The sequence below is a fragment of the Paramisgurnus dabryanus genome, chromosome 12, assembly GCF_030506205.2.
Source record: "Paramisgurnus dabryanus chromosome 12, PD_genome_1.1, whole genome shotgun sequence".
Taxonomy (NCBI): domain Eukaryota; kingdom Metazoa; phylum Chordata; class Actinopteri; order Cypriniformes; family Cobitidae; genus Paramisgurnus; species Paramisgurnus dabryanus.
Genome location: NC_133348.1, coordinates 18,237,064 through 18,472,559, shown reverse-complemented (window position 1 = coordinate 18,472,559; position 235,496 = coordinate 18,237,064). Strand labels below are relative to the sequence as shown.

General features: G+C 36.9%; 14 protein-coding genes and 1 pseudogene across 37 annotated transcripts; 11 read left to right on the top strand and 4 right to left on the bottom strand.

The window, feature by feature from the left end:
• The first annotated feature begins 251 nt into the window (after positions 1 to 251).
• On the top strand, positions 252 to 2,212 carry foxc1b (forkhead box C1b). The gene has a single exon (XM_065256989.1). It carries the CDS (start codon positions 521 to 523, stop codon positions 1,820 to 1,822), a length of 1,302 nt encoding a protein of 433 aa, XP_065113061.1. The 5' UTR covers positions 252 to 520; the 3' UTR covers positions 1,823 to 2,212.
• Positions 2,213 to 6,981: 4,769 nt separating this feature from the next.
• gmds (GDP-mannose 4,6-dehydratase) lies at positions 6,982 to 81,241 on the bottom strand. 2 transcript variants are annotated; one of them, XM_065256987.2, is made up of 12 exons: positions 81,022 to 81,241; positions 74,330 to 74,374; positions 73,695 to 73,782; positions 73,580 to 73,600; positions 71,132 to 71,241; positions 52,616 to 52,808; positions 52,414 to 52,518; positions 45,628 to 45,755; positions 17,719 to 17,837; positions 17,445 to 17,541; positions 7,436 to 7,504; positions 6,982 to 7,347 (listed from the first exon to the last, which is right to left on the bottom strand). In XM_065256987.2, exons 1-12 carry the CDS (start codon positions 81,115 to 81,117, stop codon positions 7,285 to 7,287), a joined length of 1,134 nt encoding a protein of 377 aa, XP_065113059.1. In that variant the 5' UTR covers positions 81,118 to 81,241; the 3' UTR covers positions 6,982 to 7,284. The 2 variants fall into 2 exon arrangements, with proteins under 2 accessions (XP_065113059.1, XP_065113060.1); XM_065256988.2 differs by lacking the exon at positions 73,580 to 73,600.
• Positions 81,242 to 82,818: 1,577 nt separating this feature from the next.
• Positions 82,819 to 112,024, bottom strand: mylk4b (myosin light chain kinase family, member 4b). 3 transcript variants are annotated; one of them, XM_065256977.2, is made up of 15 exons: positions 111,885 to 112,024; positions 107,579 to 107,714; positions 87,848 to 87,935; positions 87,363 to 87,684; positions 86,978 to 87,207; positions 86,793 to 86,898; positions 85,561 to 85,654; positions 85,365 to 85,474; positions 84,789 to 84,930; positions 84,279 to 84,349; positions 84,021 to 84,149; positions 83,757 to 83,909; positions 83,582 to 83,660; positions 83,430 to 83,483; positions 82,819 to 83,193 (listed from the first exon to the last, which is right to left on the bottom strand). In XM_065256977.2, exons 1-14 carry the CDS (start codon positions 111,896 to 111,898, stop codon positions 83,436 to 83,438), a joined length of 1,722 nt encoding a protein of 573 aa, XP_065113049.1. In that variant the 5' UTR covers positions 111,899 to 112,024; the 3' UTR covers positions 82,819 to 83,193; positions 83,430 to 83,435. The 3 variants fall into 3 exon arrangements, with proteins under 3 accessions (XP_065113049.1, XP_065113051.1, XP_065113048.1); XM_065256979.1 differs by lacking the exons at positions 107,579 to 107,714; positions 111,885 to 112,024 and adding an exon at positions 103,340 to 103,657; XM_065256976.1 differs by lacking the exons at positions 107,579 to 107,714; positions 111,885 to 112,024 and adding an exon at positions 89,170 to 89,828.
• An 18-nt stretch (positions 112,025 to 112,042) lies between these two features.
• On the top strand, positions 112,043 to 123,930 carry LOC135738837 (leukocyte elastase inhibitor-like). Of its 3 annotated transcripts, none has more exons than XM_065256982.2 (7): positions 112,043 to 112,177; positions 120,476 to 120,645; positions 120,729 to 120,866; positions 120,977 to 121,094; positions 122,354 to 122,496; positions 122,633 to 122,800; positions 122,914 to 123,930. In XM_065256982.2, the coding sequence occupies exons 2-7, from the start codon at positions 120,478 to 120,480 to the stop codon at positions 123,319 to 123,321; spliced, it is 1,143 nt and encodes a 380-aa protein (XP_065113054.1). In that variant the 5' UTR covers positions 112,043 to 112,177; positions 120,476 to 120,477; the 3' UTR covers positions 123,322 to 123,930. The 3 variants fall into 3 exon arrangements, with proteins under 3 accessions (XP_065113054.1, XP_065113053.1, XP_065113052.1); XM_065256981.2 differs by lacking the exon at positions 112,043 to 112,177 and adding an exon at positions 120,148 to 120,266; XM_065256980.2 differs by lacking the exon at positions 112,043 to 112,177 and adding an exon at positions 120,150 to 120,389.
• On the top strand, positions 112,055 to 118,630 carry LOC135738838 (leukocyte elastase inhibitor). 4 transcript variants are annotated; one of them, XM_065256986.1, is made up of 7 exons: positions 112,055 to 112,177; positions 116,184 to 116,362; positions 117,038 to 117,175; positions 117,296 to 117,413; positions 117,564 to 117,706; positions 117,912 to 118,079; positions 118,177 to 118,630. In XM_065256986.1, exons 2-7 carry the CDS (start codon positions 116,195 to 116,197, stop codon positions 118,582 to 118,584), a joined length of 1,143 nt encoding a protein of 380 aa, XP_065113058.1. In that variant the 5' UTR covers positions 112,055 to 112,177; positions 116,184 to 116,194; the 3' UTR covers positions 118,585 to 118,630. The 4 variants fall into 4 exon arrangements, with proteins under 4 accessions (XP_065113058.1, XP_065113057.1, XP_065113055.1 ...); XM_065256985.2 differs by having other exon boundaries at positions 112,066 to 112,177; positions 116,181 to 116,362; XM_065256983.1 differs by lacking the exon at positions 112,055 to 112,177 and adding an exon at positions 115,466 to 115,619.
• Positions 123,931 to 126,695: 2,765 nt separating the features above from the next.
• LOC135738835 (leukocyte elastase inhibitor-like) lies at positions 126,696 to 129,830 on the top strand (annotated as a pseudogene).
• Positions 129,831 to 129,996: 166 nt separating this feature from the next.
• On the bottom strand, positions 129,997 to 137,564 carry ftr79 (finTRIM family, member 79). 4 transcript variants are annotated; one of them, XM_065256973.2, is made up of 12 exons: positions 137,480 to 137,564; positions 136,708 to 137,346; positions 136,535 to 136,630; positions 136,194 to 136,427; positions 135,917 to 136,076; positions 135,703 to 135,837; positions 135,521 to 135,610; positions 135,328 to 135,435; positions 135,109 to 135,204; positions 132,585 to 132,692; positions 132,377 to 132,464; positions 130,000 to 131,317 (listed from the first exon to the last, which is right to left on the bottom strand). In XM_065256973.2, exons 2-11 carry the CDS (start codon positions 137,281 to 137,283, stop codon positions 132,382 to 132,384), a joined length of 1,686 nt encoding a protein of 561 aa, XP_065113045.1. In that variant the 5' UTR covers positions 137,284 to 137,346; positions 137,480 to 137,564; the 3' UTR covers positions 130,000 to 131,317; positions 132,377 to 132,381. The 4 variants fall into 4 exon arrangements, with proteins under 4 accessions (XP_065113047.1, XP_065113046.1, XP_065113045.1 ...); XM_065256972.2 differs by having other exon boundaries at positions 130,001 to 131,326; XM_065256975.2 differs by lacking the exons at positions 132,585 to 132,692; positions 135,109 to 135,204 and having other exon boundaries at positions 129,997 to 131,317.
• A 3,883-nt stretch (positions 137,565 to 141,447) lies between these two features.
• On the top strand, positions 141,448 to 145,787 carry cdca4 (cell division cycle associated 4). 10 transcript variants are annotated; one of them, XM_065256966.2, is made up of 4 exons: positions 141,448 to 141,991; positions 142,103 to 142,208; positions 142,407 to 142,431; positions 143,598 to 145,787. In XM_065256966.2, exons 2-4 carry the CDS (start codon positions 142,196 to 142,198, stop codon positions 144,469 to 144,471), a joined length of 912 nt encoding a protein of 303 aa, XP_065113038.1. In that variant the 5' UTR covers positions 141,448 to 141,991; positions 142,103 to 142,195; the 3' UTR covers positions 144,472 to 145,787. The 10 variants fall into 10 exon arrangements, with proteins under 10 accessions (XP_065113038.1, XP_065113036.1, XP_073667524.1 ...); XM_065256964.2 differs by having other exon boundaries at positions 142,100 to 142,208; XM_065256967.2 differs by adding an exon at positions 142,921 to 143,007 and having other exon boundaries at positions 141,449 to 142,208.
• Positions 145,788 to 146,484: 697 nt separating this feature from the next.
• LOC135738829 (SERTA domain-containing protein 2) lies at positions 146,485 to 163,167 on the top strand. 2 transcript variants are annotated; one of them, XM_065256961.2, is made up of 3 exons: positions 146,993 to 147,013; positions 148,754 to 148,840; positions 157,770 to 163,167. In XM_065256961.2, the coding sequence occupies exons 2-3, from the start codon at positions 148,830 to 148,832 to the stop codon at positions 158,440 to 158,442; spliced, it is 684 nt and encodes a 227-aa protein (XP_065113033.1). In that variant the 5' UTR covers positions 146,993 to 147,013; positions 148,754 to 148,829; the 3' UTR covers positions 158,443 to 163,167. The 2 variants fall into 2 exon arrangements, with proteins under 2 accessions (XP_065113032.1, XP_065113033.1); XM_065256960.2 differs by lacking the exon at positions 148,754 to 148,840 and having other exon boundaries at positions 146,485 to 147,013; positions 157,770 to 163,162.
• A 1,722-nt stretch (positions 163,168 to 164,889) lies between these two features.
• ahsa1a (AHA1, activator of heat shock protein ATPase homolog 1a) lies at positions 164,890 to 169,851 on the top strand. The gene is made up of 9 exons (XM_065256959.2): positions 164,890 to 165,312; positions 167,011 to 167,201; positions 167,295 to 167,377; positions 167,455 to 167,572; positions 167,656 to 167,747; positions 168,090 to 168,215; positions 168,329 to 168,430; positions 168,942 to 168,993; positions 169,117 to 169,851. Exons 1-9 carry the CDS (start codon positions 165,233 to 165,235, stop codon positions 169,284 to 169,286), a joined length of 1,014 nt encoding a protein of 337 aa, XP_065113031.1. The 5' UTR covers positions 164,890 to 165,232; the 3' UTR covers positions 169,287 to 169,851.
• A 551-nt stretch (positions 169,852 to 170,402) lies between these two features.
• sel1l (SEL1L adaptor subunit of SYVN1 ubiquitin ligase) lies at positions 170,403 to 185,138 on the top strand. The gene is made up of 21 exons (XM_065256958.2): positions 170,403 to 170,967; positions 171,141 to 171,184; positions 173,146 to 173,323; positions 173,607 to 173,774; positions 174,104 to 174,209; positions 176,147 to 176,309; positions 176,552 to 176,605; positions 176,700 to 176,759; positions 177,115 to 177,196; positions 178,249 to 178,403; positions 178,496 to 178,552; positions 178,636 to 178,704; positions 179,020 to 179,097; positions 179,178 to 179,240; positions 179,347 to 179,434; positions 181,140 to 181,288; positions 181,370 to 181,535; positions 182,741 to 182,815; positions 182,927 to 183,099; positions 183,199 to 183,327; positions 183,417 to 185,138. The coding sequence occupies exons 1-21, from the start codon at positions 170,898 to 170,900 to the stop codon at positions 183,621 to 183,623; spliced, it is 2,334 nt and encodes a 777-aa protein (XP_065113030.1). The 5' UTR covers positions 170,403 to 170,897; the 3' UTR covers positions 183,624 to 185,138.
• Positions 185,139 to 187,201: 2,063 nt separating this feature from the next.
• LOC135737791 (phospholipase B1, membrane-associated) lies at positions 187,202 to 196,206 on the top strand. 2 transcript variants are annotated; one of them, XM_073816305.1, is made up of 16 exons: positions 187,202 to 187,414; positions 187,628 to 187,692; positions 187,808 to 187,898; positions 188,339 to 188,397; positions 188,621 to 188,688; positions 188,883 to 188,926; positions 190,117 to 190,237; positions 190,401 to 190,452; positions 190,630 to 190,710; positions 191,449 to 191,514; positions 191,712 to 191,803; positions 192,033 to 192,114; positions 192,290 to 192,391; positions 194,466 to 194,503; positions 194,671 to 194,742; positions 194,870 to 196,206. In XM_073816305.1, the coding sequence occupies exons 1-16, from the start codon at positions 187,357 to 187,359 to the stop codon at positions 195,003 to 195,005; spliced, it is 1,227 nt and encodes a 408-aa protein (XP_073672406.1). In that variant the 5' UTR covers positions 187,202 to 187,356; the 3' UTR covers positions 195,006 to 196,206. The 2 variants fall into 2 exon arrangements, with proteins under 2 accessions (XP_073672406.1, XP_073672405.1); XM_073816304.1 differs by having other exon boundaries at positions 194,408 to 194,503; positions 194,870 to 196,204.
• Positions 196,207 to 199,797: 3,591 nt separating this feature from the next.
• Positions 199,798 to 210,654, top strand: chga (chromogranin A). The gene is made up of 8 exons (XM_065256957.2): positions 199,798 to 200,015; positions 200,763 to 200,812; positions 201,672 to 201,765; positions 204,253 to 204,321; positions 204,542 to 204,625; positions 204,728 to 205,018; positions 206,947 to 207,314; positions 209,767 to 210,654. The coding sequence occupies exons 1-8, from the start codon at positions 199,964 to 199,966 to the stop codon at positions 209,848 to 209,850; spliced, it is 1,092 nt and encodes a 363-aa protein (XP_065113029.1). The 5' UTR covers positions 199,798 to 199,963; the 3' UTR covers positions 209,851 to 210,654.
• Positions 210,655 to 210,794: 140 nt separating this feature from the next.
• Positions 210,795 to 233,173, bottom strand: itpk1a (inositol-tetrakisphosphate 1-kinase a). Its single transcript, XM_065256956.2, has 11 exons — positions 232,810 to 233,173; positions 232,618 to 232,714; positions 230,400 to 230,424; positions 225,685 to 225,810; positions 225,218 to 225,335; positions 217,000 to 217,098; positions 216,865 to 216,905; positions 215,023 to 215,188; positions 213,873 to 213,940; positions 213,486 to 213,648; positions 210,795 to 212,652 (listed from the first exon to the last, which is right to left on the bottom strand). The coding sequence occupies exons 2-11, from the start codon at positions 232,710 to 232,712 to the stop codon at positions 212,357 to 212,359; spliced, it is 1,197 nt and encodes a 398-aa protein (XP_065113028.1). The 5' UTR covers positions 232,713 to 232,714; positions 232,810 to 233,173; the 3' UTR covers positions 210,795 to 212,356.
• Positions 233,174 to 233,537: 364 nt separating this feature from the next.
• Positions 233,538 to 234,890, top strand: LOC135737792 (lysosomal enzyme trafficking factor). Of its 2 annotated transcripts, none has more exons than XM_065255692.2 (2): positions 233,538 to 233,672; positions 234,071 to 234,890. In XM_065255692.2, exon 2 carries the CDS (start codon positions 234,086 to 234,088, stop codon positions 234,512 to 234,514), a length of 429 nt encoding a protein of 142 aa, XP_065111764.1. In that variant the 5' UTR covers positions 233,538 to 233,672; positions 234,071 to 234,085; the 3' UTR covers positions 234,515 to 234,890. The 2 variants fall into 2 exon arrangements, with proteins under 2 accessions (XP_065111764.1, XP_065111763.1); XM_065255691.2 differs by having other exon boundaries at positions 233,578 to 233,782.
• Positions 234,891 to 235,496: the final 606 nt, after the last annotated feature.

The following is a 235,496-nucleotide window of genomic DNA, read 5'->3' as shown; positions in this document are numbered from 1 at the left end:
CAGCTATATAGTCGTCAATTTCCTAATATTTTAATGTTTTTGTTTAACCTGAGGATATATGCATTTTCTGTGAACATTTTTAGTCTTAACTCAACTATAGGCTATGTGTATACCCACGGGAAAAGGTCTCCGGGTGCAGCCTTTCCACAAACAGCCTCGCGAGCGCTTATTGGTCGTGAGACGCGCGCGGGGCGGAGCGCTTGCGCAGCCAAAAGGCTGAATTGGTAATTCGGTGAAAAAGTCCCTGTGAAGTGACGGATGCGGGAAGTTCACAGGTTTTCCCTATTCACCGAGTTCTCCACGTAAGACATTTTGCTTCTTGCCTTGCAAGGCTGAGAACCGAAAACCAGCTCTGGATAAAAGTTTTTAAGACGACACACTGAAGGAAAGGTGTAAGTGGAGAACTCTGGAATGCTTTGAGTACTTCTGGCTTCTTTTTTCCTGAAGTGAACAACGACGTCTGGTAGTTTTTATCCAGATTTTTCATCCGTGGTAGGAGAGGTTTGGAAAGAGGGGTACGATGCAGGCGCGCTACCCCGTGTCCAGTCCAAGCCCTCTAGGCGTAGTGCCTTACATCACCGGAGAGCAGGGTTTTTATCGAGCTGCGGCCGGTGGAGGATATACCGGTATGCCTGCGCCTATGAGTATGTACTCTCATGCCGCGCACGAGCAGTATCCCAGTGGGATGGCGCGCGCCTATGGGCCATACGCCCCTGCGCAACAGCCCAAGGACATGGTGAAGCCTCCATACAGCTACATTGCGCTGATCACAATGGCTATACAGAACTCAGCCGATAAAAAGATCACGTTGAATGGGATCTATCAGTTTATCATGGAGCGTTTTCCATTTTACCGGGACAATAAGCAAGGCTGGCAGAATAGCATACGACATAATCTATCACTAAATGAGTGCTTCGTCAAAGTCCCGCGAGATGATAAGAAGCCAGGTAAAGGCAGCTACTGGACCCTAGACCCGGACTCGTATAATATGTTTGAAAACGGCAGCTTCTTGCGACGAAGGCGCCGCTTCAAGAAGAAGGATGTGGTGAAGGATAAAGAGGATCGGGAAAGACAGGGCAAGGAAACCCCGGGACAAGCATGCGAGCAAGAATCACAGCAGCCGGTGAAGCTCCGGGAAATCAAGACGGAGAACGGGGCCTGCACGCCTCCGCATGACAGCACTCCACCCCTCAGTACGGTGCCTAAAACTGAAAGTCCGGAGAGGAGCGGTGGAAGTGCGTGTAGCGGGAGTCCCCAAACGCAAACACCACAACAAGGTTTTAGTATGGATACAATCATGGCAGGACTTCGAGGGTCCCCGCAGCACGGGGCAGAGCTCCCGGCCTCTCGAGCTGCTCTACCAGGCTCAGTATCTCTGACCTACTCGCCATCACCGCAGCCTGCACATTACAGTCCACCCTGCGGCCAGCCCGCCACTTATCACTGCAATATGCAAGCGACGAGCCTTTACACGGGGGACCGGGGCCACGAGGATGACACTTTACCGGAATACACAAACACAACAAGCGCCTCCTCTATCTCACATCCCCTTCAGAGCTCGAGTCAGGACAGCCAGCACTTGCAGCAGAACCGGCTCGCACCCTGGTACCTCAATCAGTCCGGAGAGCTGGGACACCTGAGCGCAAGCTATCCAGCGCAGCAGCAGAACTTTCATGCGGTGCGCGAGATGTTCGAGACGCAGCGGATAGCGCTGAACGGCTCGCCTGTGACCGGAAGCAATAGCTGTCAAATGGCTTTCCCGTCCAGTCAGCCACTCTACAGGGCTTCCGGAGCCTTTGTATACGACTGCAGCAAGTTCTGACCAAAAGTTTTATGAATTTCAAAATTGTTTAATATATATTTGTATTTCCCATGTGTTTTTGTAATTTAAGGACACATTTAGGCAGTGAACTCGGGGTAATAAGCGAGTTGTTTGTTGGTAAGTAAAATAATTACGCTGTGGTCGTGTGACTGCACATAACCATTCGCTCCCTGCTTGTCAAAATGGACAAAAAGTAGAATTCAAGTAAAGTTTGTTAATTTATTTCATGTTATAGCAGGTGGACCATCTTTGTAAGAAAATGTCTTTAGCTATTTATAATCAATTCATTACAAAAAGGTAACGAGTGTACCACCGAGTTACTCTTTTTCACATATTTTGTTTTTAAATATCCAAAGTTATTATTTGTTAAATAAATTGTCGTTTTTTGGAGTTAAACTCTCGAGTGATTTATCTATTTGTAATGCCTGTTGAAATCATTAGTCAAATGACTGTCAGAGCTTATTATTGATCAATTTAACAGAACAACGTCCCAAAAGCATGGAAAGAAAATCTTTAAATCGTTTTTTAAAACAAAAAGCAAGTGTGTGTCAATATTCCTATTTTCTAATAAAAATAACTTGCGCTTTGGAACATAACTTAATAAGACACTATGCTGACACAGGGGGCGGGAGGGACCCAGGGGGCAAAGGTTTAAAAACATCTGGAAATTATTATTTTTCACTTATACGCATGCAAGGAATCCGTATTCCTTATATTAAAAATTGTATTGCTAATAACAAAACAGCAGCACACCAAAGCAATGCAATATTATTGTATTTTAAAGACGCATTAAATAATTTTAATGTTCTATAGTATAATATTAAAATAAATAAAAATGTTTTGTCAATTGGGCACTCTTTATTACAGATCTTATCGCATCCTTTTTGACCTCGTCATCTCTTTTAAAATTATAGCGCTACATTCTGGTGGATTTTCCCGTATTTATATATTCAGTCATCATCATTTTGTATGTAAATTACATGAATGTCCTGTGTAATTTATCTCACAATCACGCTTCTAGTAATAAAGGTTACATCAAGTTTTTAGTTTTATTTTGCTTTAGCAATGATTTATATTTTAGACTTAAATTTACATTGGTGTTGTTCGTATGAGGCCGCTAAATTGAGCGTTTTTCCCCGGTTCTTTTTGAATATATAGTTACATCTGTTAAGACTGCTCTTTTATAATCTTGTGTAATGTAGACAAACATTGTCGGTGTTTGATAAAACATTTCATTTAACAACACATAATAGATTAAAAAGTAGATAAACAGCTCATGATAGAATTGCTCTGGCCCAGATGCTGAGCCAGTAAAGTAACATATACGCTCAATAAGTGAGTATTTCAGACAGAACCTGCAAACAAAAATATTTTACTCGGTATGCGAGGATTGTGGTGACTTTTAAATTACTATCTTAACATTTTACGGCCCATTACACAGAAAATTACTAAACAAACACCACTGTTTTACCTCAGACCAAAAAACATTGCTGTTGTCAACTCAAACAAAACACTATAGCCTAATAAAAAACCGAGTCATCTAAATTAATTTTGAGTGCATTAAAAATAAGATTAACCAAATGTGGTTCGGAAAGTTAAGCTTTAGAGAAGCAGCTGTGCGTAGTGTTTCAATAAACGTCGGTAGCTTTAGCAGAAAACTAGCAGACCTTTGCTATTGCTTGAGTGCTGGGCCTTTGCGTATTTGTGTTGCACATTTGTGTTTATTGGATGCATTACCATTCCCGCAGCTCTTGTGCTGTTCCTGAGATTATATAAATGGTGTGATTAAATAAGATTTGGGCATGACTGATTCACGGTTTGAAGAGGTCTCAGCTATCAATCTTAAAAACAAAATCAGGGGTGACATGGACAAAGAGGTGAAGAGAGAAACTAAGAATGAAAAAGATGAAGATTCTAAATAAAAGTTACACAAATACGTTTCTTTGTGTGCAGGGTCAGCCCGAGGCAACTTGACTTCGTATGAAGGCTTAAGTGCCAAATGCATTACAGGTGCGTGAGGGCAGTGTTAAGGGCTCGTGCCAGTGAAAAGGTGTCTTTGTTGCGATCAACTGAGTGTTTCAGGCTTAAGTTGCTTGAAGGGGGAATATGATATAGCAGAGAGCTTTATACGTAACGAACGCATTTTAACCAGATGCAGATTTCACAATATTCCTAAGTGTGTTTATTTTAAAGCGTCAAGTCCTCTGTGACATAGTTTGCTTTTTTTGCGTGTGCACAAAAATTTCCCATTTATTCGCATATTCAGTGAAAATAATGAGCTTTGTCAGGTGCAAGGAGGACACAAGAACGTATGTCATATTATATGCTAAATGCAGGACATTTTGCCCAACTCGCGCAAGCTTAATTTTTTGTGGGTACAAATTTACCAGTAGGTAAATATTTACAGTTTGTTGTAATATAATATGATATAAACAATATATATGAAATTATATTATAACAACAACACAACAGTAACAATAATAATAATATGCAGGTTTATGATGAAAATAAACATGCTCCCATATTTTAGAATTCAGTGCATATATTAATTTATTTAAAAATAAATCAAAACTCAGCGTAAAAATTATTTGATCGTGATTGATCGTGATAACACTGCAGTGTTAAAATTTACTAAAACTGTGGCCTACTACCTCTGGCGTAAATGACAGTTACACAAAGCTGACAATGCAGTTTTTAGTAGGCCTACAGTAGAAAGTAAATATCATATTTACTTTACGATAATAAACTTCATCCCCTTTTATTTTTTCTCCCAAACGACTGGACACAGGACTACAATTTTAATAATTTGGCCCACATAAAACTGTAATGAACACGTCCATCCAATATTTGTGTAAACAATCTATAAGAAATTAAGGCTTATAAGAAAACTTTATTTTTATATTACAATTAAAGTCAATAAAATTGTAGATAGACTACCAGTATTAATCTTATGAAATTGATCAGTAATTTAAAAACATTCGCTTTATAAAATACATAGATGAAAAGAAAACTAGGCATTTCTAAATTTCTGATGCGTCTGATCAAAATATAATGCACTTAATTATAAATTACAACTTTTAAACTTAATAATAATAGACTAATATATTAATTATATAAACTTAAGTTACTTATAAACTACTATAGACTAATATTATTTATTATTTACGATCAAACTGAAATTCCACAATAAAACTCGATACGTAATGTTTTATCTTTGAGAGAAGCATTAGGGGTCAAGAATTATGCTTGAAAAAATAAACACGAAAAAGACTTAAACATATCATATAACACGTACAACAGAATGAATGAAAACAAAATACTTTTAATTTTAATCGGTATTTTGATTTGTGTGGTAGTTTCTTATTGGTTAAAATACAAAACAAAGCAATTTACTAATACCGGTAATGCTTCAGCAAGTGCGATATATTAATAATTATCATCAAAAATATCAACTGCCGTTGCAGTCAATAAAAGAATGATGCAAAATCATCAGGTAGACAAAATTACTAAACAAGACAGACTAACGAAATAATCATCAAACTTCACCTATAGTGAATTAATGTGACCCCATTGCTATTGATGAGATTAAATATCTTTCAAGCAGCAAAATTGTGAAGATTTCATGACTTTTTTAAGTCATCGAAAACTGTGCAATACCGTGAGCCATTTTATTAGGCTAATTTAAACGAGTATCCATTTTATTAAGCTCGCCTTTATTGTGTTAATATAAATACGCCGTTAGTCGTTATGGGTGAGAAAATACCAGTTTTTTTTATTATTTATTCAAGTTACCAGACTTCTTTTGATACCTGAATTTATTTCTAACTTGAATTTACTGGAAATTCAATGTTTCCCAGTGCTTTTACGGGAACTTTAGCATGGTGGTCAAACCAAAGAGCAGAAAATTCCTCGCTCAAGCGTAAGAAATAAATTCGCTAGGACATATAACGCAGTTAGTGGCCTGTGCACCTGTATGTGGTAGAGCTCGCGACCCTGGCCAGTGGAAAAGTGCTTTATGCGCCCGCGGAGCACCGAGGCACCGTCTGGTTCCAATCAGGCCCGAGCACACTGGCGCGCTGTTTAGGGCGCTTAAATGGCACTCTAGATGCCTTCTCAAAAACACAAATACCCACACATCGACTGCACTACCGCATGTCTTATAAAGGCAACTCAAACAACCCACTTTCTTTAGACGTCGGTGTCAAATGATCTTACCAAGAATTTGGCACTTCATTCAATGTCTGAGGCCTCTCGAGTAGTTTTAGTGACTGATTTTACCGCTCCTCTTTCCTCACGTGGAGGATTTGAGCCACGCTGACTGCGGTCTGTTGTTACGTTGATGAGGACGAGTGTGTCGCCGCTGCAAAAAAAAAAAAAAACATGCCGGAGGATTTTCATGGCGAGATGTTTTCACTGTCAGGCTTCAGTGGCCCAGCTGCGCCCGACGTCAGAGGTGATTAAACCTGAGCCGCTTTACAAGGCCGAGTTACGGCTCCCTGAGCTGCGCGCGGTGGGCCCGTGCTGCTGGAGCATCTGGAATGAACGAGGCCTCGTGGACGCGCAGAACACAAGAGCGCGGTTGTGCTCGGCGCGAGATGACCGCCAGACAACCCGCGAGAGCTGGCACGAGCCGCTTCCTGACGCATTAAGCGTACATATAACTTCTGAGGCGAAAATAACATTATTTATTTTTTTAAAACGACACAAGTTGCGATACTTTAACAATTTTATTTCTAACATTTAGTTTCTGAATCAACGATATTGCGGTCGAATGTCGTTATGATTAATCGATCTATTTATAAATAACAGGAAAAATAAACCTGGTAAAATTAGTCGGCTTTGGGTATTATCAATGTTAAAGTGGTCCTAAATAAATTACCATGATAATCTTTCAACTTTGTGACATTTGGTCTGTTTGACTGAATTTAGCTACATTGCGTTGAACCTCAAAAGTATATTATTCGAATTTTTAAGAAACTTTTTTAATGTTAAAAGTCCATTTACATTTATGAAGAGACTTACAGTGCATCCGATGTACACTTTATTTGATCAGAATTAGTTTTCAATAGGAATCAAACCCTTGACCTTTTGACCCACTGCAGCAACAGGAACACAATCAGTTTATTTTCCCAAATAAAACAGAAACGGAGACCTTTAAAAACCTTAACAAAATTCTTTAATCACTTATTTATATAATTTATCACCATAAGCATGAAAAAAACCTTCATAAAAACAGATTTAGACCGAACAAAATAAAACTTCATACACACAATGTGACATGATTAAGGATTGCAAAAAACTGCACCAGGGTCCCTCAAAAAAGTGTGGAATGGGGGTCAAAAGGCTATAAGTTGGAGGAAAATGATAAAGGAAAAGAATGCTTCTTCATGTGGCCGAATCGCAGACACACCAGCACATGAAAACCGCTCCTTTGGCAAGGGTGGAGACAAAGGCGTGTGAGCTCAGGCATTCGGGTTGTTCCGCATGAGCTCAATATCTGCGTCCACCATTTCCTTAACAAGCTCCTGTACAAATACACACAAAAGCCGATAAATGAAGCAGATTTCGAGAGCACAACAAGTGAATTGCTTGGATTTTTACACGAACGCTCACCTCGAACGTCACGCGTGTTTTCCAGCCTAGCTCCTTAAAGGCTTTGGAACTGTCTCCCTGCAGATAGTCCTAGAAAGACAAAAAGAAAGTGAGACAGATCAACAAAAGGTCTGAAGCGAAAAAAGGTAGAGGGGGTGGTTTAGGTTTTTATTAACCGGACCTCCCAACCTATACAGATCCCTCTACTCTCTTCTTCGCTCACACATAACCACACACTCGCCAACACCCCACACACACAGGTGTCAGGGTCTGTGTCTCTGGGGGAAGGTGAGGGCAGAGGCAAGCCATCCATCCAGCACCCCCACTTTTCAGCCCTCTCCCAGTGCCAAAGCATGATGGATTATGTGACTCTTGTAGCCTAACCCCTTCTGTTCTCATGCTGGGACTGAAACACTCACACACACTTGGGTAGAAGTTGATTTTTAAGGGGTGCTTTTCAGGGTGGCAGTAAAAGGTTTGAAGGTGTCCCTGCTGCTGATCTTATTACACCATGGCTCTAAGGGTTCTAAGGAACCAGAACCTACACGCAATCATAACAGCACTTACATGTAAAACAACCGGGAGCCGTCGTTCCAAAATATCATATCGGAGAAGTTAGAGTCAGTAACTGATGGTTTCATTTTAGCTCCAATTAAATCATTTAAATTACATAACCATTTATGAAAAAACTAATGACTTAAATAGCATTCATTCATCAGTACATGAAACAGCATGCAACCATCATAATCAAGGCCCGCATAAAAGCAACAAATTAATCATAATTAGTCTTCTGAAAGACAAATTCATCTCAGCTGTTTCTGTCACCCATCCAAACCTTCACATGCAAACTTACACAGAAATGTTTACAGACAATTTACAGTCACAAAATACAGAGATGGAACAATTTGATGAAAATGACAACGCCATTGCCTGTGCGTGTGAATCCTCCAGCAGGCAACAACTGATGTTCTTAAATTGAAAGCCAGCAAGTCAAGACATATCAAAGTCCAAAAGCAAGTTTTCTGGCAGATATTGGTTTCAAACAGGGAGTTTCAAATGTAATTTATCTATATATGTTCAAAAAGTGAAGGTTTGATTTGAATGAAAACGCACATTAGTGCCTGCATGCATGTTAAATAAAACGCAAACAGACAATAAATAAAAGTGATAATCATCTAGGTACATTTTTATTGTGTGTGACTGTGCACTTAACGTAAAGGAATTCAGTACTATTGGTGAGACAGACCTTGACAACCATCAAACGACCTTTGTTAAATCTCTTACAAAGACAGCCACAACATGACTGAGCATGACATTTTACATTTTAAAAAAGTCTACTTGCCTGGATTTTTGATGGGGTTTGAAAGGTTAAACATTTAATATATATTAAAACAAAATAGCATGCTCAAATAATACACATCTATCAGTTTTATATAAACATACAGAGCAATGGTCTGTTGAACTGGTGTAGGATAGTGGCAAAGGTCAAATCCACAAAAGCAGGATGACCAGACCTACACACAAAAATCCTAACAGATCTCTACATATTTGTGCTTGACTTTGTTATTACTCTTATTTAATGCAGATCTTTAAAATTTGTTAAAATTTTATTTTCAGGTTGATAATAAACTCCACGCAAATTCTAAACATACTTTGTTTCGAACATTTCCAAGTCTAAAGGAGACAATGCTGAACCCTCTGATCTGTATCAACACAAGGGAGAAAATCTCAAATCTCAGATTCTTGCTTCAAAAGTTTAATAAATATTTATATCCTCGTGTAAACCCTCTCCAGTAAAGAGACACTGACCGTAAGTGTCAGATACTTTATGCAAACATGTGTGAGACACAGAAAAGAGGCAGATGAATTTAACTACATACAATAAACGACACTGCAAAATAAAACAAGAAATATGCGACGTCGCATTAGGCGGTGCTGCGCACTCTTGTGCTTGTTTGAGTATATCTGTGTTGTTTGCCCCAGGATGTTGTAAACTTTAGGAGGGATCAAAGTGTCTAATGATTTCCCTTTTTAAACAACAGTCAGTCAGCCACAGAACAGGAAAACTATATAAAGAAAACAAAAGACAGAGAGCAAAAGTCTAAAGTGACTCACTTATTTATTTCAGTGTGCAACTTTACGTTTACTTTTAATAGCTCTCTGCAGTCTAATTATTGGTGAGGAACTGTGTGTGTGTGTTTAAATATGTGGGTATGGTGGTCGTATGTTTGTTGTCGTGTTTACAAGCATTAGAGAGTACAGCTGCGCAATAAATCGCATGCGACTGTATCTATACGGGGAAGCGCATGCATGTTTTGGCAGTGTCATTGCCACAGAAACTTGCCATCCAGCATTCACCTCATTCAAATGACCCAAATACTTTCAATTTTTATATTTCAATCTTTATTCTCACTGCACTAAGAAAAAGAAAAGAGGAATGACGACAGAAAATGCACAACACACACACACACAATAGATATCAGAAGCAACAGGTTTTGCCACTAAGATTATAAAAAATTACAGTTGCAAAACCCTCTAAGGTATAGTTTAAGATTATTAGTCAGTAATTAGTCAGCCTTATTTTACAAATTTCACTTTAGTAATTTCATTGGTAACAAATTTGACTTTTTGTCTTTTGCTGCAAAACCCTATAAGTACATGCATAAATGTCCCCTTATAAAAAAAGTCTTCAGTCACTCTATACTGTCCTTTCTGAATAAAGGTAAAAGACCCTCGGTCAATACCATGATCTGGAGTTTAGCTGCTTTGAGCTCTTCATATTTATTATACGCTACACCTATGTAACTCTCACACAAACCTAGTGAAACTATTAAATATAATGATTTTTTCTATATATACGAGTCACTTTCACTAATGAAGACCACCTAAAATGTCTGTTTTAACACATTTGTCATTTCAACACATCGGACATTTTCAAAAATGTGGCAGACAAATTTCCCACAAACTTTGCACAAAAAGGAGGCGAGAGAAGATGGATGCAGGAATGACACAGAAAGAAAAGAAAATGATGATAAATTGAAAGGCTGGCGAGGTCCTGTGCGTTAAAGTTAGAGAGCGAGAGGGCAGAAAGCGCGAGAGAGCGAGCGAGGAATGCGAGGTGTCAGGAGTTCAGCAGTCTGACAGAGTGTGGGTAAGAGTGCCGAGAGCCAGAGTTAATTACTCAATCAAGATAACCAGCCGGGGACGTGCCATTAACACAGGGCAGCCCACAATTAACCTCCCCTCTCCTGCTACACACAGCCGTGAAAGTGCCAACACTTATGGGCGTGCACACACACGCCAAGCAATTATGACACATTATGGCAAAAACAAGCCCATCGAGTGAACAATATACAGTTGATACACATACATATTTACACTGTTAAGCAATACACACTGATATGGAATGTATGTAATGAGTACTTGTGCATTGGTTTTTTAAGTTGTTCTGTATTTTTTTTTTTTTTGAGGGAAAAGACAAATTTGAACCATAATAGACTATATAGATATAACTAACTAATAACAGTGCAAAAAAATAATATTATATAAACATATATGTTACTTTGTCGGCACCGATAGCCCTATGGTAAGTGCATTGACACATAGTACCAGTTTGCTCACGGCGACCCGAGTTCGATTCCAGTCTCTGAGGTCCTTTGCCGATCCTGCTCCCCTATCTCCACCCAACACTTTCCTGTGCTACGCTCCACTATACTGTCTAAATAAAGCCCAAAAAACATACAAAATTTCTTTAACTTAAATTAATCAATTTAAACTTTTTTCAATTTATGTCAACAAATTACAAGTCATAACTTAAAAAAGTAGGTTGAATTGATGAGCATAATTATGTTTTTTAAACTTCATGCTGCATTTTTTTTAGCTAAATGACACCTGCCATGTGAAATAATAGATTTAGATTTTCCAAACTGTTTTAACAAATTTCAATTAGACTAAATTTCGACTGATAAAATATCTTCAGCTTTTTTCTACAGTTACCTGAATGAATGCCTCTGGTCCTAAAATATGATTAATAATAAACACAACAAAAAATTCACCTGTTTACCAGGAAGCTTTACACATTTGTTTTTTTTAAGAGTTAAATTCTCAAAACGCTTTCTTTTTATAAAAGCTCTTTCTCTCTCTCTCTCCCCTCCATGGGGCCCAGGGTGGTTCCGCTTAGTCAAAGTCCTTCAGGAAATACCAGAGAGTAGGCCAGGGGAGAACATACACCCCTCACTCCCTCTTTATTTTTTCAGTTCTGTTCTCCCTGCCGTATTCTCCCTCTCACTCTCTGATGCCCCTTTCTGGCTGTGCTACATATCTAAAGCCAAAGTAGCACGGTAAGGGGTTGAAAGACAGAGCGTTAAAACGTGCCACGTAACGTTAAGAAAGTCACGGCTTTACCGTAAAGCCTGATGTATATAAAAGTGGACGTATATACGGCCGCCACGAGAAAAGTTTGAACGTTAAGTGTGCGGCTTTATTGCATGTTTGAGTTCCACCTGGCACCCGGCCAGACTCTTTACAACATCATTCACACTCAACTTTAACAACTCTGACCTATTACACTGCATATCACCGTAAAACTGTCACATAGGGCCAGCCTCTCGAACCGCAGCGGCTATAATACCCCCAAAAACCCTTAAGACTGCATTACCCATAAAGCATCACGACAGACAACAACTCAGCTTAAGGTGGGAGAGCTGTCTTTAACGTACGCATAAATCTAAAAACACATGTGCGCCTGCCTGCCTGCCTGCCTGCACACACACATACGCATGCATGCACAATAAAAAAATGTGCCAATGATGCAAAGGAGTTCACAGCCACCGATCTTAAGCCTGGAATAAAATCTTCTATTCAAATTAAAAGGCAAAGCTGCAGGTAAGTGATGATGCAGCTGTGTTTTGCATGCTGGTACTATGACGCCCGGCATGGGTCAGATAAGACAGGCTCCTGCATTGACAGCGGGTGAGGGCCTCTGTGTGTGTGTGTGCTGCTCACTACGGGATGCTTTTTATCTTGCTTCTGACCTCTGCCATGAGGCAGATAAGATCATCCCATCCTGATCCTCGGAGTGAAAGGTCAAAGCCATCTTTCATTCTAAGTGAAACCAAAACGCAAGCACTTACATGTCAGGTAAACGCGGTACTTCAATTTATTAAAATCTAATAATATGTTTGTGTAAATCAATTTTAAAACACAGTAATTTATGTGTTCATCAAATATAAATAATAACAATGTATTTATAATATACTACAATCAAGATGTTGTGTAAAAAAGGCAGTTTTTAAAGTCCAAAAAAGTCTATTGGTATAAAAAGAAACAAAACTGAATATCAGTGTTACATTTTAAACCTCGATAAAATATTTAAATGTTTAATATTCAACATTAAATATCAATAAGCTTTTTAAAGGAAATTAAGTGGCATAGATATCCTACAGTCTGCATTTCAATACGTAACAGCTCACTAACGGTTTCAAATCAAAGTCTCTATGAAAGATGAGTGCACATGTCTTTCACAAGTTGTGCAATATAATCCTAATCCCTGATAATCCTAACATTTCCATCATTACGTGGGGGCAAAACCTCAGGGTCGACAAGTTTAGATGTGTTGAAATACACATGTGGTTAACTGCAGCCTGTGCTGTTTGTGCGATTGGTCAAACTTATGCCGCATGCACGCTCACACTCGCTCGTATTTACTGTACGTTACATTTACATTCTTGGCAGGCGCGTCCATCCTAAATTAAGCAACTCGGAAAGCACGTGCGTGCAATGTGTTGTGACTGCTTCGTTTCGGGAGGTATACGCACGCTTATTTATACACACTTCAATGCTACTGATTTTCAATAATGCTTGTAGCATATGCCACCCCACGCTGTGTAATACAGTAATACGTTCTTAAATCCTGTAAAAACCCAGTTAAACATTAATTTATGCAGCAGCTGAGGTTACGCCATATAACAAAATGACCACAGCGCTGTTTATGGAAGAATAAATCTTAATGTGTCCTTTTGAGAAGATGTGCGCATAAGTTTAGCAGGGCAGGATATAAACAAAGTCACCGAGTTACTAAACTAAGTGGCTGCTGCAAACTCGCTGTGGAGTTTGTTGCATAAATCAAAACTTGCTTTTTTTCTCTTTGCCCCTCTCGCTCTCTTTTTTTTTTGGAAAATGAAAAATGAGCAGAAAAAAATGATGAGGGTTTCCTGGGGACTGTCTGGAAAATAAAAAATGAAAAAAGAGCCTTTGGCTAACTTTGGTCCTCCTTCTCCAAAGAGCCTCATAAAAATTGTTTAAATCAGCATCCGTAAGAACGAAATGGATGTGCAAAATTACATCCACTGAAGGCTGAGGGGAGAGCGCCGGGTTCACGCAGCGGTCTGAGGCGGCTGTCTGGGGGCTACATTCATCAGTTCAAGCCTTCACTATTAAACCCCCTCAATCAGCTAAAATAGAAAACGCTCAGTTTTGATGGGTTTGTTACTGCACACATCTTAAGCGCCTTTGTGTCTATGAATGACTGTGTGTTTGTGTGTGTGTAAATTTAGATATAGAGAAGCAAAAGAATCACCACTATTTACTTTACAACCCACTCCTGGTGGAAATCGTAAAAGTTACTCTAATATTTTAGGCTTGATTTAAATCTCAGTATTTCAGGCGTTTTAAGAAAGTTAGCACATGTCAATGCGTACACACACACACACACATACACACAGTCTCTTAATCTGTAAGTGAGTAGATGGCGTGTGACGGATTGACAAGGCCGACTGCTTCACCTGCTTTTCTCATTGTAAAGCTAAAACCACGCATACCTCCTGAAGTAATAAGAGCGTTTGTATCAAATGAAGAATACATCTAGCTAGATATGGCTTTTTTATTTGCTCTTGCACTTTACAGTAATTCACACACACAGATATGCAAGCTATGAGATCTCAAAAGGTTATGCAAATAAGGCCAGCCGAACTTACGCACATTCAACCACTAGCTACGTCTTGCATGATATCCATCATTCAGTGCCTTCGAATGTTGATTTTGGGAATGAGAATAATGCATGTACCCATTCATCCAAAACCATTCTGGGTGTGACGGTTATTTTTAGCAATGTTGTGGAATTTTTCAGTCAGAGACGTATTAGTCAGTCGGTAATTAGTTTTAATAAATTCACGTACTATTCCCATAAAAGAGGTTTTCCTTCGACCATTGCAGATTTTCTAATAAGTTATCTAGAAACTATTTGTAAGTGTGTGTTTATGTGGAGATTCTTCCTTCAGGCGAAGCATGCATGCTGGCAAAGAAAACTAAACAACACAATAATATTATGTGAAATTTAAGTAAGACCCATTTTCGTGGGTGTTTTGGTTTTGTCAGAGAAGGTAATTTGATAAATTATAGGCTTAATCCAACAAGTCTGAAAAGTTAAAAATATTCTCAAAATAAACATGTAAATCATTCTTATAGGCTTTCCTTTTTAACCAAAGGTTACGGATTGCAGCTGTAACTTGTCAGAGGAGAACTGGCCCTCCTGGCTGAGCCTGGTTCCTCACTAAGTATTTTCTTCATTTATACATCATTGGAGTTTTGGTTCCATGCTGCTGTCACCTTGTTGGCTTGCTTACAGGAAGTATGCTGACATTTGCTTAGCTCAGGGTTTTGTAGAATCTGTTAAAAGTGCTTTATAATTATAATGGTCCAACTACAACCTTAAAGGACACCTATTATGCAAAATCCACAAGGTGTTTGGAAATAAATGTGTGTTGGAAGTGTGCCCGCTTATTGTTTTTTAATCCCCATTTTTAATCCCCAAAGCAGTCTCATTAGACATGATTCTCTTATCAATGTGAGGTCACATTAATAAAGCCCTGCCCATAACAGTCCTGCATTACCATCAGCGATTAGTACTCTGTCCACTAGATACTATTGGCTGAGACTGTATTAATCAGATCTATTTTAACTGAAAGCGCTCACTGTCTGTTTGTAAGGAAGTGAGGAGCTGTAGCTCATTTGCATTTAAAGGTACAGGCATTTAAACAGCGCGTTTTTGCTCCCGCCCAAATAGGGGCATTTTGGACATGCTATAATAAATGATCGGTGGGGTATTTTGAGCTGACACTTTAAAGACACATTCTGGGCACACGTGAGACTTACATTACATCTTGTAAAAAGGCCACAATAAAGGCCCTTTAAAGATTTGAATAGTTCACTTTTTTCAGTATGCAATGCATACATACTTTTAATGGTACTACTGCATGGATGTTGCATTCATGTTTGTGGTATTTATGTTACACTCCTGCTCATATTAGCAGGGTAAATATTGGACAGAACGCGACGCTGGGTTAAAATTACCCAATGCTGGGCTGCTGTTACACAACCATGGGTTGTAATAACCCAGCTGTGTGTTTTGTCCAATATTTACCCAGCTTGGGTTATTTTTTTAGTTCATCTTAATTTCAGCATTTATTAAACATTTTTAAAATCAAAAGCTTTATCTATTAAATAAATTATGAATAATTGACGATGGGGCGTTGAATTATTCAGAAAAAAATGCACACCCAAGGTCTGCACTTTTTTATTAATTCAAAGGACCGGAGTCAATAATTCGGCTTATACCACAGACATTGCTCTGGTGGTTATTTTAAGACATTTGACAGGTCAGGTGTGCGTATATTGAAAAATGCATACCTGTAAAACATTTCTCAACCAATCAGAATAAAGCATTTATCAGTCCTGTGGTATAAGATTAGTTAATGCACAATAAAGTAGCATTAACAATTGTGTTGGAATTATCTAACAGTACCAAAAATGAATAAATCCTGAAAAAGTATACTGCTTAGTGTTAGTTCATGCTAGTATATTACAAACGTTTTATGCAACCCATTCTCATGATTTGCATATAAATAGTACGCAGTATGAAAAGTTGTGCAATAATACGCCAAATTCCAATTTTGCGTGCATATGATACGCCAGTCGTTCACAGTGTTTATTTTCGTGTCGCTTTATGTACTGGTTTCTAATTCTTTTGCTGCTGTCCAATCAAAAACACACTAAACAAGCTACACAATCAGAACTCTGGACTTCATAGAACAAGGAAGACATCAAACAGCGCTATAGAGAGGAGTAAAATGTGTGAAAAATACAGCATTTTTTCAAACAAAAAATGAAAATGTGTTATATTGCACACCATAAACACAATCATACCTTGGAAAAAACAGGAAAACCAGCCGCTTTAATATTTTCCTAGTTTTCGTTTACATGTAAAGCTGCTTTGAGACAATGCAACATTATAATTTGACTTAAACTAAATAAATTTGTAGCCTGTCAACAGCAAATGTATTAAATCTCCTCCACAAACTTACATATTTACACGCACTCGTAAGCGACTCAAGTGATTTACTTCCTATCATAGAGGTTAAAGGTCAAATTCTCATTTCACCTCTGTTGATAGATGACCCGCGCTCAGAGTGTCTTAATCTGATCATTTATTACAGATGATGTATTGTAAGCTCATCACTGCGTTATGCCGTAACTATTCACGAATAACAAATGTGAGAGTGTGCAGGTCACCTCACAACGTCCTTTTCACACCAGTTCTTCCTAATCCTCTGATGTCACTCATCTGTGGCCTAACTCTAATCCTGCACACACACACATCTCTCTCAGTGGCCCTAACATGATCCTCATTGAAAGAGCTCCTGCTGACCCACACTCGGAGAAAACCTCTGATCTGTCAACAATCATTTAGTGTGCATGTTTTCTTAAAAGATTTACTGGCCTTTCTCATTCCTGAATGACCACACACATACACAAACTATCTACATGTCATATACAGGTTAAACTGTGCATGGGACCGTTTTGGTCATTTTGTCTGCATGTGGAAAGGATGTGCTTTCCTGTAGCTCAACTGGGAAAGGATAGTGCTAGTAACGCCAAAGTCATGGGTTCAACTCACGTATATTGATAAAATCTAAACTGTAAAAGCAGTCTGGGTGCTTTGAATACACAGGAACGTACAAACACAGTAACTTACCACTTCAGTTGGCCGGTAGTACTTTGCATCAACCTTTACGTGGATGGTTCCTGTCTCCTGACAGCGGCCCACTTCTTCCTCATCCTTCCCCTCCCACCTGACAGAAAGTACGAGATCTTTAAACACATTCCTTCATTTTATTTCTTAAAATTCAGCTGTCTACTATATATTGATGATATTTATAGTGTGTTCGCATGAATCAAGACCAGATGGGCGAGATTAACCAGATGGGCTCAAATCTGAGGTGGACGGGTTTGACTGCATGATCACTTACACAATGGTTTTGCCCACGTGTTTGAAGGATTTCTCCACGAACTCCCGCACGCTGTGCACCTCCCCTGTCGCTATGACGAAATCTTCAGGTTTGTCCTGTTGCAACATCAGCCACATAGCCTACAACAAAACACACAAAAATAGATATTGCTATTAAGTCATCTCAATTTCATAATTATTAGATGACACATCATAAACGTAAAATTATACAAACATAACATCATCATAAAATTGAGGTGAACTTAAAGGGATAGTTCACCCCAAAATGAAAATTCTGTCAATATTTACTCACTCTCATATTGTTACAAACCTGCATATATTTCTTTGTTGTGATGAACACAAAGGAAGATATTTTGAGAAATGTTAGTATCCAAATCCAAATTACTTCTACAGTAGGAAAAAATAATACTATAGAAGTAAATGGGGTCCCTGAATGGTTTAATTACAAACATTTCTCCAAATATCTTACTTTGTGTTTATTATAACTTGAAATTCATACAGGTTTGTAACAACATGATGACAGAATTTTCATTTTTGGGTGAACTATCCCTTTAAAACATGAATCGGGACTTTAAAAGATTTAACACAGACACATCTGCTCCCAGCAGTATGCACTTTAATGTGGTTATGATCCTACACACACCCCAATACAAAAACACACACGTCCATCCCTGTCCTGACGTCAACAGAGAGCCCCATGGGATATCACTTTTGGGAAAAAGGCACAGAGTTCCCAGGTCCATACAACCACTACACAGCGACACAAACACACAGATTACATCTACGTGGTCCTTGTGGTGATCCAGATGAAAGCGGGAAAAAAATTAAGCTTTCTGAGAAATAAATTTTGAGATACTTAAAGCAAGAACGCTTACCAACAGGTCAATGGGTCAATATCATCAGACTCTTTTGTCTGTTTTCCCTCCTTGGCTTTAGCTCACTCACTCCCTCACATACACACACACACGCATATTTTGACTGCAATGTTTCAGCCAGTTGGCCGGAGGATCGGTCCAATCCCTCGATAGGACTTCACTCTTTTCTTCCCCTATGCTTGATGGAGGGATAAAGACCCCATCAGCACGTTTTATACGCTGCAGTGGGAACACAAGCCTTGGCCGTTCAACTCATTCATATTTCATTTACGCTGCACTCACTCAAAAACTCTCAAACGAGATAACAGACCGACAGACAGGCTTTGAGTTTTATCGTAATACAAATAAACAAAATGCATTTAAATGTCTACAGGTTATTAAAGCAAGCTGCCCTACATATCACAACACTAAACAGCCTGTATAGAGTAAAGAGTGAATTTGTTTGGTCTGAAAATGTGATTTCTATATAGTCGATATGTGACCCTGGACCACAAAACCAGACATAAAGATAATTTTTTTGAAATTGAGATTTATACATTTATACAAAGCTAAATAAATAAGCTTTCCATTAGGGCTGCAAAACAATTAATCGCGACTAATCGCTTGCAAATTTTTGTTTACATCATATATGTGTGTGTACTGTGTATAATAATTATGTATATATAAATACACACACACACACACACACACACACGTATGTAAAATTTTAAGAAAAAAATATATTTATAGATTAAATATTTATATATAATATAAATTATATATATATATAAAAAATTATATTACACATGTAATACTTCTTAAATATCTATATGTTTATTTATTTATACACAATTATTATACACAGTACACACACATATATTATGCAAACAAAAACTTTTATTCCGCAAACGATTAGTCACAATTAATCGTTATGCAGCCCTACTTTCCACTGATGTATGGTTTGTTAGGATAGGAAATAATTTGTATAGATACAACTATTTGAAAATCTGGAATCTAAAGGTGCAAACAAAATGAAAATACAGCTTTAAAGTTGTCCAAATTAAGTCCCTAGCACTGCATTTAATCACAAAAATAAAAGATTTGATATACTTATGTTAAGAGACAGTAGGAATAAAAAACATGAAACATGAACTTTACATAATATCCTAATGATTTTTACACTGTCAGAAAAAAAGGAACAAAACTGTACATTTTTTTGTTGATGGGGTGGTACCCCAAGGTACCGTTTGTACCTTTTCAGGTATATAAACATAATACAATGTTGTACCTTTCGGGTCCTTAAGAATCTATTGTGTACCTTCAAAGGTACAGTTAACTGTTTTGTACCCCTAAAATTGAACTGAAACGAAAATTGTTTCTTAGGGTACACAATTGGTTCTTAGGGTATAATACTGTACCCTATAAGGTACAACATTTTAATGTGTTGTATACCTATAAAGGTACAATAAGGTACCTTTAAGGGTATCACCCCAGCGACAGAAAAAGGAACAACTTTGTACCTTTTTTTCTGACAGTGTAAAATAAAACTAAAATCGATAATTTTGACCCCCACGAATTTACCCATCCTACTTAAGACACATATAGTCAAATAAAATGTAAAATTACTACTCAAATGTAAATTTAAAGTAGACAGTATAGACGTTTCATGAGACACGTGCGAGTTGTCACAGTTACGCGCCTGAACCGAAGTGAACTTCTGGTTTGTATTTATTTATCGGTCTGGCTAGTCACTAAAATGATCTCTAAAACAAATACCTTGTTGAAAATAAAATGTTTTGGTTTGCTAAAGACGAGAGGAGATGACAAGCATGGATCACAAACTGTGCAGAAAGGTTTGGCAGCTAACATTGTAGACATTTATTTTACACAGTAACTTTAGCTCAGTGTAATAGTATTTTTTAGTAAATTATTTTTTTTTATTTTAAAATGACTCTGTGTTATTGATTTTATGTGGAAGTCTACCAGAAGTTGTTTAGTCCGCAAAATATGTAAGGTAACACTTTACATAAAGGTTCATTAGTTCACATTAATTAACTACATTAGTTAACATGAACTAATTAATAATGTACTGCACTTATACAGCATTTGTTAATCTTCGTTAATGTTAATTTTAACAATTACCAATACTTTAATAAAATCTTGCTAATGTTAGTAAGCTTAATTTCTATTATTTAACATTAACAAAGATAAATAAACACTGTAACAAATGTATTGCTCATGGTTTTTTCATATTAGTTAATACATTAACTAATGTTAACTAATAAACCTTAATGTAAAGTGTTACCAGATGTTGTTTACATTTTTGCTACTGAAACCGTCAATAGGTAAAAAAAAATCTGGATTTAAGTCAATATGATGAAGTTTTTATCATCAATAATGTTGACTTTTTATTGCAGACTTGGCAAATCTGAGCTCAGTTCGTGACATTGTTGAGATCTCTTCTGACATGAAGACATTTGTGAGATGTCTGTGTCTTTTTCTTGGGAAAAATGTCAGAGATTCAAGAGACTCTAGTAAGTTTACAAATTTGCCCTGCATTTAACCTTATTTATGTTTAGGAGAATTAATTGAGATGACAATGAGATCTCATCTGTGCTTAATTTTCTTATAGGCAAACACACATTTTCTTAGAGGAAAATTCACCATCTGTCTCATGAGAATTTTCAGGAATTTTGAAATTTCTCCGGACGCGACTTATCGGCCAAACAAAATCGAATTATTGTGATATTCACAATGCGGCTTCATTTTACATAAACTAATCACAAATCCGTTGTGAATATTAACCCAGCCCTACTCTTCAAAACGTAATAACCACTGTCTCAGACGGGTGCGAGGAATGTGACAACAGTGAGAGGTCAAAGGTCAAGCTAAAGCTTTCAACTTTCACCAGTACAAGCTCCTGAGTGATGAAACCTATGGGTGACAGAGTTGACTGTGTGTAAAAAAACAAGAGAGACAGACATAGCAAGACGGAGAGGTCAAGTGAAGAAGAAACATTTTCTCATCTTATTTTAGTCTTAGCTAACGGCATTCTTTAGACACGTCTGCTTCGCGCACACACAACTTTGTTTTCACAGTCATTGTTCGATTCCTGGATTTCCCAGCAAAGGCTTTTGAAATCTGAGGAGAATTTAAGCCACTGTAAACATCCAACAGGAAAAATATTCAGTCCTGGAACCAACAGCTCAGCTGCATCCCTTGCTTGTCTCCATTCCTCCCTCTCTCCCTCTCTCTCTCTCTAAGGATCATTAGCGTTGTGACGGACAGCTGAGAGGCCTGCAGCTCGACTCCCTTCCCCTTCCTTCCTGTTCACACACTCTATAGCTGGAATGGGAGGAGTCGGGTCACTCCGACACTGTCTGGGCATTTTTCAGCAGCATATGTATGTGTATATTTTCTACATAATGTTAAGACCATTCTGTGAAAATATAACCTTGATATGTTTAATATTGATGGAGTAAGGCCATGTCAAAGATTGATATTAAACTTTGATGCTTCTAATATCAGAATCAGATTATGAGTAAACCTGGATTTCACAGACGAGGTCACATATTTCTTTCTATATGTTTCTATCTGCCACAAAAGTTCATAAAGATTTCTCAGTCTGGCTAACCTTAACATAAACCTAAAATCACTACATGATCCAAGAACGAAATGTGCATAGATCAGGAAATGCCAACATAATCTCAATGCAATTCACAACTAATTTTACGAGGTGGTTAATTCATATAAATTTATACGATATCATTCATACATTTCAGTACGATCTGCTTTCGCCCCAGTGACATTGGCTTTAGGGGTTTAGCTGTATTCCTTTATTGCTTTTTCCTAATAATTGTACGTTAGGAATTAGCCACCTCGTAAAATACTTACAAATTCTCGTGAGATCAGGCTTGGAAATGCACACGTGCATCTGTTAAACCAATCACTTTAAAGCCCACTGGAAAGGTCAAAGAGGTAGATTTAAGGGCAGATCTCGGAACGTTCCAGAAATGACATGTACAGGAGTTTGCCTTGCCATCCATCTGCGCAAGCAACTTCGTCAAGCCACAACGGGAGGTTTAAAAAAAAAACAAAGTGAAAGAGAAAACAGGATTGTTACACCATCTTCTTACGGGCATCTATGCCTCTTTTGTTTTTGTGCATTTGGGTGTGTATCTACATTCATCTGCTGAATGAGCTATCTTCATATATTCAAATTAGTTGGCATACATCACGATGGAATTTGCACCACTGTTCATGTGGCTACACATATCCAATCAGAATTCTCAAATCGTGTCTCAGTTACATTCCTAGCTCCCTAGGTCGTGAATATGTGTATCGTGTGCGTGGGTTCAGACACTGGTATGGCTCACCACACACTGGGACGTTGATGAGTTACTTTCCCGTGACATGACTAGATCTGAGGTTAGCGCACTCCGAAACGTCACCATACGTTTTTATCTCTCCGACTTAACAAAACAACACTAAATATGATCTGTGCAACAATTTAGCCGAAAGTTAAATTTGCATATTGACTTGACTGTGCTGCATACCGGTCTTGCAAAGAATTTTTATAAGGAATAGGACAAAGGTTTCTTCTTTCCAAACTTCTTTCAAGTTTTATGATATTTGCATATAAATTAATTTTTGTCTGTAATCTTCCCTTGTTCCGGAAAGGGATCCAAGCAAACATGCTCCCTGGTTACTGCATTGCATTATGGGATTTTTAGAGACAACTAATGTTTTAGGATTTTGCGATTGACACAGCCCTTAAAGGGGACATTTCACAAGGCTTTTTTAAGATGTGAAATAAATCGTTGGTGTCCCCAGATTACATATGTGAAGTTTTAGCTCAAAATATCATAAAGATAATTAATGTCGAAATTGCCACTTTGTAGGTGTGAGCAACATGTGCCATTTTGGGTGTCCTTTTAAATGCAAATGAGTGGATCTATGCACTAAATGGCAGTGCCGTGGTTGGATAGTGCAGATTAAGGGGTGCTATTATCCCCTTCTGACATCATAGGGGGAGCCAAATTTCAGTGACTTATTTTTCCACATGCTTGCAGAGAATGGTTTACCAAAACCATTGTTACTGTGTTGATCTTTTTCACATTTTATAATTTGATAGAAGCACATGGGACCCAATTATAGCACTTAAACATGGAAAAAGTCTGATTGATGTCCCCTTTAAAAAGTGTCTGTATTTGCTTCAGTGTGAGATCCAACTAATCTATTTAAAATAATAATATTTTTTAAATTTTTATTTTAATTTAGAAAAGTTTATGTGTCTACAAAACACATTTGAGCATACAAGGTAGCACACCTGATCAAACGTTTAATATGAGATATAAACATTTAGTAAATTTTGTCTCAATCTTGAAATAGCAAGGTTTATTTTTAAGATTATCCTTATTAACACATGAAAAAGACTATCCACATTGCTTAAAAAAACCTAAGCAAATCCATTAATATGTACTGTTATTTTATTAAAGGGAAAGTTCACCTAAAAAATCCCTTTAATATTATGTCAGAAAAAGTGATGACAGAAAAAATTATGACAGAAAAAAAATTGTCATCATTTACTCACCCTCATGTTGTCCTAAACCTGTGAGGTTTTTTATTTTATTTTATTGAACACAAAAAAAAAAGGGATATTTTGATAAATAATAGAAAGCACATTGTTAATGGTACCCATGGACTTTCATAGTAATTGTTGTTTTTCTACTATGTCAATAATGGGTACCATCAACTGTGTGTTTACAATCTTTTATCAAATTGTCGTCTTTTGTATTCAACAGAGTAAAGAAACTCATACAGGTTTAGGACAACATGAGGGTGAGTAAATGATGACAAATTTTTTCAGTCATAATTTTTTCTGTCATCACTTTTTCTGACATAATATTAAAGGGATAGTTAATGAGGACAACATTTTCATTTTGGGGTGAACTATCCCTGTAACATAAATGATATATAAAAGCCCTTCAGGATGCATTAGTGTTCCTGTTTCTGCCTACTGTAAGGTAATCATGAACAGACCCCTGATTCAATGTTCTGGGTTTGGTTTTATTAACCGGTTATATTTTTAGGCACAGATGAAAATCTTTATGAAAACATCATGTTTCTTTAAAACACATTCACCGGTGGGCACACACATAGACCTGCTTGGGCCGCCACACTGTAGCTGTTTACATTTGTTTTAAGTTTGTTACTCTGCTCTAAACAGTCCTGCAGTTTCTCATTGCAGAACACATGCTCCTATTCGACCGAAAACAAGCATTTACGATTACAACATCAAAATGAAAAGAAACTGGGCAGCTCGCTTCATGCCATATAAAGAATTCCTCACCCAAGAACTGTACGAGTCTTTCAGGTAGATCTTGCCGGGTAATAATACAACTATTCATAACCATCCACCAACAAGGGCACGTACACGTGCGCACACACGCACACATACCCTGGAACTGACTCTATGGCTCCAGGAGTCATTGGTTTAGAAGGGGGCCTGTTTTTAAAAGCCTATTTTTATTTTTGGAGCTGCTGAAAGTTTAAATACTCCCCTCTACCCACCACAACACACATGCAGACACAGTGTTTTTTTGTCCGGAGCACAGAAGTACTCTGTTTAAGGCAGGTGGTTTGAATTAGGCAGAGACGGCTTGTCATAGAGTGACACTTGCTCACATACACATATACGGAAAGAGAAAGAGAGAGAGAGTGTGAGAGAGGGCAGACAAAATACAGAGTGTGTTTTTGACTGCGGATCACCTGGTTACGTTATTAAAGTTATTTTAAATGGAGTTTTCCACACGGTTCATGTTACTACACCTGACACAATATCAAGTGAACTTAGGGTTACAGCATCTGCATGTTGGTCAATACTAGAGTCACTGGAACGACTCATAAAGCGCTGTTTCAGTAAGGTGCAACTGTATTTTATCAATATTTACATTTATGAGATGCTTTTTTCCAAAGCGAAGTGCATTCAAAGCTACACATTTTATCCGTATGCGTGTTCCCTGGGAATTGAACTTATGTCCTTTGTGTTGCTAACACAATGCTCTACCAACCGAGCAACAGGAACACAAAAGCGTTACCGTTTAACTATTTGGGCACTTGATGCTATTAAGCATGATTAATATTATTATAAAAAAAACGTATAAGTATAAAGAAAAAAATAAAGAAAGTATGCATCTTCACACAAATACTGTACACACTTTCAATTAATCTCATAAATCAGCAGTAATGAACGTGTGACCATGAATTTATTAATGTTCTGTATATCTGTGATTGAATGTTATGTATGATCATGATATGATATAAAAAAAAATCTGATTTTAGTAATGGTGCATTGCAATTTGCACATTTTTGTTTTTAACTCTGTATCTGTGTTTTGTCTCGGATTTAATTGTTCTGTAGCAATTCCTTCATATCCAAAACAAATTTTTCCCTGGGGAGACAAATAAAGATGTATTGACTTTGACACTGTGCTATTGTATAAAGTGTTCTTTGATGCGATATGGGTACCATTTTTGGTTCTACAAAATCCTTAAAAATAAAAAAATGTATTTGATCGTTTATGGTTTTGTGGATGGTAAAAGGTCTTTAGCTAATCATACAGCCTGACAAAGAAATAATACAAAACTTTTCCTGAAATTACTAGGAAAAAAAATTAATCACAGTGAGATATTTTAGCATATAGATTTTTTTTACAAAGAAAAACCAAAATGTTTATCTTTACCACCAGACCTGCTCAAGGAACTACTGATCAGCATTGAACTGTCAAAGCAGAAGAGATTTACTGTACACAAAATATAAATCAACAAATTAATGATCCAATAGACAGGATGAAACTGATTTGAGAAAGAGAGAGAGAGAGAGAGAGAGAGAGAGAGAGAGAGAGAGAGAGAGAGAGAGAGAGAGAGAGAGAGAGAGAGAGAGAGAGAGAGAGAGAGAGAGAGAGAGAGAGAGAGAGAGAGAGAGAGGAGAGAGAGAGAGAGAGAGAGAGGAGAGAGAGAGAGAGAGAGAGAGCAGTCAAGATGGTTATCAGGGCCGTTTAGCCCCTCGTTGAGAGCAGATTGGTTACAAATTGGAAAATGAGGAACAGGTGTGTGTGTAGAAAACACACGCTCAAACACACATCCATTAGCAGCGCACACAAGTTTTGGACCGCAGAAACTTTGCAAAGCAGGAAAATAAAAGAGTTCAACACTGTGCTCTATAAATGTTCGCAATAAACACACAGATGCAACATCACGCACACACTCACTCTCTTCTGCTGTCTGTTTCACAGGTGGCTTCATTTTGTGTGGTCAAATGAAACTACAAGGTCAGGCTGTTACACTGACAGGACATTTTTCTCACATATTAAGGCCATTTAAATTGTATTTATGTGTGTGAGAAACTGACAGAATCAACATTTATGTAGCCAAGAGTTTTGCCCAATCAACATTCGTTTTGCACAATGTGTATGTGTCTGTGTGTATGACAGAGCGTTGACAGTTGTATTTGTGGAGGCATGCTGTGTTGGCGAATCTTTGTGCTGATGTTTTCCCCAGGTGAGTTTTTACTGCCTGGAGTACAATGAACAAAGAGAGGTGTGTAAGTGTGTCTTTTCCTGCCTGTTTTAACACAATGACAGACTTACAGAAGTCTACTGGAATCTGCCTTCACTTGGTCAGAGGTGCAAAGAAATCCAACACAGAAATTGCTGATTAAAACTAATGCGAGTCAGAAGATTTGATCTGACATCTGAAATGAACCTCAAAAACACTTGAGAGAGACAGTCAGGACATTGTGTAAAACTTTCTATGAAGCATGCATATACACTCGTAAAATTAAAGGGTGCTTCATGATGCCATACAAGAAGCTTTTTTTGTCTAAATGGTTCATTAAAACCTGAAGAACCCACGAAAGGTTCTTTAAGGTGAAAAAAGGTTCTTCGGATTATAAAAATGAACGAACCTTTGACCAAATGGTTCTTAAACAACCAAAAAATTATCTATGGCATCGCTATGAAGAACCTTTTAAGCACCTTAATTTTTAGTAATGTATAATGAATTAAAATATATTTATTTTTGTACTTTTAATGCCATATAATAAACAGTTAACTCCGTTATAAGCTTAATGTTTATACCAGCTTTTATTTAAACAATAAGGTCAAATAGGCTGAGCTATTTTGTGAATATACTAACAAATGCTGCCATATAGCTCAGTATAGCTTAGAGCAATCCATTAGAAGCCCAAAAAATCATGGGTTTAATCCCAGGAAACACAGAAACTGAAAAAGGATAAAAAGTGTATACCTTGTAATTCACTGCAAGTTGCTTTGGGTTAAAGCATCTGCAAAAATGTGCAATTGTAAATGTGAGATTAAAACCTGGTTAATACCGTATTTTCTGAACTATAAGTCGCTCCGGAGTACAAGTCATATCAAAATGCGTTTTGAAGAGGAAAAAAAATGTATAAGTCGCACCGGACTATACGCCACGTTTATTTAGAAAATGATTTCACAAAATCCAAGTCGAAGAACAGACATTTAATCTGGAAAGGCAAGTTATTCAACTTAACAATAGCACAGAACAGCAGGCTAAATACGTGTCTGTACATTTTAAAGTTACATAAACAGTTATTTACTTGATACACAATAGCATACAGAACATACCTGGGAGGCTGAATAGGGTAAATTAACACGACAAGCCAAATCAAGTTCAAAAAGGTCCCGAAGCCATTCCGCATTACTAAATTAATTGAATTATATAAATACAGGAGCTGCATAGAGCGGACTCTCGTGGCTGTAGACGGTAATGGTTTCTCTTTATTCTTATGAAATAATTTTGACGTATAAGTCGCACCTGACTAGAAGTTCCAGGACCCGCCAAAATATGAAAAAAGTGTGACTTATAGTCTGGAAAATACAGTAATTATTTTTCATGTGAAAACTCCCTGCATAAGGGGTGGTTTACATTTTGCATCTAAAACCTGACAGAAAACGTATTTTCACTTTGCTGCGGCACCAACAGGCCTGGAAAAAAGAACGCGGCGCAGCGCATGCACATCACGGCCACGTCGGGATTTATTTGAGTGTGCAAAAAGACGCAAAATGTGAACTGGGCATTGGGGGCGCTGAAAGCAAGATTTTTGAAAGGGAGGCGCTCAGGGTGTTTGGGAACACTTGCGCGCTCACACCAAAAATCAAGGCAAGACTACATTAAAGGAGTAGTCCACTTTATAGATGGGGCCCATTGACTTACCATAGTATTTTTTTTCCTACTATAAAAAGTGTCAATGGACCCCATCTTTAAAGTGGACTACTCCTTTAAGCTTTAAAAACTGTCATAATCTAGTCTTGTCAGTGTTGCTAGGCTATTTTGCTTATTCATTGCCATTTAATAATCCGTAAGTTTTGATTTCCATATTCGACCCCATCAGTGCTAGCTCATGGCACGAGTTGGAAGCAGTAGGTTTGTCCTGTATTTATATTTGTAATTACATACAAATGTAATATAAATGCTGTGTCCTGTATCAGATCAATACATTACGTTGTACATGCACTTACCACAATCCATTTTTTGCACACACTTTGGGTTCACATTTGGGTTTGGATTTTACGTACAAATGTTTATAAAAATGTTTCCAATCATTAAGTGAATAAAAAAAATGTAATTAAATCAGAAGTAAAAAATTAAAATAAACTTTATATAAATCTGACATGCGGTGTTCCTAGGTGCGTATAAAACCAGTGAATCAAAAATAAAACCTCAATTACGAAAGAATCACATCACATTAGCTTGCCTATGCCAAATAAAAAAAATTGCGGTGAGGAGCGTCTGGGCATTAAACTAACATAAAAACAAAGGCACAATGAAAATGTTTATACCTGTACCCATATGCATGTATAATAATCTTACTTTAACAACAACAAGGCTTACACAATAACCAACACAAATCCACACCTCACCAAACCTTTAATCTACAGATTAGCAGTGATATTCACAACACAAAGGAAGGCTTCCAAAGGAAGTGAGAGGGAATGAAAATGAAAGGTCTTGGTTTCAGGTGTTTACGAAAGCTTTATGCAGGTAGAGAGGGAGCCGGTTCCTGTCGAACGTTTGAAACCGCCTTGTAAAAGGGGCCAAAACATGTCACCGACCAATAAGCTGTCAAATACTTTTGTCTAAGGAATAAGGAAGAGAAGACAAAAGCCTCGTCAGTCTTTTGCACTTGGCCTGAGGTGCTGGCAGGAGAGAAGGTATGTACAGAATGTGCTGTTTTGATAACTGTTAAGATCAGCAGTGCGGTGAGCCCGATCCTCGGATACCTGTTTGTTTAATTCACTTTTAATATCTGAAGCATTTGTGATGCCGATGGAACGAGATCCGATTTCGGTGGGGAACAGAGGGGTGGAGTCAGACATCCGATCTAGGACGGTTTAACCTCTTGTCATTCTACTTCAAATATACATCTTAAAACCTAATTAAAACCTTATTAGACGAGAGAAAAAACACCTTAAGTAAAATAAGGCGTACACACAGAGATACAGCTGCTGCTCCGGACTCCTGCAGACTCCAATGAAATCGGAGAAGTAAAAAGAAACAAAGTAAACGTTAGGAAGGAGGTGTTTTTGTAAAATATGCTGACAATTCCCAGGGTCACCCGGACCACCTCGGAGATAGTCGTGTGTATGTGTGTGTGTTTTAAAAAAGTGTTTAACAGTGAAAGTGAATCATGAGGGAAATTTGCAGCGTTTATGTGAATGCAGTGGCTTTGGTGAATGTGTGTGTTTGGAGACCACAGGGAACATATTTTACTCCGATCCGCGATTCTGCAAGATCAGCAGATTTTAAAAAGGCCTTTATAAAAATTACACCAGATATCGATGAAAACGTGGGACGTGCGGACGTGTGTGGGGGTTCGATGGCATTTGACCATTTAAACAAAATGGGCATCATGAAAGAGGATCGGCTGTTATCCATTACTACAAATAACCATCACTGTCAAACACACACTGTTCAACACAATCGCCTTAAGGGTATTACTGAAAATGTGCTTGTGTGTAATGCATGACAATTTCTTTATTAAATGTCCGATGTCTTTCACTTTATTTACTATACAAGAAACACAAAGTTGCAAATAAACAATGTGACCTAATAATGTGCAGTGCAAAAATTAGATATCTGTTAAGTTATCTGGTATAATAAAAAATAAGAAATGAGTCCAATAAAACCCCAATAAAATAGGTAAACATCATAAAATAAAATAATACAGATATGGTCAGCGATACAATAAATCCAAGCTTGTGTGAACTTGAATGCATGTGAACTATGAGGTCGTGTGGCAGGAACGGAGAATAAAATCTGTTGGTCATGGAAAGCTAAGATTGAGTTATTTTATACTCCCTGTGTGTGCATCTGATGATGTGTATCTCAGAACCTAATGCACGCCTGATAAAATTCAACATTTCTGTTTTTTTATTCAAATAGCAACGTTAAAGAAATGATGTTATCTTACCGTTTATCAAAAATATTTGTAAAGTCAAAAGGTAATACCACAAGGCACGTTTATATAAAAAACGCTGTTGACTACCTTATTAATAAGCTTTAAAATGTACATCATTTAAAAATAGTTGTGACAGACATCTATTTATCCAACACGAACAATGCCAAAATATTCTGATACTGCGAAGCCTTTTAAACTCACATTCCTTCTTAGACATACTGAAGACAGGGGAAATACCACACTTACCAACACACGCACACAATTTCAAATACATTCGCATACAAACTCACCGCAACTCTATTGACCTGGTGAGATGTAAACAAACATATTTAACGAAGCATCCAACCTCATGGACGCACGGCAACATGCGGGAACGCTAAGCAGACGCAGACTTTAGTCAGAAATATATGAAGTTATAATGAAATACATTTTTTTCATATTGGATTTGAAGGCCCTGAAATGAGAATCATATGTTGCAATTTCAGCGAGACAGACCATGATATGTTCAACCTGCAGGGAGGTGTGTGTGAGTCAAGAGTCAGACGGCGTGTGTGTGTGTGTGTATGTGTGTGGACGGCTGGAGGAGAAATACCAGACTGTAAGCATGGAAGAGGCTATAGATCACTAACATGACGGTGTGTGTGATACTTTAACACCTGTACTGCATAAATTCTGATCTACGGCAGCAGTAAAACACAATTCTTATAACCGAGATCGAGAGAGAGCGCGAACGAGAGAGAGTCGGCTACTGTAAAGATCATAACAAGAGCCAGCTGTGTGTGTAGTATGATCAGGGTTCCTGCATGCCCGACATGGCTTGTGTGATCAGGTTTTGATTGTGTTTGGCTGCATGTGAACTGAGACTGAAATCGGACAAATTGTATTTTTATTAAAGAAAGGAAAAATAAAGAACAGAGGTTTTGGAAGAACGATAATGATTATTAGGATAATCATTGCAAATAATCTTAAAATGCAATAATACGGAGAAAATAAATCCATCAAAAAAGGCACAATTGTGACCCTGCCTATAAAAGCCCAGCTAAAATCACTTTTTATCATCCTATGTAATATAAAGAACATATAACCTTAATATATTTAATATTGGCTTAAGTAAGGCCACATCAAATATTGAAACTAAAGTACTAAAATCAGACTTTAACCTGGATTTAACCAGGGTCACATATGTATATCTACAAATTTGTGAATAAAATCTGACACGCACACACACACAACTAGAGAAATGCATATGTGTGTATATTTGTGTGTGTATGTAGATATCTAGATAACACACACAAAAAACACTTGCACACTTGTTTTAAATTATCTCTCCTCCTAAAAGCCAGCACTTCCTGTGGAGACAGGAAGCACTCACTCAGTCAAGCAGCCGGTCTCTACTGATTTCCTGAGATTTAAACAGAGGAACCATTCAGTCCATTTACACAAATGTTAACATTCTTTCACTCCCTTACTCTCTTTATCACACACACATCGCACAATAATGAATTGTATTAGTGTGACAGCTTTTCTGTCAAACATCGATTCAGCTACTTGACACAATTTATCAAGTGTCATAACATACAATATCCAGATTATTTGCGTATGGAGAGAGAGAATATTTATATAAACATATGGTTTAAGCAAATAGTTCAGTTAAATTCAGCGAATTAAAGAGTAAAATCTGTAAAGTAACCAAAAACAATGAAACTGTGAAATAAAACCGTTCTTTAACACGCTCTCTGTGGGAATTTATAAGTAATCGTAGATCCTGCCACCCACCAAAGCACGGACACACACACACACCGGTCAGATTTAATGGGCAGAGCAGCGTTTGACCTCTCACCCCTAAACCCTAAAACAAGAACTTTGACCATTAAACAGTCCCAGCTAGCCTATTATCCAATCAAACGCATCAGTGCTCACATCTGGATGCTGCGCGGGTGTGTGTGCGAGTTTGTAACGTAAGAGTGCAGAGATGATTGATGCTTGGGTTGCAGGACAGACTGCAGCGCCATTAAGACGTTTCAATGTGACATGAAAAAGTGCTCTGGTTTCACCGGGCCTTAAACTACTGTGTAGCACTGGATGAACTGGTATTCATTCAGTGTTTATGGATTTGTGTGTGCAAGGGTGACTTAAACAATGAAAAAGAAATGATCCAAAGAAAGGAATAAAAATAGCATACAGAATATTGTATATTGTATGAAATGGCTTTTGCGGGAGAACTGTAAAATATTTACCCAAAAGGTACAGTGATAAAATATCGAATTGCCTGGTGAAGGCTACCATGACTTTTATTATGCTTGGACAGATTTAACAATGCAAGTGATTTTTCGTAGCTATTTTATTTAATTATTTGCTGAATATCTGCCAGTTACCCGTTCAAAGAGCTTACCATTCAAACTAGGAAACACTGTGTTTAGTAAATATGTGTTTCTCAACCAGGAGGCGGGGCTTCAACCACTTCCAAGGGGACTTTAATATAATAATAATACACACTGAGCATTAAAATAAGCTTAAAACAAGATGTTTCTTAGTATTTTGCTACTTTTAGTTAAGCCATGCTCTAGAATAATTATATTTTATTGAGTAGAAATTGTGAGTGGGCGGGGCTTAAAATACTATTGTGGACAAGAGGGGTCTTGAAGTCAAAAAGGTTGAGATCCACTGATCTAAAGTGTCTGCTAGTTAATCAACCTAATTAGAGAGACCTTTCTAAAGACTGACTTGTTGCTCGAACAAACCACCAACTAGACAATGTGAATATTTAACCATGGAAATGCAGGAGTCTGTGCGGAGCTCGCAGTGGGTCCTGTTTCTCCGTGTAGGGAGAATTTGTTATTTCTCTTATTTGAGACAAATGTAAAAGCCAAGAGACAAACAGTGGTGCACCTGTGAAATGTGGCCCCAGGGAAACACATGGCTCTCCAGCTATTTCCTGGCCCTGAGGGAGGGGTAAAGCAGAACCAGATGAAGAGGTGACTGGATCGGCCGGGTTAGATCGGGATGGATAAGAACGTGTGCACGAACGCGCGCGCATGTACCTCAACGAAGACTATTGAACCCAGACGTCAAACAAACTACATGCGCAAAGGTGAAGAAAGATGACAGTGGAGCATGGGCTCCTGAAAGCATCATTTATAACATGTCTGTTAAGCATCTGTGATGCTCCATTAGATGTAGCAGGTGAAAAGGTAAGAAAACTCATTAAGTCACTTATCAAGTCCTCACATAAACACACGGGCACTCAAAGGACGGCCGCTTACATTAGTCTGTAGTCACCGTAGGGATGATATTGAGGCGGGCACACTGACAGACATACAGCAGGTTTACCTACATGTCTAAACACACTTGCACAAACAATCTCGAATAAATACGCGAAAAGTGCATGGCATGTCGAGGCTCCACCGAAATCACATCAAGACACCAGTTTTTTGATGGTCATCGGCGTCCGTCACACATTGGGTGAATAGCTAACGTGATTCCACGTTGTCTTGGCAACACTATTCTTAACCAAGACCTGTCATCACGCAGATTACAGAGGCTGACTGATGACCCAACAGCAGGCTGTACAAAAGCGTATAGCACACATACTCTCACTCTCTCGCAGGGGAAAAGTCGAGCTCTGCTGTCTCGGTGAGTGTGGGCTGATCTGCGGGGAGCTACTACAGGATTTATTACATTTTACATTCGTTCAAGCAGACCGTAGGACACACAGAAATACTGTCCTTTCATCACACCTCGGGCTACATAATGCAAAACAAAACGTTCTTTGTTGTCATAGAGTGACATGCACGGGCCTTAAATGTGCATACTGGAGCCGGATTCAAAATGTTGGTGTTGCTACCTCGCTATTGACTTTAAATCATTACTGTAAGCAATCGATAAACCGATTAACTAATAGATATTATCAGGACTTGCATAGAAATATAAACACGAGTTTCAATAGATTAATCTGTATATACACAGAACCATTTTAACTCATAGAAAAATTATGGGGATATCGATGAATTTCAATGAAAACACAATTGTAAAATCAAATCTGATAAATACGTTAAAGGATTAGTCAATTTTCCTAAAAAAAAAAAATCCAGAAAATTTACTCACCACCATGTTATCCAAAATGTTTATGTCTTTCTTTGTTTAGTCGAGAAGAATTTATGTTTTTGAGGAAAACATTCCAGGATTTTAATGGACTTTAATGGACCCCAACACTTAAAAGTTTTAATGCAGTTTAAAATTGCAGTTTCAAAGAACTCTAAACGATCCCAATCGAGGCATAAGGATCTTATCTAGCCAAACGATTGTCATTTTTTGCAAGAAAAATAAAAAATATGCACTTTTAAACCACAACTTCTCGTCTTCCTCCGGTGCTGTGACACGCCAGGGCGACCTCACGTAATTGCGTAATGACGTAGAAAGGTCATGTGTTACATATATGAAACGCACATTTGCGAACCATTTTAAACAATAAACTGACACAAAGACATTAATTAGCATCATTCCACATACAACAACGTCGGAATGGCCCTTTTTCTCACTGGGGCGTAGTTTCGCATAAGTCATCCGTGACCTCTTGACGTGATGACTTATTACGTGAGGTCGCGCTGGCGCGTCACAGGACCGGAGGAAGACGAGAAGTTGTGGTTTAAAAGTGCAAATTTTTTTATTTCTTGCCAAAAATGACAAACGTTTCGCTAGATAAGACCCTTATGCCTCGTTCGGGATCATTTAGAGTCCTTTGAAACTGCAAAAAGTGTTGGGGTCCATTGAAGTCCATTAAAATGAGAAATTATGTTTTCCTCAAAAAACATAATTTCTTCTCGACTGAACAAAAGAAATACATTAACATTTTGGATGGTGGTGAGTAAATTATCTTTTTAAAGATATTTTAAAGGATTTTTTTAAAGAAAATTGACTAATCCTTTAAACAAAGTGTGACGATAGCATATCATACAAATGTGTTTAAATGTTTACTGATGATGCTCTCTTTTATATACCACTATACTATAAAAATAGCACACAGTATACAGTAAAGTACACATTGTGCATTACTCTGGAACTACAATAACTTATCTTTGCATACTGCATTACACACTATTTTAAAAAATAGCAACCAGCACACTTAATCATTATTCAAAACACAGGCATAGACTTGCAGCTCATAGTGAGGTCAGAAGCACAGGACACACACACTATGTTCCCTTGGTGTTTCCAAAACGCTGTGTTACAGTACTACTCTGTTCTCTGCATACAGATGCTTTTTGGCAAAGGATCTCTGGACCACAAATACACACACACACACACACACTTCTGTGTCATTTATTCCCTCAGTCTCTTTTAAATGGAGGGTAACTTTGTGTGTGTGTGTGTGTGTGTGTGTGTGGGTCCGTGTGACATATGCTGCCCTACCAACCGTCGTTTTCTCTGGTAAACCCTGACGTTACAAAGAACAGTGTCTATGTGCCCTTATGTTTTTCCATCCAATAACTTAAAGCATAAATGGTCTTTCCTGCTCATTAATAATTTATGACAGATATAGAACGTGTGTGTGTGTGTGTGTGTGAGTGTTAGGAAAATTTAATAATGAAACAGGTGTGACAGATACAAAAACATCTGTCAACTTAACAGCTTAACAGGATAAAACCCAAAGACAGAGGCAAAAAACAGAGAAGAGGGAAAGAGAGAAAGCAAATATGAATTATTTATGAGTGGAACAACATGACAGATGTGGGATATTTTCATTTCCAGTAAGTAAATGCAACTCACAAACACACGCACACGCGCAGCAGAACTCTGCATCACTTCAAACAGAGCGGTCTGGACTTCCTCTCACGCTCTAATGGACAAACAAGGCCCGACTCAGAGTCTTACATACAAACACACACATAGACGCACACCTGTACTGCTGTGGGAATTAGATCTATTACACAACGTTTTCTGACTTGAGCTTAAGTTTTCAATACTTCCTTTTAGCCCAGCCTAAATCCCTAACAATGACAGACAAGCGAAATATAAACACCGCCTTTGCTGATAACTAAATATGTCAAGCAGTGACATTGTGACATGTAGTACTTTATTTAAAACTGCTCGAAACATTTTTGTCAAATTCTTCCATTATACACTTTAAAGAGGCAACTTTGTGGCAAAATGCGAAAAGGTGATACAAAATGGCGAGTGGTGAGAGATGGTAAGAGAGATTCAAAAAGTAAACAGTGACAAGTTTCAGCACACACAAAATAAACTTTTCAATATATGTAAATAGATTTTATGTAAAAACTAGACGTGCACTGAAAAGGCAGATAAAACAGATAATTTATGTTTAATCGGTGTGTCTTTTTTGATTGGTTGATCATTTGTATTGGTTTGAACCACAAAACGTGATGACGCGGGTCTGAAGGGGTTAATTAACTCAAAAATAAATACTAAATACGAAAATTAAATCGATATAAAATATTGTAAACTGAAGCAAAAACCCCCAAAAGCGCAAATAAAAGCCAGCTAATAGTTGTTGGCTAAAATCGGTATCGGCGTCAGCCAATCGGTGCATCCAACGCTATCTCATGGTAATTTGTACGTATTTTACGCAATAGCTAATTTGTATTAATTCGTAATACAATCCCATCTTTGTACGATTCTCTTTTGCCCATTGTGGTGTTGGGACTAGGGGCGAGGTTAGGGGTGGGGTTTCATAAAAAAAATTATAATCACACATTTTTGTATGATTTACATTTGCACGAACATGCCAACTTATGAAATACGTAAGAATTCTCATGAGATCAGGCTAATCACACACGCACGCACGCACGCACACACACACACACGCACACACACACACACACTGTACGTCTGACTTACTACAAATATATTATGTCCCTTTTTGTTATTATATTTAAAAAGCAGTGTATATTATTTTAAAAATTTTAAAAAAAGTGCAAAAACAGCAGAAACATTAAAACTTCTTTCTCTGAGAATTTACGGTTATGTTGTGTCATCGTACGACCTAGCCGTGTGGAAAACTGCTGTGCTAACATGGAGGCAAAAGAGAAAATGTGGGCTGCTACAAACCATGCTACACATGGTCCTGAATGGCACAACACCCACACATGCTGTTGCTTTCTGTGGTAAGTCAACAGAGGGTTAGATTTACTTATTTGGTCCGAAGGTTGCAAAAGACAAAAATTTGGGCGCTTAATATAGAAGCTGTCAGTGGAAATATGTGACTGTGCTGAATGATGGAGTGTGAATAAATATGCATGTGTGTATGTGTGCGTCTCCACTGTAATGACAGACTTTGGCTGCTGACTCTGCAGAAGAATAATGAAACGGACAGAGAAATGGAGCAGCATTGGAGGTCTGTAACTCAGTGAGACAAGGCAAGGTGAGAGGTGACGGAGGGGTCAGCCAGGTTCGGGATGGAGAGCGTGTGGGTGTGACTCGGCACTAAGAGAAAACAGACGTCAGCTGTGTCTGCCTGATATTATAGCGGTATTATAGATGGTGGTGAGTCTTCATATCTATTCCAGAGAACGAACAGACCGCAGACAATTATACTGGATATGTCCCTGGAGCCATTAATTCGAAAAGAAAGAGAGAAACTGTGTGTGTGAGAGAAAAAGAGACAAGTTCTGTTCCAAAACCTAGCAAGCTGCCTACTAGCTACATAGGCCAGAATCGTACTTTAAGCAATTATGCGGAGACAAAAACGTTCCTAACATGTGCTCCAGCATTACTCTGGCAGCAACAACCTTCAGTACTCCGGAGGCAATAGTTACCTTAAAAAACCTGTCATGAAACTGGATAAGTAATTAATCAAGCATGTAAGCTATAAACATGTCAATAGTTTAACTTTAACAAACGTGTTAATCAAGATTCTCTTTAAACTTTTGCTCTTCCATGACATTCACAGAAAGAGAAACAGACCGCAGAAGACAACTTTACTCCCACGTTCACTATAGCTCCCCTTGTGGTAAAACCGAGAATGCACTTGTACTCGCGTTGTGCTGGAGTATGGTTAGGACCTACTGCAAGAACTTAAATTGTTTTGCAACGCACTAAATCACAAACTGTGTCCCATACGAATACTGGCGAAAACAAAACACTTAATTTGCAAATTACTTGAACAGTTTAGACCGGGGGTCTCCAAACTTTTTGTGAGCAAGGATTACCACAATGGATAAAACGATCTACTCAAAACTGTTTTGTTTTACTTGTTGAATTTTTTTACTTATCGTTGTTAAAAATGTTAACATGCATAAAAGAAGCAAAGCTAATATAAAAAATATGTAATAAATAAATAAATACTAAAATTAAGGCAATTAATAGAATGTGCTTTGGCGGGCAGCATGTTGGAGACATGACATGGTAGCATGTTTGCTAAGCTAACAGCATAATGGCTTAATCATAATATAATAAATGTAATGTGCACATAAATATTCGCTAAAACAATGCATTTTGAATTCTATTAAATTTTTAGCATTTAATTAACCTTGTGAATTTATAATCAAAATGAATTGCATTTTTTGAGATTGCATCATGAATGCAAAAATTATTTTTTTTTTATATTTCCGTTTACTTAAGTTAATATATTAATTAATCACACTTGCTAACTTGATGCTGTCGTAATCTTTAGCTAAAACAACAGTGAATATTAGGAAACTGTATAAGATGTCTTATTGCAACAGCCTTTGCTTTATACTGTACCTTAAAATGGTGCCTATGTAGACGGCTTACTAGGTATTAGGACAGTAACAGGAAAAGCGAAAAGCCGACTTACAGACCAAACGCATGGAAACAAATCGTGAGACAAAGACTGAACTGGCATGTTCAACTTTTATACAGTACTGCCAAAGCGCCAAGCGATAGCAGAACAATGTGATAAACTTCGTCTCTTTCATGCATTTTCTAAGACTCCCCTCCACTCAATAATTCTTTTCCTCCCCTTTCTTATCATCCCTCTCTCTCTCTCTTTCATATCTGCAGCTCTGCGAGAGGCTGAAAGTTGAGGATTCTGGTTACAGAGGGCATGTGAAGAGAGAGGAGAAAAAGGGAGAGAACGAAACGAGAGCATCTGCTTTCATCCTCAACACAGCGGGGAAGAGCTCAGCCATGTCAATCACACAAACAGCCAGCTGCCACACACACAGATTCACAAACACACACACACACACACGCATATTACAGTGGAAAAAACCACATTAATCACACAAACCCACAGCATTGGAGAGTAACTAAAACTAAAATTTCATAACATGTTCAGCTGATTTAAAAAAGCTACCTTTTCAAAACATGTAGTGGTGTAGGGGTGTTAAAATGATATATTGCTATTCTCATATACGCCCATATATCTCTTTGACTCTGATCTGAAAATATAATCAAACCTGCTCTGGTTCACACAAATCAAGCGATACAAAACTGCTTGGTTTACATCAGTGTCAATGAACGGATTAACTGAAATAAATCACCAATTTATTTAGTCGCTGGAAGGCCCTGTGAGGCAATTTTACGTTCTGTTTGTTGCAAAAGAAATTAAGCAATTGTGTTCATCACTTATTTTATTTTAAGTTATAGGACTGTTAGGATTGTTTTATTTTATTAACTGTATTAAATATTAATACAAATTTTTTGGTTTAAAAGTGTTACCTTACCCGAGCCCCACAGCTTGTGTGATAGAAAATAATGCTATTTTAATCAAATTAATTATTTGTTTTTTTACATAAAATCATCGTATAACATAATATAACATTTTTTATCTTTAATAATGACAGAGTAATGTCATGTCAAAGATTATAATTAAAGTGAAATAAATGAGTGAAATTAAACTTTGATGCTCTCATAATTAAAATGCGAGACTTTAGCCTGCATTTCACAGACAGGGTCACATATAGTATATTTGCAAATATTTGGCATCCATTTAAAAACTCCCTTAAATAATTATCCCCATGAATAGCTTCAATGTAGTTATCTATATCTCTGGTTCATAGTAAACAGAAGTGTAGCTAAATATATTTCAAAAAGAGTCCCTCGACTGTAATTGAACTATTGTCAGTAAAACTAAAGCTTGTATCTTGGGACGCCGCGGTCTCAAAGCAGCTTTCCCAACATTGTCACACACTGAGGAGTCTTGTAGTCATGATCTCCCTTCGACACACAGAGAGCTTTACACGAGCTCAGGAATGCCCTGTGTTAAATGCTCTGCTAAATCAACCCTAAAATCAGCCCTTTCCCTAGATCACCTTACATACTGTGGTTGTGTATACGTGTGTATATGCGTATCTGTGTGTTAGCAGGATTTAAGTCTGTAGTCCAAGTTCTCCCACATGAAATGAGGGAACGAACACACACACGCATTAAGGTGGTCTCAGCTTGCAGCTGTGTTTATTTATTCTGCTGGATGCTGGCCACTGGAGTTTAAGACCACCACCACCACCCCCCCACAAAAAAAAACACACTCACACAAAACCACCCACTTCATACCAAAATACCCCTCAGAGTACCAAAACCTACTGGCCCCTAAAGCCACCCGCTGCCTGTCCCGAAACACACCCAGGTCAGATATTCTCACACACCAGTGATAGCTATAAGATTAAGCGCGTACTACTCGATTACTAAAATTACACTATAGAAGTAAGTAGGGGAGAGTGGGACACAACATAACGCTTTTTGGTTTTGGCTCAATTATTCAAAAAATATTTGAGTTTGATTAATTATATTTTTACACAAGCAACACACACATCTCTGCTACAAATGAACATTTGAAGTTTGTTTCTAGTATTTACCATTCTTGGACAATTACACCACACGTGACAAAAGTGCAAATGTTACAACTCACCCCATATGTGGGGTTAATTGTAACAGGCAGGGGGTTCGTTGTAACACTTGCTAAAAATAAGTTTGCAGGCAAATATTTCAATATTATTTTGTCTATATACTTGAAGTGGATATTGTTTATATATCTGTCTATAATAGACAGGTATCCACACTGTATTCATTCATACAGCCCTTTTTTTTTAATAGTTCAATTATAATTGGATATAAATGTCTAAATATGTGAGAAAAAGCAGCACAATTATGACAAAATAGTTTTTATATGTGACCCAGTCTGTAATAACCATACTACAGTTTCAAAATCAAATTTTGAGATAATGAGCATCAAGGTCTGATTTTAGTCATTCATTTCATTATGATTTTAATCTTTGACGTGACCTGATTCAATCAATAGTAAAGATATGAACAAAAATAAATTTGACACACGATTTTTGATAAGACAGGCAACATTTATTTTGTTGGCAGCCAGCAATCATTCGTGTGTAGCCTATTTAAAACAACGGCAAGAATTACGCTAACGTTAGCGGTTTTCAAATCGTAAGTGCTGAGGGGTCAGTTGTAACACAGCGTTACAAATAACCCCGCTGGGTGAAAATATTTTCAAGCCCACAAAAAAGTTGCTAAGAACTGCAGACATATTTTAAAGTGATGCTATGTTTTAGTCAACAAGACACTGATTAATATGACATAGCATTGGATTTGGTATCTTACACACCCAACTTAGAAACTGAAAAAAAAAACATATGATGAAAAAATTTACTTACACGCCACCAAAACACTCGTTCATCAATAACTCTCTGGAAAAACATTAAACATTTCCAATAATTTGCGGGAGATCATCTTTTGGCAGTGTGAAAAAATACCGGAAAAACAAAACGCTCAACCTTGTGCAACAATGTAAACAGTCCATGTTACAAATAACCCCGTGCACCCTTGCTATATTTTTCTAAAAATGCTATTACGTGGGATTAATTTATCAATCTGACAGCTTTGGAGATTATACAGTTATACTATATTACTGTGCGGTATGCTACATACAGTACACAAGGCTTAGCTAACTCAAAATATAAAGATTGTATTTTTTGAGGCGTCAGATTCAGCTGTATTGCACCTGAACAGCAGTACAGGAAACATTATCACACACAAATTTTTTTTAAATCCTTCTTTATTACTTTAACAACATCAATATGAGTTGGCAGGAACTTCAGTTTACTATTCAGTGTTAGCAGGAAGTTGATATGAGCAGTAAAATCTCCCAAAAACTGCATTTCAAAACTGAGATCTCCTTTTTGTCGGAAAGTTCCAGATGGCTTCCCAGTATTCTCTGAAAACAATCTCCTCATCTTGCTGGAAAATCCTATGCAGCGCTCTTGCAAAACATTACAACCGTGAAATAGAGTCTATTGGAGTGCCGGGTCATTGCAGGTACAACTGGTCACTGAGCGAATGAGTGATTTGATTGGCCACAGAGTTCTCGTAAAGACCATCTCAGAGCTCTCCTTAGTACGCGATTGGTCGGTGGTGTGGATGGATGCGAGAGGTGAGAAAAAGGGCAAAATCATTTAGTTGCAGGAGAAACAAAGCGATTCGAGGTGAAATCATCTCAAGAATAACAAAAACACCAGCAACCTCTAAGACCCCGCCGAGAGCTTCGCGCTATCTGCCCGGTCTGTGTGTTTTCACAGGAATCTTTGAACTTCACTTCATTTGAGCCTTGATTTTTATGTATGTTTGTAGTGGAGTTCTGAAAGTCTGAAATCCATAAAACTATAAAGCTTCGAGTTTCAAAGAGCTTAATAATTCATACAAACAGCGAACCAATTAAAACTATGCCTCAGTTCAAGAGTTTACCCAAACATACAAATGTTCATCTCCCACTGTCGTGGCTGCCGCGACATAGAGGTTCAATAAGCACTTGGACACACACACACTCAGAAAAAGCATTGAAAAAGTAACAACAGCAGTGCTTTTGTAGTATAGGTAGTGCAGAGTATCGACTCAAACCGGTACCCACACACAGAGACAGACAGCTGCTAGTAAACGCTAACATATGTATTCGCTGTAAAGCAGCTGCATTTAAAAACAAAAATGCACTTCTTGTTCAAAAAGTCCATCTTAGTGAGATATTGTTGTTAATACAAAACAGTGTCATTTTGTATTAATTTAATTGAATAAAAACATTTTGGCAAAGAAATAAAAATCATATTTATTCACAATGTGAACGCAGCCTAATAAACCTGCTACAATTGACTTAAACGCTGACACAAAAAAAGGAAGTGGATTTAATTTATTTCTTTATTATTCTTAATCTGATTAATTAATATATTAACGCAAGTAAACAGTAATATAATATAAAAAATAAAAATATATTTTTTAAAAGATTAAATTATTTTACATGCTCTGTATGAATTTATTTAATAAATATAAATAATTTATTTTTAATACGAGTGTTTTATTAGCATCCATTGCAGGTTTTAATTTTACTAATGAAAATCTTAAAAACGTAAAATTTGTGTTATCGAATACTGACACTTTGTTGTTGTTACCTTGAACCGAGACTCGCACAGACTCGAATAGCATGAAATCTAGAAGCCGAGGCCTTTGTGAGGTGCAGGAGAAACGTCAACAGTCTGAATGAATAAAGCATGATTGACATTTAGTCTTTTTAGGAAAATTGATGTAAACAAACCTTTGGCTTACTTTTTCACAGACTTTTATTTTCGCATAAAGAGAACAAAATGGGCCGAAGTCATGGAGATTGTCTACCGCCAAGCTATTCCATCAATCTACACATACAGACGCACACACGTACAGAGCACTCAAAAATATACACACTCGCAGCTTTGGTCCGATTTCCCGAAATCTGCCCCAGTCCTGAGCCACATAAACCTGGCTGCATGATTTAGCCGCCTGGAATACCAGCGTTCCCACAGGAAACCTGGAGCGGCTCACACACACACACAATACACACAAACCTTAAAGCTCAGATTCTGGCAAAAATCTAAAGGAACTCAGGTCGCTCTAATCCAGGATAAATACGACAGCACGGCTGTGCACTCAGAGGGTTATTACATAGCAAATTGAACACACACACACTTACCACACATATGCATATATATATGTATACACTGTATTTTTGTATGTATATATGTTTGTATATATATATATATATGGCCTCAGTAAAGGGGTTGCTTACAGTGCCAGCAATGCAGCATACGATGAGCAATGATGTCTAGAATTGAAGTGAGAGCCATCAAAAACTGCCAGCAATTAATTTTTTTGGTAAACTTTGGTAGCGGCACGCGCCTATATTTGCATAACCCAAGTCATCGATTGCAAACAGATTACTGATGATTTCATGTGCTGTGAATGATTTGCTGGATTTCAGTTTATTAGACACTTAAATAAAGAGACATACAACATAATCACACACAACTGCATAGTAGCTCATTGTTAGCCAACTGGCCATTTTTCATAAATAAAAAAACACATTGTGCTACAGTAAAAATACAGTTAAATATGATCTATGAAATATAAATAGCATAACTTTGAAACTAAAGATAACTTTGTAAACGTGTGTGTTTATGTGTGTGCCTACTTAATATAGTAAGTATTTTTTTTTTTATGTTAGGGTTAAACTCTAGTATTTATAACTAGTGCTCTATAAAAACAATAGAAGTCAATGGAATGCCCTCATTTAGAGAAGTTAACACGTGTGTTTGTGTGTGTACCTCAACATAATCTTTGGCATGGCCCCAGTCTCTTTTGGAGTCCAGATTGCCCAGGCTGAAGCACTGCAATTGGCCGAGGTGAATCTTTGCCACGGAGCGACTGATCTTCCTTGTTACAAAATTTGAACCTGAAACAACACGCACAAATACAGAAATGTAAAAACACAGTCGATAGCGCAAATTCAGTTTTGTTGATTTTCCTGTTTTATCTCTTGCGCATTATTTTTTTTTTTATTTATCCCTCCCCCTGATACAAAAATCTATCAATATATATGGACCAAGATCGATCCAGAATCATATCAGACTATTTTTTTGAACACAAACAGAAACATGCACGAACATTTACACACAGGGATAAAATCAGACTTTTGTCTGGTCAGCGGACCACCCTTGAGAATCAGTAAGCCAGCCCAAACTCCTACAGAGCTGCCAGACACACACACATGCTTTAACTGTGGGAAACCATGGACGGTCTCATGTCCTGCTGGTTTGTACTATAGCTCGAATCTGAAAGAGGCAGGGGTTTGAGCCGAAAACCTCCACCGCACAGTCAGGCCTGTGATGCAAGGACTCAGGTCAGAGCAGATCTTTGTAACGCACTTATTTTAAGTGTGTAAGTGAATGGCTGCTATTAAAGCTCTTGACTTGAGCTGGAGCCTCTGCTCACTGTATGCGCCTGTGTTTTTTGTCACAATAGCTTGTCTGAGAGCATTAAATCATCTCTTATAAGTGCTATAACACAGTCAAAACAAGACGCTCATATACAATATGTACACATAAAAGGTTTACTAATTTTATATTTTTTTATTTTATTTAGTTTTAATATTTGTTGCACAGTTAATTTATCTCTGCATTATTTTTCAGGCTTGATCTGAGCTGTGTGCACAACGGTGTTCAGCTCATGTTGTTTTTATGCACCACGGCCATGAATGTTTTAAATATGGGGTATTGTGTTAAAAATAGGTACATTTTTACAAATTCATCTCAATGCCACAGTTGTCTACTCGATTCTGGCGAGCTTCTGCCGGCTGTTTTTAAACGCAAGAACATATCTGCGTCCAAAAGCGCATACTTTGACATAATAATGAAGTTAAGATGAAGCAGCTAATGCTTTATTGTTAAAACATTACACATATGTGGTGCAGTATTAGTAAGGCTGCATCCGAAAACTTAGGCAGCGGACTTGTTGCCTCATGACGCAATGACTTCGGAGGCATGAAGGTAGCTAAGAGAAACGCTTTCGGACACACTTCAAAGGCGGCGTGTTTGAAATATAAACAGAGAGCGCCTTTGAAATACTGTAACTTATCACATATTTGAAAACTACAATAAAAAATTCTCCCTAGAAATGCAATTAAAATATACATTTATTTACACTAAATTTGTGCTCCAGTGGATTTCTTGGCCGCCATTTAATTTTTTCGAACTCGACCAGGCTCGACCAATCTCATTCCCCATGCGCGCATACGCATAGAATTGTGGGACAAGATCTCAGGAGTCAGGAAGTAAACCTAACATTGAATTCGGACATGCCTTGATGCCTTCCTGCCTTGGAAAGCTGCCGCAGAAGGCAGCAATTTAGTGTTTTCGGACGCAGCCTAAATGTTGGGCATATTGCATCCACCATGTTTTCATTGTCATGTGACCTATGATGTAATCACAACAACACAACCAAAATTAACTTGGGTGTTGTTAAACAAGTACGAAATCGTGATGACTACATTTCTTAGTAACTAAATAACTTAAAGTGCCGCACGGTTTATAGATTATTTTTTTATTTGGCAACTAATCGGCTTACGTGGCCTCATAGGACAGAATAGTGTCCATCTAATGCATACTGTGAAAACTCATTGGAAGCAGGAGACCATCTGGGTATTTTCTTGCATACTGAGGTTTGGGACATACTATTGGTTATGCATACTGCTTTTCGGATACTATATAGCATGAAAGTGGACGAAGGGCATGGCCCCCTAAAAAATAATTCAGGGTTTGATGAACCCAAAACCAACCTAATACGCTCTTTCCCAATACAGATTAGTTGACTACTTACTAATAAGGGGTTTAAACTTCTTCCCAAATGAGCATTACAGTTAAGATTGATGCTTTTTGTTAGTCAATAATGGTACCTGAATGTAAAAATCCTAAATAACAGAAATCATAAAGGGCAGACGTTTTCAACTTGCAGGATGTCCGCCACAGGCTCCCCGTCTCGCTGCCATTACAAAGGGCTCATTCTAATCCATGCGGCTCACGACCAGGTGCGTGAGCTTGGCACGGGAGGAACGCTTTAAAATACCACACTGTAAACAGCCAGGTCAATCCGTCGTCACAGACAAACCACAGAGGGGGACCTGAGGATCCGGTTTCGGTTCGCTCATTCGGTAAAAACAAAGCCGATTGACCAGACCGGGGTCCGCAAAAACGGGCTGGATATGCGTCAGTGTGCAAGCGTGTGTTTAAAAGCGCAGGACGGGCCATTTCCGCGCACTGGCTCCTGTTTCCATTCGGGTGTAATTAGGCCGTCTCCAAGTGCACGTTGGTAAGCCCTGACAAGGAACAGAGTCGCAGGGAGTCGACCGCAGCCCGCCCTCATCAAGTCTAAAACAACCCAGTTTAGGGTCGATTTCGACCGTGATTATGCGCAAAGAAGCACGGCAAAGCCTCAAAACAGGCAGCGGACCTGCAGGTGTGCGTGTTGGCAAAAGAAGGTGCCCGGGCACCGTCAATACGCATTTTAGGAATAACGAGCGAGTGTAATGTAGAGTATCTATGCAAAGTTTATAATGGAAGGAAAAACGCCCTGCCAGACCAGGTGGAATTAAAGTGCAGTTGAGATGTCTGGTCTATCAGTCAATGACACTTAGATATTTCCAGCACGTGAAAAAACCACTGTCGGTACAAGGCACTGCTCCTGTCTCCTGACACGCGTCTGAAGACGCATACGCACAGGCACGCGGTTAAACGCTCAGACGCGAACACGAGAACTCGTTTTTTTTCCCGTGTGTTCACTTAGACGGACGAAAATAACCACACGCACCAAGACCTCTGCTCTCTTTCAAGACAGAACTGGCAAAAGTTGCAGTATGGGTAAAAAACCCATAACTGACTCTACCAGCTTTGAAGCACATGTGGGGGTGTACGAGTATGTGAGAGAGACAGAAAACATGAGATTCAAGGTGAAGATTGACGTTTAATTTAAGACATTAAAAGGAGCATCTCAGTCATTTTTCTTCTTTGTTGCCGTGACAACATGACTACACAAACACAGGTGTGTGAGTCGGGTTGATGAGGATTGAAAGGACCAAATAGCTCACATCTTGTCCTCCAGTGTACATGTGTGTGCGTGTGAGATAGGTAAGAGGTCTATCGACACCTTCATAGGTGCAGCTCTTCTCACCTGGAGAGGTTTAACTTTTTAAAACGCATTTCTTTCAACAGGAGAGAGGGAACGTGAGAAAGCAAAAAGACGAGAGATGAGTGCGTAATCGGAGTCTTGCTGACTGGCACCGCTATTGTTTCGGTCTAAAGTCCCACAAAAGTGATAGACCAGCGTTTCTAAACAAGGTGTCCGGGCCCACTAGGGGGCTTCAAAAAGTTCACCTAAAAGTCAAAATAGTTTTAACATTTACTCACTATTGTGTCATTCCAAACCTGTATGACATAATGGTTCAAAACACAAAAAAAGATAAGCAAGCTAAACGCCATCTCCTTCAAAAATATTAACTGAATGTTCTTGGTTTTTGTAGCAAAATTTGTTAAATAACATTTCCATTATCGACTACCGGTAATAACCTTTTTATTACCATTAAAGTGAAATTATTGAACCTAAAAATTTGTGCCCCGTGTTGGCAAAGTGAGTTGGAATGCGCACTGTCTTATTTTGAGTTAGAGGCAAACGGAAAAATATAAATGTAGATTTTTGCTAAGATTGACGTTTTCGTAAAAATAAGTACATTAAGTCCTCGTCTAGCGATCTCAATGCTCTAAATAGTCATTAAATATCTAAAACGATTTTTATTTGTGAGAGGTGTACCATCTTAAATGCCTAATCTAATAAAAAGATGCGTGTCCATTCACATTCCCGTCTGACATTTTGGTTTCGATTTTAAAACATGCCGGAATTAGAAAATAAAGTGCAGGACTTTCTTGATATTAAAATAGCTATTAACAGACATAGAGTTTGGGACCGGAGTAATGTTAAAAGAATTATTAAGAGCAATAAGACATTAAAACGATCTTCCTTGCGCTGACTGACAGATTTGAAGCATGCAAAGACACAGGAGTGTGCAAACCCGATAAATACACATATACACAAAATTACAGTTTAAAAAATATATATTTTGACAAGAAATCCAGAAGGTAGGACCTATAATTTAGTCCCTCTAGAAAAAACGAATTTATGCGAGGGCCGCATTTTTTAAATATGCCGCACTTTCGCTGCACATATTATCATGCTTGCATAGTTTCATAATCCCCACATTTTCGTAGCAAAAAGTCATATATTTCTTAGCAGAAAGTTGAAAAATGTTGCATTTACTTCACACATGTGCAGCCGTGTCCCCTGTTGTCATGGGAATGTTAGGAAGTTACGTAATTACACGACGTGAACATCAATTAAAATCTGCATTTCATTGCATAAAATTGCATAAATATACCTCATATTCAACCACATTTTTTAGAAAACGAAGGACTGATAATCTGTTATGTATTAAGTAAATATTTGGTTAACTGTTGGGAAAAATATCTGATGTGTAACATTAGATTAGATCCTTGCATTACAGGGGATCTTAAAGCTGTCTGTATCAATGTCAATCAAACAAATAAAAAAATGGGAATTTTTTTCTTGTTTTTGACTTTGTGTGTGCTAAATCTATTAGTTTTACCAGTGATTTTAAAGTATGGATGCAGTAATTTTGCTTTTGAACCCTCAAAAATCTTTAAAAAAAAAATTTCAAAACTGACTTTGCTGACTATAAACAAGTGTAGCGTAATTTTTTTGTCAGATTTAAAAAAAAATAATAGAGAATGTCAAAATATAAATAACTAATTTTTGAAATTTTGCTCATTCCGACATATTTTGCCAGCATGGGTCACATTTACAAGAAAACATGTAAGCATTTAGAGCACTTAAAGGGTTTTGCATCTTAGTTCTTGATATTATGAAGAACGTTGGTAATCCAATTGCATGATTCAACGCATAATCAGCCAAAATCAGCATATTTATGCTGTGGGATGGTGCATTTTTTTAAATATGCCACACTTTAGTAGCATAAATTGTGGGGCTTCCATGACTTTATGAATCCCGCATTTTTGTAGCAAAAAACACATATATCTTATCAAAAAGTTGAAAAATTTAGCATTTACTTCACACAAGCGCAGCCATGTCCCCTATTGCCATGAGAATGCTATGAAGGGACGTGAACATCATTGAAAAGCTGCAAAAAAAGTTACAGTTTTTGCAAGTTCCCGCAGTTTTTGCAAATTCACCCAATTTCATCACATAAAATTACATAAATCTCCCGCATATTCAATCGCATTTTTTAAGAAAACGTGCCACAAGATCAAGGTTTTTTGCCGTAACAATCATAAAAAAAACCTGTGTTTTTCTGCAAGGACTGGTTATCAAAAAACACTGATGAATGTATTTTAACAGAATAAAATTTTTTAGGTAAACTATCCCTTTAAAATTATTTAAATTATGAAAAGCAAGGTAACTCCAAATACTACATTTCTATATATTTGGTTATTTTTTTTAGCAAACACTATGTTCCAGTTATGCCAAACTCTAAAATATTTTATCTGGTAGAAATGCGAGTGGGAGGGGTCTTCAAATGTGGCCTTGAAGTCAAAACGGTTGAGATCCATTGTATTGGACACAATGCAAAACTTGAATAGGCATCGAAAAATACCTGCTTTTACATGCAAGCACACACCAGCACACACAAGGTTGTTGTGTTTTGTATGCTCGGTGAAGGATCAGTTACAGATTTTGTTATTATTTTGTAAACTCCTCTTTTTTTTATTGATGGAAGTGATCATTAGCTGGGGGGTGAAAATTCCATACTAAATTCCAAACCAGATTAACTCATCATCCCAGGGCCGCCCAATGACGGGAGGCTGTTTTACTCCGTCGATAGGACAGGATATTAAGTTGACTTTGCTCACAATACTCCATCCATCTCTCCCCTGTCTAGCTATCTCTAACGCTCCTCCACCCATGTACTCCCTCTCTCTTCTGACACACATACATTTAGATACTTATGTCATACCGTCTACTTTCAGAGTGCAGACGTGCACGGCTTCATTGCAGATGACATCACTGTGCTTAAGTGTGGTGGGTGTGAGGGGAAGGTGGGGGCACAGAACAACAGCCTGTTGTTGAGAGGATGTCATTGCTGCACCCTTTACCAAATGTTGTGTCATTATACGCCCCCATAAACCAATAAGAACTAGGCACCACAGGCAGCCCACACACACTACGTTCTCACCGGACTTTTGCATCACTTCCTCTCTGTAATCTGCAGTGCTGCTATTGTATAATGCTACCCTGTATCAAAACCTAATGAGGTGTTTAATGCCTAAGTGAGCAGCCGTCTGTGTAAATAGGATTCTAACCCAATTGGAACTGAAATGAAACTTTATAAGCACAACACTCGCTAAAGTTTGGCACATGACTAGCACTTCTGCAGTAAGGTTGTTATGCAGTGTATTTCAGATGCTCTATAAGCTGCCTGTGTAGGTTTTAAGACAAAGATTGTATGTGTGGTGTGTGTTCGCGGCTCTTACCTCTTCTAGGACTTTCATGGTTAAACAAGATCCCATTCACAGCGAAAAGATTATAGGCTTCCCTAAAGTTTACCACTATCCAGTATGCATAAAGCTTAGCAGCACCTAGAAATAGAGAGAAATTAAAATCACATTTACACGATTTATGCATTTGTATGAAATTACCATTAAAATAAGTACTGTGGCGTGTGTGTGTGCTGACCGTAAGGGGATCGTGGGTAGAACGGGGTGGTCTCTTTCTGAGGAATCTCTTGTACTTTCCCGTAAAGTTCGCTAGTGGAGGCCTGGTAGAAGCGGACGCTGTCGGTTAAACCACAGGTCTTCAGTGCGTCCAGCAGCCGAAGGGTTCCCACGCCGTCAACATTTGCAGTGTACTCGGCCAGGTCAAAGGAAATCTGATCAGCGCCAACACAACAAATACATAAGTAACATATATAGTATGTGACTACTCAGAAAATTTTATTTAGTGTTATGGCATCAACTTAGGTAGTTGCATAAACAAACATAAAATCATGAAAGAAGAAAAAGTAAATGTTAGAGTAAAATGATTATGTATGACAAAATTTAGTGCTGTAGGGATGACGTATTTTTGTAGGCCAGCCCTGGAAGTTAGCTGGACACTCATTCCCTTGCTTAAAATACCATTAATTTTTCCCATAGACTTTTGGATTATCACAAAAAAAATAAGCTCTGTGTATGCAATAAATAAAGTTTATGACACTTAAACTTTTTGTCAAAAGTGTAATCATTACAGATGAATACGAATTTTGAAATGTAAATGTTTTTACTAGAAATATAAAAAGATGAATTTTGACTTTTTGTGTTGTGTTTATCTGTGAAGACTAACTTGTTGGAAAAAACGTGCAAGTGTCATAAACTTTTGTTCTTTTGCGATAATCCTAAAGTCTATGGGAAAAAAAATAATGTTTTTTGCAAGGGAACCAGTATCCCGCTAACTTCCGGGTTAGCCTAGAAAAATACAACATCCCTGAGGCACACAATAGAGCAGGGGTCTCCAACCTTTTTGTGAGCAAGGGCTACCACAATGGATAAAACAATCTGGAGGGCTACTTTTTGATATAGTCGATTCAAAACTCTTTTGTTTTACTTTAGTTGATTTTATTTTATTTTACTTGTTGATATGTTTCAGTATTGTTTAATAAGTTAACATAAGGAAACCATGCCAAGCTAACATTAAAAATATGTAATAAATATTACAATTGAGACTATTAATAGAATGTGCTTTAGCGGACACCTCGCAGACCACCACGTTTGAGATCCCTGCAATAGAGGGAAGATAGAGATTTTATTTATTTGTACACTGTAAAAACTGTTACTTGGATCTAACTCAATAAAATTAAGGCAACATTTTCCAACTAATTTTGTAAGTTTATTGAACTAACTGATATTTTGAGTAAGGACAACTTAATAATATGTATTAATATGGATTTCAATTAATGCAAAAATATTAAGTAGCATTTTAAAAAAAAGCAAATAAATTAAGTACAACCAATGTCAAAAATATCAGCATATAATACACATAATTAAAATAGGTAAATCTTAAATGAAAAAAAAATACTAGTTAATGTCTTCTGATTTATTAATTAATTTTATTATTATATTATTTATGGTTTGTTGTTGTTCTTTCATTCCGTGAGATGAGGGCACAAAACATTTATTCAATCAACGCACCCACTCAGTTTCATTTGGGCAGCTTTAAAGCGCAACATACTTACAAGCACCAGTCTTCTGAACAATGGTAACTACAAAACTCAAAAGAAGAAACAGAAACTCTTCCATATCTCGAAGATAAATGAACATTAAACACTAACAAAATTTTAAATTCAAATTCTCAAAATGCAGACTCCCGTGCAAAGCATGCTGGAGTCCACTGCCTAGTTAGTTATGTTTAATAATAAAATCACGTTGTTTCAACACAAAGTTATTAAGTTAATTTCCTTCTTTCAAATTTAAGTGGATTATACATGATAAAATGAAATTGAATTACTCAATGATGTGTTCATTTAGAATTACTCAAATTATTCAAATTATTGTAATTTTAAATCATATTTTGATAAAAAAATTAAAATAAAAAAATTGTAACACAGTTTACTCACTTTATTTAGTTAAATCTACTAAGGCACAGAAACACTTTTTACAGTGTACTTATTTTTTTACCAAGAATAGTAGGCTACACAAGAAGCTATATTGACTGTTTTTCACTCTGTAAGGTATATAATCTATATGTACACTGTTTTACTAGATTATAATTAATTTATGAGGACAATAAATTTAGCAATAATACCAAGCATTTTATTTTATTTTATTCAATTAATTCTATACACTATATTTTAATTAATCTTCAATTTTTGTGGTTTCTTTTCAAGTAAAGCTGGTTGAAACAATGCAGCTTTGTAATAAAGCGCTTTACAAAGAAAAAGGTGAAACTTCAAAAACTTGATCTGTAATGTTAAATGGAAAGGAAGAAAGGGAGGAAGGAAGGAAGAAAAAAAAAGAAGGAAAGTTCTGCACAAAATCTTTCAAGATAAACTTGGGAGAAGGTTGATATCAAGCGTATTTATTTATGTAGAGTTGTATGTCTAGTAAAAAACACAAACAGTGTGTTCAAGATCTGTTCCAATAAAAAAAACGAAGTGAGCTGACAAAACAGTTTTTTATGTGCTGCTATTCTGTACAAACACCTGCATCTTATTCACTGATAATCTAGCTTAACCAGCCGTTATCTGTGCTGATCACTGTGCCATTTGAATAGAAATTAAAGCACTACAATTAATTTCAGCACACCTATTATTAACCTCCATTAGGCTTACTAAAGTTTTTTAATTGTTTCGAAACCTCAAAGCTATTTGTCTGCCACAATTTAAATCCAAGCAATTAAAAGCAAACAAATAATTTTGCAGTGATGATTTCAGATTGTTATTTACAAGGCAAATACGCAGATGCTTCGTGTACACTAATACACCAAGTGGATCACAGTGGTGAAGAGATGTGGTACATTAGACTGCTAAACTATATCATCTAAATACCAGCTTCAGATCTATTATCTGACAATACATAAAAGTAAATATTTCCTACATTGTTTCTATAAACAAATGGCATGTGATTATAAATAGCATACAAGCAAATTAACTGAATGCATTTATAAGCACAATTAAACATGCAATTTTGTCCAAAAATTAGTGCAAATTACATTTGCTATTTTAAGCTATTACATAGCTTAGTTATTTTGATTTAAGTATAAGTGCAAATCCATTGCAATGAGTTTAGATTGCGACTGAAAATTGTTGTACAGTGCAACGCGTGTGCTTGAGAGAGAAAGGTCTCTACCTTAAATGTAACGAGTTCAGACACAATCGCCCCCAATCGCCAGAAATCTGGGGATTCCCTGACAGAAACCGAGATGTAAAAGATAGGGAGAAAAGCAAGAGAGGGAGCGAGAGAGATGAGCTGGATAAAGAGTCGACTCATCGAACCTGTTCCTCAGATTTGACACACACTTCTCAGAATTACACCTACACCTTTTTTCCATCGAGACAAGCCTTCAACAACAGGCATGATCTGAATTAGTCCCGAAATACCCAAGTGTGCATCTTAAACCACACCTCACCGGGCAAACAAAAAAGATACTGACAGCTGATTATCGTGAGACAAAAACTATATATAAACGCGTTCACAGCACAAAATCATATAATTTTCAAATAATCCTTATAATGCTTCATGGATTGACTTGAGTTGTATTCCTTGGCGCTTTCCCAACAGCTATCATTACCGTTGCTGGGATAATTAGCTTGAAGTTTTTTGGACTGTGCAAACACGCTCTTAACGCCGAGCCAAAACATTCAATCATACCGGTTAGAACCAAGAGAGACATGTTTCTGTCAAGTTCCAGTAGATTTATGTCTTTGGATTGTGTGGGGAGGTTTCACGGCATCTAGCCACGCCGCAAGCAATTTTCTTTCTTTTTTGCGGGGGGGCATTGTTTTCTCCGAACTGAAAGAGCCAGGACACAGATTTAATACGTCTGATTGATTGATGGGGTAAATATGCCAAAATAGAGCTATTAGAGCAACACAGATACCGTAATTTGGTTGTTCCAGCTGTTTCTAGTAGCGGTAGGCCCGCGTTGATGCAGGAGAGCGTGAGACTCACACGCCGTGAACTCCGAATCGCCCCTGTTGCATTTGTAGGCTAAGAAAAGACACAGAAATTAAAGAGATTTCGTTGTTTATGTAAGCGCGGCCGCATTTTGCGCGCGTTATCCGAAGTCTGTGGCTGACTCGAACGAACGTATGTTGCGAAAGCACTTTTTTACAGCAACTTGGAACCGTCAAGGGCCAGGATTTATGTTTGACATGGGGAAAGTCCCCAGGCCCCAGGGCGACTCGTGCACAAGCATCATTTCTCTTTCTGCTCTACCTTGCTTTCTCTCTTAACAGAGACCCCTGCACGCCGACCACCTCCCCCCTTTGTCGATACTACTCCTCCGCTCTTCTTGGCTTCGGCACGCCTGAATTCTTCAGCTAATTAAATCTACGCTTAAATTGACACCAACTTCGCTCGCTCTTCCCCACCAGACACGCTCACCTCATCGTTCACTCCTTCCCTCAAACATAAACACACATGTAAACATGGCAACAGGCTGGATCATTATGGGCTGCGGTTGGGGTTGCCCCAGGCGCAAGTTGTCTGTGGCAATCGCAGAACGCATAGGGAGGGGCGAGATCAAGAATCCGTGACTTCGTGCGTAATGAGGGAATCGTTTAGCCTGTTACAGATGTGCTTAAACTGTCTCCGTTCTTGTGAAAAACAAAGCTGTACATTCACCACAAATAGAAACATGCAATCAAATAGAAACAGATCTGTAGATATCACTGTCAGTATTTAGCTAGCATTTCACTGCAGCTCACACATACACACGGTTAGGGATGCAGCGATTAACCGGTTTCACTATTAACCGCGCTTTAAAATGTCACGGTTAAGTAACCGTAAAGCCTTCGCTACACCGCGTGTTTTTGTTTCACGCACGCACAAACCAGATCCACGAACCACCAAGAGGCGCATGCGTCATGATGCATTGTATGACAAAGCTCCGCGTTCAAAAGAATATGTGCGCGTGACGCGTCTCTTGGTTGTTCGTGCATCTGGATTGTGCATTGTATGACAAAGCTCCGCGTTCAAAAGAATATGTGCGCGTGATGCGTCTCTTGGTTGTTCGTGCATCTGGTTTGTGTGTGCGTGTGCGTGGATGTGTGCGCGCGCACCTGCATCTGTACATGAAAGAGCCACACTCCAATCGATCTACTCTGTACAGCATTAAAAACCTCCTGCTCGCGGATCAAACCCGGGCGGGGCTCCCGGTGGTCTGACTGCATTTCATTACGTTGAATTATTTTAACGCGTTAATGATTAATTAATGAATAGCATTAGTTAACACGTTAATCTTGCCACCCCTAATATTTATATTTGACTTTTGTGTAATATTAAGCTTCACCTGTCAAAATGACTTGCAGTACCTGGTTCAGGATGACCCTGTGTAATTATTCATTTTGAGAGGCTCTTATCATTTTTACTTCATATATTTTACTTCAATACTTCAAACAAACCAAAATAATATAACTTTATTCAGTCCAAATGTAAAGTTACATTTATTCAAAAGATCATTAAAATGAATAGCCTACAGGTTTCAAAGGCACCTATACGGTTTAAGTCAAAGCCAGCCAAGTTATTATTATTATCATTTGTCCAAGAATTGTAGAGAAAATACACAAACTGAAAATACAGAAAAATTTAGCAATTGTTCAAAAATTTATTCATGTGATTTTATACATTAATGTTGTAAAATAAATGAATCCTTAATAACCGTAATAACCGTACAACCGTGATTATTTATCAGACTATAACCGTACCATCAAAATCTATAATCGCTGCATCCCTACACACGGTAAACACTTACAGGCACCTTAAATCTGTTGACTGGACGTCAGCATAATTTAATATAATTTAAATAAAACCAACTCAAAATGATCAAGTAGAATTTTTTGGGTGAACTATATAGTGAGGTCAAAAGTACCAAGTACAGTTTTATGGTCGAGCCACGCATTTTACTTAAATCATGCAATTTATTTCACTAGAGACGGGCACACTCAGGTTCTATTCGGTTCCTGGAGGTTAAACATTGTGTTGACAGCCACCAACGACTACCACATGCGAGTGATCTTTGACTGCACCCCCCCCCCCTCGACACATGCACACCGTATGCGTGTCTTCTCAGTTGACAGGTGCTGTCATTTAAGAGCTTGAAAGAATGAGCTGAGGTATTGTGTGCACTTGTCTTTGCGTCAAGAAGCCTACACACATACTAAATTGTGTCGAAACACTGACAACACATAAACTGACGTGCCAAGATTTACGTGGCTGAGCATCTACCTCACCGACTTATTAAAGTGCATATCACTACATGCTTAGAATACAAGAGAAAACCCACCACGTTGTGAAGTATGCCTGATAATTTTGAGAGTACATGATGATGTAAATGCTATAAACGGATGCATTTATATACTTTGGCATTATACGCAAACAACCCAGCTCATCAGTCTTAAAGGGATAGTTCACTTTAAAATGAAAATTCTGTCATCATTTACTCATCCTCAAGTTGTTGTAAACCTGTATGAATTTCTTTTTTCTGATGAACACAAAAGAAGATATTTTGAGAAATGATGGTAAACACACAGCAGATAGTAACCATAGACTTCCATAGTAGGAATAAAAAAATATGAAAAAATTTAATGGTTACCGTCAACTGTGTGCTTACCATCATTTATCAAAATATTTTCTTAGTCATTTATCACAAAACTTCCAAAATATTTTTTTCCTACTATGGAAGTCAATGGTCACTTACTGCTGTGTGTTTACCATCATTTCTCAAAATATCTTCTTTTCTGTTCATCAGAAAAAAGAAACAAAACATGAGGATGAGTAAATGATGACAGAATTTTGCATTTTAAAGTGAACTATTCCTTTAACACCTACATCAAGATAATGCTGTTACACAGCGCTCAATGTTTAAGGATGCTCCGATGACCCGGGACGTTCAGCTTTAGGAACTGCTCTATAGTGCGGAGCAATAAATAAGAACGTTTGGTTTTGTGTTTTATCTTATTGCATTTGCAAAATCTGCTGAATTAAACAGGTCACCTAGCTATATGTGTGAGGTTTTGTCAAATATACAAAAATGGCAGTAGTGACAGCATTATTAATTGTTTAATTGAATTGTTTGAGGTATTTTTGTGCAGAAAATCATCCTGACTGGGTCCCAGTGACAACTTTTGTACTTTTTTCTGACAGGGTAGAACTCACGCAGACAAACGCCACCAACATTGACTACTTGACAGCGTAATGATTTTTACAGCTAATTCAGCTGAAGCTTCGGCGACAGATGAGAACAATTGAGATTTTTCCACGAATCGATATGTAACCATAGGTTGGAAATAAAAATACTGAATCTGAATACCATCTCTCTGTTTAATGTAATAGCTGGTGACTTATGTTTTTTTAATTTAAGCGCTTCGCATTCAAAGGTCATTAATCATTTTTTAGAGTTTACTTTGGAATCGTACGCCACAATGCTAATGAAATCTTAGCTGAATCTTTCCTGATCCTGGGTCTTTCAGTCATTTCAGCCAACATCTCTGTTAATGCTATGATACAAAATACCATCCTGCATTCTACTCTCTTCACCTTAATTTCGGTTTAATCTTTGCAAATGTCATTATCTGATTTAATTGCCATAATAATGACAATAATAAAAGTTCACGCAAGGATATATGCAAATTAATTCTCTTAACAAAAGATAACTCCCGTAGGGCAGGGCATGAGACAGGAATGTGTCAGTTTATTCCTGTACAAAGGGAAGAATTGTTCAGAGCAACACATGCTTATATTCTGTAAACGGCTATTTTACAGCATTCAATCAAGAATGCGTGCTTGCATAAGTGACTTTACCACTGACATATTTTTTATTCACTCTGTGATGTATTAATCAAATTCCTGCTCTATTTTTAAACAAACCTGACAGGTCGAATGACACCTTAACTAGCTTTCCTTTATTAAACTGTTGTTTTTTCACCCACTTATTGTTTTATTCTTGCACTTGTTGCCTTACCCTACATGAAACACTAATGGCTTGCGTGAGGATATCGAAGTAGCAGCTACTTTTGTTCCCTGACAAGCTACATGGTTCAATGCTGCAATTGCTTAATGCACCTTAAATGGCCATTTGCCAGGGATGATACATTTGTTGAGTATTTTCTCAACTAAATAACAGCTATAGCACATTTTTGTCATTGAAAATGCATGAGAAGTGTCATACTACGGTAGTCTGTTGCATGCTAAAACTAGCCAACATCACAGTATTTTTTTTAAGTAAAGTAAAACCATACATAGTTCTTTTCAACCCAGGGTCCAGGTAAAAAAGGACAAACCCAGACGTTTGGTAAATTAAATTAAATTAAGTTAAATTAACACAGAAAATGTTTATATTCGACCCAACAATGAGTTAATTCAACCCAGAATTTTTAGTTGAAAAACCCAACTGGTTGTGGCTGTCTCTTTTTGACCCAACGCTAGGTCAAAAGTAAACCAGCATTTTTTTTTTGTGTATATTCTTGACGTGACATAAAAAAAAAAAAAGGTTGCATGAATTTATGTCTACTGGAGCCAAGTCTATGTAGGATAAACAAAGCCTCTTTCAAGCAGTAATTTCGGTAAATTACCATGAATTAACTAGAATTAATTTACTGCCGGGTGGCTAGATCAATGGTGTATTTATAAAACAATGGTGGGTTATGCTTTTATTTTGTTGTTTTTACTTCTGTGGCAAACACTGACATTCGTGCAGTTGCTTATTATCCAAACAAAATTGCGTTAGGTCAGTGATTTTCCACCTGTGGGCCGCGGCCCACCAGTGGTCCCCAGAATGCCATTTGGTGGACCGCGTTTGCAGCCTACTGATTTTTATAAATCATATATTTGCATCAGATTTTTTTATTAATTAACATGAATTAAAAACGCTCATTTAAGATGCATGATCTAAAAGCCCATTTATGTTCGAATATCGCAACAGCAATCACGTCACGACAGATGACGTGTGTTCATTCAGATGCAGTAATACTATGTGAAGGGGGGGGGGGGGGTCACAAACATGTGATCAAAATCAGGGTTATTCCATCAAATATTCCCTTTGAACTATGATTCTGTTGTTAAAATGAATTTGAACGAATGTTTTTTTTTTGCAAGCCTATTCAAAATCTGAATCTTTTTAAGTATTTTGACCATTTCTTTTCTATTTCCATTTTCAGTAAATAAATGCAAATAAAAACATTATGGGAGAAATGTTTTTTTTTTTTTGATAGTTTATAAAATAAATAAAAAAATTTAACTTAAACATATACCTATAAATAGTACATTTAGATAATTAGATTTTAGTATTTTACTTTTAAAGATTTAACTTCTCAATCTCAATACCCTTTAATAGCCTAATAAAGATAGTCTAAAGTCCAAGACTAAAAGTCCACCTTTACATATTCCACTTTAAATGTTTTTTTTCTGCTCAAAATGACACCTATGTGGTTTGGTTTTTCCATAGGAAACAATGACACTCCTTGTTCATCTAGAGGGGTACCAACAGGTGTACCTTTAGCGACTTTAGTGATGCAAAAGGCATGTCACAATGCATTGTTTTTATGTTATTCTCCGTTGATCTTATCATGTTTAGAAAGGCTGTCCTCTGAATATTTTGAACAGTCATTGGTGGGCCGTAAATTGCAAAAGGTTGAGAATCCCTGCATTAGGTGACTTCAAACAGAACTGTGGAAGAGTCGCAACTTGTGTCTTGAACAGCAATACGGTTTACACATTAGGCTTCGCAGAGGGTTTGTTAAGGACGTGGGCAATTCAACAAATAGATGGTAAGCTTTAAGCTGTTTCAAACAACTTTGGTGAGGAGATGTGGATGTAAACTTCAGGTGTGCTCAACTTTAAGCAGCATGCACGTGGAAACGTCTGTAAATAGTGCGTCATCTGTATCAAAACGTTTTGATTGGCCCGAAGCTGTCACATTCTGAAGTCATCCGTTCTAAATGCTTGTAATCCTTATTCTCCATCCACACATAATTACTGGTAAATCTCTTACTGGTAAATTGGCAGCACTGATTTACCAGAAAGGTTCTGTTCACACATGATCTGTTAACTGCAATTAACCAGTAAAGACTGTATGTGTGAAAGGGAGTCATGTTTAGAGTTGTTTAAAACACATCTGTATCACAGTATCAAACATATTAATCTCTCAAAATTAAAACAGCACACTAGTCTCCAGGTGCTGTCATTCAGATCAATCAAGCCATGTTTTTGATGTGATGTAATGTGGTTTGAATAAAGACCCATTTGTTGGTGTTGACACCAGCCATTGCAGGTGACAGGGCTGGAATGATTTATACAAGCAATTAACTGTGTGTCTGTGTAAAGTGAGAGCAGTTCAGTTCTCTAGACGGCCAATTAGGAAACAAGGAAACTTCAGCTCAATTTTACACAGTCTCCTACAGTCCAACCACTGCCTTATTAAATGATACTTCATTCGTCATTTGGGGAAAAGATACTTTAGGTACATTTCGACAAACTACCAAGTCGGTGACTTCTGCATTCTATACAATGCTTGCCGGGTTTTGTGTACTTTGTTAAATACTTACATAGACAAAGCATCTACAAATGTTGTACTTACATGCATACACATACTCTACAAACACGCAGAGGAGTGAACACAAAACATAATTACACACTCTCTAGTCCAATACCTTCATATTATCTAGCTATGTGCTAATCCAAACACAAACACAATAAGCTTACGCCAATCAAACACTCTGAGCAAACAGCACATCTGAGCTGAGTAAATAAACTTTTTCCTGCACTAATACTGTATCTGGACAAACGCACAGAACAGTCACAAACACACTTTTGAGATTGACTCAAACAGATTAATTTCTCACTGATCAACAGAAAGAAAAACTACACTACTGACATCATTTTGTGCCGAGTATAATAATGAAATTTAAAAACCTTTAAGCTGAAGATTAGAGTCACAAAACATAACTGCACAAGAAAGTGCTTGGAATGGTTGCTCAAACAGCAAGCCACTGAGATTGCTTGAGCGAATGTTGTTGTGTCAAGATGCTCAAACCGAGCAACAAGTCAGTTTTAACCAATAAACTGCTTGCTTAGAGTCGTCTCTGAATATTCATGAATAGAGGACTACATAGATGCTTATATCTTTGTTTTTCAAAAATAAATAGATAAAATGAACTTCTCTCTTATTAATAAACATATTTTGCAATCATTTTTTAATAATGTTCATCCTGTAAACATGCGTGTTAACATATGTAACCCTGAGTGTGAAAACCCATCTCAATTTATTTTTGTGATTTGGGGCTCTATTTTAACGATCTGAAACGCAAGTGCGAAGCGCAACACGCAAGTGAGTTTGTGGGCGGATCTTGGGCGCTGTTGCTATTTTCCCGGCGGGAGAAATAACTCTTGCGCCGGGCGCAAATCAATAAGGGGTTGGTCTGAAGTAGGTTCATTATTCATAGGTGTGGTTTGGGCGTAACGTCAAATAAACCAATTAGAACGCTATCCAACATTCCCTTTAAACGCAAGGGCGCAAGTTCCATGGCGGGTTGCTATTATTATGACGGATTTACCAGGCGCACGCCAGGAGCGGTTCACAGCCGAGGAGACCGACGTCCTTGTACGGGGGAATCCCACGCTTGCCAGCATAAATCGGGCACGCCGTGTAACGGGAGGTGGATCTGCCTCAGGACTTGACGCCAGCAGAGGACATCGCTGCGTCCACCCTCACCGCTGAAAGGGTTTGGGGGCTTTGAAATCGGACCCAAGAAACGCAAGCAAGGTCCAACCCCAAAGTACTCTTACAAATCAAGTTCATATACATTAAGGTTTCTTATGAAAACATTTTAACTATTATTTACATAAAATAAACGTAATACAGCCACACAACAAAGTTATGAAAATATTTTAATCGTTATTTGCATGAGAATAAATAAAAACTATCACCACAATGCTCACCACTATGATTCCCCTTATCTCGTGTATTAATATTTTTAAGTGTAACAATTTATGATTTGCAAAAATAACTGTTGCATCTGTGTAGATTAGATAAGCAAAGTGTATGCGCGTTGTGCACGCTATACATTATGGTCAAGCATGCGCCCTTAAAATAGCATAATGAACCACGCGCAACGCGCCACTGACTTTAGACTAGTTTTTTTTGGTTAGTAGCGCAATTGTTTTTTGAAACTGCAAAATAGCATAAGAGATGGTTTGCGCCGCAACACGCCTCCTTTTTGCGCCGAACCGCCCAGGGAGCGCAAGTTCATTCCCTAGTTTGCTGACGTGCATCTGTGGAGGGAAAAACCCCGCTGTGCGCCGGCGCAAAATACGAATGATACATGCGTCACTGACAAAGTCAATTGCGCTGGGTGCAAGATAGGGCCCTTAATGTTTTCCTACATAATTCTTTGACAAATATCCTTGATATCTTTAATATCAACCAAGTAAGGTTATATCAAAGTTTGAAATAAAAGCAAAATCAATGACTGAAATCAAACTTTGAAGAAGTAGATTTTGAGATCGTTTTATGGTTTAATGACTAGGGCTGGGCAAAAAAAATAGATTTTTCGATTAATCATTTTTTTACGTGGTCGATTCAAAATCGATTCTCAAAAGCCACAAAAAATGTTTTTATGAAATAACTTGATCCTGTTTGATCAAGGAATGCGACTGTTCTGAAATTTTTCAGCATACATTTTTCATCTTGCATCAAAATTGTATTGTATTTAACATAATTGTATGCATTTGAAAATTAGAGATGAGTTCTGTTTTAATGTACCTAAAATAAAAGAGTTTAATATACAGGTTTGTGGCTCTAAATTTCTTTTTATTAATTACCCACTTGTAAACTTATGTTCACTGTTCTTTTTTATAAATATAGTATTTGTATTAAATCTATATTCATTGAGTCAAATCGAGAATCGAGCATAAAAATCGATCCGAGAATCGGAATCAAAAGGAGAATCGATTTGATAGCTTGTGAATCGAAATCGAATCAATCTGGAACATCTGAATCGATACCCAGCCCTATTAACGACCCTTTAACATAAGAAAATTACACACTGAAGCAATTTTTAAATAAAATGTGACCATGGACCACAAAACCAGTCATACAGTAAGTAGCATGGGTACATTTGTATTACACAATTATGAATTTTTTTTATGCCAAAAAATATTAGTATATTATGTAAAGATCATGTACAATGAAGATATTTTGTAAATTTGTTACCATAAATATATCAAAACCTTTTTGTTTTGTTTTTTGAGTGGATGCAGTTGCTATGACTTCATTAGGACACTTTAAAGGGATTTTCCTAAATATTGTGATTTTTGGCACCCTCAGATTTTTAAATAGTTGTATTTCGGCCAAATATTGTACTATTCTAGCAAACCATACATCAATGGAAAGCTTTTTATTCAGCTTTTAGATGATCTCAATTTCAAAAAATGGACCCTTACTGGTTTTGTGGTCCAGGGTTACAAATCATGATCTTCTAATGACAAGACCGTTATTACACTGTAATAGTTTTTCTTAAAAATACACCATCTGTGTGCTCTCAATCTTAGCCTTAATATGACTGTCCTTTATCCCATTTAACATATGACCTAGGTTTTATGTCTAACATGACTAATTGTGGTGAAGCTATACCAAAACGCAGCTCTGTTTGTTGTAATATGATATTAACCGCAAGGTTTAAACTTTGCACAAATATCAGCATGTAAAGCACTCTGTTCTTTTTAGTTCTAAAGCCATGGCGGCGCGCTGACGCCGAACCAACATTATAGCGTTCAAGCTTCTCGAGCAGTTCCTGTCATCACCAACCAACACCCTGAAGACAAAGTCCTGACAAGACACCCAAATTAACTTACGTTCACATGTTAATGGATGCCTTTTCTTTATTGTGTGTCTGCACACAGACTAACTGACGATGGTATATCCCACTTGAATAATTTAGTGTTTTCTTGCTATACATTTTTATATTTCATTTATGTATGATTAGCAGGTGTTGACTTGTAAGTTTTCCATTTAAATATCAAAGATGTGTTAAATAAATAATTAGACAAATATATTATTCTAACAGTAAACAATAGTTTTTACACGAATAACTTGCATAGAATGGCACACCTTTGAATGAAATACTGATAGCAGATATATATAATTAATACTTTAACTTAATTTCATTTACTTTTTAATAATTTGAACATATTTTGTCCAATATCCAATTTGAACTATTTTTAAGGAAAAAAAATAAATACTAAATTCAAAACTTTATATTTATACTATTAAATTGTGAAAATGTATGTACTTGTCTATTTATTTGCTTATTATTTTATTTTTTTAAAGTGACATTTTTATACAATATTAGAATATTGTAGAGTATTTTCTTTTACAATTATGACAAAACTGTATTTATTGTTTATTATTTAGTAATTTGGGTCTATGTTGTAACAAATTAATTTCTCCAATGAGATTAAGTACGATCATGTCCAGCCCAAACATAACATTAATATTATAAAAGCAATATAAAGCTTAAAAATACTAACAATTATAATAAAAAAAAAATTGTCGTACTATACTGTACTACATAAACAATGTCACAATTATTTCTGCATTACTGTGCAAAATTAACCCTTCATGATTTTATGTTAGTTTAACAACAGTTTATTGCAAACTTTACACTTGCCTTTCTTTTACAGTATTTGTCATATTTCAAATTATTTGTATAAATCTAATTATAACCGCTTAAAGCCATAAATGTGAAAAAGTTAATAAATAATATAAAGAATAAAGCTATAAATGTGGACAGAAATAAAAAAGCTAATCATTGTCTTAGTGAAACTCCTGTAAACAAAAACAAACTATCCCCAAAACCAGCCACATTGTACAGCGTAAATGAAAAAGCAGCACTCTGCTGACCCCTGTGTGTAGTAACTGGGAACAGCATGTGTGTGTGTGTGTGTATGTGTGTGTTTTCTCTGCCACCCATTCCTACATATCTAAGTGTGGTGAGTAAAAAATGTAAACTATCAGTTCACTACTGATTACTGATTGAAATGCCTATTCTTAATGAACTCCACTGTAGTGTGCACACACACACAGGTTAAAAAGTTATTAAAGTTATGCCTAAACTGAATTTATGGTGTAATTAAAGCTTGTTTATTTTCCCACATAGTGATCCTGATTGCGGTTGTTTCAGTATGACAGCAATTTTTAAATACAGTGTTTTGGGGGTTTGTAGAGCCAAGCAGCCAAAGCAAAGGGAACTTTTCTGTTATCCGTCATCGTAAAATTAAGCTTCCTGATTGGTCACCTATTTAAAAGGATTCTTGTCATAGCAAAAAATTAATCTTCCTCATACAGGCTTCCTGATTAAACTCATTGACACTTAAAACATTCCTCTCTTTTATCAAAATAAATTTCCACCCTAATAATTTTATTTATTTTTTCCACCATTGGAAGCCTACTGGTCAGCAGGCTTGCAGGTGCTGTGGCATCTCTTTAATATTACACTGACCCGATCGCTAAGACACATGTATCATTTAAATGTACAATCAATAACACAAAATAGAACCAACAAATATATATGTGTGAATTATTCACCAAGTTTAATGTCTCACATTACCCAAGATTTATACACTGGAAACGAATCCCTATGTTGCCCTCAGCTGCTGGTCAGTATGATCATTCTAAAAAAACTGAAGTTTTACTATTGCAACAACTGTTTTTATGTGGTTACACAAGTATTACCACAGCAAAATGATCACACTGTTGTTTATCTTTAATAAACAGTCAACCGCATTTCATTGGCAAATCCCAAAGGTTTCCTGTGACCGGGTATAACAGCGTGACGAGTAACTGAATCAAACGGGGGTTAATATTAAAGCCTAATTTGCACCCCCCTGAAGTATCACTGTCCCGTTCTGTTTTTGATCTTCTTATTCCATCATCTTCCTCCCTCTCTCACTTTAACTGGCCTTTCCCATAAATTACCCTGTGGAGCACCCACACAGAAGTTCACACAGAGCGTCTGATGGCCAACTCTGACTAACATCCCCCTGACCTCATCCCAGATGACTAGACATTAAGGGTGTGTGTAAGGAACAGAGAGTGAAAGGACTCAACAGTCTTCTGTGTTTGGTTAAGAGTTTTTTCCTTTCCGAACTATTACTGGATGGGGTCATTTGCTCACCTCACAGACACTGTGAAATAAACTGTGTGTGTATATACACGAATCTTGCTACACTTGCGAGGGCCAAATATTTAAAAATGTCCTCGCAAATATAGCAAAACTGGTTCTGACTAATCGAATAAATCATGTTCTACTTTAAATCTAATAATGTGTGCTCGTTTCTCTGAAAGCAAAGTTTAGGAGAAGGGTATAAAAACACTTGATTTTGATTTTAACCCATAGATGGGTAAATATTGGACAAAAGCATGTAAAAAAATATGGACGTAGTGTCCGTAACTTTTTTGAAGCCAATATGCCAGCTTGCAGCCGCCATCTTGGCCACGCATCACTTGCGGATAACCAAAAATGGGTAGAGAGGTGCAAAGTGGTGAGTGGTTGACCTTAGTGACAGCAGTGGCAGTTCACCCATCACTCAAGTGGCCACGCCCTTAATTCTGCAGAACTTTAAGGCTAAATATCATTTAAACGGATGAGTTACAAAATAATTCACCCCCCTCACAGTTGTCATGAAGGGAAAAATTAGCTATATAGACCAAAATCACTTTTTCTACAAGACTGTAATCATTATTTTCTACTGTAAAGTTAGGCATTTTAACATGGGGGTCTATGGGAACTGACTCCCTTTTAAAACCAGCCTCTAGCGACCCGTCGATGAATTGAAGTTTAAGTCACTTGCGTATTGGCTTCATCGAAAGGTTGCCAGAACACATGTTGGGATATAAATAAACCTATGCTGTGTTTTTTGGAAACAAAAACCCAGCAAATAGGTTTATTTATAAGCAAAGATATTGAATATAACAAGATTGAGCATTCCTATAGGAGACAATGCAACGCTTAATAGACCCTTTTAGGGGCAGGACACACCAAAGCTTTTTTAAAGGCTGAAAACGCCTGGAGGACGCCGAATGCCAGGTGTTTTTCAGCTGAACGCCAGCTTTCTTCAGCCGAGCGCTTTGGTAGCTGTGATACTTGAGCTGTGAGCGGGTTGGTTGTTGTGATACTTGTCCCGCCCCTACTCCACTGTGATTGGACGGGCGTGTGAGAACTGACATTGACGAGCATAGGTTTTTACCCAAAGTTAGGGGGCGTGCAAACCCAAGCTTTTACGCTCGCTGCCGGCGCATGTTTTCAATTGTTTCCAATGAAAGCTCAGCGTTTTTCAAATTAGCCAGCAGCTAGCAGTTTTCTTCCGCGCTGAAGGCACGGCGGTTTTCCGCGCTCAACGCTGAGTGCCGAGAGTTGAAAAATATTCAAAATTGGGTGAAAAGGTCCGCCAACAAAATGTCACTTCTCACACGGCTGTCCAATCACAGTGAAGGAAGGGCAGGGCATTACCACAGCAACCAACCAGCTCACAGATGAAATATCACAGCTACCAAAGCGCTCGGCTGAAGAAACTGGCGCTCAGCTGAAAAAACAGCTGGCAATCGGTGTCCTCCAGGCGTTTTCAGCCATGTTTAAAAGTTTTGGTGTGCACAACCCCTTAAATCTCCTTCTACTCTTGGTGTTCAGAGCTTAGTGTCGAAAAACCGCCGAGCGCCAGCTTTTAGTGCGGAAAAAAACGCTACCTGCTGGCTGACTTGAAAACCACAGAGCGTCCATTGGAAACAATTGAAAACATGCGTCGCCGGCGTAAAAGCTTTGGTGTGCACTGCAAGGCCCCTTACTCTTTGAAAAACAATGATGACGTAGCAATGTTTGCGTGCGCATTTTGTTAATGGAAGTATGGCGAGAATCAGCAGCGTGTCAAGCTATGCGAGCAGATTAAGAAGAACAAACAGAGAAACTTATTTTAAAAAATTGACTTTATCAAATGGTATCTCGGCTATTAGATCAGATTTACTATAAAGGAGTGGGTAAAAGACGTTAGGAGATGGCCAAATATATAATATAAATATAAAATATAGGGTATTAAAATATACAAATATTAGTGCAACTATAAACGCAAGAACCGGACATTTTGATGCAGGGAAACTGTTCTGATAAACTTTCTGCGTTGCTAACACATTAGAACAACTGGGGGAAAAACACTGCTTTCGTTGCCAAAATGCGCGTGCAACTATTTGATCACATGGGCTGTAAAAGGGCCTATATGTTTTTTTTTCCAGTTGCCCTTGAAAGCCCCCCACCCACATAAAAAAACGCAATTTAACCCCTGGTTATAATGTGGAGGGCCAAATGTCCTCAAAAATATAGTGAAATGTATTGTGAAAACATTTACAGTCAGTGTGAAAGTTTTCTGTCCAGTAGGAGTCAAAGGACAAACTGAATCTGAATGTCTGAAAAAGAAGAACGACAGAGATACAGAAAGAAAAAAGATGTTTTACCTTAACATGACTCTGGGCTCCCAGGTTATATATTTCAGTGGGTTTGACTTCATTTATAATCTTCACCAAGCATGTGCTGTCGGTCAAATCACCATAGTGCAACTTCATGTCTATGAGTCACAGATGAATGTGAAAATAACACACAAAGATTTATTTTACTCTTTTTTTTATTTCACAAGAAGTGGCATATATTATAGTTCTGCGGAAAAGGTTAAGAAAGAGTTTAACCCTTTAGACCTGCTGAGACAAAGTCCCTCTCCCTTACAATTCTTTCACTCTCACTCACTCACCCACTCACTCACTCACTTTCTCTCCCAAGTTTATAGCCACAGTTCTTTTGAAAAGAAAAATTCTTGTCATTGTTTATTCATCCTCATTTCATTCCAAACCATATGACTTTCTTTATTCCCTAGAATACATTTAAAGAATATTCCAGTCACTCATCTGTATAAAAAAGTGGATTAAGACAGAAATAAAATTACAATTAGAATGGTAAAAGTGTCATTAAAATGGTCTATATGACTTATATGAGGTTTATGCAAAGTCATACAATGGTGACTGTGTGAGGGAGAGACTTACTACAATATTCCTCTCCAGTGTGCTGTGACCATATTAAAGGGATAGTTCAGCCAGAAATGATATTAAACCCACAAGTTACTCACCCCCAAGCTGCCTGAGATGCATATGTCCATCATTTTTCAGACAAACACATTTTAGAAAATGTCTTAGATCTTTCAGTTAATCAAATAACAAAGGCCTTCTGAGGGTAATCCACACGGTATTGTTATAGAAATATCCATATTTCAAACTTTATAAACGAAAATAGCTAGCTTCCGGTAACGCCGCCATCTTAGTCGCGTCCGCATTCAAGTTGAGATTGTACGCAGTTTGCGGAGGCTAGTTATTTTCGTTTACAAAGTTTTAAATATGGTTATTTCTACAACACTACATTACCCTCAGAAGACCTTTGTTTATCATCGTGGAGCCGTTTGGATTTATTTTGTGAAGGATGGATGCACATTTTTTGGACTTGAAGGAGTGGACCCCGTAACTTTACATTTGATTAACTGAAAGATCAAAGACATTTTCTAAAATAACTGAAAATGTGTTTGTCTGAAAAATGATGGACATATGCATCTCAGACAGCTTGGGGGGGGGGGGTAAATCATGGGTTTAATATCATTTTTGGCCGAACTATCACTTTAATAAGTAACTTGATGATTTAGATTTGTGAAATGAATCAATTGAATCAATTCATTGGAAAGATATGATTTAAAGGGATACTCCAGCAAATAATACAAATTACTTATTAATTTAATTAAATTTGCTTACCTTCAAGCTATCCTCGATGTACATGATTACCTTTTTTCAAAAAAACACATTCAAAGTTATTTAAAAAAAATATCCTTGAGCCTCCAAGCTTTATAACGGTAGTAAACAGGGACCAGGGAACAACTTCTAACTTTGAAGCCCAAAAAAAGTGCATCCATCCTTCAAAGACGTAATCCAGGGAGTTAATAAAGGCCGTCTGAGAGTAATCAATGCAATTTTGTAAGAAAAATATGTATATTTAAAACTTTATATTAACTAGCATCCAGCGACATCCAATATGCATTCACAAGAGAGTAGCGTAGAATACAGTACACTTTTTTGGGCTTCAAAATCAGAAGTTGTTTCCTGATCCCTGTTTACTTCCATTATAAAGCTTGAAAGAGCAAGGACTTTGTCTTTTAAATAGCTTTGTCTGAAAAAGATAATCATGTACATCGAGGATGGCTGGAGGGTGAGTAAGTCATAGGGTAATTTTCACTTATTCAATATTCGCTGGTGTATCACTATAAATCAGAGTGTAGACATTTTGTGTATAGCTTTTTTATTTCAGCCTGCTATTACATACCTTGAGGCTTTGAATATACTGCAAAAGTTATATGATCCATTTGTATATTTTTCTTCTCATTTTAGAGTATGATGGCAACAGTCCTTTTTCCCTTTTATTGTAGGTAAAAAGCAGCTGGCACCGATAGATAAAACTAACCTGGATAACACTCCACAGTTTGTGCTCCACAAAAGATAGAAAGTCAAATGGGTTGGAACAATACGAGGGTGAGTAAACAATGGGAGAATTTTTATTTTTAGACAATCTGTTTCTTTCAAAGACAAACATCACCTAAGCGAGACCTGCCGATTTATCAGGGTTTAATGCTAAATGAATAGAGATCATAATCACATCAAAACTTTTATAAAATGATTGACTGACAGAACTACGATCACAACAGGCACCCATCACCAGCTCTACTGAAAAGAAGAAAGCCGTCTGTTTCTGGATTTGTGCAAGACTTGAGTTCATACTAGTAGTCATTTATACCTTCAAAAACCAGACACAGACTAAAGATTCAGACTAATCGTAAAAGAAAATACCTCAATGAAAATACTGAATAGACAACTTACAACTCTTAGAGGATCCAATTCCTATTGATATTTTACATGGGTTAGAGACCATTCATGTGTTTACAATTGTAATAAACATGATTATTAAAGTCAGATGTTTGGATGCAAAACTCACTTCCTTCTGTGTGGGTTTGAGGGTTATGATAGAGGTGCTCAATACGGCCTGTGTTAAAAGAACTGGACCTGCGCAGGATACCATGAACCTGTCCAATGGTTCCAAAGAAAACAGATTTATAAATAATTAGATACACATTAAAGGGATAGTTCACCCAAAAATGAAAATTCTGTCATAATTTTCTGACTCATGTTGTTTTTAAACTTACGAACCTAAACACTAAGGAAGATATTTTGAGAAATGTTTGTAACCAAACCAATTGTGAGGCTCATTCACTTCCATAGCAGGAAATAAGAATACTATGGAAGTGAATGGGGTTCATGAACTGTTTGGTTTTCAAACATTTCTCAAAATATCTTTGTTTGTGTTCATCAGAACAAAGAAATGTATATAAGTTTGTAACAAAATGAGAGGGAGTAAATGATGACAGAATTTTCATTTTTGGGTGAACTATCCTTTTAATAAAGTGGCAAAAATGTAAACACCCAACAATATTATTTTTGTAAAAGTATGACTACAATTTGTAGAATGATGTTTTATTGGTAAAGGGAGAGTTTCGAAAACGACTGTGTTATGTGGAATTTATTTCTGATGAGTTTATAGGATGTTTTGCAGGGTTATTTTGGATCACCCACCTCATAACCTTTAGCCAGCAGAAATTCAGCCAGGTAGGAACCATCCTGAAACCACAAAGAGGGAGAATTGTATAAAGTCTTTAAGACACAGACTAACACACACATTTACGACAAACATTTCCCAAAAAAAGTACGCAACACAATGACCATTTCTTTCTAAATTTCACATGCGAGCCAGACCACAGCAAATACACGCCTACATTATACAAATGCACACGTACGCACACACTCTTATGTTGGGACTCGACAAAGAGCCAGTTTCTTCTCACCAAAGCACAGTCCATATATAGTATGCAAAGAAAATGGGCAAAAATGGACAAATAAGTACGGACTGCCTACAGGCAACAGCACACACAGTAAGCCAGTAATACAAGCTCACTGATTTATCTCGCTTCATCTTATACAAAGACAAAAGAGCACTAAACAAGGCCGTGATGTCAGTTTAGCTGCTGAATCCACCTGACTTTCAAAAGATGATCCGACTGACACAAAATGTAACTTTCAAAATGCTGAGTCTCTCTCATTCTTATTCTCATCTTTTCTCATTCTCATTTTTTTCCTCTCATACTTCCCGACCGCACATTCTAGAACTTTGGAACATTCCGCCCCGGCCATGGCATTCCGCCCCCCACTTCCTGCTGGGGTGATATAGGCACAATCCCAGGGACCTTTGGGGAAAAAATTGAGAAAAGAGCTCAACACTGGTGTGTGAGCCTGTATATCTTATATGTGTGTGTGTGTGTGTGTAATTGTATATATATGCATGTGTACAAATATACACACACAAAGAATGTCAATGGAAATATAAATGTATCTAAGAGCATACACTATATACGTATTCTCTAGACATGGGTCACTGGCATGTACCGTTGAATTGCAAGCACATCTGTGCCCACCTGAGCCTCTCCATGTCATTCTGTGTATATGTGTGTGTGTGTTTTTCCTTTACAAATCACGGCCAACTACAGCACGGACTCATAACCTTCTGTGATAAAAAGCTTATCGTTACACTGAGACTGTTGGGAAACGTTGCCTGTTTCCCGCAGATTGTGCTCATAGACAGGAAACTTCGATGGACACGACATTCCAACCAGTCTGACCATACACACACAAACAGGTCCACACATTGTAAGCCAGCTTTTATTTCTTCATCAACTTTTCCTTAAAATGAAACTTCATGTGAAAAACATCTCAGAAATGTGGGCTAATTTGGAAAAAAACTTCAATGGCAATCATCATCAACCTCTATGTGCATTTTATAAAAATGAAACTGCACTACACACACACACACACACACACACACACACACACACAAACAAACACACACAGCTAATGGTAAACTGTGAGTGCATTTATTCAGAGAAAACCAGAATGTTAAAGGAAAGAATGAAAACTCATCAAAGAAAACAGTCTCCGTGTGTGTGTGTGTGTGTGTGTGTGTGTGTGTGTGTGTGTGTGTGTGTGTGTGTGTGTGTGTGTGGTAATTATCACGTTGTGGGGACCAATTGTCCCCACTTAGATATGGATACCAGTAAATGTGTGACCTCGTGGGGACATTTTGAGGTCCCCATGAGGAAACAAGCTTATAAATGAAACAGAATGATGTTTATTGAAAATCTAAGGTACAAGAAAGTTAGATGTGATGGTTGGGGTTAGGGTTTGGGAATAGAATACACAGTTTGTACGGTACAAAATGCATTACGTCTATGGAATGCCCCCACAAAACAGAATGTGTGTGTGTGTGTGTGTGTGTGTGTGTGTGTGTGTGTGTGTGTGTGTGTGTGTGTGTGTGTGTGTGTGTGTGTGTGTGTGTGTGTGTGTGTGTGTGTGTGTGTGTGTGTGTGTGTGTGTGTGTGTGTGTGTGTGTGTCGGTCTGTCACTCCATCTGTGTATCATCTCAGTTTGCGCACGTGTCCATTTGCTTGTGCGTGAAAACAGGTCCCTTACATTTGCCTGACAGCGCAGTTAAACAGTCTGTCTCCTCTTACAACATCCAAGCTCAAAACAAATGTCTCTGTGTTTTCTTATTATCCACAAGTGGGCGCAACAATTTCAACATAATTCAGCGTACACATCAACTGCAAGAGGATCAATTAAAAGTATTTTGACTAATCATTTCAGGAGCTATGGCAACTACTTGTCGAATAGAGGCTACTTTTTTTCAAATAAGCAATGTTGTTTTAACCCTTAAACAGGCAAGAGTGGAAAACGTTGAGCAAAAAATCATTTCATGACATTTTTTGTATCATCTGGACTTATGTAAAAGATATTCATTGGAATTTTTTAAATATTTGATATATTCTGGATTTTATGAGTTGTATCTCACAGGATACATTGCCCTATTAAGGTATAAAAAAAGGATTAAGTCATCAAAATTTATTTTTTATTTGCAGCAAAAATTATGTGATTCTGACTTCCTCTCTTGCTCTAAAACATGCCATACATATTTTTTCATCGATTTTAAAAAGTGTAAACAACAGGTTTACTAGTAACAATGCATGTAAATAACACAACTAAATGTAAGTAGGCCTAACTAAGAATGAGCAGTTTTGAATGTCTTCATTGGCTTCGTTGGTGCTTTTTCTGCTCCATCTGCCAAAAAAAATATTTTTTTTAGATAATAATAGTTTGGTAAATTATTTAAGAATTGATTAATTTTGCATACTACCTGACCTACCCCTCAATGTAAACTATATGGGTCTATATGTGTTTCAATCAGAGGCCTCTTATTGGCTGCAATTTAGAGGAATGCACGCCTGGTATGAGGAAAATTACCAAAATTTCTTGGTTCTAATACACCACTGCACTGTCACAAAAAAATTCATCTTCATCACTTTTCTCAAAATCTGAAGAATTCATTGGTATCAGCTCTATAACTCATATTCCCTATTATTCCTTATACCATAAAATTAGCTTTTGTGAAGCCGCGAAAGAAAATATCCAGTTAAAATGCTAAGATGCAGTCACCTAAATATACGAATATCAGTTTAACCTGCAAATTTGATCATTTATTACATTTTTCAACTCAAAATACAAAGATAGGCAATATTGTGGTTAATCCCTTTTTTATACCCTAATCAGGCAATGTATCTCAGGGGATACGTATATTTCAAAATGCGCTAAATAACAAAATAAACAACATATAACCAAATTTTTTTCTTTAGCACCTCAAGACAATGTTCACAATTAATATTAGCAGTATTAATATTTTTTTTAAAGAAGAAAAGTAAGATTAATATTCATTTACTTACCACAAAATCTGACTGTCCTGCAAAACCGGTGGCCATGTTGGATTTAGGTCAGGCTGACCAATTGATAAAAAAAAACTTGAAGCAAATAATGTTACCCACATATTCAAGACAGACCAAGGTTTGATAAGTGATATAAGGATTTGATTGAAAAATCTTTTTTATGCCCCAAACAAGACACTGAAGAGAGCGTATCCCGTGGTGCACATTGCCTGTTTAAGGGTTAATAGCTGCGGAAAGAACACGCACGCAAATTTAGATTTTTGTCGTTTGACAGCCCCCTGGTGTCTACAAAGGAAAATGCACCCGGACCTTTTATCATTTTTCTTATAATTTGTGCTCCAGTTAAGTTTTTAGTGTGTCCATCCTGACTTAGCAGTAGTTAAAAACTCTCCTTACCGCATCCAAGCTCAAACAAATGACTGTGTTCCCCCATAAACCACAACTGGATGTAACAATTTCAACATAACCCAGCGCACAATGGGAACATCTTCATGCGTCACTGCGCATACTGTTCCGCGTATGACATCACGGTACCGCGAGAGCATTTCAAACACTGTGCTTTTTCATCGCTCTCACGGGACTTTTCGCAGCGCCTACTGTGACAACTGCTTGTCTAATATAGCAGTTCTTCTCAATGCTGGTCCTCGAGTACCCTTTCCAGAACGTTTTAGATGTTTTCTGATTTAAAACACACGATTCAACTCATCAGCCTCCCTTCGAGAATGGTAAACATGCCTCCCTAACAAGCTGACGGGTTATCCGGTGTTTTAAATAAGGAGATATTTAAAACATTCTGGAAGGGGCTATTCGAGGACCTGGATTGGGAAACACTGATGAACATTTACAAACATGTCAGTCAAAATGTTTAAGATAAATACAGCTTTATTAATTACTGCAAAATGCATTCTACGTTTTGTTAAGAAAAATAAAACTAAGAAATGCAAGAACTAAAATGAAATCTTTTCAACTAAGGTCTTATTACACTTGACGATTTTTGACATTTGACAGCCCCCTTCTGTTCATCAAGCAAACTGCACCAGGACGATTTAAATATTTTTTTATAGAACGTGTTTGCGCCGTGTCGCTATTAAAAGTTATTTTCATTAGACATACCAATAATTTCACCTCTCGTTGAGGGAGGAAATGGTCTATGCCAGGCGTTTTTCGCAACCAATTGTCTGTTAAAGCCAGTCTATCCTGTTAAACAAATCAGTACTGAGGTGTAGTCCAGAAAGCGGGGTCAACTTGTTATCAGCGAAACCCTGAATTTCGGTTGATTAACACAAAACCTGCGTACGCAGGAGGGTATTACAGAAAGCTGGTTATGTAACATACACGGTCAGGGTAAGCAGGTTTTGGGTTAATCAAGCGGAAGTTCAGGGTTTCGCTGATGGCAAGTTAAACCCGCTTTTTGGAATACACCCCTGACCATGCCGGTTCCAAAACACCTGATAAGAGTAAGTTCAATCAACCTCCTACTGGTAACCGAGAGTTAATGCGCGCACAAGCAAAATACGTAGGGGTGGTTTCTCCTACAGAGATTATCTTAATTTCAGACTAGGCCTTAGTTTCATTAGGAAATATAACTAGTTTTAACAAACATGCCTAACTTAAAACATTACTTGTGTGAATTTTGAGGCAAAACAAAGGGCGCGTGTATTTTAAGATATGTCAGTGCAAGTTGTTATTAGTGTAGACAGCTCTTACATTTATTTTAGTCTAGGACTAGTCTAATCCCTGTCTGGGACACCACCCCTTAAAGACATTTACAATTTCAAACATAGCCATAGGTCACAAAACCAGCTTTATTATGTGCCGCACGTGCAGCTGCCACTTCCTGTTAGGCAAATCACCCACATGATCAGTGTCATTCTGAGTACAGCCTTTTATTCAATCTGTGTGTCTTCTCACAACACATGGCTTATTTACTTTGCATTTACCTCACTGACAACATATATCTGGCCTAAACAATTCCTGAAATACAAACAAGCATGTAACTATACCAAGAAGAACAAGGACGCATAATACGGATGTAAGGATAAAAAAAACCAACACAAATATCCAGAGACACATCAAAGCACACATGCAACGAGTCAGACTAATAAAAAGGCATTCTTGTTTTAATCTAATAGCTTCACCTGTCAACATTGCATCTATTGAAAATAAAGGTAACTTTTATCAAGATTCAAACTTCCTCAATTAAACATATAACGTAAAACGTTCAATTTTAGGCCACATATTATACTACCTAATAAGGGTCAATGTCCTTAGATCACTGGACTATAAGAGGTTTTATACACATTTGAAACATGCACCTTAAACACTTACATTACAACACTTACATGTGTTTGCAAGAATTACTATTTATTCCACACCCTGTAACATTGTACACTTTATTACTACACCCAATTGTCTGTGAACAACTTCTCAGCCGATATGTGTCACAACTCTCATATTTCATAGTCCACACACACAATGATGCATACAATAAAAACGTAAGGGAGTGACTGTAACAGCATCCAACAAATATGGGGCTTGTATGAAACACTCCTTCTTATGTACACCTGCTGTTATTGTTGTTAAGCAAACTTCAAAGGCCTAATATTACGTCAGTGTGTAAGAAAATGATCACGTTTAGTAAGTTACCTGACAAAACTGTACTGTACTATGTAGGCCTAAAAACAGTGAAACTGTAAAACTAACAGCATGTAAAAGATACAGTAACTGTGGCTACCATGTAAGGAAACTGTTAACTAATGGGGCTTTTCTCTGTAGCTCAGTTGGTAGAGCATTGTGTTAGCAATAGCAATGCTTATGTCAGAGGTTTGATTCCCTAGTCACTCACGTATGCTAATAATATGTAACGCCTGAATGCACTGGAAGTCAATTTGGATACAGGTGTCTGCCAAATGCATTAATGTAAATGGAGTAACTAAATTTGCCTTGCTGTGTGCGGTATAAAAGTGTCTTATAAGTGAACAAAACAATAAAATACACATAGGCTAACTTACTTAGATAGGAATCTTTGCGCTTTACTACACTTTGTTAATGTACACTATAATATTCTCTAGAATTAACTATAGTGAACTGACCAACTGTAGTAAGTACGATATAACATTTACTTAAGAAGCAAGAAACAATAGTTTCTAGGTATTTTACAATAAAGTACACTCCAGTATTTCTTCAGGTGGTCATGGATACTTTTGATGAACCACAGGTTGAATAAACTTTATCAGTTCACCGTGAAAGGATGTGTGCACCATCAATGCTCCAAGGAGCCCATAAAACATCCCTGACTACACATTTCATAACCTATTTCTATAATACCAAGACCCGGCTTCAAAACTAGCAGATTGCCTCGGTAGGCAGCCTCATAACTAATCTGTCCATCTATCCAACGACCTTCTCGCATATGTGAATGACAATAATACTTCATGTTACCTGACCGGTTATGCCTGTAATGATCGCCACTTTCCTCTTTGTCTGTCCATCTTCTTTTACTTTACTACAGGCCGATGCTGCTGTACATTGAGCCATTATGTATGTTGGTTTTGGTTCGGTGTGAGTTCAGGTGTCCTGGGTCCAGTGTGTGTGTTTCTTGATCATCGGATGATGGATACGCATCCAAAACTCCAGCTGCTTTAGCCACACACCAGGAACCTGCGCTCAGCAGCCAATCAGAGGGCAGAGCGAGTGACGTGTACACGACAGAATAAAGAGGAGGAGAGAAATCTTGTTGCTTTTTGTCCGCTCACGTGTCACAGCGCCAACTACAGGTCACGGCGTTCAGGAGTAGCCACAAACAACTAATTTAAAACTTTATTTAGACGTTTAAAATCTATAATAGATGTATATTTGTTATAAAAAATAACCAAACACTAAGAAATATCTAGATTTTTTGTTGTTTTTAATGTATTGTTATGCTTAATTTTTGACTTCTTTCAAATCATTTTAAGTCATTTTGAGACCACCTTGTAAGTTTATTGAGGCCTCTCATGGGCCTTGGCCACTTAAGAAGCAGGTTTAAAAAAAAAAAATCATGCAAATTAAACAAAGTGAGAGATTGAAGAACAAGACAATGAAATGCTTAACATATATTTTAATGGTAATAATAGTTATTATTATTTATATATTATATATATTTATAATAATATATATTTTGAAGTTCTCAGGCACTTACACAACATTCGACACAACAAGATATATTTCAAATGCTTTTGGCAAAAGTACTCAAATGGTTTGTTGTATTTTTTCTGTCATTACTATGTTTCATCATTCATCTATCCAGTCTTAACAAACATACAGTTTTAGACAAATAAAAGCCAGTTCTCTTATTGTTAATATAGATTTCAGAAAGTTTTCAGAAAATAAAAATCAAACACATCAAAAAATAAATCAAGCTTATCTCTTATTTAGCATTTAAAACAAAGACTGTTTCAAACACTTAAAAAAACACTCGTGTCAGCTTTCACTTCCAATTTTAAAGCATTAATTCGTTAGCCAAAACTGATGTACATTTCTGTACATTTCTTCCCCTCTGGTATACTGTGAAAGCATTTTCACAATAGTAAACTTTAGACCGTGTGAACATTATCAATATAAATGTAGGTAGTGTTCTGTTTTTTATTGGCCTTCATGGAAGGCGAGATGTCTGCTAAAAAGAGAGGGAGCGAGCAAGACCATATTGTTGCCTAAAAGGGCCAGTCTTAAAGTCAGTGTCCCAGTATCAAAGTTCAAGCTTAAAAATAAAGACACAAAAAGTCTCAGATTAGCAGCTAAAGACCTCATGGGATTCTGAACAATTCTTAAAAACCGATGCATGTTGAAGTAATTTTTTTTTTTAATTTTTAGAAAAAAAATGGGTAAAAATGGTCCCAATATGCCACTGGGGAAAGAGTACACCTCAAAGAGTTCATATTAGTACTTCAAATGTAGGTATTGATACAAAATGAATACATGTCTGTACACAGATAGTACAAACTCAAACCTTTTTAATGGTTCTGCCCCAGTGAGAGCTTGGGACCATTTTTACAATTGTTTTCTGACAGTATAGAGTTTACTGCATGGCTGCATGCAGTTAAGTGTCAAGTAATAACAGGTACATGCAAGCAGACAAACTCCACCGTCCTATGGCACTTAAGTCCTAAATCATTTGCCGGATTGAGATGAGATTAAGAGTGCTTACGTTTTAAGAGATCACTGACAAATAAACATTTTTGTGCGTATAGAGTTTGATCATTTCCTTAGGGCTCTTTAAGCCATTAGCCTACTTTTTCTAGACCTGGCTTAACAAAATCCAAGACCTCATTACTATAGCATTAACTATAAACCTTTAGTAAAAAGAGCCCAGATGATTCCAATAGCCACACATTTCACTCAAACCAGGTCTAAAGCAGGGGCAGGTTTTCATCTAGCCATAAATGTTACTACGGAGTACAATTTTACAAAATGGTGTGCAACATTGGGCATTACTTTGCTTGTAGCGCTTCTGAGCTGTTACGTTGAGGTATTTAGAAATAGTAATTACACAGCACAATATGTAACAGATAGCTGTTTAGGTACATTATTGGTCCAGTTTTTTTGCCACGGCATCACCAGAGCCTTTGATCACTTCTGCAACAAAAAAAAAAAAGTGAGAATTAGTCCCACGTGTCAGTCAGTGACTTGCAAACAATGAGTTTCATCATAACTGTAAATGTCGATCGACTCCAGATGTACAGCAAAACGAATGGTTAACACCCAATTGTACATGGGTGTGCATTCTTGTGAAAAGGAAACTTTACATTTATGATCAATTTATACGCTATTCATAAATGGTACGATATATGGTGCCTGCATGTGTATCTCACCTGTGTCTATAAGACCTCTGGAGGAGGGCCATGTGAAGAGTGACACATATTTTTCTATGAGAGAAACAGAATCATAAAAGATTAATGAATCTCAGTTACGAGTAATAGGCTATAGGTGGTAATTTAAGTGCAGACTTGAAGCGTTTGCTAACCTTTTGATGCAGACGGTAGTGAAGTTCTCGGTCTGAAAGCCATGGGTGCTTCAGTGACTGGGATGCACTCATTCTCCAGCTACATAGAAGTCATGAAATTTGCATTAGCATATACACAAGCATACACCGTTTATATTTATATTTGAGATGTTTATGTGTGGCATCATAATCCAACCTCTTGCTTTTTACAAGGAGGCGTGTGATGAAATCTTTGGCCTCCTCCGAGATATCCTCAAACTCTGCATCTTCGAAACTCCACTGACAGGCCAGAATGTTATTCAAGGTTTCATTATCATCCTCGCCCAGGAACGGTGACAGTCCACTAAGCCTATACGCAAAAACAAGTTGATTTTATAAAACTATGAGTCTAGCTGAACTATGAGTCTAAACTATATGTTTGGCCAAATTTGTATTATTATTGTTTGTAGTATAGACTCACAGCATGTAAGTTATGACACCTAAACTCCACGTATCAGTTGGGAATGAAACAAATTCATAGTTGATTACTTCAGGAGCCAAAAACTCAGGTGTTCCAAAATTCACCTTCAGCTTTTCCCTTGGTTTATATCTGAACAGAAGAGGTGAGTACATGTTTTTTTTTCCATTATTTATTATATGCATTTAGTATATTTGGTTAAGGAATACTTTAATATTTTGTAATATTATAAGATATACACAAACACAGATGGATACCAACCTTCTAGCAAGTCCAAAATCGATTATCTTGACCTTGTTTGTTTCTCGACTGATACAAAGAATGTTTTCTGGCTGTTGATAATGTAAACAAAAAGTAAAATGTCAAACTTCTTTTTATTTTAATACTTTAAAGTGCCTAAGGTTGAAGTGTGTAATTTTTATGGCATTCAAACACCAAATGTAGTGTTCCTTTAGCTGAGCATTGTTTTAGCAGCACAAAACGTCATGGGTTTGATCCCAGGGAATACATATATTGATAAAATGTTTCATTTGAATGCACTGTAAGTCGCTTTAGATAAAAGTGTCTGCCAAATGCATAAATACAATGAAACACTTACTTATACACAGACTGAGTTATCAGTTATTACTTTGTAGATTATTGAGATAGGGATCTGTACTACACTGGTTGGATCTGTTTGAGTGTTGCAAAACTTTTTTTTGCAAGTTAATGGTGAGACAAAAATTCCACAATGCAGCTAAAATGTATTATTTACAACAAAGTGTTTGATACCTTCAAGTCAAGGTGCAATATATACATGTTATGCATATACTGGAGGCCTTCAGTGATCTGTCTGATGAAGAGGACTGTGTCCAGCTCTGTCAGTTTATAGTTTTCATCTATGATCCGGTCAAACAGCTCACCGCCATCAACACTAAGGGTTACACACAGTACAAATAATAACACTTATTGAATATTCTTAAATGTGCAGAAGAAATAAAGCATGAAGCATTAGTTTATGATATCTATGTTTGATCTATGACAGTGGTTCTCTAACTTTTCACCCCCCCTTGTGTACGATGCATTCCTTCGCGACCCCCCAAAGAAAATATATGACAAATTTGTTGTAAATCTTAATATTTTAATCTTAATAGCCTTATTTTTTTTTAGGTTTAATTACACAGAATTCATGATAGATTCATGTGTTTTGTAAAATGTCATAAAACTGGGCCAACATCTTGCGGCCCCCCTGAGGGCCCCACCCCCAGTTTGAGAAACACTGATCTATGTTTGAGTTTGCAGTCTATGGTATGCTGGCATTTAGTGTGTGCAATGAAAGCTTGAATGTGTGTGTGAATATATACTCACTATTCCATTACTAGAACAATTTCATGGCGAGATTCGAAGGCAGCGTAGAGCTGAATCAGATTGTCATGGTTCAGTTGGTTCATTACCTCAATTTCACTCTTTACCACCTCCTGATAACAAAAATGTGTAAAATCAAGAGTCCATTAGTATTAAGTAGTCAGCGCTGTCTTGTAATAAACTTAAAACAGGCATTTACCTTCTCTTTTTGACTTCTGGCTTTGATGATCTTAGCTGCTAATATGAGGCCAGAAGATTTCTCAACACATTTGTGTACCACACCGAAGCGTCCACTATAGAAACAAGATAATAAAAACCAAATTCAAGTCACAAACCATTCTTATTTAGTTCCCACACCATCTGTGAAACCTCAGAGGACATTTTCTGTAATCTTTTGCAGTCTTTGGGTGTTTGATTTCACTAAGAGCTAAAAATATGTTCTCTCTCTCTCTCTCTCTCTCTCTCTCTCTCTCTCTCTCTCTCTCTCTCTCTCTCTCTCTCTCTGAGTATCTTGTATCCTGGAAAGCTGTGAACATTCTTAGGAATCAAATGCTATAGGTTTAATATTTCAGGCATTTCGGTTACAATAACTTAAAAAAATTTGAATGGTGACAAGGTGCATGCTTTGTTCTTTTATAAAAAACAGCATAGCAACATCTAAATTTCTGCTTTTGTGTTCCACAAAGAAGACCATACAACATGAAAATCAACACGTAGATAAGTGAATGAGAACAAAATGACAGCATTTTTGGGAGCACTAATCCTTTGATAAAACGTATGCATTCATACACCTTAAAAAAGATTTGTTTGTTCAACTTAAAGAATAAGTTACCTGGTTGCCGATAACCTAGGTGTTTTCAGCAATATAAAAATAGTATCTGGTATCCCCAGAATGTGTCTGAAAAAGTCAGCTCTATATACACCACAGATCCTTTATTATATGATGTTGATTTGTGGCTGCAATGAAAAACATGCTGTTTTTGTGTGTGTTCCATGAAATGCAAAGAAAGCTTCAGTTTCCCTCCCCATATGCAAAGTAGGGGGTACAGCGCTTACACATCTGCTTTGGGGTCGGACTACATCAAAACATGTGTCTATGGCAGAAGGTTGAATCTGGCTCATAAGGTGGAGTCTGTGAGCGGTTATGGCTGGGGGAAATCAATGTGACATCACATTGATAGGGGATTCCTAACAGCCTGTTTTGTGTGACTGTTGAGTTTAAAGGAGATTACACAACGAAGAATAGATGGATTTGTATAATAACAGGATATTTCTGCACACACACTGGCAATTCATTTTCTGCTAGAAACACATTTAAAAGTTTTTTTTTTAGGCTAAGGGGGCTTTAAGGCAACCAGGTACCTTACTTTTTTAAGTTGAACCAACTTTGTACCAAACAGTCCAGCAATAAAGTACCTTTCTGTTACTTACCCTCCAAGAACTTCCTCTTTATTGATATTGTAGTAGCTGGCAATCTGGTGGGTTTTGGCCGTGACCAAACGATGCTCAAATGGAGCGGGTGGAGGAGGGGTGGTATCTGAGGACAAGGAGTTATGGAGTTTAAGAAATGAGATTAATCAGAGTTAGACGTTTGGTCAAAATCACCACTGTCTTACCAATGACAAATTCTTCAGTTACAGGCTCTCCGTCTTGTATCTCCTCTAATGTGGCCTCCTCTGTTCTCTCCGGTCCTTCCTCTGCATCTTCACATCCTGCATCTAACGCCTCCAGGATCTGTAACTCCTCTGACGCCTCCTCTACTTGACTTTTTAGGTCATCTGTCTCCAGATTCTCATCAGTGACATGCGTCAACGAGCTTAACGTAATTTCCTGATGCTCAACACAGCTGCATGAATACATAATATAAAGAAGGGAGAATATTAAAGAAATAAAACTCATTATATGTTACACAGCTTTAAAAATTTTGATAGACTTGATAGATGTATTTATTTATTATTTTATTGGTTACATTTTTTGGCAGTGTATATATCCAAGACTTACCTGTCTTGTGTTACTAGGATTTTTTCATCTGTCTGGTCGAATAAATTTTGTGAAGTTTGCTGGATCTCTGATAGATCTTCTGTCTTCTCCTGCTGTTCATCCTCTTCTACTGGTGACAATTCAGCTACAATTTCTTCTTTGGATGTCTCTTCCTCCACCACTAGTGACTGATCATCATCCTTTATTTCTATACATCGCTCAGATTCATGCACTTCTTTAATAAGAACCAGAGACTCGGTTGTGCCGGCCCCTACGTCTGATGTGCATTTTGAAAAATGAGCGTTTTGTTCATTAAGCTTCTTAACTTCCAAACCAGCATGGACTAAGTATGGAGAGAGAAAGAGTAGATGTTATTATGTTTAACGTCTTTTTAGTTCAGATGTATATACAGTAACACATTGCAGCCATATTCAGTATTAATGGCATGCTGCATTAAAACAATAATTGGTATAGATTAGAAAATATTTTAAAAAATATATATTTACCTGTTGCGTCCTGTAGTTTTTTTTTCTTCTGGGATTTCGACCCCTTGAGGTACACTTTGGATTTCTCCTTCCCATCCTTATCTCTAAGCTAAACAAAGAGAGAAACAAATAATTTACTTTAAAATCAACTAATATTGCATTTTCAAAAATGTACATTTATTCAATTAAATGGTTATAAATTCCAATTTTTAACATTTAATATAAAGTTAGTTTTGTTTAAGAACTTTCCTGTGGTTACAACAAGGTGTATTTTGAATCACAAATAACTGCAATAACAGTAAAACAACCTTAATATATATATATATATTCTCCTCATTTGGTAACAGAGACCAACTTTTATTAATAACAAGATATTCATTCATTAACACCCCTTGAAATAAAAGCACCTGCTTTCTATGAAGTCAATGACACGCAAGTACACGCAAATGCACCGAGCTGCTAACGTGTAATAAATCTGATATCGCTGATCACATGCACACAAACAAGTGTACATCTGTTACGAGGTGTATGCACAGTTGTGTCCTTGAGCCGGTACTGAGAATCACTCAACACGTCATCAGTCAATCTGTTTTGGAAATGGTTCAAGCAATTCAACCCTCGTGTTCCAGAAAAGACCCAGCTTGAAATGCGGCGTAGCAGCACAAAGAACAAATTCTGCTAAATGTTCAACACATTTGTCAAATAAATAAACAAAGAACGAATCACGATGTAAATATGCTTTCAAGTACGGATCTGACTTTTTGTTTATAGCATTTAAGTCACATCATCGTGATGACAAACAAACATCACACAACATAAAAAGGAAATACGGAACAAATGATTACAAACAAACAAACGTGCAAATGTTTCATTTCTTGAACACAAGTTCACTTTTGTGAATGTAACTTTTTAATTTACTTTCACAGTCAGCTGCTTTACAGACTTTCTTAAACTAACAAATGTCACAAAACATACAGCAGGGGTTTGTCAAACTGTGGGTTGGGACTTCACACCGTGGGATAAGGTGGGTTGCATGAAGTTGCCTTGCTGTTGTGATGAACAAAAGCAGTTTAGTCTAATTTATGAATGACAATAATTTATTTTAAACTTACATTTAATTAATAAAAGGACAAGGAAAATAAAAACTACCCAATAAAAAAATTCGTGTTGGTGGGGGGTCCCAGATACACATATTTGGTTGGGTCACGAACCCCTGACATACAGTATTTGGAAATAAGTATATATGAAAGGTTTTTGAGTGCTTCTGGCTCATTTATCATTGTAGTATGACCATTTCTGCACTTCATGCAATACATTTCTTTTTGAAACATATTTAAACTCACCCTACTGCTGGACTTTTTACGATTTTGAGTGTTTTTCAAAAGATCAGCCAGTCTCGAATGCTTCACCGCATCAACAATGAAATCGACAACCTGTTGTAGTCCGCCGACCAATCGCTCCAAAGTATCAATCCTTTTTTCCTGTTGCTCCGCCTTCTCTCTAATTGTTTCTATGGCAACGTGCATGTCGCGCAACGTCCGTTCCACGCTCCGGCCATCAACCGATGTGTTTTGTTCCCGACTGATGTCATCCAGACGTTTTAAAGCTGTTTCCTGCAGCTTGAGTAGTTTGTCCATCTTACCATTCAAACCATTGACCTGTCCTTTAATATCTATGAGAGCAGAGGAAGACTTTGAGAAATGCTGAGAAGAAGCAGAAACTGAGGAAGATGAAGATGACAGATGTTTGTTTGGTGTAAAAAGTGAGGATCGTTTGGTCCCAGCCCTTCCACCGGTGGCCCGTTTTTGAGCATGGAGAGGTTTGGGGTCATAAACCCGAGCAAGAGACTTCACAAGATTACAGCTCATGATAACACTTTATAACACCACAGGTTCTAAGTGAACGGAGCGACTGAACGTTGCTTCGCCTTCTTCACGTCTTCTTGACGGTGTTTGTTTGCTGCCAAGTGCATTTGTTTAGCATTCCTCTCTCTGGTGTCTCTGTCTTTCAGGCTGATGCTTTAAATAGAGGGCAACAAGCTTTCTCCTATTGGCTAGCATGTAGTCAGTTAAATGTCACCGTTATCACGTAAGAGGAGCTGTTAAATGTTATCAGAGGGAACTTTGAAGATATTGAAACCAGAGACTTACACAACGTTAAAAGTTGACAAAACCAAAGGGTGAAAATTTTACTTTCAAATGTACTTTGGTTTGCTGTCAAAACTTGCTTTACTGAACCAGTTCACCGAGCTATTGTGCTTGCTAACCATATCAGAATATCTCAGATAAAAAATGTGTGTAGGACTAGGTGTGAGCGTGTGTTAATTGTAATGAGGTTAATATCTAATCTTTTGTAAGTGTTTTACATTGTGCATGTGGGTGTTGATAGTTGAAATTACTGCAAAAACATCCAGTTGTATGCATGGGACATTGGAGTTAAAAAATATAATAATTAGCATGTTAACCCTCTCAACTTTATTTGCATTATATTAAGTGTGACGTCCACCATTCCAGGCTGGAGAAGGCAATGAGCCATCACAAGTGTGAATGTGTGATTGAGTCTGAACAGGTGTGAACTGCTGAGTCTATTGAAAACAAAACTGGAACAGAAAAACCGAATGTCAAAGGTGCAGATTTCTATTTTCATCATGATTGTCATTGTTTAAATGTTTTTGCTACGAAACGTTTACAAGACTTTGAATGCAAGTTACTTAACTTGGCAAAAATGCTTCACTGCAAAAACAAAAGAAATATCTTTTTGATATGATTTAAAGAAAACGAAACAAACTTCCCTTGTAATGGACGTGTCAAAATTATTTTCTGTGTTATTTGACGGCATGCCACAGATGGTATTAAGAGCTTAACTTGCATTTAACTACTGTAGGAATTTTCCTGTAAACTCATTCCACCAGTCCATAGGGTCTAAACTTAACTGAGACCAAATGGTTATGTTTCATCCTGTCAGCGCTGTGGCTCAGTGACTCTTACCTCTTGAAGACTTAGCCTTTACACAACATATTGCTTACATACTAAAGAAATCTGAAATCTAACAACTATATACTCACATGAATACAAATTCTGTTAAGAATATCCATATTAGCAGAACAATGACAACCCTCAAAAGTCAATCCTGCTTATGTATTTAAAGGGGACATTTCAGAAGACTTTTTTAGGACGTCCAATAAAACTTTGGTATCTCCAGAATATGTATGTGACGTTCTAGCTCAAAATACCATAGATAATTTATTATAGCAAGTTAAAATTGCCACTTTTTAGATGTGAGATTTAGTTTTGGGGTGTGTCCTGTTAAATGCAAATGAGCTGACCTCTGCACTAAATGGCAGTTCTGTGGTTGGATAGTGCAGATTAAGGTGCTGTATTATCCCCTTCTGACATCACAAGAGATCTCCATATGTCAATGATCTATTTTTAAACATGCTTGCAGAAAATGGTTTACCCGAAACTAAGTTACTTGGTTGATCTTTTTCACATTTTCTAGGTTAATACAAACACTCTGGACCCAATTATAGCACTTAAACATGGAAAAAGTCGGATTATCATGATATGTCCCCTTTAAATATTCGCTCATAAATATCAGGAACAGCCAAGATGGACCAATAACATAACTAAGCACATAATAATTTTATTATACACCTTTACTGGGGTGGTACTATTTCAAAAAAGTACACTTTGGAGTTCAAATTGTACCTCAGACGTACATATTGGTACCAAAAAGCGCATATTAGTATCTCAATAGTACATATTAGCACTTCAAAGGTACATATTGGTACCAAATGTACACATATCTATGTCCTGGGTACTGCCCAAGTTACAGCAAAGAACCACCTCATTACAAGTTGACGGCTAGTTGGAGGACTAATGGTTTATTTCATTGGCAAAAATATTAATAGCTTGTCTCTGAACATTGAGTAATCTCTGAGAGATTGGTGACACCTTTGGAATGGGAACTTGATAATGTGTGATAAACTTCTCCCTTCATGTGTTTTTGTATGCACATGCCTGACTGTGTGCATGGCTGATTAAATTATAAATTAATAAACCCACTGGCCTCACACTGTATGTCACAGACAGTATGAAACATCAGTCGTGAACACATGTTCATACTGAAAAGTATTTGCCATAGTTATATAATGACCTTCGCTCACTGACGCGGAAAGAACGGACTGAACGGTTATGGAATTTTTTCATTAATCTATCTATTACTCATGATTTATTAACAATGCCTTGGATACAGGAAGAAAGTTAAGTAGCTGCAAGACGGAATAAAAGGAAACAGAATCTCACAGATTACATAATGAGGGGATACGATATGACAGTCCTGAGGAGTTGATCACAGATGGACTTTGAGCTGGGGATTATACAGAGTGTAGAAAATGTGTAGAATGATAAACAGAAGACACACACAGAGACATCATTTGTACATGAGCAGCTGTGGTGTGGTATACACTTTCTGACAGAGGAGATGTCACATCTCTTAAGTGTCGCAGCAAATGGTGTATCAAACACGCAACCCTTCCTCAGAAACATATATCACGTATCTTCAGATATATCAGCTATAGCAGCTATCATATGATATAGGGAAGAATATTAATACTTGAAAAAAATGGCAAACTAATAGCATTTGTGAAATCCAGACACAAATATCATAATGTAATCCTGAGATTGGTTTGATTTCAATTATCGATTTCAGTTTAATCTTAATCTTTGACATGAACTTAGTCAGTCAATAATTAAATCAAGGTTATATTTCACACAATGTTCTTTAGAATATTTAGGTTGATTTTATGTAGAAAACATCAAATCACAAAAATGTTTTTACAGACTGGGTCACATATTATAATGAATGAACGATGGTGACACAAATAGATTGTATTTGTTAACATCAGTTACTGTATTAGCATGAACTAACAGTGAACATTATGCTTCTACAGCATCTTACTACTAATCTTCATGTTTAATGTTTAAAATTATGCACAACAAACTAAAATTAACAATTGTATTAATAAACATGAATAAATGCTGAAAAATATTGCTTATTGTTAGTTCATGTTAGCTAATGCATTACTTAATGTTAACAAATACAACCTCACTGTAAAGTGTTATTATTCAATTTATTGTTATTTTAAATGATATTTTAAACAATTTTATCAGCTTATATTTACATTAGGTTTACATTTATAATAATATCATAGGTCAAACAGATTTTTAAATCTGCCTTCCTTTAGTTTAGGGGGTTCTAAAACTATTTGGAGCCAGGGACCCCTTACAGAGGAGAAGAATTTCAAAGGACCCCTTTATAATTATAACTGTTATGAAGAACGGTTTCCTTAATTTATTGAAGTATTTATATATATATAAAGGTGCTTCTCAATGCCCAGTGGTCTCCAACATTGTGCCCAGAGGCACCAGGTTGCCCGCACAGAGTCTGTAAGTTGCCCGGCAAAGCACATTCTACTAAAAGCCACAATTTTTATATTGAATTATTAATTTTTTTTTTTTTTTTGGCTTCTTTTATGTATGTTAACATTTTAAACAATGATAAAACATACAAGCAAGTAAAATAAAGTAAATCAACATGTTTTGAGTAGACTATATAAAAAAGTAGCCCTCCAGATTGTTTTATCCATTGTGGTAGCCCTTGCTCACAAAAAGGTTGGAGAACCCTATGTATGGTTTCACAATTAATGTCCAAATAATTTCCCCTAATATTAAATTTTTTATTATGAAGTGCTGATTAATGTTAGAAGTTATACTGTAGTACATAACCCGTCACAGACCCGATGTAGTTAAACGTCCAGAGTCGTATAATATTGTAAGGATAATAATTTTACATACTGGAAATTTTTTACAGGTTGATTGTGTCTGGCAATTGATTATTTCTATGTGTTCGCTGCCCTATACAGCACAATTTTATAATATACAGTAAATTATTTTGTATACCCTATGGATTGATGACCAGGGGTTCCCGGACCCCTCTTTGAGAACCTCTGCATAAGTTGACCCTTGCCTAAATATATGCCAATGTTGATTAACATTTACTAAGATAAAACTCTCCATGTGACTGTCCTGGGCCCGGTTCCCCGATAACGTTCACTCTTAGCGCGCTAAGAAGACTCAAAAAGATATATCTTACCAAAGTTGTTTGTGTTCCTAAGTGTGTTCCCCGAAGTGTCTCTTAGGAAGCTTCTTAACACGCTGCCTCTAAGAACGACGTAACAATGTCGCTGTCCCAAGTAAAGGTGCTGAATTATTTGCAATCGATCTCTCAGGGATCGATTTTCCACTTCACGTGAAGGTGCATTACAGCGTTAAAAACGACAACACGTTCTATACAAATGGAACATTACTCAAATTATTCCAGTAACATTTATTTTAACATAGTTTAGTTATCTGTAAAATATAGACTATTAATTAAATTATCAAATTGTCAGTAATACGGGTAGACGAACCGGGTATCCCTCGCTAATCATCCACCCTGCTTATTCCGTTGTGCCACTTGTGCCGCTTATTGATGTGGGTTTAACGACTTAAAAAACTTATATAATACACTTTTATACTAAAGGTAAGGTACTTTACAATCAGAATTACTTGGCAAGCAGCTGTAGTACCTCTGTTTAATGCGGTATTGCTTGCCACTAATGTTTTCAATAAAAAACAACCTATCTACAATAAACAGAGAGAGTTAGATAGAGAATATGGTCTGAGAAGATCCACCAGCTCCATAATGGGTTGTCTTGGGAGGCAATTTTTTTTTTTATTTAGCCACGTCAGGCAAATTGTCAAAAGGTTTTAAGTGTTGCCTAATAAAAAAAATTGCCATGGACTAAACGGTTACGGGGTTACCGGTGTTACGGGGAAGTTTGTCCCCCTTTTTTACCTTTAGTGCAGTGTTTTTATAGCGTTTTTATCACATTATACATTTATTCTTTATATACATTGAAAGTTTTAATGGCTACTGAGATTATTTTTACAGTATGAATCATATTATATGTAGGCCTATAATATATATTTACAATGTATGGAAACATAACAGTTTTAAAACAAACAGTGAAGAGAGAAAAACGGAAAAAGACAGGCTATATGTTAAAAGACATAAAACTGTCAAATATGTAATATTTAATAAATTGTATAATAGAATATATGATATAATTGCTTTTTAGTATAACCAATTGAAATCTTTAATCTTTCTAAATAAATTATAAATGTAACGTGATGAAAACGCTATAAACATAGAGGGAACAGACTTCAATGAGGAACAAACACCGGCGCCGTCTTTGATTCATTAGTTCTGATACCAAATAAAGTCAACTGCATAAATAGTCCAGTATCCATTGCAAACATATTTTATTATAAGTCTTAAAAATGTCCATATCATAAAATCATTGTCACCATACCATAGTTGGACTTGTACTGCGCTGCGCTGATTTCTAAAGACTGCGGCGATAGCGTTTTGCCTTCAAACAACGCTAAGAGAGAGCTTACGAATGGTCCAGACCAACCTTACGAAAGTGTGACTTACAGAAGATATACTTAGCGTACGAACGTTTTGGGAACCGTGCCATAGAGTTAAGAGAGAGGTTAAGGAATAGGTTAAGAACTACTTAGCGATAAGAACGTTTTGGGGAACCGGGCCCTGGTCTCTACTCCACAGTAGAATAATGTTTTTTGTCATATTATTGGTTTACTTATAAATTTAGGTTAACTGGTTCATAAGTATAATTTAAAAAATATTGTATTGCATGTTAACTTAATGTCACATTTCTCACAATCTTTTAAAATGATTATGATAATTCTGCTACTTCAATTATGACACTGGTTTAAGTTTGTGTTCAAAAAAAATGTTTTAAATTGCTGCTTTAAAAAAAAAATCTAATAAATAAAACAACTAAAGTTCTTTAAAGCTTGACACTGCTCTGATCCAACACAAGATGGCATACACATATATGACATGCTGTATGCCAGACATCTACTTGTGAAAGTGCAAAAGCACCCAAGCAGATGAAAGAAGCATCAATGGCTGATTTTAAATTTGTCACTGGATATGAGCATACAGTGTTTTTCTGCCCATGTCCAGACCTAAGCCCCAGACAAACCACTCTGAGGTGATGACAGCCCATAAAGATGGACTGGTGCTGAATGCCTTTTTAAACTATCTGTGCCAATCACCTCTTTAATAGCTCAAAAATAATCCTCTTGTAAATGTGTTAGATGTGTTGGCGCAAGCATGTGGAACTGTAAGTGCTTCCTGAGCTGGACTGTGTGTTTGTGTGTGAGAGCTAATGTACAGGTACACCGTTAGAGTACCAATGTAATCCTAACCAGACACTGTAAGCCAAGACATTCAAAAAGTAGTGATGCACCAATGTATCGGCCGCCAATATTTATCGGCCGATTTTTGATAAATTTGAAACCATCGGCATATCGGCAATAGCACGAGAAAGGCCCATACCGATTGTTTATTAATTAACTGCATAAAGAAATCCATTATTTGAAAAAATTGAGTTAATGTTGTTAATAAAATAAATGCTGAATAGCAAAAACCACCTTTGAAGGTTGGCATGTTGCCTTATTATATTTGTTTTAGCTTAAATTTGTGCCTCTCTTATTATGTTGGTCAGTTGAATGTTAATTAGATCCAATCCGTGTTCAGTAAAAATAATTTGATTCAGAAATAAACTAGCTAATAGACCAACTGTATAGTATTGTATACAAGTGTTTAATATTGGCATCGGTATCGGCCAGAAGTTGTCTGTTTAAATCGGTATCGGCCCAAAAAATCCTATCGGTGCATCCCTATCAAAAAGTGATGATTGTGTGTAAGTTTATGTGCATATTGGTGCACGGTGGGGTCCAAAAGTCGGGAAATTCTGAGAAACGTTCCTGTTTGGCTTTTTGAAGTATTTAAAACTACATTTTTCAATACTAATACTAAACTGCATAATACAGTTACTGAAATGTTATATTAATTAATATGAATTAATTATTGTGAATTTCTTAGCATTTGGTATTGTTCTTGTAGCTCATCTGATAATGCATAGCATTAGTAGCCCAAAAGGTCATGGGCTTGAACCCAGGGAACAAACTTACTGACAAAATGTATAGCTTGAATGCAATGTAAGTTGCTTTGAATAGCAGCATCTGCCAAATGTATAAATGTAAAGCAAATTTGACCTTAAAAAAAAATCATTATTTCATTATTTAAATTTGAGCATAATGTTAAATATCTTTTAAAATAAAAAATGTTTTTAGTTTAGATTAAATTTTGAGCACCAGATTTCAGTTCCCTTCTTTTCAGTTCCCCCGACTTTTTGACCCTACATGTATAGGCCTATATCATGAGCATATTGCTCAGTGTCAGCATATGCATATATAGACAGAGCATGCGCAGGAGGCTATTTCAGGTTGGAAGGTAACAAAAAGCCCCGATCCATGATGGATTTCCATCTTCTCTACCCTCCTTTTCACTTTAAACCCTAGTCACACTGCCAAATTGGTAGTGCTAATCTGTGCGATGTGCATCTGAGTGTACTCATGTTGATGTGAGGGAGTCCCAGGGAAACACTGATGAACTCATTGCATGTGACGACAACAGCTGGCTCATGCAGTTTACAGAGCATTCAGTTTCCTTCTGTAATAAAAATTATTTATGTCAAGGATTTTCACTTTTGTCAGCTGAATCCCCTTGACCTAAATTATTTATTGAAGTACCTGATGAGAATATTTCAAACATGCATCATTTGCATGCATTACTTTAAAAACATTATTTTTAATTCACTTTAAAGAGTTTATTACTAGTATTTTACATAGTTATTGTTATTATTAGTTGCTATTTGATCTTCATATGGTTATTTTGTTTTATTGATCATAAAACGTATCTGTTAATTTTGCATAAACTCTCAGTCTTCTTATATATGACATTCAGAAAAAACAAATAAGATGAAAAAGATTTTGTTAGTAAGTATTCTATTTAGAATTTTAAATTATTTATTTACATTTTATGATTTAATTATAATTAATAAATATTTTTATGAACCACCTGCAATTCCCTTGCGAACCCCAATGTGGAAAACTTCTTACATGTAATCATGGTTACCTGAGAAGGGAATGAGAAATGCTATGTGAAGGCAATACATTAGAGGTGGGTGACGTAGGACCTGGAAAGCTGAGCTGACATTCAGCTGAAACATTCAACATGTGTAACCTGAGACGTTCACTTTTTGAGGGACCCTTTGCTGCGTCACTGAAGCAACACTTTGGGAACGGTATACCATAACACCATATCTCCAAGTGCTTGTCTGTGTGTAGCAATCGCGCAAAGCTAAGACATAAGCACCGGGGTCCCAGATGTATTGCCGACATCTAACGCCCGGTATACACTGTGCGATTTTAAATAGTCCTTTAGGAGTGTTGCTTGCCACACTATGCGATCAAGGTCGTAGTTAATTTCATGTCACACTGTTTGATCTCAGTTTCCATCAATGTCAGACTGTACGAGTTTAAAGACTTTTAACTCTTTCACCGCCAGCGTTTTAAAAAAAAGTTGCCAGCCAGCGCCAGCGTTTTTCATGATTTTCACAAAAGTTTAATGTCTTCCAGAAAATGTTCTTCTTCAAATATATAAACATACAATATACCAAATGAAACAGCAGACCCTCTGCTTTCAAACAAAAAAAAAACGTTTCATCCTACCTTCAGTAGTTCTTTTGTAATCAGCTTTTGAATATGGGTAGGTTTCTGCAAAAACACCACATTTTGAGCAAAAAGCAGAGATAATTCAATTTTTGTGAAGGACTTTTCATAGAGTTCCCATTCAGAGCGATCTTTAAAACAGACACGGACATGCAGCAGCTTGCCATAGGGCAATACTTCCGGGTTTAAAGAGTTGCGGCCACCTAGTGGATAATAGCGGTATTGCGGAAAGATGGAAAAACTCGTCATTGGCGGGGAACCGTTTTCTCTTGATTGACGAGATATCTCGTCAATGGTGGGGAAAGAGTTAAAAATCGGACGCACGCAAACAAACGCGTCCGCAGTTTTACGCCATCGATCGGCGACGGATGGGAAAAAAAAACGAAACAACATCTACTGTTCATTTTAATCATGACTTGTCTAGAGCATTAAAAGGAGAAAAAATGAAGGAGACGAGTACCTGGAATTTGAATTTCCAGCGCAATTTCTCTCCAGGCTTCTTTATTTTTATCCTATCATGGTACAGTGGCGATGACACATTGTACAAACACTCTTTATGTTTCCATAACTCCACAAGTTTCTCCTCCTGCTGTACAGTCTACCTGGCTCTTTTTGACATTTGTCTGCATTGATTTGTTGTTGTTGCCACACTAATTGCGTCATCGGGTTCTGTGCTTCTATTGGTTCTTGATCTGCCGGTTGTCGTAGGGAGATGTCACACAGCAGGATTGTCTCTCAAAATTTCTGACACTGCCAGAATTTTTTCGGAGGATAATTTTGATGGCAACAGTCATTAATGTGAACATGTCAAACTAGCAATCAAAGACGGCAGATTTTTGCCTGGGATTTCAGAAATCTTTTAGGATTTCAAAATGTGTCCCAGACAGCTAAATTGTGTCTGAAATCTCACAGTGTGCACCAGGCTTAACTCATAGAACCGGACGAATGTGAGCAGAGAGTACAACTCTGCCACCTCACAGACATCCTGAACGGAAGCTCCAAAACACAAGGTTCTAAAGGCAGCCATACAATGAGCAGAATGAGCTCTAAATAGCTTTGAGGGCAATCGGTGAAGGTTGCAAACAAGAGAAATAGCCTAATCTATCCACTTACTAAGGGTTTGCTTGGTCGCCTAAGGGGTTTCTTGGGTGAACCAAAGAATAAAACAAGTTGTTCAGACCTCCTCCATGAAGAGGATCTGTGTACAAAAGCATCCAGTGCCCGCACTGGACATACAAAATGAAGCTTTTCCTGCTTCTCATCCTTATACAGGGGAAAACAGAAAGCCTGCAAGAAGATTGATCAGTACTTTAGGCACGAAACCAAGCCTAGGGTAGAGAAAAGCCTTGACCAAGTTCTCAAGCGACTGACCGGCCAAGGGAATGTGGTAAGCGAATATGACTGCTATGTAGACCTTCAGTATAGAAGGGGATAACTCTAAACCAGGGCTATTAAAATCTTACCCTAGAGGGCTGAGCACTACAGAGTTTAGCTCCAACCCTAATCAAACTTACCCACATGTGATTGTATAGTGATCATGAAGACATTGATTAGCTTGCTCAGGTGTGTTTGATCAGGGTTAGAGCTAAACTCTGAAGTGATCTGGCCCTCCAGGGTAAGATTTGAATAGCCCTGCCCTAAACCTATCCTGCAAAAACTCCCAAATTGTGCCAACTGGGCAGAAAACTGGATCATGCAGGTGCTCCATGCACCATTAAGTGAAAACACTCCACTGGACTGTCGAGAAGAGACACCAGGTCTTTGAATCATATCTGGTTCGGTGAGAATGGGGCTAGCAGAACCCTGTTGCATGCTAGGCGAATTTTGTCGCATGCAAAGGACCCTCTCCAGAACTACCAGGAGCAGAGCAATCAGGGGAAAGGCGTACAAATGTAACCTTGGCCACGGCTGTACCATACAGTAGCATCCAGCCCCAGCGATGTTGGATGTACGAGGGAAAACCAGCATGGACAGTCAGTTATCTCTTGAGATACAAACAGATCCACTTCCTCTCAATAAAACCTTGTCCAAATGAGCTCCACCACCTTGGGTGGAGATGCCAGTCTCTGGCCTCAGCCCATGTATCAACAGGATGTCTGCTTCCTGATTCAGACATCCGAGAATGTACACTTCTCTAAGTGGATGCAGGTTTCCTGTGCCCAAACCTCTTTGAGCGCAAACCTCTCTGTCGATTTATGTATAAGACAACTGAGGTAAGGTAGAAAATATTATAGGACATGAAAGACTGCCAGTTGAGCTGATTGGCCTTCCATAATTGATGTCCTCAATGGCCTTCCATAACCGCTCCCCAGCCCGTGAGGAATGCATTTGTTTTAAGCATAATACAACAACACCTGTGGCCCAGCACCGGCCCCTGGGAAAGGAGCTATGGTTTATTTCATAATGGGAAAGCACAAAGACATCTGCATGTGACCTTGATCATACGAAAAGGGTTGCTCCTCGGGTCAAACCCCCTGGTTTTTAACCACTACTGTAATGGTCTTATGTGAATCAGCCTCAAAGGTATCACATTGGATGCTGTTGCTGCACACTGTGTGACTGCCTGGCCTAGCCTTATTTTGCCCACAGTTAGAAAACTGGAATATGTGCAAGCAGGAGACAGTCAAGCCCACATTGTCATTGAAACTCATACTACGCTCAAACAACGGTTCTTGTAGCATACTCTTCTTGTTGTGTTTAGTCTCAGCCCCAGCTCTTTCATATGAGCAAGGATAGCATCTTGATGTTCTGACTGGGCTAATATCAGCCAGTCGTCAATGTAATTCAGAACATGGATGGAGTCATAACGGAGCCAGTGCTACATATGCATTTTGTAAAAGTGCGGGGTAGGTGAAGCAGGACCGAATAGAAGAACCTAATACAAGATACACTGAGCTCCCAAAAATTAACCCTGCATTGGAATGCCCACCATGCAGATGTAGTCCTAACAGGCTTAGTGGGGACCGCTGGGGTGTATAAGGCTTATCTTGTAAAAAGCGCTTGTATAATCTACTCTGGGGACGGGTGCATAGTTTTAGCTGGGCTACAGTGTTAGAATCCTCATATGCAGGGAATGCTGAGGGTGGATCTTTAATAACCCTCCATTAACACTCATCACATCCACCTTTGAGGACATATGTACTGCAGAGCTCCAATGCTGCATTTCGACCATGTCAAAGATTGAAATCAAACTTTAATGCTCCTAATCTCATAATTATGAGACTTTAGCATGCATTTCACAGACAGGGTCACAGGGTTTCTAGATAGATTTTTCTTCAAATTCCAACTTTGATGACAATTCATCTTCTTATAAAATAAAATATGGACATGCTATTTTACTCAAAAAATTGTAAGTGAATTCCAAAACATGTCTGAGGAAATAAATTGAAAGACTTTTTGGCAGGCTTTCGCAGTGGACATGATTTCTCTTTAATATAATAAATCCATTATGAATAGCGAAAAGAGTTCATGCTGCTGCTCTCACATCACTGAGCACAAGACAAAGAAAGCAAGATGCCAAAATCTCTCTCTTAATATATACACAGTCACATGGTGAGACCTAACAGTAAATTAACACGTCTGCACTCTACACCCTCTCATAATACATAGCTGTCTAAATGAAACGTCTGCCCTCTATGTGACTTACAGACAAGAAGCTTTTTCACATTACTGCACACTAAACCAAATGACTGGTTGTAGTACTTTTACTACAAAAGTATACTTTTACTAACATAACACATTTCAAACTCTCTAAACAGACACTAATTGAACACAAGAGTCCACAAGAGTTTTACAAGTGTAAGCTATAGTAATCTTGATTGTAACCAGTGGTGGGCGGTGACTTCTTTTTCTTCCTCTTTCTCTTTCAATGCGAAGTTCGTCACAACATGTATAGCCCGTCATGTGTGTAGTTCATAATTTCAAAATATGTGTTCTGCGCGTCGAGTGCATCACGTGTCTTGTCAACATACGTGCCTGCTACAAACGCGTCTAAATGGTTTATGATAAAAGAGACGCTCTCGCGTTTGCCAGATACTCGCATAATCTCATGCGTAATCAGCGTTTACTGTTATGGGAGTGTCTTGCGTGTATTTTGTGAACGTGAGCATCTCTTTTATCATAAACGGTTTTGATGCGTGTGCAGTAGGCACTTATTTTGACAAAACAAGGGATGCATGGTTCACATGACGCAACAAACACATATTTTGAAAACACGAGCAACACACATGACACTGCGATTAATAAGTGATAATTGAATGTATATGCTGCAAAACAATGTGTTAGGCTATGTGCAATATGTCGTATCATGTCACTTTTTGTAATATCTCTAGTTTAGGCACTTCTTGTGTAATAATTGTTAAAGATTTGTAAATAAAAGTTGCAGATGGATTTAATATACGGTATGTTTTAAAAATGAAGAGCTCAGAAAGATCTTAAAAACACAACAAAAAAAATCCAGATGAGTCTTTGCAGTCTGTCAGAAGTTTATCCACATGAGAAAAAAAAAAACTGATATCACCCCTATGTGATTTAGTTGTATTTCTTTACCCATTTCTTCTGTGCATTACTATGTTCAGTCATAAAGAAGATGCATTTTGCCGTATGAGATATGAATCATAAAACACAAAATAAGGTATCAAAAATTATTTTATTTTACGTTGCCATGAAAATCTTATTTTATTTATCTCAACTTTATAAAAATCAAATTTAAAATGTATTATACTTAAAAATGTAAGTGCAAATTTTTTTTTACAGTGTAGTGTGAATTCATTAAGATTTAAAAAAAATAAATGTTATGTTTTACCTGTATGCCAGCACATGGAGTTTCAGTTGAAATTCGTTTTTTTCTTTTGTATGCAAATAAACTCCAAAACGGTCTCCATAGCAAGGATGCAACTAAACACACACTGCCCACAATCCAGAGGTCCTTATCCTGAAAGAGGGTCTCCATGGCAACAACATTTACACCCCACAGGCGTGCTCAAATCTACAACTTTTCTCTATACTCTTTTCCTCTTTAACTTCGTTTTAGCAGTACATCTAGCTCTGTTTATTTCTCTAACTCTCTCTCTCTCTTTCTGTCTCTTTCGTTCTTTTAATCCTGCTCTGGTACTGCAGGGAACCTACAGATTAGGAAAGGTGGACAGATAGAGTGAACTCGGGTATGAAGAGAGAACGCCTCCGCCCCCCACCCCTTATCCATAAAAGGTGAAAACATCTGCCAGTCAGCAAGACGAGAAGTGAACAGGTGGATCTCTGGCTCCGCAGCAAAGGAGGGCAGTTAGCAGAACTCAATGTATCCTTTAACATTAGACACAGCACTTAAAGTTCCTACACACACACAATGGGTTGACAGATGCATGGTCTGTATAACCTGACACATACACAGTGTTGCTATGTAAAGCACACAACGGGCCAGAACATCAGAAATGCAAACTTATCAAAGATTCGGCACACACGTCTGCTATAATCAGACTGGAGATATGTGCACGTGCAGGCTGACATTCAGACAAACACTCACAACTATTCACAACATGGATGACTGATCCAAGGCTGTGTAATCAGACTCACAGGGGTACAGCAGCAGAAGCAGTCTGATTTAAATAGACGGGAGGTCTTAAGTTACTCCTATCTGCTTTACACTGGAGGTCATTTGGCTCACAGTGTGTAATAAAATAAATTTGTATTGATTTACTTGACATGTTGGCATTCCAGTGAATTACAGTGACTAGTCATGTTTTTAAAGTCTAGAAATTAAGTTAACTTGTAAAAATGTGACATGAGATGAAAACTGTATGGCAGTCAGACTTGAAAGATGAAAGATCATTTATAGCATGCTTTATATTTTTTATATAAAGGTACAACATTGTATTATGTTTATATACATGTAAAGGTACAAAATGGCACCTTGGGGTACCACCCCAGCAACAAAAAAGGTACAGTTTTGTACTTTTTTTCTGGCAGTGTATCCTTGCACCTCTTCTGTTTCACCTTACGTCTGTTTAACAGTTAAGCAGCATGTTGTTCAAAATGTAGACCAAATCTCTGGTATACTATAATTGGCTTTGACAAATCGAGGAAATGAACTATCAGACAAAAGTTTAGGGTCACAAATGTGTACTTTATTAATAATTTTTATATATTTTATTAGTAAACTCTCCAAAACTATGAAATCACACAAATGTAACTGTACATTTTTAAATAAAATAAAGAAAAGTAAAATTTTTGCATCTTAAAGGGATAGTTCACCCAAAAATGAAAATAATCTGTTGAATCGTTCTTTGATATTACATAGAAGGCATGTGGCTTTATTAAGAGCAAAAAATATCCAGAGATGGTTTAACATCTCCATTTACAACCCTAGGGTTTACCTTTAGAATGAAATGGTTCATTATTACATTATTTGAAAGGGTCATGAATAATAATGTTGAGGTCTGCTCTGATTGGCTGTTTCTCAGAGCGGATTATTTTAGTATCTCTGTGTGTTTGCAAACAGACCTTATGTTTGAGCCTGTATCAGATACGGAATTTGAGGAATAATAAAATATTCTGAGATTGGAAATTGACATTTCTGCAGTGTTAATTTTTTTTTCTCAGTATGGACCATGCAAAACGTAACTGCTTATGCATATAGCATTAACTAACATATAAAACTAACTCAGCACTCACAACTTTGTTTTAGAATTGTAACAACATTGTACTTAATGTGTAATTTAATGTGAACTATTCCGTTAAATGAAGGAACATTTGCCAAGAATTAGTAAAATTCATATTTTCAGAAGTAAAATTTTTGACAGAATTGAAGTTGAATTTTTGTGTCTTATTTCAGCTTTTTCTTCATTTTTGTTTCAAGTCAGCAAAAAAAAGTACAAATAATTTATTTGTTCTATAATGTATGTATGTCATTTTGTCATTACTAAAAATATATTCAAAACCCCATACCTCAAAGCATATATATTTTCTTTTGCTTTTCTATATTTGCATTTGTCTGACACTTATCCAAAGTGACTTACAGTGCATTCAAGGTACTCGTTTTAAATCAGTATGGGTGCTTTCTGGCAATTAAACCTAAGACCTTTGAGCTGCTAACGCAATGCTCTACCAATTAAACCACATGATATATACCAAAAAGTAGCAAACAGGGTTCTAAAAAAGGCTATATTTAAATTATTGTTCCTGCCCTAAAAACCAAATGATTAGCAGGAAAAATTTTAACATATCTGTTCTGGTGGTTCAAGCAAGCAATGCAAGATTAACTGGCGCCCCCTGCTGTAAGCTCAGTGTGTTTACACCATGTCACCTGTATGTTTATCGTATCCATCATCTTATTTAAAGTGCTAAATGTATTTGGGCATGCAGGCATGTGTGTTTGTATGGTCTGAGCTGTGGGTAAAAGTGTGCATATATTGAATGTCTTTAAAAAAAACAGATTGCAGGATTTGTGTAACACTTGAAAGTAAAGAAATTACTTAAATGAAAAGGTTCATTTAAAACAAACTCTGCCACATTGTCATACACCCTGAAGAAAATTGGACTGCCTGTAGTTTGTGAAAATTAACAGGAAATTTATGTACAGTAATTGTGATAATTCAGCCCCCTCTATTGGCCGGGACTAAACAATACAACAACAAAAAACACTTGTCTTTGTAATAACTCTCTCTATATATAGTAAAGCAAGATGCCTCGGTTTCCAGATGCCTTTACTGTATATATAGCACATAATGCTAAGACATAGGAGACATCGCTTTTTCAAGTCATTGGTAGATACAACACATGAATAACAAAGTTATTTGCAAAATATTGTACAGACAAAATGATTAATAAAATAATAAATAATTAATTTTAAATGTGTCTCATGTCACCTTATGAACTTGTTTACTGTAGCAATATTTTACTGTATGAAGTCACTTTAATGCATTAATACTATTTATGAGATTTAAACTAAACTCGGCCAGTAACCACAAATCTGTGGAAGGTTTTTCTTCCAAATTTAAATAAATAAATTAATTAATGATAAATATGCAAAATAAAACCAGATTTACCATTACATTATTGAAAAATGTCCGCAAAATATGTGTAAATAATAGTAATAATATGTCTTCATTGTACATTTGAAAAATAGAATGCTATTGATGATATGATGATATTTTCAGTACAATCTTGAGACAAGACTGCCAATATTGAAATTTAAAGGCGAACTTGATGAAAATGTCCGTCTGTACAAGTATGTGTGTGTGTGTGTGTGTGTGTGTGTGTGTGTGTGTGTGTGTGTGTGTGTGTGTGTGTGTGTGTGTGTGTGTGTGTGTGTGTGTGTGTGTGTGTGTGTGTGTGTGTGTGTACCTGGTAATTATCACGTTGTGGGGACCAATTGTCCCCACAAAGATAGGAATACCAGTGTTTTGTGACCTTTTGGGGACATTTTGATGTCCCCATGAGGAAACAAGCTTAAAAAATCCAACAGAATGATGTTTATTGAAAATCTGAAATAGCAGAAGGGTTTCTGTGATGGTTGGGGTTAGGGAATGGGGTAGGTAAGGGGAATAGAATATACAGTTTGTATGGTATAAAATGCATTACGTCTATGGAATGTCCCCACAAAACATGGAAACCAGAATGTGTGTGTGTGTGTGTGTGTGTGTGTGTGTGTGTGTGTGTGTGTGTGTGTGTGTGTGTGTGTGTGTGTGTGTGTATATTTGTTCTAGAGCAGGGCTTCTAAAAGGGTCCGGGGACCCCTGATGGTCCTTAATGCTTAGCCAGGGGGGCCGTGAAATATTTTTTATAAATTATATAATTAGGTTTTATAATTAAAAAAGGATACGTCCTGTGCATATGGGGACAATCTATAAACCATGTCAGTCTAGCTTCTGTTAATTTGATAAAAACTTTTAAGAAAATTAAAAGTATAACTGTTGAGTCCAAATGTACAAAACAAGCCTCCTAAAAACAAATATGCTGAAATAAAATAATTCAAGAGAGAAGTGTAAAAATATGCTATATGGTAATAACTGTTTAAAGAGGCCCTTGACCATTTCTAGAGAGTTACCTGTTCAATAGTCTGTCGTTGGACAGGTTTAAGCTCCCAGTAGCAGCGCATTGCCTCCACTCGTTCATAATGGTGAAAAAGCGTCAGTCGATTCATCCCAAGCTCCATGACTCGTGACTCCTCCCCCTCCATACCCCTGTTATCAAAAACACATTAACATTATATTTATGCACTTGGCAGACACTTTTATCCAAAGCAACTTACAGGGCATTCAAAGTTTATTTCATCAGTATGTATGTTTCCTTGGGTTAGATCCCATGACCTTTATGGTGCTCTCCCAGTTGAGCTACAGGAACACCAATACAGAACAAAAATACAGGACACATATAGGCACTTATTTTCCTCTTTGTAGTGTTAAAAAAGAAAAAAAATGAAACAATTGTGCATTTTTGCAAGTTTCTTAAATATGCATAAGCAGAAATGTCATTTATTATTTTCCATTATTGGCATGTAACAAAAATTGTAAAAAAAAAACAGCCAGAATGTAAGGAATAATTGACGACGGGCCATTGAATTATAAGAAAATAAATCAAAGGACCGGAGTCAATTATTCCTCTTATACCACGGTTACCACAAATATTGCTCTGGTGCCTATTTTTAAGACATTTGACAAGTTAGGTGTGCGGTTATCAGAAATTAATGCATACCCATGGATCATTTCTTAGCCAATCAGAATACAGCATTCAACAGACCAGTGGTATAAATTAATATAACACACCAAATTTTGGCAAACATATTTTATAAATAATAAATACGTACAATTTCATCTGGCTTTATTTAGAATTATGTAAGACTGTTGACCAACACAAAGCATTCTTAACTCAGCTGTTGGAAGATGAGTTTTTGGTTAGTTGTTGGTTTAGTGAGCAGGTGCAGGTCAGTGCTGAGGTCTGGGGTGCATGTGGGATGGTTAGGGTCAGCAGCTATAAGCAGCTTTACGGGGGTCAGATGGTCATTTTGTGCAAAACTTGAGTCAGGTGGTGAGCCTCTTAAAAGACTATGCTTAAGAAACAACGCATATTTTATTTTATCTATTAGATGCATGACCAAAAGCTAATTGATTTGTTAATTCAGGTTTAAGTGGAAAAATGTGATTGGTTTAGACTAGATGAGTTGTTTGTGATTCAAAAGAAAAAAATTTATTATAATATTTCTTAATACACTTGTTAAGTCTGCGTCATGCAAGGCTTCCAGGCTATTTAATATATTCAAATAATACACTCTAAAAAATATTTAACCCAGGGCTGGGTAACTATAGGACAGAACACATTTCTGGGTTAAAATGACCCAAATAATGGGTTGTTTTTAACCCAACTGCTGGGTTATTGTTAATCAACCACATTGAAACAACCCAGCAGTTGGGTTAAAACAATGCATTATTTGGGTCACTTTAACCCAGAAATGTGTTCTGACCTATAGTTACTCAGCCCGGGGTTAAAAACAACCCAATATTTTTTAGAGTGTAAGTGCACACTTGGAACTGGAAACAGTATTCCTTATGTCATGACTTAACAAGCGGATAGCACTGAAATTAAAGCTGATAACATAATAGACAGTTTAACGTATTAAAGTAAAATGACATATAAAAGTAACCTTCATCCACTGTAACAAAAGAGATACAAAATGCCTTTGTCACTTCACATACCTGACTCTACAATTTATTTACTGTGTCTTTCAACAATAATCCAGGCCATATTTAGACGTCAACCTCAATGTTCTCTGATAAGAACTAAGCACGTTGTACTGTTTCCAAGGGATCAGTTCAGATTCCATTCTGTGCATAACATGTTGATCCATCTGCATACCCGGTGTAACAGAAAGTCCTGTTAGAGTGGAATAAAGTGATCCCCTCTGGCCAGGGACACCCCAACAAGAACATTGCTCTATTTTCATACCAGACAGAGTACTGAATCTGGTCTGGCGCCTCGGGGGGCAGACGCAGTATATTGCAGTGAATTAAAAATAAGAATGTGAATATAATTATGTTATGCTTATAATCATGTCTTTTATTTTAGTATTCCTTCTATGCACGTTGCCTGAATGTCAGGCACTTTTATATATTCGCATGATATGAATGCAAACAAACAAACTCGGGGGGATATGACTCAATACTTCTTAAGAAACCTTCATTATGTTTTGTTTACGGTCCCTTTAAATCTTCTGCATACTGTGATCTTGGCCTTGCTTTCGCATTTATCGGTGCAGTATTACAGGGGCTCCTTAAAAGCCTTTTAATGGCTTATGCTACGCTGATGAAAGAACCTTGCCGGTTCTCTGTCAGCACATCCCAAGATACACTTAGTTACATAACATTAAAGTCAATATGGGGTTGCCTGTGCCACTGTTTATATATTTGTGCGTGCACATGGTAACCCCGTTGTCAGTGTCACTTAACAAATACGAGATGTAACGTTGTGGGTGTTGTGTTTGTTTGCAAGCGTGGGTCTGCAAGTTTACGATTCAGGGATTTTAAACGGCAATATTTATCAAAGGTGGACATTTAAAGTTGGTATTTGGTTATGGAATCTGTATTAAAAGTGGAAGACCTTTGTTGAATCAGAAAAAAATGGTCATACTTGAGCAGTATTTTTTAAAAACATTTACAAATCATATGCAATTGGAACCCAATATGTGCCTTTGATGTACTAATATAAGCTCTTTAGGAAAGTGTACTTAGCACCCTGGTGACAGGACCATTTTTTGACAATTCTTTTGACAGTGTACACAATAAAAAATATTTGCTAGTTCTGGGCGATTAATCGCATACAAAAAAGTGAGTTTTTGCATAATATATGAGTGTGTGCTGTATGTAATTATTATGTATATAAATACAAACATATTAATTTATTGAATTTAAAAAACATTTACATGTGTATATATATTTATTTATATTTTAATATATTCTATATTATATATATAAATGAAAAAAAAATCTGAAATGTATACGTGTGTGTGTTTAAATATACATAATAATTAAACACAATACAAACACATATATTATGCATTAACTCACTTTTATTTTTATGTGATTAATCGCAATTTATCATTGCCCAGCACTAATTTACGCTTACATTTTTAAGTAAAATCAACTTAGATTTACAAGTAATTTTAATTTTATTTGTTATCTTAACTAGTGATAAGTTGCTGTAACTTATAAAATAAAGTTGAATTAGCTTAAGTTATTTTAATTTTTTTATTTTATAAGTAACAGCAACTCATCAAGATGGCAAATCTTATTGAAATTACTTGTAAAATAAAGTTGATTATACTTAAAAATGTAAGTGTAAAAAAATTTTTGTATTATCAACCCAGTTTTGGGTCAAAAAGGGAGAAACCAATCCGTTGGGTTAAATTAACCTAGAAGAACCCAGCATTTAGGTTTAAACAACCCATCATAGGTTTAAATTACAACTCTGGTTGGGTTCGCCCCTTTTTGTTGCAACGCTCAAAATCACCCAGAAATTGTTTAATGCCAGAGGCCAGCAGATGACTATAATATATGGTTAGGTAAAACATAAACAAAACTAACCATTGGGTTTAAATTAATTTATGCCTGGTTATTTAAATCCAAGGTTGGTTCAGATATGGACATTTGTTCAGGTTAATTTTATCCAAAGGTTAAGTTAAAACCAGCCAGCATTAATTTTGGTTTATACCCAATTGTGCTGGTCCTCTAATTTGTGAAAATTGTAGCTCTAGCCAGTAATGCTGTGACATTTCGCAGTATGTATGTTGTTAATTTTAGTATGTTGGAATTGTAATTCACTGTGACTGACAGTGTTCAATGAGGGAAGTTTAGACTTTGAAGCCAGGACAGATCATTCTGTAACTCCAGTACACCAGTAGGTCACAAAAGTTTCTTATTAGAAGTGTACAAATACAAATATAGCACAATGTTGTATAATTCACAGTCATTTAAATCTATGTAGGCCATGAAACAGTTGTTGCTAAATTCAGAATGCAGGTCTTGATGAATTGAGCCAACTAATATTAAAGAATGTGCAGCTATTTTGTACATACGGAGAAGCTCAAGGGAACATTTAATATCTCATATCAACACCATCACTTTTGCAGATGCCCAATGCAATAGCTGAGCAGTGTAGAGTTACACATACTTCAATGCACTTTCGACATTCAACACAAGCATTCATCCCGAATAAACAAACACACTCACACAGAGCTTCATACAATTAAAGCATCATATAGAATAAAAATGTTATAAGTGTGTTTTTGCACGTGTTTCTGAATAAGCTCTATCAGACTCAATGCTATACAGTCATTGTAAAGGATGAAAAGCAGCACTTACATTTGATGAGACATGCTGGCCAATTCCTCTTATTTGCTTCTTTTATGATCTGTCCTCTTGTCCTTTCTTTGTATCACAAAGTCTGCATCAAGGCAAGCTCGCCTATTCTTCTTCTTTGCTCCTTTTGAGATCCGTCCTCCTGTCCTTCCTCTGTATCACACACTCGGCATCAACGGTGTTGTGTTGTAAATCTGTGTCCGGTCTGAGACATGGTTTGCTGTTCACACAGTACGTGCTGTATCAATGCCACAAGATCAAATGAGAAAGTCCCAGGGATGTTTCTGTGAAAACAGGTCAGTGAGAGATGAGTCAAGTGTGTCTGTATGTGTCTGTGTGAGGGTAGGGGTTCAAAAGGGGAGAAGCCCTGAGAATAGAGGTGGATTGGGGAGGGTTAAACATGTTATTGTGGAGGGGGTGGAATTTCAGTGCCATGTGTTCCTGTGTGTTTGTGTGTACAGGATTGGCCATTCTAGTAAAACTTTAAAAATATTAAATCATGTTTAGGGGCAATATTAGGGGATAAAATGGGGGATTTTACCAAGAACAGAAGAAATCAGTGTGCTCAGTTATGAAACTTAATTTTAAAATAGTTTAATAATTCCTAATAGTCCATATCTCAGACATAAAGGTTTAAAAGCTGTCACTGGGACAGCTCCCTTTATAAAGGTCTTAATATGAACCATTTAGGTACAGATATGCATCTTGAAGGTACTAATGTGCAGACTTTAGATACAAATGCATACTTTTTGAAAATGTAGTACCATCCCAGTGACAGCTTTTGTACCTTTATTTCTAAAAGTATGTAGACAATTCAGAATGAATCACAAGTTCCTTGGCTATTTAAAGTCTTATAGTCATTGTCTGGTAACTTGTATTATTTATAACCATCATTGTGATGTTGTGACTGAAGTGCTATTCTATGCAAAGTCTGTACAAAGTCTACAGTCTATAAGATTTTAATGTGCACTATTTTTGCACCAGTCCTGTTTTAACAATGCCAGTCTACGTTTAAAACCTGAAGTCAAATTCGGTCAAGATGGCAAATGCATTTGCACAAGTAAATCTGGTATTTCAAACAATTTTATATTGATGAAGAAGCAAATGGAATAAAGCAGAGGGATAAATGGGATGAAAAAACAGAGGATCTGTGTGGAAACTGTTCTCCTCCTTCCCGGTTTTTCTATTGGCAAATATAAGACCTTGAAAACAGGTGCTGATCTTTTAGCTCCTTTCTTGATGTCCCTGTAAGCAATCGTAAAACTTTTTTAAAGATTTTATTTGTTGTGTCAGAATATAGGTTAACTACGCCGTGTCCTGACAGTTGTGTTTTTATGTGACGCATGCTCATTAAAAAAAAAAAAAACAGGATCAAAGCCAAAGTGCACCTGTTCCTGTCCTTTTATAAACCTGTATGAGTGTGTAATACATTTTAAAGGGTTCAAATGTTTTATTATAAGCTAGAATTGAAAACAATTGGTTTATAAGTTCACTATTATTAAGTTGGGTCAAATATGGACTTTTTTAAATTAATTTAAAGCAATGACTGAATTTGTTCATATTTTACAGAAATCCCAACATCCCGAGTGTTCGTTAATAAGTAATAAATGATCAAAATCATCAAATATTTGTATACTTGTAATATCATCACTAATAAACGAAGAAAAGTTCAAGGGTCTGTGGTTATGTCTGTTTGTCCGTCTGTGATGTGGGGGAGGGCACTCGGTACATTTACAGATTTTGGATACGATTAGGAACCTGATGTGTGCCTGCCTGTCTGTCAGCAAAAGAGTAATGTTACATATTAAAATATTTCTTCATTCCCCCCTTCTCCTTCCATGAACCCAGAGTCATCCCATTGCACTTTCAGTCGCTCCCGTTAAATTCTCTCTTACACACACATACACACTTTGGAAACACCGACCACGGTGCTGACACAAGTTTTATTTCAACCTCAATCTGACCTGCATGTTTTGCTGTCTGTGTGAAATTCAAGAGCAGCTTTGGTATGTGTGTGTGTCTGTGACTATGATTGTCTGCTTGCATGTGCATAACTAACTATCCACATGAGAAACCACACAGGAAACCCAGACCTGTTGAACCCAACCACATTCTCTGTCTAAATGACAGTCAAATTTAATGTTTGATTGTGCATTAACATTTTAAAAAACGATGCATGTTACAAAACCATGCATTTTACAAAAACTGGTTACTTCTGCCATCTAGTGGCTAACAATGTCGTTGTGAAGTTGCAGAAGATTTGCAAACCATAGTGAATATCCTCCTTATAGACCGTTTCAGCGGTAACAACATAAACAAGCCGCTGTCGCGGTCCGCACGTAACTTCCGGTAAACTCCGCTAATAATAAATAACAACAAATTCTTTAAACATAGTTTATTTATATAACAAGCAAACAAAACAACACATAGATTACCTAGGAAACCAAAACATTTGTTATTTTCGACGAGGCATTTGTTCAAGAGATCAGTTTAGCAACTAGTCAGACCATTAAAAAACGAAACCGGAAGTAAGGTTCGGATCCAGACGTGTATCATGTGCGTCCGATGAAACCATCTATAAGTCCCCCTCCTGCAGGGTCCACATAAACGTCGGCTTTGGCAACTAAATGAAAATAATATATTACATATTTTCATTAATGAATACGACACTATTTTAAACAGCTCTAACCAATTTTCTTTTCGTAACTCAATTTAACCTAAATAATTTTAATTAAGATTTGTTATTTAATTTAAAGTCCCTGTGAACAGGATATCGCGACTTCCGTATTGTAATGCATTTCCAAGTAAAACGGAAATCACACAAGGAAAATAGTTGGCGTGGTCTTCCATTGTGAATTGATTGGATATAGAAAAGTAGACGTTTCATTTCGAAATGGAACTTGCAGGAGACTGACAGTTGGAGGGGAGGAGTTAACGCATGCTCCCGCCCAAACAGGAAGTATTTTTTTTTATTTTGATTAAAATTTGAAAGGGAATATTAATTTAAAAATTAAAAATAACTACCCAGATAAAGAGATATATTGTTTATAATGAAATATTCCATTAAAAATATATTGTCAGTTATCTATTTCATGGGCACTTTAATCCTATTCTAACTGATTCGATCTATTTAAACCTCATCTGGCAGTTTACACAAATTAAAACTCTGCAGTCAGTTATTATCAGTAGATCAATAAGATTTTTTTGACTAGCTTGATTTCAGATAGCATTGAAAACAGTACACTGGCTCCTCGAGCACAGACGCTATTGTGAAAACTAAGCCTTTGACGAGATTTATTGCGCATAGCATCCGATCCAACGTGACTCGCCCTTTATTGTGTACAAAGTCCGACTGATGAATCGAGAACTGTCACATTCATTCACTGCATCTAAACCTGTGCTGCTGACAAAACATAACGTAGATTCGCTATTGTCCACCAGTTCCCTTTCTAAAACAAGACCGCACATTACCTAGAAATGTAAACAAATGTTTTACTTCGTTTGGTTAGAAATATGAAAATTCTGCAGTTAAATAAGGGAAGTACACGAAAAGGTCATAAACGGGGTGTGGGTGTGTGTGTGTGATTGATTTACCTGCGATATGTTTAACTAGCAGTTTGCTCATCTAGCTCGTTCAGTGCATGGGCGGTACTCGTACATTTATAACGCGTGACAGTAGGAAAGGTTTGTATCTCATTCACACAGGCACATCTGGAACATAAGCGTCTTCCATCAAATGTAAGTTCCTCAAAATTCCCAGACTTTTAACATTTCTTGACTTTGTGCCCACATTAAAAATACTGTAGCAGCCTATACATCAGTTGGCTATTTATTATAGCAAATATTAACTGTATAAAGTATATTAAATGCATTGGTATAGTGTAGTAATAATATACTAATATAGTATGTTGTAGTATAAAGTAATTGATAAACTATAATAAAAGCTGTAGTATACTTTAATATTTTGTAAGGTTCAAAAACACAAGAATTTAGGAATTTTAGTACACTCAACTATAGTAAATAAAATATTTTACTACAGTACTTTTTATGTGGACCACTTCCTCATTTTCTTTATCCGTTTATGCATGCAAAAATAAACATAAATCTGTCAAAACTGTTTTACGGTGTATAGTGCTACGTACATTGTTTCTTTGCAAGCTGCTTGTAATCGCGCACGATGTGAAAAGCGCTAGAAATAAAATTGAGTTAAGCGTTGGCTAGTTTCCGTTTTAGAAAGACATACAATATCCTACACTGCAATGTAAATCACTCACAAACCGGTATTTTCCTCTTCCTAAGCAGTGATCTCCGCCATGGATAACCTAACTCGTGCTAACAGTGTTTTCGCTCTGGATCTCTATCGGGCTTTGAGCTCGTGCAGTGGCGATGGGAACATGTTCTTCTCTCCACTGAGCATCAGTGCTGCTCTCAGTATGGTTTACTTGGGAGCCCGAGGAGACACAGCCAAAGAAATGGAGAAGGTAAAGGATGTGGGGGTAGGAGATTTATATTTGTTACCCAATGAACATAGTTCATAAACTTTACTTGAAAGACAGCCTGGATAAAGAAGCTAAAGTGTTGCTCTCTGGGAAGGAAAATGGGGTGGGGCCTCATGCCAAAAAGTAAACATTTGCTCAGTATGAGCTTAACACAGAGAACTGAGACTTTATCAAAGCATGTGCACAGAGATAAGCTAAATTTAGTTTGAGAAAGCCTTTACTTTACTAAGTTACTGTGGCAGAAAAATATTTTCTCATTCAGTTTAGTCATATATCTGTATTACTATTCCTTAAACATACCAGTGTCTATGGAGACTATATACTTCATTTAGATATTCTAAGATATAAGATTTTCAAGAAACTTCTTCATTTGGTTTGCATGTGATAAAAATCCTCATAAAAGGCTCTTCTGCTCATCTGTACACATCATGTGCTCAACAGCACACATATCAACTTAATCTCTGAGTCATACCATGACTATTTTTTTACTGACTAGGTGGGTTGAAAGATTACAAAATAAAATTGCATTATTTTCAAATCATTTAAAACCAACATTATTGTGAAAGCCTCTTGTGAGTGAGCAAATACTTTCACGTACAGTAAAACAACGAGTCATAGTTAATAATAAATCAACATCTCACCCATCTTACTTCACAGGTTTTGTCCTTCACTTCTGTCCCTGATGTTCACTCCCATTTTGAGTCCCTGACCTCAGCTATCAATAATCCATCAGCTTCTTACATACTCAGATTGGCCAACCGCATCTTTGGAGAGAAAACCTTCGGCTTCTTACCGGTGAGTCCATTTCGGGCATATTGTGAATGATGTGGGGCATTCGTGTCTCCTGTGTGCTTTGCCACTTTCAGTTTTTGCGACATATCGCCTCTTCGTTCTTAACTTTACCTTGTCCTGTAGGAGTATTTGGACTCCACCCTAAAGCTGTACCACGCTGAACTTCAGCCAGTGGACTTCATTGGAGCATCTGAACAGTCTAGACAGATCATTAACAAATGGGTGGAGAAGCAGACAGAGAGTGGGAATAGTTATATATATATATATATATATATATATATATATATATATATATATATATATATATATATAAGATGAAAACATTGATATATGAAAGGAATACATTCATAGAATTACAGTGATTATTTATAATGACATATATTGTTTTCAGATAAAATCAAAGATCTTCTAAAGCCTGATATGGTGACCGGAATGACCCGACTGGCTTTGGTTAATGCCATTTACTTTAAAGGGAACTGGTTGCAGCAATTTAATACTCAAGACACCAAGGAAATGCCATTTAAAATAAACAAGGTGTGATCCACAGTTACACAAAAACATTTTAGTGCTGAAATAAATAAGCAGTATTTAGGGTCAATGAATCAAATATACATATTCACACACCCTCCCCACAACTGACACTGAAATACCTTCCTAATGATTAACATTAGAGGCCATACTATAGTAATACCACTGTTGTCTCAGTCATTGATTAATTATATTTCTGGTCTGATATCAGAATGAGAGCCGGCCTGTTCAAATGATGTTCCAAAAGAAAAAGTTTCCCTTTAACTACATCCACGAGCACCGTTTGCAAGTGCTGGAGTTGCCATACGTAAAAGAGGAGCTCAGTATGTTGGTTCTTCTCCCTGAAGAGGCTCAGGATGGCTCTGATTCTCTCCTTAAGGTGAACTAAACTGTTTAAAAAGGTTTTTTTTCTGATGATCTTGCAGTATATGGTGGGACGTTCAAAGAACAAATATGTGTTTGTGTGTGTTTGACAGCTGGAGCGTGAGTTAACCCTTGACAACCTGCTCGAATGGACCAACAGAAACAAAATGGACGTCCACACAGACATCTTGGTTCATTTGCCCAAGTTCAAACTGGAAGCTGAGAGCTCCTTAGCAGAAACATTGGCAGGGATGGGTATGCCCTCTGTGTTCGAGGGTCCAGTGGCTGATCTGACAGGAATGAGCAGTCAAGGTGGCCTCTTCCTTTCATCAGTAACCCACAAGGCCTTTGTGGAAGTTAATGAAGAAGGCACGGAGGCTGCAGCGGCTACAGCAGGAATGGTGGCTTTTTGTATGTTCAGAGAGGAGCATTTCATGGCAGACCATCCCTTTGTGTTCTTCATCAGGCACAACCCCACCAACAGCATCCTCTTTTTTGGGAGATACAGTGTCCCATCTTAAATATGTACTTACTTTTAAAATAAAGAATAAATATTGGTATTTAAAATGTTTTTAGGCACAATTTGTGTTAGTGTGTTGTGTTTTCAAATGCACATATAAAACTGTTATCATGAAGACAGTGTCTTGAATTTAGATTTAAATGGTGTCAAGTACACTGCATTAAAACCATGAAAAATAATACATGATTCTTTTCCTTATCAAAATGAATAAATAGTTAACCCAAAAAGTTTAATAAGCCCATGTTTTACTCACCCTCAAGCTTTCCTACTGTAGGTGTATTTGACTTTCTTTTTTCAGCCAAACACAGTCGGAGTTATATTAAATATGCCTATATCCTGGCTCTTTTCAGCTTTATAGTGGCATAGAGCCACAGATAGGTATGGATGCCGCAGAAACAAAAATGATCGCAGCACTGCTGCTCCAACTGCTTTTTTGACGCAAGCATGAGCTGCTTATACATGCAGTGCTCTAACCAGTTAACATCGGCATCGAAAACATAATGTATATACTTATGTATATGCATTGTAAAACTGAACGTTGGGGACCAATGCATTATGCTACACAGGATTGCTTGAGGGTGAGAAAATATGTGCTAATTTTCATTTTGGGGTAAATCACTTCTATTAATGAATGAATCATTAAGGCTGGACACTCTCCAGTTATGGAACCCCTGCTTTTGCTGTATGATCTTGTTACCCCAGCTAAATTGACCAATAAATTGTTAATAAGGTCAGTGTCGAAGCAAAATAATAAGAAAGAGGCAACAACAAAATAGATTATACAGCCTAGATAAAGTCATAAGTTATTATAAGAATTCTATTATATTATTATAATATCAAATATATATCTAGGGCAGTCAAAGATTAATCGGGATTAATCGCATACAAAATAAAAGTTTGTCTTTGCATAATATATGTGTGTGCACTGTTTGTAATTATTTTGTATATATAAATAAACACATGTGCATGAACGTATTTAAGAAACACACACACACAAATTTTATTTTATATATAAATAAAAAATATATACATATATAACATGTTTCTTAAATGTATGTGTGTGTTTACAAATACATAATAATTACACGCTCTATATATATATATATATATATATATATAATTATGCACAAATATATTATGCAAACACAAACTTTTATTTTGTATGTGATTAATATTTTGACAGCCCTAATATATACTTTTATATTAATATAATTTGTTTATATTTTTATTAAAATAATTTTTAAAAAATCTAACAAATGAACTGAAAGACAGTGACAGCTTAATTTAGGTCTAATTTGCAACTTAGTTTAAATTGATTTTTAATACAATTTGAAAAGTTACAAAGATCAGTGTTTTAATATTTACAGACATTTATTGAAAAAGAAAAATATTTATTTCATTTGTTAGTCATTTTGGATTCTATTGGATACTACCACATCCTAAATTAATAAATTTAAAATTATAATGGTCTATTTTAACAAAAAAAAATCACAATACATTGTCGTCTGGCTACATACATTTACACTCTGCATAAATATTCAGTAAGCTTCTGCAGTGGTGTGGCTTCCTCAGTCTGACAGCGGAAGTGAGTCATGCAGACAATCACGATTTCGGACCTCATACGCGGAGTGGGCGTACAAAACTCAACTTTGAGAGAAAAACACATTTGAATACTACATTTGGGTAAAAATTTGTTACCCACACTAAAAATAACGTTATATTGTCAATAAGATCGGTGTCAACAAACAAAAACGAGACGACAACAAAAGAACATCGCCATCAAACGATAAAGAAAATCATTACGGAGTACGTTACGTTAATACCAAATAGTTGATAGCAGTCTCGATCGTGTCGTTGATAACCGGTGTTTGTGCTTTTATTTCTGATCTCAGCTATGGATAATCTAACTCGTGCTAACAGTGTTTTCGCCCTGGATCTCTATCGGGCTTTGAGCTCGTGCAGTGCCGATGGAAACATGTTCTTCTCTCCACTAAGCATCAGTGCTGCTCTCAGTATGGTTCACTTAGGATCCCGAGGAGACACAGCCAAAGAAATAGAGAAGGTAAAAAAAGATTTAGCATGAGTAGTAATGTTTATCAAGCTTATTGGGAAAATTAACTTGACAGGTCTTAACTGTCTTTGCAGGTTTTGTCCTTCACTTCTGTCCCTGATGTTCACTCCCATTTCGAGTCCCTCACCTCAGCTATCAATAATCCATCAGCTTCATACATACTTAGATTGGCCAACCGCATTTATGGAGAGAAAACCTTCAGCTTCCTACCTGTTAGTCCTTTTTGTTTTAATTATGAATTACATAAAATTATTTATCTCTCCTATGTGCCACCTTCAGTCTGTGCAACACATCCAATCAAATTCTTTTTTTTGTCCTGCAGGAGTATTTGGACTCCACCCTGAAGCTGTACCATGCGGAACTTCAACCAATGGACTTCATTGGAGCATCTGAGCAGTCTAGACAGATCATTAACAAATGGGTGGAGGAGCAGACAGAGAGTGAGTAAAAAACTTAAATCAGAATTTAAAGAACACCAATGGTCCGATTAACGTTTTAAAATTTCCTTTGGTGTGTAAGTGTGTATTAGTACATGTTAAAGATATGCAAAAGGTACAAACCCCAAAGTAAACGATGACGCAGTTATCATCTTTAAATTAAATCTCTTTTCCTGTACTACAACAAACACACTGATTGTAGGCAACAGTTTACTTCCTAGGATTGGTGATGTAGACAAAACCAACATTATCATAATTCCTCCCGCTTCGGACTCAGCCTGTAAGTTAACCTGATAAGGAACACTGTGCCGTACACGGCACACCCCCTCCCTTGCACGTGAGGCTGCATTACGTCATTGTAACTTTGAAGCATTAAATCTTCAAAATATACGGTTATGCGGCACATCGTTGTAAAGCTTAGACTTTCGGGATTCCATTAAGCGCACACAGAAAGCATAATATGATTTTTAGCAGTCATAAAACTGTAATCTAGTTGTTAGTTACCTGAACCGGGCGGCGCCGATTTAGGATATTTACTTACCTTCAAAATCTTTCCTTTATCCGCTTCGGTGAAATTGTCCAAAACAAATTGTTCATAAATCCCCAAAAGTCCAAGGAAATGGAATATCCAAGCCTTTTAATCCAAAACGATTTGTTCATCTCACAATCTTGAAGTTTCTGACCGAATTACGATATAAATAGTGTATACAATAAGTTCACTAACAGACATTCGTTCGAATCTCACTTTTCATTCATGATTTATAATGAATATATTCGGATGTCATGTTTATTGTGCAACGTCTGAGGAACAAATGCGCCCCCTTGTGGAATTTCAGCCGTTCCATAAGAGGCTACCTCCTGTTAGGATTGCATTGTGCGTGAATCTTTCAAACATGGTAAGGAGCGTAACATTTCCCACTGACGTCAGAGGTATTCAGGCCAATCAAAACGTACAGATAAGCTGGCCATCAGGGACACAGAGCTTTTCAAATCCGTGCATTTCAGGAAGAGAGTGAAATCTTAAGCTACAAAAATGTACGGTATGTGGAAAAGAATGTGTTTTAACCAAAATCACAAAATAATTTTTTTAGCAATGAAATATGTGCTCTTTAAAAATTTTTAACCTTTCAGAATATAAATGTGCATTCTGCTAATCACATTTTGTGACATTTTAACATCAGATATAAATGTTAAGTCAAAATTGTGGTCTACTATGAGTTTTCAGATATGAATAAATGAAATGCTGTTTGATATTTTTTCAGATAAAATCAAAGATCTTCTCAAGCCTGGTATGGTAACAGGAATGACCCGACTGGCTTTGGTTAATGCCATCTACTTTAAAGGGAACTGGTTGCACAAATTTAATCCCCAAAAGACTACAGAAATGCCATTTAAAATAAATAAGGTTTGATTTGTATTTCTTTCAGGACTGCTTATCCATTAAACATGTTTTGTTTACTTAATCTGACACATAGGAATTATAATTATTTTTCACTATGCATTATTTAATTAATGATATTTGTGTGTTTATCTGATTTCAGAATCTGCGCAAGCCTGTAGAAATGATGTACCAGGAGAAAGAGTTTCCCTTTAGAGACATACCTGAAGAAAATCTGCATGTTCTGGAGCTACCATATGTGCAAAGTGAACTCAGTATGTTGGTGCTTCTTCCTGAGGAAAGTCAGGATGGCTCAGACCCTCTTCTGAAGGTATTGCCTTATGCATAGCATACATGTTGAGTTGAATTGATGTAAAGTAGTTCGGTGCTAAGTACTGTATGTCATTAAAAACAAATCATATTTGGACTTGGTGTGTTTGACAGCTGGAGAGCGAGTTGACCATTGACAAGCTGCTTGATTGGACCAAAAGAGACAAAATGATAAGTTGGATGGATATCACTGTCGGTTTGCCAAAGTTCAAGCTGGAGATTGAGAGCTCCCTGGAAGAAATACTGGCAGGGATGGGTATGAGCTCTGTGTTTCAGGGGGCGAAGGCTGATCTAACAGGCATGAGCAGTCAGGGTGGCCTGTTTCTTTCTTCTGTGACCCACAAGGCCTTTGTTGAAGTCAATGAGGAAGGCACTGAAGCAGCAGCCGCAACTGTAGGAATAATGCTTTGCTGTCTTGTTGAACCAAAAAGTTTTATAGCAGATCACCCTTTCCTGTTCTTCATCAGACATAACCCCACTAATAGCATTCTCTTCCTTGGCAGATTCAGAGGCCCATCTTAGATATGGGATTCGTTTATGATATAGACATATTATGGATAACTCACTTATATTGCTTATGCAAGCTTTTTCAAAGTATGCCTTACCAAAGTCCTATCAGCCTTACTAAGTATGAGCAAGGAATCACGCTAATGCCTTTAACCACATACTTGCGTCATTCATACTTAATTTGATGGTAAATGTTATTTTCCATTAAAAATTGTCACTTGGCAATGCATTTTGTATGTACATTAACTCATGTACATGTGAATTATCTTTAGGTTGGTCATACCAATAAACCACTTGTAATGCAATTATTTGCTTTACCTTTGGGATGTATATGCTCTATTTAATTATTTTAAAGTCCCTAGACAGTTTTTATTACACTTTTATCAATTGTCAAAATGCCTTAAACTCATTGTCATCTGAGACTTAACAATAACCTCTTACAGGCATATATGCATATCTCACAGTACTTTGATGTCATATGCCGATCAATCACAGCGCCACAAAAAAACACGCCTTCTGTCATTTTATCATACAATAGGCTATCCATTCAAATTTGTTAATGGGTTTCATTTGTAATGTATTTATGTAAAAATAAAGTGACCCAATAAATAAACAGTTGTCTGTCTTAACTTAAATCACATTATTGTGACATTATTGTCTAAAAAGACCATATAGACGGTTTCAGCAACAACAACATAAACAATTTTTTTTTTTGTGGCCCAAACTTAACTTCCGGTAGACTTGCGCATAGAATCAGCAACATGAGTCCCTCTAGAGTAAATTTTTTTTCTGATAACAAGCAAAGTAAATAATAACTAAATTACTTTCGTTCAAATCATACTGAATGTATACAATGTTAGCTACAGATCCTTGAATTCTTCCCTGGCTTACCCCTCTATGCGCAGCAGTGATCCATGCCATATTCCCTCTTCTTTGGGAAACCCACATTTTTATTTTTAACAAGGTATTTGTTCCAGAAGTCAGTTTAGCCACTAGCCCGACCGATAACCAAACACAAATCGTAAGTTAACTTCGGGCCAGGCGCGCAACTGTGGTAACGTCCACACAGACATCTTGGTTCATTTGCCCAAGTTCAAACTGAAAGCTGAGAGCTCCTTAGCAGAAACATTGGCAGGGATGGGTATGCCCTCTGTGTTCCAGGGTCCAATGGCTGATCTGAAAGGAATGAGCAGTCAAGGTGGCCTCTTCTATTCAATAGTAGCCCAAAAGGCCTTTGTGGAAGTTAACGAAGAAGGCACGAAGGCTGCAGCGGCTACAGCAGGCATGGTGGCTTTTTGTATGTTCAGAGAGGAGCATTTCATGGCCGACCAACCCTTCGTGTTCTTCATAAGGCACAACCCCACCAACAGCATCCTCTTTCTCGGGAGATACAGAAAGAGTACTTATTGGTATTTAAAAAAAAAAATAGGCACAATTTGTGTTAGTGTGTTGTGTTTTCAAATACACAAAAGGTTATTAAAAGACAGTGTCTTGGATTTAGATTTAATTGAAATGCAGTTTATACAGTATAAGGCAGGAACTGTTTGTGTGCTTATAAGTCAATAATAGATAAAAACACAAAAAATGGGATAGTCACTCTGACTCATTCAGACTGGACACTCTCCAGTTATGGTGAGTGAAAACGAGAGTATAAAGACACAAAAGTGGAAACAGGCAACTTTTCATACTAGTAGAACTGGGGTCACTGGGGGAAACGTAGTCGGCTATCCACTTTTTTCTCCTTAAAGGCTGGGTTTTACTGCTCGACAGCTTATAAAAACTTATTTGTGTTTTTTCGGCTTGTTAGCTGTAGGGTTGCCAACTTTCACACTTTGAAATACGGGACAAGTGGCCTGTCGCAGCAGTGCGTATATGGTTTTGTATACAGTGTATTTAAGCCATTTGTCAAAATGATAGCTAATCTCCTAATTAAATATTAATTTATAACTCTTATGCCCTGGGAACATACATGGTAGGTGTATTAATAATTTGTTAATTTACAGCAGTTAGCCTACTTTTAACAATGTATGGCTACTTTTGAACAATTAAGTTAACTTTACCTGTCTAAAACAAAACACCTGTGACTCCCGCACTAAAGGTAAATAAAACGTTATCCCCAACATTTTAATCTTGTGACAAACTAAACTAACACAGATTCTATAAGATGTGGTCGTTTTACAGGGTCAACATCAAAAACATAAATTAAAACACTGCGAATCAAAAGCGTCAATATGTCCTAGAAAAGTTGAAAATGATGAAATCCTTCAGATTATGCGTTTTAGGCAGGTCTGGATCAGCGATCTCTTCAGAATTGAGACCAAACTTTGTAACTATGCCGATCTTATACAAACAGCTAAGTAAAGGACTATATAAAAAAAGCAAACATAAAATCGTATTATTTAACCTTCTTAAACGTGTTCTGAATGTACTGGGGATCTGTGATTGGATAGGTTTCGTGATCAGCACTGCTGCTGCTGTTTGTGGAACCGCAAGGACTGACAGTGGATGACATCAAAGTACCGCGAGAGCATTTCGATAGTGGCTTCTGTCATAGATATGTAAATAAAGGCTAGATGGCTCAAGGCGGAGTCAGCTGTGTCGTCACTTGGCGGCCATCTTAGGTCAGTGCTGCCATAGTGCTGCTCCCTGCTGCTGTGGACGGAAGGTGAGTGACATACGCCAACTAAAATGCTCGTAACTTGCTGAATTCTTGACGGATTTACAAACGGTTTGGTTTTTTACAAACGTTATTAACGTGGCTATAATTATGGATGCTTTAACATGTTTCATTGATTTTTTATTTATTTTTAGTATACGTATTCAGTGTCATAGGTACATCTTTGACGTTTATAACAAACCAATCCGTTTGAAAATCGGTAAAAAATTAAGCAAGTTATGGTCATTTAAAAGTACCTGCATCATTAAAACTCAATGCTACGAGTGAGCGAGCGCCCTGTCCTAAGATGGCCGCCAAAATGCGGACGTTCAACTCAATTGGCCATCAGCGCGGACGAGCCATCTAGCCTTTATATACATATCTATGGCTTCTGTAGGATTTCTCGAATCCCTCTCGCGGGATTTTGATGTTATCTGCCTGTCGTTGTGGCGCCACATGAAGTCGAAGCCTGTTGTATCAGTCACTGGTTAGAATAGATCAAGCGTAGCAGTCAAAAAAAACAGGACGCGGAATTTAGGCTTAAAATTAGTCTTAAAATACGGGACGTCCCTGGACAGCTGCCAACCCTAGCTGTACACCTTGTCGCACAGCAGCTTTTAGGCATTATTCTGTTTATTGTTATAAGCCAGAAATGACAAGAAGGCAGACTCTCGCAATACAAAGTCAATGGAGACCGCTGGATGGTTTTCCCCCCGGTGGGCGTGGTTTTCAAATGTGCATAACTGCCCATAGTGACCGCTCAGTCTCTATAGGGAGGGGGCGTACAAAACTCAACTTTTTGAGAAAGAAAAACACATTTCAATACTACAGTTGGGTAAAGAGTTGTTACCCACACAAAAAAATAACGTTACATTTTCAAAAAGGTCGGTGTCAACGCACAAAAACGACAACAAGAGACGACAAGAACATCAAACGGTAAAGAAAATCTTTACGGAGTACGTTTATATCAAATTAGGTGATAGCAGTCTCGATCGTAGCATTGATAACCGGTGTTTGTGCTCATTATTTCTGATCTCAGCCATGGATAATCTAACTCGTGCTAACAGTGTTTTCGCTCTGGATCTCTATCGGGCTTTGAGCTCGTGCAGTGCCGATGGAAACATGTTCTTCTCTCCACTGAGCATCAGTGCTGCTCTCAGTATGGTTTACTTGGGATCCCGAGGAGACACAGCCAAAGAAATAGAGAAGGTAAGAAAGATTTACCATGAGTAGTAATGTTTTTCTAGCATATTGGGGAAATTATCTTGACAGGTCTTAACTTTCTTTGCAGGTTTTGTGCTTCACTTCTGTCCCTGATGTTCACTCCCATTTCGAGTCCCTCACCTCAGCTGTCAATAATCCATAAGCTTCATACATACTTAGATTGGCCAACCGCATCTATGGAGAGAAAACCTTCAGCTTCCTACCTGTTAGTCCTTTTTGTTTTAATTATGAATGACATAAAATTATTTATCTCTCCTATGTGCCACCTTCAGTCTGTGCAACACATCCAATCAAATTCTTTTTTTTGTCCTGCAGGAGTATTTGGACTCCACCCTGAAGCTGTACCATGCTGAACTTCAACCAATGGACTTCATTGGAGCATCTGAGCAGTCTAGAGAGATCATTAACAAATGGGTTGAGGAGCAGACAGAGAGTGAGTAAAAAACTTAAATCAGAATTTAAAGAACACCAATGGTCCGATTAACGTTTTTAAATTTCCTTTGGTGTGTAAGGGTGTATATTAGTACATGTTAAAGATATGCAAAAGGTACAAACCCCAAAGTAAACGATGACGCTAGTTATCATCTTTAACTTAAATCTCTTTTCCTGGACTACAACAAACACACAGATTGTAGGCAACAGTTTACTTCCTAGGATTGGTGATGTAGACAAAACCAACATTATCATAATTCCTCCCGCTTCGGACTCAGCCTGTAAGTTAACTCCTGTTAGCATGTGCGTGAATCTCTCAAACATGGTAAGGAGCGTAACATTTCCCGCTGATGTCAGAGGTATTCAGGCCAATCAAAACGTACAGATAAGCTGGCCATCAGGGACACAGAGCTTTTCAAATCCGTGCGTTTCAGGAAGAGAGTGAAATCTTGAGCTACAAAAATGTACGGTATGTGGAAAAGAATGTGTTTTTAACCAAAATCACAAAATTATTTTTTTAGCAATGAAATATGTGCTCTTTAAAAAATTTAAACCTTTCAGAATATAAATGTGCATTCTGCTAAATACATTTTTTGACATTTTAACATCAGATATAAATGTAAAGTCAAAATTGTGGTCTACTCTGAGTTTTCAGATATGAATAAATGAAATGCTGTTTGATATTTTTTCAGATAAAATCAAAGATCTTCTCAAGCCTGGTATGGTAACAGGAATGACCCGACTGGCTTTGGTTAATGCCATCTACTTTAAAGGGAACTGGTTGCACAAATTTAATCCCCAAAAGACTACAGAAATGCCATTTAAAATAAATAAGGTTTGATTTGTATTTCAGTACTGCTTATCCATTGAACATGTTTTGTTTACTCAATCTGACACATAGGAATTATGATTATTTTTCACTATGCATTATTTAATAATGATATTTGTGTGTTTATCTGATTTCAGAATCTGTGCAAGCCTGTAGAAATGATGTACCAGGAGAAGGAGTTTCCCTTTAGAGACATACCTGAAGAAAATCTGCATGTTCTGGAGCTACCATATGTGCAAAGTGAACTCAGTATGTTGGTCCTTCTTCCTGAGGAAAGTCAGGATGGCTCAGACCCTCTTCTGAAGGTATTGCCTTATGCATAGCATACATGTTGAGTTGAATTGATGTAAAGTAGTTCGGTGCTAAGTACTGTATGTCATTAAAAACAAATCATATTTGGACTTGGTGTGTTTGACAGCTGGAGAGCGAGTTGACCATTGACAAGCTGCTTGATTGGACCAAAAGAGACAAAATGATAAAATGGATCGATATCACTGTCTGTTTGCCGAAATTCAAGCTGGAGATTGAGAGCTCCCTGGAAGACATACTGGCAGGGATGGGTATGAGCTCTGTGTTTCAGGGGGCGAAGGCTGATCTAACAGGCATGAGCAGTCAGGGTGGCCTGTTTCTTTCTTCTGTGACCCACAAGGCCTTTGTTGAAGTCATTGAGGAAGGCACTGAAGCAGCAGCCGCAACTGTACTAATGCTTCGCGGTTCTACGTGTGAAACAGAACGTTTTATAGCAGACCACCCTTTCCTGTTCTTCATCAGACATAACCCCAGTAATAGCATTCTCTTCCTTGGCAGATTCAGAGGCCCATCTTAGATATGGGATTCGTTTATGATATAGACATATTATGGATAACTCACTTCTGTTGCTTATGCAAGCTTTTTCAAAGTATGCCTTACCAAAGTCCTATCAGCCTTACTAAGTATGAGCAAGGAATCACGCTAATGCCTTTAACCACATACTTGCATCATTCATACTTATTTTGATGGTAATAATGTTATTTTCCATTATAAATTGTAACTTGGCAATGCATTTTGTATGTACGTTAACTCATCATTGATGAGTAAATTTAAGCATGTGAATGATCTTTAGTTTTCTCAAACCAATAAACAAGTCTCTAGACAGTTTTTATTGACTTTTATCAATTGTCAAAATGGCTTAAACTCATCTGAGACTAAAAAATAACCTGCATATATGCATATCTCACAGTACTTTGATGTCATATGCTAATCAATCACAGCGCCACAAAAAACACGCCTTCTGTCATTTTATCATACAATAGGCTATTCATTCAAATTTGTTTATTGGTTTAATTTGTAATGTATTTATGTAAAAATAAAGTGCCCCAATAAATAAACAGTTGTCTGTCTTAACTAAAATCACATTATGATGTTGGCTGGCTACATCTAGGGATTTTTTTTGTTTTGTTTTTGGATTTGTGGTTAATATGGTAAACTACTGTAGTTGAGTTTCTGAGACGTCAGTGAGGCTTTGTCATTTTGAAAGCAAAAGTTATTGAGTCTTGCACAGATCGGACCTCATATGACTAGAGGTGGGCGTTCAAAACTGTATAAACATATGCATGCATTTGGGTTGGTGTTCTCTAAATAAACGGTCAAAGCAGAATAACAAAAGACAACAAAAAGACATAATTAACAAATGGTAAAGAACACCATTACAATGTCAGTTTATACCTAATAATAATGGTAACAATCTACCATTGATTAAGAATTGATGCATGTTGAAGGTGCAATATGGTTATTTGCTTATGTTGCGTATGCAAGCTTTTTGTAAGTATGCCTTACTGAGTATAAGCGCATAATCATAATTTTTTGACAAGGAAATCTATTCTCCTCTATCTGCCACTTGGAAAACTTGAACAGATGCCTCCCAAAACTTTATTAAATAGTATTTTTATACATTCTGGTTTCAACAGAAAATATAGCACCTCTTATAAAAACTACCACCACAATTTTTATGAACTAGTTATCTTATGTTTAGTGCAGCATTGTCTTTTAAAGTTAGAAATTATGGTTTGTCTCCTTTTCAAGGTCCTAACAGGTTAGACAGCACAGATGAAGTCACACTAAAGTTTAAGGTACAAAATAAAATATATACGGGATTTACACATCCAAAAAAGCATAATTTAAAACACTGTTGACATGTTTACATTTTAAACGAGACCATATAGACGGTTTCAGCAGCAACAACAAAAACAAATGTTTTTTTTGTGGCCCAAAATTAACTTCCGGTAGACTTGCACATAGAATCAGTAACAAGAGAGTCCCTCTAGATTTTTTCAAAGCGAATGTATACAATGTTAGCTACAGATCCTTGAATTCTTCCCTGGCTTACCGCTCTATGCACAGCAGTGATCCATGCTTGCCATTTTTCCTCTTCTTTGTGAAACCCACAAGGTATTTGTTCCAGACGTCAGTTTAGCCACACGACCGATAACGAACACAGACCGGAACATAACTTCGGGCCAGGCGCACAACTGTGGTAACGTGTGTGTGTCCGGTGAAACGTCTATACTGAATAGTAAATATATATTAACTGTACTATAATTTATTAGTAAAGCATTCCATTTTTTATTACTTGTAGGTCACTTTGCATAAAAGCATATGATACATAGATAAATTTAAAATAATTGTAATATGGTTCACATCTAAAATAGATCCAGAAAACATTAGGGTTATCATAAATTTTTTTTAAAACCTATTTAAAACAGCGTAAGTGCAAATAATCATCATTTCATTATCTTGAGTCTGGTGTGTCATAAAGCCTCTCTTGAGTCCATGCCAGTCCATTTAGATTGCTCAGGAAAGTTCACAGTCACTTTGGCACATCTACAGTACAGCTGTTTAGGCTATAGGAGATTGTTAAAGGAGAAAACATTGTTATTGCTATTTCTTGACATCTCTGTTAATTTGTAGTTGTGGTATTATCTGTAATATTCTAAGAAAGGCCCAATGAGACATACAGTGTAAGAAAATTGGGTCAAATTTGTACCTTTAGCTTGTCACTAGGATGGTACCTTCAACCTTTTAACACCTTACGGCAGTGGTTCTCAAACTTTTTCAATGTGAAAATGTATGAGATAAAAATTAAACAAAACATATTTATTTATACAATGTAGTGCTGTTGATTGTAGCCTTATTTTTCTGAGGTTTAATTACACATAATTTATGATAAATTAATGTATTTTATAAAATGTAATTAAACCTCAGGGCCCCATGTTTGAGAACCACTGCCTTCAGGTATACTTATATGTACGTAGAAGGGGTTTAAGGTAAATATATATTTTTAACATGTTTATAGTACATCACATGTAACCTTTAAATGTGATCTCTCCCTGACAAGCTAAAGTTCAAATTTATTTTTCTGACAGTGAAAAGCTATGGCCTAAATGGTGTAGTTTAATTAAATTAATTGTATAAATTTAATTAGGTTTCATGACTTTTGCCTTAATCCACTTGCTGCAAGCTTTTAACTGAGAAGTTTTGCATTATTTGGAAACATTTGTAATATTTACCCAGAAAAACAATTTTGCATTAAAAACATGTCAAATAGCCTTACAAATACACCCCAGCAGTCTATGCTAAAACAAGGCAAAATTTGGGCTGTCAGTAAAAATGTAATTATAGCCCAAAAATAAAATAAATAAATAAATGAAACCAAACACCTTGTAATCACTGTTGACTTTGCTTACATGATGGACTATCATACATCTCGCACATTTTTGTAACCTAATTCAAATTTTTTTTGGCTAGAAGTGGGGTTACTATATAGGGTCTATAGTTAACCTAGATAATGAAATGACGGCTATTGCTTGCCGGGAACAGTCAGAGATGACACAGACAGTGTATAGGCAAAATGTAAACATGTTTATATAAAACATCATATGCTCTTGGATCACCTGTGTCATACAAGCTCCATCTCAGACAGCATGCCAGTCCAGCCTGAATGCTCAGGAAAATCCACGGTCAGCTCATCACCGTCCATAGCTTCACAGGTTAAAAGAAAAAAAAAATTCAACTCTTTTTATACTGGCCAAATAATCAAAGCCATTTCCATTGTAAGAGATGTTAAAAACGTTTACAGTGAATTATTTTCAAAACATTTGCCTTTTACAATTCCAACGCTATTCTTGGTGACATCTCCCCAGCCATATTCTGGAGACTCAACTGAGGCTTTTACACGAACTCTTGATCCAGTTTTGAAACTGCAATGCTCTAAAATAAAAATAAATCCACTTTTATCATGTAAACAGTTGCGCAATGCGTCATAAGCGTGTGAATCCATCACAACTCACTAAATAATGAAAAACAAAATTTCAATAAATCAATGCTTTGACCAAATACTTAAAATATATAAACAGCAACATATACATTACATTGTACTACCAAACAAGACTAATAAATTCAAGTCTTACAGTATAAGATGCAACTACTTAACTATAGGTTTAATAATCTATTTAAAGTGTAATATAAAATACAAGCACATACATTTTTATTGTAAAATCATTTCTATTGTTTATTTAAAGAGCACCAATTATCCGATTCACAATTTTACTTTTCCTTTGGTGTGTAAGTGTGTATTAGTAAATGTAAATGCTATGCAAAAGGTACAAATCCCAAAGAAAGCGATGATTCTGCTACGAGGAGCAACGATAATGTACGATATGTGGAAAAATGGGTCGGTTTCCAGGACAGGGATTAGACTACCTCAAGACTAAAATAAATGTAAAAACTGTCCAAACTGAAAACAGCTTGCACACTTTAAAAAATCCAACGGTGCTATAGCACCAAAACTTTTGCTTTGGATCGTAACCATAGAAGAACCATTTTTAGTGCCATATAGCACCGGTGAAGCACCTGTGTAGCACCTGTGTAGAACCATATAGGGGCCATATAGCACCACTATAGCACCATATATGGTTCTACAAAGCACTATATGGTTCTACACAGGTGCTTCACTGGTGCTTCACCGGTGCTATATGGCACTAAAAATGGTTCTTCTATGATTACGAGCAAAGAACCACTTTTGGTGCTATATAGCACCGTTTGTTTTTAGAGTGCACTGACATATCTTAAAATACATCAGTGCCCTTTGTTTTGCCTCATAATGCACACAAGTAATGTTTTTAGTCAGGCATGTTTGTTCAAACTAGTTATCCTAATTAAACTAAGGCCTAGTCCTGGCTTAAGCTAATCCCTGTCCGGGAAACCACCCCAATATGTTTTTTGAACCATAAAACACACAAACACATTGTATTATACCAAATACACAAGATAGAGTGTTTTTAGCATCATAATAGACCAATTTCGTGTTTGCAAACATAGATGACGTTTTTTGTGGGCGGAGCCAAACTGGTTGCAGAAAGTGACTGCTCTGCAGTAGGGCTGTGAAATGTTTTAGCATTAAACCGTGATTTTTATGGATCCAGTGTTCTGTCGAAGTCTGATTCCCCTATGTTTCCCTTTAGTGCAATGTTTCTTATAGCGTTTTAATCACGTTACATTTATTTTTTAGATAGATAAAAAGTTTAACTGGCTTGACTACTGATATGCATGTATGTAATGTATATGTATTGTTCTTTTTTTGCTAAATCAATTATTTTTACAGTCTGAATCGCTAAAGTACATATAAAAGCAATACTATCATGTATTATATATAATAGCGTTTATTAAATATTTCGTAATTTTCCTGTTTTCTATTATTTCTTCCTTATATATTTATCTTACGTGCTTGTTCTAAAACTATTATAAAAGTATTATGTTTAAACATACATTAAAAAAGCCTGTTTATATATTAATAACACTTTACATCATATGTGTGTGTGTGTGTGTGTGTGTGTGTGTGTGTGTGTGTGTGTGTGTGTGTGTGTGTGTGTGTGTGTGTGTGTGTGTGTGTGTGTGTGTGTGTGTGTGTGTGTGTGTGTGCGTGCGTGCGTGCGTGTGTGTGCTATATGTATTAAGTATGTAAACATAATAATTTTAGAACAAACAGGAAGAAGACATAAGCTTAGATTGAGGAAATAAAAAGAAATAATAAAAAATGAAAAATTATCAAATATAAAAAAATTGTGATATTATTGCTTTTTCTGTATAAAAAAACATTTATTCTGAATAAATTATAATTGTAACGTGATAAAAACGCTATAAGAAACACATGGAGGGAACAGACTTCGACAGAACACCGGACATCTTCTCTACTTATTTTCTATTCTAATTATTAAAAGATTTCCAGATGATTTCCTCGCTCCATTCTGTCCGTTTAAGGGCTTAGTGTAATCATAAACACCTACATTTATCTTAAAAAATGATGTCTTCGACGATGGTATTCTATAAAAATGAAAGCCATCTTTTTTGGCATTCTTATTCTGACACTCAACAGCACAACAGGACATTTTCTAGTGAGTTATCTTGCTCTTTTCACTCGTGTCAATTCATTTCCACTGTTTTTCTGCAACCACATTGCGCGCGCAGCTTGCAGTGACGTAACTGTGACGTCTACTCTAAATTGGTCTATAGGTGCTCTTTAAAAGGTAAATAAAACTAAATTATCAGGGGAGCAAATGATGATGAAGTTTGGTGTACACTGCACTATGTAAACATATTTGCATATAAAAAAAAAATTTTGGATCACCTGTGTCATCGGTAGGTATAAGCTCCATCTCGGAGAGAATGCCAGTCCAACCCGAATGCTCAGGGAAATCCACAGTCAACTCATCACTATCTATAGCTATTCAGGATGGAAAAGGAAACTTCTTTAATTAAACTCTTTATTTGTACTGGTCAAATGGTCAAAGCCATTTACACTGAAAGGAATGTTAAGGTTGCAGCATATTATTACAAAAATGATTACCTTTCACAGTTCCAACGCTATTCTTGGTGACATCTCCCCAGCCATATTCTGGAGACTCAACCGAGGCTTTCACACGCACCTTTGATCCAATTTTGAATGTGGAATGATCTAAATCACAAAGTAAACAGTTGCACAATGCTCCATAAGCTTGTGACTTTATAAATATAATTATATAATCATGCTCTACATTTACCATCAGTTACTAGCTCAATTTCAGATAAAAGTCCTTTCCAGCCTGAATGTCCAGGGAAATCGATGAGCAAGTTTTCATCATCTTTAATATCTACAAGCAAAGATTATGTTAAAAGTTTGTGCTTCACACAACTGCCCCATAAAGTTTAATCTGTATCAATGAGAAAAACATGCAGATCTTGCCTTGTACCACGCCCTCGCTCTTATGTGTGACATTTCCCCAATCATGTTTTGGGGTGTGAACAGAGGCTTTAACTCTCACTCTGTCCCCAATATTGATGCAGACTTGAGTATTCTTGAGTGTGGCAAGGTCTGAAACTATTAAAAGATTTGTTTCATTACTCGCAAATCCAGTGAGATGCAACAAATGTAAGTAAGTAGCGATTGGTTACTTTACCTTTTTTTAACGTTTTGCTTATTTCCTCATTGAAAACGGTTTCCAATCTGTCTTTAAGCTCACAGACAAGTTTGCTTATGTCCGTATAAGAGCAGCATGGTTTAAAAGTGAGTCTGGGGAAATCATCAGGCTCGGAAGTAGAGGATGCAGACTGAAAATTCTGCAAATGCAATTGATTTTTTAAATGCATCAATATGTAATTTAGAATATCCATATATATGAGACCAAATGAATGCTATATAACTATATTTTTCTGCTAACAGCACAGGAATTGTACCTGAAGAAATTGGATGCTGTCGTCTGTCTGTAAATACGTCTCTAGAAGTTCATCCCTTCTCTTCAGTTCAGTGATTTCCACATCCAGTTTGGCTTGTAGTTCTGCACCTTGATCCTGATCAGCCTTTTCCTGAGCTTCAATCTTTTTAGTCATCTCTGTGCTTTTCGCCTCAATAAGGCGGGCTAACTCAGTGAAGGCTTTTTTACTGTCCTCCACCGCCTTCTTTGCAGAATGCTGAGAGAGAAATAGTAAAAAAAAAGAAAATCGTAATTATTAAACCCCTGTAAGCCGAATAATCAAAAATGTTCTGCTATGTAATGTTTACACCAGCATGGACTTACTGAATGGGATGTGATCTGCATTGTCATCCTCTGCAGCTCTTTCTCTTTTGCATGAATTCTCTGCCTGACATTCTTCTGATTGTCTGTAAGTTTTATCTGAGGATGAAACAGTCACGGTCTGTTAAATCTTACTAGAAACATTTAATTATTATTAACTTAAGTTATAAAGAAACCTGTTTCTCGTTTCTTTCTACTCCAGATGGCACCGTATCATGGCCTTTGTGGTCATCCAACAAACAGTGCATGCACACGCATTTCTGGTCTGTCCGGCAGTAAACTTCTAATAGCTTGTCGTGTTTGGAGCAAGTTGCTATGATAGTAGCTTTGACCAGCTTGTGTTTCTTCAGCGCAGGAACGTTATTGTGAGGTTGTAAATGTTCTTCACAGAAAGAGCATTGACACTCTAGACAGGATTTGACAGCTTGGAACTTTCTTCCATCGCAGAAATCACATGCAATATCTCCAGGTCCAGCAATACTTTGAGTAAATTCTGACACATTAAGTTTTCTCTCTCTTAATCTCTCCATTATGTCAGCAAGCATTGTACTTCGTTTGAGATTAGGTCTCTTACTGAAGGTCTGCCTGCATTGAGGACAGCTATAGGCCCGTGTGTGAATAGTATTCCAGAACTCATCGATACAGCTCATACAGTAACTGTGTCCACAGGCAATTGTCACGGGATCGTTCAGCAGATCCAAACATATCGCGCAGCTGTATCGCTCGTGTTCTCCGAATAAAGCCTCTGCCATTTCACGAAACTGCTGTTTTTTTTTAATCGAAAACTGTGTCGGATAGAAGTTGTGTTGTGAAATCTACGAGAGTGAAAGTAAAAGCAAAAGGAAAATGTTTAGTCAGTGTAGGGAAATATACTCGTTTGAGTTTTTTTAAGTTGTGAAAAAGAAATAATAAGAAAAAGAAGAATAAAATTGTAAATTGTGAATTTACCTGACCAAAATTCGCTATTATGCTCGACAGTGGAGCTGTGGTGATCGTGAACTTTGTAGCCTAGAGGTATTTCCATTAACACCACTAGATGGAGACTGTGTGTGGGTTTTTTAGGGGTGGTTCTTATGCTGCGTTCCAGGCAGGTTTTTGAGCACCTGAATTACGACTTCAAATCCACGACTTACGACTCTGAACTGGGAGTATGCGTTCCAGGCAGCCTGTAACCCGTGTCTTTACAACCTTCTACCTGTGAAAGTGCAGTGGAACGGCAGTCAAACCCGTGACTTCCAAACCGTGAACTCGTACTAGATCGATGTACTCCCAGTTCACAGTCGTGGTTATGAAGTCGTGATTTACGGGTTACAGGTTGCCTGGAACGCAGCATTATTTCAGCATTAAGGGCTGGTTTCCCGGACAGGGCTTATTCCTAGTCCGAGAATAAAATGCATGCTTGAGCTGCCTTAATTTAAAAACCTCTTGCATTGACATACCTTATATCAGTGCTGTTGTTTTGTCTGAAGATGCACACCTGTAATGTTTTTGTAAGGTTTGCTTGAAAAATTTACGGAATTTTTTTTAATTTAGTAATTACTTAATTACTTAAAATTACTAATATTACAACGCCTAGTCCTGGATTCATCTAAACCCTGTACGGGAAACTGCCCCTAAATGTATTATGTATGTGTCCATACATGTTTTTTTTTTTCATAAAAAATGATCTTCCAATATTAACAATATGTAAGGAATAATTGACGATGGGCCGTGGTATTATAAAAAAATAATGCACACCCAAGGAGATTATGAGGACACATGATTTTTTTTAAATAATTAAGCTCACAGATAAGTAATCTGTAAAAAAATACCACAATATTACTAAAACAAATGACAGAATATCAGCATTGAACAGACCCATGGTATAACTTAATATAATACATGAATAATATTTTTTTACAACCTCTTGCAAAAAATTAAAATGTTAAAGGAGACATATCATGCTAAATCCACTTTCTTAGCTCTTAAATGCATTTTGTTATATATTTGTAGTGTTTAGAAGTACATAAAAGTTGAAATTAGTCTGTTCAGGTGCTTTGTTGATATCTTTATATTCTGTTTTGGTCATATTTTCCAACCTGTTCTGATTTTTATATTATCTATTACGTTTTTTCAACAATTACGTCACAGTATTTGCAGCGGAACTGCCAAATAAGGACATCGACTCCCAGCCCAACACTTCGAACAATCCGCCATTTTTTATTTCTCGCTGCGATATTGTAGTCCAAGCTCAAGGATGCAGAAGTTACGAGAGAGTAAGAAATGTACCCATATCTGTGGGTAAAGTCATTTTGTGTGCCCGAAACACTTCAAGGATAACTGATTCACCAAACAACTTTATAATTGTTAATATTCTGAAAAAAGACCATCTTGATGACGTATGCAGCCTAGAAATGCGACCTCTGGAGGCTGTAGCCTTCGGATTGACAAACATCAGTAACACACCATTGCGATACCTCCATATGAAGACGTTGTTCTGCACATAGATATGTATATAAAGGCTAGATGGCTCAAGGCGGAGTCAGCTGTGTCGTCACTTGGCGGCCATCTTAGGTCAGTGCTGCTCCCTGCTGCTGTGGACGGAAGGTGAGTGACATACGCCAACTAAAATGCTCGTAACTTGCTGAATTCTTGACGGATTTACAAACGGTTTGGTTTTTTACAAACTTTATTAACGTGGCTATAATTCTGGATGCTTTAACATGTTTCATGAATTTTTTATTTATTTTTAGTATACGTATTCAGTGTCATAGGTACATCTTTGACGTTTATAACAAACCAATCCGTTTGAAAATCGGTAAAAAATTAAGCAAGTTATGGTCATTTAAAAGTACCTGCATCATTAAAACTCAATGCTACGAGTGAGCGAGCGCCCTGTCCTAAGATGGCCGCCAAAATGCGGACGTTCCACTCAATTGGCCATCAGCGCGGACGAGCCATCTAGCCTTTATATACATATCTATGGTTCTGCAGGTTCGTAGTCTTCATTTTCATCTCGCTCCGTTTCCGACTCTGGCTCGAACATGTACGGCTGGATGGACAAGTCTTCCGTTGTTGACATTTTGTGAATAAAAAGTTTCTGTGCTGCTAGATAATAACATCTCTGCTATAAAACTACAAAAATGGCCGAACGGGGTGGAGTTTAACCGAGTGAAGAGGGGGCAGGGTATGACGTGAATTTAAAAAGACAGCACCAAAATGAGTTGCTCTCAGATGCACATCAGAAAAGGGGTAGAAAGGGGACCTGTGGAGCTATAATAATGAGGAATTCAGACCCAACCATTTCAGTTCCGCTTTATATAGACCTCAAATAGATGATTTATATATAAAAAGGACAGATTTAAAAGCATGATATGTCTCCTTCATTTTTTGTCATGATTTTGTAAATACTTTATCTTATTACACCAAATGTCTTTGGTGTCTTGTAACCAAAAGGCTTTGAGAATAACTGTATAAATGTAAAATTTAAATGAACTAAAAACTAAATTAGGTTATTCTTTTTTTTTAAGATTTTGCCTCTATCCACCCACACACACCGTCATTTTTTCCACGCTTGGTTATAGATTGGGGAAGGTTCTAGTCTGAAATCATACAAGTGCGTCCTCCTGTTGTACTTTTCAATAACACCATTAGATGGAGACACCTACAGTACAACGATTTCAGATTCTGTACCACCTTTTCTATGTAAATAAGCACTAACAAAAATTAACTAACCAGTGCACTAAGTTTTATGAATTTTTACCTCTCTTGGCTTTAATAAATTTCGCAGGGTTAATCTGAGGAACTGGTTATATATATTTTATATATACACCAACCTACAGCAGTGCATAACTATAGAGGTTAGCAAAACAGCTTATATGCAATGGGATGCTTTTTCTCAGAGTTGCCTGGAAAACAGACCAAAAACATGTTTAAAAGACAAGCAGCATTTTATGATGACCATTCAAAGACCTCATAGGCTTGGAAGTGCAAAAGGAAAATAAATTGTGGTGCTAATCCTTAACAAAAACCTTAATATAAACACACTGAAAGTAGGACAAACTCAATTCAATAATGGATAGGAAGCCAGTGGAAAAAAGCCAGCTTAATATTTATATTTAAAGACTAAGGTAATATTTTCCTTCTTCTTGGTGCCTGTCACACGTCTAGCAGCTGCATTCTGAATGAGTTGCAGGCAGGACAGATGGTACTGAGAGATTCCCATATATAGGGAATTACAATAGCCATGCCGAGAAGATGAAAAGCATGTGTAACAGTGAAAATGGGTTTTAATTTAGAAATAACTCCGGTTGAAGAGGCTACCTTTAAAAAATGTGGTTGGGTGAGTAAAAATATGTTTTAATTTTAGGCTATAATTAAAGTTAAAAGATTAGCATTGTTAAACACCACTGTGCATTAATATTTCTTGCCAACCAAGATTTGAGGTTTAAGGTCAACCGACTGAAATTGTTTTACATGAAACAAAAAAAAAAAAACTTTTGATCTGGACGTCTTTAATTAGTTATGCAGATAAAATGCAATTGTTCCAATATTTTAATTTCTTTTATTACAAAACAAAAATTGTATTTCATTATTTTTAATGGACAACGTGAGAGCTTAAATTAACTCTAAATTGGAATATCTTCCCTATAACTTATAGTAAATGTTTCAATACTTATCTGTAAACAAACTAATTAAAATCCTCTTGTGGTTTTTAGTTGTTAAATTGGACAAATGAAAAGCTCATTGTCCACTCTATGGAATCATAAATTTGGGTTCCTCCATATGAATTTTTTAAAAATCCTCAAAAACAAAACTCGCATTGTTGAAGTTGGGGCCGGGGGTTGAATCATAGACGCTTTTGTTTGGGTCTCCCCGTTCTTGCGATGGCCTGCTGTCGATCAAGACATGAGCGTCCGCCCCCATCGGCCCTTTCACTGCTGCAGCTGGCCGCCTCGCGCTGCTGCTCACCGTATGCTCGCTCACTGCAATCTGTGCTGGAGAAGCCGGAGCAGGCTCAGTTACACCTTCAGTATTAAACCCGGCCCAAAAACGCTTATGACGCTCGCCACCAAAGGACAGAAATAACACGAGGTGAGTTCGGACGTACTGTGATTATATAATTTCAATACATTTTGCATTGTGTAGTTTTACATCTGAAGATCCGCGATTGTTAAATGCGCGGTCGATTTCGAAAAGCGGCATGTTTGCGGAAGTGACCGCGCGGTGCACGATTAGCCGCCTCTGTTATTTTCATATGTATGTCTTGTGTTTCCAAAAAATATCTTTTACCCTCACGTACATTTTGGCGAAACGTTAAACGTTTGGAAAAGTGGAAGATGCTGTTTGGGTTGCCCGTAAACGAAGGGAAGTTGACTAGCCAGCGGACCCGTTTGAAAAATCAAAATGGCTGCCATCTTTGTCGTCTCGGCAAAGAGATTTATACCTTTGTTTCTCCGTCTCACATGTCAGGCAGTCTGAGTAAGTTCATTTTTATATTTATGTAGTGGATTATTGTTCAACGAACCATCGTATTAAAAGTGGGGTGTTTGTTTTTACTGGTTTTTATTTATTTTGTTACTCACCCAGTAGCGCACTTTTTGACCACGTCAGTGCGGTGGGGGAGGGGAAGTGAGTCTGGCTGGGTGGAGCCTGTATGAGCAATGATACATTCACTGTGGATGAATGACCAAATGCTGTAAGTTTGCTTTAGTTTAGACTCAAGCTACTAGAAGAACTGTATAGTCTCTTTTGCACTGACTATTTTAGTTACATTTTCTGTGGAGATCTGCAAACTTTCTAGATTGTAATAATTGAATGCAGTGCTGGTATGATGGTTGTAGTTTTAGTTGCAGTGGATGCGTGTCAGCTTGCACTCTGGTCTCTTTTTCAACAGTGCTGGGATGTCACCCATGCTTCAGGTAGGCTAACCACCATGCCATTAATATATCTGGTTAACAATGTGGTTATGGGTTTAAAGTTATTGTGTGTGATTTTTTCTTTTTTTTTTGGTAACTGTCAAGCAAATCATCTCCATTATGTTAAGTTATTTCTCTTAACATAAAACGACTTTGCAATATATGTGGTGGTATTTGTGTGCTTGCATTCAATGGATTTGTTGGTTTGCTTGTTTTTGCATAGAGTTTGATGTGTATAATGTAACTCATTACCATTGTTTAGCAATCGTCCTATGTCTTCCTCACCTCTCACCTACCCACCAGTATTTGACAAAAGTAGCTGAGGTCCTTGCGCCCCACTCCTCCCAACATACAGACTTAAACATGCACAGTCACACACAAACACAAAAACTCAGTCGGTCAAGATCTGGTGTGATGACAGATTATGTGCTCTGTCTTGCTGGTTGGTGTCATGTGTTTTTCCTATACTGGATGCATGTTTGTTACTTTTAGGCTCCTGTAACCCTGGTTGGCTGGCCACGGAGACAGGGAGTCCTCGTCTTAATACTGTCGCTCTCCACATTAGACTTACTGTTTGGGGTATCTACTTTCCACTCAATTTTCTTTTATATTTAAAGGATTAAAGCACAATTCCAACATTTTATTAGCTTAATCATTTGATGTAATGTTTGAAACACAGACCTGAAGAAACCCATCTATTCATGCTTAACTACTTTTTAGGTTCCTGTGGATGGTACATGATTCTAAAATGTGATCTGTGGCCTCAAAAAATACATAGTTCAGATTTATAAGCTTTACATTTACTATTGAATTACTTAATTGTTTCAGAGTAATATTAGACTTTAGTTACCAAATTATCTATGTAATTGCACGACAATTTTACATCCTTTTTATGTATTCAAGTAATTGTTCACATATGAGTTATTTAAGTGATCTTATTATTATTTAATGTAATTATATATATTTTTACTTTTTTCCATGAAAAGGATTTTCCTTATTTGTTGTGCTATTTCCCTATTATGCTGTGAATGCACTTTGCATAAACAAGTGCATTTTAGACAGTGTTATTATTTTTCAGGTATTTTAACAAAATGATTTATCATCTTAATACATGTAAAAAGAATTTAGGACTGTGCACTGATATTTCCTATCCCCTTTCTTTTCTGTAGGGTAAACATGTTCTCCAAGGGCACCAAGCGTAAGTTTTCCGATGGTGGTGAAGAGATATCGGAAGAAAACCTTATTGGAGCCAGAATGGCATCTTCGTACAGCTTGCAACGGCAGTCGCTGCTGGACATGTCCCTCATCAAACTACAGTTATGCCACATGCTGGTGGAGCCCAACCTCTGTCGATCGGTTCTCATTGCCAACACAGTCAGGCAGATTCAGGAAGAGATGACTCACGATGGCAGCTGGCAGGTGGTCACAGAAGCATTCTGCAATGCAGGCCAGAGCCCCTCTGAGCGCTTAGTGGCCACTGAAGTCCTCTGCCGATCACGGGAGCCGGATGCAGAGCCTAAGCTTTTATCCGTCATCACCTATGAAGGTTGCAGAGAAGAGGAGGTGGTAGCTGACGAGACATTGTGCTCCGTTTCAGTTAGCGACGCTGTCTCGAACGTTTGTCTGGCAGGAAGTATAGGCCAGTGCTGGGAGAAGAATGAGCTCGTTGATGTCGAGGGGGACGAAGAGGACCTTGAAGACTCCAGGTTAGGCTCAGGAGAGGATGAAGAAATAGATACAGAAGATGAGGCTTCCAGGAAGAGTACAAAGACCATAGGACAAGTTTTTGGAACATTTGAAATAAAAAACAGCTCCTCGGGTCCTGACTCTGCACTTGAGGAGTTATTCTCAGATGTGGACACATCCTATTATGATCTGGACACTATGCTTACAGGCATGCAGAGTGCGCCCAAGACGGGTCCTTATGACCTCCTAGACAGCTTGGCACCTTCACATGGTCCCCCTTCAATAGTGTCTGCCCCAAATTGTCGCTCTGATCTCAATGAACTTGATCACATCATGGAAATCATTGTGGGCTCTTAGTTTAGACCTTGTTTGGAGATTTCAATGCTGACTTATTGTTACTGGCTTTTCAATTCTGTATGGAAAGCAAGTTAAATCTGGAGTCCTTTCAAAGGATAGCCTTGATTTAATGAACTGACCATAGTTGTTTTATTTACATACCCTTTGTATGTTTTAATGGTTCTTCTTCTGTATTTGTCTGTCCAGACATGCTGTTTTGTTTAATTTATTTGTTATAACACTACAGAGAGCAGAACAAGATGTATACAGAAGTTGTAAAGCTTGGGATATTTTCATATGGAGACAAAAGATTGTCTAAAATTTGTACATAAATATATATTTTGTACTTTAGATCCTGCTTGTAATATGTCACTGTACATTCTGTACATGTTCTACAAATTGATTTAATGGAAGAGAGTAGTTTGTCTTATATAACAATGCATTCTTCTGTTCATCAAAGTCCACAAACTGAAGGAACTTCATTACATATTAGAATATAGAAATGGCAAGTATACATATAATGATGCATGTTTTACATTTACATGCTCATTTGCACAGTATTTTTTTCCTCTCATGGTTTAATTGCAGTTGGCTGTCAATCTGCTCAGCCATAAGTTTTATTTGTTGTTCGACCTCAAAGTTCTTATATTTGTTTTATCAACAAATGAAGAATAATGGGCCAGCCCATTCTATATTGTGACTTAATTTATTTAATTTATTTACTGCAAACGGTGAGTGTTGGCTGTGGTCAAACTCAGGGTGTTTTTTATCTCTAGAGGAATTAATAGGCTTGGTTAACAAAAGCCTTTGCTCATATTAAATTTGGATCATGTGGGAATCGGTCACCAAATTTGTGCTTGGTCAGTTTATTTGCATGAGTTAAACATTTTATTATGGGCAAATGGCTTGGGTATGTCTGTTAGACCTTTGGACCCCTCATACTAAGAAAGCAAGTATATTTCTATGCATTGAGTGTCAAAACACACTTTCTATGCATTAAGTGTTCAATACGCAATTAGTACAGTATTCTTTTTAAAAATATACAATTTTGACTTGTCAACAAGAGATGGTTTTATTTTATCATGCATTTCCCCCCTAGTAAATACTGTATATTATTCGGTTTTGTTTTAAAATAAGTGGTTGCATAAACTATGTTTGTGCAAACCATGGGTTTACACTTTGATAACGGTTTTCTTCTGCATTGTTTCACACTCAAATTCCAAGAGGAGAAATGTTTTTTATTGTATGATCTTAAACTAGTATAGGATATAAACATTTTATATGAGCATTGTAGCTTTTTTAACGTTTTTTAATAAAAGGTACAACTTATGAAAATACTTGTGTTGTTCATGAATTAACCAAAACAAGATCTCAGTATTATTAAAGAGTCATCAAGGTCTGTGTGTTGATAATTAATTAGTGCACATTGGAGATAAAAAAATATAATATTTAAAGTTGTAACATTTGTTAGAGTGCAAAACCTGTTTTGAACTAGACCGTGTACCCTTGACGTCAATTCTTGCATACGTGACGTCAGTAAATGTGACGCAAATAACGTCAACGTTTAAATCCCACCGTTCCATACTATGCATTAAATTGCATATCAAAAACGTGGTTTATTATATAACCTATATATTTGTAATGATGTTTAATTAACGTATCAAACTCGACGTGTAAAGCAGCTTTACCAAGCGGCCTTTAATATAAAACATGTATATTTTAATTAAATAATGTTGTACTCAAATCAGAGCTTAAAAATGTCAGGCTTGTTTGCCATAAAGTAACAACTTGGTAAAACCACGACGTATCGTTCTAAGTGCGATTATAGTGTGGTGGAAGCCCTGTGCTTCTATGTCACGTTTTTAGTCTATGGGCATGTCAGAGGGATGAATGTGATAGACTGAGGAGGCGGGCGAGAACACAGTTTTGACCAATCGGATGCAGTTACTAGGCGGGTCTCAAATCGAATTCGCCCAATCACCGCCCTCCCACCTGACGACCGTCAATCAGCTGAGTTCTTTCCCGTTGTTTCTGTTTCTACCAGAGCCGTTCCACAGAGTAGCAATAGTTCTGTGCTCGTGTATGCGTTGAGATGCGATCGGTCGCGTAATTTTGTGCAGAATAATGTTCAGACTTTGGACCAGAAGCTTAGCACCGAGTTTAGCGACCGATTGAACGCACGTCTGTCCTTTTTCAAGAATGTAGCCATCAATTGTGTATTACGGGTAAATTTATTTCTTAGTTAGACAGAGTCCGTACTTCGCCAAGTACTAACTAGCTAACTGGCTAATTCATTGCGCATCTCCGTGAGCTAAGCCGCGGAGGCTAGCAGCGCGCGTTGGCGTCTTGCAAGTTGTTGGTTTTAATAAACGCTAACAAAAGAAGCAACTGGTTGAGCCAAACATAATGGTATGGGTCAAAGGGATTTCACTTCGTTCGAGGAGTCCATGAAAAAAAGAAACGGAATTCCCGCTGTCTCTATGTGTCGACTGGATGTGGAGTCCGCTGTTGTGAAGAAGGAAGTTGAGCCCGGCGGAGGAGATGGTGCCCTTTCTTCGTCAAGGTAACGCTACTTTTAGTCATAAAGTCTTTGAAATCAAAGTTCTTAACTTAAGTTTTTTATCTGTCGTCTTGCTTGTGTATGTTTCTGTATAATTTAAATTCTGAAATTATATTTACGTAACCATTCTAGTTTGTGTAAATGTTACTTGGCTTTGAGTGGATGTAACTCCGTATATCCCAGTGTAATTACAAAATGGGAACTCCTAGTAAACCATGAAGATAGAAACTTTGATATCAGTATCACACGTTTTTCTGTGCAAGTCGTGCGCGGTTGCGTAACTGGTCGATTTTGCCACTCGGTGATGTTTGAACCCCAGTGACGTTCACTTGAAACGTGACGACAGTTTTTCTTCCAATCTTTTCACAGAGCTCAAAAAGTACACTTAAGCTATTTTCTCTTTGCGGTTTTTACCGAAGTATATATAAAAAAAAGAGTTCAACAAATATGCTTAATGATGTTTCGTTTTTATATAATTAAATTTTTCGTATGAATAATGTTCGTGATATGTGAATAATCATGACTAAATAATTGTGTGGGGTACCGTTCACCTGACGTCATACAAGACTAAATCGACGAGTGATCTCTTTTTAACAAAGCTTTTTCAGTTTTTATGTCTCAATTTTTATTTGTTCAGCAAATTGTTATTCCATATTTTGATATGTTTGTGAATATTATCTGAAACCTTTTGGAGGTGATTGTCATAGTCTACAGTAGACTCAGTAGGTGTTTGAGGTATGACCTATAAATGAAGTGGTAACAGTTTACAATAAGATTGTATTTGTTAACAATTACTTAATGCATTAGCTAACATGAACTAAAATGAACAATTCTTCTACAGCGTTTATTAATCTTTGTTTATGTTAATTTCTGTGTTTACTAATGTATTTATAAAACCAAGCCTTGTAACTGTTAACATTAATAAATTCACCATGAACTAACATGAATAACTGTATTGACATTAACTAATATCTACCAATTAAGTTTTATATTCTCTTCACTTTAAACAAGCTTATTAAATAAAGAAGCTGTGTGTTTATGTTTAATTGTACATAGGGGCAATTAATATTACTGGTAATGCCCGAGTTAAAGTTTGCAGCTATGGAACTAAATAGATATTTGCGGACAACTGTTACATATAATACATAGACAAAGTTGTTTCAACATCTGGTGCCGTGGTGTTTACTTGCTGAAGCAAAAGAGTATCAGCCTTTTTGGTCTCTTAAATTAGAAATCATGATGCTTTTAATCTTCATATTCAGAATATAATCAAACTGAGTTGTCAGCATTATACATTTCTTACCATTGCATACCTGTATAACAACTAGGCAATCATTAAAATTAATTTAATGCAATGCAAGAGTTTCACCAGTGACTCAAACAGCACTGATAAGTCAAGGAAGCTTCATGTGAGCGTGCCTTCATGTCTGTCACCATGACTAGTCTCTGAGTCACTTCGTCAGGTCTATGGAGCCACCCAGTTTCAAAACTGCCCAAATTTAGACATCCGGCCTGTTAGCCCAGTGGTTGTATTAAGGACTTGGTAGAGGAGTGAGTGGCGTTTGCTTCCTACTTCCTCCTGCTTGCGCTTAGTTAGTTTCCCTTGCGCTTTCTTGCTCAGCTCAACTTCTCTGTCTCCTCCCACTTTATCTCATGGTCTAGCCTTATGCTCATTCTGGCTTATGTACTTCCTCTTTCACTTGCTCTTTCATTTCTTTCACTGTCCTCTTTCTCTTGTCTCAGAATGAAAACAGACTGTCTTCTTGGGGGAGAATGAAACCGGAAGAGAGGGAGAAAGAGTTGAAATGATGGCTCAACCATGTCACTACGGTTTGCTTTCATACTGGAAGAATCATAATTTAGACCAGCATATTATTTTCTGTTTTGTTTTGGTTAATTTGTCTAAGTATTAACCACAGTAAAGAAAATTAAGTCTTTATCTCTTTATCTTCAGTGAAACTGATACGTCTCTTCGTATGGTATTAGATTGTTATCCATTTATTCATCCGTTGGAATGCTGCTGGATCTAAAAATAGCAGTGTATGTTTCATTGTTGCTCCTCAGATGATCAGTCAGTCTCTTATATGTGAGCTGTAGTATGCACCACGTAGTTCAGCATAAATGTTTTCCTTTCAGTGACAGTAAAATCTGTGTGAAATCCAACTTAAAGGTGCAGTAGAATGTAAAACTGTATTTAGTTATGAATAATAAGTGTTTTGTACAATAACATATTGTGAGCCTCAAACAATATTGTTTTATCCTCATGTAAACCTTGTGCATGCAAAAGACCACTGGAAAACCGGACAATCTCAACATAATACCCACTGTGATGTTACAGCCGTAATGTATGTCCCCAAAGTTAAATTACACATGAAAGTAATTAGTAGGTGTGGGCGTTATGACAAAATTTTTACTTAACGACAGGATTATTTTTTTTATCATGATAACGATATATATATCACGGTAGAGTTTTTTATCTTTTAATAAGGTTTTTATGTTGTTAAAATATTTAATGCCAGTAAATGGTGAAAGAATGATAATAAATTAATATGTATATTATATATCTTATTAAAGGTAAAATAGTGCCTTAGTTGAGAGCAGTGAGAGATTTTCACAAAAGCATGAGTGACAGACAGGAGCAAAATTAAGTATCTTCCCCTTTAAGTCCGGATCCTATACTGTTACATATGCATTTTATCTTTCAGCTGTTTACTTTCTCTTAAGCCCTAAATGGTCGTGAATATGAGGATAATTGCAAAGACTGGAATTTTAATGCATTTATGTCTTTAAGGCAAATAAAGCGGCAAAAATGCTCATGAGCTTAATAAGCAGCGGATGGGCGACTTGTGCACTCCTCTCACACAAAAACAGTGCGCACATAGCTCTCTTGTTTGTGTTTCAATGGCTTAAAATCACTTGTTTTAAAGGGATAGTTCGGGCAAAAATTATATTAAGCCCATGATTTACTCACCCCCAAGCTGTCCGAGTTGCATATGTCCATCGTTTTTCAGACAAACACATTTTCGGATATTTTATAAATGTTTTAGATCTTTCAGTTGATTAAATGTAATGTTACGGAGTCCACCCATAGTCCACGACCTTCAAGTCCAAAAAAAAGTGCGTCCATCCTTCACAAATTAAATCCAAACGGCTCCAGGATGATAAACAAAGGTCTTCTGAGGGTAATCCGCGCGGTGTTGTTGTAGAAATATCCATATTTAAAACTTTATTAACGAAAATAAATACCTTCCGGTAGCGCCGCCATCTTAGTCGCGTCCACATTCAGGAGAGAGTATTCGCGTAGTGTACGCACGGAGGGCGCGGGCACAGAGTAGCCTCCGTAGGCTGCGTAAGCTCTCATCCTGAATGCGGACGCGACTAAGATGGCGGCGCTACCGGAAGGTAGTTATTTACGTTTATAAAGTTTTAAATATGGATATTTCTACAACAACACCGCGCGGATTACCCTCAGAAGACCTTTGTTTACCACCCTGGAGCCGTTTGGATTTAATTTGTGAAGGATGGACGCACTTTTTTTGGACTTGAAGGTTGTGGACTATGGGTGGACCCCGTAACATTACATTTAATCAACTGAAAGATCTAAAACATTTTATAAAATATCCGAAAATGTGTTTGTCTGAAAAACGATGGACATATGCAACTCGGACAGCTTGGGGGTGAGTAAATCATGGGTTTAATATAATTGTTGGCCGAACTATCCCTTTAAATCTGCGGTGCTTAAAATGCGGGTACAAACGCTAAGTTTTCGTGACCATGCGCACAGCAATGTGACGTGGGTGCGTAACCTTGATAGAGACAATAGTCCAAAATCTCTACCGGTTGACAAATTTCTACCAGTTTATGGGCCACCCCTAGTATTTTTATTATTCATGACCATTTCAAATAAGGTAATAATAGACCATTTCATTCTGGGGACAAATCGTAGGGTTGTAAATGGACATAATGCACCTTTTAAAGTTCTATATTCAAAAAAGGAACATTTGGTTTCAGTCATTTTTCATGACAACATTTGACATGGGCATACTTGGTTAATATTAAAGATATTAAGGTTTTATTTTCACAAAAATGTTCTGTATGTAGGTGAGGTAAAAATTAAATACATTAAATTTAGTTCTATTTTATAGTGACTAGGTCTTATCAAGATTTGGTATAAATATCAGTATTTGTTTCTGAGCATTGTATTGCCATGGTGATACTTCTCTGAAGTGTTGTTAAAAGGCCTCAGCTATGATTCACCCGTAGGAAATGATAACAGTGTGTAAGCCTAACCTGATGCAACATGGTAAACTCCACTGCAACACCATTGCCTTTGCGTTTCCTGTGGCACCCCTTGTAATAGCAGTTCGATGACCATCTCTGTTGTACTTATTGTCTTTGAGCAGCAGACTCTGTGTGCCACTCAAGCCCCAGCCTCTCATCCACTGCTGTTTCCATGGCAAGCAGACCACAGAGGCCAGTCCAACCAGAGGGGCCCAATTTAAATGATGCCGTGCTGTTTCACAGTCCCTGATTTAAAGCTGGGAGACTTTATAGAGACCAAGTCAAATTCTTAGTCGTTTAGCTTTTGTGTCCTTTTATAATGCTTTATAAAGCAATGCATGCCTCTTTTCTCAGACTTTTAAGCATTATTAAGTAGGGATGCACCGTTACCACTTTTTATGGAATACGAGTACGAGTACTTGCATTTCAGTACTTGCCGATACCGAGTACTTAATAAAAAAAACATGATTTAAATTTACAGGTAACAGCTTTAGTCATATAATTTAACAAAAAAACAAAGGACTAGTTTTCCAGTTTGTTGTAAACTCTGCCTCTTTGGACAACACGAGGCATTAACCCCTTACACGACGCTCAAACATAGACATTTCTCGGACCGTGGTATCGATTCCAGGTATCGGGGGACTTTTAACGAGTACGAATACTTTAGAAAATGCGGTATCGAGGCTGATACCCGATATCGGTATCGGTGCATCCCTGTTATTAAGCATGACAATTAGGGCTGCAGCTATCGAATATTTTAGTAATCGAGTAATCTATTGATTTTCCATCGATTAATCGAGTAATCAGATAAATATACAATTTCTTTAATAAAGAACAATCCTCAATATACAACAGAAAATAATACTTCAAATTAACTAATTTGTTTCATTCTTTTAAACAATTAACATTTTTATTGCTAAAAGTCCATTTAAATTCTGGTTTAAAATAGTACAAAAGTTTGTTCAAAAAAAGTACATAAATAGTAAATAATACTGTGGCATAAAAAGTGTATATGATATAGATATATAGTATATTTTATATTCTACAGTATTTTTTAAAATTATTATATATATTAAATATATATTATACAGATATATATTAAATATATTATATATATTAGGAATAGGGGTGGCACGGTTAGGAAAACTATATATATATTTAATTTTTTTTATAAATGTATATTTATATGTATACAGGGCTCCAGACTGCCCCCAAATGGTGGCATTTTGCCCCTAAAATTTGAGAGTGTGCCACTGAATTTTACATCCAGTCGCACATGTGCAACCAGTAAATTTGACCTTTTTTTCCAAAAGTGCACAATAAAATGTGTCACTGAATTTGAAAAAACACATTGTACTTTCTGCATCTATCATTAAAGTATTTATTAGTAACACAGTGGAAATTAGTAGAAATGTGAACATTTGGTTAGCATGTTGATTTACGGTGTGTGCCCCTAAATTTTCTGGTTGCGCCCCTAAAATTTTCAGTTGGGGGCCACTGTGCTCCTAGTGAAAAAAGTTAGTCTGGAGTTAACAGTAGATTTTAATAGTTTACTTTAGTAAATAATAGTGTGTTTTTATTCTGATGTTTAACTGACATACTTCTATTTTGACACTTTGCTGGATAGACGTCAGATTTCTAAAGCCTGCGCTTCTAGCAAAATAAACTCGTGAAATAAACTCTAAGAGCAGTCCTGGAGATTAGGTTTATATGTTCACCTGCTCATATGATAAATCCACGAGTGTCACACGTGTAGTATGTTAAACCGCGAAATGTATTCGCTCACTAAGGAGAGACACAGCACGAGCAGATGAAACATTTAAAAAAGCAGACTTTAATCCATATCCCGACCTATTTTTGCTGCTGAAAAATTTCAGTGCAGTGCGCGTGTGATAAAGGGTGCGTCAGTAATAATGTTCCGTGGGAAAACAAAACGAATACTCGAAGTCTAATAATTTGCCTCGATGATTTTTTTTTATTCGAATTACTCGTTACTCAAGGAATCGTTACAGCCTTATTGACAATACATATTTCATACAAACGCGCTCATACCACTCTTGCTACTGCCATATTATTATTGATTATATTTTTTGCAGGCTTTCCATTTATAGCTTACTGTTGCTGACAGAGACGGCCTGCAGACACTTGTCCAAATATATTGTGCATGCCTACTGAAATTTAGCTGTGAAATCTACAGGAATACAAAATGTCTCTTTTGTGATGTCTTTGTGGAAAAGGCACCTATAGGGCTGAGCAGTTGTGAACCTCATTGGAGAGTTATGTAACCGTAAGGCCCAGCATGACACACTTGAAAGCTACGGACCTTGCATGCGCACACGCACAGGCTGATGTTCATGTAGTTTAGTGTTAAATCAGACTTGTTTTCACATTGTCGTAGTTACACTCAAAGGTATCGTTGAAGCCTATCCCCTTTTTCATGACTGGTTATGGTGTCTGCAGTTTTTACATGCACCGTCTAATGCATTTGTCTCACTTTTAAACACGAGAGGCTCTTCATGGCTCCTGGAGCTTCCTGTGCACCCTGCAGTAGAGAAGAGCAGTCGCTGACCAGACCTGCGGGGGATGTCTGCCTGCATTCAGCAGAGTGATGGATGGGAGGGAGACGCCTACACCACTGAGAGCATAGAGGTGGATAGACAGTCTCTCGCATTTACAGCCCTTTCCACTCAAACTCCAGCTCTTCAGATCCGAGGCGGATGTCTGACTGAGCAGTTATGGTCGTGATTGAAGTAGCTTCAATTCTGTTTGTGCAGAAGCACAGAAATATTGTAGTTTGGGATTTGGCTTTGAATATAACCTTTTTCCCTAGTGGATGCACCGTAAAACTGCAATATTGTTCTTCAAATTTAACACGCAAGGGTCATGATAGATAACAAGAAAGTCTTTGCTTGTAATCACTGCTGAGGGTCGCACAGGATAGAAGGCTTCGGCTTTGACAAACTGCAGCAATAAGCATCACGCTCCTGTGCTGCATATACTCCTCTGCTGTGAGTGCTAATGAAGCATGAGCCTATTCTCAAGTGTACCGCAGTCGCAGATGGGAGGAGCTACAGCTAATGCATCCACCAAGGAAGCTTCGCTTTAAGGTGAAGAGAGAGAGAGAGCGCGCCTGTGTCAAGTTGAAGCTTTACTTTATCGTATGTTTGATAACAGAGAAAATTAAAGTTAAAAGCATGCAAGTGGTTAGTGTGCTGACGTCAGTACTTTTCGAAGGTCTTTTGCAGATTCCACTCCACTATCTCCACTGAACGCTTTACTGTCAACTCTGCTATTCTGTAATAAAGTTAAGACATGGTCTGCTTGTAGAGGTGAAAGTTAAAGGGGACAGAGAATGAAAAAACATTTTTACCTTGTCTTTGTTGAATAATGGTAGTCTACCCGCATTCACGAACATACAAAAAGTGCTAAACATGCTAAACATCTCAGTCTCATAGAAATTCCTCTTTTAGAAATGTCAGCCAGAAAACGGGCCAGTCTGAAAAATTGATGCATATGACATCACAGGCATCTAACTGCCCCTCCACTTTAAAATAATTGGCTAAATTTTTTGAGTGGCAGCAAAGTCAGCCAATCAGTAATGAGATTGCAAGTTAAGCCAGTAGGAGAAGCCAAATGGGTGCAAAACCATAGATATGTATATAAAGGCTAGATGGCTCGTCCGCGCTGATGGCCAATTGAGTGGAACGTCCGCATTTTGGCGGCCATCTTAGGACAGGGCGCTCGCTCACTCGTAGCATTGAGTTTTAATGATGCAGGTACTTTTAAATGACCATAACTTGCTTAATTTTTTACCGATTTTCAAACGGATTGGTTTGTTGTCAAAGATGTACCTATGACACTGAATACGTATACTAAAAATAAATAAAAAATTCATGAAACATGTTAAAGCATCCAGAATTATAGCCACGTTAATAACGTTTGTAAAAAACCAAACCGTTTGTAAATCCGTCAAGAATTCAGCAAGTTACGAGCATTTTAGTTGGCGTATGTCACTCACCTTCCGTCCACAGCAGCAGGGAGCAGCACTATGGCAGCACTGACCTAAGATGGCCGCCAAGTGATGACACAGCTGACTCCGCCTTGAGCCATCTAGCCTTTATATACATATCTATGTGCAAAACCACTTGTTTAAAAACCCCCACCCTAATAGAGCTATCTGAGAGAAGTTTTTAGGAAGCTTCTAAGGCATTACAGACTCAAACAAAAAATGTTTTGTCTACATGTCACATCACAGACCAAGGAGAAATACTCCGTTCAATCATTCTATGTCACCTTTAAATGATAAACTGTGTCAGAAAGAATAAAAACAAAATTATGTCTAGTGGTAAGATTGGGAACTGCAACCAACCTCAATTTCAAAATGCAAAGAGAAGCTACGGTAGCTGCGACAGGACAAACATGTTGTTGTCGAAGGCAATGTAGGGTTAAACGCGCTGTGTAGAACAGCTTGTACGTTTAGTAGATTTGTACATTTGTAGAACATAATTTTTTGTGGCAAATAAAAGTTATGTAATACATATATACTAGGATGCATAACTATTAATCATGATTAATCTATAGCAGAATAAAGGTTTTTGTTTACATCATATGTGTGTGAACTGTATATAATAACTTTGTATAGATAAATGCACACACATGCATGTATATATTTACGAAATGTTTACATGTGTATATACATTTGTATATTTATGTATAATTATATATAAATACTTAATATATAAATATATATTTTTTTCTTAAAATTATGCATGCATGTGTGCATATTTATATATACGTAATAATTATACACAGTTCACACACACATATGATGTAAACAAAAACTTTATTCTGCTATAGATTAATTGTGATTAATCGTTATGCATCCCTAATATATACTAATTGTATTTATAGCACTCCGATGTACTTAAAAGTGTATACTGAATATACTGTTATACTTCAATAGATAATTATTGTTTTGAAATAAATAGTGTCTCAAAATAGCACATCAAGTACACTTAGATGTCTTAAAGCCAGATTATGTAAGCCTTTTGTAATAAAATATCTAAAAAATACTTGCTCACTCTAATATATATGTTATGCAGTAGTGGACTTACATTATCCCAAAATATCCAAAGGATTTGTAAGTCCAGAGAACTTATTATTTTGAATAATAGTTCAATTCATCAATAAATTAATATCCTTGCCCTCCTAAGTTTCTGCTTGAAGAAACTATGTGTGGACAAATGTGGAAGTGGTGGCTGTACAGCATCTAGCTGTGGTGCGTTGCAGCTTATTTATTATATTGGCATAAAATAATGTGATCAAACGTACAGGTAATAGAACATTTTTAATAACCTCATTTGTGAATATGGTTACAGGATTCCATACGTCTCTGGATAGTGAAAACAACATCTCCTATTGTTACACCAACCTTCATAATGTCATTAAGTTTGGTATATTAAGAATAAAATTAGTGTGTGAAAAAGTACACTTTTTTTCAGAGTCGTTAGGGATGCACCGATACCACTTTCTTCATTTCCGTATCCAATACCAAAATTCTGGGTATCGGCCAATACCAATACCTGCAGATCCGATACTACTTAATTTTCTTGAATTTTTTTTTTCTTTTATTATATTGTATTTTCTTAAAAATTACACGCACACAAAATGTTAACTGTGTAAAGTTCTTGTTTTACACGTTACAAGAAAATTACTCATTATTAATTATGGTGCTGTTTTATGAGAACATAATAGGTACGTTTATCAAATAAATATGCTAAATATATTTCCCTTAATTGCGCAAAACTGTCTCCGTAAAAAAACTTGAGTGTGCAGATGGTTATTTTGGAAATTATGTGCTTGACCAGACCCAATGCACATCCCAGGTGCATAGTTGATGACCCTAAATGATCGTGTACGCCACGATTATGTGCTTCCTGGGCACAGAATTGATTTGCTTGAAGCATCTTCTCCCGGGAATCCTCACTCCGCAATTGAAAGTTCATAACCGTTAAAACGAGAATAGATGCGTCAGGTGCTCAGTAAATTGTGTGTGTGTGTGTGTGTGTGTAAGAGACACACGTTTCATCTGTCTTCTTCACCAATACATTAACATGCATAGTACAGAGTTTTCGTGAACTTAAATATCTTTAAATGTGTGTTTGTTACTTCACATGAAGCTATGGAGTGTATTACGAAGACTTTAAATATAGTGCATAGAAACTTTAATTGTGCTTTTATAATACTCTTTCCTTTTAATCGTGCATCAGTGACAACCACAGGTAATGCACAGTATCGGAATTGGATCGGTCCTGTGATACAGCAAAAAAGGCCCCGATACCGATCCAGATATAGGATCCGTGCATCCCTACATGTTGTACAACATTGTACTATATCATGTACTATATTATTTGTTGACTTTCCTCATAATGAAGTCACTGACTGTTTTTGTAAGTTCATCTTTTTGTTTCATCTGTAGGTACGTGTTGGGCCGTGGGGTGAAGCGTAAGCTGAGTGCATGTGAGGACATTGCCCAGGACTTGCCGTATCCTCAGCAGAGGCAGCTGGTGCTGGACTTGTGTCTGGACAAGCTACAAAGCTGCCAGCAGCGAGCAGAACCCAGCCTCCATCGTTCAGTTCTGCTGGCCAACACTCTCCGTCAGATTCAGCAGGAGATGAGACAGGAAGGAGAAACATGTTTGCCGCCAGCCCCACTCACCCCAACCACCCCTCACGCCTCAACCCCACGTCATTTACCTGACTTTCCACCCGTGCCCTTAAACTGTCCTCCACCTTTAACCGGGGCAATATCCCTGACAACATCCGAGGACGACGAGGTCCGTTTGGGTTGTGCAGAAAACGCAGGCGGGGAGGGTGCAAGATCGTCAGATTTGCTCTTCGGCTCGTTTGAGATTACGAATTCGACCAGCTACTTGACTGACTTGGCTCTGGACGACATCTTTGAGGACATCGACACGTCGATGTACGACTCCTCTGACATTTCTGTTCTGTCGTGTCCTGCACAAAGAAGTGGCGGAGTGGACGATGGCCTCAAGAACCTTTCAAACTGCACCTCCAGCAGCAGCCTGCAGCTCTGTCTCTCAGACCTCAATGACCTGGACCACATCATGGAGATCCTGGTGCGCTCCTGAACCTCTCGCACCGCAGTTCAGACAGCCATCCTAATGTTTCTATGGGAAGTAATACAATGCGTGCTTTTTTTAAACAAATATTTTATCTATTTTTATACAAAGGACTGATATATTTATATAAGAAACTGCCTGACACACTCTCACTGTAGGATAAATGCACATTTTTAAGACTTTTCAGATGGTTAAGCTTATGCTGCCATCCTTCATATTTAAGCAAACTAAGATGAATATGCAGGGACTTCAGAAACAAAGTATTACTATTAATGCTTTTATTTATAGCGGTCCGTGAATCGAGTGTATTAAAGAGGAGGAAATATTGGATCGCGATGGACCCCTCGTAGCTTTCGCTGAGACAAATGACATTTATTTTTTGTGAACTAATCTCCACTGTATTCTGAAGCATTACATTTACTGTCAGTAATTATGATTATCAGATCATGTCATGCACATGCAGCACCCATACTACCTCTCGAGATACCAAGAGCTCTTTCTATACAAAGACTGTCATTGTTACAAACTGTCTTTTAATGGGTTCTCTTCAATAACTTTCAAAAACTGGTGATTGTTTTCAATACCATTCTCTGTTCATGGGAGAGCCTGGATTCAGAAGTTGCAAATGGCAAAAATACTTTCTTTTGAAAGCCTTTCTGACATTTTTTCAAAGTCGTTTGGTTTCAGTCACTTGCGTATGAAGTGATACATTTGTAACGATTTAATGTTATTTCTACTTTTCACGTACACGATTGTCAGACACGCAGCCACCGTGGAATCCCTCGTACAAACATAGTGCCTACAACGGAGAATGAAGACTGCCGCGATGAACTGCACACTGTGGACCCGCATGCTATCCTTCCCATAATGCTTTCGGCTTGCCTGATGCTCTGTCCTTTAAAGAAGCCATTACCCAAATGTGGGTCCACATCTCCTCCCTGTTGTCCTTTATTAATGTGATCTACACTGCGTAACGTATATTGTGGATGCCTTGGTGCTCTGGTTTTGAAGCCCATTTCTGAAGGTCCACACTGATGTCTCATCTGTCTGCTCTTTCCCTTATGCCGCCTTTCCAATGTACATGACAAACGACACACCAAAAGATGTGGGGCTTGCGATCGCATGCGTTTCAAAACTTTCGGATCCAATACGAGTTGTACTTGAGCGACAGCCCCGCATGCGTCTTGCCAGTCGGAAGTGATTAATTTCAATCGAAACTTTTTTTAACTTGATCCTTTATCAATAACACTTGAATCCTTAAAAACGATTAATTACTGAGAAGTAATAAATTATTAATGTAATATTTGCATGTTGATATTTTTTTATCTCATCTGCATATGTTTTCTCCCAAAAATTATAGCGGTCTTATGTCATGTGATCCTGGACCACAAAACCAGTCTTAAGTAGCATGGGTACATTTGTAGCAATAGGTGAAAATACATTGCATGGTTCAAAATTTAAAACAAATATTTTATGCCAAAAATCATTAGGATATTATGTAAAGTCCATGTTTCATGAAGATATTTTGTACTTTTCCTACTTAAATATATAAAAACATATTTTTGTGAGTGGGTGCAGTGCCAATGGTGCGTTCACACCAGCCGCGGTAGAGGCGGCAAAAACGCACTAATCGCGTGTAGTTGGACGCTTGAACATTTTGAGTTTACTCGCTCCATTGAAATTAGTAAGGACTTCATCTGGACTTTAAAGGTGATTTTCACAGTATTTAGATTTTTGGGAAACCTTAAGGTGTGTTCACACCAGCCGCGGTATAGGTGGCAAAAATGCGCTAATTGGACGCTTGAACATTTTGAGTTTACTTCATTTGCACGTGAAATTCTAGTCATTCGAGACATTCACGTGGAAATTCACGTCATGGGAGAGGCTTCTGTGACTCCGCTGAGACTCTGCTCACTTCCTGTAATCGCGTCACTACTACCGCAAGGTCCTGATTGGTTAACACGGCGCGGAAATCCGCCGAAGTTCTGATTTTTCAACTCGCCTGTTTCCTGCGGCAACACTCAATTCGCGCGGAACACGCATCCGCACCGCAGGATGCCTAATCGCATCTTTGCATTGACTTAACATGTAAATCACCCACGTTTGCCATCTCTACCGCATCTGGTGTGAATGCCCAGTTGAATTCCGGATTTTCAAATAGTTGTATCTCGGTCAAATATTGTCTTAACTAATCATCCATCAATGAAAATCTTATTTATTCAGCTTTCAGATAACACATAAATCTTAATTTAAAAAAATTTACCCTTATAACTGGTTTTGTGGTCTAGGGTCACATATATGCATAGCTGTTTATAGTTTTATTCATTTATTTAATCTGCTACGTAGGCTCTAGCGCTGAAACTCCGACAGTTGTGTCCGAATGTCGTGTGTAATGGAAAGGCTGCTTTAGGCCCGTTTAAGGCACCTCAGTCATAAAATTTTTATTAGTTGCATGCTAGAAGTTTTTTTAGGTGGTACCCCAAAAACAAAATCCTATTTTTGCCAACTTTTCATCTGTGTCTACAGCTTTTGACCATCAGCTGAGACTACTTGCAAAAAGTGAATTCTGAGCCACAAACTGCAGTGTGCAAGTCTTAAGACAGGGGGAAGGGAAAGAACAAGAGACAGAGATTAAGGCGGTGGGTGGGGTAGGGGTTAAAGCAAACAGCTTCTGTCACGTGGAGATTCTTACTAGCGCTAAAGGCTACATTGAGAGTTTGACAACAGCTGGTAGGTCTATGCTCGCATCGGTGTGCATGTTGGTAACAAAGCTCCGCCCCCGGTGGGGCCTCCAGAGGCTCCATTCTCCTCCCAACCAATCACTTTTAGCCTAGGGAGGAGCTTTGTTCTTTGGTTCTGGGTCTGTTTGAGCATAGTGAAATGTCTTCCCTGCCCAGGCAATCATCAGTGCTTGTGTTATTCACAGTATCGCAAATTCACCACTGAGGCATGAGTATGAGTTAAATTCAGACATTCCAACCAAATTGTAATTAATACGAGCAGTTTCACTAATATTAATCACAAAGTTAAGAGATGGCATCAAAGAAGAAATGTTTTTTATCAAGTTGTTAGTACAACAAATGTTCCCCTTGAAACTCAGGCTCAGATGCCCTACCCTGCCTTTCACAAAATGAGTACAGCCACAAAGACACCCAACATTCACAAAGTTTACACTCAGATTTAAAAAAAAACATGCATGTATGAGATGGGTGGTCAACAAAACCAGAGTCTCTTTGGTGACAGCGTCAGCAATTCAGCCGTGATCTGTTTTTAATGCTGAGAGCTGTGTCCAATGAGTGTGTTGCTTTCTAAGCTTTGTAAGCTTGATCTGTTTGTTTATGTGTATATATCTATATATTTGTATTTATATATTTTTTGTGCTTTTTGTTGACTGAAGATGATGAGATAATATATTGCTTTTATTTAAGAGTGAAATATGATCAGTAGACTTCGGTCTTTTGGAGGATTTATTTGTTTTGAAGTGTGATTTATACTTCGCCTCCTTTTCATAGTAATAATTATTTGTGTAAATAGATGATGCAGAATTTTATCACTAATATTATTTGTAAAGGTTTAATTTTGGGCATCCTGAAAACTTTATGACTATGGGATCTTTTTTTTTTTCATTTCCCCTGGACCAGGCAGTTAATCAGGCAGCTTTAACGGTTTTTAATCTAAAGTGGATAACGTCATCTGTGAAATGTTCAATTGTTGGCATTAGTGGGGTCATTTTAATGTAATGAGAGGTCTCAGATATGACCCTGTATGTGCAAATCCAGGATCTAATTATGAGAGCATCAAGATTTGATTTCACATTGTTTCAATCTTTGGTTAATATTCAAGATATTAAAGTTATATTTTCACAGAATGTTCATAAAATAGGATGATTTTATGTATAAAAAAACATTAAGATTGACTTTAGCTGGGTTTTCTCAGATCCTTGAAAGACACTGACTATCAAGAGTGCCGTTTTACCCCAATTCATGTAAATGTAGGGTTTTGTATATAAGCAGAGCTGTATTGAAAACTAGTTCACTTTGTTTTGTAAACAGCTCTCCCAAATAATGTTCGGTACTTAGATGTACCGTCGCACAGCAGAGTTTGTACTATGGTCTTTTAATATTGCTTGGTTGTGAGGCACAAAAAGAACAAGCTTTAAGCATTATGTTAATTTGGTTGATTTTTTAAACAAGCCTTTCTTTTCAATTATCCTTATGAAATTGTAATATCGAAAACCTCAAAATGTCACTTTGTCCTAAGTGCAATATGAAAATGTAAGCAAAGCGCTGTGTTGCTTAATTGCAAATGATACAATGTACTCAGACCATGTAACATTTGAATGAATACACGTCTTTTCCAAACGATGAATGGTGAATTTACACCCTGTTTTCCCTTTGATTTCTGTGAGGTCTGTAAATAACGCATTTTCTTTTGCAGTCATATTCTATGCAAAACATTGTAGCAGGTCTGTATGTCAAATAAAAAAAAGAAATGTAAACGTGTGAAGTATTCACTCAGGATTCCACACTGCAAAATCCAAAACATCAAGTAGAGATTATAAAACATGAAGTAAACAAGATAATGTTAAGTACAGATACATTGCCCCCTAAAGGCAAAACTCCTCATTGCACATGAACAGATACTTCATTGCATATTACAGTATGAGGGGATGTTATAATAGTAGATGTGAGCATTTTCTATCTATCATGCCATATAAATATCTGTCATTGCATCATCTTGTAGCTTTCATTTCTCACAGTAAACATTTGAAATAAATGTATGTTGACGTAAGGCATAGCCTATTATTTCTCATCTTAAAAAAAGCTTGGGCAATGGCCTTGATTATTTGATTTCTACTTTAACCACATATGTCATCTAGTGATTTTATCGCTCTAAGTAATGGCTGGATGACGCCTGGCCTCACTGGCTCTAACTGCTTATAAACAACCTCAGATGCATTAATAATGCAACAACATGTATGCAGAAATCAACTGCCATTTATCTGAGCAATCTCTCTATCAAACAGCACTGAGGCAGGCCCTTTAAAAGTCGCTTCCTCCTCGTAAACATGCTACCTCTATCCGTTTATGGTGGATAAAGTGATGCTGCCGCAGTCCTCCTGGGATATCTCTGCAGTTGGCTCTGCAGAACAAAAAGGGAGGAAAAATGAAAATACCAATGTGGCTTTTAAAATGTTTTTATTTCTATGCATTACACGTTACATTATATTTACAATGCACTCTGTTCTATTTTAGTGGAATTGGCTGTGTGTATGAGGCGCTCACCTGTCAGTTTCCTCTGAATAATTAATCTGATTTCCTGTGTTGCCTCTCTTCAGTACCTTCAGAAGGTTTTTCCTTTTGTTTGTTGTATGTATTTAATATTTTCTTAGGTATTCACTCTTGTTCTTTTAGCTCTATCAATAACATTTATAATATGACACATCGTACTATACAAATAAATAAATGGCACTTCCCTGCAAACAAAGCCTTCATTGCCAACATGAAATTTCAGAATTGAAGCCATAGTCATTTAAGAGTAAGGTTCAGTAGCTTCCTGAGCTGCTAGAATAAACATGTAGAGACTCAAGATCTGTCTGTGAAAGCTAAACCCATATCTGCTCTTCTTAAAATACCTTAAAAATGCTTTTCCCTCTAAAATGATCGAAGAACTGAAGTAAAGATTGCAGACTATTAAAGACTGAATAATCATTAATTTATATAATGAGCAGATCTTATACTGTGTAGAGTAAGGCAAGGCTCTTTATCGCCACCTGCTGGATTTACACATAACATACTTTACTTTAAAGGGATAGTCTACTTTAAAATGAAAATTCTGTCATCGTTTACTCCTCCTCATGCTGTTCTAAACCGGTATACATTTATTTTTTTCCTGATGAACACAAAGTAAGATATTTTGAGAAATTATGGCAAACACAAAGCAGATAGTGACAATTGACTTCCATAGTAGTAAAAAAATATTTTGGAATTATTGTGATAAATAGTGAAGAAAATATTTTGATAAATGGTGGTAAGCAAACAGTTGACGGTACCCATTAAATTCCATCATATTGTTTTATTCCTAGTATGGAAGTCAAAGGTCACTATCTGCTGTGTGTTATAATTTCTCAAAATATCTTCTTTTATGTTCATTAGAAAAATAAATTTATACAGGTTTAGAACAACATGAGAATGAATAAATGATGACAGAATTTTCATTTTAAAGTGAACTATCCCTTTAAGATCAAAACAGATTTTTTATATTATCACCAGTGTTAACGATTTTTATATTATCAGTGTATAATACATTTTCGTAAGTATGAAAACTTTAATGATGCTGTGGATTAAAAAGGATAAAATAAAATTGTTTAATAAACATTTAAGTGTACATCTTTAGATCTCGTGTAGTGACGAGGTTTCGGTGTAAGGTAATGAAAACTTCTTGCCAGAACGGATCGTCCCATGATCTGTCAGTCTTGCGTTTCTCGTTTCCAGATTAAGTTTCTTCCACACGGTTCTGGTACTTTCTTACTTGGGGATTTAAAGGTCCGATTGAGGAAAGCTGACCACAAGTTAGAACAACTTCCTACCCAGTAAAAATAGAAATGATCTGCTTTCCAGGTTCGTAAGTGTTGGTTTGGTCGGGTTGAATACTTGTAGCAGCCTGGTCCTCAGAGTTTCTTGCTGCCTGCATACAGCTGTCCTGTAAATTCACTGTCAGTGCGCTACAAACAACACGCGTTTAAACTGGTGTTCAACTCTTCCTTTGACTTCTTAACTTAAACCATCTTAATTTTATTATGGCAAAGTGGGGAGAGGGAGACCCGCGATGGATTGTGGAAGAAAGGGCAGATGCAGTAAATGTCAATAACTGGCACTGGTGAGTAAAGAGAGATAAACTATTGTAGCCTATATCTGGCACGTCTTTGTGATACAGTTCATAGTACAAAGTAGGTTACATGTAGTTTAAAAATGATTGTTAAATTGCTATAAAATGCTATGGAATTTGCCATGGAAAAGGAAATGAATTGAAGGAATATAGGATTTATAATAAAAAAAAGGTTTATTTTTTCAAGCATTTGTATGAAGCCTCTGGAATGCCCTGTTGTTGAATGTCCCGGTCTATATTTGGCAGTACGTGAATGCGAGCCAGAATTAGACTCTGCACTCTGATGAGAGGCAAACCAAAACCTAATCCTACTAAAAAGCTAAAGTTGGTTTAAGGAGACTGGTTAAAGGGACATTTCACTTTAAAAAAAAAAAAATATATGCTCATTTTCCAGCTCCACTAGAGTTTTGATTTTTACCGTTTTTGATTCCATTCAGCTGATCTCCTGGTCTGGCAGTACCACTTTTAGCATAGCTAAGCATAAATCATTGAATCTGATTAGACCATTAGCATCACGCTTAAAAATAACCAAAGAGTTTCTATATTTTTCCTATTTAAAACTGGACTCTTCTGTAGTTACATCGTGTACTAAGACCGACAGAAAATTAAAAGTTGCGATTTTCTAGGCGATATGGCTAGGAACTACATTCTGGCGTAATAATCAAGGACTTTGCTGCCATATATGTGTGCAGCAGGCACAATGATATGACGTAGTGCCCGAAAATAGTCCCCAGGCAGCTATTGAAAGTTACCAAGGGGACTATTTAGTTTCTAGACATATTGGTCTAAAAAATTGCAGCTTTTTACGTCATTCTCAGTACACAATGTCACTACAGAAGAGTCCAGGTTTAAATAGGAAAAATTTTGGTTATTTATGAACGCGATGCTAATGGTCTAATCAAATTCAATGATTTATGCTGAGGTATGCTAAAAGTGGTACCCCAAGTCTCAGAGATCGGCTGAATGGATTCCAAAACAGTGAACCTCAATTGTTTAACTCTAGGAGAGCTGGAAAATGAGCATATTTTTTTAAAAAAGTGGAGTTTCCCTTTTTAAGTTGGTTCGCTCCGCCTGGCAAATCTGGTCAAGTTGGTAGGTAATCTGGTCTTTCAAGTCCAACTTGACCAGCTTAAAAAGTAGGGCTGGGTATCGAGATGTTCTGGATCGATTCAAATTCGATTCATAAGCTATCGGATCGACTCGATTTCGATTCTCTGTTCGATTCTGATTCTCGGACCGATTTTTATACTCGATTCTCGATTCAACTCAATGAATATAGATTTAATACAAATACTATATTTATATAAAAAAGTGAACATAAGTTTACAAGTGGGTAATTAATGAAAAGAAATGAAAAGCCACCAACCTGTATGTTACACTTTTTTTTATTTTAGGTACACTTCTACCATCTCTAATTTTCAAATGCATGCAGTTATGTTAAATACAATACAATTTTGGTGCAAAATGAAAAATGTATGCCGAAAAAGTCAAAACAGGATCAGGTTATTTCATTAAAAAAAATCTATTTTTTTTGCCCAGCCCTATTAAAAAGTGACGAAAACACATCAAGACCAGCTGGCTACACCAGCAAAACCTAGCTGGGAGACCAACTTTTTTTAGTAGGGTAATTGCATGTTTGGAATAATTAGTTTGAAACACAAATAATGTTTTTCTAAAATTTTATTGTAGGACAGAGAGAGATGTGACAAGCTGGTCTCAAGATGTGATCAATAACCTCCTCCTTGGAATTCGCGCAGAAGGTGAAGAAGGCTTGTGCGAAATCACAGATGTCAGCAATATAGATGGCGAGGCCTCTATCAATAACCGCAAGGGAAAACTCATCTTCTTCTATGAGTGGAATGTAAAAGCCACATGGACCGGTGGGTCACATGCAGAAGAACGTACCAATATTCAAGATCAGTAAATGCAGCATTTTTAAAATGCTCCTTCTTGCAATATTTTTTTAAATATAGGAACAAATAAAAAGGGAATAAAATATAAAGGGACTGTGGAAATACCAAACCTCTCTGATGAAAATGACATGGATGACTTAGATGTAAGTGAACACTGCGGTACCACAATAAAACACTCTTTTTATATGCGAAAAGTTTTGAAAAGTTATTTTTTATACAGATCTGTGTTACGGCTTGTAAAGACCAACCAAGCACGCCTTTGACTGATCTCATGAGGAAGGAGGGTGCCAAGAAAATCAGAGTGGCACTGGGTGACTACGTGAAACATCTCAAAACAGGTGAGGCCTCTAAAATGTTCTCAGTAGTCATGATGTATTGTCGACCTGGTTAATCACTGTCTTCTTGTAATCTGTTATTACAGAATTCTCTCAGGGTATGATTTTACCAACAGCAAATGGACTTAGTAAACAGAATCAGGAGGCACAAACCAAGGTGAAGCTGGACAAAACCCAGGTAGGTTCTTCTAAAAGTTAACAAATATATACTGGTCTTTTAAATGTGTTTTGTGATTTGTGAAAGAGGCCATGCTATAACACACACTGTACACAATGTTGTAATTACAAATACTTTTGTTATGCTGTAACAACTTCAGTATCTTTTTTTTGTAGCAAAAATATTATTTTTCCTTTTAAATAAGCATCAATTTACTGCATATTTTATTAATTTCAAACTATATATTTTTGTACTAAGAGAATTTTAATGGTATTAAGGACTGACAAAACAAACTTAAGTATACAAATAATATGTGTGTTTTAATACTTTAGCTTTGTATTAATTTTTTTTGTTTCCCCACAGACTGGAGCATCCACCACAGCTAACACTCCTAACAGTGGAGTCAAAATTCAAACAGTGATGTTCAGTATTAAAGAGACTTTTCTTACCTCACCTGAAGAGTTGTACAGGGTTTTTTTAAGCCAAGAGGTCAGAATCTGCAAAAAAAAAAAACAATGATTATAATAGAAAGATGTACAGTATTGATGTTCTGTCAGTAATGTTAAACTCACCTGCTGTGTGTCACTTTCTTGATGGTATAGATGGTACAGGCATTTACACACCTTGCTGCTATTGTGGACGGGTGTCCGGGTGGCAAGTTTCGGCTGCTGGAGGGAAACGTGCATGGACAATTTGCAGAACTGGTAAGAATAATATATATATATATTATTATTATATATATATATGAGAGCCGGGATCTCATACAAAATAAAAGTATTTTTTTTGCATAATATATGAGTTTGTGATGTGTATAAATATTATGTATATTTAAACACATACATATGTATACATTTAAGAATTTTTTTATTTAAATATCGTTTTTTTATTTATATATAATTTAGAATATATACAAATATAAATAAATATATATACAGATGTAAATGTTTCTTAAATACATACATAAATGTGTGTGTATTTAAATATACACAATAATTACAAACAGCACAAAATCATATGTTATGCAAAAAATTACTTTTATTTTGTATGAGATTAATCTAGATTAATCTATGCCCAGCTCTAATATATATATTTTAATTTAAATAATTGCAATAATTTGGTAAAAGTTTAATAACTTTTACAAATCTCTAACTTTCCCAACAAGTTATGTTTAGAAGTTTCAAACCAACCTGAAAATGTTTGCATTTTCTTATTTAGGTTCCTGATCAGAAGATTGTCATGAGATGGAGATTTTCATCCTGGCCAGCAGGTACTTACAGCTTTTATTTGAATAAATAATCTGTAAAGGATGATAAATGTGATTCTTTGTTACTCTTCTTTCTCGGGTTGATTATTTGCAGTCAGTGTTGTTACTGGATTTTATTTATTTTAGGACATGCATCAACAGTCACTTTGAACTTTGTGGATCGAGGCAATGAGACAGAGCTGACTATGGAGGCCAGAGGAGTTCCCAGCAATGAAGAGGAAAGAATGAAGGAGGGCTGGCAGAGATATTATTTTGAGGCCATTAAACAGACATTTGGTTATGGAGCACGACTCTAAATCAAGACCAAAGTGTGTTCATGTTGTGCCAAAAACTACAGAAATACAAACACTGCAAAAAATGACTCTCTTACTTAATATTTTTGTCTTGTTTTCAGTAGAAATATCTAAAAATTCTCAAATTAAGATGTTTTTTCTTGATGAGGAAAATGACCTAAGAAAATTAGTCTTAATTCTTTTAACAATTTTTATATATTTTTACTGATAACCAGGGGAAAATACTAAGTAAGACAGTAAAATAATACAAAATCACATCGCAATTATGTATTGTAAACAACACTTTAGTATGTCCTGCACCTTATAGTTATTTGTTGGATTTCCGCAAACACCTGTGCCTTGTTACAGAAAAAAAGAAAAATTGGTGCTTGGATTCTTTTTATATTTGTTCCTGCATAAGCTTTTGTTGTTTTTGAATGTAAGATATATGTTTGAATGTTGTACCTGGGAAAGCCAGACATGAATAATGAACTTTCTTTAAAACACAGTGTTTTTTAAGTAATATATTGATATATACAATGTTATGCAAGAATGAAAAAGATTTATCTAATAAATTTTAATAAGCTTTTCTTTGATTCAGGCTACAGGCATTTGTATTTGTTTGATGTTAAGTTATGAAACCTGATTCCATTGGTGCATTATGTTAAACAAAGCATTCGCGCACACTAATGCACGTGCAATGCAGGTAAAAATATAAACAGCATGACATACAAATTGTACTGGTGCAAATGTGTCACCAGTTGCACTGAAGTAACGAATATTACACTTACTTCAAATAGTAAAAAATATTAATGTAAATATAAATATTGAACCTATCATCAGTTTAATTTAATACATTTACGGATGTATCATAAATAAAATATTGCTGCTATTTATTTTAAATATTATATTATAAAATATATTAAATTATACAACAGTATTATAATTATATTATAATATTATTTATCACATATTATTTCAAAACTTTTATTTTGTTTACTGTACTGCGTACAGTCAGTCAGCTGTTAAAGGCATAGATAAAGGCGTTCCCACATCCTGCAAGCTGTCGTGTACTATTGTGTGTGCGGATCTGATTGGTCAACTGCATTTTTAAGCTCAGCGATTGGCTGTCATCGTTGTTCCTGTATCCTGATTGGTGAATCTATAACGGATTAGGAAATAGGGGTTCGTTTGGTGTACACGAATATGAAGAGGCACGAGAAACGTAAACGACGGCCAAACTGTTATTGTTTTTGCAATTTATAGCCATTGAATTTCTTTGTAAACAATATTCCAGTTATTTTCCTAGGTTATTTATCGAAGTTTGCGCCTGCCACAGCATTAGGCTCTGAGTGTGTGTTTGTTTAGCTGGGCTAGCTGTGTAGGCTGTCACTGAGTTAGTCGTATTAAGCTGCTAGCTGTAAATATTAGTGGACTCTGTTATTATTGTCTGATATGGATCGATTATTCTGTTGTAATATGTTTTGAGTGTTAGTTTATGGCTACGCGGCTTACTGGTCGGAGTTAGTGGTTTATGCAGTCAGGTGCAGTACACTTCGATGGCTAGATAGCTTAACAGCTGGTGTGCTGATTTAGTAGTTTAAGTCAGATTATCATATTTTAACTTCTGTCAACATGAAGCCCGCTAAGAAGGCTTGTCTGGTCCTTATTCTGGCTCTTGTTATGACGTTGCAAGTGACAGCTGGTGAGTCAAAGTGATTGTTTATGATTTATGTTTGTTTTATTTAATACTGGGTAGTTTGATAAGGAAAGTGGGTTCTATACTAATCATTTCACATGTTTACTTGAATATTAAAATAATTTTCAAGATCCTAGATGTTAAATACAAATGCATTGCCGTATCATATGTCCCTTTAGATGTTGAGGATAATGATCGTCTCACAGAGGATGGCCAATCTGAGGTAACGTTAATTTAACATAAATATCCATAGCATCTATGTATGCTTGTGCATTGCTATTTTATGTTACTTTACTGATCTTGTAGCTGACAGATTGCCTGCAATCTACTAACAGCTGAGCCACATGTATTATGTATTATGCTACAATTAGGCTATTTATGTTTTTATTTAATCAGAAAACTGAAATTAGCTATTTTTGACACTGCATCTGAAAACTCAGCTATTTTTTGTAATTTACTGTGGTTTTCTACTTAAAATCATCCTACATAATGTAAAAAATCATTCTGAGGTAGTTTCCCGGACAGGGATTATAAAATAATAAATGTAAGAGCTGTCTAAACTGAAAACAACTTGCACTGACATATCTTAAAAAACATCAGTGCCCTTTTTTGCTTAAAAATGCACACAAGTAATGTTTATAGTAAGGCACATTTGTTAAAACTAATTATATTTCCTTATTTAAAGGGTGGTATAATGCATTCTGACTTACAGTTTAATAGTTGTTTCCTCATGCTAAACATAGGCAAAGTGTAAAATAAGCAGTTGGACGTGTTACAGAGTATTTCGGTGCCGAATGCACTTCGCCAGGGTTCGTACAAGTTTTTTTCAATTACGGGCCCAGCTGACGTTTCTGGGGTTTCTATACGTATCACTTATTTTTATGGGCACTTCCCCCGGAAAACCCCACCCACCCGCCAACCATGGGATGAATGAAGATTTTTGGGATGTAAGGAGAAGAAAGTCAGCCTTATGGAAACAATGGATATAGTTTGTTTATCCGGGGTAGCAGCGGTGTTTTGCGTGTGTGTTTGTTTAAATGTGGATTTCTAAACTGGGTCATGAATCGCATGCAGTAAGTAAGACTTTTGTGTTATTTTGGAAATAAGCGCGTAAGAGCATATTATATAAATGACACGAACATGTAGTGAATCTGTGACTCGTAACGTTACTCACTCCTCCCGCGGTAGTAACTCCTCCGCTTAAATTTTTTTGTACGTTATCGGAAAGAATCGGTAAAGCTAATCTGTCTTTTATAAATCTGATTAAACTGAAGACTCTTCGGAGATATAAAGGATGTAATACTACTCTATAGGTACTCCAGATTAACATCAGAAAGGCAGAAACAGCGTGTGTTATGGCAGCTCTAAACTAACTGTGCATTCAGACCGCCACCGGCGAGAGTGTCTAAGTGGCCGGAAGTCATTCATTTTCAATGAGAGCCGGCGGCGAGCAGCGGCGCGTCATGTACAGCATGAGCGTTGAGGAGAGTTGAAATCAGCTCAACTTTATGGTAATGAGATATGACGCGGTTCGGCGGCAACCAATCGGAAGGCGGAAATGTTCACCGGCAACCAATAGGAAGGCGGAAACCTCCGCCTGAGAGGAGTTCAGAGAATGCATTCGAGCGTCAGAGCGTCCACTACAACTTTTCTTTAGCGTCGTTGTCAGGGCAGCCAGAGCTTTTATTGACGCTCTGGGCAGTCTGAATGCACAGTAAGGCTTAGTCCTGGTTTAAGCTAATCCCACCCCTCTGTGAATATCTTAAATATTATGTAAGGCCACGTCAAAAATGGAAATCAATATGAAATCTGTTTTCTTTGATGCTGCTTATCTTATAATTCGATTATGGGGCAGTTTCCCGGACAGGGATTAGACTAGTCCTAGACTAAAATAAATGTAAGAGCTGACAAGTGCAAGCTGTAAATCTTAGTGGATTTTGGGTATGGATAGGTTATTCTGTTATAAAATACATCACTTCCCATTGTTTTTAGTAAGGCATGTTTGTTAAAACTAGTTATATTTCATAATTAAACTAAGGCCTAGTCCTGGCTTAAGCTAATCCCTGTCCGGGAAACCATCCCTTAGGGACTTAAAAAATTAATGCATACACACAAACAGGCATTTGATAACAGAAATAAGCACCATGCATATATAATGTTTTTTCTGTGGTCTGTCGTAATCAGAAGACGGATGAGAAGACTGATGATGCATCCAGGATTGTGGCGGGACAGGTCTATATTTCTAAAGTTGACCAGACTGATAGGAGCACAACAGACACTGGTGTTGAAATTGAGGTCGAAGGGGTTGAACAGGAAGATCTTCCAAGTCAGCCCCCTCCAGCAGAGGAGCGTCATAAGGAGGGTGAGTAGAGCCAGGTGGGCTAGTTTCGGTATCTTGGGGGTTTGCAGGTGCTTCCTGAGTAAGATGTAATATGAGGTTTCTGTAGTCTTTGAATGTTACTGTTATTTACTTTCAGACATTATTTTTAACCCCTAGTCAAATTTTGATATTTTTGTGTTATTTATTCTTTAAATGTAAGATCTCTTAGTACATAAGTGGAGTATCTCTTTCGTAGCTTTCACCTGTGTGCAGTTTCCTCTGGTTAATGTGTAATCTTCCCATTGGTGTTTGTCATATGGTATAGTTCCGGTGGTGATTGGTGGAACGGCGTCTGGAGAGCCCTGTGTCTTTCCTTTTCTGTTTCAAGATAAAGAGTACTCAGACTGCACTACAGAAGGCAGAAAAGATGGGAGACTATGGTGTGCCACAACCTATAACTACAACAACGATAAGAAATGGGGCTTCTGTGAAAGTGAGTGAGCTGTTGCTGGTAACGTAAACCAATGTGCTAATCTTTGCATCAGTGCCATATCCTGATACTACAGCTTACTTAAAATGTGATTATTATATTATTCGAATTGTAAGCGAAAGAGACACATCAGTAGAATGTTGCTTTTGTGTTTTAAGCTTTAATTTGATTTGCGTCTTGCGCTATAAGCACAAAGCAATATGTGTGCCAGTATAATCTGCTGCTCTTCTGCACAAATGACCAAGATTTAAAAAGACTTTTACCAGTCTGTCTTGATAAAATCATGCATGAGTTTAGCAGTTGCTGTACCTAATAAGAGTTTTGTTTTACAGCGGAGGAGCAGGCTAAGCAGAGGAAGTTAATGGAAGAGGTTGAAGAACAGTACCAGGCCACAATTAAGATGCTAAATGGCACCAACAGAAAGAGCCAGAAGAAGGAGTGAGTGCCATTTCTGCTTATTTCTTTTAATGCTAATGTATTCTGTGATAGCCTAAAGGACTGTAAGTAGGATTTGAAGTGTTTTATTAATTAAAATCAATGTATTTTTTCATAATTCATCATTGGTGTCAAATGTCCTCTGCCAATGACCTGACTTTTCTTTGTAAGCTTAGAATTTCTTCTTTTTTTACTTACATTAAACGGGTAAGTCCAAGGAGGCTTCCACGTCATTGCGCCGTATTGATAAACTGTAATAGCAGAGAGGGACAAAAAGCACTAGCCTACCAACGCGTTTCCACAACGCCTTTTCGTTCAGAACTTGTGAATCAGCTGAAACGGACAAGGAGATCAGTGAGTACATAACGGCTACCGTAGTTGCAACACGCATTTGGAAAAACGAGGCACTAGAGAGCACTATTCGTTTAAATGCAAAATACAATTTCACCACTAGATGGGGTAAATCCTACTCACTGTCCCTTTAATGATTCTGTTTGTTGGTGAAGGGATCAACAAACACATTTATTCAACTTCTGATACATGTTGAAGCTATTTAAGTATTCACCAAGATATGACATTATATCCAAACTATCATGTGTGATGATCTAACCCTTACTCATAATTCTAAATGACTGATCTCTTTATAATGGGGGGGCTTCAATGGTATTTCATGCATTCTGACTTATTAACACAGTTTGAAGAGTTGGTTTCCTCATGCTTAACAAATGCAAAGTGTCAAAAAGGCAGTTGGACGTGTTACTTCGTCAGGGTTCGTACAAGTATCGGAATGTTTTTTCAATTATGGATCCGGCTGATGTTTTGGGGTAAGCCATACGTATCACTTGTTTTTATGGGCACTTCCCCCGGAAACCACCCCCACATGTCAATCAGGGGGAGAGCCAGAACCTAGGACGCTAAGTTACGGGCATCACTTTACGCAACAGATTTTTTTATATCAAACTCAACAATCGCACAAAAGAAGTGTGTTTTTGGATGTAAGGAGAAGAAAGCCAGCATTATGGAAACAATGGATATAGTTTGCTTATCCGGGGTAGCATCAATGTTTTGCGGGTCATGAGTTGCATGTGGTAAGACTTTGTGTTATGTTGGAAATTGGCATGTAAGTGCATATTATATAAACAACACAAACATGTGTCGTAAGTTATCGAGTCAGTGTTGTATAAAGTGTTGACTCGGACTCACTCCTCTCGCAGCTAGCAATTCCTCCTTTCAAATTTTGTAAAGAATTGGTGAAGATAATCTGTCTTTTATAAATCTGATAAAACTAAAGGCTCTTCGGAGATATGAAGGATGTAATACTACTCTATAGGTACTCCAGATTAACATCAGATACGCAGAAACAGCGTGTGTTATGGACGCTTTATGGTGACCAGATTTTTAAAATGAAAAGTGGGGAAATTTCCTAGTTCAATGGTCAAAATATAATTAAAATTTTATTTTGTTATGGTCTAGGAATTAAAAAGCGGGGACAAAACCTTTTTGAATGTTTTCGTCTTGTTGTTGTTGTGGGTTTGTGGAGGACTGAACACCAAAACAAGGGACTGTCAGTGTCCCACGGTCATGGAATTTCTGGAATATCATGGAATTTTAAATCTTTTTTAATCTTTTCCAGACATTAAATGTCAGGGAATTTTAGATATTTTTGTTCGATGTGTTTGATTAGGGTTGAAACTAAACTGTGCAAGACAGTGGCCCTCCAGGACCCAGGGTTCCCCACCCCTGATCTACGTCATTGTTATTGATTTGATCTGGCGCCCTCTAGTGGCGCGGATTATACAAATTGCATCTTTAAGTGTGTCTAATATGTTTTTTTGTAAATGTCATTAGCATTTTTTACCGGGTTATGTTTAGGTTCAGTAATTTTACTTTAATGGCAATGCGAAGGTTATTAATCACTAATTGTATTATCTGCATTACAGGTTGTATGCCAAACTTTTGAAGATTGCAGATAGAGGTCATGTGAAGGCAATGGAGAAGGTGGCATACGCCATGCTGTTCGGAGACTATTTACCTCAGAACATTCCTCAAGCAAAAGAGATCTTTGATAAACTGGCACTAGAGGGCTCGCCTAAAGCCCAGACGGTATTTACCTTTACTGTATATTGGTCATTTTCTGTTTTAATTCTGACTTGATATGTGGGTCATGGGAAGTGTTTTGTTAACATCACCTGTCCTAAGTTTGTGTTATTTTTCAATGTCTGGGTTTTTGTGCTGCATAAGAAAATACTTTTACAAGCATTCTTTACAATACATTTTATTACCACACTTCCCTTTTGCAACTTCAGTTTTTTACAATAATGAGAATTTAATCTGTGTCCACTTAGGCCCTTGGTTTCCTATATGCTGCAGGATTAGGTGTGAACTCTAGTCAAGCAAAGGTATTTTAACTGTCTGTAAAGAACAACACCACCTCATTTTACTTTGAATGTTTTGTGAATGCTTACGGAAGATACTCCGTTTTAATTATTTCAGGCATTGGTGTATTACACCTTTGGAGCTTTGGGTGGAAACCTATTAGCACATATGATTCTGGTAAGAAGAATGTTTTGAATAAACAAATTCAATATTTTTAAAGGGTGGATCTGGTGTCAGGACATTAGAGTTGAATCCTTGCTTAGCATATATGTCAAGTTTAATTTGACTTTGCTTATTATGTGTAAATGCTTACGTGTAGACAAGCCTTGATATGAACTCTGACAGACAGACACTTTAGCTCAGTTACATTACGTAGAGATATATCACAGACCCTGGCACCATAGTCTGACTATCAGTTTGTTCAATGCATTGGTACAGAATAGGTTGTTTTTAGACATGCAGTCGCATGCATATATCATGCGTTTCTTCCTGTACCTTGTGTGTTGAATACCATTTTGTTCATCTTTGTCAGGGCTACCGATATTGGGGAGGTGTTGGGGTTCCTCAGAGCTGTGAATCTGCTCTCACTCACTATAGACTGGTGGCCAATCATGGTAAAATACATTACAATTTTATTCTTGGTCAGATCATTATATCCTCCTATATTTAGGTGATTCTCACAAAATCCAGACTTGGAAGTTGTCCAGCATCAGATTTTTTTAAAAAGCCCTTGAAGCCAGTTTGTTTTGACATATAAGATTAAGGTCTGAATTTACTATAACCATTATTTTTAGAGGATTTAAACAATATTTCCTGTAGAATTATTTAAATATTTTTTAGATTATCATTATCAAAAATTATCATTACCGCAACATGATATTACATTAAATATATGCATTTACAAACTCATGTTACGGTAATGAGAAATAAAAAGTTGTCTAGGTACTATGACAAACAAAATTTAAACTTTTATCTTATTATTTAAAAAACTACAAAATGGTTTATATGATGTCAGGTGCAAAATAGGTCATGAAGATATGTTTGTAGCTATGCTTCTTTTTACGCTTACTTTGCATTTACTTTTTTATCAAAATGTTTTATGACACCTCATAAGTCTAATTTTGCGAGAATCACCCATTTGTCAAAATGGAATATCTTTAGAAGATGTTGCATAGATTCCTGATGACTTTTATAAATCTCAATCAGGTCTAGTTCAGTAGTATGGTCACTGATCAGAGAGTCTGCCTTTTAAGGCCTTTTGCAGTCGCAAACCCCATCCAGAGCACTGAAGAATTAGCATCTTAAAATAGCCCACAATGCACAATGTCACCACATGTGTAGTCATCTGTACTCCAGTGTGCAGGATGTTCCCTATACTAGTGTAAAAAATTTTGTACATGATAAACTAAATTATTACCCATTGACCTTATATCTTGTTGGTGGCTATGCAATTTACATTTTATTTTTTAAGTTATTTCTAAATAGAAATGAAAAACACTTTTGTTTGAGTTGCTTTAATATAAAGTTCAATAGTCTATAGTCATTAATGTAACCATTTACAGTTAAAGCAAAATTTTAGGTCAGATGAAATCGGAGATCTCTGAAAATCGAGGCCCACAAATTGAAAGTAGTCTAAGATGGCTTATTTGATTTTGTTGGTTTATAGTGGCCAGCGACGTGTCCCTGACAGGGGGCAGTGCAGTACAGCGGATCCATCTGTTAGATGAAGTAGAAAATCCTGGTTCTGGCAGTGGAATGCTAGAGGAGGATTTAATCCAGTACTATCAGTTCTTGGCTGAGAAAGGAGATGTGCAGGCCCAGGTATTGTTAAACCATGCTTGACCCTATAACCTCTTGTTCTTTTCTGTGATGACCATCATATTTCAATGTGATCTTTTTACATTTCTTTATAGGTGGGTCTGGGACAGTTACATTTGCATGGAGGTAGAGGTGTAGAACAGGATGATCAGGTGATTTTTTTTTTTCCCCCTCCATGCTAATATGCTTATGGATTCTTGCACTTCTGCATGATATTTTTGTAATTCATTTTCAGCGAGCATATGAATACTTCAACCAAGCAGCAAATGCAGGGAACACGCATGCAATGGCCTTCCTTGGAAAGGTATCGTCATATTTTTGTGTGGTGTCCCATTCGTGTCCTATTCATGTTAACTGAAACTTTAAGCTTCTGTAGCACAGTAGGTAAAGCATTGTGTTAGCAGCACAAAGCTCATGGGTTTGATGCCCAGGGAGCACACAAATACTAAAATGTAAACCTTGAATGCACTCTTAAGTCGCTTTGAATAAAAGCATCTACCTAATCTAATGCATTAGTGTACATGAAATATTTCACACTTGCGTTGGTGAGCTTTATCTGTACTTTGCCCACTCTCTCAATTGCCATCTGTCCAACCTCTCTCTCATTCTCCTTTGTCAGATGTACTCTGAAGGCAGCAGTTTTGTGACTCAAAACAACGATACCGCTCTTCATTATTTTAAAAAGGCTGCAGACTTGGTAAGAATTTCTGGTCTTAAGATTCAGCACTGCTTTATGCCTTCTCTTCATAAACCTAAATTCCTGTTTACATTCCTTAGGGTAACCCAGTCGGCCAGAGTGGCCTTGGAATGGCTTACCTGTATGGAAGGGGTGTTCCTGTGGTGAGATATTTGGAGAAACCGTTTATCTTAGCACATTAAGATCAAGGTAGGCCATTGTGTGAGGTCGAAAGATGTTTTAACTCAATGGTTCTTTTGGTTCTTGCAGAACTATGATCTGGCACTGAAGTATTTTCAGAAAGCTGCAGAGCAGGGCTGGGTGGATGGGCAACTACAGCTGGGAACAATGTACTACAGTAAGTCTGTGAATATATTTGTGTTATTTTATCATTCTCACTCTTGTTTTTGTTCTGTTTCTACACGAGGAGGAATATGCCGCTATTGAGGATACAAGGGTACAGCTTTTCCTTCACTATTGCATCGTACCCACTACATATAAGTTTGGTTGTAATTTCACCATGTGATGCTTAATCATGTTCTGTATACACACTCCATACACTTTGCAAAGTGTGAACACAACCGAACTGAACAACTTGTTGTTGATAAAGTATTTAAATGTGTATCATAGACAAGTCTTTCTTTTGAAAAAGGAAAATGTCTTCTGTGTGTTCGGTGCAGCACGATTGTTTGCCTACAAGTGTTGCCAGATCCTGCACAAACTAAACCGTGAACAAAAAATATATAAAATAAATAAATCCAAATGTTTTACTTCAAGGACATGTGATAGTGATACATTCTTCGTATATCCAAAGAGTCTTTAGTTTTTTATATCAGATTTATAAAAGCCAGATCATCTTTAACAATTCTTCCTGAATAAACCAGACTTCCTCTTTGTACCATGGGTGGAGCCACAAGCAACACACACAAAATATTATCTGACTATTTCTGGATAACTTATGGTTCACTAAATGTTTACATTTACATTATATGCACTTACGTGCCAATCTCCAACAAAACACAGATATTTAATGCTGTTTTACTTACCATCTGTGACTCATGACCCGGTTGGGACCATCCCATTTCAACAAAATCCAGCATTTAACAAACACACATGCACAACTCCACTATTACCCGGATAAACAAACTATATCCATTGTTTCCATAATGCTGGGTTCTTTGGGAAGCTGAACAACCTTAAATTTCCCTCACAAACATCAACACACTTCTTTGGTGACGTTGATTTCGTGTCAGCTCTTGGTTGGTTGGTTGGTGTGTGCGTGCGCTGTTCCGGTTAAAGTGCCCATATAAGGACTTCCACTGTACTTTCTGCACTGAAAATTGACGAAATAGAGCAAGAATGTTACATATAAATCTTTCATTAATTTGAAAAAAAATCCCAAACTAGCATTCAGCACAGAAATACTACGTCATACGTCCAACTAGTTTTTTGAGACTTTGCATATGTTAGCATGAGAATTTAACTCTTAACAGTGTAAATAAGTTAGAATGCATGAATTAGCTTTAAACCCCCTCTCAATAAAAGAGAATACATGATCGCTTCATGAGCCAAAGCAAAAAATGGTTAAGTGACACAACGCTATATAAGCACGAAAAAGACAAGGACATGGCAACTCTCAGCGCTCTGAAGCTCATTGTTTCCATCTTTGACATGGCCTTACTTAGTCTGTATTAAAGATATCAAGGTTATTTTTCACAGAATGTTCTTTATGTAGGATGATTTTATTTAATAAATCACAAAAATTACTTTAGCTGGATTCCGAGTAATTTGGTTTTACTACATTAATAGACTGTAACACTCCCTCTAGCTCTCTGTTCCTCAACCGCATTTGCTTTATCTTATTTTTGTCTTAAATCACTGCAGACAGCTTTCGGATTGGTTGCCTAGGCAATTGTTACCATGACAAACTCCCACCTGCATTCTGCCTTGACATGATCTTGACAAACATTGAAAACTGAGAATCTGAGTCTTAGTCATTTCTGCTGGTGGGTGTTTAAAGAGTTTGAGAAGTACATTTTAACTTCTTTCCTTCTTTCTTGTAGATGGAATCGGTGTGAAGCGAGATTATAAGCAGGCGCTTAAATTTTTCAACTTGGCATCTCAAGCGGGACACATCTTGGCCTTCTATAATTTAGCCCAGATGCATGCGACGGGCACTGGAGTCATGCGCTCCTGCCACACCGCAGTGGAGGTAAGACATTATTCTGTGATGCACTCATATCCTTTTTTTTCAAGCATAGCATATGAGATGATCATGCATGTGTATTTGCAGCTCTTCAAAAACGTTTGCGAGCGGGGCCGCTGGTCTGAGAGACTCATGGCGGCGTATGGAAGCTTTAAGGAAGGCGACATAGATTCTGCTTTGATACAGTATCTTCTGTTGGCCGAACAGGGCTATGAGGTCGCACAGAGCAATGTTGCCTTCATTCTGGACCAGAGTGAGTCAATGGTCTGCCCTTTCCACTAGAGGGCACCACATCCCCCCATTTCAACTACTGTTAAAGCGACTCCAGCCAAATGTCAAAATTGCAGCATGATGTACTCACCCTCAAGCAATCTGAAATACATATGTCCATCATCTTTCAGACGAACACATTTGTTGTTATTTTAGTAAATGTCTTTGCTTTTCCAAGCTTATAATAGGAGATAATTGGGATAAGGGAACAACTTCTGACCCAAAACAATGCATCAATCAATCGCAGAAGTAATCCACACAGCTCCAAGGGGTTAATAAGTCTTAATCGATGCAATATTATAAGTAAAATATCATTTTTTTTTAAAAACTATATTGTGGCTAAAGAGGAAACAGAGGGGCTGGGGGCCAAGTAATACCTAGGGCAGGGATCCTCAAATCTTACCCTGGAGGGCCGGAGCACCACAGAGTTTAGCTCCAACCCTAATCAAACTTACCCACCTGTGATTTTCTAGTGATCATGAAAACCTTGATTAGCTTGGTCAGGTGGGTAAGTTTGATTAGGGTTGGAGCTAAACTCTGCAGTGCTTCGGCCTTGCATCAGCAGGGGGTGGTATGGAGTGATTCCTGCCATCGGTCCGCCACCAGGAGATGTAATGGGGTTAATGGAGGGAAACATCCATGACTGGTGGTCCCCAGCTGATGATCCGTTTTATGCCCAAAGAGGTGGAGCAAACCTGCACAAAAGGCACCGGTGGAGGTGCGTCAGGCAGCAATGTCCAGCAGGTCAACCATCAGGCTGTATTTCTAAGTTTTAACCCCTTGGAGCCATGGGGATTACCTCTGTGAAGGATAAATGCACTTTTTAAAGGCAGAAGTTGTTCCCTGTTTTTTACCATTAAAAAAGCTTGGAATAGCAAAGACATTTACTTAACTCCAAATGTGCTTGTCTGAAAAATTATGGACGTGTGTATCTCAGATTGCTTAGGCGTTAGTAAATCGTGGTTTAATTTCGATATTTGGCTGTAGTATCCCTTTAAGAATTTTTTTCCAATAAAAGCATATATTTTTAACCACAAACAGATATATTTTTAAAAACCAGCTTATTTAGTTTTCATACTAATTATAAGGTCTACTCGGCTCTATAACAATATATTATTTCATTTTGCTGTCCTCTGCTAAATTTGACAGATAAATCTCACTCTATTTGTGTTTGTGTGCATGTTGCAGAGGGGTCACAGATCTTTAATGAGAATGAAACATACCCACGGGCTTTGCTTCATTGGACCAGAGCAGCCGCCCAAGGTTAGACTGTTTTCTTTAACTTGTGTTTTCGTTGAATCGTTTATAGTGAGACAGACACGTCTGTGTATACCTCTAGCTGTGTGTGTCTCACAAAAGCTGTTTTGCCCACAGGCTACACAGTGGCCAGAATCAAGCTAGGCGACTATCATTTCTATGGCTACGGCACTGATGTGGACTACGAGACCGCAGTCATTCATTATCGTCTGGCTTCTGAGCAGCAGCACAGTGCGCAGGCCATGTTCAACTTGGGTTATATGCACGAGAAGGGGCTTGGTATCAAACAGGTGAATGCTCCATCTATGCACGCATTTACATACACATGCAAGCGTGCATGGCAAAAACAGTGCCCTTATTGTGATGTTTTTGTTGTTGTTTGTCTGTAGGACATTCATCTAGCTAAACGTTTCTATGACATGGCTGCAGAGGCCAGTCCTGATGCCCAGGTGCCTGTGTTTCTGGCGCTGTGCAAGCTGGGCCTCGTCTATGCATTACAGTACATACAGGATCTCAATGTAAGTAATGTCTGTCGATGAGAATAGTCATGACTATATTTTCTGAAAGATAATCAAGAAGTACATTAACATAAATGTGTTCTCTTTAGCTGAAGGAGCTTCTAACTGAGGTGGATCTTGACCAATTGCTGGGTCCGGAGTGGGATCTCTACCTCATGACAGTCATTGCTCTGCTCTTGGGCACAGTTATCGCGTATCGACAGCGGCAACACCAAGCCGTACCCAGAGCCCCGCCGGCACCCCCTAGACCTCCAGCCCAGCCCGAGCAGCCTGGCGAAGAGCCTGAAGAACAGTGAGGGGGCAAGGATAAGGGTGGAGGTGATAACACGGACTAAGATAAAAGGTGGAGGAGACCGAGGCTCACCAGCTTCTCCTCTCCCGGGATAGCCACTAACACCTTCACCCAGATGTGCTCTTTAATCTTTAGGAGCTTTTTGGACCCTTGCCGCCCTGTCCAATGCTCTTTAGTTTTTCAATCGTGGCTTTTCGGAAAACGAGAACTTTTACGATAACCTAAATGTGAACCTCAGGGTTTTGCCAGGTGAAATGACATTTGTGCAAATCGATGCTCACTATGTGTGGGAGAAAAGACAAGAGTTGCTGGATGAATTGCGGTAGTTGTTTATGCTTTTGCTTGCCATTGTACTAAACGCCAAGGAGAAAACCTGTTGGTTCTGTGCAACCCATGTAGATTTTTTTTTTGTTAGTATTTTTAAGTTGGGATCTAGAAACTAATCTACAAATTCAACAGAAAGCGAGAGGTGAGCTGGGCTCTAAATTTAATGTCTAAATGCGACATACTACCATCAAAGCATGTTATGTGCGACTAACAGATGTATTGGGTTTGTTAGCATCTATATCGACAACATTTGGTTACTTTTTACCAGCACATAAACATGGATTTGAAATACCACTGTCACGTACAATTACTTGATCATTTCCGTAGTGCAGTTTCTTTGAAAGGTAGCGCTACTTATAAAATTAGTTGAAATGAAAGGTAGAAGCTTTTTATTGTATTCTTAAATATTCACCATGCCAAATCATCTTAAACAACTACTGCCTTTAAACTCCTACAAAAGTGTCTTTGTGGGGTGTTTACAGAAATGAATCAGTGCAATTGTGGCTGATGCTCAGTAAGTTTCAAATTGTTAAAAAACTAATAAGGAGCAGTTGTCCAAATCTCTCAAACCTAGGTTTATATATCTGCACCCAGAGGAAAATGATTCTAGTTATTGAAAGAGTTGCTGTGTTGCAACCCATTTTTTGTAACTAGCCCAAGACATTAAATGCTCTCTAAACTGTTTTTGATTATTGTATGAGGTCTGCAGCTCTGAAATCTTAAGTCAAATTCATTCATTTGTTTCCGGATGTAGCTGTCAGTGTACAACATCTCAAATTTTAGGATTTATTTCAGAGGGAAAATAGTACAGATGACTTTAATTGTGAGCATGTGTAGAATCGTTGATCTTTGTTGTATTTTGACGATGGAACACGTCTGTCGTTTCAGGTAAAATAGCAATATTGCAACGTTTGATGTAAAAATTTGTAAAGGAAGGATATGTGTGTGTGTGTGTGTGTGTGTGTGCGCGTGTGTATTAGATGAAAAGCAGAGTGTGTTTTTAATGCGAAGATGCAACAGAAAACATGTCTGTTTTTTGTGAGAAAAAAAACCAACAATAACCAGATTCTTATCTTCCATGTTCTTTGAACCCCATATAATGCAAAGATAACACAGTTTGAGTCTTTCAAAAATCACAATCAGTTTTCAAAATCGCAATGTTTATAAATGGTAAATAAAAAATCTGAGTTCACAGCTGTACTTCTCATACTATTGCTTGCATAAGATGAATTACTCTATTGTTTCTTTCTTTTGGATAAAAGTATTTGCAAAACCCATAAATGTTTTTAAAGGGACAATTTGCTCACGTGCATCCCATATCAACCTTTATGACTTCCCCTGTGGAACACAAAATGAGATACATGGCAGAATGACCAATCCATTTTCACAAAGTTAAAGTTAATCGTGACTACAGCTTTCTCTGACCCATTTTTAAGTCAATTTAGCATACAGCTGAGTTAAACGGCCACTAAACTAGGTGTTTTCAACAATATGAAAAAATCTCACGTGCCCCCTTGTTTTTTTTTCAAGCTAAATTGATTTTGCATGCCACCTTAAACTCAAAGCGTCCATTGATTTGTTGTTTGTCTTTTAATCTGTTTAATATGCACGATATTATCAATTCTGTGCTGCATCCTTCTCATTTTTTGAAGATTTTTTCCGTTTTGATCGTGTTACATTACTTTATTCTGACGGCAAGCGCTACAGACTGCGCAGTCGCAGACGTCATTTGCGTCTTGCAGTTGCTGCTGCATTTTGTTATCTGAGGAATAAAAATGTGTAAGAAACGCTCATTTCCAAACCCCAGTACGGTAATGTGCATTTAACCTTCTCTGTGAAGAAAATGTATGGTTTAAAATGTAACAGTCTCCATGTTATATTAGTAAATTTCTAGATTTATCTTGGTACAATGACAAAGTTCGACAGAGTTCATGGGGGCGCGGAATCACACATGCTAACATATGAGGTAAAATTTGATGCAATAATGCATTCCTCTAATAAATCTAAAAAAAAATTAAATCATTATTGAACATTAAAATCAATCACGTAGCTATAGCTTATGTCATTTTCGTTGTTTATATACTTATGGATTTAAAATTACATAAATTTTATAGGATAATGCAGTTATTGTGCAAAATGCATTAATGGCACAATTAAACAAGTCATTTATTAAAACTTAAATAAGTAACACATGCCGTTTCAGATGTAAATATAATACCAATATGTCATTATTTCGATTGAATAGTATTTGATATGAAAGTTAGTCAACACTTTAATTTTGGGTTTTTTTGCATGAAAGCAGGGGTGTTCAGATTGTTAGTAATGTAAGTGCCATTGAAAAGACTGAAAGCTCTATAATATTTCATTTGATGTCTGTGTATGCACAACTTTCTGTGAGCTGTGCACACTGTGCCCCCTTAAAAAAAAATTGGTGCATGACCCCCCGGTCTCTGGTATCCCCAGAAAGTGTCTGTGAAGTTTCAGCTCGAAATACACCAGAGATCTTTTATTATATGATGTTGAACATGGCCATTTGTGGCTGCAATGAAACACACACTGTTTTTGTGTGTGTTTCTTTAAATGTAAAGAAAGCTTCTGTTCCCCTCCCCATATGTAAAGTAGAGGGTAGAGCGCTTACACATCTGCTTTGGACTACATCAAAACGTGTGTCTCTGGTCTGGCAGACGGTTGAACTATGCATGCTCATAAGGCAGAGTCTGTGAGTGGTTATTATTGGGGCGTCATCAATGTGACATCACATTGATAGAGTGATCCCTGACAGCCTGTTTTGTGTGACTGTTGCGGTTTAAAGGAGACTACACAAAGAAGAATAGATGTATTTTCTTCTATGAGTCACACATTTAAAAGCGCATTTTTTTAGGTTGGGGGGCTTTAATACATATTATCATTTTTGTATAGCCTACCCCTTTAATGTTAATAGACCTATGTTATTTAATGATATAGTCATGCATTTCATACAAAAAAATGCTGTATTATTTTCAATCCAGTGTACCCATCCAGCCCTTCGGTTAAATCAACTCAGAAAATGTGACTCAACAAGCTTTTAAAACAACTCAGCATATTGAATTGGGTCCCTCTTTGACCCAACCCTGGGTTAAACAACATAAAACCAAAATGTATTTTGGTAATGATCTGCATCTGCCCTGGTGGAATAGGTCAGTTTCTCCCAGGCCCCTGTGCTACACAGTTTCTGTTAAAGCTTGCTGAAGTTGTGAATGGTCACCAGCCCCTGGCATCTGCATGTGTGCCTGGATCGTGCTTTATGTCTGTGGGCCTGAACTTCGTCACTCAGCTGTTTTGAGTGGGGAAAATAAAGGGGCACCGACACAATGGCCTTGTTCTCTCTGCGTGCACATCCACTGTGCTAACCCGCTTGGAAACGCTCCACTATGGAGTGGCTTTTGATTGCCCTGGCAACCTGTTTGCTAGCCCTCTGCCCTGTCAAAGGTAAGTGCTGGAAGCATCCAGAGCTGGAAAGACATGGGGTATAGCACATGTCCCACAATACATGAAAGGAGATTGATACCACGACTGTATCATTTTGGGAGGTTTATGTAGACCTCTGCTGTGGATTGAAGGCCTGTGTTGTACTGCTCTTGTCGGTTTCATTCTGTCTAACTAAAGTCTGCTGTACTTATGGATCCCAACATTGTTCTCAAGGGAACGAGTGGAGGTTGGAATATGAAGAAGGACTTAGTCATTACAGCGAGGAGGCTCTCAGAAAGGTATTACAGCAATGTTTTGATGTGATTTTCATAAAGCAGTCATGTTTATGTTATAATGTCTTTGTTTGTGACTCAAAATGTGGATTTTTATAATGTTGTTTAATGTATATTACAGGAGTTTCCTGAGAAGACTCGTCCAATCAGTTTCAAACACCCACCTTTCACTTGTCCTGACATGAGCCCTTCTTCTTCAGTGCCCACATCAGGTAGGCTGGTCTAGGATCAGTATTTTCATCTTCGTCCAGGGTCAACTCTGTCTATATCTGCACTGTAAAAAATGATTTGTTGGTTCAAATAAAAAAGTAAGTTACCTGGTTGGTTGACCGAAAAACATAAGTTGACTCAAGTAAATATATTTCGTCAACTAATATTTTTGAGTTGAATTAACTAAAAAGTTTAAGGCAACCAAGTAATGTTCTAAAAATATATATATATACACAGTGTGACTAATGAATGCAGGTTACTGATCTAAAATCAGTGTGCTATTTGATTATACAAGCTATGGTATTTAGGCTATGGTCATTTTTCTTTATAATTGAGAATAATGAATGTTATATCCTGTTGTGCAATATGTATTACCATTAAACAAAATCTTTAGAGACTATTTTAATGCCCGATCTTGTGATTTGTTGTGTCTCTCTAATAGTTGAACTGGTGAAAGCGGCAGATATCAAAGTGATTGCTGCACTTGGGGACTCTTTGACGGTGAGTGCAGTCATTTACCTTCTTAGTCCACATTTAATGAACACCATTTATTTGCTAGCTTACAAGTAAAGTCATTCTGTAGTGTCTTTTAACCAGGATGAATCATTCATGAGGTGAAATGGGTAAACAAGTACAAAATTGCAGACAAATCAATGGTGTTGCTAATAGAACAAAGTTCTATAAATAGCATAAAAGGTAATAATAATCATTTCATCACTTTTAGACAGCCATTGGAGCAAATACGACCACTGTTCTTGGCATACCTATTGAATTTCGACACGTGTCATGGAGGTAAACGTTTACTGGTATTACTGATACTATTATAACATTAGTTTTGCTTTTATTTGCTTATGCTAAAGATCTTATGTGAGAACATTCCCTTTCATGCTCTATTATTAATATTTGAACAAGCTCATTCTGTTATGGTATGATTACTGGAATATTTATTAATGTGTATCTTTCATTGTGATTGCATATTATAATAGCATTGGTGGCTATGGATCCTTTCAAGATGTCATTACACTTGCAAGTATGCATTTTTACCTTATATCAGAGTCTGCATAAAACATTTTCATACACTCGAAAAAAAATGCTGGGTTGAAAATGGTTCTATTTGAGCCAACAATGGGTTAAAACAACTAATTTCAGGTTTCGGTTCATCCCTTTTTGAAAATAACCCAGCATTTATTCAGAGTGTAGTCTGGCCAAAACCAATGAAAAGTACATCAGTGAATAAGTACACTGCAAAAAATGATTTTCAAGAAAAAATTCTTAGTATTTTTGTCTTGTTTTCAGTAAAAATATCTAAAAATTATTAAATGAAGATGCTTTTTCTTGATGAGCAAAAACTGCCCAAGAAAAAAGTCTAGTTTTTAGACCAAAAATATTAAATTTTAAATAGATTTTTTTTTTGTTGCATAAAACAAGCAAAAAAATCCAGAGTTGTATAGTACTTAAGTATTTTTACTTTCTACATAAAAGTAAATTTTCAATAATTCATATTTTATTAGTGTTTTTCTTTGGAAACATACATTCCAAAGCATATTATCATAATTTTTACTCCATTACATTTCATAATTTCAAGTTTTTGGTTTATATTTAATATTTAAGTACATTAAACTTCTAGTAATTTTTTGTACTTTTACTTAAGTAAAAATTATTTTCTTACTTTTACTCAAGAAAGTAAAAGTACACGATTTTTATGTAATTAGTCATTAAATCAATTTGAATATGCAATATATAATGAATACACAGTATGATTCTATGCTTTAGAATTTAGTGAACATTTTTTAGTAAAGAAAAGTAAATTTTTTCCCAAGACAAACACTCTGATAAAGCACAGATGCTTGGAAAATGTAACTAAAATACTTAAGTATTATTCACCTCTGAAAAAAATCTGATAATGGGATAAGCACATTTTTCTTGCATTTTTCTTGAATTTAGTGTTTAAGAAAAATGTTCACGATTTTTTTTTTGTTTACCCCATTGGCAGATATTTTTCTTGTTTTATGCACAAAATCCCTCAAATTTCATATTTTTGGTCTAAAAACTAGATTTATTTTCTTGGGTCGTTTTGCTTATCAAGAAAAAGCATCTTAATTTAAGAATTTTTAGATATTTTTTTCTTGAAAATATTTTTTTGCAGTGTATAAACCAGAATAAATCATTAAATGAATCTGTGTGCGCACTTTTTTAAACAACTGACTTTTTCTGTGATAGATATTATTAGACTATTCAACCCTCATTTAATTGGACCTGCCCCAACCCAGACTGTCCATGGAACTCCAGCTCCTCTGTGTGAGACAGGATTTAATCTGGCTGTAACCGGACATAACACCTTGTAAATGCCAGTACATCACTTGTCATACTTCATAAACTGTTATTAAGGACAAAACAAACACATGCACATATCAATGAAACACTTGCATATTTTAAACTTTACTTTAAATTTGCTAATGTGATGTTTAATCAGACAACGATTTGAATTTTGCATCTTTTTCTAGTAATCTTCCTGAACAAGTGAGACATTTGATTGACACACTGAAAACGTATGAGGTAAGGAGCTCCTGTCTTACAGTAATGACAACCTAAAGGTGTACAGTAAGTCTAGTTTTTACTGTGTGTTTCTGTCATATATCTTTTGACTCAGATTTATCCATTGAATTCAGTTTATTGTGTAATTATTTACAACTTAATTATATAACAATAATTATCTCCCATCTTTTGCTACAGAATATTAACTTTGATGAGGACTGGAAACTCTTGACTGTTCTTATTGGGATGAATGACATCTGTGATTACTGCAAAGACAAGGTATTGCTTACAAAGCTGTTTTTCGGAAGATTGAAATTTCACGAGACTTTTTTTAAGATGTAAAAAAAATCTAGTGTCCCCAGAGTACATATGTAAAGTTTTAGCTAAAACGATATCGATAATTTATTATAACATGTTAAAAATGCCACTTTGTAGGTTCCGTTTTGTGTGTGTCCGTAAAATGCAAATGAGCTGATGAAATGCAAACACCGATCACAATGATGGTGGAAATTGAAAATCAATTGTGCTGTCAATAATTTTTTCTCCCTCTCGATTTCTCTCTCTGCACTGAATGGCAATGGTTGGATAGCGCTGATTATTATAATGACATCACAAGGGGAGCCAAATTTCAATGACCTAATTTTTTAGGTGCTTGCAGAGAATGATCTACCAAAACTAAGTTACCGGGTTGTTCTTTTTCACATTTTCTAGGTTGATAGATGCACTGGGGACTCAATTATAGCACTTAAACATGGAAAAAGTTTTCATGAAATGTCCCCTTTAAAAATCAAACTGGGATCTAGTGGAGGTCAAAAACAAACTTTAAATTCATTGTAAATACAGATGCTTGCAGAGATGATCATCAGTGTCTTAAGGACATGTTTCAATTTTCTCAATAGTGTTCTTTAAAATGGGTTTACAATAAGTGGCAACAAGTGACTTTTGTTTTGTATTCAGTTTTGGAGGAGTTGTTATTTTAAAGAGAACTAAATGTATGTCCTCTATTTTTACCCACAGTCCCTTTATTCAGTGGAGAACTTTGTCCATTACATGACCGTGTCCTTGGAGATGCTGAGGAATGAGGTGGATCTTTAGTATTACTGTACTGTCCTTTTAGGTCACAAAAAATCTTAATTTTGTTTGTTTTAAAATTATAAATTGTAATTGTTTTATTATTATGTTTTTTCACAAACTATGAAAATATACTGTAAGTTGATTATTATGAGATTTCACTCTATATGCATGTGGTAATGTGTGTGAGACATTTTCTCTGTGTGCAGGTTCCTCGAATGATAGTGAATGTGGTTCAGATACTGCCCATGGAGACCTTGAGGGAAGTACAAAAGCCCACCCCAGGATGTCTGCTTCAAAGGTTTAAGATATAAAATCGAGCTTATAAAACAGCTACAACTGAAAGTCATGAATACAAATCATTGTAGACGCTTTAAAAATTTTATAAGAAATGTTAGTGTAGAGTATCACTTATGATTATGTGTAATAGCATTCTTCCTGTCAGAATTTAAATACAAATAATCATTTATATTTTTCTAGTCAGTGATAAAGGTTCATTTTACTCCTTTAAAATGCTTTGAACTCTCCAGGTCATTTTGCTCCTGTCTGGTAAAGCCAGCTGCTGGATCCGCTGATCTGAAGGAACTGATCGGAGTCAACCTGGAATTCCAGGTATGTTTGTGTTGGCAATTATTTATATACAGAAAATATGGATTTATATACAGGTAACTGGGGGGTTTTAATAGTGTTGCTGTAGTAAAAACTGCAAATAAAACCTCTTTGATGTCCAAGTGTGCTTGCTGTATCCTGGAAATGTGCTTCTAAACCTCTTTTTCGGTTGTCTCAGAATGCATTGGAGAAATTACTGTACAGTGGTCGTTTCTTTAAGGATGACTTTGCTGTAGTTTTGCAGCCGTTCCTCAAACACGCAAATCCACCAAGACTCCCCGTAAGAAGGCTATTAACAAATATAGCCTGTCTGTGAAATCCATGCTAAAGTCTCATAATCTAAGTTTCATTTTAATCATTGATTTTACTTTAATTTTAGTCTTTGACATGGCCTAAGTCAATATTAAAGACATCAAGGTTATACAGTTGTGTTAAAAAGATAGCAGTATACTAATAAAAGTGAAAAAAGTGTTTTCAACACTGGTGCATTATGGGGGCTTTTCGCTTCGATTGGAGCTTAGCTTCAATCACAATATTTACAGATCATCTTAGACCATCTTTGATCTTTCTAGAGGTGATGAAAGGCTGAATCTTTGCCATCCTGATTCTGACTATTCACCAATCTGTTTTTACAGTATTGTTTGTTTTCTTTCACTTGTTTTGGATTTTTGTTGCCATTAAAGTATTTGAGATCATTTTAGCTGAGCATCCTAAACTTTGCTGTATTCATTTATCTGTTTTCCCCTCTCAAGTCAACTTTTTAATCAAATTATGTTGTTCCTTCGAGCAAAGTTTTTGGAACGGCTCATTTACTTAGAAATTCAGCATCCGATATATTAGTTTTACATTTAGTAATTTAGCAGATGCTTTTGTCGAAAGCAATTATAGCAATTATAGCAACTCAAGAACAGAAATACATAAGTGCACTGGAAATAGTCTCATTAAGTCTAACACAGTATACATAGCCATGGATTAGTTTTTTTTGTAAGAATGTATAGATAGAGATCAAGAATAAAAGGAAAAGAAAAGATAGCAAGTCTTGTATTAGGAGGTGAGGTAATGGCAGAAGAAATTAAGTTTTAGCGATTCTTAAAGACAGTTGTGGAAGACAGTCCAGAGAAGGTAGGCGATAATGTTTTTTCCCTTTTTGAGATGGCACCACAAGAGACAGAGTGACAGAGTGCAGGGATTGAGAGGGTACGTAGCGCTGTATAAGCAAGCGAGGGGGGGTGTGCTGACCCAGTGGTGGTTTTAAAGGCCAGGAGCAGAGCCCGGTTGCATAAAGCAGTGGTTTTCAAACTGGGGGCCGCGAGATGGTGCCAGGGGGCCCCAGTTTTATGACATTTTATGAAATACATTAATTTATCATGAATTCTGAATGATTAAACCGAAAAAAATAAGGCTACTAACCAAAAGCACTACTTTTTTGTATAATTGAATGTTTATTTTATTAAAATGTTAAACAGTTTTTTGTCACAAATTTTCTTTGGGGGCGCGAAGGAATGCACCGTACACAAGGGGGCCACACGCTGAAAAAGTTTGGGAACCACTGGCATAAAGCACCTTAAGTGTAATTTTCCCTTAAGTTCACCCTTATGTTTCCCTTAAACTTAAGGGTGTTGCAGAAAAATCCCTTATGTTTTTTCTGTTCCGTCTCCATGGCAACAATGGTATTTTAAGGGATTATACTGTATGCAACACCTTTAAATTATTCTCTTAGTTAAAGGAAATTTACCCCTTAAGTGTCATACCCAGAGCTTTAAATTTGATGCGAGTTGCTAATATAGGGAGCCAGTAACAGTAAATTGACAAAGAGAGGAGTGACGTGTGCCCTTTTTGGCTCATTGAAGACCACTCTTGCCGCTGCGCAGAATAAACTCATTTTCTGATTAAACTTCACACTGCTATTATTTTGATTACGACCCTTTTAATGAATGAGTCAATTACTCAGAACAAGTAGTGTGGATATCATTACCAATGCATCTGTTGTTTTTCTATTACACTACTACATCTGTAAGTAAATAATTAGCATTGCAGAATTATTACTACTACAGTGGTTTGCCAGGGTGTAATGATGTTGCACTGCTATTTTTTTTAACACAACTGTATTTTCACAAAATGTACTTTACATGATGTATTATGATTTTATGTAGAGAACAGTAAATCATGAAAACTTTATCAGACTTTATCTGGGTTTTCACAGGCAGGGTCACATAATACAGAGACTGTACTGAGAGTACTGTGCTGCTAGCCACATATTGGGATTTTATGTGACCATATCATTTTCATTGGTCAGAATGGGAAGATTGACATGAGCTTCTTTACCCCTGACTGTTTCCACTTTACCATAAAAGGACATGAGGAGCTGGCCAAGGGACTCTGGAACAACATGGTAAACAATGTTGATTTCTTTAAATCTTCACAATGTATCAAAGCCGCCTCTGACCACGTCTGCCATAATCATACAGGTGCAACATATACGCCTGCTACAGAATCTGTGTTCACTGCATATGTAGTCAATAACTAAAGTCTTTTCTCATCTCTTATGTGTGTGGGAAGTTTCAACCTGAGGGGGAAAAGTTCATGGTGGAGAGCTTTTCAAACCCTATTGAGCTCAGTTGCCCCCCTGTGGTAAGAAATAATTACTACTAATTGTTATTATTTTATTATGCCATACTATTCATCCTAAAATGTCACTATTAAGTGTTGCATTCACTTGCTTAACGCTTTTTATGTTCTCTCTCGTGCACAAACACAGGGTCATCCTTACATTTATACCAGACCTGCAAAGACTGGTCCAGCACTTCCTGAGACACCACAGTCATCTGGCAACAGACCAGCAGCTCTCCGTCTCATGCTTGTCTTGGCTTTCTTTCAACTCTGGTTGGCTGTAAATCTGCTCTCTTTGTAGGATGTCCATATGGAGTATTATGGTACATGATGTCTGCCCAACTCCATGTTCTACTTGGCCTGGATCACTTGATCAACAAGATGCTGGGTTGTTTTTAACTCATGTCTGGGTAAATATTGGATAGAACTAAAATGTTACCCAACCATGTGTTGACACGACCCAACATTGGGTAATTGGGTGTGTTTTGTCCAACGTTCACCCAGCCATGGGTTAAAAACAACCTTGCATTTGTTTTTTTTGTGAAATTATTTTTTTGAAGATTGCTTGGAATTTGAACAAATTTGGTCAGAGATTCAGAGACTTCAGGGTAGTCTGTAAATCTGGTAAATGAATAAACAACAAAAACAAAATCATGCTATCACTGAAAACCAGTTCAAAATACATACACCATACAATCAGTATCTCTTTAAATTGCTCGATAATCTATAATGGACAGCAAAATAGAAAAGTGTATGCTAACCTGATAACCTTTTCTGATATGCTTAACCAAAATAGCACAACAGCAGATGTGCAGCCACATTTAGCTCTGTGTAATGGCGCTGTAATCAATTTAAGTATGAAAGGTAATAGTGTAAGCTAATTTAAGCTGGTTTGGACAAAAATTGCCAGAGGTTAACCGGTAAGCTCATTAAACCTCTGTGGATACTAAAATTGAATGTTGGGTGATTGTTTTGCTTGTGCAGCTTGGTGAAAAGGTTTTATTGCCCAAGTTCTTTGCTTTGGATGCTGCAACAAGAGAAGTGATTTTATTCTTCTCAAATAAAGCTTTTAGATGGGATTTTTTTCCTCTTAATTTTATTCTTTTAATTTAGTTTTTATCTATGCTGGCTATCTTTGGAGTTTTTGAATGAACTGTTACATTTACATTTCAAATTCATGTGCCCTCATAAACATCTGAAAATGTACTTTTACCCTCTTGTGGCGATCGCTTTCTGATGACGTCAGCTAGGCAAACCAGTGTTACATCAGTCATCAAATAATAAAAAATATAACACATTTATTTGATATTTACCCCAGTAACATTAAAAATAAGGCAAATTGGATGTGGTATGTTTATTTCAAAAATGCTTACAGATACGAAATACCAACATTTTCTAATTAAAAACTTTGGTTTAAATCTGGCTGTAATTTCTATCTTTTTGGTAATGTACCTGCTCATCTCCACATTATTTTTCCCAACAGTGCAAACAGCTTCCACTATTGTGCAAATTATCAAAGCCCACTTAAAGGGGACAGAGAATGAAAAACCATTTTACCTTGTCTTTGTTGAATAATGGTAGTCTACTCGCATTCACAAACATACAAAAAGAGCTAAACATGCTAAACATCTCAGTCTCATAGAAATTCCTCTTTTAGAAAATGTCAGCCAGAAAACGGCCCAATCTGAAAAACTGATGCTTATGACATCACAGGCATCTCACTGCCCCTCCACTTTAAAATAATTGGCTACACTTTTTGAGTGGCAGCAAAGTCAGCCAATCAGTAATGAGATTGCAAGTTAAAAGCCAGTAGGGGGAGCCAAATAGGTGCAAAACCACTTAAAATCCCCCACCCTAATAGAGCTATCTGAGAGAGGTTTTTAGGAAGCTTCTAAGGCATTACAGACCCAAACAAAAAATATTTGTCTACATGTCACATCACAGAACAAGGATAAATACTCCGTTCAATAATTCTATGTCACCTTTAAGTAAAGCTATCTAGGCAACAACAATCGCTTCCACATTAGTATGTGCCAGTGCTTGCATACTCTTTTGCTTCAATATACATTCTCATAACAGAACAGTAGTTGCTCATAGCAAATTGGCTATAATGAGGTTTGTGTATTTATGTACTGTACAGTAGATGTTATGTGTAAATTTAGGTCAATTAAGTTTACAGACACTTTGCTTTCACCGTCCCAAATACTCCAGTAAAGTGCCGCCGGCTCTCCTTTACTCATGACATCTCCAGCCACTCTCTTCCTAATGCATCTTTACCCCCGGCTCAAGAAATTAGATGGTGATGTAATCAAATACAGCTCCCCTGAGCTCCATCAGTCACAGTCTTTGCCAGTGTTTAATGGAGTCCATTTCTAATTGAATTACGTTCTGAATGGCAGGCACTCTTGAACGACTTCTGTTTCGTATTCAGCTCAAAGACTCTTGTTAATAACTGATCACACCTTAGGTGGCTTTAACAACGGTGTACTTACTGCAATTCAGGAAATATTAAAGTATTTCACCACAGTTTATCAATTAACTACAGTTACGACATTACTGTAATATGCTAGAGTATACTACAATTTAGTACAATTTACTGTAGTAAATATTAAAGTATACTACGTACTACAGTTTATCAATTCACTATATGGTTAATACTACAGAATACTATAGTATACATTAACAAAGTGTAGTAATTTCTATAATAGGCTATACTGCAGAATGCTACAGTCTACTACAGGATTTTCTAGGCGGGATTGTAGTCCACACAAGACTGTAAGTACATGCATATCATTTTAAGGCAGCTACAATGTTGCAACTTCGAAATAATTTGTCTGTTTTACTTGTGTATAGAGAATTTGAAATGCCGTATATAAAACTTTATCACAACCTGGTTTTTAAAGGGGACATTTCACAAGACTTTTAAAGATGTAAAATTAACCTTTGGTGTCCCCAGAGTAGGGGAGAGCAGGGGTGAATTTTCGGACAAACATAATTTTTAAAGATAATGTCAGCTGGGACGAAAGTAACACAAAGGTGGGACAAAGATTTTTGTTTTACAATTATTTTTAGTAAATATACATGACCTTGTTAATATGTAACTGCAAACATTTTTTGTTATTGTCTTTGTAAAAAATAATGAAATTAGATTTTCATTTTAAATTTCAGTTACATCAAAGGTTTTAAAAGCAACCCGAGAGTACAAACTTGAATGGTTAAAGGGATAGTTTGGCCAAAAATGATATTAAACCCATGATTTACTCACCCTCAAGCTGTCCGAGTTGCATGTGTCCATCGTTTTTCAGACAAACACATTTTCGGATATTTTAGAAAATGTTTTAGATCTTTCAGTTAATTTAATGTAATGTTACGGGGTCCACAACCTCAAATCCAAAAAAAGTGCGTCCATCCTTCACAAAATAAATCCAAACGGCTCCAGGATGATAAACAAAGGTCTTCTGAGGGTAATCCGCGCGGTGTTGTTGTAGAAATATCCATATTTAAAACTTTATTAACGAAAATAAATACCTTCCGGTAGCGCCGCCATCTTAGACTCCTCTGTATTCAGGAGAGAGTATTAGCGTAGTGTACGCACTTTTCTTAGTGACGTATGACAAATTCGGAGGGCAGGGGCACAGAGCAGCAGCAGAGTAACCTCCGTAGGCTGCGTAAGCTCTCATCCTGAATGCGGACGCGACTATGATGGTGGCGCTACCGGAAGGTATTTTCGTTAATAAAGTTTTAAATATGGATATTTCAACACCACCCCGCGGATTACCCTCAGAAGACCTTTCTTTATCATCCTGGAGCCGTTTGGATTTAATTTGTGAAGGATGGACGCACTTTTTTTGGACTTGAAGGTTGTGGACCCTGTAACATTACATTTAATCAACTGAAAGATCTAAAACATTTTTTTAAATATCCGAAAATGTTTTTGTCTGAAAAACGATGGACATATGCAACTCGGACAGCTTGGGGATGAGTAAATCATGGGTTTAATATCATTTTTGGCCGAACTATCCCTTTAACAATAATTTTTTCCCAACAATATGAACACTATGAAAATTAAATTAAATCAAATTAGAATACATTTTCAACATAATCTAACAGTATTAGCAGCGGGACAAAAGTAGCAAGTGTTACTTTTGTCCCGACAGCAACTCCTGACATTTAAACCCGATTTACTTTTATTTTGAAAAACTCTGAGAAGGCAAACATCAGAATGTGTTACAGCACTAAGCAACCTGTAGATTTATCAGTACTGTAACACATGAAACGAGAAACACAAGGCATTATACGAAATAAATGACCACTTTAGGAATTTTCTTATCATGGTTGAAATCAGCTGATATTTGTCAGCTCTGTCAAGGGTTGCGTGCTAAAAATGCTGTCATAGTTTGGAATGCAGATGTAGTCAGGGCTCAGAGAAAATTGCTTTGTTACTATCGTCCCGCTTTACTTTCGCCCCGGTTCTCCACTGTGTATTTGAAGTTCTAGCTCAAAAAACCATATAGATAATTTATTATAAAATGTTAAAATTGCCACTTTTGTAGGTGTGAGCAAAATGTGCAGTTTTTGGGTGTGTCCTTTTAAATGCAAATGAGCTGATCTCTGCATGGTTGGACAGTGCAGATTAAGGGGCGGTATTGTCCCCTTATGACATCACAAGGGGAGCAAAATGTCAATGACCTATTTTTTCACATGCTTGCAGAGAATGGTTGAGTAACTGGGTTGATCTTTTTCACATTTTCTAGATTGATAGAAGCAATTATAAAAAGTCAGATTTTCATGATATGTCCCCTTTAATACTGCTTTATTTACAACCAAATTAGTACAGCATGCTTGTGTGTATTTTACCATTAATATTTAAATGTAAAGACAGGTATAAACCTTTTAGATTTTAAGCATTTTCATATTTAGATTTAAGCATTCGTTTCAGTCAGTTCAGCAGTATTCTACATGAACTATTTTGATTAGTTGCATGAGGTCTTGTCTAAGAAGAACTGAACAGCTATATTATATAGCCTACTGATGTCATTTCCTCTCTAAGCCTGCTATATAAAGGCGGTATTGCTGCGGTAGTGAGTAATGACATTGAAGTATTGTGGTGTGTTGGATCCGACATCAGTCTGTGGACCCGCGATAATGCATCGATAAATAAGACTGACGCGAGGAAAGCAGTAAAACTGATTCACTTTCCTTTATAACAACGAGACTTTGAACGGCTGTCTGCACTTACATCATGAAGATGATCGCGCGTGGATGCGTTGGGCTCGTGCTGCTGGTGAATTTTGGTAAGAGTGTAATGCGTTTAAACATGCACTTAATGTTTTGTTATGTTTAACGCGTTCTTATTATTTTGAATAATGTGTAGATTCCGATGGCTATACTTTATATACATGTGATTGATGCGTTACTTCAGTACCAAGGACAGCGGATCAAGAACACGAGGAAATAAAGAGTCCTTATTACACATAATGTAGACACTGCATTAAAGTTTCTTTAAAATTTGTATTTCAATTCAGTACTATGCTTTCTTCTTTACATTTATTTAATCTTTAGGGATCATTATATAAAAATACTTATTATTTACTATAACTGTAGTGTTTTTATAGCTTATCATACTAAATATTAAAATATACTACAGTATTTACTACAGTATATAAATGCATTGTATATTGTTAAAACAAATTAGGCTACTATACATTAACAAAGTGTAGTAATTACCATAATACAGTGTACTGCACGTTACAGTTTACTGCAGTATTTTCTTCTGAGTTATTATTGTATCGCACTGAATCAAAGATATGAGTATTTTCCCTGTTTTTGTTTGGCAATATATTTTATTCCTCAATAAAAAAAAACTCTTACTATAGACAACTTTAGGTTTTTTACTTGGATCTCATGTAAAAAAAAAAAAAAAAACGAGTAACCCTGGGCAGTTCACTCACTTTTAAAATAATAAATAATTTTTTCAGAATAAGGATATTGCATAATTATGATGGTTTTGTTGATCAAATTATTTTTTTACTGTCATGCAGTTTTTTCGATGCCTGTCACTCCAGGACTCATGGATCCAAAGGATGTTAAGGTATGAGTGTATACGGTTTTTTTACTTCACAAATGATCTCTCATGATTGCTGTCACCAGTCCTCTGTATTGAGAGTGTATGTATGTGCGTGTATGGAGCAGCCTTATGAGACACATAACATAAGGATGCAGAGAATAACAGCAACAACAGCCCATGTTGTCAGGAAGTGTGGAGGAAAGCAGCATTAGTGAGACTGTGACTCAACAACACGACTTCAGCATAGTGACAGCTGGTGCTCATGTGCTTACCGCGAAGAGGCAACCAACTAAAGATGATTGCATACTGTGCTTTTATAAGTTAAACTTGAGGTGCATGCATTTATCTCCCGTTCTTAAACATACATGAAGTGGAGATCCCTATACTTTAAAAATGAACATAAAGAGAGCTTTATAAAAGGACTTTTATAATAAAGAAATCTGTAAATCTCTGCATGTTTTGAAAGACAAAGGTTAATGTTAAGCTGCAAACAGACGAGATGCTTCTTCCTCAGTAAATTTCAGCCGTTTCAGCAGCAGTTCAGCATTGGGCTTATTGAGAGAGGCAGTTTTTTCCCTGACTACAGTGAATGTTTGACTTTGTGAAGTCAAACAAATCGCAGAGGCAGGAGGGAGAAATGAAGCGCTCAAGAGGAAATGACAATGATTGAAAGTGAAATGTAAGACAGTAGGCTAGTCAGAAATTTGAGATTACGAGACTTTGAGATATAATTGATCCTGCCATGTCCTCTAATATAGCAATGTCATGAAAATAAAAAACATTACTAAATTAAAACAACATTTTATATCCAGTAAGGAATAATGCACACAAAAAGCACTGGTTAAAAGGTCTTGCATTTGGGCTTTTCTCTCTGTTTTTATAGGTGATGAAATGTATTGTGGAAGTAATCACAGATGTTCTGACCAAACCCCATCCTATCCCAGTTTCCTCAGATTGCCTTAAAACCCTAAGCACTGGTGAGTCCCTGCATTAGCGCACCCCAGATTACCTTTCTTTACATATATTTTTGCTGCACTTTCGTGCACCTCCTCACTTACATTAGCAATGCCCTTTCTAATATAATCAATACAAGCTTTAATGTCGCTACGACTGCACAATTCTGATAGCTGAAACTTAATGGAGCAAAGTCATGTATTGCTTTAGATCAGGAGCATTCAAAATGTGAAGTCTAGTCTTCAGTCACCCTGTGGGTTTTGTCTTTGAAAGACTAATATTAAGAAAGTCAGTCATTCTATAACCAGGCCAGCTATTGTTACTGAGATAATGCTTACAACAGGGGAATCAAATACCATGTGAGAGGCTTAGACAATGAGTCTGGGACAGAGAAGGACAGAGACTGACTACAGGAATAGGAGAAGGACAGAAATGACTGAAAGCCTAATACGTTACATATCGGTTAAATAGGGCTGGGTATCGATTCAGATGTTCCAGATCGATTAAATTTCGATTCACAAGCTATCAAATCGATTCGATTCTCGGTTCAAATTTTGGTTCGGTTCTCGATTCAATTTGCAATTCCGGTTCTCGGGGCGGTTTTTATACTCGATTCTCGATTCAACTCAGTGAATATAGATTTAATACAAATACTATATTAATAAAAAATAACATTGAACATAAGTTTCCAAGTGGGTAAGAAATAAAAAGATATTAAAAGCCACAACACTATCGTCTTGCTTGCGAAATCTGAAATGCTTCCATACCTCTTACTTTTTATGTGAAGGTGGCATCAACGTCGATGAAGCACCTAAAACCGCCATTTTAAGCACCGAATGAAAGATTGACAGGCTCCTTGGTAACATCGTGCAAGGCAAAAAAAGAGGGTGACATCTAGTGAAGAAGACTAGTAATTTGATTAACGGTAATCTTACGTTTAATGTTTGCAGAAAAAATATAATAAAAAAAATCGATACTGCTCTTTGAGAATCGATTCTGAATCAACCACGTAAAAAAAACACGATTAATCAAAAATCGATTTTGCCCAGCCCTATGGTTAAATGTTAAAAAAGATTTAAAAGTAGTGTTTAATTGTGTGATCAAAGTGTGTCCTAACATGCTATAAATAAAAGTAATATTAAAATATACTGGTATATTATGTTTTTCCGTTTAACCATTGGCATTGGGACATTTGGGCCATGGCATGAAAATCTGAATTTTTTCATGTTTAAGTGCCATGATTGGGTCCCCAGTGCTTCTATCAACCTAGAAAATGTGAAAAAGATTAACCCAGTAACTTAGTTTTGGTAAACTATTCTCTACAAGCACATGAAAAAATAGGTTGTTGAAATTTTGCTCTCCTTATGATGTCATAAGGAGCTCTTATTATAATACTACCACCTTTTAATCTGCACTGTCCAACCACATCACTGCCATTTAGTGCAGAGAAAAAAAGAGAGAGAGAGAGACAATAGTTCACAGCACAGTTGAGTTTCAATTGCAACAAACCACCATAATTGTGATCAGCATTTGAATTTCATCTGCTCATTTGCATTTTAAAGGACACACCCAAAACAGCACATTTTTGCACACACCTAAAAAGTGGCAATTTTAACATGCTATAATAACTTATTTATATGGTATTTTGAGCTAAAACTTCACATATGTGCTCTGGGGACACCAAAGATGTATTTAACATCATAAAAAAGTCTTGTGCCATGGCCCCTTTAAATGCATATCTCAGGTTTTTAGAGACCTTGAATGTCATTAGTGCATCATTTTAACCTTGGCAACTATTTAATGACAAATAAAATGTCAAAACATAGCAAAATATGCATATAACATATTTTGTAACTTTAATGAAGTATTAGGACAGTTTTATACTAATGAGAAAGTTTAGAGATCTGTGTTAGGTCGCTAAAAACCCAGATATGCCTTTAAGGGTTAAATTAATAATGTTTAGTTAAGGAAGTATATAAAGACTGATTTAAGATAAGTGTTTTGAATGTTATTCTTCAGTGTAATATTCATTTAAAATAAAATAAAAAGCAATGACTGTGAAGAAACAGGAGCTCAGCTGAGAAACAGGAGCTTAGGTGTTTTGAGAGACAGTTTAGAGGAATAGTTTCTCTATGGGGTGACCAGCCGACTCTGCACTCTTTGTCGGTCAGCAGAAAATGAAAAGCTTGACTCGACTTTAATTCAAAACAAATCTGTTGTCTCCCTTTACTGCTTATACTCTGTCTCTGTTTCTCTCTCTATCTCTTCCTCACACACTCTCTATGTTCTCTCTCAGTGGCTTTAATGATTAATATGGCAGCTTAGAAAAGGCACATGCACATTTCAGCACAATTAATGCAAATAATGTAAAAATAAAGTAAAGTGCTGAATGCTGAAAATGATTTGGGATCTGGAGACAATGTGAAGTCATATTCATGTTACTCTGTATGAACGGAAACACTATGGAGTCCAAATCAAAACCCATGAGAGGTGTACTGTGTATATTGCAGATGACAGGCTTGTGGCCCTCCTACGCCATCACAACTTCCTTCAAGAGTTGCAAGACATTGCTGAGGAAGGTAAGCGTTTACATTCAATATCTGATTTGACAAGCGTGAAAGTCTTCTAGAGAAAAGCTAATGGCAGCAGAATGTCGGCTGGGTGCTAATGGTGTTTTTGGCAGCAGTAAGGTCATTTGTAATGTAGAACAAAGAATTGGATAATGCTGAGGAACTACAGAAAGAGAATCAAGAAGCTGCTGTGTCAACTTATGACTGTCCCCTCCTAATTTCAACACAGGGGCCAATGAGAGAGCCCAGAAACACCCAGGTGACTTACTTGATCATGTGACCAGCCTCCCTGAAAACACAATGAAAACTGCAGGTGAGATCTATCTATCTATCTATATACTATCTTTTTTCTGGGCAGACAAAAGAATATGCAAAAGAGCGCTTAACCTCACAATAACCCTCTGCCGTATCACAGATGATCAGTCAATGCTGGTTGCCATGGAGAAACCAGAAGAGGCTGCAGAGAAAAGAGGAGCCAGTGAGGAGAGTGAGGAGTCAGAAAAGGAGTCTCAAAAAAGAAACAACATTGCAGAGGAAGAAGAGAATGAAGAAGATGAGAATCTTGCCAATCATGTCTCCATGAACTTGGAACAGAAGAGAGAGTCACAAGAGAAAGCCACAATAACAGACAGGGAGAAACAGGAGGAAATGAAGCCCTACAGCTTTGAAAAGAAGCAAGAAAATGATCTAATTCATCACAAAGAGGGTAATTATGAATCTGCAATGTAGCATGTCACATCTGCTACTGTCAGGATGGATATTTGAGTATGAAACATCAGCCATTATAATGCATAAGTACCCTGCTGAGAAGACGTGGATTTCCATGCTGATCCAATCTGGTTTTGACGCTGTTTTGATGCTGGGTTCACTTGTGAAGCAGCATGTTTTGAAGAAGAACCTTGTTGAGCAGCTGGTTGAGCTAGTTACATTGTAAAAAATTACTTCCTTATTCAGTTTTTTGCATTGTTTTCCAACACAAGGTTTAATGGTCTAAGTTTTATTATAAGTATTTGCTTAAGAAAAAGGCTAAAAAGAAACAAGAAATAGCTGGTTGCTGATAGGGTAAAAAAACAATCTCATACAAAAGAAAAACAACATTTTTACTCCATTGGCGTTGGTTTTGTTTTAAGCAAAACCATCACAAATGTCTCTGAAATTAGGACTTTTATGCTTGTGTCATTTTGCATTTCAAATGAATAAATCCTGTTTTTAAAAATTGCAATAATTGTATTGGAAAAACAAGATAAACACTGAGTAAAAAAATAGTTATTCCAGTTAAAGAAGACATTTAGAAACACCAGCATCCCATGCAGCAACACTGATCTTTTTAACACACATGAATTTCTCATGTGCACAACATTAAATTCACATGCGCAAAAAACACATGGGGCCCTATTTTAACGATCTGAAACGCAAGTGCGAAGCGCAAAGCGCAAGTGAGTTTGTGGGCGGATCTTGGGCGCTGTTGCTATTTTCCCTGCGGGAGAAATAACTCTTGCGCCAGGTGGAAATCAATAAGGGGTTGGTCTGAAGTAGGTTGATTATTCATAGGTGTGGTTTGGGCGTAACGTCAAATAAACCAATCAGAACGCTATCCAACATTCCCTTTAAACGCAAGTGCGCAAGTTCCATGGCGGGTTGCTATTATTATGACGGATTTACCAGGCCCACGCCAGGAGCGGTTCACAGCCGAGGAGAACGACGTTCTTGTAAGAGTATTACAGTAACTAGTTACTGCTCAACGCTGAACATATTGCTCATGTGATCCCATGGGATTTTTTGCATGTGAATTTTTTTGTGGCTTTTCTGTAAGGGAATAAAAAAAGAAATCTCCCACACAATTTAGCCCAGGAGATTGAACAAATAGCCACAAAACTTCTCCTAACCATTTGTCATCCTCCAATGTTCAATCAATATGAAAATCACCATTCCGTTAAAATCTATAAAATGCAAGGTAATTTAATTGAATATCAGAAGGGTCTAATACAGACGGTGAGGTTGAAAGGATGAATCAGAAGTGAGTGAAGAGAGTTTGAGGCGTGGGGGTGGGAAATGATTTAGCTTTGTTCTATAAACAGGCTGGTGTGGATAGATAGCAGTGCTAAGTGCCTCCATCTGTGAAATAAATACCGTGCTGCATCGAACTGATTTGGTCATTTATCCTGGAGAGCACCTTTATTGGGCAACTGGCTGTAGGTTACTAAAGTGGTCTAGTGCAAACTCAGGGTGAATATTTAAACCACTGCTTTAAGCAACCATTGTTAACAGAAAACAATTAACAAACATGACCCATATTAAATATTTTTCAGAAAAGATTGTGACAGATTGTCAATCACATTATTTTTTACCAAACAAGCCCATTTCCTAGGAAATCACATTGTTTTATCAGCACGGACAGAAGGGTAAGGGGGTTATCTGGGTAAAGAGGCATCCAGCAATGAGCTGGCAGGAGAAAGCATTTCATTTAGAAAAGTGGAGTCTTTGCTGATGCTGCATTATAGCACATGGGACATTTTGATGAAAGTGTGTGTTTGTGTGTGTGTGTGTAGAATAATGAATGAGAGAGAGAGAGAGGGTGAGAGAGAGACGGTGTAATAATAATACAATCATAACGGTTTTCCTATTCATCTAAAGGGGCAACGCTTACAGATGGTCTAGAAGCAAATCCTGAGGTAAAACAATCCATCATGGAGGACATCGGTGAGCCTAGAGGAGCTGAGGAGGAGAAAACACATTCAAAAGAAGAGCAGAAGGACGAGATGGAGGAAAAGAGAGACACTGGAGCAAAGCACTGGAATCGCATGAGCAAACTGGCCCACAAGAGGGTGGAGACAGGCCAAAAGTTAGAGGAGCGCAGGGAGGGATCACATCACTCCAAGGAGAGAATGGATCAAGAGGGGGAGCTGTGGAGGAGCCCAGAGGAGAAGGAGCTGCAGCTTATGGCACAAACTGAACCGGAAGATAAGAGGGATGAAGAGGGCAGTGCCAGCAGAAAGACAGAGGTAAAACACCCCGCAGTAGATTGTGATTATTTTCACTATCATAGAAAGTTTAGAATTTTGAATCATGTAAAAAAAAATGAAGTGTTTTGACATTGAGCTAATTTAACCTAGTGGGTTCGGTTCAGCAATTTTTCACCCAGCATTTTTATTTTATTTTGGTGTAGTACTCCTGCTGAAATGCATCACTGGTAATGGTAAACTGGGACATATTTCAATTCAATGTTTGAGTTATTATTTCAGTACACTTCAAAATGATGAGTTGTTTCAACTCAGTGTGGGGTAAAAAAAGACAGACAGACACTTTTTAAAAAAATATTGTCATTTTCCAGCTCCCCTAGAGTTAAACATTTGATTTTTACCATTTTGGAATCCATTCAGTCGATCTCTGATGGGTACCATTTTTAGCATATCTCAGCACAATTAATTGAATCTGATTAGACCATTAGCATCGTGCACTAAGACCGACAAAAAATTAAAAGTTGCGATTTTCTAAGCCGATATGGCTAGGAACTATACTCTCATCATTCTGGCGTAATAATCAAGGATACCATGCTGCGGTACCATGGCTGCAGGAGGTGCAATGATATTACGTAGCAGCCGAAAATAGTTCCCTTGGTAACTTTCAATAGCAGGGGACTATTTTCAGGTGCTAGAAAATCGCAACTTTTAATTTTCTGTCTGTCTTCGTACACAATGTAACTACAGAAGAGTCAAGTTTTAAATAGGAAAAATATTGAAACTCGATGCTAATGGTCTAATCAGATTCAATGGATTATGCTAAGCTATGCTAATAGTGCAAGCGCCAGACCTGGAGATCAGCTGAATGGATTCCAAAACGGTAAAAATCAAATGTTTAACTCTAGGGGAGCAAGAAAATGACTATGGACCCTATTTTAACAATCTAAGCGCAATGTCTAAAGCGCACGGTCTAAATGAGCGTGTCTGATGTTGCTTTTGCTAATTTAAAGCAACACCAAAGAGTTTTTTTTACCTTAAAATAACGTTTCCAAAAAAGTTTCAGTGGTTCATCCACTCAAAACAGGGTGAATGGCACTTTCACATTCGCTTTGCAGCCCTCTATCGGCCAAAACCGCACTAAAGAAGTTTCCAACCGTCGGGTAGTGGTCCTGTAGTTCGAGTGAAAACTACAGAAACTTGCTTTACGGCAGACCTACAATCCAATCAGAGCCAGCTATGCTGCAGTATTTACGACAGTGCTAATGAACAATACGCGTCTAACCTGTAGGGGGAGCAAACAGCAATAACTCTTTAGTGTTGCTTTAATTATAGGAAAAATTGTTTGTGCGCCGAGCGCACTGTCGAAAAGGGTTGTTCATATTCTCCTAATGAGTAATGGTTGTGTTTTGGGCGTAACGTGCAATAAACCAATGAGAGACTTATCTCTCTCTCATCCCCTTTAAAAGCCAGTTGCGCTGGCGCTATATCTAATCCCTATTTAGATGACAGACTTTGTAAACTGAAAAACTAAGCGAAGGAAGAAGACCCCCAGTTTAAAAATAATGTTTATTGTTTTCATTTTTATTGAAACTTTAATTTTTTGTAATAAAAACTTTAAAAGCCTTTTTTTCAGTCATAGAAGTACAAATAGCAGGCTTTTAATTGCTGTAAATGTATTGATATTGTACATAATCATTGTAATCTCCTAAATCTTGTAAATATGCAATAAAAGATTTGTACTTTAAAAATACAAACAAGAGAAGAATTTACAAACGTGCGGAGAGCCGAAGCATTTCAGCACTTGGACAGCGGCATGGGATTTTTAAAAAGCATTACTTAAAAATGTTTCTCATCTCACCATATCCACAGGTACGGAGTCATCACAATAAATCCATAGGGTAGCATTTAAAAAACATTTAAAAAAGATGCATGTTTAAAGCAAAGCATTTATTTACTTACCAGGCTCTTTATGCCTTCTAACGTCTCATAATTGGTCCTCATTTATGTCCAAGAGACTCAATAATAATATTTTTAATTTCAATCCTTTAATTTTTTTATATTTTAAAGCGTTTTTGTGCTGCTGTGCATCCATGTGATAAGCAAACACGCGTTGTTGTCCCGTTTATAGGTGCATATTACTAACGCACTCTTTAAATAACAAAAAACATATTGCGCCATTGACTTTAGACCAGGTTTTTTTTGGTCAATGGGGTAGTCTATTTTAGTTGCAATGGGTTGAAACTAGCAAAAGACACTTGCGTTGTGCATTGCGCTTCATTGCGCCGGGTGTATGATAGAGCCCTATATTTTCAAAAAAGAGTGGAGTGTCCCTTTAACCTAGAAAATGTAATGTCTATACTAGACCAACATTTTTTAGAGTGCAATATGAAGAAAATCTTTAAAAGCGTTTTCACTAGTTACTAAATGTTTTGAAAATGAACAGAGTATATAAATTAATATATAAAAAACATTAAAATAATTTTTCTTTCCTCAGGATGCTGAGATTGAGAATCTGGCTGCCATTGAGTCTGAACTTGAGAGTGTGGCTCAGAAACTTCATGAAATGAGACGAGGGTGAACCAGACAAGCCCTCCGCCTTTATCCAATCTGTCCTTCACCTCTCCTTCAATAGAAAGGCATGGTAACTTGAGATGAGGTTCTCACCTTCTCGCTCGGTCCACAGCAGTGTAAGCGCCACTGATTTTCTGCTTCATCCCTTGTAACATGATCACCCTGAAAGTGACTCCTCTGGTGTAAACCATTAAGGTCCTGGGGCGAATCTTATCATGTCCTCTCCCAGCTACTGCGCTCTGCTTTATTGTGCTTGCTTACTGAGCAAATGTGGGCATTAAGTGCATATAATGTAAGATAATTATTTACTAAAAACTAACAAGAATTCTCTCTATAATGTTGAAATTTTAACACACATGTACTGAAAGATTGTAACTGATGTTATGGAGTCATATGATCCATAGGCAATAATGTTTATATTAGATTTGGTGATGAAAATAATTAACTGCTTTTTGAGATTTTTGGCATTTACTGTAAGAAAAGAAATAAAGATTAAACAGAACATGTTTTTTTTTTCAAAGTATAAAACCTCAAATAATTCCCAACATCAGAATTCTGCATTTAATATCCGGTTCATGGCTTTATATAATTTAATGGGCTTTTTCTGCCCCCAAAAGAAAAAAAATCAACGTGTATATATATACAAATTATACATCATGTACAAATATAACAACTGTCATCATTCTCTCACACGTATGTTGTTTAAATCTACATGACTTTCTTCTGTGGGTTTTCTTCTATTGGGAAGAAAGTTAGTGACTGACTGTCTCATTCATATTAATTGCACATATAAATAATTTTTCTTGTGTCAGTTTTGCTTGTGTTCCATGAAAGATTATAAAAATGTATGTGTAACATGAACGTCACCATGCAGAGACAGAATGTGAAGGGTTTCGCTTTAACACAAACTGTGTTAAAACAGCAACTTTACCACATTTGTCATAACGATAAACTGTCGCAAGAAGGGAGTTTACAAGAAAAACAACTACATAAAAATCAACAGGTTTCTCCAGATATGAAATGGTTACTCTATTAAACATCACCCTACAATCTGTGTTACATGTTTCTGAAAAGTAAACACAGCTCCAGATTCAGTTTTTAAGAGTTTAGTTCTCTAGACCACCAAGTTTGTCATACTTTTTAGAAGCATTAATGTTGATTAGGCACTAATGTCCTTAAAAGTGCAGCATCTAACAGTAACAAAGCATGACACTTTTCTTTCAAGTTATGTATTTCATTAATGTACCAACATACTAACATTTTCAATTCAAATTTTTGTAAATAAAATTCAGTGCAAATCGTTTATAAAAAATGCAAACATACACAATATAACCAAAAGTACTGGGATGCCCCCTTCTAATGAACAGGTTTGATTACTTCAGTCATTTCACTGAACACAAATCTCAATGCTACAGCATATAATGATATTCCTGAAATGTGTGTGCTTCAAACGTTATCCTAGAAACCAAACGACTGTGGGCCTGATCCGCACCGGATCCACACCAAAGTCATCAGGTCTGGGGCCTCATTTATAAAGCGTGTTATGCACAGGTTTGATCATAAAGTGTGCGTACACAAAAATCCACGGATAAGTCCATATTTATAAAAACTGTCTTTGCAGGATTTGTAAAAACAGCTGAGCAGACGTACGCACTTTTGCTTGTTTGATTGCTGCAGGTTTTTGTTGCTCGAAATTGGGTTTAAACATTGACAAGCACTCTTTTATATGTCTGTGACATTTATTAGGCTTCGTTTAAAGGTGAGGATCTGAAACTGCTCAAGTTCAAGATCATTTGTGTTTTATAAATTTCACATCTGAAAGAAAGGGGTACGCGCATTTTCTGTGAGTCTGTGCGGTTTATGAATCACACGTATGCATTTTTGATAAATTATCGTTAGATCAAATGTAGGATGGTTTCTACGAAGCATTTTATAAATGAGGCCCCTGGTGCGGGTCTGGCACAGATCCGGCACACTCGTCTGGGAGAAGTTTGAGAATGATCCTTTCTTATTCTAACATGACAATGCACCATGCACAAAATGAGGTTCAAAATGAAATGATTGATTCAATCTGGTGTGGAAGAACTTGACTCGTCTGCATAAAGCCCAGACCTAAACCCAGCTGAACAATTTTGGTATGACTTGCAGGCTTTGAGCCAAACACTCATCACCCAAACCCATCAATGACTTGTACACAGAGTTACAGTCATTTCAAAACAGATAAAGGCCCTTACAAAACTTGTATAGTATAGCATTAATATTTGTTTTGATATGAATTACTAGAATAAATAAAACATGTTTATTAGAAGGGAGCGTCCCAATACGTTTGGCTATATAATGTATATTTCTTAAATTAGGTTTCCCCTTCAAACATTCATTTAAATTAATCAACTCTGAGAAAACAATCACAACACATTAAATCATGGTCAACATTCACATAAAAAAAATTGATAAAGCAACATCATTAAATGAGGGTTTGTATGGTAATCATATAATCTGTTTGGGCCACAGTGTCACTGTGACGAAGTCTCAGCTGCTGATAAACTCGATCTAGCATGCTGGTGAAACTTTGGAGCCCTGCAAGCCCCGCAGCAATTCAGTCCCTTATGGGAGTCTCTTTTCATTCCCTCGCTGTCCATCAACCAGCAATTGCTTTCATTTCCCAGCTTCCCACTGGCCACGGATGGATTCTGCGTTATTCCGTTCGCTTTCGGATGACCGCATGACGCTCCCTTAGACGCCTGACTCTGCAGGACGCTGGTGATGTGCTTCAGCAGGTCATCAAAAAACTCCGGGACTCCCTCATAACCTGGATGATAAATGATGGTAATTTCAGATTACAGGAGTTGTGTAATGGTGCTGAAAGGGATGAAGAGCAGATTTATAAAATAGCATTAAGTGAGGACAGATATCATCTGTTGCTGTACTCTTGTACTGTCGTGGGACTCGTTGCACGTACCGCTGAGAGATATCAAAGGGCCTTTTACCTGCTAGATACACAAGGTCACCATAGCAACAAGCCAAGAGAAAGCCAGGTGGCTTTTAAAAATGCTGTAAGCGCCGACAAACACAGCTGTGTCTGCAAGATACTATTAGAGTCTGCTTCAAATTTATTTTCACCAGTCTATTATAAATTTTTCAAACCTCCCTCTGGTGAATGAGTAAAATGATCAATGACAAGCTGAATGAAGGACAGTCTTAAAAAGAAAGATTTTATGTGATGCCATAGAAGAACCATTTGTGGGTCCCCAAAGAACCTTACAGTCAATGCTTATTAAAGAATCCTTTTTATAGTCTGAGAAACCTTTGTGCATATACTTTGAACCATACAGCCTGACAATTAACATTTTAGAAACGTTTATTTGAACATCTTCACTTTTTATTAATAGTTGTAGTGACTATAAAGTAATTACGTATCCTCATACTAAAGAATTTGAATAAATAAACGTTTAACATTTATTAGGGTCCGGTCGCTTCTGTGTGACTCCCTACTGACACCATGTGGTCTGTCAGCTTTTATGCACTGCTGATTAAGAAAGTATCAAGGATTAGGGTTCACTGCATAAAGATACAGCATGTACATGTAAAGACACACCCTAGCATCCTTCTGTTTCGTAAAACTTTCAGAGAAAGCGCACGTACCAGGAAAAGCATTGATATCGATGACAGCGTGCTGGCCCGTCTGGTTGTTGATAATGATGTCAATCCCAAACAGAGAAATGCCGAGAGCCTCTCGTAACCTTTTGGAGATTTTTTGAATGACGTCATTGTTCGGTTCCCAGTACTGACCCTCCATGTTGTCCCTCTAGAGGAAACCAGAAATAGGAAAAACATGTAAGAAATGCTTTAGTTAAATATTTACTATAATTATTCATAGCTTCTACCGAGACACATTTGATTTGTAAAACCAAAAAATCTGGTTATTATAGCCTTTATAACAAAACAGTTTTTATTAAAATGTCGAAGGTATTTAAAAAAATTACTTGATGTAAAGGGAACAATTTTACTTTAGTTTTAAACATGACTTACATAGGTCAGATGAGAAGATGACTCTGGTTTGGACACATGGTGACTGTTGAAGGATATAGATCTCCTGTCTATGCAAGAAAACACAAAACTATTGTTTAGGTTTCCAAAAACAAAACAAAAAAAAGTAATAATGGTAACCTAAACTTATCATGATTTTTTTTTTACAAATCTGTATGCATTCCTTTACTCCATTGTCTTACTGTAAAGTCATAAAATCCTATAGACAAATATTATAACAGTATCGCTAATAAATAATACTGTTATAATAAACTGCTAATACACTGTGTGTCTCAAAAGATGCTTGTTTGGCAGAGCTATGAATTCACGAGTTTGCATTAACATGTGATCAACAGGGAATGAGATTAAGTATATTTGGTATGCTGTCCAAGGGGAGGGCTCCGAACCTATAGGACTCCGCCCTCTTTAACTGGGATAGATGTACTTGCTGAGAATGAAATTTTTTATTTAATCTCCATTATAAACACAATGGGGCAAGTGTGGATTAGATTGACCATCATGAGGCATCTGACATCTAAACCATTCTGACATCTGGGAATGTCAAATTATTTTGAGTCGTTCATTGAACACATACCATGTCAAAAAAACTAAATAAACCACTTTTCAAGAGAGGAAAAGAATTTGGGACTAAACATCACTAACATATGTCAACATAACGTCCCAGACAGGGTAAGAGGCCCTAGACATCAAACAGAGTTGCTCACGAGTGCCATTAATGTCAATCTCACCTCGTCCCTGATACAGCTTTCAAACATAAGGTCACCTTATAAACAGACAAGTTATGTTTGTTAAGATATAACTCTGGGTGGATGGCTTGGAGACCAGATGTCTAAATTCCTTGACGTGGTACCCTATAAAGCGATTTTATTGGCTGTGATGGTGCCTAAGTAAACTTGTGTCCCATCTTGTCACGCACATTGAGTGCAATTTGTTCATTTGTCTGTATATCCACGTGTGTTATGTAAATATTTAACGCTTAAAACTAAAGAATGAAAGAAGTATAGGAGCTATTTGATTCTTACATTCTGATTAGTTGAGCAAGAAAACATATTGGTAAGCTGTAATTACGTCAAATGCTACATCATTTTCAATATAATGCATTTTTTATAGGATGTAATGTAAAGGAACAGACCTGTGGGTCCAGAAGGAAAGTTTCTAATTGAAGGCCGCTGTACCACGCTGTAAGCCTCTCCCACTACGAACACCTTATACAGCACTGCATTATGGTTAATGAAGCTCTGGATTACACATGGGGGCTTGATGTCTTTCAGATCTTCTTCACTAAAGATGATGGCCATCTATTGAACAGAAACCGAATAAGCAGTTCACAAGACATTCCCGAGCATGTGAAAAATATATATGGATTGTTTTAATGGTCATTAAATGTATAGAGGCAACATAAAATGCATAGTAAACCTTGTATTGTGAAGTGTGGTTACATAATATGTACTTGCACAACACTAAAATTGCCACATATGAAATCCCCAATCTATTTTCAGTGTTTTTTTTTGTGCCCTTCCCGATAGCTAAGCAAACCTTAGGCTGAATGTCATAAAAACCATGACAATACGCTTGATCATTTACACCTCACATTGTCAACACTGTGAAACAAATGCACTAGTGTCTTTATTATTCTGAAGGAATGTGAATGATCTGAGACTTTAGTCACTGATAAAGATACGGTCTCCATAGCAACAGGCCAAGAGGCGACTACGCACCCCTGTTAATGATCCACGAGGACAGCAGGAGTGCCTGTGACTCAATACACAAAGAGCTTTGACTTTACTCACTAATGTTCTGTGTAACAGAACACGTGACAAAATAAAAGTCATTTTATTTTAAGTGCGGTGACTGAAATGAATCAACATGCCCTTAAAAAACAGAAGTGACCACGGTGTTGTTGAGATTATACAGAAAATATACAGTACAGTGCATTTCAAAGTTATAAAGTCCAAATCTGGTCTCTCACTAAATCACATATCTGGCTTCATTTGATCTCTGTGACACTTTTAACTGTGATAATAAATTATATTAATGAGACATTAATGATGCTTGTTAAAAATTATTAACTAACATCATGTACTTTCATGTAACAGATATGAAAAATCAATAAATATAATATCTATCTTTTAACTAATATACTAAATAATAAAGCATTTACCTTAAAGTAAACCACCACCGTTTTTCAACGTTTTACTATGTTTTAACCTCAACTTAGATTAATTAATACATACCCATCATTTTTCTTTGCGTGCACTTTTAATCTTTATACAGCACTTCTAGAATGTGTTAGCATTTAGCCTAGCCCCATTCATTCCTATGGCTTCAAACAAAAGTTGTATTTTGTGCCACCATACTTACTCGTGTAACTACTCATGTAACAGTTTTTAAATACGGAAAACATGGAAGTGTTTGGTGGCTTCTAAATTCATCCCTGTTTGGAGCCATAGGAATGAATGGGGCTAGGCTAAATGCCAACACATTCACGACACGCTGTACAAAGATTGCATTCAGAGTGCATGCCTTGAAAAAAGATAGGTATGTATTAATTTGTCTAAGTTGAGGTAAGAACATAGTAAAATATTGAAAAACGGTGGTGTTTTCCTTTTAGTAGGGCACAAGTTGATGTCTTTTTTTTAAACACTTTATTCGTGTTATAATCTAATGCAATGTAAAAAATTATGTTGTTATCACATTAAAGCACAAAATGCACTCATTTTGTTGTGAAAAGTATTAGATATGTTGAATAAAATATTATCTAACATGACATGATCCAAACTTGGAATATGATATGTACCACATTAGATCAGTACCACAAGCTTAATATATATTTAATCATATATTTTTAATTATTAACTCATCATGTCAATAAATAAAGAAAAACATTCAGTGAGATTCCAGGCCCTTATTGAAAGTGGCATGATAATAAAGAAGAGTAAAATCTATAGTGACAATGTCCTGGATGTTTTCTTACCTCATGGGAGTTGATGCCATGAGCTACTTGAGTTTTGCAAACTGAAATGAAACAACATTTGTGTAAAAAGCTGCATCATTCCAGGATACATAAAGAAATATAAAAAACACAAGATTTTGAATGGTACAAACTCACTGAAAGGAAATGTTATTCCATCTTTGGGAAGCTGCTCCAGGGTCTCTGCTCTGCATTCACTCTTGAGCACAATGAAGGGAGGAGAGCAGATCCTGTCATCTACAAAATACACACACAGATTAAGAGAAAGAGATGAGCATTGATGGTAAAGACAGATGTTACTTATGCACTGTAAAAAGTAAAAAGTTGGATCAACTTAAAAAAAATCTAACTTTTTTCATTTAAGTTGAATTCTTTAGGTGTTACCAATTTAAGCAATTTGAACCAACTTTTCACTTTTTACAGTGTGTGTAACATTTGAGATATACAGTACATAATTTTAAATCGGTGCTTTCGTCAGATGCTTTTAAGCAACGCCACTCAAAGTACGTGTATGGCAAATTTTCATAGACAGCGAATCTTTTGGCATTGCTAACATTAGATAAAACTAGGCATATCTTTAAATTAATAAAAATCTGAACATCTCTCTATTTTCTTTTGTGTCATCTCCTTGTCTCTTGGCACCTTATTGATTTAAGCATGTTTGCTTACATACTCATTCTGACTGCTCTTGTTTCCGAAAGTCTGGTGTGTTTAAACCCCAAACTGTTTTCTTTGATGTGATTCATTTTGTTTTCATCTTGTTCTTGTCTCGTTCCTCTTTTCTCAAACGCACACACAACTGAATCTGCATCTTGTTGAGATTAACCAGCACACTATGAACATATTGCCTTGTAGACAGTACAGTTTGTCTGCGTTCTGATTTGTAACCGGTCCACATTTTAAGCAAGGTCTATAATTTCAACAGGACAAATTATTACTGGATCTATGAAAACATTCACAGCTGAAGCACAGAGATATCGGTGAAGTTTCGACTTGCTTTTGATCTACAAACATGATTTTTCCATTATAAACAGTATTTTACATTAGCACATAAATTCATACAAGTCAAACAATACAGTAATGTGAATGATGTGATGTATAAAGATATGGCTTAATTGTTATTCGTTATAAACCCAAGCACAAACTTGCACTGTAAAAAATGCATGTGAAATCTACAGTAATTAACTGTGTTCATGCACAGCAAATAACTGTAATAAAGTTCACAGTGGATTACAGTGCATTCAGTGTGAAATTACAGTAGTGTTTAAACAACTGTAAAAATCACAGTATTTAACCTGCAGCCATTGACAAGTAACTTACTATAGAAAAAAAACAGTAGTTAACTGGTAGCCATTGACAAGTAATTTACTGTGCTTTTTTCTAAAGTAAGTTACTTGTCAATTGCTGCCAGTAAATTACTGTGAATTGCTGTGAAATTACTGTGAAAAATAATTGTGAATGTTTTTACAGTGTGCCCAAACCAAGCCAACTGACTTATACTATATATAGTATAGCTTGACTGAAAGCCAGTGTTTCATAATCAAACACTAGGACCACAACGTGTTGATGTCATTTACTCACATGGTGAATACATGTAAGCAATAGATTAGTTCATGGAAAATATGTGAGACTCATTTTACTAAATCGGTCATCGATTGCGTTTGCTGATAGTGTTCAGCATGCAGTTGTATTAGGCAAGTGAATTATTTCAAAACTGGATCTTGTGTAATAGACAGGCTATATAAGCTATGTTATCTTTACCCAGAATCCCTTGCAGTGTTGTTTTATAAGTTAATAGCCATAGAGGCGGTTGCCTGGTGAACAGATCCAAGAAAATAGTCACTCCTTTTGTATCCTAGACAGAGTCCTTTCTTTGAGACAGAGGAAGCAATGAGGCTGATGGTTAACTTCAAACTAACCCACAGCTGAGATTTATGTCCCCATGGGTCCCTCTGGTACTGTACAACACTGAATTGCACTTCTTATAGTTCTTCTGGCTTTCATGAGACAACAAATACTGTAATAGGACAATACAGTAACTTTCCATATGAAATAGCTGTCCATGCTGATTGGTTAATGCACAGCTTTGACTTTTTCAATTAGCTACTTTTTATACAACTTATTGCATAGTTATATATCTGAAATCTTCATCTTTATAACATCTACAGTTTTTCTGAATTGTTAAGCTGGATATTTTGAATAAGAGAGAGAAATTTGAGAAGTAATCCCTTCGGCACTACTCACACTCACTCACAGCTGGTTATCCAGCAGGGCCTCTTGCTCTTTCTGTAGCCTGTGAATGCATCATGCAAGCAGTACAAAGAATGAACAACTCAGCAGCTTTAGGACATAAGCCCTCCATAAGCCTCACACTTCCCCTGTGGAAAGGCCAAATTCTGCCCTTCTTGTGTTAGCTCACCTCTACAGAATAAAGGAGTATCTAAAGGTCTGGGGCCGTATTCACAAAGAATTTTAAGGCTAAAAGTAGCTCCTAACTGGCGAATTTAGGAGCAACTCCTAAAAATAATGGGCGTGTCACTCCTAAATTTAGGACTCCTAATTTTTTTCACTAAGAGTAATTCACAAAGCATTTTAGCCCTAAAAGTAGCACCTAAGTCTGGGACAGCTTAAAAGAAGTCGAGAGGACTCCTAACTCACTTAGACCTATTCACAAAGGATCTTAAAATGTCTTAGGTGCTGATCCTCCTTAACATGGACAGTTTCACCAACTCAAAAAAATTGCACATACTTAAAAGCACACTTTAATGTAAGAATATTGTTTATGACATTTGTTTCATAATTCATTACATTCATGACAAGCAGGAAGTTTTTTAGAATTACATGAAACAATAATGAAATTAAATATTTAATATTATAGGCATACCTGTTGCCATGCTAGTCTGTTTAAAGGCTGAAATCTCAACCCTCTACTGCGATTATAATGCATATACCACCGCCTCTGGCATTCGTCCGGGGTCCGCGACACAAGCGGGAATGTTGCATTGATCTGCAACAAATCCTCTCCCCAGTGATGCGCGGGTTGATCCGAAATGAGCGGATGCATGCGGTCACCCGCGGTCACGAGTCATCCAAAAATATTTTTTATGATATTCGGGTCGCGTTCGGTCGGGTCGTTTGAAATAAAGATGGCAATTAACTATTAAACAATTACTACTTGCAAAAAAAAATGCTGGCCAGGGAGCGGGTCGGATACACTATTTATTTTTTATTTTTTGCGGTCCGAGTTGCGAGCGGGTTAGTTGAAAACGTTGGTCGGGTGCCAGTTGTTTTGTACATTGACCCGCGGCATCACTTTCTCGCATGTCTCACGCTTAGTTTTGCTTGATATCTCAGTGCCGAATTTCCCTTTTATTACGTTTCTTTTGTCCAGCACCAACTGGGCCAGTAGCAGTAACTGATCCTGCATCCATTTGGGCTTTCTTTTTCGTTTTGGCGAGTTCCACCATCATTTATTTATTACATTAGGCAGGCTTCTTTAATATGGGCAACATTTCCTTGCTTTAAGTAGTCTATTTAGGCTAATAGGATGTACATTAATCAAGCGAGTGTTAATGTAATGTCGTTTTATTATTAGGCAATTGGCGGTTTTCATTTGTATTAGGCTTGATTTAATTTAATTTAATTCACGACTTTTCTTTTATATATGCATTTCGATGGCATTACTATTATTATTATTTTGTATAGGACACAGACATATTTCGATATTGTAATTCCATGATTTGGTGCGTCTGTGTTATGTTCCGCATGACAGCCCTGTCATCTAACAACCAATCACCGTGGTCATTGCGAGGCAGCTCGTGCATGAGAATTGACGTCATCCGTAGCAACGAAGACTCACTCTTAGTTTAGGAGTTATCATTTTTCCTTACTAAAAGTAGGTCTGAAAGGCGTTGTGAATAACTTTTAAGAGAAAACTCCTAGCTAAAATCTTTTAGTGCGATTTAGGAGTACTCTTAGTGATAAGATAAAATGCTTTGTGAATACGGCCCCTGGTTTACAGAAACCTTTAGCACATGTAGAAAAACTGTCACAAGACTGAGGAATGGTTGACAATGCAAGCAATGTTACTCAAGTTCAGATTCATTGTTACCGATATTCAGATTCAATGTTATTGATGTTCAGATTCATTGTTACCGATGTTCAGTTTCATTATTACTGAACTTCAGGGGCCGTATTCACAAAGAATTTTAAGGCTAAAAGTAGCTCCTAACTGGCGAATTTAGGAGCAACTCCTAAAAATACTGGGCGTGTCACTCCTAAATTTAGGACTCCTAATTTTTTTCACTAAGAGTAATTCACAAAGCATTTTAGCCCTAAAAGTAGCACCTAAGTCTGAGACAGCTTAAAAGAAGTCGAGAGGACTCCTAACTCACTAAGACCTATTCACAAAGGATCTTAAAATGTCTTAGGTGCTGATCCTCCTTAACATGGACAGTTTCACCAACTCAAAAGCATTGCACATACTGAAAAGCACACTTTAATGTAAGCATATTGTTTATAACATTTGTTTCATAATTCATTACATTCATGGCAAGCAGGAAGTTTTTTAGAATTACATGAAACAATAATGATATTAAATATTTAATATTATAGGCATACCTGTTGCCATGCTAGTCTGTTTAAAGGCTGCAATCTCAACCCTCTACTGCGATTGTAATGCATACCACCGCCTCTCGCAGTCGTCCGGGGTCCGCGACACAAGCGGGAATGCTGCATTGATCTGCAACAAATCCTCTCCCAGTAATGCGCGGGTTGATCCGAAATGAGCGGATGCCTGAGGTCACCCGCGGATTTTTTACGGTCCGACTTGCGGGCGGGTTAGTTGAAAACGTTGGTCGGGTGCCGGTTGTTTTGTACATTGACCCGCGCATCATTGTCTCGCATGTCTCACGCTTAGTTTTGCTTGATATATCAGTGCCGAATTTCCCTTTTATTACGTTTCTTTTTTCCAGCACCAACTGGAACAGCAGCAGTAACTGATCCTGCATCCAGTTGGGCTTTCTTTTCCGTTTTGGCGAGTTCACAATCCACCGTCATTTATTTATTACATTAGGATTCTTCAATATGGGCAACATTTCCTTGCTTTAAGTAGTCTATTTAGGCTAATAGGATGTACATTAATCAAGCAAGTGTTAATGCAATGTCGTTTTATTATTAGGCAATTGGCGGTTTTCATTTGTATTAGGCTTGATTTAATTTAATTTAATTCACGACTTTTCTTTTATATATGCATTTCGATGGGATTACTATTATTATTATTTGGTATAGGACACAGACATATTTCGATATTGTAATTCCATGATTTGGTGCGTCTGTGTTATGTTCCGCATGACAGCCCTGTCATCTAACAGCCAATCACCGTGGTCATTGCGAGGCAGCTCGTGCATGAGAATTGACGTCATCCGTAGCAACGAAGACTCACTCTTAGTTTAGGAGTTATCATTTTTCCTTACTAAAAGTAGGTCTGAAAGGCGTTGTGAATAACTTTTAAGAGAAAACTCCTAGCTAAAATCTTTTAGTGCAATTTAGGAGTACTCTTAGTGGTAAGATAAAATGCTTTGTGAATACGGCCCCAGATACATTGTTATCAATATTTAGATTCAATGTTACTTAAGTTCAGATTTATTGTTACCGATATTCAGATTCAATGTTATTGATGTTCAGATTCATTGTTACCGATGTTCAGTTTCATTGTTGCCGAAGTTCAGATTCATTGTTACCGATGTTCAGTTTCATTATTCCTGCAGTTCAGATATCAATATTCAGATTCAATGTTAATGATGTTCAGATTCATTGATACCGATATTCAGATTCAATGTTATTGATGTTCAGATTCATTGTTACCAATGTCTGTTTCATTGTTACCGAAGTTCAGATTCATTGTTACTGATGTTCAGTTTCATTGTTACCGAAGTTCAAATTCATTGTTACCGATGTTCAGTTTCATTATTACTGAAGTTCAGATACATTGTTATCAATATTCAGATTCAATGTTAATGATGTTCAGATTCATTGATACCGATATTCAGATTCAATGTTATTGATGTTCAGGGGCCGTATTCACAAAGAATTTTAAGGCTAAAAGTAGCTCCTAACTGGCGAATTTAGGAGCAACTCCTAAAAATAATGGGCGTGTCACTCCTAAATTTAGGACTCCTAATTTTTTTCACTAAGAGTAATTCACAAAGCATTTTAGCCCTAAAAGTAGCACCTAAGTCTGGGACAGCTTAAAAGAAGTCGAGAGGACTCCTAACTCACTAAGACCTATTCACAAAAGATCTTAAAATGCCTTAGGTGCTGATCCTCCTTAACATGGACAGTTTCACCAACTCAAAAGCATTGCACATACTTAAAAGCACACTTTAATGTAACGTTAATTATATTGTTTATAACATTTGTTTCATAATTCATTACATTCATGACAAGCAGGAAGTTTTTTAGAATTACATGAAACAATAATGATATTAAATATTTAATATTATAGGCATACCTGTTGCCATGCTAGTCTGTTTAAAGGCTGCAATCTCAACCCTCTACTGCGATTATAATGCATAGGCATAGGCCTATACCACCGCCTCTCGCATTCGTCCGGGGTGCGCGACATAAGCGGGAATGTTGCATTGATCTGCAACAAATCCTCTCCCCAGTGATGCGCGGGTTGATCCGAAATGAGCGGATGCCTGAGGTCACCCGCGGTCACGAGTCATCCAAAAATATTTTTTATGATATTCGGGTCGCGTTCGGTCGGGTCGTTTGAAATAAAGATGGTAATTAACTATTAAACAATTACTACTTAAAAAAATGCTGGCCAGGGAGCGGGTCGGGTACACTTTTTATTTTTTATTTTTTGCGGTCCGACTTGCGGGCGGGTTAGTTGAAAACGTTGGTCGGGTGCCGGTTGTTTTGTACATTGACCCGCGCATCATTGTCTCGCATGTCTCACGCTTAGTTTTGCTTGATATATCAGTGCCGAATTTCCCTTTTATTACGTTTCTTTTTTCCAGCACCAACTGGAACAGCAGCAGTAACTGATCCTGCATCCAGTTGGGCTTTCTTTTCCGTTTTGGCGAGTTCATAATCCACCGTCATTTATTTATTACATTAGGATTCTTCAATATGGGCAACATTTACTTGCTTTAAGTAGTCTATTTAGGCTAATAGGATGTCAATTAATCAAGCAAGTGTTAATGTAATGTCGTTTTTTATTATTAGGCAATTGGCGGTTTTCATTTGGGTATTACCTTGATTTAATTTAATTTCATTCACGACTTTTCTTTAATATATGCATTGCGATGGCATTACTATTATTATTTTGTGTAGGACACAGACATATTTCAATGTTGTAATTCCATGATTTGGTGCGTCTGTGTAATGTTACGCATGACAGCTGTCATCTAACAACCAATCACCGTGGTCATTGCAAGGCAGCTCGTGCATGAGAATTGACGTCATCCGTAGCAACGAAGACTCACTCTTAGTTTAGGAGTTATCATTTTTCCTTACTAAACGTAGGTCTGAAAGGCGTTGTGAATAACTTTTAAGAGAAAACTCCTAGCTAAATTCTTTTAGTGCGATTTAGGAGTACTCTTAGTGAGAAGATAAAATGTTTTGTGAATACGGCCCCAGATTCATTGTTACTGATGTTCAGTTTTAATGCTATTAATGTTCAGATTCATTGTTAACGATGTTCAGTTTCATTGTTACTGAAGTTCAGATTCATTTTTATCAAAGTTCAGTTTCAATGTTATTGATGTTCAAATTCATTGTTACCCATATTCAAATTCAGTGTTATTGATGTTCAGATTCATTGTTACCGATATTCCGATTTCATGTTCCCGATGTTCAGTTTCATTGTTACTGAAGTTCAGATTCATTGTTACAGATGTTCAAAATCATTGTTACCGATGTTCAGATTCATTGTTACCGATGTTCAGATTCATTGTTACTGATGTTCAGATTCATTGTTACTGATGTTCAGATTCATTGTTACCGATGTTCAGATTCCTCCCTAACGATGTTCAGATTCCTCGCTAACAGTATTCTGATTCATTGCTAACTGTATTTGGATTCATTGCTAACAGTGTTCAGATTCATTGTTACCGAAGTTACAGTTATTAAGATTCAGGGGCAGTTTCCCGGAAAGGGCTTATCCTAGTCCCAGACTAAAATGCATGTTTGAGCTGCCTTAATTTAAAACACCCTGTACTGACATATCTTAATATATATCAGTGCCATTGTTTTGTCTCATGATGTACACTACCATTGTTTTTCATTGCTTTATTGCTACTTCATGTTTGTTTCTGTGGAGACATTTGTGTTTCTGCTGTAGACAGACCTTGCATGGAGTCTTCAATTTTATGGATTAGCTTGTATGACTTGCATCTGTCCAGCAGGGTACGTATGGCCGGAAGAGGATCCAGAATTACAGTTTCAGGGTGAGTGTCTATGTAGTCCTTGAAAGAGATTTGAAACACTGACAATTCATTCACTGACTTTCCTGCGTATAAAGTAATTAGGTAGCACATTGCTGTATGGTAAGTATTATACCTTTTAATGGAGTAGTTTACCCAAAAATGGTGCCCATTGACTTGACCATAGTAATTTTTTCCTCCTATTAAAAAGTCAATAGGCCCCACTTTTATGGTGGATTACTTCTCTAAAACTGTGCCATAAAGAATCACTTTTCACAAATTAGAGAGACTATTTTAGTCAGTTCATGCTCTTGCTCTTACATTCTCAAATATTACTGTTAATTAAAGAGCATGGCAATGTATTTCTTTTTAAGTGTATGTGCTTATTTACCTGAACACCTTGTATGAGTAATCTGGACTCTGTGACATTCTGGTCAGCATCAACAATGTGGTCAGTCAGCTTATGGATGATGACATCAAATGGACCCTGCTTTTCTATTGGCTGGGTCAGATCCAGCTAGACCGGGGAAACAAGATCAAAAGCTCAGTAAACATCCACAAGCCATATTCAACAACCTTATACTCAATGTCAATTTATGAATAAAGGATTTTTTTGTGAACACACTACATAATATAATATTTATACTATATTTTAGGTATACTGATATGCTTCTTAGTAAATTCAATTGAATAGGTTGAGAAAATGGGTTCAAGTGGAAAATGATTACTATTATGTTTAGAAATTCCAGTTAATCCAGTTTCTTTGAACTTCTGACAGCTCGAGGGGTTTACATGCTGGACAGATGGTAGATGCTAATTGTTAGGTGTGTGGTGCAAGACACACAAACAGTGTACTGCTAATAAAACTAGAGAATGTAGGACACAATGGGATGACATTTGAATAACAATTGAATATTCAATATGCACAGCACAGGACAGGGTTCATGGATCAAATGAATTCATTTTAAAGGTATAAGAGGTATAATAGTGCTATCAGCCACAGCAAGTCATCATCACTACTGCACAATCGCACTTTACATTACAGATTGTATATATTACCAGTATTACTTATCTTATCGTAAATTATGTGGAGAAGTCGTACCAAGCATGTATTTCGCCATATGGTTGCATACCAGATGTGATGGCTGTGACCAATAAAACGTATCGGCACACACATCTGCCATTCTGGGTATGACAGTACAACATGTTCTGAAGCCCATAAACGTCACCAACATTAAGAATGGCATCTTGGGGTAAACAACGGACAATGTTTAACCTTTGGGGAATAGAGAATATTTCGTTTGGATCTGACCACAAAGGCTCTTGGCAAAAGCCGGAGACGTGGGGGAGCATCCCTAAGTGCATTTTTATTTAAGTTCGGGTCACTCTATCACAAGCAAAACCAAATATAGGAGCACGACTTAGGGCCGAAGAGCCCACCAGGGACAGAAAAAATAAGTGATCCTAAGGGCTTATTTCTGAAATGACTCTGCTCGGAGATGACAATGTCTGGAAAGGTTCTCACAGGCAGCGCAGCAGAGGTGTTACAACAAACATGACAAAAAGCATAAAGATAACACAGTGACACATGGATTCCAAGACGTGCAGGCGGACGCATGATGATACTTCAAAAGACTACATCTTTTAGTGTATATACAGCTGATACACACAACATCTGAATGAGCCATGCTTAAGTCATGCTTAATTTAAACAGCTGCTTCGTTTTAAAGAAACATATGAGAAAAGATTCACCACCGTCTGAATATATAAGAACGATTCATTTGTGATATAGGAGCATCAAAATGTCACAATAATTTCAATCTTTGATATTGCCTTACCATAATTTTTTTTACAGAATGTACTTTACATCGCTAGGATGCAAAAGAAAACTACAAATGCAAAAAAAAAATAATAATAACTTTAGCTGGGTTTTCACAGACTGATCTTGCTAGTTTACCGTTCTTCTCTTTACATCTAATCAACTTCTTCCTGAAACGCAGAACTAAAGCTCTGACTTTGCTGTTGAATGGTGAGGAGCGTGTCGTCCTTACAGGTGTGTAAAATGTAAACTCAGGAGATAACGGAAAACAAGGTTAATCTACAAACAGTCCTTCCACGATTGTGACATTAAAGTCATTTTTTTCTGTAATGATGGAATTTTCTTGGTAACCAACTTGTTATCAGTCATAATTTAGTGATAAGTCTGGAAAAAGTGACTTTATGTCAGCACAATATTTAAAATGTCAAAAGGAAATAGTGATTAAAAATGAAAGTACAGAAAAGCAATATTTTAAAGTAAATAGCCCTCAGGTTAATTTTTTTAAATACCGCAAATTCATATTCAAGAATACGTTAAGTAGACCTATCTTATCTCTATGGTGATATCATATAGTTATTGAACCATATATATACTGCACTATGGAACTATAAAATATTTAAATAGCAAAGCAGAACACTTTGACCAGAGAAGGAACCACAAGATAATAAACAAACATTGATTAACAACATCTGCTATTAGAGAACCCTCCACACAAAACCATAAATCATACTCGGGATACTTAAGAAGCGCTAAAATATCTTTCAAGAAGTGATAACGTAAAAAGATGATGAACATTTTGTTATGCTGCCTCGTCGTGATTGATTTCATTGATCTGATGATTCAATAATGACATAATCGCATTAACTTCCACATTACTGACACACTAAAATCTAATGTGATCAGCCCACCGATTGTTTACTACGGAGTTAAGTACTTTAGTGACCGTATAAAATCTATGACTGGGCGCAGCTGAGTCTATTGTATGACATAAAAGCAGGTCAAAGTCTATCCCTCAGTCTCTTTGCTGTCCACACCCTAAACGGTGTAGATAGCAAAGAGGCATTTATTATACATCTGTCAGCTAGGGAGTGGAGAAAAGCCCTGGCTAAGTCAGAGTCTATAAAGCTGATAAATAATGGCACCTTGCTCTCTCTCTTCCATTTTAAACGGAGACATTGACACACATCTACCATCCTTTACACACAAAACACAATAAGGTGCAGGTGATTTTTGACAGAGCTCTCCTTGTAACTACAGTAATGCGCTTTACATGGCAAAATCGTAAAGTTTGTCCAGAAGCATCCAGTTACTGTAACCTGCTCAGTTTGTTATAAGAACTGTTTTAAGTATTTATCTTAGGGCCACATCAGTTCCTCTTTAACTTTACTTGAACAAGGTTGACAGAGGCATGTCCTACTGGAATGTGTAAATACTGTCTTCATATGTCCACTGTCAATATTAATACAAAAAGCCAGTCATTCGCTCCAATAAATAAAACCATGTCTCAGATGGGGTTGAACGTCTACTAGTGAAAATATTGTATAAATATATACAGTACTGTGCAAAAGTCTTAGGCCACCATCACCAGCTTTGTTGTTTTAGCAAAGTTTTAATGTCCATCCATATTTATTTTTCACTCTTTTTTAAGATACAAACTAAAATACAGGAAATATGTACACAAAATTAAAAACAAAACAATTTTCAGAACTAAATGTCTTCTTTAGGGATCAGTCAGTATTTAGTGTGACCTCTCTTGGCACGAAACACATCTTAAGCTTTTTTGAGGAGACTGAAGTCCTGAAGTCATTCAATTAGAATTAGAAATTAGGATTTAATTTCATTTAGGTTTAAGAGATCCTGCAGCTGCCTGCAATTGCTAAAGTGGAAGTGGAGTTTACCCTAAATATTTGACACTTCAGCTTATACTTTTATACTGTTTTTAATACTACATACACATTTCCTGTATTTTCTGGTTGTATTCTAATAAAGAAACTGAGAAATAATTAAATATGATCATTATAATATTGCAAAAACAACAAAACTAATGGTAATATAGTGGCCTAAGACTTGTACACAGTTTGTATATATTTGACAATTAAACGTTTAAAACTTAATGATCTGTGCTATCCATGCCTGCAAGTTCCAGCATCTTGTGTCTTTCAACCAAAGAAAATCAGATATTTCCTAAGAAATATGTAACACATTCAATATCACAAGTGTCCTTATATGATAAGTGACCTAGTAATATTTTTAAATAATTTATTTATGTTTAAATTACATTTTGAATCCAAGATTGTCAATGTGGGCCACAGAATGTACATAAGGAGCAGACAAACCAAAACCAATGCTTGTTTTATCTCTGTAACTCATGTAACTAATGATTCATCAATGTCAAGGTGAAACTAAGGGAGGATATTACAAATGCAACAGAATCATTCTTTAAATAGTAATAAAGCTGTTAAATAACTCGCTATCCTTCAACAAACATGGCGTGATAGCAATGATGTCCTAGCTCTAAGGAAGTCACGCAAAGCAGTTCTTCAGCAGTATTAAAGGACTAACCATTGTTTTTGTAGATTAGAAACTGCGGACATTTGTAGATGATAAAGGTCTGGACCCTGAAAAAGCCAGGTGTGTGTTAATATATCTATTTACGGTTCTGCTGCAATCATTACGGATAGATCAGGTTTAACATTTCATCCATGAACATCGGTGTCTTGACCGAAGCCAAGTATGATCCAGTAGATTAAGCAGGGAACAACGCCAGACCTAATGACCAAACGCTTTCACAATGCACTAATGTGCACAAATGTCCACAGCACTTCCTTAAAGAATTGCCTGATAAGCGGATAATGATGGATAATCTATCAAGCCGGTGGTTTAACTCAAGTGGTTCAAGCCTGATCAGCCTGATATGAACTGCATCGGGCAATTAAAAAACTAATCAGAGATTTTTATTGTCATTCATGCAATTTTGTAAAAAAGTTTATGTTACGCTATATTAGGAACTGTCTGGGAACCATTTTGATGATTATTCCCGCATGGGCAATCATTTAGTAATATGAGCATTATTAAATAATGCATGTTTCACTATATAAACTGCAGTTAAATTTTACACAAAGTATACTGTGACTGTCTCCAAGACCAAGACCTGTAACCAAGACTCTGGAATCATTTGCTTTTCTCCTGGATCCATTTTTTTTTAATTTATTAAAATGTCCTCCATAGGTATATGAGGTGTGATATAAAAAGCCATATTAAAAAGATCAACCATTAGGCTTGCTTACCTGGATCATCTCTATCCCTTGTTTCCTGAAAGACAAAAGTGGAATAAAAAAACGATTATTTTTTTATTGGTACTATATGTTTGCAATCATAGCAAAGATACTGAACAACATAAACAACATGGAAATATTAAGTATGTATGTAGATACACTCTAAAAAATGCTGGGTTGAAATTTACCAAAAATGTTTTGTATTTGACCCAACAATGGGTTAAAACATTAACAACCCAGTATTTTGCAGTTGAAACAACCCACCTGGGCTCATCCCTTTTTGACCCAATGCTGGGTTGAAAATAACCCAGCATTTTTTAAAGTATATGACATATTTTCTCAATTTGACTTTAAATAATTTGAAAACAAAACCAAAAAGCAGATATTCAGTGAGAAATGGAAGAAAATGTTGTTACTTGGCAACCTAAAGTGACCCTTGATACAAAGCAACTCATCTTAAAAATCTGGACTCCTGTCTCTCATCCAAAAAAGTGACAATCACATTTAAATATGATTCAATGAAAGTGTCACTAAAAACCCAGTACCAGTTTTTCAGCCTTTTCATTGTCGACTGAAGGCCTGAGGTGTTTGTTTCTAAAACCTAAAACTAAACATGTTCATCAAGTTTAGGTGAAATCCTCTACAAACCGGTTATTTACATCCTCACGTTTGATTACGAAACAAAGATCATGTTACGTTGACTCAGAAACGTCATGTAGCCCACGCGTGATACATCATCTACACGGACACACATCTACTATATGGCATAGGCCACCTTCCACAAACCAAACTAATATTTACTGATGACTCAATAGACTTTATGCTAATTATTTTGCTGAATATGTTATGCAACAAGGGTGATCCTGCAAACTCTAAGGAATTTGAGATATTTAGATATGTAAGCAATGTTATTCCTCAAGTTTTGGAATTGTGGACTGCACCTGATGCTTATCCAGGTGATCCATCAGATAACTGGACTCCAAACATGGTTTTATTATCACCTAATTACGAAAATCCCAGGACATTGTTATAAATGATAGTAACCAATCTCTTAGAGTATAAGAGAAGGGAGTTCTTAAATAACTGACAGGCAGACTGATCTAAAAGTTACGTAATTACCAATGTATGGTATCCCATACTTGGAATGTGACCTCTGCATTAACCCATCCAGTGAGTAGTAAACAAAGGTAATGCAAGTTGTGAATACATACACACCCGGAGCAGTGAGCAGCTATCACTGTAAGCCCTGCCTTGCTCAAGGGCATTTCAGTCGCAACCAGCAACCTGTAAGACTTGACCCGGCAACTCTTAGATTACCCAATTGACAGGCAGATTGATTTACTGTTTTGCTAGAAAGCAGAGAATATGTATGGGTCTACAGCTGAAAATGATCTCATTTCACAACTTGGTGCTCTAAGATCATGTACTGCTATACATGCTATAGTTTTCAAAGTGGACAAAATACTGGAGCTTGAGTTTTGAGAGTGGGGAACCAAACTGGAGGCTGCATTTCAGGCAAGAAAAGAGCATGAGCTCTTGAACGAGAGCTTCAGAGGGTCAATTAAGTGACCCAATGTTTTTTTTGTCTTATAAAAAAATTACATTTAGGCCTTATTTATGTGCAATTTATACAGATACCCCCTGTCTATTGTAAACATACTATTTCTGAGTCTGACTTTATTGTGACTTTAAAATGTGTAGCAAGTGTTGTGACTGTCCAGAGATTTTGCAAACAAAATCTTAATTAAAGATACATCCTGGAAAGATGACTACTCCATCACAGGGCACATTTAAAAATATATACAAATATAACCAATAAAAATTGTATATATGCATTATATTAACACAATATTGAAAAATGGTTTAGAAATTCTTTGAAAGAGTTGTTAGATCAAAACTTTTGATATAATCGATTTGTATTAGAACTTGGCACAAAGTTTTTTTTCTTCAATAATCTCAGACATTGGTTTAAGATTGGCTTGATGACAGTTAAACATATGAGGTAAGCAGTTGAATCAGTGTTTTTTTACTCGGCTCCATTACATTCATTATTTGTATCGTTCAACTATTTAGACAATCATTCATATAATCATTTTACTTTGAGACATTTTAATAACCAAAAAGGTCCAAAAAGAAATAAAGTGTATTATTTGTGTTAATTTGGATAAAGTGTTTATGGCATATTTCACATGATCATATGACGCGCGCTTGAGAAGAGCGCTTTACGCACCTGCACATGTCCACGAAAGTCTGGAAATTGAGTTTTTTAATTTTCTTCTCACTGAGCCAGTATCCAACTCTCTTTCCTTTTACAAAGGTCTGCATCTCTAAGTGGAGAAATTTCAGTTTTTTTAATACATAAAAGATATAAGATGTTTTTTACACAAAAGATGTAGCTGATGATGGAGATGTTTAAACTTACCTGACAGATTGACTATTAGTGCCGAATCAATGCGATCTACAAACACAGGTGTTGATCAGTATTGCCTTCCTTGTAAAGTCCCAGTACAGATCAAGACTATAGCAAATAGTCCATCCACAGGATCGCCAATGTCCTCCAGATCGCGCGTCCCTCTGCCTAAATAGTTGTTCAATTTTATGACAACTTCGTCACATTATTTATATGGCACCAAAACATATCGACACAACTAACACAGCACATCAGGACACATCACGGTATGAGACCGATGTATGTGTCCCTTGGCTAACCTCCGATGTTAACGCTTAAATATCCAAACTGTCCAATTTTTATTTAGCAATGCTGTTGATCAGCGCTGAAATGTTGATTGGCCATTTGGACAGCGACAAAACTTACTTGTCCTGACGGACACACCCTCCTTCAGAGGCGGGCTTAACCCTGGTAAGACTTCATAGAGCTCCAGAATTCATTCATTCATCCCCCACCGAAACTAGCAGTAACAACCCCCCATTTTTATTTTTTTACAATGATTTATGAAAATATATTTACAATTGACTGTTTAACTCTAATATTTAAATCAAATATATGCCCGAGTAGCGTAAAAATCTATGATGATTTGACAAAAATGCTGTACTGTTTGTTTTACAGTGTGAGATATAAATCTCCACGTATGTACCTCAGAGATCCTCATGAGGGCAGTAGAGTCCTTTGTGTGGCTGATAAAGTCACGCAAGCGATGCATCGAAATTTCCCGGATGTTGCTATTCCAGGAAGTAGGTCGTATGACAACAATCCTGTGACAGCGTTGGGTTTTGTGTTGAGGAACCGATTTAAACCGCACCAAATGGATTGATCGTGTGATCATAGTAAGTAACTGTCGTCAAAATCAACATCATGTGTTAGTCGATGTTGTAACGAGACGTGTCGTCATAGAGCAACAGTGCTAATGAGCAGCTTTGTACAAGAGTCTTCAATGGTTTGTAAGGTTTCTTGAGTTGGGTCAGAATCACTTCCTATTAGTTTTTTGAGTATGGAATCTAGACAAGATTTGAAGTGTTGCATACGTTTAAGTTTTTAAGAAGGGCTATGAGAAAAAAGTTTTTAATGTTAGATAAATTACACATACAAAGTGTTAACAGTTTGACTTGTTTGGTGAGACTTTGGCAGTAGTCATGTTATTGGTTCACATGATTTCATAACTATGCTAGCCTTTGATTTCTTGTTAATATTAACAGAATGCATTCTTGTTTTGTTTTTTTTACAGAGAAGAGCATGGAGAATGATGAATTTCCGTCAGCGGATGGGGTGGATGGGTGTTGGACTGTACCTGTTGGCCAGTGTAGCTGCAGTGTATTATATATTTGAGATCAGCCAAACATACAACGGCCTTGCGCTGTCCCATGTAGAAAAGGCAGCTGAAGGGCAACCAAAATGGACGGGAGATACTCCTTCCTCCGCCCCTTTGTCAACCTCATGGACATTGACTCTGAAAACAAGACTACTGCTGCTTCCCTTCTGGGTGTGGGCCACCATTTTCCTTATTCCCTACCTGCAAGTGTTTCTCTTTCTGTATTCCTGCACGAGGGCGGACCCCAAAACTGTAGGATACTGCATTTTGCCCATCTGCCTTGCTGTACTTTGCAACCGTCACCAAACTTTTGCCAAGGCTTCTAATCAGATCAGCAGACTGCAACTGATTGACACATGAAGTCATTGTTTAGGATGTGGGATCAGATTCCAGGGGCCATATTTTTGGTGTGTTAGTGTTTGGGCAATACAAAAATGCATTCATGAACAAGATTATAGATCTGTTGTCTATATGTGAGTTTTTGTTGTTGTTATGGGCCTTAAATGGGTGTAGTGTTTAAGTGCTTTACTGTAGAATAAAGGGTTTGATATCAGTTTTTATGCAGCAGAGGATTGGACCATAGGCTGTGTTGTTGTCAAACAATGCAAAGTGAATGTGCTTTTAAAGAAAATGGTTTTATAACCAGATCCAAGAGCTTCTTCTGTGCTGATTCTGTCTTGGAGTACTTTTTTAAAAGTTTTGATTTGTTTTAAATGAAATAAAAGTTTAATATTTACCTTTGTAGTTGAAGTTAAATTAATCAAACTAAATTAATGAGAATTGAAATCCACAATCTAAATAGTAGCAATCAAGTAATTGTCAAAGATGTCACCTAAAACATTGGAGGTGATTTTACATATCAAGGCAACTTTTTGCAAGGTAAGAAGAGGGGTTTGTCTTATAGCCATAAGGCTGTGAAATGTTGACAGATGTGCACTATATCCTACTTAAAAAGTTTGGGTGAATAACACTTTTTAGGGGTAAAGATTTTCTATGCCAAATCAGGATTTCAGATTGATACAATAATTAGAAATGTGCAGAAGTGTACATTTTTGATAGGAAAAGTGTAGTAGATTTGCTTTAGCTGTTTGTACTCATAAATATTCTGTGAAAATTGCTTAAGTATCACACACAGTATTTTTATCTAACAGTGTTCATCTTTGAATGAAAAAACATTCAAAGAGTGAACGAAGGAAAGTAGAAATTAGGTAACTTTTGTGTGACTTTTTTATATTAGTGATACAGTTTCTAATTATTTTGCATTTATATTGACCCTGCCTGTATAAACCTGCTGAAGTCATTTTTTTGTAATTTATTGTTTTATACACAAAATCATCCTACA

What these genes read in the sequence shown, in the direction of transcription:
- foxc1b (XM_065256989.1), top strand. Translation starts at nt 521, where the DNA reads ATGCAGGCGCGCTACCCCGTGTCCAGTCCAAGCCCTCTAGGCGTAGTG.
- gmds (XM_065256987.2), bottom strand. Translation starts at nt 81,117, where the DNA reads ATGGCTCAATGTACAGCAGCATCGGCCTGTAGTAAAGTAAAAGAAGAT. An exon ending in TTACAGGCATAACCGGTCAG is followed by an intron (nt 74,375 to 81,021) that starts GTAACATGAAGT and finishes TTGTGGTTTCAG; the next exon opens with GATGGTTCCTACCTGGCTGA. An exon ending in TCAAACCCACACAGAAGGAA is followed by an intron (nt 73,601 to 73,694) that starts GTGAGTTTTGCA and finishes AAATATCAATAG; the next exon opens with GAATTGGATCCTCTAAGAGT.
- mylk4b (XM_065256976.1), bottom strand. Translation starts at nt 89,694, where the DNA reads ATGAGCTGTAATCTTGTGAAGTCTCTTGCTCGGGTTTATGACCCCAAA. An exon ending in AAAACTACAGGACGCAACAG is followed by an intron (nt 87,685 to 87,847) that starts GTAAATATATAT and finishes CTCCATACTTAG; the next exon opens with TCCATGCTGGTTTGGAAGTT. An exon ending in ATTGTTCTAGTAATGGAATA is followed by an intron (nt 84,931 to 85,364) that starts GTGAGTATATAT and finishes TGTAACCCTTAG; the next exon opens with TGTTGATGGCGGTGAGCTGT.
- LOC135738838 (XM_065256986.1), top strand. Translation starts at nt 116,195, where the DNA reads ATGGATAACCTAACTCGTGCTAACAGTGTTTTCGCTCTGGATCTCTAT. An exon ending in TGCCATTTAAAATAAACAAG is followed by an intron (nt 117,707 to 117,911) that starts GTGTGATCCACA and finishes GTCTGATATCAG; the next exon opens with AATGAGAGCCGGCCTGTTCA. An exon ending in GCTCTGATTCTCTCCTTAAG is followed by an intron (nt 118,080 to 118,176) that starts GTGAACTAAACT and finishes TGTGTTTGACAG; the next exon opens with CTGGAGCGTGAGTTAACCCT.
- LOC135738837 (XM_065256982.2), top strand. Translation starts at nt 120,478, where the DNA reads ATGGATAATCTAACTCGTGCTAACAGTGTTTTCGCCCTGGATCTCTAT. An exon ending in CAGCCAAAGAAATAGAGAAG is followed by an intron (nt 120,646 to 120,728) that starts GTAAAAAAAGAT and finishes CTGTCTTTGCAG; the next exon opens with GTTTTGTCCTTCACTTCTGT. An exon ending in TGCCATTTAAAATAAATAAG is followed by an intron (nt 122,497 to 122,632) that starts GTTTGATTTGTA and finishes ATCTGATTTCAG; the next exon opens with AATCTGCGCAAGCCTGTAGA.
- ftr79 (XM_065256973.2), bottom strand. Translation starts at nt 137,283, where the DNA reads ATGGCAGAGGCTTTATTCGGAGAACACGAGCGATACAGCTGCGCGATA. An exon ending in TGCAGATCACATCCCATTCA is followed by an intron (nt 136,428 to 136,534) that starts GTAAGTCCATGC and finishes TTTCTCTCTCAG; the next exon opens with CATTCTGCAAAGAAGGCGGT. An exon ending in TAGCGTTGGAACTGTGAAAG is followed by an intron (nt 135,205 to 135,327) that starts GTAATCATTTTT and finishes CATCCTGAATAG; the next exon opens with CTATAGATAGTGATGAGTTG.
- cdca4 (XM_065256962.2), top strand. Translation starts at nt 142,174, where the DNA reads ATGATACATTCACTGTGGATGAATGACCAAATGCT. An exon ending in TGGATGAATGACCAAATGCT is followed by an intron (nt 142,209 to 142,353) that starts GTAAGTTTGCTT and finishes TGATGGTTGTAG; the next exon opens with TTTTAGTTGCAGTGGATGCG. An exon ending in GGATGTCACCCATGCTTCAG is followed by an intron (nt 142,432 to 143,597) that starts GTAGGCTAACCA and finishes TCTTTTCTGTAG; the next exon opens with GGTAAACATGTTCTCCAAGG.
- LOC135738829 (XM_065256960.2), top strand. Translation starts at nt 146,862, where the DNA reads ATGGGTCAAAGGGATTTCACTTCGTTCGAGGAGTCCATGAAAAAAAGA. An exon ending in GGTGCCCTTTCTTCGTCAAG is followed by an intron (nt 147,014 to 157,769) that starts GTAACGCTACTT and finishes TTTCATCTGTAG; the next exon opens with GTACGTGTTGGGCCGTGGGG.
- ahsa1a (XM_065256959.2), top strand. Translation starts at nt 165,233, where the DNA reads ATGGCAAAGTGGGGAGAGGGAGACCCGCGATGGATTGTGGAAGAAAGG. An exon ending in ATGACATGGATGACTTAGAT is followed by an intron (nt 167,378 to 167,454) that starts GTAAGTGAACAC and finishes TTTTTTATACAG; the next exon opens with ATCTGTGTTACGGCTTGTAA. An exon ending in CGTGAAACATCTCAAAACAG is followed by an intron (nt 167,573 to 167,655) that starts GTGAGGCCTCTA and finishes CTGTTATTACAG; the next exon opens with AATTCTCTCAGGGTATGATT.
- sel1l (XM_065256958.2), top strand. Translation starts at nt 170,898, where the DNA reads ATGAAGCCCGCTAAGAAGGCTTGTCTGGTCCTTATTCTGGCTCTTGTT. An exon ending in GAAATGGGGCTTCTGTGAAA is followed by an intron (nt 173,775 to 174,103) that starts GTGAGTGAGCTG and finishes TTTGTTTTACAG; the next exon opens with CGGAGGAGCAGGCTAAGCAG. An exon ending in GACCAGAGCAGCCGCCCAAG is followed by an intron (nt 182,816 to 182,926) that starts GTTAGACTGTTT and finishes TTTTGCCCACAG; the next exon opens with GCTACACAGTGGCCAGAATC.
- LOC135737791 (XM_073816304.1), top strand. Translation starts at nt 187,357, where the DNA reads ATGGAGTGGCTTTTGATTGCCCTGGCAACCTGTTTGCTAGCCCTCTGC. An exon ending in GTAACCGGACATAACACCTT is followed by an intron (nt 190,238 to 190,400) that starts GTAAATGCCAGT and finishes ATCTTTTTCTAG; the next exon opens with TAATCTTCCTGAACAAGTGA. An exon ending in AGCTCAGTTGCCCCCCTGTG is followed by an intron (nt 194,743 to 194,869) that starts GTAAGAAATAAT and finishes GCACAAACACAG; the next exon opens with GGTCATCCTTACATTTATAC.
- chga (XM_065256957.2), top strand. Translation starts at nt 199,964, where the DNA reads ATGAAGATGATCGCGCGTGGATGCGTTGGGCTCGTGCTGCTGGTGAAT. An exon ending in CCTTAAAACCCTAAGCACTG is followed by an intron (nt 201,766 to 204,252) that starts GTGAGTCCCTGC and finishes TGTATATTGCAG; the next exon opens with ATGACAGGCTTGTGGCCCTC. An exon ending in GCAAGACATTGCTGAGGAAG is followed by an intron (nt 204,322 to 204,541) that starts GTAAGCGTTTAC and finishes ATTTCAACACAG; the next exon opens with GGGCCAATGAGAGAGCCCAG.
- itpk1a (XM_065256956.2), bottom strand. Translation starts at nt 232,712, where the DNA reads ATGCAGACCTTTGTAAAAGGAAAGAGAGTTGGATACTGGCTCAGTGAG. An exon ending in AAGGGATAGAGATGATCCAG is followed by an intron (nt 225,811 to 230,399) that starts GTAAGCAAGCCT and finishes TCCCCGGTCTAG; the next exon opens with CTGGATCTGACCCAGCCAAT. An exon ending in CGATATCAATGCTTTTCCTG is followed by an intron (nt 212,653 to 213,485) that starts GTACGTGCGCTT and finishes TTTATCATCCAG; the next exon opens with GTTATGAGGGAGTCCCGGAG.
- LOC135737792 (XM_065255691.2), top strand. Translation starts at nt 233,753, where the DNA reads ATGAGCAGCTTTGTACAAGAGTCTTCAATG. An exon ending in TTGTACAAGAGTCTTCAATG is followed by an intron (nt 233,783 to 234,070) that starts GTTTGTAAGGTT and finishes TTTTTTTTACAG; the next exon opens with AGAAGAGCATGGAGAATGAT.